The 235849-nt window shown below is 39.8% G+C and overlaps 7 protein-coding genes across 8 annotated transcripts in view; 2 read left to right on the forward strand and 5 right to left on the reverse strand.

Moving 5' to 3' along the window:
- The window catches only part of rwdd (RWD domain containing 4), an 11338-nt gene extending 10540 nt beyond the window's left edge, over nucleotides 1-798 (reverse strand). The window contains exon 1 of the mRNA XM_053514056.1: nucleotides 554-798. Within this exon, the coding sequence (XP_053370031.1) occupies nucleotides 554-577 (24 nt within the window). The 5' untranslated portion in view covers nucleotides 578-798. The remainder of the gene's footprint in view (nucleotides 1-553) is intronic.
- Nucleotides 799-5748: 4950 nt separating this feature from the next.
- adam19a (ADAM metallopeptidase domain 19a) lies at nucleotides 5749-93664 on the forward strand. Its single transcript, XM_053513767.1, has 23 exons — nucleotides 5749-6118; nucleotides 19775-19857; nucleotides 37630-37706; nucleotides 56365-56440; nucleotides 63785-63864; nucleotides 67663-67846; nucleotides 71496-71561; nucleotides 73849-73920; nucleotides 75008-75174; nucleotides 76000-76084; nucleotides 78104-78246; nucleotides 78392-78569; nucleotides 80006-80095; nucleotides 80402-80597; nucleotides 82733-82841; nucleotides 83055-83259; nucleotides 85335-85412; nucleotides 86633-86741; nucleotides 87193-87337; nucleotides 90055-90145; nucleotides 90265-90507; nucleotides 91061-91248; nucleotides 93144-93664. Exons 1-23 carry the CDS (start codon nucleotides 5992-5994, stop codon nucleotides 93196-93198), a joined length of 2847 nt encoding a protein of 948 aa, XP_053369742.1. The 5' UTR covers nucleotides 5749-5991; the 3' UTR covers nucleotides 93199-93664.
- A 12082-nt stretch (nucleotides 93665-105746) lies between these two features.
- lrch4 (leucine-rich repeats and calponin homology (CH) domain containing 4) lies at nucleotides 105747-146549 on the reverse strand. 2 transcript variants are annotated; one of them, XM_053513952.1, is made up of 18 exons: nucleotides 146131-146548; nucleotides 121580-121724; nucleotides 119797-119926; nucleotides 118397-118502; nucleotides 117900-118146; nucleotides 117371-117467; nucleotides 117156-117258; nucleotides 116951-117060; nucleotides 116732-116787; nucleotides 115680-115808; nucleotides 114720-114797; nucleotides 114402-114456; nucleotides 114243-114294; nucleotides 114020-114109; nucleotides 113797-113894; nucleotides 112663-112800; nucleotides 112458-112535; nucleotides 105747-108154 (listed from the first exon to the last, which is right to left on the reverse strand). In XM_053513952.1, exons 1-18 carry the CDS (start codon nucleotides 146300-146302, stop codon nucleotides 108008-108010), a joined length of 2031 nt encoding a protein of 676 aa, XP_053369927.1. In that variant the 5' UTR covers nucleotides 146303-146548; the 3' UTR covers nucleotides 105747-108007. The 2 variants fall into 2 exon arrangements, with proteins under 2 accessions (XP_053369927.1, XP_053369925.1); XM_053513950.1 differs by lacking the exon at nucleotides 105747-108154 and adding an exon at nucleotides 111000-112211 and having other exon boundaries at nucleotides 146131-146549.
- A 15112-nt stretch (nucleotides 146550-161661) lies between these two features.
- On the forward strand, nucleotides 161662-167391 carry paqr9 (progestin and adipoQ receptor family member 9). Its single transcript, XM_053513983.1, has one exon. The coding sequence runs from the start codon at nucleotides 162745-162747 to the stop codon at nucleotides 163873-163875; it is 1131 nt and encodes a 376-aa protein (XP_053369958.1). The 5' UTR covers nucleotides 161662-162744; the 3' UTR covers nucleotides 163876-167391.
- Nucleotides 167392-170983: 3592 nt separating this feature from the next.
- pcolceb (procollagen C-endopeptidase enhancer b) lies at nucleotides 170984-180923 on the reverse strand. Its single transcript, XM_053513966.1, has 9 exons — nucleotides 180766-180923; nucleotides 179289-179397; nucleotides 177843-178101; nucleotides 177009-177133; nucleotides 176437-176573; nucleotides 172949-173574; nucleotides 172788-172862; nucleotides 172046-172216; nucleotides 170984-171457 (listed from the first exon to the last, which is right to left on the reverse strand). Exons 1-9 carry the CDS (start codon nucleotides 180852-180854, stop codon nucleotides 171327-171329), a joined length of 1722 nt encoding a protein of 573 aa, XP_053369941.1. The 5' UTR covers nucleotides 180855-180923; the 3' UTR covers nucleotides 170984-171326.
- A 971-nt stretch (nucleotides 180924-181894) lies between these two features.
- On the reverse strand, nucleotides 181895-212715 carry per1b (period circadian clock 1b). Its single transcript, XM_053513651.1, has 19 exons — nucleotides 212493-212715; nucleotides 200290-201160; nucleotides 199874-200127; nucleotides 199554-199675; nucleotides 198438-198639; nucleotides 195823-196017; nucleotides 195505-195690; nucleotides 193459-193612; nucleotides 192256-192499; nucleotides 190821-190929; nucleotides 190566-190704; nucleotides 189884-190002; nucleotides 189615-189761; nucleotides 188614-188967; nucleotides 186631-187472; nucleotides 186198-186396; nucleotides 184724-184916; nucleotides 184387-184537; nucleotides 181895-183443 (listed from the first exon to the last, which is right to left on the reverse strand). Exons 2-19 carry the CDS (start codon nucleotides 200655-200657, stop codon nucleotides 183120-183122), a joined length of 4302 nt encoding a protein of 1433 aa, XP_053369626.1. The 5' UTR covers nucleotides 200658-201160; nucleotides 212493-212715; the 3' UTR covers nucleotides 181895-183119.
- Nucleotides 212716-213794: 1079 nt separating this feature from the next.
- Nucleotides 213795-228644, reverse strand: dthd1 (death domain containing 1). The gene is made up of 10 exons (XM_053513883.1): nucleotides 228290-228644; nucleotides 227583-228192; nucleotides 224607-224928; nucleotides 224315-224494; nucleotides 216152-216399; nucleotides 215788-215946; nucleotides 215418-215707; nucleotides 214768-215006; nucleotides 214471-214528; nucleotides 213795-214401 (listed from the first exon to the last, which is right to left on the reverse strand). Exons 1-10 carry the CDS (start codon nucleotides 228642-228644, stop codon nucleotides 214112-214114), a joined length of 2751 nt encoding a protein of 916 aa, XP_053369858.1. The 3' UTR covers nucleotides 213795-214111.
- Between the last annotated feature and the right edge of the window lie 7205 nt (nucleotides 228645-235849).

Raw genomic sequence — 235849 nt, forward strand, 5'->3', positions numbered from 1 at the left:
ACAGACAGAGACACACACGCAGCCAGACCGACAGGGACACGCAGCCAGACCGACAGGGACACGCAGCCAGACCGACAGGGACACGCAGGCAGACCGACAGAGACACGCAGGCAGACCGACAGAGACACACCGACAGACTGACAGACACCCTGACAGACAGACACACCCACAGACAGACACAGAAACACCGACAGGCAGAGACACAGAAACACAGACACACAGACAGAAACACACAGACACACAGAGACACAGACAGAGACACACAGACAGACAGACACAGACAGAGACACACAGACAGACAGACACAGACAGACAAACAGACAGACACACAGAGACACACACACAAACAGACAGACACAGACAGACACACAGACAGACAGACACACAGAGACACACACAGACAGACAGACACAGATTGACACAAAGACAGAGACTAAAAGACACACACATAGAATCAGATAGATAGATACACACACACACACACACACACTCCACGTTAGGCTCGTGTGCATGCAGTTAGCCGGTTAGCCACAACGCTAACACGCCCGCTTACCTCCTGCTCTTCGTTGGCAGTCATGTTTTATTTATCAGCTCGCCGCTCCACTCACTTCAGCCTGAATATCACCGCTAATCCCTATTGATCTAATTTATATCTGTAACAAGGATTATATAACCAGACTGAACCACTCATACTGTTCGACACTTTCAGGCTCTAAACTCCGGCCTCAGCACCACAGAGTTAGAGCTCGAAATGAATCGGCGTGAAGTCTCATCACTGCCCCCTATCGGAACAATGACAATCAGGCGTCATTCACAGAAAACAACAGATATATCTTCAGAGTGGGGCTTCAATCAACAGGATCCTGGGTCATTGAATTGTTGCCCGATGTGCCGGATGGCATGTGGACAGACCAAACTGATTGGCCAAAGAAAGTATTTTTTTTTTTTTGTTTCTTTCTGTCTTTCTTTCCTTTTTTTTATGAACTCTCCACCCATATAATACATTGTACAAAGTTTTTATTAGACATCATTTCATATTTATTTGCATGCAAAATCATCTTAATAATTCTGGGTTGTGATTTTCACCATTGTAACAAATGTCTAAATAAATAAAACATGTTTTTGAGAACTTTCGAAATCTTTATTTTAATCAACAATAAACAGGAGAAGGCTGTTCAGTAAATTCTCTGATGAATTTAGACACACGCATTTGTGCACTGCTGTGTGCCCTCTTGCACTCTTTACCAACGACATAAGGCAGTACTAAGGAAAAGTTATCATAGTCCTGGAAGAAGTCAGAGCTGCACATTAACAGCATAGTACACACACCTGCCACCAGGTGAAGGGCAGCGCGTGACCATATCGTGTTATATGACACACACATATCCACACTCTCTTCTTTATTATTATTATTATTATTATTATTATTATTTTATTTTACCCTTGCTCTTCTATTTTTTCAATAGACTGCAGAGCTAAATGTGTATACACTTTTATTTTATACCCGATGTTTACCCACAGCTCTGCCTGTGTGCAGATCCTGGCAATAAAATTGTCCATTTTTGTCATACAAGTTAAGCACCTTCAAATCTTGATTGATCATACAGGCCTACACTGCTAGATATGTCAGGACAATCCAAGATGCTGGACTGAGTGAAGTACAACTCAGGCATACTGGATAGTTAAGGAGCAGACCATAGACTTGTTCTTCTTTTGGCTTGTCCTTGACTATACTGTGGTTTGGCTGTGTCTCAGGTATCCTTTGTGAAAATTGCCAGAGGACATTAGATTGCTTCTGGCATTGGCATTACTAGTTGACTCGCTTCCTCTTCGTTGATGTGGGTTAGAGAACATCAGATTGCTCTGAATGCCTGTAGTTTAAAAAGGGACCACTCGCTTTATTTATCTCCCCTGGTCATGGGTTTGGAACCCAAATGGAGCATGTCACATTGCTGTGCACGCCTGTAGCTCCTGGAGGTGCCACTTCTTGCTTTCACTTCTGTGGAAGCGGAGTATAAACCAAATCAGGGAACTGCTGCCCGTGTTTTCATTAAGCCTTCGTGACTTTGTGTAGTAGGGTATCTTCTGTTCTTTACTCAGTTTCCTCCACTCAACCCCGTGCTGTACACTGATCTCGCGGCCAGACCATGAAGGCATCCATGGGTTTCTTGGATGGCTGCTGTTAATGTTTTCATCTTAAAGTGTTCTTTCCAAGTGACGTGCGCATGTCACTGCTCGAGCACAAAATCCCGCCAGAGAAGTTTCAGCTCAACAAAAAAACGAATAGAATACAAACTCGCACAAACTTTAAAACCATGTGTAATTAAGGCAAAAAACTGATGATGAAATGATGAATGGATGAATTAATCGATGGATGGATGGATGTCACTTGAATTCCTCTGGGTACTCTGGTTTCCTCCCACAGTCCGAAGACATCCAGATTAGGCTAATTGGCGTTTCCCAAATTACCTGTAGTGTGTGAATGAGTGTGTGAGTGGGTGTATGTGCGTGTGCCCTTGTGATGGATTGACCTTGGGTGTATGTACCCAGTCTCATGTCCTAAGTCTCCTGGGATAGGCTCCAGGCCGCCGAGAACCTGTATACAGGATAAAGTTGTATAGAAGATGAGTGACTGAGGATTGCTTATCTGTCTCTGTATTATTTTATGTAATTCATTTTTTAGTGAAAAATAGATTTAAAGCATCATGGCAACCCATCCAGGCGGTATTCCTGCCTCAAACTTAGTGATCATGAGATATGCTTGGATCCTCTACAGCTAGCAACAAGAGTTATGAAGGACTTGAAGACCGAGGCACGTGCAATACTCCCGAATGCTCACTAGATGTCACCCAAAACCTGTTAAAAATCTTGTCACATGTCTTGACTTTTTTTTTTTCATTTTGAAAAAAAAAATGCAATCGAATTATTTTCTCGTTGTGTTTATTAAAACAGTACTTAATACAATATGTTTGTTTATGTGTTTTGCACTAATTTCTATTCATTTAAAAGTCTTCTACAAGTAAAAATGTCTACAATGGTGGCTATAAAAATGCAGCATAGTCCAAATCTCCAGAGAAATTATGACATTTCAGACAGGAGGCCCAACATGAGGTGTAGAACGGAGCAGAATGAATTATCCGACAGATACATTCGACTGTACATCGAGTACTGCAGAGAAAATCGGCTTTAAAGTAAGAGAGCTTTTATTGTCATATATAAAAATACATTACAATGTAATTCTTCACATATCCAAACTTGGTAGGAAGCTGGGGTCAGAGCTCAGATTTAGCCAGAATACAGCAATCCTGAAGTGGCTGAGGCTGCAATGACAATGACAGCATGAAGGCGCTTGAGATTTGAGCTCATGACCTTCTCATCGACAGCACAGACCATCAGCTACTGAGGAACCACTGAAAGATGTCTCATTTCCAGTGATGAAACACTTGTTTTTGTTAATAAAAATATATATAATAATAAAATAACAGACTTAATGCTCAGCTTAAAGCATCTTATAATTTTGAATATTTTCCATTTTTTAAAAAGTCATTTATCTTTACTGTGATAGATTGGCCCCCTGTGCAGGTGTGTCCCACCTCATGCCACAAGTCTCCAGAGATGGGTTCCAGGCCCCGTGACCCTGTATAAAAAATAAAGATAGATAAGACTTTATCTGGAATATGTTGTTCCTGGAGCTTCTGTAGTTTACCTTGTCCCTGCTAAGTCCGCTAAACAATCCTACAGCCTGGTCCACTATAATTTTACTGTAGCAAAGAGTGAAATAGTGAAATTCTCAATACGCATATCTAGAATAATTAGCCTATTACACTGAATGATTTAAACCCTAAATATCAGTTAAACATGTTTGACTGAAATGGTTGTGAAACTGTGAATTTTATAATTCATGCATAACCTTTAACATTAAGACATACAGTATGTGGAATAAAAACCCAATTAAATATCCTTTTTACAGTTCACTATTAGAGTTAAACTAACTCAATGTAACTAACTCTGAGATCAGAGGTTTCCTGCTGCATCAGTCTGACATCCCTAATGCAACACAAAAGCGCAGCTCTGATTTGATAATCCAGTTTCCAGCCTATTTACCTCAACTTCACCCTGGCCTAAACCGGCCTGGCTAACGGCCTAATGGCAACCAAGCTCAACATCGGCTGCTTAGTTTACCTATGGGTATGATAAATGAGGCTTTAGCACACAGCGCTTTTGATCTGAAATCAACTGGGGCAGTTCTCTTGATATTTAAAGGATTTAATTAAGCTGAATTGATCAGCAAGTTTAAACATTTCAATGTGTTTGGCCTGATTATAAATTGTTTTCATACTGCAAACTTAAAAATAAACACCTCATATGATTATGCGAGCAGATCACACATTCACGTCTCTACATTTAATGCAGCCAGATGAGATATTTCCACCACGGACAAGACAGAAGAGAGTTTGCTAATGGCCCTTTAAATTAAAATGATTGGTTCTTACACATCATGCTTCCGTATGTTGGTCATATTTTATCTACACAGCCTCACATAAGAAATGGAAATGTTAGAGTACAGACTATAGAAGATGTCTTTTTGCACTGATTTTCGCATCCATTATGTCTTCCTATTGTTCAGCACAATAATTTAGACCAAAGAATTACTATTCTGTGTGGTTACTGTGAATTCCGTTCTGTACTTATTATTCAGCTGAAATTGTGGTTTCGCACATTGCTCTCTGTTGTGTGCTGTTTTCGCTCTGTACATAGACTCTTGATTGTTCTATATATTGCCATGTGATGTTAGAGACACTGGGTGTTTTCCTCTTCGCAGACATGAGAAATACTGATGCAGGGAAGCATATGCATACAGGTGAAACTTTGCATAATAAATTTAACCCATCGACTTTCTCATCCCTTAGCACAGATTTACTGTATGTTATGAGACTAATTCAACTATTTATAGACGAGGAACGATATTTCAACATAAAATTATGATTATTATTATTATATTCTTTTTGTTGCCAAACATTACATAACGTAGATTGCATTTATTATTAGCTTAACATTTCTTTTTTTTTGACATGTCGCAGCTTGTCAAAACTTCACACTAAATAAATGTTTATCATGCCGAAGTATAATTAAAATGAAGATGTTTTATCTTTTACGCGGCAGGATGGTGTTGTGATTAACACTGTAGCCTCGCACCTCCATGGTTGAGGGTTCGATTACTATCTTGGGTGTGAGGTTTGCATGTTCTCCCTGTGCAGGCTGGGTTTCCTCTGGGTCTCTCACAGTACAAATGCAAACAGGTTAGGTTAATTGGTGTTGCCAAATTGCTCGTAGTCAGTGTGGGGGTGCACTGTGATTGATTGCCTTGTGCTCTCCTGGGATAGGCTCCTCTAGACAGGATAAAGTGGTGTAGAAGATGAATAAATAAATAAATAACTTATCTTATTTATGGGTTAATCAAACCTATGCAATTCAAGCATCACCTCAAAAGTTACTGAGTATAGGAAGTCTTTATATAAAAAGCATGTGTGATACTCTCCACTGTACTTCACAATGAGTGTGAAAATCACAGACTTCAGAGTGTCCTATAACCCTATTTTGAGAACAAAGCCTGCATGCAGAGCAGAATGCACTGTTCTGACTGAACTCACATTGCAAAAAACACACACACAGAAAGAATGAAAAAGTTATAAACTGTGTGTGTCAGAGAGAGAGAGAGAGAGAGGCAGGCGTGCGGATGTGTGTGTGTGTGTGTGTGTGTGTGAGGCGGGTGACGCGCTCTGCTCTGCGGGGTTACACGCCAGTCTCCAGTCACGCGTGTGCGTTAAACGACTCCTCGCCATGGCGTTCTCTCCTCTCGGCGTTCTACATTAGATCCGTTTCTCGTTTTCTCTCACACCGAGGGAGAAAGACAGAGAGAGAGAGAGTGAAGAAGGAGAGAGAGAGAGAAGAGGGAGAGGAGCGGTCCTCCGCACGGATAACGGAGCAGGCATGTACACTAAACACAGGCAGAAAGAGCGGCATGTCCTCTCGGCACCAAGCGCGTCCGCCGCCGTGTCTCTCCTCATCCTGAGCGCCGTGTTAGCGACAGTGGACGCGGACCTCCGGGAAGAACGAGGTAAGAGAGAGAGAGAGAGAGAGAGAGAAAGCGCGCGCGAGAGAAAGAAAGAGAGCGCGAGAGGGGAAAATAACCAACAAACCCAAACCGTCGAGTTTGTTGTTTCGCTACTTGGAAAGTTCACGTCTACCAGTTGCGCTCCGGATTGTGAAGTTTGTTTGTTTGTTTATTTATTTATTCAAAACTGGAAAGAATCTGCAGCTGTTCTCTCTTATCTGTCTTCGGCGAAAAGAGGAGTTTATTAGTAAATCTCGTGTTCACGCTGATACGGCGTGCTCCCTCTCCATCACATGGCCATAAAAGGATGAACATAACGAGTCTGAGCTTCTTTATTCTGGCCTCGTACCCACTTCTAGCTGTGTGTGTGTGTGTGTGTTTTTTCTTTATAATTGTGCACTGATATAAATAGACCGAAATGATCTCCACAGAAAGACATTTGAGATAAGTGACTATTAAGGACATTATTAAGAATTAACTGAGTCACTGGTCATTTTCTTTAGATTCGTTTAAAACAGAAATCCTGCTTTTCTGCTGGTTTGGATTGTAGAGGGAAATAAAGACAGAGCACCGGGGAGCTGGTGGCCCTTTAATGCCTTGTCTTGTCTTCCGGAAGGATTGACATTAAGCTGGAAGACAGACAAAGCTGGACAGAAGTCTTGTTTTGGAGAGGGTTAGTGTGTTGGGTCTGATGTGCAAACTAGTACAGCTTGCTTAGTGTAGATTAGAAATCCAGTTCTTGGAATAATGTGACATTGTTTCTTTTCGCTGCTATATATTATAAGATTGCAAACAATTTCTGCCATCCAGGTTCCCCGCTGAGTTTGGTTCCTCTTAACGTTTCTTCCTATTGCCATCCCAGGGAGTTTTTCCCTTGCCACCGTCATCCTCTGCTTGCTCATCCGGGACAATCTGATCATTTTGATTCATACATATTTTCCTCACACATTTTATAAACATTTCCATAATTTTTTTTTTGATATTGTAAAGCTGTTTTGCGACAATAACCATTGTTAAATTTTAAGTTGAATTGAATCGAATTATCCCAGTATCAAAGGAATGCTGGGTGTGAGGTGGGATTATTTCATTGCAGGGCACCATGGCCACTAAGTAGCTCATGCAGACATGGACGACCAGGGTCAAACCAGATATCCTGGAGCTGGGAGGCGAAAACACTGCTGCTGTTCATGCCACCATGTCACCAAGGGATGTGAATTACCCGATATGATATTATGGCAATGCCTAGGTTAAAATATAGATTCTAGAAGTATCACGATTTTATAAATATCCACAATCAATATTACATTTCCCCCCTGATTTTGTTACAATAAAAAAAAAAAGGTAGCCTATTTCTTATAAAATTAGTTTTCTCACATTGAAAACAAAGGCAGCATTTAAACAATACAGCCTAATTCAAATAAAAGAGTTTAACATTTAACTTAAAATCAAATTAAGAAAAAAAAAGCTATGTTAATTGTATAATGTATAATTATTATTTCTAAACAAACTTAGCAAATAATTTTGATTATTCTTACCGCACTCTTATCACACTGAATGAAAATGTGTAAATCGTTCAGCGTGCACTACCTGAAAGATTATAAAGAAATGGTGACTTTTACCAACTCCAATGCCTTCAAAGTCTTCAAACTTGGCAGTGGGTCGAGTGGGTCGAGTGGCTGCGAGCATGCAGCTTCTACCACGGGCGCGCAGGGCTTCTCACATATGGTATTTCTGATGAATTTGTGGCTGCTGTGTTTAGAGACTTGTAAACGTTTGTGTAACAAGTGGGTTTGAGACCAACTCACTCACAGAGTTTGAAGAAAAAGGAAGATTTAAATCTTTTAACAAGAGGGATTTTTGACAATGTAACGCCAAAATGTGTTTCGATTGCGCCACTCGCAAGCTTCTGCGCTCGGTAAAGAATCATTTATACCTGAGGCTGATTAGCTGATCACTAAAAACCAGTCAATTCTGATCACTTGCCCATTGACCATTTAATCTGTATTATACATGTAAGAATAGGTGAAAAAATTATTTTGGAGAAGTGTGAATCGCCACACAAAAGAATGGCTATTCATAACTGAATCGATTTCTTTCCCATCCCTAATGTGCCTAAAGTTTACACATTCAGGTGAAGCCATTTTACTTGACAGTACAATCCACAGTGACCTACTTTCATTGGAATAAATGAAACACATGATTAATACTTTTGAGAGTTTCTAATCAGTGTGTTGTTTTACAGTTGAAGTTATATGGTATAGTCAGCTTTCCTACTTTAGTCAGTACGCAGAACCAATTTCGCTGCCAAGCCAAAAAAGTCACAGTTTCAGATTCAATCAAAGTTAAAGGCGATTGAATAAAAACTTAGATGTGTGCCTTTTTTCACCGGGAGGTATATTATTGTTTTCTCAATTTTCAATACACATACCAATATCAGAGCTCAACCCTACTGCTGATCTGATATTGACGTCTTCTTTTAGTAACTGAGTCTGTTTTCTACAAGTAAGTTTTCCAAATCTCAGACATGATGGCAACATACTTTAAGACTGTATCTTGTGTGAATCATCTCTGTTATCAATCAACATCACACTTGTTTATAACATATAAGGCAATGAATCACTGAAATCTCCTTCTTCATTGGGGTGTGGAAATATGCTAAATAAAATCAGAGCGTAGCCTGTAGTACAGCTTCACTGACAAGTGTGTACAACAAGAGGATTTTTGTTTGGGTGCCAGACACTTGTACACGTGATGGTGGTTTTCAGAATTAGTGATTTAATTATGTACGAGACCATCTCAATCATGTTGATAAAGTTATTAGCATGTTATTAACATCATAGTAATAGACAGATCTACTTTTTTCTCTATTCCTGCTGTAAAACTTTATTAGCTCTTGTCATAATATCCACATTCCCAGGGGTAGCTATCTAAATAGTAGTATTTAAATGGGTACAGGATAAAAAATGCCTGACCCTGATTGGTTTGTCCTGCTTATACAGCAGTAAGTTCCGACCAAGCGAACTGATTGGCGTTCCTGGAGTGGTGATAACAGACGGTAACATCACAGGGACGTTTACCTACATGTATCACTTAGCGTCCAAGGTGTTCCACATTTGTTAATTACACTAATACTCGGTTGCAACATGGGTGAACGTAAGATGGTACGGTACGCAGTATTGAGGAAGAAGAAAACACTATATATGTCATTTTAAACAACACATTGTTCATCTAATAATTGCCCCTGAGTTGTTAGGAATTGCCTGTGTGTTGCTTTATTTACTCCTAAGCCAAGCTAGAAAGCTAACTAATGTCTAACACTGGGACTGAATCCCAAAACCCCGGTAACCCCTAATCAAAGGCACTACTTGGTGTGTTAAACAAGGAGAGAATGCAAGTACTTACGAGTACTTACAAGAAACTTATGAGACAGGATTGTCCAAACATACACCTCCATGTTTTATTCTCCTTAACTTTTTGCTCCATAGCATCAGTAAGAATTTTAATCTACTTTCTTCCTAGTTAATGACACTAACTGTCAGTCCCCAGCTCCACCAGTCACGATTAGTTAGTTCCCCCAGTCATGGAAGGATATGTTATAGGGATCAAGATAACTAGTTAAATAACAATGACAATAAGTGGTAAAACTGAAGCATCACACAAGAGGGAGTGTTGTGATGTGGTCAAAGGCACAAGCCTACATGTCTATGACCGTATCACAGCCATGCTGCTAACCAGCACAACAGCACTCTCTCTCGTGTGATACTGCTTTATTCTTACCATTCACTTGGTGGTCATTTAAATGTAGTGAACTTTACAAGCTCCATCTGTGGCGGCAACTCTCAGTTTCAAGGACCTGCTCTCTGATCCCCACCGGTCTTGCCCATTTCATGATACAAGTTTGCGTTCTGTTCGACATACACAAACTGCAGCTCCATGAGATTTGACCTGGGACTTTGGGATTAAAATTCAAGTTATATACCCGCCTTTTAATGCATTTGTAACAAGCCTTTCTGATGTTATCGTGAGTTTGTGGAACACACCTACAAAAGGTTATATCTGTTATGCATTCCGTTAGCATAACCCTTGTGTGCTTCGTAGAATATTGCTTTCCACTGATCACAGTGATTACTGCACCAGGCATCTCAGGAAAGATCTCTTTCATCTCAGCATGTTGAGATGTGCCATAGATCACAAGAACGATGTTTATCAAAAAGTTGATAATCCTCTGACGCACCTTAGAGAATGAATCGCCACTTTATCTGGAGAACTTGTTCATAGGATTGCTATGCAGTCAGATTTTTAGCAGTATGTTTCTCTGACTCATTCAGCGAGGCCTGAAGAACTCAGCACTCTCCGCATGCATACTTTGCTGTTCTAGAACAAGAGGAATTTTTGAAATAGGACAAGTGCCCTTATACAGACACAAGTATGTGACATACTTAAAGTAAGAGCTAGAAAGTCATTACCAACATGTTTGGAAATGTATTTCCTCTCTATTTTCTATTGGCTCCAAAACACGTTTATAATAATAGCTCAGGTTCATGCCTTTTTCTGTTTGATACATTTGCATAGCATTACAGAGCTAAACAAAATAAATGGTCAAGCTTTTCAGCAGTCTTCCTGTAGAGCTCTCTGGTGCGCCGGTAAGCTATGGTGACACTACTCATTGATATGCCTAATGTTTATGCGATGAGAAGCAAGATAGATGACTTGTGGGTGGGTGGGTGGGGGGTTCATCAGTACCTCTTAAAAGGCCCTAATTTAGCTGCTGGCCTATGGCTCTTTTCCCTCAACATAATGACTACATACAGCCCTCTCACACAATAGATATAAAATGTGCCATGTGAGAGCAGTCACTGTATGAGTAGTTTTGTAACAGTATTATTTTGGTGGAGTCTTTTTTTGGTTTACAGGTCTCAAAGTTTCATCTTTTATGGATATGTTGTAAGGTTTAAATATAGATTTGATTCTTTTGCAGTGGGTTTAAATCCCTTTTCATTATAGGACCTGCATGTAGTGTATTTATCATACAGAGTATACACATACTCGCCGTAATATTTCTACCAAGGAAGAAGTACATGGATCATTTCTTAGTACAGACTATGGTATTGTGTGTGTGTGTGTGTGTGTGTGTGTGTGTGTGTGTGTGTGTGTGTGTTTTAATAGCTCTGCTGACAGTTGAAAGGGAAAATTGAATTAGGCACACTAGATTATGGGTGTACCAGCATCTTTCCAATAATGCTGAAGGAAATGACAGAATGAAATAGTGAAAAAGAAAAGGAGACCAGAGACACAAAAGATAAAGTGTTATGCTGCACATAAACAAAAAGTAAAATAGGGCTTGGATTTTTTTTTCTTTCTGCAGGAACAAAAAGACAATCTGTCAATGTGGACACAGAAACAGTAAAAAACTGCTTAATTCAGTCAATCCTCATTAAACAATTTATTCTTTTGAACTCTTACAGCAAACCTCATCTTGTCACCCTCTTATTACATTAAGCCTAGCCTCTCTCACACCAAACTCAGTTCAGGGCTTCACTTCAAACCAAACCTCAGGCTTGCCGCCCACTCTCTCACACATCCTCATTCACAGTATCGTCTCTTACCAAACCATATTAAGGCTACCCACTCTCACAAATCCTTACTCATGCTGTACTCTTTTACCATTTCTCCCCACACCTTATTCAGTCCACCATCTCTCCACAAACCTCATTCAGTCCACCATCTCTCCACAAACCCCATTCAGTCCACCATCTCTCCACAAACCTCATTCAGTCCACCATCTCTCTGCAAACCTCATTCAGTCCACCATCTCTACCAAAACCTCATTCAGTCCACCATCTCTCCACAAACCTCATTCAGTCCACCATCTCTCCACAAACCTCATTCAGTCCACCATCTCTTCAGTCCACCATCTCCCCACAAACCTCATTCAGTCCACCATCTCTCTGCAAACCTCATTCAGTCCACCATCTCTACCAAAACCTCATTCAGTCCACCATCTCTCCACAAACCTCATTCAGTCCACCATCTCTCCACAAACCTCATTCAGTCCACCATCTCTTCAGTCCACCATCTCCCCACAAACCTCATTCAGTCCACCATCTCTCTGCAAACCTCATTCAGTCCACCATCTCTACCAAAACCTCATTCAGTCCACCATCTCTCCCCACACCTTATTCAGTTCACTATCTCTCCGCAAACCTCATTCAGTCCACCATCTCTCTGCAAACCTCATTCAGATCATGCTCTTCTCTGTCCTCTTTCAGGTTATCATTATTCACCACTGATCATTTAGGCCATCTTTTTATACCTTCCTTCTATATATAAGGCAACCACTCATACCAATCGTTATCATGACAGCAATCCATCTATTTTTTTTATTTTATTTATCCTTTCATTTAACCAGGAAAAGCCCATTGAGATTAAAAATTTCGTTTTTATCCATCTATCCATCCATGTGTCTATTATCTATAAAAAGCTTCGCTGTGTAGGACCACAGGGGTCTGGAGTCTATCCCAGGGATCTTAGGGACCGAGGCAGGTTGCATCCTGGATGAGCTGCCAACGTATCATAGGCACAAGCATATGCCCATTTATATACGTCACTGGACTGGGAGGTAACCAAAATATCCACATGAAATGCACCAAGCATGTGAAGAACATGCAAACTCAAAGCATGCATACCGGAAGTGAGATTCAAACCTATATGCTCTTCAACCCAAACCCAACCTGTGTACTGTCAATGCTAACCCCTTACTCTTTGTGTCACAGCAACTAATATAGTACCAAACCTCATTCAGGACGCCCTGAAACACCCACCAATCTAATAGTGACTCACAAAAATAATAAACCACAAATGTAATACAAAACTACAGCTTAATTTGCATCTTTTAACGTAAAAATCCCATAAACCTAACACATACTATTGCTATTACATTTGCAGGGCTGTTATGATAGAAGAATATTGTTTATGTTTGTGGAATTATTGCAGTACATTCAAATTAAGCACTGAGATTATTAAATTTGTTTCCTGTGACAAGAGAGAAAAATTATATATAATTATTATCATTCCTATATTGGCATCATAAATGCATACAAGCAGACGTCAGTCGCTGAGCGACACACCTGGCACACAATAATAAACGATTGTCATTCGGCCAAAAAGAACAAGACTGTCGATAGAGAGATTAACAACCAAAGATGCAGGATGATTAACAGATGAAAGTTGATTGTCTGCAGATTGTTTACTTATTGACGACCATAAACAACCAACACAGCTCTCAATTTTTGCCATGTCACCATATGTCACATACACATAAGAAAAAACTCAGAACAGTCACAGCTACAATCATATAAATAATGAATTTATATAATTAGAAGAATGCACGTCAATTGCAATTCAGATATGCACATAGCCTACCTATTGTAATTGAGGATGAGATTGCAATCAATGATTTATTCATTAATTAAATAAACAATTGTTCAAAGATTCAATATAAAAAGTAATTTGATGATGCCAGATCAATTACAGTGCTGATAATTAGTGTCACTTTGGGATTGTTAACTGTATGAAGCATGATGTTAGTGAGATGTGTTGTTTGCCAGGAGGCGAAATCGTCTTTGTGCCTTCAGCAGCAGTCTCAGCGGGAGAAGACGTCCCATCTGATGTATCTGATTGTGCACCTTCTTCCACAACAACAAAACCATCCTTCATGATTGCCTTGATATCTCACTCGCTCTCACTCACTCACTGTCTATACTGCTTAATCCTGCATACAGGGTTAAGGTACTATGGTGATTTAGCCTAATCTGCATGTCTTCGGCCTGTGGGAGGACCCTCTAAGCACAGGGAGAACATGCAAACTCCATGCACACAGAAGTGGTAATCGAACCCGGACCCTGGAGGTGCAAGTGCTAACCACTAAGCCACTGTGCCACCCTACCTTGGCAGAAGAAAATTTCTTGGAAGCAAATTCGAAGCCTTCAATTTTGAGGAGGTATTGCTGAAATTCGTTTATTTACGAATGAATAAAACCGGTACTGCACAGATTTTGGTCACTGATTTTGCTGAGCTTTTTTTTCCTTATTCTGCTGACTGCTGCTAATATTGTATGACTCCCATCACTCACTCACTTTTAGCTGACAGTCGATAGCGATCATCTGTGGAATAGAACATGGGTGACAGGTAAAGATAAGAGGCAGACAAACGTCCATCAAGCTATGTTAGTCGGCTGTCAGGTAGCAACAACCACAACCGGGCAAATTGTCATTGGTCATCTTGATTGGATGCTTCAAAACAGCTGATGACAGATTTGACAAGTAACATCAGTCAGTCATACTGTAGCGATGAAAGACATCTGTCGGCAGTTAATCTGCGATCCCTCACTTTTTACTTGGCGTCCGATAATCTGGAATCATTTCATCGCAGTTTTACACACCGTCTCAACTGCATTTCTCTTGTACCTCGTTTAGACTTGTGCTTTGGACCAAATCTCATTCAGGGCAACTTCTCAGTTCAAACCACATCTACCAAATCCATCCCCTTACACCACTTCTGAACCAAACCATATGTAGGCAGTTCACTCATGATACCTTATTCAGGCCATTCTCTCAGGCCATAGAGCTCACAGATTGATACAGAACTTAATGCAACATTAAAGCAGTGTCACATCCATACTGTATGTTATATGATATATCTCCATAGTAGGCATCACATGTTTCTAGTTTATACTGTATTGCATATAATTGATTGTTTGATAAAGCATGATACAGTACTGTTTGGACTATGCAACAGAAGTGAAAAGCAGTTGTTTTTTAGACGGCTTCGCTTTTGTTGTTCAGGCACCTTACAGAGGATGTTAAAAAGGAAGTGCTTAAAAAGCTGCTGTTGATTAACTGCTAAAAACAACAGCACGAATTGCCTCCTTTCTTTTTTCCCCTCTCTGCCTGTCTGTCATTCTTTCACTCTCTTTTTGTCTTTTTTTTCTTTTTCTGTCCTATTTTTTTTTTTTTTATCTCTAAGTAACGTTGAGACGCAGAGAATGGACTCTTAGAATGGCCCTTTTCCAATCTTAATACTTTGTTATAAGGCCTGTGCTTTTGGTCAATAGGTATTCATAATAGTGTGTTTAATAAGCTTTCAATAGAGTTATGAATTTTTGTGGTTTTTTAATTCTTTAATTTGGTCTGCCTGTACATTCTAAAATGGCTAGATTTGTGTTTACTGGCACACTTTTTAAAAACAAAATCTGACACTAGTTTCACCTAGAACTTAGGTGAAAAAAGGATGTTTTTTTAAAATAAGACATAAGAATGATTTACTTGTAATTTAGCATGAGCTTGCCTTTGCCCTCATTTTTGTTTAACAGATGTTCAAGTTCAAGTTCAAGTTCAAGTTCAAGTAGGCTTTATTGTCATTACAACCATATACAGTTAGTACACAGTGAAACGAAACAACGTTCCTCCAGGACCAAGGTGCTACATGCAACATAAATCTACAACATAAATTAACAGAGATGTTGAGAATAAGTAAATAATAAGTAATAATAAGTAAATAATTTGCACAATCTTTTCACAAAAGGAAAAAAAAAAATCACCAATTTGCAATTACATTTATGAAATTTGCCAGACCAGAATGAATTGCAGCGGTTTTTAGTCTCCATCAATAACAACTCCTCATGCTTATACAAATAGGTCGCGATGTTAGCATACATTAAAGCGTAATGAGTACAGCTACAGCAAGCCAGTGCAGGGAACCCAGCAGTAGGGTAATGTACACTCTGAAGTTCAGAAGAAGATGAAGTGGTCTGATGACACTCAGAGGAACACCTCCCAGAATCTTCAATCTTCAGATGACAATGGTGTAAAGTAGTACTTGAGTGGCTTCGGTAAAGATAAATCTAAAGGAAAATCCTACATGACTATGGTAAGCAGTATAAAAATTAAATAATAATAGTTTGTCAAGCGTGTACCTCAACAGCTTCCCAAGAAAACTTCAGGGAGAGTCAAAATCTTGATATGATGAGGCATCTGAACGGATTTACAATAGCTGGTATGGATGATGAGCTGCCATCTATGACTAGACGCTAAGCAGAAGTGCTGAGATAAGTATAGACTAACATGTCCAAAACAGGAAAGTGGGAAATGAGTTGATTGTCTTTCGCCTAACAGGATATGATCTGACTGAGAGAGCAGGTATAGAGGAAGAATAAAATAGGACCCAGCACTGACCCTTGTTGTCACCCTAGCACTACTCCTACATAGCAAACCTCTGCCATGCTTTTCCACTAATTCCAAGAATCATGAGGATGGGAAGGAGAGGCTTATGATTGACTGTGTCAAAGGCTTATGAAAAGTCAACATGGATGAGAATCAATGATCGTTTGGCTTATACATCACACCTCTCAGTAACAGTCACAAGGACACTTTAAAGCCAGACTGGTCAGGAGCTTGGAGGTCATTCAGGGTAGGAAAGAGCAAAAACCGTCTCGTGTATACGGCTTGTCCAGGAATTGTAGGAAGGAAGGTGAGAAGTGAGGCATGTCGGAAGTTGTTATATCTAAAAGTGTCAAGTGTGGGCTTTTTCAGGTTGGGTCTAACTTGCTGTCTTGAAGGGTGTTAGATAAGTGACCAGATGTTATGAGTTGTTTACGATAGAAGTGCTGAAGTCTTGCCAGATGGTCTGGAGCACTGTGGAAGCGATGGGGTTAAGCAGGCAGGTGGTATGATTTCTGGTCAAGAGATGCCTTAGGATTGCTTCCATAAAATGTGATTAAAAAAACATCTTAAGCAGACTGAAAAAGTAAAAGTGCTGTGTAGGGATAGGAGGTGAAGATTGATAGATCTTTTTATCAGTGAAGATAGTAAAACGTTGGTGGGGGGCAGGGTTGTGGATTGGGGTTTTTGAGGATGTTGAAAAGTACAGAAGAAAGGGTATGGAGCTTCATGGATCAGATGCAGATGCTTACAGCTGTTTTTGTAAAAGGACTTCTGAGATCCAGTCAAATTATAGGAGACCTCAGACAGAACAGAGCGATTTTGCTATTTTAGACATAATGTATATACATTTATTGGATCTTTTCATAATATAAAATCATCTTTGGCCTAAATAACTGGGCCTGATAAGCATCAAAAGACGTTTACATGAAAAAAAAGTCATTGCTGCAAATGCAAAAATGACTGATAATGCTAGCACTATTCTCACAGCATTAATTTTGCAGGCTGTTATTTAAATGCATTTGTCATTTTAATGCGTTATGGTATTTTCTGAGACCTGGGTTATGCTTTTAAATGGATTTTCGGAGAATGGAGTTGGATTTCTATGAAGTTTATGCTTTACTTGTGTGTGTGTGTTTGTGTGTGTGTGTGTGTGTGTGTGTGTGTGTGTGTGCGTGCGCATGTTAAAATAAATGGGTTGTGTTTTTATGGCACATCTCACAGCTGGAGTACTTAAACACCAAAACAGATGCTTTGTAAAATCTTTCAGTGTGAAAAGTACTTTTACTAGCCACAAATGTATAATATCTGTCTTTAGCAGCCACAAATGTAAGCTTTTTGTTAGGTAAAATAAATTTTGGCATATTACATGGTATTAGTTCTCCTTTAGTGGGCGAACGGTCTATTTCTGTTGAAGTAAGGTGATATAAATAATAAACATCCACAAAACCGGGTTATAAGATTTGAGACAAGATTTATAATGCTGCACCACCAGTTTATCCATGTGTCTGTGCTAAGAGGAAAGAGTATATACACACACACACACACACACACAAACTCTTTTGGGCTAAAATAGGTTTAAAAATCCCATTAAGTCAATGGATTGTAAAAGTCACAAACTCTTTTGTGCCTTTTCATCCACGTCGTGGCAGCTCATTAACATGTGACAGTGAAAATAGAAACAAAACTTAAAAAAAATAAAAAATCTTCCCAAAACAGCATAATGGCGTCATTACCTGGGAGACTGCACTTGTGTGATCACAGAAATAGAGCTCAGAGTCGATTCCAGAGCAGAGGACAATGCGGAATCTGCGACGTCTGAAAACGCGGCTTGTCATTGTTTATATTGACGCAACCGCTGAACACGATCTCTTCCCACCTGCTGCTGCCACAGAGCAGACAGGATGCAGACGACCAGAACTTTATGTGTCAGTCTGGATGATTTGGTGTCTATGTATTCATTTCCAGCAGATAAGGGTTGCATGTAAATGTGGTACAAAGTGTAAATAGTGGGCACTGAAAGCAGGTATTTGTCTTCCTCACATAAGAGGGATTACAAGATTTCACCTGCATAATGTGTAATGGAAAAATTCTGACCAGAAGAGTGAAACCCCTCCAGAGACAGTCAGTGGAATCTAGTGCACAATCCAATGCTCGGGGGTTTCTGGATGTGTCAGCTAGGGAAAGGTCAGTCTTTTACTCTTACTATGTTAAGTAGGAGCTGCCCCCCCCCCCCCCCCATCCTGCTTTGGCCTTCTCTGAAGTTTCTCTCTCTTGATCTGTATTTTGGCAGCACAGTGTCACATGTAGGCTCAAGGCAAGTGCTTCATTTATATCCATTAAGTTTAGAAAATGATTTCTTAGCAGAGCACATATACTGTGATGATGAACTCTGAAGATTATACAATAGAAAAATAAATCTCAGACTTGTGAAAACGCATATTGTGAAACTTGCTACGAACAGATAAAACTGAATTGAATTTGCGCACGCAGTTTCGATGCTATCTGAATGAGGGGCTACAGTAATTCTGGAGGCTTAAGAAAACAGACGCAAAGGAGGATGTTTAGGATCGGAAGAAAAGATGGGAATAATGAAACGAAATGAAATGTACTTTGAGAGTTATTGACGCCCGCTCCTCCGATCAATTCCATCGCTATCTTTCGAGTCGGTGAGGTATTTCATCAGATTGGGCCGTAAATGCTTATTTCTAGGAAGGTAATGATCTTATATTTCTATATTTATGCCAGTGACAGCCCCGAGTGAATAGATGCTACGGACAAATAGGCCTGAGCTCAGACAGGGAGCGGATTGTTTATGTGTTTTTCTTGCCGGTATGAGTCGCACATTAAATATGACTGTCATAGACCGACAGACAAAAGAGCTAGAAAGGAAGAGATCCTTTAGACCATGGTAACCTGAGCACAAACCTTGTCTTCTGCTGACATCTTTCATGAGCTGTTAATATTCAGAAAGGCTTGTAAAGAATTCTGAATATTAGGCTTTTGGGGATCCCTAGGTCACACTGTCGTGTTTACTGCACAAGTCAACAAAAATGGAAAGACAATGACGACGAGGCAATGAAAAGACTATGAATTATAATTTCCATACGTCCCTTAATTCTCTGTGATTAATGGAAAGCGATTTTTTTGACCCGTTGTCTCCCATTACGTTTCATTTCGGAGCTGATGAGAGTCTAAGTTAATTAAGCATTTAATGAGCAGTATGGATGAATCTCTGTCTGACAGTGAGTGTAATAGCCCACTGTTCATCTCCATGCCACAAAGATGTTTTATAATTATAGAAGCAGAAAATTGGAACAGTAGTTTTGAAATTGTTTTTCAAAATTCAGTTAAATGGGTCGTTATCGGGGAGACGAGCATGCATAAAAGTCTACATGCACATTCTATTGGATTAAAGAAAGCAATCTCGGTTCTGTTTCAGAATGGAAAGACAGAGGACAGAAGGCGACGGCTGACTGGATCCCCCACACCGTGGTACACAAAGGCACGGGAGCGAATTCACAGGTAAGGCTGAAAAGCTCGATCTGTTAGGTTCTGTTTGATTCATTGTGAAAAATGGTGCAAAAAAGTGGCGCAAGAGAAAAGCCTCAGCCCTATCCTTCAAGTCCAGGAGAGTAAAATTGGCGTTGATATTAGGATGGGAGATATAGAATTATCCCCCTTTCTCACCTGTCAGTCTGAGCAACACCAGCCAATCGTTCTCATCTGTGAGCGCATGCTTGCATGAAAAGGCCAATTCACCAGTTTCCTCTGAGTGTGCTTCTCTGGCATATGATGCTTCATTAAAAAGATGCAGTGGCTGGCTACATGTATCTCAGACCACGCACATTCTAGGCTTCACCCTTTTCAGTAGTTGTTGTGGAATTGGGGAGAGATAGCTAATGAGTTGGACTTGCCAACTTGGGTAAAATTAGAGTTCAATGTGATGCAAAGTACAACAGTCCAGCAGTAGCCCTAACACCAGATGAGATGTAATATAGTTGTAACAAAGTTGTAAAGCCGTCCACTGTTGGGACTGTGTTGTTTTAAAAAAAGTTAGAATGATGCTGAAGCACAATGTTGCAAATACAACCTTGAAACAACAATGTTGTAACCTTTATTTGAAGCATTTATGCCGTGCAAACAACATCCCTTTAGTTTGTAACAGGGTTGAGGATTCTGATCAAAGGTTGGGATGAAAACAGCAGCTTCCCACGCACGGCGTGTGTATCTTATGTCATACATCACTTAGTTCTGTAATGTTACATCTTTTTTTAATATTCTTTAGTGATGTGCATCCTATAGTGTTTGTGATGCTCGTTGTTGTGTGCATGCATTTACTGGCATTAATGGTAAATTCCCTAGTGGTCCAGTGGTAAGGATGTAGTGCTGTGACTGGAGTTCAAATCCCACTCAGGCCATCGATTTGTTATTAATGTTGTTTTGAAGACATTATTGCATCATTGTGTTAGGGGACATTCATTATCATGTCATGTAGTCAACATTGTTCTGATGTCATTTCATCAAAGGAAATCTAACAATCTAAATCCAATGTTGTCAACATAAGGTTTAGACAGCTGGACAGTCCTACTGGGAATCCTGGATATGTATTCAATTCTTGCCTAATTGAAGTCAACTTTCTGCTTTTGGTGCAGCCCTTTTTTTACGCGCTTTTCCAAGACTGAGCACTTCTATCTTAGCCTGTCCTCTATTTGCTCACTGTTATTTGTAAGAAAAAGAGATGTGATTATGGTGTTCTTTGAGCAATGTGTTTACTGCACACAGGGAAATCAACAGGTTTCTGTTTCAAGATAAAAAATAGCAATTTACAGACATATAAAAGTACACGCAAATGTCAACACACACACAAACACGTACGCACACACAGATCTGTGGATGTGCAGACAACAAATTTTATCATTTCTGGCGTGTCGCCATAGCCCCGCTCCCTCATTGACATATTCACTTGTATTGATTTGCTGACCTTTGGGTACTTCAAAGCTAATCGTGCTGATTCGGAGCTTTAGACAACATGGAAATGTCAAGCTAACCAAGACACTGAATGAAAAAAAAAAAAAAAGATGATGAGTATAAAATGCACATACGCCATATTTGTAAATACACATCTTCACAGATTATGATAAACATGACATTTCCTCTCAGGAGGGGGCCAGTGCAGGATTGTGCATTGTGTGTGGTTAAGTGCATGTGTGTTGTGTGTGTGAGACAGGGTTGGGGGATTGTTGGGTGTAGATATTGCTCAATGTGGGTGTGGTATGTGTCATTTGCAATCGTGGTTTGTGGTAACAGCTTAAAGAAATAGCTGAGCGGAGTGATGGAACGTTTGCCAGACCACGCCTTTATTCGCAGATTCATTCGCAGATTCATTTACAGATTCATTTACAGATGGCCCATGTCAGTGTAGTCTCAGGTTCAGGGAGCACATGGTGGCTGTTGTGTGAAACGGGAGGACTAGAAAAACAATCAGAACAAGTTTAAAGAACGAGTTGCAAGAATAAATAAATGTATAAGTAAATAAATTTTTTTTTTTTATCCAGCACATGTTCAATTAGAAATGCTTTACTTTTCGGATCATATACTGAGCCAACTTCAATTAAAGTCTTAGGTAGGGATGGGACTCACCAAGAACCACCCGATATGATATTAGCACGAATTCTATGTACTGGTTCATTTTGATTTGCGATTCTATAACCAAAATTTTTTTAATGAATATTAATATTTTTTTGTTGCATTTTTCCCTAATTTTCTTCCTAATTTGACCATGTCCAATTCCACCCCGCCACATTAAGACTGCTACTACCATTCAGCCGGGAGGGCTGAAGATTATCATGTGATTATCATGTGATTATCATATGACGCCAGCCGACCGCATCTTTTCAAACTGCTCGCTCACACACCGTTGAAGGCAGCGTAACACACTCGGAGGACAACGCTATCCTCTCCTTCTGCTTGCGTGAGCTCACAGGCGTCCATGATTGGCTGTAGAGCCGTGATTAATGTGGGAGCATGAAGTACCTCTCATCCCCTTCTCTCTGAGAGAGCTCGGCCAATCAGCTCTGTCTAGATCTCCGGCTGCAAGAGGTAACAGCATCACCCGGGACTCAAACTCGCGATCTCCGGATGATAGGACGAGCACTTTACCACTTGGAGGCTGTTTTTTTTACCTCTTTTTTTTCCAGGTTTTGTTGCAAGTCTAAATACTAAAACGTCTACCACACAGGATGTTTTACTGTGCCGTGGCTATAGTTTAAAGTACGCCACCTATATCATTGAAGATGAACGGCAACATTATTTTCTACGGACTTAAAATGCAAACATATACAGTATATATATATATATATATAATAAAATGCATGTAAAAATGCATGAACTGCTACATAAAAGAATTTTCCTTCCTTCAATTTTCTAAAATTGATTACCTGATTAACTGATTAGAAACCAGGCAAGTTTGTGTTGGGTGTGGTTTTCTTTTGTGGTCTTGGGTGTTGTCCCCATATGGGTTTCTCGCAGGTTCTCCTGTTTCTATCTCCTGTCCAAAGTCATACCAGTATGGCTATGCAAAACTTGCCCTAGGCGTAGGTGAGTGTGTGTGTGTGTGTGTGTGTGTGTGTGTGTGTGTGTGTGTGCATGGTACCCTGAGGGTTGATGACCTATCTGGGGTGTATTTTCCTGCCTTTGTCCTACCAGTAGTCCTGAGAGAAGCTCTGGATTAACCATTACTTTGTCCAGGATAGCAGACATCCTGAAGATGACTTCAGTGAAAGTGAGCTCACACAATGACTGATGCATTACCTGCAATGTCTCTATCCATGTCTTTATATGGATAAAAACCACAGTGTATGCATTTAAAGTGTCTCCATTAAACAAACTCCATTCAGGGATGCGCCGCTAACTACAGTACGGTCTACATGGCAAGTCTGGCTAATGATATTAAAGCAGCTTACGTCAGTCTTAGGCTTCGAAACAAAATCGAAGCAAAAACATTGACTTGTAACCTAGAAAGAGAGAAACCTCAGGCATGTCAATGTCATCGTCAAGTACGCATTTGCATAACTAATGGGTGTTTGCTGCTGATGAGAAATGGCAAGTGGTTAAGAACAAACAGATAATGTAGTGTCATCTAACACCCACATAAAGTGAAAGAAGAGAATTCATTTGCATTTATTTTGAAGATTGTTAAAAATAGGTCAACGATTTTTGGGGTTCTTCTCTGGTTAATGTCAAAAAAAGAAGACTTTTTAGCCCCTATTATTGGTGAAGCTCTGAACATTGTGCTTTAAGCAACCAACAACAATATATCTTATTGATTAGAAAATACGCACGCGCCTTCCATTTTATTATAAGGGTGAGTCAAAAATTATCCGCACTCGGGTTATATTAAAATTTCTGTCTCGGCAGTGCTTCCTGTTCAGGCGACGCGGTCTCCCCGGTTACTGCTGTGCAGGTGTGAGTGTGTTACAGATTGTTTGTAAATGCAACGCGAGCAAAAATTGGTGCCCCACTAGTGATTTGCATGAAAAAAGAGCAGCATGCAGTGAATCGTTTTTTGTGGTCTACCTGAAGGTGTACCTGGTAATGTTATTTATAGAAGACTTAGTTTGCTGTATGAAGAACACTTTCTGTCATGAAGAGGTGTGGATGAATGGACAAAGAAGGTGAAAGTTTCTTAAAGAGGATCATTACCGGTGACGAGGCACGAATTCATCACTACGAGCCTGAGAGTAAACGGCAGATTAAGGATGGATTGGACACATCCTCAATTGTAGCTTGTGAAAAAGTTCAGAAGTCCAACCATCTGCTGGAAAATTGATGCTTCCAGTTTTCTGGGACATTATCAAAAAAATAGTTAGTGATCGTTACAGTGAGACGATGATTGAAGAGCTGAAGCCTTACCTTCGGTTTAAACCTGGAGGACTGCTATTCAAGGATCTTGCATAACAAAGCACGTCCGCACACTTCAGCCGACACTGTCATCACTGCAAAAAGGCCACAGTGCAAACCGGGCAGTATGAACCAGTGGCCAGGGGTGGGTAGCGTAGCCAAAAAAAGCTATACTTCAAATTAATATTACTCAAGTAGAAGTACAAAATAGTCATCCAAAATATTACTCAAAAAAGTGTTCTGTGAAAAGACTGCTTAAGTACTGAGTAACTGTTTTAATTACAATGTCAGATTTTTTTTTATTATTGTAATTGAGTGAGTGAGTGATATAATCACACAAACATAAAAAAAAAGCATTCTATACTCACCGCAAGATTGTTCCGCAAAATTAGAGGAAGATCCCCACTATGCCGCCTGACCTGATTGGTCAAATGGAGTCATGTGATTATTGTTGCTGCGTCTGATTGGTGAAACAGTCGTGCGGTAGATCTACTGGCTACTTGTTTACCACAAATGGTTAGAAAAGTAACCAGTCGGGTGTAGCCGAATGTAGCGGAGTAAGAGTAGCGTTTCTTCTTCACAAATCTACTTAAGTAAAAGTAAAAAGTATCCTGCAGTAAAACTACTCATAGAGGTACATTTTTTCCAAAAAGGTACTCAAATAAATGTAACGGAGTAAATGTAACTCGTTACTACCCACCTCTACCAGTGGCACAGTGAGCTGGTTTCAGAATGTTAAAAACTGCTGATCTAATGTGATTTTTACACACACACGAAAAAAAAAAAGATTCTACACAAAATGGTGTAAAAAAAACAAAAAATAAAATACTTTGTTAATAAGTCTTTAACTGTCCAGTTTGGGAGAGTCTATGCCCATGAGGATCAGATCTGACAGAAGTGGAGCCCAGTGTGGTCTTCTGTTGAAGCACATCTTTACAGTTTTTATTATTATTATTATTTTAGTTTTTTTTTTTGTGTGTGTGTGTTCTCTGTTCTGGTCACCATGGTTGTAAAGAGTGTTTGTTTGAGTTTTAACAGACTTCTTGTCAGCTCAGATCAGTCTAGTCATTCAGGCCTGCAGGCCCTCCACACAGGATACAACTGAATTCACATCACGATTAATTTGACCCATGAGATCACTTTTTGTTAATAAAAGCCACTTCTATATTTTATTTTGGTTAACATTTCCTGTTAAGTGAAATGATGTCATATTCTTTCTCTATTTTTCTCTTTTTAAAATCCTTTCTCATGCTGCCTTTTCTTCTTGTTCTCATTCTTTCCCTCTTTTTTAAATTTGGCTCCACACACACACACACACACACACATGCACACACACACACGCACATGTATAATGAGAGATTCTGGACTGTTGGCTGGACTTGTTGCTGTTCTGCCTATGAGGTAATGAGTCACAGAGCAGTTTGGAGTAGAACTGAATGCATGTCATGCGAATGTAATTTTATAGACACACACACACACACACACACACACACACACACACACACACTCTTCCCTTCATGGGAATACAGAGGAGCAGGCTGTCTGCCAGACCACTCAAAAACATACAAGATGGTTTAGAGGAACAGAACGAAGAGGCCTCCCGCTTGCTCGCTTTTTGCCGTGTGCCCTGGGGTTAGAAACGCCAGGTCTGAGATTTTTACTCTTCAAAATCACTGAAGGTTACACTACCTTTTGTGCTCTCCAGCTCGGTTTAATTCAGGGGTCGACTTTACCATAAGGTCAGTTTTACTTTGAGCACTGATTTTAGCAGACGCTGGTTTCCAGAGTTCTATGTTACCATCCAGGTGCCTTTACCTGACAATATTGTATTGCTGGAATTGTTTGATGGAAAAGGTCAAAAGTCTATTAAAAATTTCTTTCTACAGGGGTAGCTGGTATAAATAGGCTTAGCAGGGATAAGACAAAAGATATCAGTACGGTATAAGCTTCCATTTTTGGCCTACACATCAGATGATTAGTTGGCGATAACTTACTGTATCCTTGAATCGAGCTCAAACCATCAGTGGTTTTGCATTTATTTAAAGAGAGCTCACTTTTAAGCCAACTATAATTGCGATTTAGTGAAAATATGCTCCAAACCACTCGAATAGAAAATAAATATCATGCCTAGTACTGTATTATGTAGCATAATTTTTAATCCTTCTCCCAGATTTTCCCCCTAATTGAGTTGTGTCCATTGCACAGCCGTCATGTTAGGCCACTCCCACTCCAGCGACAGCTAACAATAAGGGAGTGTGTAGGCTAACATGTGCTTCCGCTGACTAAATCTTTTCAAGCTGTTAGATAGTTGAGATTTGATCCCTTCTGCTTGCGTGAGCGTACAGATGCTCATGAATGGCTAGTGTCGCTATGAATGATGTGGGAGTGCCATCCAGCGTGCCATCCCTGCCCCTGGGACAGCGCTGCCAATCTGCTGTCTAGTCTCTCGCCTACAGCATCACTCGGGAACATCGAACTTGCAATCACCAGATGATAGTGTTTAAATTTGGTGCTTTAATATTTGAATAGCTTGTTTAAGTAGTTTTACTCCTATTGTGTTTTCCTGAAGGCAAATTTCAGGATCTTTATAAAATTATGTACTGTTAACAAACGTTCTGAAACCTTCTTTTTGTTCCTTTTAGTTTTTCTTTTTTTAGTTTGTGGGATCAAGCATAAAAAAAAGAAAGGAATGAGGTCATGAGGAATATATTCTGATTGCTATGAAGAAACAAGCCTGGGGCTGATTTCTTTCCGGCCCAGACTGTAGATTCAGGTCAAGTTGAAACACCCACTTGCGTACATTTTTACATTTTGTGCACATTAGGGCTGATGTTTTTTAGTATTCACCGGCATATCTGTAACAGCACCTGCACTTTCTAAGAAGGTGGATGTGAGATAAAGTCATGAGTGTAAGGAAGGCAAACAAGGGAGACTATTTACTCTGCCATCCTTTTTATCCCAGGAATGCCTTCAGGGGTGAAACTACGCATAAATAATCATTCCAGTAGGCACGGGTAGGACAGCAGGACATCTTTAGGACCGTACAAACTAAATATCTATCAGCGAACCCATTAAAGCTCTAAAACTGTTAACACCTTTGACATTTCTAGGAGTAATTTCAAGAAGCATACTAAAAGCCTCACACTAAAGTCATCTTTAGGACATTTTCATTGAATAATTAGTAATATCTTATTATGATGAAGATGAAATTAAGACTTCTTAAAGAGTAGAAGAGACATTTTCCAGATGTCCTAAGGATTAGTCTGCATGTCCACTGGGTAAGCACACTTTGTCGAATCAAAGTTTAAAAAAGCATGAAGGTCAGGAGGCATAACCATACATTTATTGCTTTTTTGCATTAACATTTCTGGTTATAAGTTGTGATTTGTTATAATATAATATAAAGTAATTATAATATTCAGTTATGATTTGGAATCACAAAAACAGGCACATTTGAGTGTGTTCGTACAGTAATAACTTACCCTCATACTCTATATAATCTGTGTGAGGCGGTGAGTTAATGCAAAGTGATCAGCACTGATAGTTTATATGGGCTTAGAATTATATTTATATATATATATACACTCACCTAAAGGATTATTAGGAACACCTGTTCAATTTCTCATTAATGCAATTATCTAATCAACCAATCACATGGCAGTTGCTTTAATGCATTTAAAGGTGTGATCCTGGTCAAGACAATCTCCTGAACTCCAAACTGAATGTCAGAATGGGAAAGAAAGGTGATTTTGAGCGCGGCATGGTTGTTGGTGCCAGACGGGCCGGTCTGAGTATTTCACAATCTGCTCAGTTACTGGGATTTTAACACACAACCATTTCTAGGGTTTACAAGGAATGGTGTGAAAAGGGAAAACATCCAGTATGCGGCAGTCCTGTGGGCGAAAATGCCTTGTTGATGCTAGAGGTCAGAGGAGATGGGCCGACTGATTCAAGCTGATAGAAGAGCAACTTTGACTGAAATAACCACTGGTTACAACCGCGGTATGCAGCAAAGCATTTGTAAAGCCACAACACGCACAACCTTGAGGCAGATGGGCTACAACAGCAGAAGACTCCACCGGGTACCACTCATCTCCACTACAAATAGGAAAAAGAGGCTACAATTTGCACGAGCTCACCAAAATTGGACAGTTGAAGACTGGAAAAATGTTGCCTGGTCTGATGAGTCTCGATTTCTGTTGAGACATTCAAATGGTAGAGTCAGAATTTGGCGTAAACAGAATGAGAACATGGATCCATCATGCCTTGTTACCACTGTGCAGGCTGGTGGTGATGGTGTAATGGTGTGAGGGATTCTTGGCACACTTTAGGCCCCTTAGTGCCAATTGGTCATTGTTTAAATGCCTCGGGCTACCTGAGCATTGTTTCTGACCATGTCCATCCCTTTATGACCACCATGTACCCATCCTCTGATGGCTACTTCCAGCAGGATAATGCACCATGTCACAAAGCTCGAATCATTTCAAATTGGTTTCTTGAACATGACAATGAGTTCACTGTACTGTTCACTGTAAATGGCCCCCACAGTCACCAGATCTCAACCCAATAGAGCAGCTTTGGGATGTGGTGGAACGGGAGCTTCGTGCCCTGGATGTGCATCCCACAAATCTCCATCAACTGCAAGATGCTATCCTATCAATATGGGCCAACATGTCTAAAGAATGCTTTCAGCACCTTTTTGAATCAATGCCACGTAGAATTGAGGCAGTTCTGTAGGCGAAAAGGGGTTAAACACCGTATTAGTATGGTGTTCCTAATAATCCTTTAGGTGAGTGTATATACATATATAAATATATATATTCTGTATATAGTTGTTTTTTTAAATAGTTTATTTGGTCCTTAATTTTTCTTTACCAGCATTAGGATAAGTCAGTGCATTTTGCATCAGTATGCATGTTTTACTCTTCATATTGTTTCTTAGACCCAGATATGCATCGATATTCCTGTGGGGACATGATTTCCCCGAACAGATCTGATAAGCTGATGTAGTCATTTTTTTGCAGAATAATTTGTCAAATTGAGGTGAAATTTGGTTGTATACAATTAGATGTAAATGTGGCTTATGTGCTGTGATTAAATAAGGGGTAAAAGGAGAAGGTAGTCTCATTTCCTCACATTGATCTCGCACCAACATCCCTGTTCACCCAAATATCATCATACATCAAAAGAATATCATTAGTGTACTGAACTAGAATATCATATATCAAAGCATGGCGTGATTGCATTCATATGGAATTATTGGGTGCCTGTGGACATGGAATGATAAAGATCAGCAAATTGTAATAGTTCTTGTTTTCTTCATCTAATCAATAGAATAAACATTTGCCTTCAGTAATTGAAAGCTTGCATGTTTGAAATCTCCTAGCTCCTCGGCCGGCATCAGAGCGCTCCCTGACACGAAACAGCACCACTTTGCTTCTCTTTCTTTCTAATTGTCTGAAATACTGGCCAGGGGGAGAAAGCGTGAAGGAGAAGGAGATGAAGTAAAGGAAAGAAAGAAAAAGAAACAAATAGAAGGTGATCTGTTGAGAAAGGCAAGGGAAAGCTATCAGTGCACCTTTTCACCCTGCTGGTTTTATAACACATCTAAGGGAGAACTGATCATATATAAGCATTACAGCAGACTCTACCCAAGGTGCTTTCAAGCCAAAGTGAGAGAGTAGGAGAAAAACCGAGCAGAAGGTTACAGGGGAGGAGGCCCGAGAAACAAAAATAAGCACTTTTGACACCAGCAATCCTGTAAAGAATTGCCTTTTTCTTTGCAAGTCCTCCACTCCTCTTTTCTTCTCCCCTCTGTTTTCTATATATGGCTGTCTTTGTTTTTGCTCTTCCTCATTCCTCTGCCTCGTTTTCAATTTTCCCCATCTTGATGTGTTTTCTTTTCTGATCCAACCTCTGGGTTTGTTACACTTTGTGAGCTGTCCAGGACATTTTATTCAGAGTAGGTGATACTTGGCTTAAGTTTAAAGTTGCCCCCTTGTAAAGTCCGATGGTCAGAGCAGTCTCTGTTTATCCTCTTCTGGACGAGCAACGAAGAACAAAGGCCCAGTTATTTTCTCACTAGTCTAAAGTGTTGATTTGTTCGAGATATGTATGTATTTTTGTGCCAGACAAATTTAAATAAATGTTGTCAAGAATTTAGGGTCGGAGCAGAACAAACATCATTAAAAGCTGGCAATATGCTAACAGACTGGGCATTGTGAATGCGTTCATGTGTTAGAGATGTAAAATCTGGCCAAAACATTTCTTACCAGACCATTCATTAGCGGTCATTTGTCAACAATCCTGCAAACCCCCCCCTCCCCCAACCGCCCCAACCCCAACCGGTAAATCTAAAATTATTCCAAGTCCAAAATACCTACCAAATGTTTTTCACATCAACAAGACTTGGGAGGGTTTAAGTTCTCAAAAAGAAAGAAAGAAAAAAAAAGTCCTGGGAAGGAAGGGCTCCTGGGGAAAAATAAATGCGTCCTCTATTTAGCATAAGAAACGTGTAGATGCTAACAATTGCTAACAAAATGGGCTACATGATAATTGAGCCATAACTAGTAGAAATAGTTTTGTAAATCATATTAACAGTATCAACTTTAACATACCTCATACGTTTTACCACAGGCTATATAGTGTGTAGCGTAGTGTTGCGTGTTCAGATTTAATTCATTGTTATGATTTAATATGATTTAAAATTCGTGTGTATGTGTGATCAAAAAAACATATTTGATATATTAATTTCTCTCTCTTTCTTTTTCACTCTCTACTATTTTCTTAAAAAACTGCACAAATCCTTGTCTAAAACTCCTGATTTTAAACAATGAGTTTTCACTCTAAATATTGACTGTTTATTTTATTATTGCTCTTTATAGAAGTTTCTTTTATGCAGAAATGTTTTTAAAAGCATCTTTTGCTCATGCCATATGTTTGTATGTGCCCAAGACTTTTGCACAGTACCATAAGTAAAACAGCTGTTAGGTTTTACTGAGCTTGCTGGAGAATATGAGTTCTTCTGGTAACTTTGTTACACTCTATACTTTTTATTTTTATGCAAATTCCAGGAGTGTACATTAGGTTTTTTGTTTGCATATATATATATATATATATATATATATATATATATATATATATATATATATATATATATGCATATATTCTCCTGTAATGTTCTTTATTTTATATTTTTTAAGTTATATATGGAAATACTAAATGATTTTGTACATAAATATGCAGACATGATAAACATATATAACAAAATTGGTGCAGCATATAATAAAAGACTTTTGTATATTATGAAAGACTTTTGCACGGTACTGCGTATGAGAGAGAGAGAGAGAAAGAAATTTGGTATTTTTTGGAAAGGTATTTACCCCCAAAATTTGGACTGCATAAATGTTCATGTGCTTCAGTTAATGTGCACATCAAACATGGGTTTAAAACAACTACAAAAAGACTGTGGCATTGTTGTTGGTGCCAGAAGGACTGGTTTAAGTAACTCCTGGGATTTTCACGCACAACAGCCCCTGGAACATACACAAAATGATGCAGGGAAAAAAACATAAAAACAAGAGCATCAGTTCTAAGAGTAAAAAGATCTTTTTGATGGGGCAGGTCAGTGGACAATAGCTAGACTGGTTTGCACTGACAGGAAATTCATAGAAACTTCCTTCCAATAAGTATCTGTTCTTTAGAACTGTGATGAGCAGAAAAGCACAAAACACACAACACATTGAACCCTAGCGCCTACAGAAGTAGAAGACCGCATGGGGTTCTATTCCTGTCAACCAAAAAGAGGAAACTGAGGCTGTGTGGTGGTGAACAGGCTTGCTGAAACGGTAAAGTGGAAGATTAGAGAAACATCATCTGGTCCTTATGATGTCTTTAACCATCCAGTTTGGTGGGTCTGTGCCCAGTGTAGCCTCAGGTAGACATAAATCACACTACCCACACATTGCACCAGAGCAAACGAGATGCCAAACAATGGGCCATTTTTTACTGTATGCTTTTTGAATCCCTTACAGCACTGGCCTAAATACACTCGTGTGCCCTGATGTACAGCTCAAAATCCTTCTTTACAGCTTAATAAATTCAGTTCTCGAATGTTTTTGAAAAAGAATATTTTAGGTGATGGCAATAATTGAACAGTTTCGTTGTTGTTTAATGAAAGTGTGGGTGTTGTTGTGTAAAGCGTATTTTCGAACATTTTACCCACTGGTCCTGGGGAGTGTCCAAGCCATTAAAATCACTGATAGGCCACGGGCAAGTGCACAAGCACTGTTTGCAAAGGCCCTTAAATGGCGGCAGTCTAATCTTATACAGTATAAAGTGATGAGCGAAGTGTCGCATTGAGGCCAGTGAATTCATTGAGCTCAGACGTAGAGGCCGATGGAGCTGGCTGAAGGACATAACGTCTCTTCAGCCAGGTTGATTTACTCACTTTGGATGGTTATGATTTCTAAGGAGATTTAAAATGTAACGAAATGGGGGTTTTATTTATTCATTTATTTTTGAATGAACTAAAATGCATTAGTGCTTTTCATGTCTTTATTTATCAAAAAGAACAATACGTATGCATGTTATTATAGTAACACTTTAATTAAGATCTTAAGATGAGGCTGTTATCAAATGATTGCAAATCCCGACAACGTAGCAGAGCCTCTGTGGAACTCTGTGGAACTCCGCGGAACCGGATAGTTTAAATAGTGAATTGTTAGGATATTGTTACATACTTTTTATGTTGTAGATGAAGAGGTTGTTGATTGTGTTTGCTGTTTCTATTAGACAGAAAGCAAGGGTATTTCAAAGCCCTGTAAGTATTGACTCAGAGATAACTGACAAGCAGTGATAAGACGTGAAATTGCGGTGATTTTAGAGTTTCCTTTCCTGTTTTCCGGGCTACAGGAATTCTGCATAAGTGTGCTTTAAAGAACAATGAAAAAAGGAACGAATGGAGTCGAGAGATCTGGAAAGGATTTGATAGTTTTTGATTTTGCCCCACTGTGTCTGTCGTCAGTACCGTCAGTGCCGAGAAGGCGTGTGTTTGTCGGTATATGTTTGCTCTGACATCCTGTAGTTTTGTGTGAGAGTACTTGTATGTCTTAGACATTTAAACATTTACTTTGTTTAAGTTACAAGACATGCCCTGTGTTTGCATTGTCCTGCCAGTAGTTTCTTTGAAAAGGACATGAGTAAGAACCAAGGACAAAGCTTAATGTATGTTACAACGGGGTGCACAGTTATGCTTGATAAGAGCTTCTATAATTATGCACACTGCAACGTTTACAATTATTTATTTACACTATTCTAAAACTTCTACTAACCCAAGCTGTTATCTAAAGCAGTCTTAAAGAAAGCACAGAGCTAAGGCTAAATTAGCATGTTAGGTCTAATAGGACTCCTATAGTATATCTCCTCTGGCAACACAGATTTCAGCTTACTTTGGAGACGGGTGATAACTAGGGCTTCATTTGTCAGTGTCGTTTGAAAACACAGGCTTTTTTGCTGCATCTGTCCACTTTAAGATTCTCATCAGAGAAAGTATGAATGATGGTCGTTCCGGTAAAGATGAAAGTCATAGGGTGTCTGTGGTAAATATGATCTGCGAGCATCAGAGACAGAAAAAAGGCAGACAGGTCAAATTAACCTCCTTTGTCTCAGGATATATCGTGTCCCATCAGACCTCCAGTTGGCCTTTTTAAAAGCTCATTCAAACAAAATGTCGAGTTCTCCTTGGAATCTGTCCACAAATCATTTGTCTATTTGTCTTAAGTCACTGTAGGATAAGAAAAGTGTGCATAAGCGAATGAGATGAAAGTGTAAGCAAATTGGGGGGAAATTATAATTGTGTGCTTTACTGAAATTTCTAAATTCTTGGCTGGTATAACTGCTCCAAATCAAACTTCTTCAGGCAGCCAAACCACGTACACGCGACTAATAAGCGAAATCACCTACAACCTAAAGAACATTTTAAGCGTGGCATGATGGTGCAGCAGGTACAATTGCCAATTCACATCTCCAAAGTCTTCAGTTTGATCCTGAGCTTGAGTTGCCGTGGGTTTTCTCCAGGATCTCTAGTTTTCTTCAACCTTCCAAAACACCCTATTGTTACAAGGAATTGCCCCTAGCTGTAAACTTGTGTGTGCTTGTGCCTTGACTTTTACCTCTGTTCAGTCTAGCATTCAACCCACTTAGACATAAGCATCTTTCATCATTTCAAGTCTTGACAACTGCATGAATGTTTTGAAGGCTGCATCAGTTAGCGATTTATTCTTGCCACATTCAGGTTTTGTATGAGTTTATTCCGTCAAACTTCCACAGCATGTACAATCCAAATAGTTTATAACCTGCACTGTGTATAAGATATGCATAAAGTTTTCCCATTGTTTGTTCGACTGTACATACAGTGACTATGCAATGCGTTTCTCACTCCCTCCTGCTTGCTGTGAGATCTCCAGCTGGGTAGGGGTGGGATAATGCTGTCATAGGCACCCAGCAGGGTGCAGTTTTTCAGCCTGGCACAGTTGCTGTGCTGCCCAGTGGGAGCTCTTAGGCAGTGGGCACCTTGTGCTGTGTACCAGACTCCCGGAGACTGGGCTCCGCATTCATTTGTCATTCAGACATAATCATGTCAGGAGAGAACTGACTGAGTCCACTCACATAAATATTTATCCCAAAGCAGTAGAGAATATTGGGCCATATCAGTCAGTGTGCGTCATGCACCAGCACCGCTTGTTGTGAGAGCTTGAGAAAATGAGTTTTCTCCAGTTCTTGTTTTTAATGGATTACAATGGGTGTGTGTTTGAAACAGAGCAAATGTTATTGTATGATAACTCATCCATCTTTGTTGTAAATATTAGGAAACTTGTGCTTAGGACACTTGTTCGAGTGAAACACACACTGTATAATGACCATTAATAAGAAAAATAAAAAATAAAAATATCCCTTTCAGTCATGAGTGGTGTATATAAAATAAATTATGATATTAAAAGATGTGGTCCTTATATTAATCTTCTGTAGTCACTTACAATATTTTTTGTAATCTTCATAAAAATCAGAAGAAATTGATATATTAAACTTGTAACAGGTGGGTGACGAGCTGAATCATCACTGTGTCCCTCCTTGGAGTTTGATACCTCCGGGTACTCCAGTTTCCTCCAACAGTCTAAAGCCATGTAGTTCTCTTAAATAGTGAATATTTTCCAGTAAATCATTAAGAAAATGATCTGCATTCTTAGCTGTTCTGTAATTCTTAATTTCCCAGCAGAGGCCATCAGGTTTTTGCTAAAATACTATTTCTACTCATTGCAATTTTATGGCATCAGCCTTCATAAAAGTCTGTAGGAAAAAAAAGTCTTGTAAAAAAAAAAAAAGGACAGATCCACAGTAACCACCAGATACCCAGATACTGATAAGGTAATGGGTATCATCGCCTTGTCTTTCATATACACCAGTCAGCCAAACCATTGACAAGTGAAAGGAATAAGGCTGATCATCTCATTACATTAGATCATTACAGTGTCATCTGAGTTATATTAAGCAGCAAGGGGACAGTCAGTTCTTGAACTTGTTGTACTGGGAACATTGGAAAAAATGCACAAATGTAAATTGACAACTTTCAGGTTTTGAAGGAAGACACATCTTCAGAGGTATGGATAGCTCCAAATGGTTTTGGCAGCCCAAGGTGCACCTACACAATAGCAGTTAGGTGGGTTTATTGTTATGGCTGTTTGGTGACATTTCCTTTTGGTTTTCATGGCTAAGCGGTTTAAATATTCGGAACATTCATTACGGTTGTCTATAAGTTTGCGAAATATTTCAGAGTAAAATATTAATCAATAAAAATGTTCTTATAAGAATTTATTTTTGAGAAAAAGACAATTTTCAATATGTGTAATATTTATTCTACAAAAATAAATCTTTGCTCTTAACTCTGGATTTAATGGCGAAACCTAACTACTGCATGAAAAAAAATATTTTGCCTTGTCCTCTCTTCCTCTCTGCATACTTTCCAAGTATCTCTTTATCCTTGATACCCTCTTGTAATCGCCATCTCACTCATCAGCCTCCAGCTCTTTTTCTCTCTCTTTCCACCTTCAGTGAGGCTCTCAGATTTTTAAGTGTTTGCTCGCTCAAGGAAAGGGCTTCTCTCTCTCCATCTCAACCTTTTTCTTCAGTCGGCGAGTCGCAAATTGCTCTCGAGACTTCTTCATCTTCTCTCCTCTTATCCCAAACAGCCACACTCTCCATTCAATAATATTCTCACTTCGATCTTAATGTACAGACCTGCATTTTTGCTGCACATTAATTTGGTATCTCTGTATTAATTTTTTGCCAGTGATTATGAATATGATTATTATCATCTATTAAAAATAAAATGTTATGAAGTAGCCTGAAATGATACAGTATGAATATATTCAACATATGGCGTAATAGAGACGCACACATACCGTGAATACTGACATACCAGACATCCTTAAAACGTGTACAGACTCATCCTTGTTTTCGCCGCAGCCCAATCATACCTGGATCTATACTGAGAATGTGCATCGAACATTCTGGCCATTTTGGTCGCTGTTCATCCAGGAGCATTTTTTTTTTTTCTCTTGTTGTATCTTACTTTAGACTAGAAGGCTTGAGGGGGAATAAGGGAGGGGGAAGCTTGTCTATTGATGGAGGGTTCTTGGAAAACGGATACATGTTTGATGAAAACGCTCAGCCTCCTACTCAAAGGCACTCTTTTTTGTCAGCTAGCACAGCTAACCACATGCAGTGCATATAGAGCAAACAGGAGCAAAAAGCTAGTGGCTAAGGCTCATGTGTTGGCTACAACCCCATGCCTTTCTTTTTATATCGCCTGAGCTTAAGTGTTGTGCTGGCACTGAAATAAACACGTTTGGCCTGGGAAAGGACAGTTTTTGTTTTGCTGCATGACTCGGTTAACACATCATTCTCCCTGAGGATTTTAAGCGCTTGTGAAAAACACTGCTGCCAATGTGAGGAGCGGCTAGCGGGTTCTCAATGAACACGCATCCTCATGCTAAATAAATGGTGGAAATATTGATGTTTAATATCTTTTATGCAATGAAAAAAATGGAAATAAATTTTGCACAGTGGTTAAGGTTGCTAAGGACTACGGTTTAGAAAGGTCCCAGGTCCAAAGCCCCCAACCACCAAATTGGGCCCTTGAGTAAGGCCCTTAACTCTCAACTGTTTATAATATGATAACGTCTATGAAAGTCGCTCTGAATAAGGGCGTCTGCCAAATGCTGTAAATGTAATAAAAAATGTTTTCTGAGCATTGTTTATTTTTAAAATGTAGTCTGTTGTCTGTATGAATGTTGACACAAAACCGAAGTATTTACATGATCCCGTGTCTGTGTGCAGGATCAGTTTCCAGACAAGGGAGAGATTCTTGTCTCAGCAGCGAACCTGGAGCTGATTCTAGAAGTGGAACGTAATCAGTAAGTTTTTCATTCCGCTTGACTACATGCAATGGGGCCAGCGTTAGCACTTCGAAACAGCACGAGATAAAGACGTTCTTTCAAAAAGAAAGTCTTCAAAACAGATGGGTCACTGATGAGGGAGCGGCTTTTTATTGCCGTTATGACAGGAACTTGGTTACCATTTCCAAAGTATTAAATGTTACTACAAATGGTACTTGCAGGGACCCGCCGTGTTTAAATTGTTTGTTTTTAGGAAAACACCTAAGGAGGAAGCTGAGGTAGTTTGTTCAATTTAATTTAGTTCTAAACAGAAGGGTCTGGACAGTTCAGTAAATTCATTGGATATAAGACAGCCTGTTAAATGACCGTGGAGTTCAGTAAGAATGAGACAGCAGGGAATATTCTACACGGGATCTTGTTTCTGCTCTTGGTTCTCATTAGCAGCAAAGTTAATGTTTGCGTTAGCCCTTGTCGTCCCTCGCAGTCCCTCGCAATCCCGCACTGTCTTGTCTGCTGTGGAACATCCAAAACCTTTTTTGGACTTAAAAAGACAAAGTACATTCCCAAAGCAGGTCAACGCGAAAGAGGAAGCTGTTTAAAAGAGGAGGGAGAGGACAGAGGATGGAGGAATGGTTAGGAATTTAGATCACATCCTTGCTGTGACTGGGGATAGGGGAAAACGTTAGGACTATTTGATGAATTAACTGGAGACATCGTTTTTTTTTTTTGCCACTACCAGTCTATTTTTTTCCCTATATAGTCAAAGCCAATTCCCAGTGGGTCTCGTCCCTAATGCAAATCAGGATGAGCAAGTCTGCCGTATGTATGATTGTAGAACGTTTTGAGCCAAACAGCAGTATTACATGCTTCACATGCATAATGTGAAAATATGAGTCAAAAATTATCCGCACTCCGGCTGTAGAATTTATTTGAATAAAGTAAGCTATTTTTCCAACATAACATAATCTTGTTACATTTCAATAGACTTCAACAAGCTTTCCTATTGGCTTATTCAAAATGTTTTACGCTGAGCTCTGAGCCTCGAATGCAACGTCCTGGTAGGGCTGCTTTCAGGGGGCATCTCACTGTAACAGACACTGTTGACTTAAACCTTTTCTTGAGGATGTTTCCATTCTACACTTCATTGCCTGTATTCCATTGGCATTTACTCTCAGGCTCGTAGTGATGAATCCATGTCTTGTCACCAGTAATAATTCTCTTTACAAAACTTTCTCCTTCCTTAGAGTTTCGGTCTGAATTTTGTTTGCAGACTTCCAAACGCTTTCGCCAACACAAAGTCTTGTGATAAATAATGGCACCAGGTACACCCTCGTACCACAAAAAATGAATCACTGCACACTGCTGTTCTATGCAAATCACAAGTGGGCTTGCTTACACTGCACTTACAGATGAATTGATGTAACACATTCACACCTGCACAGCAGTGGAGACCGAAACGCTCTACCGCTGATCAGACAGTGCGGCCAAGAGAAGTTTTAATATAACCAGAGTGGGAATAATTACTTGCCGTTTGACTCTTGAGCCTTAACCAATTAACTGTCTGGGCCAACTGCTTATTTCGAAATGAGTTGTGTAGAATAAAAGTAGCACAACATAATATAGTCATTTAGTCATTCTCCTAACACCAATGCTACTAATGTCACAGCATGTACTGGAAAGCTCCAAACATCATTTTCACCTCATCTTCCTACTTCATTTCCAGCAAATCTTCAGCGCTGCACTATTACTAATATGGAAATGAAGGTATAAGAGCTCGACTTAAACTTTATAATATTTCCTTTACATTATCCACCTCATTTCTTTTATAAAAGTGTGTTAGTGATGCATTTAAAATGAGATCTCTTACAGAAATAAAACTGTAGGAGTTTGCAAAAATTGTGGGCTTTTGGTTAATTTGTTGTTTTTTTTTAGCCAATGAAACCTGATAATGAATGTCAATAAATGCTGCATTAAATTCCCAATTTGACCTAATGAATGAGGAGAGAGGTATCTATTTGAGAGGTTGCATCCTCTATACACCGATCAGCCATATCATTAAAACCACCTAAGTTTTGGGTACCCTTGTGACCCCTCGGGTTTGGCCTTTGCAACGCCTCTGGGTGTGTACTGTGGTGTCTGGCACAAGGACGTAAGCTACGGTTGCTCTGGGTTCTGTGGATTGCGGGGTATGGCCCCTGTGGGTCAGGCTTGTTTGCATGGTAAATCCAATGGTTGCTCGATCAGATTGGGATCTGGGGAATTTGGAGGCTGGGTTGATGGCCCAAGGCTTTTTGCCTTGTCCCGTGTGAGACAGGGTGTTCTGGTGCCTTTCTATTGTACTATCCTGAAATTAAGCAAGTCTGTTCTAATAAATAAATGAATAAATTAATAAGTAAAATCTATATTACATGCTACAAAAGCTACATTATTATTATTATTACTATGATGTTTGTTTTTGTTGTTGTACTGTAAAGTCTGTATGGAGTATGGTGTTGCATTAAAGGCAAAAAAAAATAATACACAGTCCTTCTCTGTATGTATCAAAACTCATTTAAACAGTTATTTAAAGTGCACTTCAGTGTGGTCACTCTAACAGTATTGCAAATGCATGAGTGGTCGTGGAAACATTTTAAAGCCTCCTTCCCAAACATTTTCTTATTTGGTTATGAAGTTTTAAACCGAGCAAAACAAAACCCTTTTAAACTATTTTATTTTAAATTAGGGCAATATATAAGATCATGTAAATTAATTCAATACTGTATCTTGGACACTTATTGGGCATTTATGAGAGAGAGAGAGCAAGACAGCGAAGCTATGAAAATAACTGATTAGATGATTGTTTAAAGTCAGTTTATGGAGCATAATCAAACGTTATCTGTGCTGTAGGTAATGTGATCAACCCCAGGTAATGAGTTGGATTGTGTAAGCTTATTTCATTCCCTTATCTTTAAATGGAATCTATTTTCTCAGAAATTAAATTAGTTTAAATCAGTCTCTGAACAATCGGCATTTATAGTTTCATTGTGATTTAAATGCAGTTTGGATCTTTAATTGGATGATCAACCAAAACCAGTGGAAGAAGGTGTTTGTGTCTCGTGTTGTTTTTCACACATGGAGTTTCTGCTATGCTTCAGAGAAAGAATAAAACGAGGAAGAGCATTTGGATAAAAAAGGAAAAAGAAAAAAGGGAGACATATCGAGGACAGTGCTTTTATGACATAGTATGAAAACATATACATATATAACCACATTGGAAGGAGGGTTTATAACTAAGATTATGGAGTGAAAATGATAAGGTGCAAGAGAAAGGAGGCTTGAGAAATGGAAGAGGAAAGAAAGGGGTTTAGCTACCTTCCCCTCCCATATCTTATCTCAATGAGAGCTTAAAACCCACTGACCTCCATCACTGATATTATTCCCACAAGGCAGTACTTTAAAATCATTACGAGTTACTGTATGGAGTAGGTTAGAGGGAGTAATTTTCTGAAAACTGTCCATGTTAAACCTCCACTTTGGCTGGATTGTGTTTGGACATTAACATGGTGGTTGCTGTTTTCACACACTGTGGGAAATGGGACATAGATTATTGGTCTGTGGATGTTAAGTGTGTCACGTCTGCACCACTCACCTCTACACAAAATATATTCATCTGTTACTTCACATTGTGGTCAATTTGACAGCTCTGTTTTGAAAGCAAAAGGGGTTTCACACTATGTAGACTTACCCTAAACATTATGAAAGTTCTTTTCAGGGGAATTCATGTGATTATGCAGACAACAGTGTGCTTTTTATTCAAAAGTGCACGAGGAAAGTTTGATAAGAAGCTGAAAACTGGATTGATCCTGAGAAACAGGACGTTTTCATATCAGGGCTTTGAAATCATTCCCGAAAGCACTTGTCCCCAAAGTCTGGTTTATTTTGATGTGTGAGAACACAATAATTCGTAGTTCCTTTCCGGTAACTCGGTGTGCTGCGTTCTGTCTGCTGCAGGAGCCCTGACACTCATAAGCACTCATACTGTTCATATTCAGAGAAAGTTCATTTCGGGATGTTAAAGGAAACTTTTTTTTGTGACTAAATGATAAATCCAGCGTCATGGCAGAATCGAGTAAGCTGTATACACAAAACAAGTGTAAAGACTGAAAATCTAGGTTGTGTAAAAATCTGCACTACAGACATTCATCCTTTTTTGCCAGACGATTCCTGAACCATGTGTAGATCAAAGCAAACAGAGAGCATAACTGATTCCCAGAGGTTACTGTTAGCGTTTTGTTTATAAACCAAGCAACAAGTTAAAAATGGCACCGCTCACAGGCTCCTTACTCTGTGTAACATTATCTAAGACAGGAGAATAAATCCAACAGGGGATGAGCAGGGCTGTCTGTACCATTAAATATTTGGGAAATCTCTGAAAGGCTTATGACAAAGTGCTGCAAAGTTTTTTTTAGGTAGAAATTTGATCTATCCATCTTTTATAGCTAAAATAAAACTCGAGGCTTTATGTATACAGCATACGTATGTTGTTTTCACTTGTTAAAAGTATGCTTTACTTGGTTTGTTAGAGGTGTTTAAATAGTGTGTGCCAGTTATTTGTGCCAATCTTTAATGGTAGAATCCTAAACTGCTTGCTCTTCTCTATGTATGTTACATTATATATATATATATATATATATATATATATAAATAAAGGCGACATGACAGACATGTGCAAAAAGCTTTTCCATTACTCTAAGCCCAATAATGCAGCATTCACAAATCAACATATGGCTTCCATGGTTTCGATTATCCCTTTGGTGAAACACAGAAACAGGTAGATAGACACAGTAGAGTTATTTCCAGTTAGCGTCACAGATGAATGATTACCAGAGAAACACCTTTAATTATTCTTCAATTATTCTCTCACACCGGAATGGGTTTTGCACTAGACATCTATTTAATTGTATTGTTTCATATTTTCTTCCTTCCCATTAATTTCTTTGCAAAAGAAAAAAAAAAAACTATAAAAAGCTACACTTGCGGAAATTGAAAAACTTTTGCACCCTTTTGCTAACTAGCTGTAATTCCAGTTGAGTTGAGACTGATAGTGAGAATCATTAGCGTTTATGTTTGTTCGCTATCAAATATAATTAATAATAATAAGATGGAATCAGAGCTAGAAGCTTCTGAACAATGAACCAAAGGGTCAAACTCCACCGGATGGCTTGCGAGTCCGTCAGATTAGTTTTGTTCAGATAAAAGCCCAAGCCCACTCGCTGCAATCGCAGTTTATTTGCCCTCTAAACTCTTCTTGCACTTGTACTTCAAGCTGTTTCTTTGATTCCTCAAGCGGTTCACACTTTTTTGTAAGCACTTCTCACTCCTTGTTTGATTCTATCTGGCTTTCTTTCAGTGAGCCGTTCTTGTAGCAAAATAAAGTTATCATACGAAGGTTATCTTTTCAGCAGTGAAAATCTAGAGGTGTGAAAAGCATGCATTAGCAGCTATGTTATCTTCACAATCAATGGTATGGCTTGTTGCGTTGAATAGGAATATACGCCGATCAGCCCTAGCATTAAAACCTTAAATCATTAAGCTCGATATTGTGTAAGTTCTGCTTGTGCCAGCTGGGCAGCTCTGGCCCCTCGAGTCATGAATCCTTTGGGTGTACTATGGTCCCTGGCACCGGGACGTTGGTGGCGGATCCTTTGGGTTCTTTGGGTTGTTGAGTGGGGCCTCCATGGATCAGACTTTTTTGTCCAGCCCATGGATGCTTGATTGAAATCTGGGGAATTTGGAGTGTAGATCAACAGCCTTGAACTTTTAATTCCCATACATGGCAGGGTGTGATGCACTAGTTGCTCTGGTACCTTTCTATAAGAGCCAACACTGACTTTTTTCAGCACTTTGTGCTAGAGGCTGACATTTCTTTTTTTTCAGATTCCAGTGAGTCACAGGATTCCCACATGATGGAAGATAGTTTTACTAATCATCAGATGATTGGGATGGACAGAAAATAAGTCAGCAGGGCTCGACGGGACAGGAATCATCATAACAATCAGTCAGTTTTGACCCATGGTGCAGCTGGTAAAACATATTGAAAAAAGACAACAGAAAAAGTGGACCACGATGAGCTGGGAAATATTAATCCAGGACTGGGATGGGACAGGATTTTTTTTTTTTTGACCAGGGACTGGGCAGGAGCATTTCTGTGGAAGTGGGACAGGACGGGATTGAAAATCCATTCCCATGTCACCCCCTGATTTGTGCTATATTAGCTTTTCTATAGGATCAGACCAGAGGGTGTGTGTTCCTGATCTTGTCACTAATTTGCTTGTTTGTAATCGATAATAAGTGTTAATGTTATGTGGCGTTAACATTATTGAAAATGCAGACTCTCAGAATTGGAATGGAGAACATTTCTGTTTATTCTTGTATGATAAATAATGCAAAACAATGTGCATTTTGTCTTTATAAAACAAACTTTTAATTTTGTTAACAAAATGTACTATAGAAGTATGAATAGAGCTGCAGATCCGACTACACTGCCCAGTTTATTTGACTTCTTTCTCAGTGTGGATCACATAGACACAGATTCAGTTTGAACGTAATGTATAATGCATGTTGGGAATTACAATCCAAAGTAATTATGCTTGGGTCTATGGGTCAGTTTACTAATGCAGCTGATTTTGCAGTCTGTCCACAAAACAATATGATCTTGTGATCACCCTGTGCTCTTTATATATTACCTTTAAGGGTTGTGCGTTGTCATGATAAAGACGCCATACTTTAAGCGAGTTAAATTTAGATTCTTGAGATTTGCGGAGGAGACACATCTGTCTGTGGGAACTGTACACACAATGAACCACCAACATCACATCCACATTACATTACATTGCACAGGGACTTACTGCCACATCCCTGTACAGTTCTGACTTCTCTCCAAGAAGTTTTGGCCATTAAAAGAGTTCCTGAGAGGCCAGTATTTCAAATGTGAAGCACACAGTCTGAAAACACTGGGATGAGTGCATCACTGTAGCAGGAGATTATAAAGAGAAATAAAGGGGCTGTTTACGCTCTTACCTGTGTTCTGTTTTTCTACACAATCAAAAGTCCCTTTTTGACATGAACATCCTTATACTGTATTAATATCAGCCTGTTTGTCATACACAACTATATGAGGAGACTGCCTTGGTTTTATACCAGTTCACCAGGGAAAGTGGTGGAGCATACAGGCTTGGGGTGTTTCCAAATTTTATATTTATAGAATCAGAATTTTTATGTGCATAAAGTGTGGGTGTGTTAATCTCACATCGAATGATTTATTACTTACTGTAGAAAAAAAAAAGGGTTTTCAAAACAGGTTTTAGGTGACCTGAGCCATTAAATCTGTTTTCTTGTCGTTAAACTAGGATTTGGCCCAATACAAGTTCCCATAAATTTGATCAAATGTTGTAACCAGTAATGTATTGAGGGACTAGTGATAGGATCAGCAGATATTTATTATTTGGAGATGTATTTTCCAGTTGGGATTTACAACTCCATTTTCCTTAGATTCTCTTGACCTTTAAGTTAATGAGAGGATGGGCTGAGTGTCCCCCAGGCCCTGCTTCATCATTGGGGGTTCAGGTTATAGGTTCATTTTAGGCAGGACCCTACTTCAACATCACAGCACAGAAAAGAAAACCGAGCCGCATATCCTACATGCTTTATTTTTAAGATTCATGTGTGTGGTACGAGTATACCAAATGGAAATTTGATACTATACATTATATACAAACAACAAAATCGCCTGAATATTTGTCTCAGGTTTGTATTTTCAACTTTATAAAAAAAATCAACATAATTAATTAATAATTATTAATATAAATATAAGTGCAGCAGCTAGTGAAGACAAAAAGCTGTGGACCATAATTGAAGCATAGCTAAGTATACCTTAAGCTCCCTGGCCAGTGAGGTCAGATGGGTTGCCAGTTCTCAGCAAAATATCCACCCTATGAAACTGTCTCAAAAGCTGCAGAAAACACATTTGACCTGAAATTATTAGTTCAAGTTCAAGTTTTAAGCTAGACCAATTCCATGTTTAAACTCCTGTGACCCTACTGGCTTGACTCGGGGTGTTGTGTCTCGAGCTGGTTATGCTGTGAAAGCTCAGACCTGGTTTTGAGTCCTGTGTTATTCTTCCTACACAGCGGCCAGATATGACCTTCCCAGTTACTGTGCTGATTCGTAGACCCAGATTGAATTAACTGTAAAAGGCTGTTTGAATGCATCAGAGAGACTGTGCGCTTACGTAACTTTGTGGGTGTCTTATTAGCACAACTACTTTGCTAGAGTATTAGACAAGAGGCCACCTCCAGTTCTGAAAAATGAGGCCAAAGCTGAAGTGCCAAAATTTACGGCTCTTCTAATGACCACTGGCTCCAAAAGAGAATCAATCCCAGTAGTCTTACATTACAACAAAAACTCATCATCTATACTGCTTTATCCTGTGTACGGGGTCACACGGGACTTGGAGCCTATCCCAAGAGAGCTAGGGTACAAGGCGAGGTACACCCTGGATGGGTGCCAAACCATCGGAGATACACACACTCATTCACACAGTATGGACCATTTTGGGAACGCTAATTAGTTTGGATAATTATTTCTGCATTTTTTTGGATTATGGGTGGAAACCCACCAAGCACGGGGAGAACGTGACCACAGACCTGAGGAAGGAAACAAACTTCGACCCTAGAGGTGCAAGGCAACAGTACTAACCACGAAGCCTTATTATATATTTCTATATCTCATAAGTTAAAATTATCATGTCAAAAAATGATGCACAATTGGGGGTTTTGAGTGACAGCTGCATTGCAGCTGTCAAATCGCTAGCTGTGTGCTTTGTATCACTCATCATAGTTGAAATGTAGTTTAAATGACCCCAAGAAATGTAGGAGTTGACACGGGACAACATGTCCCAAAGCAGTGTTAGCAAATAAACTACATTAGCAACCGTAGCATTTCAGCTTTGCTAAAGCTAAGCTAGTTAGCATGTGGTAACTGAGGTAAGTAGGTGCATTCCAATCTACAGTCGGGCTCACTCCACCCATTTGCCCCATTGTGGATTAACAGCTCCTGCCAAAATGGCGACTACCAAAACTTCCACTTCTTTGGGAAACCCATGTGTGACGTCACAGAGTGTTTTTTTTCCCAGTCCGGTTTAAACCCCTGAAGATAAAGAGAATGGTACTGGAGAGCTGGAGAGTAAGCTTGACTCAGTTTAAATGCTTATTACAACTCTCAGAACATAAAAAGATTTTTTGATGAATAACCTGCTTTATTATTCAGTCTGCTGCTTGTATTGTTTCTAGATGTATTAAATTGAGAGCTCTGTATTGAAGGGTTCGATACACTGTCTTTACACTTATTCTTCGCTTTGCAGAGCTGAAGGGTGTGATAGTTCTAAAGGTGTCAATGAGTTCATCCATCTCTGCTAATGAGTGCATCAGTCTCCGCTAATTCTCCAGCAGAGGAAGTAGCAGTCGTGCAAACAAATGAACCTCTAAATGCTTCTTAGTTTAAGTGTTTTGCAATACTATTGACTCAGGACAATTTTCTAGGACAAGCTTAATGCTGAGACACGTGCCAAAAGGGTTGGGAAATGCTTGTGGGTTTTTTCTTCCCTTCGTAGAGTGCAACATACAACGTGTTTTTGTTTATGTAAGGCCTGAACATCTGCACGTCTGGCTCAACACGACTGACTCATTATGGGGCAATGTGCTTCTTCTCTATAAGGCCGATTCTGTTCCTCTCTCAGCTGGTGTTTGTGTAATATGACTCCTCTCCATCTGTGCCTCCATATTAAAGAGTTGAACAATTGACTGTAATAACACATTGTCAGAGCATATTGGGTACTTTTAGACAGTTCTTCATCTGTATACACTCAAGCAGTGGTTTATTGTTCACCAAGTACAGTATACAGAGCCAAATCCTAGTCCCTTAAGTACTTTTAGTCTGGCTAAAGCAGAACTATACAGTCTAGTGGGTTGGTCCTGGGGTATGCTTAACAATGAATAATGTTTTGGCCTGCCAGTACAAACTGTAACTCTAGTGAATAAAATCAGTGCCAGAATGCGAACACAGCTTTTCCCATCAGATTTTGTTTTTTACGACTCTTCCAGCATCGTATCGCTGGACGTGACTCAAAATGCACGGTAAACGCTCGCCTGGTTGTTTTCCTTCTTTTGCAGAACTACACATCTGATTGTTTTAGCACGAAGCCAGCAGACATACAGTGAACGAACTCACTGTATTGTAAGCGCAGAGACATTCCGGGCCCCTCCCCCATCCACTCAAAATATCCTGCCACGTCTCGGCGTCTCAGCCTGGCAGTGTGGACCAGTAAGGAGAAAATGAAGAATGGAGAAAAGGAAAAGAAAAAGGGGGCACGGTTGGCTTTCTTGCTTTGCTTTGCACGCTTTGCCTTTTTTCTCCTCTTTCATTCTTTGTTTCTTTTTATAGCTCTATCTTCCTCTTGACTCACCCCTTCCACACACACACACACACACACACACACAAACACCCATCGCCTTTGTTTTAAGTCTAACAACTCACACTGAGTGAGGTGATTGCCCACAGATGGTACTGTTTAAGGAGGCAAGGAATGTTATACCCTTTGAGGGTCACTAGGTCATGTCCCGTCACATGACAACCCCCCCCCCCCCCCGCGCCCCCACCCTATATTCCTGTCCCTCTCCAAACTCTCATTCTCTCAGGAACACCTGGCGAGATTCCCCTTCAAACATCTTACGGATGATGTTGATGGATCTAAATCCTGAAAATGAGAATCTTGTTTTGATTAAAAAAAAAAAAAAAAAAAAGATATGTGTGGATGTCATTTTCTCTCTCTCTTTTTTTTCTGTCCCTCTCTCATGGTGGATTGTGCTTACTCAGCTGCTCTTGTCCTTTTTTATGCTAAGCTGATTTATCATGTAATTGCGTGGAATGCTAACATGTTATCAAAATGTGACTCGGTGATCTTTCCTGTGCAGCGCAGAACATATTCACACATCTTCTATCGTCAATCACTCCGGCTCCTAACAGAGCTTGTCAAAACTGCGCATGTGCTCAGTAATCCAGACGGGAATAAAAAGATCAGTCGCTCAAACTTGACTGACAGACCGAACCAGCAAAGCATTCCTTCTGAAGCTTTGTGACTCACAAGAACGTTTCCTAAGTGTGTGTTAAAGATTGGACTTTTGCAGGTTTTTGTTTTCTAAGGGTTTTTTAAGGGTGAGTAAGAAGAAAAGGGAGTAGCCAGGACACTTTGTGCGTATGAGTGTGTGTGTGTGTCATACCATCGATACAGGCACAAAGAAATAAGCTGTTACGTATCCACACCCACATCTGTTAAACGTCTGTTTTTTGTTTGTTTCTTTTTTTTTGAGTCAGTGGGAAGACACTTTGTGTAGGTCCTCATGTTGCCATCTTCTTTTGTTCACTTCTTCAGTTAGAGATAAACACATCCACACCTTGTGCGCGGTGAATGAAGAGTCGAACATCCGGGTTGCGGTTCCCCAGGAGTGGTGCATGTGTGGTCGAAAATTATTTTGCATGTGTTTTTTGTTGGGTTTTTCACACCCACACGTGCTTCCTGCATGCATCTGTTTCCCTCTGTACATTTAAGACTTACCATCAGACTTCGTGTTTCATTGATACATATTCAACTATTAATAGAAAAGCATGAGACGGGAAGGTGATCTTTTTTTTTCGCTTTAAGTAAAATAGGAAGTGGATGGAGTAGTGCTTTAATATCACACAATCACAGAGTAAAGAGGTCCTCTCGGGACATTCATCAATTTGGCGGAGATAAAGCATTACAGGGCAGAGTGGTGGCGGCGGTGGTGAGTCATTTCAAATGGCTGATTGTTGAAGTGCACCTGTTTTTAATGCTGGCAGACGCACAAGCACGCGCACACATTCACATACTCTCTTACACACACACACACAAATGTCCTTGAATCCTTTGTGCAGACGTACATAAACAAAGAAATGAATCTACAAAAGCCCAATGAACAGCATTTTCGGACTTCTTAAGTGCTTCATAACAGCCACACCCTGAAATATTCAGGATAGTAATCAGGAAGTTCTTATCAAGACAGTATTCTCACAACCTCTCTCTCTCTCTCTCTCTCTCTCTCTCTCTGTCTAAGCCAAGCATCCTGCCTTCAAAAATCAACTAGACTTACACACTGTCTTTTTTAAACCATAACATCTCTCTTTCTCTCTCTCATTCCCTCTACCCTTCTCTAATGGTCTTATCATCATCATCATCATCATCATCACCATTAGCAGGAGAAATGTACTAATTACAGCACAGACAGACATGCACACAGACACATGCATAAACCAGTGTCCGTTTAAGCACCATCGCGTGGCTTGAGTTTACACGTTCAAAGAATTACATCAGCGGAGCCGCACTAATTCACAAGCAGGCACTGCCGCCTGCCCAGCATTCGCTTCTTGAAATATTGAGCTCCGGGCCTAGAGTAGAATACGTTTACATCCATTAAAAAGTAAGTGCAACGATAGATACTTACCATTCCAGCTGAATCAAGGAGCAACGCTTGATCCACCAGTGGTGCGTGTAATAGTTAGCCCAAAAGTGAGATGATCAGAAGTGATCAGAATGTAAATCGAGTAGGTAGGCACCATAAATGCTAAATAATATACTTTACATGTATATATGTTTTTTGTTCAGCGGCTTTAAAAAAAAAGAGCAATTACGCACAAGCCTAGCTTGAATATAATACATAGCTATGTCATCTTCTACAGTCATTTATTTTTATTTTTTTTACTTATTTATAAGTTGCACTAGAAAGCACAAAGCCTGCACCAATTAGTGTGTTTGCTCCAGGACTCTTTATTCCATATGTACCATATGCTAATTCAGATGTGTATTTCACTGTAAGTGTTTTATTATTAAAAAGCAGTTGGCTCGCGAAGAGATTTCTGTGAAAGCCTGCCGTCAGAGTTCGGCGTAGGCGGGAAGGCTGCGGTACTGTATGTGTACACATTATCACAACTCTAGTACGGCTTATTAACAAATCAAGTAAAAGCACCTTCGCAAATTAGCAATATCCAGCTGTTTAGGTCGTCTGATTATTGTGACAGTTGTTACCAGGGCTGGAAAATATGACGGTATAATATCAATCCCATGATCTATTGTCACTATTCATGAGCAATTAGCATTGAATGTTTTTAAGCTTTTTTAACATTTTTTATTAAATTGTTTATCTTTTGTCTTATTATCTATAAGGGGCGTTCAGATAAAACCAGAACTTTTAATTGTGAAGAATAACAGAACACAGTTATGGGAGTAATACCTCTTTTATATTTCTCTATATAAGCCCCTGCTACACTACTAATGCACATATCTTAAGTTTTCCCAGTACGCTGGAACTTCACGTCTAAAACGCCGGCCTCCCAGGAACTGCTTTAATGGCCAATACATGTGGAAATGGCTTGGAGTGAGGTCAGGACTGTAAAGTTGATGTGGCAATAACTCCCAGCTGAGATCCTGTAATGTGCAAGTGGTGTTGTGTAATGTTTGCAAGAACGATATGGATGTACAGCATTCTTTAAGACCTTTGCACCATTCAAATGTTTTAACTGTCAAGAAAAGTCTCATCATCGTATTGTGCTTGAAGTGTTCTTTAAATATCATTCATTAGAAATTTCATCACAAGTCCTGGGTTGACTAGAATGCCCCTCTTTAAATTAAATGAATAAAATGGATTTTAATATACGTGTACTACTATTTGCTGGGAGTTGTTTTTAAATAAACCTAAGTAATATCATAATAAAACAATAGCCATATTTATTCATTCATTTATGTCCCATTTGCACAATTATGATTGTCCCTGCTCAGTATTTTTAGATGCATTCAAGGAAAATCGTCGATTGTTTTTGTTAAAATAAATCTAACTGCAGTAACCTTGAGCAGGACAAAGTAGTTATCGATGATGAATAAATAAGCAGGAAACACGTCTCATGGTGGTGTGTGAGCACCATCTTAATGTCCTCACGCCTTCTAATAAGAAGGTAAAAACATGTTTGTTGGGTCCTGAATCCCAGTGCACACCTCTGGTTCATACAGCCAAACCCAGCGAAATGATGGAAGCACTTTTCTGCACCATTCTGAGAACATTCTGACCGTTTCTCTTTGAAGGTTAGGCCTGGGATCGGTGGAAGGGAAGCCGGACTTAAATCGGTGTGATCGCCACAGGACAGCATATGTGGGCAGAAGGCGAAGCACGATACTGTGCTCTTCACAATCCCAGGCTTTGATGCTCTCAGTAGTGAAGGGCTTATTATTGCTATTTTCTTTTCTCCCCTCTGGTTGTGTTTGGTGAGCATGTAGCTGTTTACCCACATGCCTTTGGGAGCTCACACACTCTCTCTGCACTAAGCCAGGGCTAATTGAGGGAGAGTTGCTGAGCTTTTGTGTAGCTGAGAGCATGAGAAATTCAGCTTTAAAATCAGGCAGAGCTGACCACTAAACCAGGGTGTGTAGTGTTTAATTAATTACTCACGCATAGAACGGTGGCTAATATATGGTAGGTTTTTTTTGCATATACTGTAGCAGGTCTCATGATGCTGTTTGTGTTTTGAGTTTTTATATCATTTTAGAAGGTTAGCAGTAGACATTTAAATATTGGAGTAACATATAGGGTGGTTGTGTTGGATATAATACTGAATGCGACATTACATCATTACTACTGTTGTCATTAAGCATGAAAACGTTGGCAATTATTGCAGGTTGTACTTTGCGCCCCAATCCCTCCTCCCCACCGGAGATAGTGCACTATTAGTATTAGGCAAATACAACATCAGGTAAACAACATGTAACATTATTTCCTCTTCAAAAATGTCCCTGAAACTACTGATTCACTCCATAGACGATAATTGGGTTCCTACAGTCGACAAACAACGATTAGGCAATAAACTACCTATCTCTCTTTCCGGTGCATGCTCAATCTTGCACCCACGCTCTCTTATCAAAGAGCCGAGTCTCCTCCCCTGTATAGCTTTTAAATGAAGACGATTAGTCTAACTGTTCTGGAGCTATCAAGGTTTGATTGGAACCTGACAAAAAAACGGGTTTTTCACCTTCATTCGGCACTCTGGTGTCGGTTACATTCTCTGGTTACATACTCAGCTCGTGAATCAGACATGCAGCAACATTTGTTGCTCACATACACACTAACACACATCCACACACACAGAGGAGAAGTGAAAGGCCAGATCTCGGAGACCATTTGGCCCTTAAATAACCCGCCCGAACTGTTCGGTCTGCGTAAACCGATCAATCCATGTGATCCTACTGTACTTCACAATTTCTTAAGCAAAATCATTTCCGTTTGCAATCACAAAAGTAGTCTTTATTAGGACATCAGATCGACGACCAAGCATTATTCACCATCGCTTGAATGATAGTGATCATGGAGTTTGAGCGATTGCTTTGTTCATGTGCCGGGATTTCTTTTATTCTCCGCTACACTTCCTGCCAGCTTCAGACATCTATTCACACCGTCGTGTGATTTCACTCTGTGTCGTTTCAGTGATATTCTTGTATAGCTTCAACTACTTGGAAAGATCGAAAGTGGAAATGCAATTTCATACAACGGAATAAAAATACCCACGGTGGATATAAGACCACTGTGTTCCTGCGAAGGACCTGTGTTCGGTTACAACCATGTATTCAGGAAATGGATATGATCTTTCTCCCAGCGCTCTCACTCAAACACACAGAGAAATACATATATAAATGAGTGGGTTGGTCCAGCTGCCTAACGCTAGTTGTCATTCACTTATTGTAGAATGTCTTGTAATGTATAATTTATTTTCCATTAGTTTTAGCGCTAGTGAATAATGACTAGGGCAGAGGGGGTTGAGGGCATGCCTCCGCTCCAGCCTCTACCAGCTGCACTTATGATGCCTATTTATTTGTCACTTTGGCTGTAAACGGGAACCAGACAGATGCTGCTCAACTGTAGCCAGAAAGCTATCTATTACACTCTTTGCCATGCCAAACACAACCTAGAGACTGCAATTACAACAGCTTGATGCTTGACAGACACACGTGTGTGTGTGTGTGTGTGTGTGTGTGTGTGTGTGTGTGTGTGTGTGTGTGTGTGTGTGTTTAAGAGAGAGAGAGTTCATGACTGCTCTACAGCAGCTAGCAGGGACTTTTAAGAAAAAAAAAGATCTCAGTCCAAGTTTTGAATTCTGGCATTCACATCAGATTGCTCTTACTAACTGTCCTCATGTGGATCTTTTTGGCTCAACAGCGCCACCAGTGTTCCTAAGGAAGACATAAGCATGACATGAAAAAGCAACTGGTTTCTCTCTAATCTGGACTGTAGATTGATGATGTCAGGTGAAACACCCTCTCAGCTTGGTCTACATTTGAGCTGAGATTATTTATTTTCTTTCATTTTTTTCAATTTATTAATATTATTATTATTCATGATTTACATAAACCATAATGTTCCTCTAATAATGGGAATAAAAGCTCAATTGCAAAAAAAAAACCTGCATCATGTGCCTCATCAGGTTTGATCAGAATGAGAGGGGTCGTGTAAACCTTTGATAATCCTTTCAGTGGATTAATATTATCCATGTAAACAGTTGATCTGATCTTTTCTGCCTTGTAATAAAAAATAAAAAAACAGATGTTAACATGTGTAGAAGGAGTTTTCAGGCGGGAAATTTCGCTGAAAACAACACTTTCCCGGTCTTACTTCAAGACCTTCATTCACTGCGTCTCAGGCTGAGGAAGAGGCACTGATAGTCTCAGATTTCACACATAGTAAAGCAGTGGAAGATGAGACTGAATTCTTGTAGAAATTCTCTGACGCAGAAGTCGGGATTGATCAGAAAAGATGTGAGAAAAATATGTTTGTAAAAAATGTGACAACAATATTTGTGCTTGTCAAAAAGATAATATTCAGATTAAACGCACATCTCATCGAATCAACGTCGCATGTGAACATTTAGTTTGGAATCTCGAATCGGAATGATTTCAGTTGGATTAAAGAAATATTTTCCATTTGAACACATTTGATTAGTCAGTACACTAAGTCTCCTGGGATAGGCTCCAGGCCCCCCGCGACCCTGAATACAGGATAAAGCGGTATAGAAGAGGAGTGAGTGTGTGTAAATGAGTGTGTGAGTGTGTGTATGTGCCATGCGATTGATTGGCATCCCAAAAGACTTTGGGCAAGAGGTGGCATACACCCTGGACAGGGTGCCAGTCTATTGCAGGGCACACACACATACCCTCACTCACATGCTCATTTACACACTACTGGCAACTTAGGAACGCCAATCAGTCTAATCTGCAGGTCTTTGGACTGTGGGAGGAAACCCAGCAAGCACAGGGTGCAAACTCCATAAACACAGAGACGGGAATGGAGCCTGGCCGGCAATCGAACCCAGACCCTGGGGATGCAAGGCGACAGTGTTAACCACTACACCACCCTGCCACCTTATTATTACAATAATAATTATTATTATTATACATTTGAAGAGATCCCATGATGAAATGCACTACGAAACCCTAACAGTTGCAATGTAAAGCTACTAAACGTTTTTCCTTTAGATTAGATTTCCTTTCACGTTTAATATCCCGAGCAGGCATGCATGAGAGAAAGGAGGAAGGCGGGTTAATGTGGGGATTAGGCTGCAGATCAGACACTCGCATTTTTTATGCCTTACTCTTGTCATGCCTTATTCCTGACAAGTTCTCAGCTCTCTCTGCCTCCACATCCTGCAGCCTGAATACCATGTGCTTGTCCTTTAGCTTTTTTTCCCCGTTCCTTCCATTCTTGCGTTCTGCAAAAAACGCCAGAAGAAAAGGATAACACTTGTAAAGAGAGGTTTTATTGAGTAAACGGAGGAGCAAGCTAATGCCTGTATACTGTTGTTCCTGAAATAAGGCTTGCCTCCAAAACTCTGACTTGAACGTAATATCTAAGAGAGGTCTAGTAGTCTTGTGCTGTTCTTGCAGGATTAATAAATCACATCGGGGTAATTAAGTAAATCTTTACGGTAATGTCGTTATGCGGCTGCTCATTTCGCATCGAGGAACGAACGCAACCTTGTCCCATACATATTTAAACGTTGGCCTCTTTGTGTCTCTACTACTTTGCCAGCTCACATCTCAAAACCTTGACACACCATTGGATAGAAGCCTTGGTGGCTGGAATTCAATCTCTGATCTGCTGTTTAGCTCAGAGAGCCAGATTTTTTTTTAATTTATTATTTTTTTTTTATCTAATTTAAGCGTATCTCCAAAAATGTGCAAGAGTAACCTTTTTTTCTATAGTGTCTGTATTGCCCTTGGTGTCTAATGAATTTGGCTGAGGAAAGCTGAGAGAGCAAAGCCAGCAAAACATATTATCACTCTAGCTAAGGGCTTCGATGAAAATCACATGGGTTGCTCAGAGACCTCTTTAGATTAGTTTGCAACTTACTTGGCCATCTGCTGGAGAGAAAATATGTTCAACAAGATAGTGAGTGATACAGCTGTTACACCAGAGGAAACAAAGACAGTTAAATATTGGAAATGCTTTCTATGCCACTGTTTTGCATCTGATTTAAACATTTGTCTTTATTGCCTTTGTGTGTGTGTGTGTGTGTGTGTGCGTTTTAGGGAACTTCTGGCTAAAGACTTCACCGCGACTCACTATGAAGACAGCCGGCCAGTTACCTATACAAACAGTCACACTGTAAGTGAGATTTACGCCCTTATCCTCTTCTCTCCTCTTCTCTTTTCTTTCTGTTTTCTTGCTCTACATTCTCTCTCCCAAGGGAATTCATTTCACATGCTAGGCCACATGATGGTATGATGGTTAAGCCCGAAGACAGCATCCCGTGCTCTCACACACGCACGCATTCGCATATCTGCCGCGAATGCTGAATGCACAAAGGGCAACCTACTTTGCTGAAAACACCTTTTCTACTTCCAAAAACCACAGAGTTCAAAGTAGCAGCGACTTTTTGTCACTTTCTATTCCTCAGTCATTTTCGCTGCAGACTGTGCAGTTTTATCCGGGCCAGTTTATTGCACACTTGTGCAGAAAGGTGTGAGGCGCTATCTTCCTGTTGAATGCCGGCGAGGTGCGAACTGCCAGATTCAATTAAGATGAGAAAATAATGCAAAGTGCCTCGCACATCATGCGCACATCCTGTCTCGCTTCCAGTGCAAAGGTCTCAGCACAGCACAAACAGTCTGATCATTTAGATTCCTCGCTACGGTTATTCAACTGATCCAACGGTACCATATTGCAGTAGAAAAACGTGCAATATACTGTATATTGCTCTATTTGTAATGTACCACTCGGACAATGTAGTATACTGTAATATAAAATAAGCATATTGCAATTTTTCTTAAGCAAAATATTCAGCCCTATGTTTCACCCTTTGCTGTGAATAGTTTGATGCTGCACAAGGATTTAAAAAAAATGGAAAGAACTTATTAACACATCAACCCAAAGCGTCAACCACATAATGGGTGAAATTTAGACACCCATATATATATTGTTTTTTTGGTTTTATCTTAAAGAACCCTGAATCATACAAAGGCACCTGTAATAAATTACGTTTTCTATTTGGTTCTGTGGTCAAGTTTGTGCTTAAAAACCAAAAAAAATTATAATTAATACCAGAATTAGCTGCCTCGAATCACAAGCTGATTAAGATTACTGACTATAAATCCATCATTCATTTAGCAAGAAAACAAGAAATGTAGGAAAACATTAGCTAAGGTAAACTACCGCCTACATTATTCATAGTCTAGCAAATATTTAATTACACAGACTAGACTTGTGGTGTTTAAAAGTGTGCTAAATAGAATATAAAGACTTTCCGTTCAAAAGACAAACATAATACATAATAGAAAAGCTTTCCAGCAGAATCTCTAACGTTCTAAGATCTTCTCAAAGACTGTAGGTGTAATTAAGTTGCGACTTTGTCAGTCAACCTAAACACAACAATGGACCAATGTTGTTTTTAAAAGTCAGGATTCCTTTGATAAAATGACTTTGGGTTGCGGAGTTGCCAATTGAACCTCAATAAACAGAATATCACTCTTTATTTATAGCATTCATGTTGCTCAACGTCCATTCACACAACGGCCCATTTTAAAGAAAGCCAAGCAGCACACCTGTATATCCATGATGTCCTCGTACTGTCAGTGCCAGGGTTTCTTTTTTCTCCCTTTGTTTTTCATCTGTTTCCTGAATTAAAGCTTTGATAAATTGCAGTTGTCTAGCGTTTTTTTGAATGAAGGAGTTATTATATGCCTCTCATTGTTTGACAAAGTAATAAATAATGTGCATTTACCGGCCTCAACAGCAGGTTCCCTGATGGATTAGTGACTGGCGTCCAGCGCACTTACAGCCTCGGCCTGTGTCTGAGTCCTGGTCAAGGAACCGACTAAGTGGCTGGGAATATAATAAAAAACAAAACAAAACATAAAAACAGCACTATAAGAATGTATTTCATGGATGTATTTCAGTTAAGAAGTGTAAATAAATGCTATCATGGGGTTGAGGCCATTTGTAATATTATTCCAGTGTGTATTGCAACAGTATATAATCAAAACCGTTCAGCTTGATACAAACAGCATCCTAAAGTTTTTCACAACCAAAAAATTCCTACCGTGTCAAATCCAGACTTAAATACATAAATGAAATTATTTTGTTAAACTAAACTACCAGAGTCATCCTAACTGATTGAACATTAGTTAACAGTCTGTAAACACCCCCATTGCACGGTCACGCCCCCCTATTCAGCAGAAGTGTTCCTTTCAATATGAAATATTAATGAAAAAGTCACACATCAAAGAAAATCGATGGAATGTGAATCTTTCACTTAGCAGATTATACTGTTATGCCACAGTCACTCACGATCAGAACCGAGATGCGAATGTCAGGTGCGGTTATTAAAGACTGTTTGAAGCTCCCCTAATTCGCTGGCATAAATCAAGACAGGAAGTGAATGCTGCACCTTTGGCAGTCATTATTTCATATCGAGTGTCTTCCTGAGTACAGCTCTGTCTCTTTATTAGGAAACATCTGCTTCAGCTGTTACAGGAAGCTGGGGAGGAATCGCAGCTGCTAATTTCAGTCTCTCTTTCAGTGCTAGCCACTGCCCGTCCTTTCTAAAAGGTCTTGGTCTCATTTTAAAAAAGAGAAAGAAATATCACCCACATGAAACATGTGGTACTTCCAATTTAGTGCCACTAATTGGGATATGTCGCCGAATCATTTTGAGCGTGTCAGCGGGGTGACTTTAAAAAGACAGACAAAGAGTTTATGAGGCAGACGCAACAGCTGCGACAGTCCGTGATTTATCCAAACTGTAAGTCAAACAGAAAATAATCATGCCGCATGGTTATGTGCTGTGGCTGCATCTAAGCCTACAAAGCCCAAAGCAATTCCATGTGTTCAAATCTCACTCGATTTTCAATTAGCTAATATGATACTAAACTACCCAAGTAATTTGCTTTCTAATTCAGCAGCTTTTGCACAAAAGAACGTAATGAAGAAACCCGGAATTGTGCCTTAACTACATTAACATTTTAAGCATTTTTTCTTTTAGATACACAGTCTATGCTATAGATGAAGAAAAGATTTATCCAGCACCTAGGCAAGGAAATTGGAAGTTTGATATCATCTTTTTCCGCTACCGTTCTGTGCTTCACCACACACACTGTTACTGACTCTTCAGAGTCTGTGACCTTGTGCTTATAGCTGTCAGACACTTAACCACTGCAGCTTTACATAAAAGCCTCTTTTGTCAACACTGTTTGTTTTTCTGCTACAATGTCACATATTTTTTTTCCCCATATAAATTTTTCTTTAGACATAAAAATATAGCTATTACGCAGCAGCATGGTAGTGCAGTTACCTCGAACCTTCAGGGTTCTGCCTCAGGTCTGAGTGTGTGGAGTTTGCTTGTTCTCACCCTTTTTCCTTCGTGTACTCTGGTTTCCTCCCAGTGCTTTAAGGAGGTAAAGTGTGTAAACTGCTGTGGACTGGCACCCTGTTCCCTTTGAAAAGCTCCACTCGATGCTGCATGAAAACGCTATGGGAACATCTTTTTGTGTTGCTGGTTGTGAAGCATGTGTGTATCAAACACGCAAAACTTTGGCTCGTTCAGGTGACGTCATATGATAAAGTGCACCTACAGGTTATAAATAGGAGTGAACCGGAAACATTCCTCAGATCTTTTTGTCTTCAGGACTGCTTTGTGTTTGCATGTGTGTGTACAAGCAAAATTAAGAAAAGTTCAACTCACTGAGTTTCAAGCGAGATGTGTGCCTCCGTGTGATAAACTTCTTTCAGAGGGCAATCTCCAGACTTTCTGTTTCGAGTGTTTGGGGGGAAAATCACGCTCTCCTCGGGCTTCAGGGAGAGTGTGAGTGAGAGTTTCGGGCAACACCGGTCTCCAACGAAATGTAAGTTCTTCTGTCATTTCCTGCCATGTTTTAGGAATGCCGAACATCTAACACCCCCCGTCTAACCGAGCTGCCAAAACTTGTGCCCCTTTCAGAGAAACTGGCAGCGTGGAAGCTACTGCCAGGTATATCTCCTTGGGTGGTACTAAGCACTGTAGAGAGAGGCTACAGGATTCAGTTCGCACATCGCCCTCCGTGTTTCACAGGGCGCATATGCTGACTCTGGAATTAAAGACGTTGCTAGGAAAAGGGGCCATAGAAGACGTTTCCCTACCAGACAAAGTGTCAGGCTACTACAGTCGGTATAAAAACGGGGAGCTGCATCCAATTTTAGATTCAGCGGGGCTGAACCGCTATCTGAAAAATTACAGGTTCAAAATTTTGACTGTCAAAGTGATTGTTTCCTAAATCCAACCAAAGGATTGGTTTGTGACAATCGATCTGAGCAATTCATACTTTCATATAGAAATATTGCCACAACACAGGAAGTTCCTGAGGGTCGCTTTCGGGGGCGAAGCTTACCAGTATCGACTCCTTCCATTTGGTCTAGCTCTCTCACCCTGCACATACACAAAATGCATGGATACAGTTCTTCACGACTCCAGGGCATTCGTGTTTTGAATTACATAGATGACTGGCTGATTCTGGCTCAGTCTCAGGAGCTAGCACTTCGACACTGGTTTCTGACTTTGGGCCCCACTCTTGCTTCGTCTTGTCGCCGCAAGATGCTAACGACAGACGCTTCTCTCACGGGCTAGGGTGAGGTTTTAGATGGCCTTCCAGCCCAAGGGAGCTGGAGAGGTCATTTTCTCGCGTGGCACATTAATTGCCTCGAAATGATGGCTCTATTTCTGGCCCTGAAGCACTTCCTTCAGCAGTTGAGAGGCTACCATGTCCTAGTGCGGGTGGACAACACTACGGTAGTTTCGTATATAAATCGCCAGGGCGGACTCCGGGTGAGTAAAATCTGGGAAAGATTTTATGTAGCAGAGGTGGACCTTTTTACATTTTACTACTCTTCCCTGGGTCTGGACGCCATGGCCCATACGTGGCCCAGATTACGCCTTTATGCGTCTCCCTCGATAGCTCTGTTCTTGGGAGTCCTGGCGAGGATCCGTCAACAGGGTTTGCGCCTCTTATTGATAGCAGCCCATTGGCCGAGTGTGGTTCTTGGATCTAATATCTCTCCTCGACGGCTCACAGTGGTTGATTCCAGTGAGGAGGGATCTTCCGTCTCAGGCGCAGGGGACAGTATTTTATCCCCGGCCCAAGCTTTGGAACCTTCACGTCTGGCCCCTGAAGGAGACCAGTTAAGAAATGCTGGTCTTCCAGCCAGTGTAATTGAAACTATACTAAGTGCTAAGGCTCCCTCAAATAGAAGAACTTATGCCCTCAAATGGAGTGTATTAAAAAAATGGTGCATGGCAAAACATGTTCACTGCAGAATTGTTTCAGTGCTGGGGTTGCAAGAAAAGTTGTCCTCTGGCTTATTCCCTAGTACTCTCAGAACGTACGTAGACGCTATTTCGGCTTGTCATGTTCTGATCGACAGGGTTTCTGTGGGAAAGCACCCTTTAGTTGCCCGTTTTTTTTTCGTGGAGCTAAACGGTTGAGGCTGCCCACTAGAGCGACGGTCCCTTCCTGGGACTTAGCTGTTGTGCTCGAAGGTCTGTTTGACACCCCTGTCAAACCACTAGAATCAGTGCCCGCCAGGCTTCTGACTCCCAAGATGTTTTTTTTCTTATGGCCATTACTTTAAAGAGAATTGGAGATCTGCAGGCTTTGTCAGTCTCCCCATCCTGCCTAGACTTTGCCCCTGGGCTAGTCAAACTATTCTGCATCCTCACCTGAACTTCCTTCAAAAAGTTCCATTCTCAACCATGCACCCAGTTGTTCTCGAAGCATTCCCTCCTCCGCCTTTTACAGCTCCGAAACAGGAAAGACTTCACTTACTGTGTCCAGTACGTGCTCTTCAGATTTACTTCCACTAGCCAGTGGTGTAAGTCAGAGCAGCTTTTCATATGCTACGGAGGCCGCAACCGGGGGGCGGCCGCCACTAGACAAATGCTGTCACATTGGGTGAGAGATGCTATTGCCCTAGCCTACGAGGCGCGTGGTCACACTTTGCCTCTAGGAATGAGGGCTCATTTGACCAGGGGGATTGCCTCATCTATTGCGCTGGCAAGAGGTATCCCCTTGCAGCAAGTGTTTGGTGCGGCAGGCTGGTTCTCTTTACCCACATTTGTTAGATTCTATAGTTTGGATGTTCATGCTACTCTGGGTTCACAGGTCCTCGAGTCAGCCTCCCAGAGGTAGGTCTGAGATCTCCTTGGCTATTGTGCACACACGCAACACAGTGGGTCCAGACACTTGCAGTCCAGCAGCGTTGGTATTCTCGTTCCCATAGCGTTTTCATGCAGCATTGAGTGTAGCTTTTGTAAGGGAACGCTTCGGTTACTTTGCTGTAACCCTGTTCCCTGAAAAAGCGGGAACGAGATGCTGTGCTCCAATGCTGTACTGCTTGTGTGACTGGACGTCCTTTCAGACAAAATTGATCTGAGGATGTTTCCGGTTCACTTCTATTTATAACCTGCAGGTGCACTTAATCATTATAAGCCGAGATTTGGCGTGTTTGATACACATATGCTTTACAACCGGCAACACAAAAAGATGTTTCTATCTCTAAACTCGAATATCATAAGTGCGGCAGAGGTAAAGCTATCATATAAGGTATTATATAAGGTAAACGTACTATATGGCTACTGTGTCAAAATGTCAAATCAATCAAATATCCGCTTAAATGAAAGTCAAGAAGTAGCTTCAGTTTTATCATAGGCTAATCAATTATTTGTACATTTGTGAACACAAACGTTTATTTATCTTATTATATATTTATTAAATATTCCTTTCAGACAAAATTATATTCGGTTTCAGTAATACTTGAGTAGAGTTCAAATCTTTCACAGTAAAGTGAAGTCAGGAAGGACTGCTATTCCAAGTGTGTTCCAACCCTCAGCTTGAATCCTTTAAGAATCATTTTCGATTAAAAGTGCACCTGCAGTCAGTGCCGGACATGCGGCATTAACCTGCCGCGCGCGCTCAAGCCGCTGCAGAATAGCCAATGAGATTGTCAGCAGCGGCGATTGTCAGCCCTTGTCTCCAGTGACAATTGATTTGTGTGTCCGCTGTGCATGAGTGTCCCGCCTTGCTTCCTCTCTGTTCAAATAAATGAGCTAATTTCACGGTCTAATCGTTTGACTGAGCCCTTTAAATAGTCCGAGACTGACGCTTACGCACAATCTGGACGTGGTTCAGAAAATTAAGGTGCTACCATTATTTCCCAAATGTTGGAAGGAGACTCAAGAGGATGATTATTAAAATGGATTTTACCTAAAAGGGTCAAAGGACGATGCTTTGACTTTGGAGTCAGTATAAGCATGCCCGTGGAAAAACAAAGGTTGAAAATCCTGTTTGATTTGTGAATCGTACAAGAGGGCTGCCTTTAAGCAGGAGAACGCCAAACTGTCCCATATGCTGTTCCTGTTCGCAATTCACAGTGCTGTCTTTTTTTTCCCTGACTCTATGTACCTTTCTCTCTCCCTCTCTTTAGGATTACCATTGCTTTTATCATGGAAGTGTTAAGGACCATTCTTCTTCCTGGGTTGCTCTAAGTACATGTTCTGGAGTGAGGTATGAGCTTTATGCTTTATGTAACTAAAACATCTAAGGTCAAAACAAAGCCACGACGAGTTCTGTTTATTTAGTGGTAACTAACGCTAGCTAATGGAATAGAAAATGCTCTCACTTGATGCGTTGCTGTATTGTTTGAGAAATATGTGCTTTAAAGTCAGTCATGTGAATCAAAAATAAATGTAGAAACCTCCATTTAGACTCAGATAAGAACGTTTTAATGCACTCTGCCTGATATGGTTACATGCTGAGATGTTTAGGCCTGATTTAAACTCATGAGAGCTCACCGCCCTCATTTGATCCCAACTTCATACAGTATACGAATTCTGCAAGTAGTCTGGATCAGGTTTGCACGTTCTCCTCATGCTTGGTGGGTTTCCTCTGGATTCTCTGGTTGTCACAGTCCAAAGCCATGCAGATTATCCTAACTGGCGTTTTAAATGTGTGTGAGGATCTGTGAATGGATCGGCATGTAAAGCTGCTTTCAACAATGACCATTGTTAAAAGCGCTATACACGTAAAATTACATTCAATTTACTGTATAAGATAAGCGGTATAGAAAATGAATGAAATGATGTGTAAGATCCTCATTGGCCATACCACTTTATCCTGTATTCAGGGTCGCGGGGGGCCTGAAGCCTATCCCAGGAGACTTAGGGCACGAGGCGTGGTACACCCTGGACAGGGTGCCAGTGCATCGCAGGGCACACACACATACACACATTCACACACTATGGGCAATTTGGGACCACCAATTAGCCTAATCTGCATGCCTTTGGACTGTGGTACTTAAAGGAAACTCACCAAGCACAGAGAGACGGGAATCGAGTCTGGTCGGGAATTGAACCTGGACCCTGGAGGTGCAAGGCGACAGTGCTAACCACTGTTGGCTTTTATTCTTTTGACAGATTTCTTCCTGTCTGAAAACACCGGGAGAGTTCAATAGTTATCAGGCGCCCATACACATAGTGAGGAGAAATTACAAGTTATACAATATTCCAGTGCAGGTCTCAGGAGGTTAATGTAAAATTACATTTTGAATAAATAAATTTATTCTTCAGCTATGTTCTGGAGCTTAAGTGAAAATGTCATTTTTATATAAATCACCTTGAATCAAGTCATAAACTGTGTATGAGCCAGTGTTTGAGGAAGCATCTAGAGAGATGAACCTCTGTAGCAGACCTGGTTTAATACTGTATACTGTATGCATGTATCATCAGGTTGAAAGTGCTGAAATGTCTACAGTAGGAACACACCGTTTCAGTTCACAGTGATGAAAGACACCAAGCTAGTCATTAATCATCAGACATTTGCTGTGATCCCAACAATTTTCAGACTATTAGGACATGCTTGATAGTCATATCAGAATGACAGTGTTATTAAGTGCCAACCCCAGGAGTCTGTCTCTCCAGATATTGCTAAGTGTTTGTTCGAATTATAAATAGATAAAGTAATAACAGATTATGTCAAAGCCTTTGGTGGAAAAAAACGTGTAAGCTCTACAGAATTTCCTCATAAAAATGTTTAAGGATTCTCGCTGCGGTGGTGTGTGTGTTTTTTTCCTTCTTTTTCTGTCACACCATTGACAGTGCTGCAGTATAGAATGATCAGCATGTGTTAAATTGAATCCCTGTGACAGTGACAAGGAGCTTGAAAAAATTCCTAGCATATATTGCGAGCATGTTTTTTATATTATTTTTCTAAAACAGGAGTATGTTTAAAGACATAATAAGGTCACGCCAGGGCGATTCACAGTGAAGCAGAACTTCCCCAAGGCCTCAGCGATCAGGATGTACATCACGCACATATTCAGAATAATTCTGCACTTTTTTTGTGGCTTTGGCAGCTGCTTAAGGAGAGCAGCTGCCGTTCTAGTAATAAGTTTAAGCCTTGAAGCGTAAACAGAAATTGTCTACAATAAATAGCAAACAATAGATTCGCAGAATGCTAAAAAGAACAGAATGTTTTTTTTCTTTAGATATATAAAAGTCCATGTTTAATTATTTTAGCATGTAATACACCCACCCTCATAGCACTTAACTGTTTTTTTTCCCAACTTTTTTATTTTATACAATGACATTTCTTTACGTCTTTATTTATAATTGACTGACTGGTCTTATAAGGGTGAGTCAAAAATCATCCGAACTCTGGCTGTAGAATTTATTATAATTAACTTTTAGAAAAGACAAATACATCATTTGTGACATAATGTCCATGCTTTTTAATACACTTTGTCCATCTGTCAACAAGCTTTTTGAATTTGTATTCCCTCATTGAAAAATGTTTTATACTGAGCTGCGATCCACGAATGCACTGCTGTCTTCACTTCTTCATCAGAAGTGAATCTTCGTCCTCGTCGGGCTGCGGTCAGAGGACCGAACATGTAAAAGCCTGATTGAGAAAGATCAGGACTATAGATAGAACGCTTTAACGCTTCAAAACGATTTCGACAGTGTGAACGAAAGTGTGCACATGTGCAATGTACTGCAAGATCACAATGTCCTTAGGCTGAAGATTAGGCTTTAGCTTTTCAATAAGCCTCTCATTATAAAGATCGGTAATTGTTGAACTTTGTTCCTGATAATGTTCCAATACTGGCCCTTGAGAATCCCAGAAAACTGGAAGCATAAATTTTCCAGCTGATGGTTGACTTTTGAACTTTTTCTCAGTGGACGATCAAGGACGTTTCCGTTTCATACTCTGCTGTTTGCTCTCAGGCTCATAGGGATAAATCCATGTCTCGTCACCGGTAATGATACTCTTTAAGAAACTTTTACCTTCCTTAGAGTATCGGCCCAAATTTTGGTTGCTTATATCCAAACACTTTGTCATCCTTAAACCACATAAAAAAACGAATTACTGAACACTTTTATGCGAATCATAAGTGGGGCATCCGTTATTGCTCACATCACAGTTACAAATGAACTGATGTAACGTGTTCACACCTGCACAGCGGTGACTGGGGAGGTCGTAGCCTTGAACGGAAAGCGCTGATCAGACAGTGCGGCCAACAGAAGTTTTAATATAACCAGAGTTTAAATCGTTTTTGACTCTCCCTATTATTATTTGCCTTCATGTATGGATTTGTGTTGGCTTTCTGTGTGCATTTTAATGATAGCTATGTAATACATTTGGTATACATACAGTATTTAAATGATAAATACTGTATGTATACCAAATGCGTGATTCGGAGCTGTTTAGTCAGTGGATACACAATTATTTTTTTTCTGCAAATGTACACACACTCCAGGGCTCTCGTTGGATTCCAACGGCTTCCCGACAGGATTTTAATGAACAGCAGAATTCTTTTGTAAATGCTCCAACGAGCGATTTAAATTTGTCCGTACCCAAGCTTGACAAATGAGACCCATTGTTGCTATAGTTCATGGGTGTTTTAAAGTGGCTTTTTCCATGATTAGAAAAGACCAGCGACCATTACAGTACAGCCTGCGTCACTCATGGCCAAGCACTTGCCCTCATGTCAGACAAAAGACTCACTTTTTACAATGTCCCTTATCACAACGTGTGTGTGTGTGTGTGTGTGTGTGTGTGTGTGTGTGTGTGTGTACAATTACGGCAGTCCTAACAGGGCTACTAGTTACTGGACTTTTAATTACAGTTATTTAGTATGAAGGCAAAAAAGTCTTAGAGCCTCCCTGAGCCCTCTGCTGATGTTTAATTTAAAACAAACCAAAAAAAGGCTATGCAAATGATATTCAGTGATGTCTGTTGTAAAAGAGTGCTGTCTGTCTTTGACATGGATTTTTTTTGATGCTCTGTTCCTAATTCCTTTCTCAGGGGCCTTATTGCACTGAACTCCAATGACACCTACTACTTGGAGCCAGTAGAAGGGCAGGAGGTTCTTCACCACATCTTCTATCACACAGACGACTTGCCAATTAAAGGTGGTACATGTGGACATGGGCATGAAACTGGACATAAAGGCCTTCTCAGCGGTTTTCTTAAACCTTTGCATCAAAGGGTCAGTTAGTAAACACAGTGTTTTTATAAAACGTGTAGTATTATGTTATTACATAGCAAAAAATATGTCTAAGCGTGTAACAATATTTTAAATAAATGCCATATTTTAAACCTCCTGGATGTCAGTGGTTAAGATGTTGGACAACTAATAGCCCAGGTTCAAATCCCAGCATCACCAAATTGCCACTGTTGAGCCCTTGAGCAAGGCCCTTAACTGCTCAGATAGAAGGATGAGATAAAAATTAAAATTGCTGTGGATGAGGGCATCTGCCAAATGCTGTAAATGTAGTATACACTTTTGTTTTTTATAAGCATCTGATGCATTCAAACTTAATCACTGTCTTTAAACAAGAGGACATTCAAAAGAAGAATTATACCTAATGGTCCTCACGCAAGATCTGTAAATGTGTGTGTGTGTATATACTGTATATATATATATATATATAGCTGGGAGTAAATGTATGTCCTCATATGAGGTCATTCAGGTCTGAAGGTTAGTCTTTAGGATTATCTAGAGTGTATTTCAGATTTTTGGTCACTGTGTTACTACGGTAAGTCTAAGCTTTAAAATCTCTTTTTATATTGGCAGATGAATTTGTTCTTTATAGAAATAACTCGCTGAAAATAACACAGCCTACTGCCAACAGAGCACGGAATTCAATTGAATTCATTAACAATATCAACAAATAAGCTTAATAATTTTTGACATAAGACATGAAATATTTGAAAAGTTAAATATGATTTTTTTTTTCTGGAATTTTTTTTTCAAAGCGATTACAGTATATAAAAAATAGAAAAAATTGTTTTATAGGAAACTAATTTACTGTCTGGTAGTGATGTCATTACTACCCTGATGTCGATTATTTTCCCAAAGCAGCATGTCTCGAAGTATTTCATTCTTCTTATAGAACAGCAATTTGACTTTGACCATATTTATTATCGAAATTGGCAAATCACAATTTTGTTTATCCATGAAATACGTCCCTGCTTACTTCAGTGTTTTGGCACTGGAGACTCCTTCCAAAAATACTAAATCAGTGTCTCCTAATTGAAAACTTCACTATTTTAACAACTGTACATGCCTATTTTTAATCCTTTTGATCCATTTCTTGAGCATATATCATGCAAGTCCCAGGGTTACTATAGAAACAATAACATACCAGAATTAGCACTTTCTTTCCCCAAGCAGCACTACTGTCAGAGCTACTGTTAAAGAAATGAATCTACACCCTCCTAGAATTAGAATTAAGGAGTCAACAGCTCTTTTATACAAATACACATGTAACAAGATAAGTGCTTACCTAACTTCAATTTATAATCATGTTTTTTCCATGTTTTTAGGGGCTTTGAGTATGCTCTACAGGCTGGACACGCTCATATGCGCTCACACATACTGTTTAGGCAGAGTCTTGCAAGCAAATATGGGAAAAACAGCAATTTCATGACAAAACCCCAAAGCATTCAATTGCGCAGAAAGCTTATCTCAACATAATGCATCTGCGAGACTCTTTAGACTCATAACAATGAGTCATTTTATCATTATCAAAGTAAGAGCTTGATCTCTTCTGCCTGCTGTGGGACTTCAATTGTACGTAATATAGGCAAAGATATCCCCCCCTCACACACACACACACACACACACACACACACAGCCAAATACTCTGTGCTGCCATGGTTATGTCATTCCTTGAATAGAAGCTGCCCATGTACCACAAAATTTTCTGTTTTGGTAAAAAGACGAACCACCTGCCTAACAACTCCTAGTTCATTTTCTACTAACTTAGGCAGGGAGGGAAAACTTATGCACTCTCATGCGTTCGAGCAGTTAAACCCAATTGAACCATTAAAACCGACGAAGAGCCTGAGGGGTTATTGATAGGTGTAAGACTTAATCTCCTCACATCTGTTATGTGTTTGTCCTTTTTGGGCAGCTTAGACACTAATCCCATCTCCTGTTAGGGAAGCTAAAGCTCTTGATGTGTGTGTATCTGCGAAGCAACACAGGGTTGTACATAAGCAAATAAGCTGAATGGACCCGTTGTCTTTGTCTTCATTAGCAGCTCATCAAAATGGCTTAGTTTTACCATATTCAATCCAATTTTTAATATCATATAAAGTCATTTATGCCCTGTTGAGAAAAGCAAATATGACATTATGATGAAGACGTTTTAAGTTAATGAACAGTGCTTTGATCTGATGGCTTAGTGGAACCACAGGAAAGCAATATCTCATTTGGAAAGCCTGATTATTTATTTTTTTTAAACAAAACGCTGATATTCTGCGATGTTGATGAGAAAATAAAAACGATATCTGGCCGTGAATGCTGAACGCCTTAGAGCCGCGGCATACGCGGTGAAGCCATTGATGTAAATCATTCCTGACTGGATCCTGCTCGTAAATAAAATCAGTTTTGATTTTAATGCCTATTCGAGAAGCTTAATCAAAATGTACTCCCATATTTGGAGCTCGAATTAGTGACTCACACATGCAAATCAGGCTAATTGCATCTTTCAGCGCGCTCTTATGAAAGACAGATTTTTAGAGAACCAGCTCCATTTCGCGCTCCCTTAAATAAGTAGCTGCGACTGACTTAATGAGGCTTCGAGATGAGTGGACACTTTTTTTTGGATATCTCAGTGAAAACACACTTGTCTCCACAATGCTGTGGGAGGGCAGGACAGGAGCGATGATTAACGGAGAAAAGCGCACATTGGCAATAAAAATGAGCTTGTGTATTGGAATGCTGCAGAGAATATGCAGCGCGCCATATGTAGGCTTTAATATTGATCATCTTTCTGTGACAATTGTCCTTCTGTTGTCCAAGGTTGTCCTGCATTCACGTCAATTAGTTCTCAAAATTCAGGGACACTCATGAATACAATTATACATCTTCTGTATGAATAGTATTTATTATTTATATATGCACATTGATTGCTCAGTGGTAGGTTTCTCGCCAAGTGAAAGCCCCGGGTTCAATTCAGAGCCACCGGATGCATTGCCGGTCGCATACCCGGATAAAATGGGAGGGTTGCGTCAGGACGGGCAATCCTGTGCCAAGTGTTTCGCTGAAAACCCATTTAAATCTTGTCAGATTATCGTTAGTGTGATATTTAACATTTACAGTACAGTGTAGTAGTCTTGAGCCACCCATTATTTCTTCAAATTAAATTATGTAGATCACCACAAAAACAAGAATTTATTATTATTATTATTATTATTATTATTATAAGTCTTTTCTAATACTGTAGTTTATTTCCAACGACAATTTCATGGCGAATAGAACATAAATGTAAGATCCCTTAATTTAATAGAGAAAAAGTTAGGGAACTAACTGATGAAAGTTTGATCTTACGGTCAGCGTATGCAGTAGAATAATATGGTGGTCATGGTCGCTGCGGTGGTGGTGCGAATATGAATTTCTGAAATTGATACATTTTCTCTTGCTGTAGGCGATGCATGCTTTCTCTTCGAATGCGGTAATTATATGTGGCCGTAGGCCGGTCACTGCATTAAACCCAAGGAGTTTCAGCCACTTTAAAAAAAGTTTTATGAACATAGTAATGTATCTTAAAATGCCATGGTGTATAAAGTCAAATGTTTGCAAGTACGAGAGGTAACTATTTTAACCTTGAATACTTTCACTTCCGCAGGTGAAACGAAATGCCTGGGGCACTACCAAGTACATGGAGCTTTATATAGTCGCTGACAACACGCTGGTAAGCCCCTGATCTCTCTGCACCCACAGCTACTGTAATTAAAGCTTATGCTGTAAAAATGCTATGCAGATTTCACACCCAGTGTTCGGCAACACATAACTCTAAAGCTTAGGATGCGAGGAAAACAAAGCAAACAGGTATTATAACTAAATGTGCTATTAGTAAGGGCCTTGGCTTTGACCTGCGGCTGGGTGGGTATTGTTACAAGATGTTCAACGCTAGTATCAAAACTTGACTTTTATTACAGTACACGTTACTGTACATACTGTACATTTGCACATTTGAAATCGTTCCAAATTATGAAAAATATAGATTTTTTTTCCCCTTCAACTTTAATTTAGTTGGAATTTCTTCACTTAAAGCAGTTTTGCAACATAAAAATAAACCCGTTTACCCATCTGTTAAACGTTGTGGAAGTTCACACTTCACAAGAGCTAATTCAAACGTTCAAATGAACAAGTTCACATTCACAGCTCAACTGGAACTGAGATTACACAAAAATCAATTAGTTAATAATGACCTAGTTTTTTTTTTTACAAGGTACCCTGAGTAGCGCGCTGTTTCACGTCACTAGGGGCTTCTGATCCTTGTGTGATTCTCTTCATCACTGACTTGTCTGAGTAAAGAGAGAGAGAAAGAGACAGAAGGAGATGATCTTTCTTCAGCTCAAAGAATATGAAACGCTCAGTTTACCGTTTGAGTGCGCTCAATGAACGGTGGACTGTTCGCGCATTCAAGCCAACATATTCCGCTAATACCAATTAATAAAAATGTATAAAAGCCAGAAGAGACCTGGAGACCTTCATATTACCAGATGGTAGCTGAAGCTTCTGGAGCTCTTATCAAAAACAGTTCTGTGTTGATTAGCTCCTTCTGGATGTAAGTTAAAGCAAACGTTTGTAAAATTTAGTTCGAATTTCTAAAGTTAGGTGAAGATTTCAGGTTAAGTCACCAAACATTCTCTCCCAAACTCCCAGTCATAGCACAATATTCATTAATAGCAGAGCAGGGGGAATCCAGACGAGATTTTATTTAAGCTTTATTTTTGTTATCCAAACTTAAACTATTAGAGGAAGAAGGCTGTGGTTTGTTCCTCTTGTCATCTAATATGAAGCACCTTTCCGCTATTAAATTCCACACACAATCGGGTGTGTCATTACTGTCGGCGTGTTGAAGGAATGATGGTGTTTTTCAATATTCTATGATATCAAAGAAATTCAGTTTGTGCAATAAAAGTATTGAAGGCTAGGGTACCCAGCCCGTAACTTGGACTGCTTTTATATAGCAGTTGCTTTGTTCTCAATTTGGGAATTTTGACTTGCAGAATAACAGGACAATAAGAGTAAAAACTACTTTTATTTTTACTATATAATCCCCTGATACACCAGTGCTTGAATACCACCAAGGGACACTCGAGCCATATTCGCACTTGTGGGACTTGTGGGACTAATAAAGGTTTATCTTATCTTATCTTATCTTATCTTATCTTATCTTATCTTATCTTCACTTGTAAGCCGCTAGCCCCCAAGGAACTCCTTTAATTTCCTGTAATGTGCTAGTAGTGTTTGTGAATGGTTGTGTGTACACTTCTCACAGACAGATGCGTCTCTTCCACAAGTTGGCGACATGTTATCCGTTGATTTTTAAGTATCAGGCGTTACCACTCGCTGAATGTTTACTGAAAAGACTGGAGTGGGCTACAAGCCACCTCGGCTGGGTTCGAGATAAGAGTCTGATCAGCGTACTGTACTTGAAGTCATCTGTAAATGTCAATCAGTTTTGCGCCTTCATTCTTGAGAAATTTCATCACAAGTTCCAGTTTCACCTGAAGGCCAACTCGTATATCCTCAAACCTAGACAGACTGACAGTTTTGGAATAAAACAAGCAACACTTATCCAATTTCCATTTCATAAACACCTCCGGAGTGTTTGGAGACTGTTCCCTGCATCATCACCATTCCATCAACTTTTTAAATAAATCACTCGTCACAGAAATTGTCAGTGTTATCACGTTTAAAGGATGGCCTCAGTGCTCTAGAGGGTGGTATAAATGAATCTAATCACCTAATCTAATTTTCCTTTATGTTGGTCCTTATACACTAGGGTTTGACCTTGCAGAAATTACAGCGGTTATTTTTATACAATGCCCACTGGAGAAACACGAACTCATTATCATTTCACTTTATCCTGGATTTTAATTTCAACTTTGTTGTATTTATGCACATCCTTTCAATAAGTTTTTTTTATTATTATTAAGTGTAAAATTATGTCTTTTTTTATTAAATAGTACAGAAAGCAAAACAAGGATCTTGAAAAAACTAAACGAAGAATAATGGAAATCGCCAATTATGTTGATAAGGTATGTCGTAACGTCCAGTTGTGTTCTTTATTATTGTGTAATTCAAGGATTTTTTTTATTTACTCTCTACTGTATTTAACATATTAAATTAGAGTTTCATTAATTTATTAAAGTCTTTGACTGCAGGTGGGCAGTATGATAAAAATGTCATATTATAAAAAACAATCAGGATGTCCAGAAATATGAGACAACATTTAAATTCTGTCCTTTTCATTTAGGACTGGAAAGAAACGGAACAAAGTATAAAATACCTCCTTAGGATTTTTCCCTTCGAGTGACGAATGCAGTACTGTGCAAAAGTCTTGAGCCAGCCCATTTCATCATATAAAATTTAATTAAATGATGTAAATTAATCTAAGAAAATGTGAACAAATGTGCGACAAAAACTGCGACAGGATGCAAAGGGGCTAAAGATACATTTTTTAAAAGTTATGTTAAAACCTCAGCAGCAGCCTCATTTTCCCTTTCATCTGTTCCAACCACTCAGCATTCAGCACCACCAGTACACTAATTACTGGCCTGATCCTCTGTCATCATCTGCACCAATTCCTCACTGGATTATACCTTAAGTTGGTGTTTTTTATGCTTAAATGATTCATAGGTCACTGTGTGGCTTAACAAACAAAAAGTCATCTAAAACTGGTCAGCTACAGGGAACTGTCTGTTGCAAAAATGAAAGCCAAATAGAAGCCTAGAGAACTTTTTCTCAAGACTACATTAAAAATACAAGAAAGTCTGGCTCAGCGTAAACAAGACTTTTGGCGTAAAACTTTTGCACAGCACTATATGTTTAGATGGCACTGATACCAATGTATGTGATCCAGCATGAATCACTACACTAACAAAATTATACATTACATCATTAAAGTTATAAATGAATGCAATATGAAAGTTTGGTAACAATATTCCAGCAAAACAGCAGCTCATCCTGCAATTAAATGTATTATTTATGATTACAAATAAATACGAAAAAATAACATTTACATTTTACAGTGATACAGCATGTGGTTTCGATATGAGTTTGTGTAAAAACATACAGATGTCTCAAAAAACATCTCTAATTATTAAGTGTGTTGTGATTGTTCAGTTTTACAGAGCTCTAAATATCCGAGTGCCTCTGATTGGTCTGGAGGTGTGGACCGATCGAGATCAGTGCATTATCAATGAAGAGCCCAACGCCACTCTGTGGTCCTTCCTACAGTGGAGACAGAAGCTCAAGTCCCGCAAGAAACATGACAACGCACAACTTCTCACGTTAGTACATCTTTACTAGGAGCAGACCCGCTTCAAATTAAGTCTTTTCTTGTAGGATAAATCCGCTTCCGCTTCATATACTGTATATATATATATATAATAATTATTATTATTAAAAAAAAATTTTAACTTAAGTACTATTTTCCAGACATAGTCATTATGTTATAATAATAACAATAATGAGAAATAAAAGTACATACAAAAAAATGATGGAGACAATAAACACTGGGCCTAAAGTCCCCGAGTACAATGCACCTGTACAATGCTGAGTTATGGCAGAAACCCAGCTCGGCCAGGTCGGGATTTATGAGATCAGTATTAGAATGAAGGATGAATCTTTGGAACATGATCAGTTTGATGTGGAGTTGAGGGAGCAGGACAGACTAACGGACTAATATTCTGCCGCATCGCTCTGTTTAAACAAATATAATTTCCCTCGGGTGCAACATTCAGAGAATCGAAAGTTTATAAAACCGTTAGCCAATGTGAATTTCTAAAAGACACAGACTTTAATGATTTAATAAATATTTTTGCACAGTTGAAAATCAGATATTGATTTTAAAGACTAAGTGATTCATTCATATTGGATTTTTATTAAATGTTCTGAAAATTGCCGTTGATGCTAATGTCCCGTGATACACAGTTTTAGTCTCTTTTTTTTTTTTCATTTTTTCTTTGTCTTTATTAATGATCGATAGCTCCCTTCCTTCTGCTCACTGGCAACAAAAGGCTCATATTAGGTCACCACTGTTTCCATCACTCACTCATAACCATAATATCATGTGCTTAATGCATATTGATGTCTTTCTATTCTTTCCTTGGCAGGGGGGTGATATTCAAGGGCACCACTATTGGCATGGCTCCCCTTGAAGGCATGTGCAGCCATGAAAATTCCGGTGGCATTAATGTGGTAAGACAGGAAATGGATTGTTTTTGGACTGTACCACTGTCCCAATCATGTGTGAACGTGAGGGGCTCTGATGCATAAGGGGGTCTGGTTGAGAGATCAATATCACTCACACAACTGATTAGACTCTAATAGGCTCTATTAGCTTGCTTAGTGACAGACGGGAGCTGTGAGAAATACTAGTGTGGTGTGACGGGGTTCAACGTTTTCACAAAAAGTGCACACATTTTTTTTTTTTTACAATTATTAGCCTTTTTATGCTTAATTTATGTATTTCATATAGTTGCTTCTGAGGCTTTGTTTAATGCTTCCTATGAAGTCAGACAATTACAGTAAGGCTTTTTAATGGACTGCCTGTACAGTCCCTCTGAACACAACCATTAATCTTTGTTTTTCTTCCAAGCTGAAATGGTGCTGTGTTCTACATGGAATCAATGCTACATGCTCATCATTAAATTATCAGATTGTATCCTGCGGATGGGGGGGGGGGCGTTTGGGGGGCATTTCAGTTACACTGTCTTGGTACCAAGCATGTATATGTCACAACAATTTTGAACACTTTATTTTCCCTGATATAATCGAGTTCCTTTTATGTGTTTGTTCAGATGAAAGCGCCATTTACCGACTAAGAAAGCAATCAAACCGCCAAATTTTTGCAAATGCACATCGAAATAATGATTTCACATTTTTTATCTGTAAGAACAAACACGCTGTTATTGTTGCACATTCTCAGAGGGTATGCTGAACAGAAATGGATATATTATAAGCATTAGGCATGATGGAGCCATCGCACACTCTGTTTCCTCTCAAATCAAATAAGAGAGACTGCATTTGTACTTCAGGTTCTGTATTATGGGGAACAAGACAAAGAAAATATATATAGTCAATGCTGAAATTGTGAGCACGAGGTCTGCTAGGAAAAGGAAACTGGGGAAAAAAGTGTTGCAGATTTGAAGTCAGATTTTCCAACCCTTGAAACATTAAAGCTTTGGTCAATGGGTTGAATAATTTTTTTTTTAAACCTGCTATAGTGTGTGTCATTGGGGGAGGCTCCAGACATCATACTGTGCACTTGGGGTTTAAGATAGGTCAAGTAGAATCAAAGTTATCACTACTTTTATAATGTGTAAAAGGGAATGCTGTGGTAAAAATATAGAAATCACAAAGTGCGCATATAATAATTATTATTCTTTGGACATAGAAACAACCAAAAACAACATTAAAAACGCGCTATCATTTTTATCTGTGGTATTTATTTATTTAAATATATAAAAATAAAATTCAATCCATCATATGCCTAGGTTGTGCTGAAATAAGGATTTAAAACTCTATATTGCACAATCCTGACTCCTATAAATTGTTTAATAAAAATAGTAATGCAAAAATTGCTGGATTTTAAGGATTACTGTGTATAAATATTATATGATTTTGGATTATTAATATGTTTACAGAGGAAAAAGAATTAACAACATTTTCTAATTTTTTTTTTATTCTTGCCTTTGTCTTGTTTTGATGCCGTTATACATTAAAACAAATAGACATATAAACCATTGCAGAATGCTTCATCATAATTTACAAGTTCTGACGATTTAGAACTTGTGGCATGACAACAGAATTGATGAAGAATGAAATGATTACAGGATTGACCAGGGGATGTATTCAGCCCCCTCCCTATAACATCCTCAGAATCCTAAACAGCCCTCAGCCCTTGGAACTCTAATGGACTGTAATAGCACAGGGATATGTTGTAATCTCTACAAACCTAATCAGCATTGACAGCATATTCCAAGTGGCTGTTCATCCCTGAGCGCCGTCCCCGTCCCCTGTGACTGCTAATAGCTTATGATTGATGTAGAAATATCTAAAGCCTCCAGTGCCTGTTTTGTTCTGACTGATTAGAAAATTGTTTCACACATGAAATAAGTTACACTGAAACCTCTCTCTCTTCTGAAACAAAAAGACGTGACATTTAATCTTTCAAACGTAGAAGCCGCCTAACCGCAAGTGCTATAATTCCCGCAGGATCATTCGGAATTGCCGATCGGGGCAGCTGCCACCATGGCTCATGAGATCGGCCATAACTTTGGCATGAGCCACGACCATGAAGGTTGCTGTGTGGAAGCCACAGCCGAGCAGGGAGGCTGCGTGATGGCAGCAGCTACGGGGTAAGTGCCATCAGGCTAATCCATGCTGGCCAGCCTTCACTCTTTCCATATGGTGCAGCAAAAAATGGCCTAGGGGATGTTTGTTCTGTCTACGTTCCGTTATCCAACCTCCTGCATATACGCTGATAATTTACATACTCAACAGGCACCCGTTCCCTAAAGTCTTCAGCCGCTGTAGCACGAAGGACCTGGATAACTACTTCCAGAAAGGAGGCGGGATGTGCTTGTACAACATGCCTAACATGAAGGACCTGGTGGGGGGGAAGAGGTGCGGGAACGGCTTCGTGGAGGAAGGCGAGGAGTGTGACTGCGGAGAACCTGAGGTTAGACCACACACACACACACACACACACACACACACACACACATCTGTCATACTCCATCCTGGTAGGTATCCTTTGTCTAAGTAAGTGAAACATCTTTAAATAATTTTCATTATGAGATGATAAAGCTAATATTGAAATATACTTTAAGATTAAAAAAAGAGCATCAATCAGTTTTGTAAATAAAACAGCTTAACAGTTGCATGAAATAAAATGAGAAACGCTGTAGATCAATTTAATCAATCAATTGTGAAATACAAGACACATCTAAATTAAAAAAATCGCCATTTTGTCAGTTATTCGTCATAAAGAAAAATATGAGATATACTATATTCAGACTCTTCTGATTGGAACGCGTGTTTATTCGAATCCGATTTTCATTTTCATTTCTGGGTTTTGTCTCTAAACAACGAGAACAGATGGTAAATCTATAAGCACTTACTCAAAATGTAAATCAAAAAACAACAACAAAAAAAAAGAAAACCCCACAATGAGTGACCGAAACGTGGCGGAGAGAAAGGAGAATTTCATCTTCCTGCAGAGCTGCAATTGGCAGGTTGTCAGGGCTTGTATTATGGATGGATGGGTTACCATCTGGTGTAGGTAAACTTGGGTAGCCATCCCCGATTATATATCATCACCTGGACTTTTACTACGGCTACGGCTGCTGTAGTATACCTCAGGACTCGCGCTGTGCATTATGCTAAGAAACCCTTCATTATTTATTTATTACATTTACCAGTGCGATCCTGAAAGCAACCTGCAGGCTGAGTTCGCAGGAAATGAATGCGCACGCCGTTACAGCTACCCTAAGGCAACCTTTCAACATTCCACACTTATCTAGCCGTTGTACACTCCAGCGTAGAGACGGATTTGCCAGCGACGGTCCTGCTATGCATTGTTGTGGGTGTGTTAATTATTCTCATTCAAGCTTCGTCTCTCACCACCTGCTTCTTTTGTAGCGCTGGAAAAGCGTGCACTATGTTACGATTAAGTGTGTGCACTGTGTGTGTGTGTGTGTGTGTGTGTGTGTGTGTGTGTGTGTGTCGAGCTAGATTTGTGTGTTGACTGTCACCGTATAATTAAGGGGTGTAAAAGCTCTCAATCTGCGAGTACCCTTTTACTTCAGCATCACTACACTGATGTGGATAATCTCTGATTACCGGAGGCTTTTTTTTTTTTTTCTTTTTCCTTTTACTTAATCACAGCAATCAAACCAGCTCTGTTCACCACCCACGGCTGATGTGCCGGTGATATGAATGCGTGTGTGTGTGTGTGGTCTTGAGGTCTCTGTGAATAACTCGGCTTGTGCTAAGTGACTGAATGAGTGGGTACAGGGTCACACAGTGATGTGTTTCAGTAGCAAAAGCACAGAGGTGGCTAACGTGTGTGTACTGTATGTGCGCGCGTGTGTGTGTTTTCTGATCCTCCTACAGGAATGCACGAATGACTGCTGCCATGCCAGTAACTGCACTCTGAAACAGGACGCTCAGTGTGCCCACGGCGTTTGCTGCGAAGGCTGCAAGGTCTCTGATTGTCATCACACTATTTCTGTTCCTTTCTTCCCATTTGCCCTCTCACTTCCTTTGTTCTAGATCATCTTTTTCTATGAATCACTCTTAGTTCTCTCTCTCTCTCTCTCTCTCTCTCTCTCTCTCTCTCTCTCTCTCACACACACACTTCTGATACATGTTGTTACATCTTCTGTTGTCTTCGTTCGTCTTCCCCATCTTTTTCTTGATCTGTCAGCTCTCTCGTCATGCACGTCATCCCAGTCTGTAAATAAATGTAGCTTAAAGACCAAAGTGTGCCGTTTTCCTCTGCGTCCTCAGCTGAAGCAGGCAGGTACGATGTGCCGTAGCGCAGCAGGCTCATGCGACCTCCCAGAGTACTGCACGGGCGGATCACCCTACTGTCCCTCCAACGTTTACCTCCTGGACGGATCCTCGTGCCAGTACGGCCACGCTTACTGCTATAACGGCATGTGCCTCACTCACGAGCAGCAGTGCCTGCAGCTATGGGGCTACGGTGAGAACACACACTTCATACAATGTCAGCAGGATGGAATTTCAGTCCTGTCAGACCTCTAGGCTCACATCGAGCCACAGATTGGAATAGATACACACACTCCACTCTCCTGCTCGCACCAGGTGCATGGGCACTAAATGGATATTTTAATATTGACATATGATTATTGACAATAGAAAATTTCATCCATTACATTCATTACACACTGCCTCGGCTTCGAATTTGTATTAATTATTATTCATTTAATCACGAGGGATGCTAAATTAATAGCCCTGCCATGATATTATCATCAATGATATTGTCATTATAAACTGCCTGGACAAAAGTCACATGTGAAGATTCCTCAGGCTCCCAGAACCATTTCATTCATGTCATCCCCTGTTTATTCAGTGTTATTGCCACATAGCGTAGCTGAGCCCCTGATCATACAGTACCACTGTACCTCCACAGGCTTCTACTGTACACTGACCACTATGCATGACGGGTACATCACTATGCATGACGGGTACATCACTATGCATGACGGGTACATCACTATGCATGACGGGTACATCACTATGCATGACGGGTACATCACTATGCATGACGGGTACATCACTATGCATGACGGGTACATCACTATGCATGATGGGTACATCACTATGCATGACGGGTACATCACTATGCATGACGGGTACATCACTATGCATGACGGGTACATCACTATGCATGATGGGTACATCACTATGCATGACGGGTACATCACTATGCATGATGGGTACATCACTATGCATGATGGGTACATCAAGTGTACTTCATGCACTTGGTACTGTGTTGTTCCCATCGCTCTTGATTTTTCTAAGAATGGACTCATTAGATCACATGACCTTTTGGCTTCAAAGTCCATTCTTAGAAAAATTAAGACTTTTTCCCCATAACTTCACTAACAAGTGGTTTACTTACAGTATGGCCACACATGTACAGTATGGTCACATAGTCTTTTTCCTTAAGTTTTTTTTTTTGTTTGTTAATGATGCAACTTCACTACGCAACACATTTAAGTGTTAATAAATGCATCGGACAGTTCTTAACCCAATCGCAGTCACTTCAGCTGTCTCCTTAGTTGTTTTCTTTGCTTGATGCAGGTCCTTCTGAAACTACGACTGCTTTTCCCAGCCAGGCAGTGAACAATGCAGCGCAGATGATCAAAGCTTTAGTTTTATTTATTTCAATGCTTGTTACAAATAAATTTGTAGGAACTCTAAACAAGTGTATAATTAGTTTATATTTGCCAGTGTGTGTGGGTGGTGGCATAATCTTTCTATATATGTAATACTTGTAATTGTTCATTAATTACATGTGATTGGTGTTTTTTTGCCTTGTCTGGCTTGGTTTAAGTAAGGAGAAATACAGTATGACAATTTTAAAGATGCAGTGTGGGGTTTTTTTTGTAAACACCCTATTAATTTGACAACATCAAAAAAAACAATTCTAATTTATAGCTTAACTACAGTTGTGTTGACATAATGTGGAGCAAAGCCAGAATTATGAGTTGAAGCATTTTGGAGGCAATCATAAAATTACACGCAGTTCAATAACCTGTAGTTTAGAATTTGCAGTTTGTAATTTGATTTTGTCATTCCATCAGTGCCTTCTGTTTTTATTGGTGTGCAAAGGAAAAGGAGGAAAAACACAATCCTTCCTTGAAAAATCCTCCAGAGAAGCACCAATTTGTTCTAATTTGCTCCCTTAATTGAGCAGTTGTGGAACTTTTTTTTTGTTTGTTTCTCAGCCTCGCTGATCAAACACTGGTTGAATTTGAGCTCCGCTCCAGCTGTCTGTGGGCTTCAGTCCAGTCAAACCTCCAGGCTGACATCAAGCCACAGATCAAAACAGACACACAATCTGTGCTCTCCTCACACACACCCCTGTGCACTTTGTGTGCACGGCACATACCAGTTATTGCCATATTGACACGTGCATTATTAATGATGATCGAATAATTTGCTTTCATAGTGAAATTACCAAGACTTATTGAACGAGTCCTTTTAGTCTGGCCTGATTTCCTGTCTATGTTGAATATTTTCAAAATTGGTAGGTATTAAAATGAAGGTTTAACGACCTAATAATGAGAAAACCCAATGTGATTTGTTCAGGTGCACGGCCCGCGCACGATGCATGTTTCCAGGATGTCAACGCGGCAGGAAATGCTTTCGGGAACTGCGGCAAGGACGCACATGGCAATTATGTCAAGTGTGCGAAAAGGTGAGGAAAATGATTCATACACCATTTTGGGTCAGTGATGGGAAACTCCGTAAAACCATTCTCCATCATTTATTAAGTCCTCGTCTGGCAGACAGAATGACCCTGCTGCAGGTTGCTTGTTCACATAATGGATTAAATTGGGAGCAGTTGGAATTGCGTTGTGCGAAAAACGACACGTTGTACTCATGACGTTCACAATCTTGTCTCCCGCAGTGATGCCAAATGTGGGAAGATCCAGTGTCACAGTGCCGCCAAAAAGCCGAAGGGCACCAACGCCGTGTCCATCGACACCACCATCCGCACAGATGGCATCGAGGTGAAATGCCGCGGCACATATGTGTACAGCACTCAGGACGGACAGGGGGACCTTCCCGATCCTGGCCTCGTCATGACTGGCACCAAGTGTGGAGAGGGAAAGGCAAGCAGACGACCAATGATTTCGCTCATATCAGTGAAAATAGCATCCTCGTGAGCACACGAGTCTTCATGCTCACGTTATCTTAAAAAAAGAAATATTGAAATGCAATCTACAGCGCAATACTCAAACTACGGTTTATTATTGGAAGTTTTCGAAATGCTTGAGGTTGAAATGCGCTTAGTTGTAATCAAAGCGAGAATTATAGAGCACAGCTTCTTCAGATCCTCTCCTGTTTATGCACTTGGCATAAGCAAATAATTGAATGCCTAGCCATCATCTGACCCGTTCGACTCCACAGCTCTGCTAACTGTGCATACTAAAGATTTTATGTCACTTGTAATTGAGCAGCTCACATAACTCTTGATATCTGGAGCTGGCAGAAGTGATTTTGGAGTCATTAGAAAGGTTACAGTCTATTTTATGTAATGACAAAAATGGATATTAGGTTGATGTGAATTATGAGAAAAGGTGATTATTATTATAGATAACAGAAACATTATTGTGTTGTAAACGCTGTCACCTCATCAAACTGATGACCCTGTCAAAGTTCATGAATTGCAGCAATCAGTTCATTTATTACCAATATCTTCTCTGCATTTTTCACTCACACCACACACACATACACACACACACACACACACACATCCCTGAAGTGTTTAACCTACTTTTAACTCACTTTATATCGCAACACCTTTGCAAATTGGAAATGGGAAAATGAGTTTCTTATTATGTTAAAGATATTTACAGTATTTACAGCCAAAATACACCATTGGTGCAGATTAATTTTTTTGTTATACATATAATACAGAAAATGGGTGCGCCAATGGAGCTACTTCTAAAGTTTATGCAACATTAATGTGACAAGTCTTGCATCACAAAAAACATTCAAGTTGCTAACTCCAGCTGTTTTGCAGAAATGGTTTTATATTTGCCCCAGAAATTATTAATATTTCTTCATGAGTATTGATGCTAAAATTGGTGTACGCTTCCAGAAGCATATGAAAAAGACGTGAAAATTGTTGTTGTTTTTTTTATGTTGCATTTTGTTCAAAATTACGAATTTTTTTAATCAAAAAACCTGTAGTGTCCGTAACCATGTCAAATTTATGTTGCAATATCTATACAGTTTAGCATTTTAAAATAATAAAAATTTTCAGGTTTATGTCTTTTCATGTGAAATCTAAATTGGCCAAGTTTCATCTAAATGACAATTAAGATCATAAATGATTTAAATGCAAAAAAGTTAGGGACGCTACGTAAAAGGGCATGAAATAGTATTTAGCAAATGTTTCTTTATATCTGATACAAATGTAAATATGTATGTTTATTTTCAAAAAAATAAATCATGGATCGGTAAATAAGAAGCGTTAAGAATCTAAGCAATGGTCTTAAATGATCCTATCTAAAAATTCACTTTTTTTTTCTTTGGCCGTTACTATTTATAAAATCAGAATAGAAGCCATCACACTTTCAGGTTTCTTTCCGAAGCATCTCTGTCTCATCTTAAGTGCAAGTAAGAAGAAAAGAGATGCTGATGAGGCAGTGGATGTTCATAGCTGCAGACATTTGACAATATTCAATGGTTATAATGTATTTGTCATAAATAAAAAATTAATCCAGTAGCTGTGGTATATGAGGGATGAAAGACTTCTGGACATGGTGTGTTATGGTGTCGGATTAGTAATAATAACTCTGCTGGGCTTCAAACTGCATCACAGCATTCTGTCCTTCATTATTATTATTTTACTTTTTCACCAGAGTAACGTGTAATGTTTATTTGCATTACTACAATAAATGAATCCCTTTAACCTGCTTTGATTTCCCTTTACAACAGATATGAGATAATGTTCCATTTGACTAGACATTGTGTATAATTTGTGGACATCAGGGAGCTGCTATCAATATGCAGGGAGTCTCCCGGAAGTTTGGGGAGAGGAGGGATGTCTGAAAGGCTGTTTTATTTACAAAGCATTTGTAATGGTTATTTTACCCAATTCCTTGTTCTTTATCTATGCCTAAACTGGATGTGACAAATGTTTTCATGTTAAAGCTGTAACAGTTTGTCACTCCTTCAGGTGTGCAAGGATCGCCGGTGCCAAAATGCTTCCTTCACCGAGCTGGAGTCCTGCATCGGCCGTTGCAATGGTCATGGGGTAAGAAACTAAAGATCTGTGTGACTTGTCACCTCTTTCCTTACTATAAACATTGGTATTCATCCTGTCTAAACACTTCTCAACCCTATGTGAGGCTGAATTTCACGCCTCTAAATCCTTTAATACCACCCCACGGTCACTCCCATTTCTGCCCCTACTGGCACTCTAAAAAGGAACATTTTCTAAAATTAAGCTGGTCTGGTTTATTTGTGTTTTGTCCAAATGGTGGTAAACAGCCTCCGAGCAGCATAAACACACGGTTCCATCTCCATCACACGGTTAATCCTTTTCCAGGGTGTTAAAATCCACTTATACTTATTTACTTATTTTAGTGGTGGAAATGTTTAATAATCCCATTAAAAATATTCAGTTTAGCTTTTCCTTTTTTCCTTTTTTTTTCACTACATACATTTAATTAATATATCTTGTTCAGGTGTTGATTCATAATATATCATTCATTATAATAGATTATTCAGTAGTTTCATAATATATCGCTTTTACTCAACATTTCAATTTCTCTTACGATGCAGATTTAACTTCAGCCATACTGTACATACAGACATACTGTACATACAGACGGACATTTTTCAGAGACTGGTTTCAGGTTCACCAATGTATGAATTGTAAAGATATCACTGAAAGAGCAAAAAAGTCAGGACAAAAACTTTCTTTTATTTTTATTGATGGTACAAAATCAAATCAATCTGTAAGTTGTCTAATAACACTGTGAAATAATACCTTTTCTTTAAAATGAGTTTAAATAAACTCATAAATATAAAATAATATAAATATAATAAAATAAAAAGGGCTAAGTAACATCTTACAGCATACATTCTTGTAAAAGGTCCAAACATAAATTATAATATCCATAAACGCATGGAAGATTACGGAAAAGATATTGTGGAAGTGTCTTACTGTACTGGTCACTTAGTAAACTGGAAACTCTTCAAAAGAAAAGCAAGTTCTTCTTTTGATTCTGGTTTTCTCTTCTGGTTTCTTCTTTGTTTTTTTCCTCGGTTACCTTGTCCTTCTCACAGTTGCCTCTGGTTTGCACATTAAAGGATCCAAGTCAATATCTGGGTTTCTGTAAATCTGCTCCGCGAGAGTGGCTGCTGTTAAACATGCTACACAAAGAAAAGCGAATTAAATCGAGCCATAAATGAAAGCAAGATCTTTTTTCATTTGTCCTTCTTGAGTTTAAGGTGCTGTTTTGTATGCAGGTGTGTAACAGCAACAGTAACTGCCACTGTAACCGAGGCTGGGCTCCACCCTTCTGTGATAAACCTGGCCTGGGAGGCAGCGTGGACAGTGGACCAGTGCAGTATGACAGTGAGCACATCTTCACACACACACACACACACACACACACACACAACCCTTCCAGCTACACTTTCATCCAGTAGCCTCTTTCTGCTCCACCTCTCAAAAACATTTAGTGATTTTATCTGATCTTTTGTCTCTATTCTATCTGGTCTCCAATCTTCTCCTGTCGTTCTCTTTCACACACACTCACCTTTTATCAAAATGGCAACATCATTATCGATTTCCATCCTTGCAGGGTTTTTTTTCTCTTTATGACCGTCTTAGTTTGATTGTCACCCAGGCTCAGTTTATTTGTAATAATAAAAAAAGAAACGAATCTCAGTAATCTATCATTGAGAATTTTGTCGAGCTATATAAAGCTTTCTTGCACTCTGTTACTTCTTTATACTGACTGTTCACTAAGAGTGGGATTTTCATGTCTGACTGAAAATTTTGTGTATTTGCTGCGCGTACTCAGGCCAGGTGGGGCTAGTTGTCGGACTGCTCTTCGCTTTTCTGGTGCTGCTCCCTGCTGTTCTCATCGCCTTTTACTGCATCAAAATCAAGACCTCCTATTACCACAAATGGCTTTCACAGAGGGCGAAGAGCAAGGCTAACAACAGGTATACCATCAGCTGTGCAATAAAAATGCTTGTATAGAAAGGACATCATGGGATTGGGGAGGGTAATGAAATGATGCTGGACATTTCGATTCTGTTCTTTAGATGTTGCGTAAGACGCTTTGTATAAAAATGGATACGTCACATTAAACATGTGCAAAATGATGGTCTGTCGCTGGCCTGTATCCTGTCTGTATTGTTGTATGTGTCTCTATATTTGTATAGAAAATCAGAAGCCTTGTACAAACAACTCGGCCCTGACCACGCTGTGTGAAAGAATGAATGAATGAATGGATGGACAAACTCTGTAAATGCAGTCCACCATGACTCACATTCACATTAATAATGGGGCTATTTATTTCTCCAGTGAGCTTAATATCAGACTCCTCACTTAGATGAAAAACTTTACTGTTCAAGCTACTTTTTTCCCCCTGTGAGACCCATATTAAATAGATATCTCAAATATCAGTGAGTAGTGAAATAGTGCAGCTCATTGTTATGTGTATTATATTCAGATTCAGATTATTATTTATATACAGTAGTCCAGTTGCATATCTACTTTGTATGTTGTAGTCACTATGTTTTATATCACTCTGTTTCACTCACTCATCGTCTATACCGCTTTATCCTGTGTACAGGGTCGCCAGGGGTCTGGAGCCTATCCCAGGTGACTCTGGGCACGAGGCGGGGTACACCCTGGGTGGCGTGCCAATCCGTTGTGTTTTATGTCTTCAGTTATAAAACACTATATAAACACTTTTATCGCAATTCTCCTAACAGCCTTGTATTTCATCTTCTCACTACTTTTGCAAATGTTATAATAAGATCCAGGGTCATGGTGTCAGATACACCCTCGGTCATTAGTTAAAGGCGATGCTTTGAATTCATACATAATGACTAAACCTGCTGCGGCGATGTTTAATGAAATCATCTCCTCTCTATCCACTCAAAGAAAAAACTGTGACTCACCCAAGTGGATTTTTTTAAATGATATACAATTGAATCTCACCCGTTGACCTCACATGGGTAAAAAAAAACAGCTGTATTAAAGCTAAACAGCTGCTTTTGTGAAAAACAAACAAAAAAACATGTAATTTATCTGTATTATTATTTATCTTTTTCTGTATTTGCTATGGGCGGCACAGTGGTCTAGTGGTTTGCCTTAAACCTCCAGGGTCTTGCACCTCCAGGGTCCGGATTCTATTCCTGGCCAGGCTCTGTGTGCATGGAGTTTGCATGTCCTCCCTGTGCTTGGTGGGTTTTTCCAGGTACTCCAGTTTCCTCCCACAGTCCAAAAACCTGTAGATTAGGCTAATTGGTGTTCCCAAATTGCCCGTAATGTGTGTGTGTGTGTGTGTGTGCCCTGCGATGGATTGGCACCCCATCCAGGGTGTACCCCGCCTCATGCCCTAAGTCTCCTGGGAAAGGCCACGAGTAAGTAAGTGTATTTGCTATTTCTGATTTTGGCCAGATGTATTGCTCTGTTAAAAGCATGTTTTTTACAAAAATCACTCTCTTTTAGTCTTTTAGTTTAAAAGAACAAGGATAAACAAGGAGTGTTATGTCAGCTCATATATGCTGAACATTATCATAATCAAGCATTACACATACACAGCCAAAAAAAGCTAGTTCATTAGACAGAATAAGCAGATTGTACCTGAGGAAACTATTCATGCAACACATTATCAAAGTGATGCTGGGTGTATAGCTCCTTAATGAGATTTTAACGTTTAAGCTTCTTTACAGTACTCTGTCACCTCACGTTTAAACATATGCAGATTAAAAAAAAGGGAGATAAACAACACAGCTGCTTGTATTATACAGTAGAACAGCCAAAGACTTTGTAATATCCAAGGCACTTTATATAGCACTCTGTATAAAGCCGTGATGAACTGGGAATCATTGGGCTTCATCTTTTAACTATTAGGGTGGTGAAAGCTTAGTAAAAACACACTCCCGTGCAAACGCTTGCTCCGGGTCGGCCCATGGCTAGTGACGCAGATGGGGATTGAACGCTCGGATGAAACAACAGGGAAAAACTGAGTAGTAAAACAAATAGCCACCAATGGGATTATAGATCAAATCATTTGCTCAGTTCTCTCTAGTTAGGACCTAGGGAAGTATTTATTTTGAAGTAAAAGGACTTATATACACAAAGACAGGTTGTAAGACAGAATTTAAAAGTTTCATGTTTATTAACTCAGTAAAACATCATCATGGCACTGTGACTTCACTAGGGCAGAGGAGGTCATGTTAGGGCAATTTTGCAACAGTATTAGTGTAAAATAACACAAGAGATGATGAATTTGCATGTCATACCCCCTGCTGCACCGCTGGATCATCATCAGTATAAACATATCTGTTTATCACAACTTCATCTCACTGGCTTTGTACTAATTTCCATAATGACAATAAAGTGTAATCTACTTTCAAACTAATAATTGGGAAACTGGCAGTTAAAAAAATAAATAAATAAATAAAAAAATACCGCAGCATTTTACCATCACTGATTTATTTCCTGAAAATGGTCTAGACTTGTTCACAACATGCTTTGTTTTGTAAAATTCTCTGTGTTCAGTGCTTGTCCTTGGACTTCCTCCGACTTTTGTCGGAAAAAAAGCCTCTTCGACAATTTTCAGCAGTCACAGAGAGCTCGAAAATAGACCGATGTCCTTCGGAAGTACTGATTCTCTGAGTTGTCATCTGTTTTATTTTACCAGACATGAAAATTCTATGGGGAAGAATGGACACTTAAACCGAGCTTTCCATCTAAAGGTAGTGGGACCGTCCAACAAAAGTGCCAATCTTAAGGTACAGAGAATCACACGAGTGTAAAATTAGAGCACAGATGATAATTAGAGAAAAGTGATGCAGATGTTGTAAATAACCGATGCATTGTTTGTACTTTTTCTCCCTATCTCTCTCTGCAGCTACCTCATACAAGTAAAGAAGTGCTCCCTCTGCGACCAGGTCCCGCCTCCAATGGCACCCAGCCAGTCAACATCGTCCGTCCCCTCCGGCCCGCCCCCTCCCCCCATCTCCGTGATGTCAAAGTGCCTCGGCCTCCTCCTCCCGTCACCAAACCTCTGGAGGAAGCCAAGTGTAGTCCTATCGTTGCCAAACTTAGCCCCCCTAAGAAACCCCTGCCCCTCAACCCAACACGCAGCCCATTGGTAAAAACACATCCTTTTATTTTATCTTTTATGTGTACAGATAACTGATAAGCGCTTTGGCAAAAACACTCTGAGATTTCTTTTTCGCTTACGTCTTAAGATAGTTCTAAGCTTTACTTTAGCATGTTCGGATTATCTGCGAATCAACAAGGACTTTGTGAATTGAACCCCAGATGCATGAAAAAACCGCGCAGGGCAAATGTTTGTGTTAAAAACTCATCACATTAGGAGAGCTCGCTACACTGGAGCAGCCGTGATTTATGTGAAGTTATGGCTGGCGAGTTGGTTTATAATAGAATGACTGGATCTGATTTGCATCTCCCATCATTATGGACGCTGCAGAAAGCAGATGTAGGTCTTTGTGGCTGCATTAGTATGCATTTGTTGTTGTGCCTTTACGTCCCAGTTGCTAAGCAGGATGTCATAGATCAACACGGTGCTGAGGTCGAGCGATATAATTTACTGCAATCATCGCTGCCTGTCGTTTATCTCAGATGCTGCGAGTCATCTTTCTGTCCCTCCATCTGTCTGTCTCTTTCTTCGATTTTTCCAGATGGCATCAGAGGTCCGGCCGAAGCCTTCCGCCACCCCCCCTCAGAGGCCTCTCCCTGTGAGCCCCGGCCGCGGGGCCCAGGCCAAATCTTCTAGTGGAGCCGGGGGGTTGTTGGTGATGATGCCCCCTGTGGTGGGCTCCAAGCCTGTGGGCAAGGTCACCGCCATTCCTCCTCTCAGAGCCCTCAGGTGAGAAAACCTCAGCATACCACAGTTGATGGATATTTTCGAGTGTAGCAGAAAGCTATTTATGGCAGGCAAGTACTGCTGTCAAGCGCACATGCCGATATAATGCCTTTAAGTCCCAGCACTCGAGACCAGGGGTGTGGAACAAAGGCAACAGCTACCTTTCAATCCGTCGTCATTAGTAAATCATTTATGGCTATAAATAAATTTGAAGTGGTTATGTTTTGTTTCACAGAGGCACTTCGCATAACATTCCTCTCTGTCCAATTATAAGAAATCGTTCTGTTTTTCTTTGTAACCTGTCTAGTCACCTTTTATGCCACCAGCCACATAATTTACATAAACGTTATAGAACGACTAAGAATTTGTTAAAAAAAAGTTATATATATATACTATAAAATAATATATACTGTATATATATATATATATATATATATATATATGTTGATTTGCTGTGCTTCAGTATTTTGTTTATGGGTTCACTTATCCACTTGAATAATTTGCTGTGTCTGCAATCAAACTGTGAATTCCTGCTCAAAACATATCTTCAGATTAATGGTGGCAATTGTTGCTGCAACCTTTGAGACGAGAGAAGTCGGGAGCAAGTTTAGTTCCTGGACTGTAGTTACAGAAACCTTTTAGTGCCCGCTTGCTGCTACTGAATGTCACTATGTGAGACAAGCCAGATGTTTCTCCACAAGCTTGTATTTTAGTGGCAAAAGTAACATTACACGAATGCATGATGTGTTTTTTCTGGCAAGTGGCATGTGTTCATGTTGCAATCCTCACACTGTGTGCGTCACTTATGTTTATATCCTGCTATATGTTGAAAATGCAAAACAGAGCAAATTTTACTTCCCGTTAGTTACCGAAACTCTCCTGTTCCCTAAAAACATACCGAACCTCTGCTGCAATGCATCAGTTTGATTAATCTCCCGTATTTATTTTCGACTCTTTTCCTGCACCAGAAACCCTGAATAGGCTCAGATAACTCGCAAGCCAACGCTTTATTATAATCCTCACGTCAGCCTGTTATCTTTGAACACAAAAGCAGCCGGCATTAACAAAAAAAGGAACATGGACGCCTCCATTCAAACCTTCAGCTGATCTTTATCCTTCCACGTGTCCCATCGATACAATCCTCAGAGCCCAGTCACCACCGCATATAAAGCTCAAGCGCATAGATAAGACTGCTTTACGTCTCCCGGTGGAGAGCTGAAGCTCCGTGTAGAAGCTGCCCTCTCACACAGAAGAAGCGGTTTTCCCCTTTCCCGCACCCGAACCGAGTGAAGAAAATTGAAAAGCAAATCTCATATCAGTGCAAAAAAATGCAGAGATTCCATCAACACCATGCAATGAAATAGGAATTATTCTGAGAAGCAGCCACGGCAATTCATGATGAGAGGAACCATGACCTGGAAAAATCAACCACACGCTGTGAGAACAGGATTATATTTTGATAAGCTAGTTGAGACATCCATTTTGTATTTGGGTGATTTCGAACATACGGCGATACACACAGTGCGTGATTATTATTTCGCCTCAGCTGACACGGGAATAAACAGGACGAGAGTGAAAAGAATGGCCGGGTCGAGTCCTGACAGAGCCAAGGTCATCATCTGAAAGGTGCACAATAATTACATCCTTCACCTCGGAGGTGCATCATAAAATGTCAACAGCAAATCTAGGAATGAGACCGAAGAGCGTGCACACACGTTTAAATCTTTTATAAAGCACATACCCAGGAGTGTGGCATTTCATAAAACAGCTACAGGTATCAATTTATTCCAGTTACATTATACAACAAAAAAAAATCAGGAGGATCTTGAGTTTTACACTTTAATAAAGTCACTCTTACAACATTTATGTTTTATTTCATTCATTGTCTTTCTGTACAGACCTGTTCCAGGACCCAAACCAAACGCAGTCTCGCAGTCCCCTTTCCGAAAATGACCTTCATAGGATCAACTTTAAAGACAGCAGCAAGCCTATTTGCACTATATAAAGGCCTTCATTGGGAGATTTGTTATTTCGTGAGAAAGCAGGGGACGAATGTACGGTGCTAAGGCCGGGACATTTTAGGCCTCGCTTATTTAAGCCCGAGTACAATCCAGCCCAGTGTCCGAGGGGACCGGATCTTGCATGGATGAAAAATGCAGATTTAGACAAGATGCTTCATGTGGAGCATTACATTGCCAAAACCTTTTTTTTTTTTTTTTTAACTTTACAATTTTCTTGTACGAAATGTTGTTACGCCATTGTCAAGTTTACATTTTCGTTTAATTACGATTATTAATTGTGTGTTAATTTGCCAAAGAGTTTATGTTTGAAAGTCTGATGTGTCTATGCTGTATGTATTTTTGCATTGGTTATATAAAATGCACCATTACAAGTTTTTATTAAAAACGACATTGTTGTAGTTGTTCATGAAGGTTTATTCCGGTGTACACCTGACGAACTCTGCAACATGCTAAACATACATGCTGGAGACTATGATCCTTCTCAATTAACAGCGGGAATGTATTGTAATAAGGGGTGAAGCAGAACAATGATGGTGATTTGAAGTTTTTTTCTGAACACATCAGACGTAGACAGACAGGCTGTGCCAAATACAACCCCAGCCTCAACTTTGCCGAGAAAACAAACAGATAAGAATAACCAAGCACGTGAGGAGCACCGGGAGGAGCTGTGCATCAAACAAACTCACTCCGTAATGGATTCCGGCGAATATAGAATGAAATTTCTACAAGGCGTCATCTTATCTCTCCGGAGAGTGATGTATTTGGAGAGCACGAAGCTTTCGGAGTGGTCCGGTGGGACAGCTTGCTATGGGCGAGCATAGGGGAGATTTATTGACACCGACATTTTCTAAGCCATTACCAAGACATCCAAACAGCCCCCAAGGCAGGACACTGTTTTAGCGATGTGATCTAAGTAAAATATGGTCTGTTTGCTGAGATGCATGGGATTTAAGAATAGCTGGCAGAAAATGTCTCGTCATAAAAAGTGAATGGATGTGTGTAGACAGCCGTAAGCATAGTAAAAGTAGGCAGGTACGGTCCAGTACTGCGTATAATAAAAAGATACAAGGGTGATCCGCAGTACCGGACAGAGGGGAGGGCAGCTGCCTTCCAAAACCAGTCATGGAAGCACTTTCAGCAAGAAAACACATTGTCTTAGTATTTGCTTCTAAGTTCTTCTGGATTGCATCTGATCTTTCCGTGATCTTTCTAGGGCTCATAGTTACGGTGAGCAGAAGCTTCCGCCAATGCGCTGCGGCTGACCGATATCCAGAACTGTAGGGTTTGCTCAAGCAGGCATTACTGCAAAATGTCCAGAGTAAAATGTGTAACAGAAGAAGTTTTGGTGGTTCATGATATGTGTTTGATGATGATTTATTGTTCTGGGTTGTTAAGTTTTTCGGTATTTGTTTTCAAGGATGCACAAAGCCAAGAAGAAGTGAACAATACCGTATGATGTGATGAAGGTGGTGGTTAACAGTACCAGCAAGAATGTAAAACTACTTTTACCCTCATTAAAGGCAAAATTTCTACTTAAGACAGTTATGAATTTCTTAATATTAAATTCAATTATGCAGATTCAGTTTAGAAAATAATAAATAATTAAAAGAAAATACAATTTTAAAATTTGTTGTTTATGTCAAAACCTCAGCCGCACCCTCATTTCCCCTCTCGTATGTTTCAAGCCCTCAGCATCAGCAGTACACTAATCACCGTCTGTATCATCTGTCATCCTCAGCACCTGTTTCTCACTGGATCATTCCTTCATTTTTAATGCTGGTTTTTATGCTTAAATGATCCATGTGTGACTGCGTGGCTTAACAAACAAACCTGGACTAAAAATGAGAATGCGAAATGTCTTTCAGGCAGTCTGGAGAACTACTGTATTACTCATAGCTACATTAAAACAGAAACAAGAAAGTGTTTTTTAGGAAGCAAAATATAAAGAAATGAAGGTCAGCTCAGGGCTTTTGCACATTACTGTAAGTCAGGGCTGCGTAGGATTTTGCCCTACTAACTGCAAAAATTCTGCTGTTTAATGATGGGTTTTAATAAACGATTACGTTTATTCAAGGGTCATTTAGGAAAGGTCAAGAAACATTAATGACATAAAGTTGCAAATAAATTGACTAGCATTTCTTTAAGCCATATTGGCAGCTTGATTTTCTGGATAAAACGGCAGTTTAAATGTCACTGCTGCACGTAGCAAGTCACATTTGGTAACTGGACAGTCCTGGAAAAGTAGACATGTCTCACTCTACACAGGGAAAAATGAAAGGACAAACATAATAAGATTCCATGCACTAAACAAACTACAGTATTTACTCCTGTTTTAAATTAATTGCATTTCATTTAACAACACAAGCTAGTCAGTTCTATAGTTTTGTGTTGATTCTCACTCACTCATCTTCTATACCGCTTTATCCTGTATTTAGGGTCACAGGGGGCCTGAAGCCTATCCCAGGCGACTTAAGGCACAAGGCGGGGTACACCGTGGACGGGGTGCCAATCCATCACAGGACACACACACCAACAAACCAATAAACAGCCAATAAGCCTCATCTGCAGGTCTTTGGACTGTGGAGAAAAACTGAAGTGCCTGGAGGAAACCCACCAAGCACAGGGAGAACATGAAAACTCCATGCACGCAGAACCCGAGGAAGGAATCAAAACTGGACCCTGAAGGTGCAAGGCGATAGTGCTAACCACGATGCTGCTGTGCCACCAAGATACTTATTTTATACAGTACTAGTACTTCTGCATCATTTCTTGTGCCACTGCCACAGTTCTTCACCTGATTAAGGGCTAAGTCAGAAGGGCACTGTGGGTTGCTTGCACTGCGCCTTGGAATGAGTTCATTCATTGTTCTACAGTGGATTCTTTTGTCTGGTCACTGTGATTAAATTGTGTGTAATCTATTTAGATTTTGGGAATTGAATTAGGTGGAAATGTTCATACAGAGAGTCACAGAAAGTATTAACAAAAGTGGGATTTAGAAGGTTCTATGCATATACATACCTCTATGTGCTCTGTAAATAATAAAAATAACTAGAGAGGCACATTTCCTGAAGAAAATGTGAGTGGTGCTTGCCGTAGCATCATAGACATAGCTATGATGTCATAGCTGATGTTGGTCTCAATGTTAAGTCTATGGGGCACCCCATTACCGAATAAGCTGCACGATTTCACACCTCATGCATGGCTCTACGACAACCAGTGCGGGACTAGTTGCGCGCCAAACTTTTGTACAGAAGCAAAGGAAAAACAAAATAAGCCTGTGAGATAGCAGTAGTAGTGCTTTCCAAGCACCATTAATGCTTCGCTTCGCAAGCACCACTGATAATAAACTATCCAACTAATCAGAACCAAGAGACATACTGTACGCCACTTGTCAGTCATGTTGCTTGTCATTTCAGAAAGCATCAATTTTGTATTTGCATGCTTTTGTGCTACACATAAAAAAGGAATTGAATACATTTTTCATTTCAAACCATTCCCACCAAAGTCATCCAGTCTCAGGCTGCTTTTAAAAGACCAAAATCAGCATGCAATAGAATATCCTCCAGTCAATGCTACGTTAAAGAGACAGATATAAAAAAAAAAAAGTGAGAAAGAAATAAAAAAAGAATGCATCACCTAGAGATGTAGGTAAATGAGGTGAGATGCTGGACTTTTCAATGTCATTGAGCACACCGGTCATGCGGCCAGAGTGGACCCTATGTTATGAAGCAGAACCGGACCAGATGACGTTCAGAACAGAAGGTTTGCACCTCCTGGTGCTCTGTGCCTTTAGTCATCCCTCCCAGCTGCCCGACTTTAAGCAGAACACCCAGCAGGAAGCTGAACTCTCCACGAAAACACAGACAACAGCTCCTGCTTTATGCACACTTTAAAATGTGCACCGTTATAGAACTGCTCTTTTATAGCCATATTAGATCTTTTTGGCAGCTTCATTTCTAATGAATGCAACTGGTCTCAGATCAGTGGCAAGACACCCACTACACAGATGGAAAGAGAGAGAAAGATACGGTGAAAAATAGTGCTGTAAAAAATATCCCATAAAAATTTCTCCTGCTTATTGAAATTGATAAAAATATTAAATATGCAAGGTCAAAGGAAATGCAGACGTGATCTGTGTTGTCTTTTTTATCATTATAATCATTATTTTGCTTAGAAAAAGTGGAATATTTCTTCTTTGTATTAATGCATTAAACATAAATGAAAGAAAGAGAAAAAGGTTATTACTAGAACTAAAGTTATTATATATTTTTTTTAAAACCAATATCAGGGTGGTGTAGTGGTTAGCACTGTCGCCTTGCACCTCCAGGGTCAGGGTTTGATTCCCACCTCATGTCTGCGTGCATGGAGATTGCATGTTCTCCCTGTGTGTCCCTTGGACATGTAGATTAGCCTAATTGGTGTTCCCAAATTTTCTCCTAATGTGTGTGAGTGAGTATTTTTGCTTATTTTTATGTTGGAATAAATGTGCCTTTTACTTTATATGTTTGTTTTTTTAACATATGGTAACTTCATTGGCCATGATTTGCAACATAGTTAGGGAAAACAGACACAAAAGTAAAAATTTTATTAAAATGGCTGCATGAAGTTAAAATCCTTACATTTTCCAGCTAGTATTTTCTAGACAGCTCCCATGAACTGAGGAGAACTACAGTACACTATAATTACAGAACTACAATTTTATAATAGAAACACAAATGTACAGTACTGACTACACCTTTAAGTCCAAATGCCTTATATACTGTACAGTAACATCCAAAGCAGTGGACTATTTCAAGGCTGCGGAATATTAAGTCACTATAATTAAGTCAGTTCCTCAAGCAAGCATGCCATCAATCTGCCAGTGTGATGAAGCAAAAAAATATAATTTTATCATCACTGTCTACTGGCTAAACAAAGCATGAAATTATTTTTAATGTAATCTATGTTTAACTTTTCCAGCTGTCTCTGGCACAAGACATTTTACAAGTACGCACTTTTCCTCTAGCTGGTGAAGACTTGGGTTCATGCTTAAACAGCAAATCTTTTGTCAGCAAAAAAATAAAATAATAATAATAATAAAGAAAAATCTCTGGAGCTCAATGATGAGTTTTACAAATGCATTCATTTTTATTTTTGTCTCAGAAATACAACCTGCGAAATGTTTGGGCCATTTCCATTGCTCCATGCTGACCGGGCATTTCTAGCCCAGCTCTGTGCATCGTATTGTTCCGCATGATGTTTAATTAAATTCAGTTCTCCATTCTCTCTGGTTGCCCTGAGTCAATCTCTCCAGAGTCTCTGGGAGATGGGGTGTGATTAATTACAGAAAGAGAGAGTGGAGGTGTTAAACCAGGTGCCTCAGGAGTTCAGGAGGGAGCTAAACACCATGAGCAATCAGTGTGGTGGAAAATCAAACCTGAATAACATATCACTCTGTCTGCCTATCAGGTATACCATGAGGTAGTGAGGCTACGTTAGATTAGGAATTTAGCATTCCAAATTTATCACAAAGCCTCATTAATGCATGTTTCATTGACGTGACCACAATATAAATATGATCCACATCATGTGAACTAATTATGTAGGAACGTGCCCATATTCAAATTAGTATAGTGCTAATTTACACAATTAAGTACTCTGAGACACAAGGGGAATGCTAGCATTGTCATGCATGATTTAAGCTCATGCAAGATATTCTTTAGACAGCGGTGCGACTTTGTTACAGTCGTTATAGAGGTAAGCATTACATTTGGGCACTGTGAATATTCCCCAACATTGAAAAGGTCATACAGCCTGACTCTCACACCTAAAATAAACACTTGCTTAACATGACCCAAAGCAAAGCAGTGAACCAAGCATGTATACTAATGCAAAGTAGGAGATCTTCAAATATCACAATCGTTGCATTGCTCACACTACACAAGGAAATGCACTTACAGCATTTACAGTAGCAGATGCCCTTATTCACTTACATTTTTATCTATAATACAGCTGAGCAGCAGAGGGTTAAGGACGCAACAGTGGCACCATTGTGGTGGCGGCGTTTGAACCTGGGACCTTCTGATCACGATTCCAATGCCTTTACAACCAAGTAAAACATGTCTGACACAGATAAGACTTGCACACTACCTAAACATTCAATAGGTGAGTTCCCAGAAGTGCAGATGAATTCTCAGATGACCATAAGTGCACAATAGTGCAAAAAACTCAGCAAAACCAATGCTAATGATGAAAAAAAGGGGTACCCGGATTTGGAAAGATGTGGTCAAGTTAGTTAGCTATGCAAACTTTTGTTTTGCTTCTGAATCAATACTTATACTACTGTACATATTCCACTAACACTAGTTTTGCGGCATTTTGGGCAACAAGGTGCACCTAATGGTAATTTTTTACAAAAGGGAATTAAGCAAAGAAGCAATGTTACAACACTGAGAATAATGGTCAAATGTTCTCTGGTCAAAGTACAATAATGGTTCAGTTGCATGGTTGTTTTAGGTTTTTTTTTGGGGGGGAAGAGTCTAAAAGCTACTAGATAAACAAACTTTTCTCTGTCATGTGATCTGCTTTTCAGCATGTGTCAAGTTTTGCTATGTAATGCAGCCCTTCCATGTCATATGGTTTGTTCAAAACAGGGAAGTTCAGTTTCCAAAAATTTTTCAATTAAAGGTTTTTTAAAACAATCAAAATCATTAGCCAGATTGAACAATAGACTGAAAATGACATTTATCAAGTAAAAATCCATGCTTTTCAAGCTTGGGACTTCCATAAGTTTTAAACAGTGAGCACTTTCCAAAAAACCCCAAAGAAGCATGCAATGAACCGTTTTTGCACTTTGACTATAAAACATCTGTTTACTTTTTTTGAAATTCATATATATGTTTGTCAGCGTTTGAAGATCCAATCATCATTAAAAGGTATGTCATGCAAGAAAAACAATAAATCAAATAAAATGCTCCAAGTTTGCATTGTAAGATTATAAGAAAGCAGAAAAAGCATTCTATTATTTCTTTGGAACAATACACACTCTAAGTGCGCTCCAGACAGGTGCTAACAAATAGCAATACAGCTCTCATTGTAATCCAAAGAATATACAGCCACAGAAAAGGGGGGGGGGGACGACCATTCATGCATTTAGAAGACACCCAAAGACAAAACAGTGACACACTAGTTCATTCTAACAACCATAGCAATTATGGCCATTGTCATGGCAATGTGGCTCTGTTTGTGCTGAATTGGCTTTTCTGTGGGATTGGACTGGAAATGGTGGTGTTTTGCCCCCACAGGCATAAAAGAGCCTAGCTAGTTTAAATGTATTACCAGTTTAATGGTACATAATTGCTAATCAATATTATAAAATTCACAATTCACCCGCTGTTGGTGTTGTTTATGGGCGATTAGGCTGATCAGTGAATATCCCACTCCATCCCTCTGAGAACCTCTGTAGTGTAACCAGGGACTGTCGAGGTTAAAGGTGATTACCATTGTATTTATTTCCATTGAACTGTGGTAAGACCTCCAGTCAACATTCACACGTGTTTTCACACAATATGGGCAATTTGGGAATGCCAATTAGCCTAATCTGCATGTCGTTGGACTGTGAAAGGACACCGGAGTCTCAGAGGAACCCGACCAAGCACTAGGTGAACATGCAAACTCCATGCACACAGACCCCGACATTCTAAATTTTTATTTTATAATTACATATTTTAATAAGGTGGGAAAGTAATTGTAGACAAATTATAGACAGGACTTCTGTAGAATATTTTTGAATGATATGAAAATAAGAAGTACACCATATGTCTGCTTAATTACGGTAATGTCAGGGGTCTTCAGTTCTATCCAGCAAGGGCCAGTGTGGCTGCAGGGTTTCATTCCAACCAAGCTGGAGCTACATTTCACTTGCTTAATCAGTTCATCTTAGTCTCCAACCAAATATCAAGAGTGCCTCCAATTTGGCTGTAATGAAAGCCTGCAGCCACACTGACCCTCTCTGCATAAGATTGAACACCCACGAATTATATCATACCATTTTATAAGAAATCTAAGAGCCCAGGACTTCTCTAGAATTATATGTTGAAAATATATGAGTTGCAAGGGCATAGGACTTTAACAATGAAATAAACTTTGTAAACCTTTTGAAAAAAAAAAAAAGGAGAAATCAAATTTCCAACAATACCCTTGGTTATCTATAGAAGCCAGCTTGTAGAAACCATTCTTGTGATGACAGGTGCATGTCTGTTTTTTTGATCCTTCAAGTTTGTTGAATGTTATTAATATTTCTGTCATGACAACAGATTGCACAAAGCCGAGATTGTGCTTCAAGCCATGATACAAACTAATCTTCATAAGTTGATGTTGCCTGACACTTGCAGTTTATATGTTCTTTCACTTCAACCTGCAATACTGGATGAGAAATGGTACTGTATGTTACTGCAGCTACCTGGAGAAGAGATGTGGTGCTGGATCTGAGCTGGTAATGTATTGAGCTGGATTTCATTTTTTGCTCATGAGATTGCACATTAATGACGGGTGGTGTCAGCTTGTAAGTATTTTTTATAAATCAGATCCACCTTGCCTCTGTAGACTGCCACTTGAGGCTGAATTAGAGACAGCAGATGGCACTTAGAGCCTCTCAGCTTCATCAGTGAGCACAGTAGGGGAAAAAAAAGAACAACTAATCACAAAAGAGATTCTTCAACCAAGCGACACTGCACACAGCTTTGTGTACTTCTACTGAGTGATTAATATTACAGCTTTACACATGATGTTACCCAGTCTGATAAGCACCGCTTCCATACACACATATCAGTGTTTACAATTGCTGGAAGTTAAGGGTTTAAAACGATGCCTCAATCAGTCTCTGTGCTCCACATATTCATATCTGTTTCTGTATTCAGATTTAAATTTGTAATGGGAATGGTCTAAACCAGAAGGATTTTCTTTACATTGAAATATGAAGCTTATCTTTATGACCCCTGAAACATTGGAGGACACTGAGAACAAAATCCCAGTCATAGAAATGTCTGTGCAAGGCTGGGAATTGTGTTACTCAAAGTTTTAATTGGTTTTCCTCCTGATATTAACTTACTATTCTGGTTATATTTCCCATTTTAAGGGAACCTCATCTGGTTCAGGTCTTATTTAACTGATAATTATCTGATTATTTTGTAGATGTACTGTAAATGGTGACTATTCTACTTATGTACTATAGTGATGTATGGTGTTCCACAAGGTATTGTTTTAGGTTCACTCCTATTTATTTTTTATTATTATAATATGTCCTTAGCTGCATAAAAAAAAAATACTGAAACTATAGCCAAAATTTGTGTCTCTAGACGTACTGCGGGTCTTTTAATTGATTTTCCAAAATGAACTAAATGACTCAAAACAAAAAGATTCATTCATTTTGATGAACGAGATTTAAAGAACCGAGTCACTAAAATGATTCAAACTTCCCATCACTACAACATGACAAGGGTTCAAACCGTCTTGAAAATCATGGAAAATAGAAAAACATTCTCTTCTTCTTCTTCTTCTTCTTTTGTAGTTTTTAATGCTTATTGACTAAATAGGTCACTTTAAAAGTAGAAAACAAAAAAACATCCTCATACTTTATAGACATGGTCAGGGTGATTTGCTGAAGTCCTAAGTCACTTTAAACATGGCATGGTTGTAGTTGTCAACATTAGTCTGGTTTGAATATTTTTAAAATGCCTGATCTACTTGGATTTTCACACTCAAATTTTGCTCAAGGGTTTACAGAGAATGGTCTGAAAAAGAGAAAATATCCAGTTAGCGGCAGTTCTTTGGGCAACAATGCCTTGTTGATGCCAGAGTTCAAAGAAGAATTGCCCGACTGGTTCAAGCTGATAGAAAGGCAACAGTAACTCAAATAACACTTCGTTATAACCGAGATGTCTCAAAAAGCATCTCTGAATGCACAACCTTGAAGCAGCATCGGGTGCCACTCCTGTCAGCTAAGAACAGGAAACTGAGGTTACAGTTCACATGGGCTCACCAAAATTGCACAAAAAAAGATTGCCTGGTCTGATGAGTCTCAGTTTCTGCTGCGACATTCAGAAGGTAGAGTTGGATTTTGGCCTGAGAGCATGGATCCATCCTGATTCATTGCTCAGTGCTTCAGGGCTGGTGGTGTAGTGGTGTGGGGAATATTCTCTTGACACTCTTTGGACTCTTAATAACAATTAAGCATTGTTTGAATGCAACAGCCTACCTGGGTATTTCTGCTATTCCTTAATAAAGCTAAACTAATATTAAACTGGTTTCTTTAACATATCAATGAATTTACTGGCCTCCAGAATAACACTGGTAACCAGAATAGGGCACATTTGGGATGTGGTGGACCCATTGGAAGATTGACATCATGGATGTGCAGCCGACAAATCTGCAGCGATTGCATGATGGACCAAAATCTCAGAAGAATGTTTCCAGCACCTTGTTGAGTCTACTGTATGCCATAAAGGAAGGTTTAAAAGTAAAAGGAGGTCCAATCCAGTAGAAACAAGATGTACTTAACAAATTTGTATTATTTTATATTAGCACATCAACATGATTTGTGAATTAGTAAATTATAGACATAATTCATAATAAAAACCCAAATTGTTAGGTTTAAATCTGTTATTAATCTTGAAAATATTTATAGCAAGAAACCTTACAAAAAAGGCTATAATGTTGACTTAAATGAGTTACACATTTTTTAAATTACATACATGCTTTCTAAGATTTGAGGCTGAGAATAAAAATATACATATATTAAGTAATAAAGTTGGTATTCTTTAACAGAGGCCTGCATGGCTCTGCACTCGTGGAGTCGCCCTGCAACACCTACAGCACACATGTACTTACTGCATTCAAGACCTCATTTTGTTTTTTCACTGTTCCTGACCTATTGAATATTCAACGAGATGTGGTTTAGCGGTCAGTCTCATAAGGTGCCAGGAGGTTAAATGATCCTGCCTCTACAGATTGTGTAAATAAGTCATCTATTTTAAAATGGTACCATTACTGAGCGCCTTTTGGTCAGTGAAACGGTCTGTTTCCTCGGGATAATAACACTGCAGATTGGAAACTGGATAAAATGTGTGTCGCAAATAGACCACAATAATATTGTTTTTTTTAACAGACCTAAAATATAACCTGCATGTCCATATTTCTTTACTGTCCTAAAAGTTTTTCATCAGACACATCTCTTATACAGTAGAAGTCACATGAATAATAGTCAGTCACAATGCTTTTAGACACCTAGTGTGTTGCTTTACACATTTTTTAATCATATATTTATTTTCGTTTTCACTTGAGTTTTACATGATTTCATAATTCCTTTTTAAATTATTTGTTTCCTTAGCTTCATGTGCTCTACATCACCTGCTTGTTTTTAGATGCACTTATTTCTACTTTCCCACATGAATAACTCTTGCTGAAATGCAAGGTAGATATTTGCCTTCATATCTTTTAAGCACTTCCTATGATTGCAACACAAATGCCCACATTGTCTTACCCATGTATTCATGATTTCTGCCCTGGAGAGACCAGGCCATGCTGAATCAATATGTGATGAGTAGGGCATCTGTGGGATTGAGCATCTTACACATGCCCAAGGTCAATAACAGATGGTGAAACAGAGTAATGATCTCAGTATTCTTATCACAAAACTGGGGAACCTGGTTGCGTTTCTTCTAAATTGCTTCTGTACTGCTCACGGAGGGAACACCTCCTTCTGGACATGTCCAACTTCACAGATCAACTCACAGGGACATGTTTGTTATTAACTGGGGATAATTATAAGAAGGTTTGTCTGAGGGCCACAGAGGGGAGTTTTCTGCTATGCTGTATAGACATGCACACATGCCGGTAGAATGCAATTTACATTTATATTTCTGTTTTTATCTGGTTATAAACTCAGCCACTGGTGTACGCTAAACTCTGATCTATATTTGTGAACAAATGAGGTGTTAAATCATTCCAATTGTAATTAGAAAGTTCCTCTCAAATATGCTTTGCCCTTAGTTCATATTGGTTTGTTACCCAGAACAAATGGCTCATTAAAATTATTGTAATGGTTATACGTATCCTTCGGCTCTGTAATACAGCTCAGGGAATTTCAAATGAAGCAGTTGCTGTACAATTGAAACTTGAAGCAAAAGTCGTTTCCCCCCTGCCAGATTATTGTGATCTCTGATTATTTGATGTCTGATTATACTGATTGGCCAAAAAACATTGCTGTTTCAGAAGGGTCAGATTATTGGCCTGCATCAAGCAAAGAATTACAATTAAGGACATCTAAAAATATTCGGATTGTGTTAATAGAAGTCCAATGCATTATTAAAACTTGAAAGGAAGGAGCTAAATACTTAGTGGAAGAAAAATAATAATAAAATCAATGACAACTCTGATCACTGAAACGCTTGGTAAAGTTGCATTGCACACAAAAAAAAAAAAAAAAAAACACAAAACACAGACAATAGAAATAATGTCTACATTTAATAGTGATAGTAAGAGCAATTTCCAAATATACAACATGAAGAGAACTCACAGGATTGGGAGTAAACAGCTGTATGTTCATGAGAAAAGCACTTGTTTGATCAGAAAAAGGCTTTAATTTGCTAGAAAACATACAGATTAAAGTTTGTGGAAAAAAGGTCAAGTGGTCTGATGAGTTCAGACTGACTCTGTTCCAGAGTGATGCGAGCGTCAGCGTAAGAAGGGACGCACATGAAGTGATGAACCCATAGTGGCCACCATACAAATGTGTAGCCTCAGGAGATAGTTGGTCAGGCAATAAAATGAAGTCAGCTGATGACCTGAATGCGCTGTATGACTGGGTTATCACATCAATGCAGTGGTTTTCTTGCCTGATGATAGGTATATTTCAGGACACAAATTGTGAAAGAGTGGTTCTGGGAGCATGAGGAGTCATTTTCATATATGAACTGCACATTGTCTGCTGTAATCAAAGCCAAAAGTGGCCAACCCTTTTTTTTTTTTCTTTCTGCCAGGCAGTGTATCCATCTTTATTTGCTAGTCAATTATTCCTCTTGAAACAAGGAAACGATGCAAAGACAAGTTATTTCTAGACTACGTGCTGTTTCGGAAATGTTTTTTCTTCCTTTTTTCCCACCCACTTTGTTTATACACTTCTGTACTGTATGCAGAGAAGTTGTATGAGAGTTTACCCTGACTCTAATTCTGTGCTCGTGACTCACCTTCTGTGGCTGCGGATGGTCCCAGATGGATAACTGTAAAGATTTGCACTTGCCAAAAAACTATTTCTATAGAGACTCCCTCTTGACATTTACTGAAACACTGTAATCCTAAAAACTGGCCTGTGATAATCTCAATAATCTTATTTCTCAGTGTTTCATGCTGAACATTGCACCACATTTAGCGCTGTTGGATTTTACTAGTCTACACCTCTATACAAACCAGCCTTACACAGTTTTTCTCATTGCGTCTAGTTCCATTTAAGGTTTTCTTCATGTTTTGGGGTGGTGGTGGAGGAGTTTTTTTTTTCCCTAAAAGGAAAGTATGTGGTATAATGTTTTAAGATAATTATGTGCAAACCACTGAATTTCTCCTTTGCACCATTTACGTTTAAAAAAAAAAAAAAAGTTTGGATAAAGCTCATAGGCTACGATGATGCCACTGCAAATCTTTCGAAAATGAAACATCATCTCAATTTGATGGTGAAGCAAATTGAGATCATTTTCCCATTTCCAAAGATTTTTTTCAGGATTAGTTTTTTCCAGAGCCTCCTCGGGCTTGATCATTTGAGATCTCTATCTACAGGCCAAATTCTGTAAAGCTGTTTTGCAAGAATGTGACGTAGCACTACACACATCAGGCTGAATTAAATTGAATTGATTGGGGCTGACTGCACATGAATCCTGTGCTTGAATAAGGGAGGGACGCAAATTATACTGATGTTGATGCTTGATGTAACTAAGATCAAACACAGGCTTGCTCGGTCTGAAACACTGAGACTGATCCAGCTACATACACCTAGTGATGTCTGCTGGTGTGGTTCCTGCAGCACAGATATAAATGGCCCTAATTAAAGCTAACAATTAGCAAATTGATACATTTCATTCAAATCTAATATATTGGAGTGCAAAAAAATACATTATCCATTTCCTTATGTAATAAACTGTGCAGTTCTCCATTCTGTCTCAGATGCGTTATCTCTGTGTAATGTTTTTTTTTTTTTTTTTTGGTGCTTGTGAGCTTGGTTTAGCTTATCATAGCACTCTAATGATTATAGGCTTATCTGCAGACTGCCATGCCTACTCTATGCAAGAGTAATTACCTGTGGAAAATCAATTAACTTTGCATTGTTATGGAGACCAGATTACAGCCATAATTAATTTTCCAAGTATAAACAACCGCCAACAAAACAACTCCACCAGCACCACCCCAGCAATGAAGCTCATTTCTCTGTCAAATAAATACTTTGCATACCATACATCATCTTGAAGTATGGCAATTACTGTATTTGGAAGAGGCAGACTCGCATTACTTGCTTCACATCTCTGTTTAATTTTCCTTCATCTTGTGTAATATTTGTAATTGCCTGCTGAATACTCACAGTGGACCAGAATGAAAATCTGAAGTAAACCTCCAAGCAGCTGTACAAGGACTCAATCATGTGCGCACCCCGTTCTTTAATAGAATAAAACACTTGAGATGTTCAGAGGTTATGGCTTGTATTAAAGTTGAATTTAAGGTTATGAGCTGTTGGTGCTTTGCGGAGAAATTTGAAGGGAGGCGCGCCGGGGTCCGGATGGAGGCAGCTCTAGCAGAGTCTGGACCGTGTGAGCGATGCGGCTCAGTCCTTCATCCTCCAGAATCAGCTGAGCTGGACACAGTGAGTCCTAGTGGGGTTTGAAGGAAAGGTCAAACATGTTAGAAACAGACATGACGAAACCCATGATGAAGCAAAGAGGCCAAACATCCGCACATGCACACTGAGATTAGCGCAGACGACGGCACAACTGACAATGATTTGTATTTTCTGTTCCTCAGCTCCAGTCCTGCGAGACATGCACTGCAGTTTCTTATTTATTTATTCATTCATTTCCTCTCCTTCTCCCCTACACCTCACACACACGCACCAGACTGAGTTCAGGCATTACTTTATGGATATAGTCGGTGAGCTCAACAGGACACGATAGTGCAGGACTGGAACTGAAAGACACTTTAAATCAGCTCACAGGTTTTGTGCAGAAGGGCCAAGAAAAGCAGCAGTAAGAGCATGCACACTACCAAACACCTCACACTTCTACAAGTAGATTCCTCCAACTCTCAGCTTTAACTCGCCAGCCATGCAGCAAGAAATAAAAAAAAAGTGTTTTTTTTTTTTCCAATCAGAGAATCTTCAGAAGCTGAACATGTTTTAACAAGATCTAAACTCATTCATGCACAATCCCTTTTTTCCTTCACCTCGCAGTAAGGATGGATTTAACACTTACCTTAGCAATAACGCACACAATGGCTAGAGACTTATAAGCTATCAACAGACACCTTAGGGAAGATGATTGGCTTGAGAAAGAAAACACACAAACACAAGGCAAAACAAAGTAACAGTAAAGGAAGAAGTGCAGAAAATCAGATCCTTTTCCCCTTTCTTTTTTAATAATTACAGCAACAACGAAAAAAAAAAAAATCTGAATCTATATAAACTTACAATTGACCTCCTAAAATACATGAAGGATATAAATATTACAAAATACATCTTGCTTCTTAACAATTTCTTTAAAAGTTCAAAATTCATCTCCAGTAAGTTAGGTGCATTTACAACTCGTTCACCCCAAGAGACATTTTGGTTGAAACATTATTGCAGATCTGCTCCAACAAAAAAAAACAAACAAAAAAAAAACGAAGAGGGCAGCGTGTCTGTGTAGCTCTTTAACATCCCTGCTCTGAATAAGCAGCATGGCTTTCGGTTACAGCGAGCCCTTCAGGCAATTTAATTTGTGAGGATTGAAAATGTGATAATAAAAATTTCGTTGTGAGAGCTGTGAGATGTTTCACATCCGTGCATACGTTAGGTTTAAGAAAACTGTTTTTTTCTACGTTTTAAGACATTAAAAAAACATTAGTGGGAAGGATTCAACAAATTGGATAAGTGAAATTTAACCCATTTCCCGAACATTTTCTTTCCCTGCACATACATTTTCTATGCTATCAACCCACCCTTGTGCTTCTCCTCTCCTTCTCCTCCTTCACTCTTCTCTCCCATGTGCCCTTTTCACTCTCTCAAGATGAGCGTCTGCTCGTTAGTCAACTGTCTGCAAAGCTGCTAAATCACATTAAGTATGCAGGGAACACAAAAGCAACAGCAGCAGACAGTACTGAGGAAACATGGGTACTCATGGGCCTTAAAAAACAACATTACTGAGGCATTTAAAAAGAAGCTTAAGAATATTTTAATGGGATGTTATTCCACTGAGAAGAATTTACAGCTTTCATTAACACTTGCTGTTTTTGTTTGTATATATATATTTATATATATTAGATTTGTAAATTACAGGTGTTGACGCACACAATATTCTTGCATTCTGACTCAATGCTTAATATTTGTACACAGTAATGAATCACACTAAAATTAATAATAAATTACACACTAAAATGTCCCAATTGTCTCGATGCTTTGAGAGAGCTGACGAGGATTTGTTCTGCGAGGCCGTGTTTCACCCAATACTGCTGCTTTGTACAGGAATGCATGAATAAATAAACAATAACTTAATTTTACATAGCAAGCTGACCAAAACAATACACATACATACATACATACATAAAACAGAACTCTGAATCATTTCTTTTTGTACCATAAGACATTTAGCTTTGAGTGCAGTTGTGCAACACCACTGCCCCCTGGTGGTCACAGTCAACAAACGAACAGTGAACATTTCATTCCAGTCTCTCAACTACAATATTTAAAAAGAAATATCCCGACTGAATCTTTCTGAACGAGTGGCAACTTTACTGTCTTTAATACTCATCTGATATGCCATTCCAAATTTTAAACAGAACTAACACACACACACATCAGAGAGACTGGAATGACCGTAGTGTGTAACAAAAGCTTCAGTCAGACATTGCAGGCACTTACATTTGCAAGCACTGAGACAAAGCGGATAAAAAAAATTTTTAAGCCCTTCGAATGAGATTCGGATTTTACAATTTGTGCCGGTAAAACACTCGCTTCGCCAGGGGCACGTACAAAACACGACACCATCCTCGAAGCTCGATCCCGTGTGTAAGCTAAGGCAAAGCGGTGGCGAAGCCCTTTGGGAAGTGGACGTTAAGAACAGATAAATATCAGTTTAAAACAGCGCAATTCTGATTAAATTAATCCTTCTGGAATAGACAGCATAGTTTTAAGGGTTTTCAATAAGCTTCCCAGGCAAAAGTAAACAAAAAAACTAAACAAAAAAAGAACCGTATTCGCATCCATCAATAGCAGCACATAGACGAAGGTAACTCATCATTAAATTATGATCAGATCGTTGGCCAGATTCTGAAGTTTAGTGCTTTAGGTTCAAGCAGAAAACAACACTGACTCACAGGAGCAAATCAACAGGCATGGAAGCACATCTGGACACTGACATGCCCGTAAAAAAATCAGCCCAATCCCTCAGATGAACAAGCCAACACTACTAACAAAAAAGCCTTAGCAGGCAGAGAGAAAAATAAGAATTTAACACAAACCCCCCCCCAGCCCCCAAAAAACAAACCTAGCATGTGTCACGTTGTTCAGCAGAATTACAGCAATAAATCGCTCATGTTAAACGTTTCTGACGCTAAAGGGTTAAACCACCTGCTCAACCAGATCTCATTCCATAATAAAATAAATTACACTAGCACATTTTACACTGCTATATTTCTATTCGATGACCTTAAACGCGAAATCCTCTGCCTTTTGCTTCCTATTATTAAGTTCTACAGCTGTAGCATATATGTACAGTTTGCTTGTGCCATGTGGCTCCTAAGAGAAAATATATTGAACATTTGGAGTTTGGTCCTGTTTCCAGGGTGGAAGAATGGTGTTACCGTTTTAGCCTGTCAATCAGAGGGACAGTGGACAATTCCGGGCACCTGTGAGCTCCTGGATGCGGAAAAGGGCAGACAGCACTTTCATCCAGTGTGTTGCGCGTATAGCATCAACTCAGAAAAGTTACTGTGACTAACTTCATGTGTTTTAAATAAAGCCAGCACTCACACTCACCAATGGCTCGCTGATGATGTTTGATAGGATAGAGTTGGCAAGTGGGTGAGAATTATCGAACGAGAGAAAAAATAATAAGTTTTGTCTGGGCAGCTTATATAAAAACGCTTTCGATTTGTAATTCATTGAAAGAAAGAAAAAAAAACAGACTGCAATACCACAAATCTTTCTGTCCATAAACTTGTAACAGTATTAAGTATTTTATGTACAAATCTGCTTTAGACAGATACAGCATACAACAACAGCTGTCTTGCTTGCTGCTTATAGAGTGTGTGTGTGCTGTTTAGATGTGTATGCGTGTCTGGAGGGCGGCGCAGCGAGCTCTACGTCACGGTGCATGTCCGTCACGTGGCGTGCCATGAGCAGGGTACGACTCGGGCGCCACGGTGCGGAAGTACACTTATGCAAAGCCTTATTAATACGTGGATTTACAGACACACACTGATTAGATCAGACATGTAAGCACACACGTATGCGCCTTATGCGGTAAGGTAGTGGTAGAGCAGGTAGAGCAGGGTCATGACGAGGCAGTAGAAGAGCAAGAAGCCGGTCGGGATGGGAGAGAGAGGGGGAGAGTGCGCTTTTATCTCCTCCGTCAACTCCTCTCCTCCTCCTCCTCCTATCGACAAAAGAGCCTCGACACAGCGCTGCACTGCTCGCAGCTTACTGCAGAGGATATCAGACGCTAGACACACCTCCGTCTGAGAGAGAGAAAGATAGAGGGAGCGAGAGCAAAAATGAGGCAGCAGAATACAATAACAAAGTTGAAAAAAAAATTTAAGCAGGGTTAAAAGAAACATAAATGAAAGCCAGGAAAACAAAGAAAACGTAAAAAGCATAAAGCAGACAAAATTCAGTGATACACTTACAATTAAAGACATCTTAAGAAACGCATGCTTAAGGCAGCACCTAAAAGAAGGAAGCTTTTTGATGGAGGAGTAATTTACCTCGGGGACGCCCAGCTTGCGACAGGCAGCGAGAAAGTTTTCCACGTTGAGGCGACACTTGGCAGCGCTCAGTTTCGGCTGAAGGGATTAAATGGGACAGAGTTTGCAAAACAAAGTCATACGTGTTTCTGCATCATGAACGCTCAATTAGGCTGAGAGAGAGAGAGAGAGAGAGAGAGAAAGAAAAAGATTACTGAGGACTCACCACAGCAGGGGAGGGGATGTGAATGATTGACACCGACCGTTGGCGTACGTGATTGGCTAGCTGGCAGAGGATGGTGCCATTGGATAAGGCTTCACCGAGATCTTCTGGAAGGGTGATCTTCAGAGAAGACTCCAGAGACTGACAGATTGAAAGCAGGCGAGAAGAGCGAGAAAGAGGGATGTTAGACGATGCTGTCAGTGTTAAAACGACAGGGTGAGGAAATGCGTCGACCTTGAGAAGTCGATGGACGCATAATAAAGTAAGTGACTGACTGTGTGGAACGAATTCTTGGAAACCAGAAAAGTTGGAAGGACACACACATTCACTACCGCATAGTACATTAATTATACTGTTCTTAAAGCTGTGTATGCATGGACATGAGGACGTTCCTGCGGTGTCCTGCCTCCTCGGCAGTCCTGGATGTTCTTAGTATTAATAACTCATGTTTAAATGTATATAAACACACCAATACAATTTGTAACCTTATTGGTTAATCTCTATAAATGCTCTATATTAAGTTTGTAAATGAAATCTTTAAAGGTATTGGATCATCCTCAGATTTTGGACGTCTTTGATCCAGAAATTTAGTTTTATCATGAACTGAGTTCATCTGTAAAATTACTTTTCTTACAGACATTTTATTAAAAGTCTGAAAAATATGCTCCCAAAAGGAGTTAACAATCCATCGCCTATACTGCACATCCTGTGTAGGGTTCATGGAGGGTCCCCTGGTTTGTATCGATATACAAAGGAATTAAGGAAGAAGACGGGTTACACCCTGGATAAAGTAACGAGCCGTCATAGAGAACAAACATGCACATGCAGGCAACACTCCAGGTGATCAGGAATTAGGAGGAAACCAAAGTACTTGGAGAAAACCCAGACAGGGGGTGAGGCAACAGCAATAACCACTAAGCTGAAGGAGGTTTACAATTCACTTGTACAATTCAGAAAACCGAAATGTTCAATGTCATAGTTCACTGCCGTCTCATATCTAGACAAATATACAGAAGTGTCCACAAGTCCCGCTGATACTGAGTGAAAAAGCAGGGAGCTGTGTGGGAAGAGAGAGACGTAGTACAAATGTAAATTTATTGCAATGAAAAATGCTTAAAGCACATAAATGGTCCTTACCTTGCGTAACTGGGAGATCTCTGCTCTCTCCTCTCGTGGGGATTTGAGCGTGGATCGTGACTCACTGCGACCCGACTCGGCCAGAGACTGCATTGATCCTAAAGCACACGGTGATGTATAAGGGCTACAAGTCTTTGCAAGGTTTTTCCACAAAATGCTAAATAAACTCTTCTTCATAATATTTTCTGTACATGATTTTTGCTCGTGTGCGCGCTGTGTGTACCTGAAGTCTTGACATTGCAACGTGAAGAAGCGCGGAAGAGGAAGCTGTTAGGTTTAGGAGTGCTGCCAGTGGGAGAACATGGCTTTGTATCTATATTTATAAAAAAAGATAAAAAAAAAAAAAAAATGCAGCTTACACATCTTTCTATCTCAAATAAAACCCATCAATACGCAAAAAAAGTGAAGCGTAACCATGCTAAAAATGTATGGCGGTGGTGCTGCACCTGTGCGACTGGTTGAATATTGGAGGGAGACCGGATAAATCTGATCCACAGTCTGAAAAAAGGGAACAGAGCACACGTTTACACAGCACTAAGCGAAATCAAATGTTAATGTACAGTGAGGAGGTTCAAGCAAACAGAGGGAAAACAAATGAGACTCACAACAGATCTTTGGCGGAGGCCGTTAACAGCAGCGCTGCTCTCTGTAGAGTCACCACTAGAGGGAGACAGAGAAGGTGAGAATAATAAGATGGCTTCACGATCATTATCTATGAGCACGCAGGATGCACCACAAACTTTCACCTAGAAACCAGTTTCCATTCAGCATTTAAACTTAGATTTATAAACCTTAGATAAAGTCCTAAAAGTTCCTGGCTTGGGTCAATGTCTCACATGCTGCAACACACATTAGCTGTCAAAAGTGACACAACGCAGTAAGCAGAGTGACCACAAACACAACACAGGCCCCAGCCATCTTACCACGAGACACTTCCTGTTCCTGCCTGTTTGCCTGTTGCTGCTGACTGACTTCCTGTTTTCATTGCTGTCTTCTGCATACTGGAAAAAAAACATTAAAATACAGGCATCATTTATTAGAAATAAGTGAAACGTTTCAACAAATATGACCCTACAACCACCTTATTGAAACTACTAGTTTTATCACAATTTTGTTTTATTCCCATAATCCAAAAGACATCAGTCAGTAGTGTTCTGTACAAGTCAAGATATCACACGGAGCACACAGGGTCTTTAAGTCAAACGGGAACTTGTGATGAATTTTATTGTGAATGAAGGCAGAAAACTGATTATTGACATTTACAGCAGAGTTAAAAAAATAATAATAAAAGCTGTATAACTGATGATGATATAAATGAGGATCCCGGCCGAGGTGACTCGAAGATTTCATGAACATTTAGCGAGTAGATCGCCTGATCCTTGAAAGTGGACAGATAACTAGTCACCGACTTGCGGAAGAGACGCATGTGTCCGTGAGAACTGCCCACGCAATCATTCACAAACCCCGCTTACACATCACAGGGACTCGGCTGAGAATTATTAGCACATCCTCTGTACAGTTCTGACTGCGCTGAAAGTGATTTCCACAAGCATTAAAGGAGTTCCTGGGAGGCCAACATTTTAAAAATTAAACAGTCAGTCCAATTATGGGTGTAGCATAATGAGAAAACTTTCTACTTTGATGCTACACTGGGATAAGTGCATTAGTGAAGCGGGGGATTTATATAGAGAAATAAAAGGTGATTTTACTCTCATAACTGTGGTCTGTGCAATCAAAAGTCCCAGTTTGGCTTAAACACTTGTAATATATTATTTGATAAATCCATTTATCCAACCATCATTAATCCTTCAATGTTCCCTGTCTTGTTTGTCCTGCTTCCTGCCGCCTCTCAGTCTCGACACCCTGGTGTCAATCGCACTCACCGATCTCGCTGCTGCTGCTGCGCACGCTCTCTCTCCTGCCAGAGCTGCAGTGTGCCAGGCCTCTTCTTCTCCTCTAGCGTGGGACTGGGCGGAGAGCTCGCATCAGCCGATTCACTGCCAACACTCCTCCTGCAAAGAAGAGAATTACGTCCTCAACTGAAATGCTAGAACATTCTGCCTTGGTGGAATTGAGGAAAATCTTAAGCTCAGCAGATTGTTTTAAAACACAAACATATTCAACACCATAACCTGCTTTACTCCAAACAGACTCTACAATCCTGTTTACTAAGAATAGTTATTACTCTGGAGGTTGGTTGGCTAATTGTGTACACACTGATTTGCTGAGAGATATTCTGCAGCCTGTACAAAAATGACCAGAGAATATCAGACGCTCTAAGATGTGTGGATGCAACAGGATGGTGTTTGAATGTCACTTTGTTAGATCAAAAAGGGTTTCCACAATAACTGAAGTGAAGTTTATAACATTATAAAAAAACTAAAAAGTAAAATGACATACGGTATTTTAGCACCTTTTTAAAATTGCTAAGTATAAGCTAGACAATCTCACATATTGAAGGTGCCAGTCTAGACAAGCACATGAACGACACTGATCATGTCCCTTCACATAAACATGTGAGAGTGAAATCTGCTCAAGCAGAATTAAGTTGGATGAGTATTCAGTCGGGCAGCTGTGAATTCGGAGAGGAAACTAACATAAAAAAAATAAAAAAAATCCACTGTTGACTTTTCCCAGCTCATTAAACACATTGGGAGACTGACCTTGTCAATTACACTAGTATAGATTGGAGAGAATGTGGGACATTGAAAAAAAAAGTCCAGTTAATCCAAAATGGTTTTGGTATGTACGGATATCTACTTCATACAGTAATACAGAATAAGTTTTTTTTTTTTTTTTAAACAACAACCCAACCCTCAAAAAAAAAAGCAGCTGATGTTTTCGATTTCTCGAACAATAGGAACAAGATATGTACAGTATTGTGAACCGAAAAGGATGAGCTCATGCGTCCACTGGTGTGTGTAAACAGTTTTACCTGCTTCCAAATGAATCAGGGCTCTGTGAGGGCGTGGACCTGCTTTCAGTTTTTTCCTGAAAGACATAAAGCACAAGAACAAATAAGACAAAGAGTACGATATTCACTCTAATGTACAGTATAAAGCACTTAGAGCAGCTGAATCAATTAATACTTTTGGCAAAATAATGCTTGAGTGAAATGCTTAAGTGCACATGAATAATTAATTGGTTCTCTTGCCTGTACAAGTGAAGGTTGTGGAGAACTAGGAGGGTCTGGTTTGCAGCGTTCCTCATCTTCTTCTGCTAAACTGCTGTCGATGAAATCCACCTGCTCCACGTCTCCATTCACTATGGGGAGGTTGGGGATAAAGAAAAAAAAATTAGTTTACATGTGTGCGATCAGAGAGGGCTTCTCTCTTCTCAACTTACGAAAGATGTCGTACCTTTGGGTGTATCGGGCGACATGTTCCTCTCATCTTCCTCTCTGTGCTGCTCACGGGACATTTCCATCAAGCGCAAAGATCTCTCCGAAAAATCGTCGGCTGACTGGAAAGAGACAGGAAGGAGATGTTCCGCATGCACGCGGCGCGGGATGAAAAACAGATTTACATGCGGCTGGAATTTCTTTAATTGGTTTCATGCTTTTCCTTCTTCTTACCTCATTTCCTGACCATCTCTTGCTGCCACTGTCCACGCTGTTGAAGCCAGAGTCCAGCCCACCATACTGACCAGGGAACAGCTCCTGATCTGAAAGACTGTATACAAAAACATATATATATATGAGAGAGAGAGAGAGAGAGAGAGAGAGAGAGAGAGAGAGAGATGTTCAGACCTCTTCCCCATTCTCTATTTGCTAATAAGTGAAATGTGGGAATGTCAAACACTTCCAAAATGCCACGTGCACCATCTACCACATCAGTGTGTGTGTGTGTGTGTGTGTGTGTGTGTGTGTGTGTGTGTGTGTGTGTGTGTGTGTGTGCACTGCACAACTACACAACAGTTGCTGAGACATGCAAGTAATTATCGCTGATTTATACACTCGCTACTCATTAGACTTAACTTTCCCCCCATCAATCATAAGACATGCATCTGTTATTAACTTGTTCTTTCATTGTCATTATTTAAGCTCTTTCATTCACATCTGTTTTGTTTTTCCCCTCCCACTCATCCCTCCATCCTGGTCTCACCAACTGCTGAAGCCACTGGGACGCAGAGCCCTCTCCAGCTGGTCCTGGGTCCTTTTGCATGCCTCCATGTTTAGATACTTGAATATATGAAACTTCCCTTTGGAGCAGATCTGCGCTGGGGGCATCTGCAGAGGGTTGTTATCGAGTGAGATGAGCTGCAGGTGCCGCAAGTGCCGATAGCATACGGGGACGTGGGAAATCCTGTTGCAGGAGACATCTAGACGGACTAGTGGCAACTCGGCCAACTCTGTTGTAGAAGGGAACGAATTAATAGGTCACAGACGGTAATCGTAGCATTTGACTTTAATTGGTATTTCTTAGTATCAATTCTTAGAATTTACTAATTAATAACGACATCTATGTAACTAACCCTACTCATTACATTACTGATGCCCTGGTGTAACCACAGACATTTTTACTGAGCGGTTATGTAACTGCATCTTTGTGTAGAGATGAGACAATGGTCTCTAGCTTGTGTGAGTGTGTGATGAACTAACCCTCTGGCAGGGTCATGAGCTGATTTCTTCTCAAGTTCAGATCCCGTAAACCCTCCAGCTGACCCAGTTCCACCGGCAAACACTGCAGTTCATTACAGCTCACATCCTGCGAACAGAAGATCGGAGATACGTACTGCCTGTGTCTCCTTAGAGCCATTCACAACACACATAGAGAATGTACAGTAGTTGCTCACTGCACCTTTTTAAAACAAAATAAGCTGCTTAAATAATCAATAGAATTTCTATTCCAATTCTCTACACACATTTCCCACATTCACAATTTTTTTTTTTTTCTAGAGCATGCTGAATTGTGATTTTTGAATGTTCTTGCAAGTATCACAAGACTTAAATCACTTAAAAAATTGCTCATGCATTACAGATAAAAAAATACATAATGTACAGTATTTATGCTAATGTATTCAACTGACACAAACGTATACCCTTTAGCTATAAAGTACCTGCGACACTTCACAACATGCTATGATGAATTGTCAAGACCTGCTTTGAGTTCTCGTCCGTTAACATGACCTGGATACCCCTGTTTCAGATACTTGTGACCACAGGAGCTATGAATTAGCCACATACTTCCGTGACAAATGTCACCAAATGCAGTGTAGCATCTCTTAAAGAATACCACTTATTTGTTTAGAGTGCAGAGTTGGATTTATACATTTTTATAAGATTTTCTTCAGATTTTTATGAGCGTTCCAGTTTATATAGCTCAGATCTGTCCATGTCAATACTAAACAAGGACTTAAGCATTTTTCAGACTCTCAGATACATTATAAAGCCACTACAAAGTCCACAAACCATCTGCAATCCACCTTTGAATAACTTATAAATTGCTGTAATATCTTTAATCTGTGACTACATAAAAAAGAATTTGAGCATGGAGCATGAGTATGGTGCCTATGATTTCTACCATTTCACAACAAACTTTACTGAACTTTGACAAACTTCCTGATGAAAGCTGTTAGACATTCAAGATACTAAGGTACTAGCTTGGAACCTAAGGGGAAAAAAATTCCATCAAAAATTCACTACCATCAGCTTCACTGATCTTGCAGAACAAACGCATATTACAATGAACACATTCTCCCAAATTTCCTAGTCTCACATACGGCTGCTTTTCTGAATGTAACTGATTAAAACCAAAATTCCAGATTAAATGATGACTAATGACAGGATGTGAAACTTGAAACACTAAGTGACTGAAAAAAAGTCAGAAATTTTCAGCCAGAAATTATGAAACAAACCTAATTATAAGGACTTGTACTAGTCCCTTCTCCTGAAGCCATTTTTTTAGCAGGTACAAAAGCTGAGACAGAGAACCCAGAAAGTACGGTGATGTCAGGAGAGTGTGATGAGAAAGCTCACACAGTGGTGCGAGGTGTACATACCAGTTGCCGGAGATGTGCAAGTTTGTGTATGGAAGCAGGCAGGACTGGGAGCTTGTTGTTGCTGATGTTGAGGACCCGCAACAGAGGGAGCTCACATACTGACGCGGGCAAACTGGTCAGCTGGTTGCGACTGAAACACACGTATACAACACGATTCATTTACTCAATACTGAACTCACAAGAAATTATTTAATCAACACAGTTTTATTGCTTTAACAATTGGGGGGCCATCATAAAAAATAAATAAATTAATAAAAAAAAAAAACACAGTAAACTCCACATAATTAATCCACCACCTACTGTAGTATACAACAAGACAATTTAAACCTTTTAATGACAAGCGTCTAATTCATTTAATAAAATCAATACAAAAAGAACTGTTCAAATTCTCATAATCTAATCTTTGTTGAAAGCTTTGACTCTGGCAAGCATTTGCCATGGCATCATTTAGAGAACTTTATGCAACATCACATTTATTTCTGTCCAGATCTGGCCGAGATCTTGTACTGATGATGGGAAAATCAAACCACTTTGTAAAGTAGCTCAGTGGTAGCTCAGTGGTTAAGGCATTGGACTACGGTTCGAAAGATCCCAGGTTCAAACCCCACAACCACCAAGTTGCCACTGTTAACCCCTCAACTGCTCAGATGTATAATGAGATGAAAAAATGTAAGTCGTTCTGGATAAGAGTGTCTGCAAAATGCCTAAATGTAAATGTAAAGTCTTCTCCAGCACATTCCAAAGACAATTAGGAGTTAAGGTCAGGACTCGTGTGGTGGTCAGTTCATGTGTGAAAATGACTCCTTGTGCTCCCAGAACCACAATCTTACAACCCAAGTCCTGGAATATTCCTGGAAAAAAAAAAACCTAGATTGATGTAATTAGATTGATGTGATACCTTGGTCATTCTGTACATTCAGGTCATCAACTTCATTTTATTGCCACAGAACGTTGCTGAGTCTAGACCTAAACTCCAGATCTCCAGAGGTTTGTACATGTGCAAACAGAAGATGTGCTTCACTTCGTACCCTGATTCTCTCACTGCTCTGGAACAGCGTCAATCTAAACTCATCAGATCACACAGTGTATGATCACACTGTTCCACTGCCCCAAAGTCCCATCTTAATGCTCCATAGCAAATTGCAAACAAATGTTGTTCTTATGTCTTCACAGCTGTTTAGGCAGAATTCAGCGTGAAGATGCTCTTTATTGTCTGTTAAATAAAATGATGATTCTATCTGGTAATTTTTGCAACTTTGCAATGTTGCAACTTTATCAAGCATTAAAATAATCTCTAATCACAGTAAATGTATTGGATAGTTCTTAGTCCAACTCTAGGAATTTTCAGAAATCTCTTTGTTTGATGCAGGCCAATAATTTGATCCTTCTGAAAAACAGCATCGACTTTTCCGTAACTAAAGGATATCGGTTCTGACAGGACTGTTTAAGAAATGCAAGCTATTCACTGCAGCAGTCAGAGAATCTATGTCACCTTAATCATAATAATCACTGCGGTAATTTTCAATCAAAGCTCATTAGGAAAGCTCGTTGCTAATTTAAATACAAAACTGCAGCTCAATTTTTAACCTGTCAGATTTAAAAATCACATTTTTCGATGCCACCTTGAAAGCATTTTTTTCTCTGTTGTGCCACTCAGTAGCCCCAACAAAGTTGCACATTTTATTACTGCACGATAACTAAACTCCTGTGGGTGGCTGTGCTTTAACAGCCAATGTTTTGATATGAAAGACCTTGTATACTAGGTTCGGCAGTGTGTGCGTACCTGAGGTTGAGGTAGGTGAGAGCCTGTAGCTGGCAGAGGGTGGAGGGTATCGAGCGCACACAGTTGTGATAGATGCTGAGTGTCTCTAGAGAGATGAACTGGCACAACTCCTCTGGCACGTCACACAGCCGATTCTTAGACAGGTCTGAGAAATATAAACACAATAATTATTATTATTATTATAATTATTGGTAGTAGTAGTAGTAGTAGTAATAATAAGAAGAAGAAGAAGAAGAAACAAATAATTAAATGGCATTAAAAGAAAACAAATACTGTATTTTTTAAACCACAATGTGTACTGATGCAGGTTCTCTACACAACCCTAATGTTGTGTAACTTACCATTTCTAACCAGTGTTTTTGTTTATTGACACCTGATAACTATTTAACATAATGGCTTCAAACAGGAAGATGTTTGAGGAAAGAGTAATGTGAAAAATCTTTTGGGGTCTCAGGAGGTTACAATACAATAACTTAATTTACAGAAACACTAACAAGAACCAAATCTGATTAGATTTAAGCAACAGCACAAACAGTCTGACTTTTGCATTATTAGAACTGGAGTCACTGGAGTTTACAAACAAAACAAATTGCTGACTTTCCATCAGCTATTTCAGTCATTTAATCTTAAGAGCTTTTCAAAGAACGTTGGATATATCGGGCGAAACAGATGTCAAGACATAATCGCCTGTATTCGACTGGGGCAAGCAGTTCCACCAGAAAACCTTCTTTTTTTTCTTTTTTCTTTTTTAATGGTCGTGGTTAGATCTTTAGTTTGATTTGGTCTGAAAGCTTAGGAAAAAACATCTGTGATGTGTAAGGTAAGACTTACTGTTACTGTTACAATGTTGTTGTCTGCCATATTGAACGGTCATTTCCAAACCGAATTAATCATACTGCTGGACAAATGTTTGCAAAATAATCTTCTTACCAAACCAATGCAAAGATAAGAACTGGACTGGACCAGTCTAACGTGACCACTGATGCCACCCTGCCTTGTGTCTCTTTACCTAAACTTGGCACTTTTTCGATTAGAAAACCAAGGAGCACCACCAAAATCAGCTAGGTAAGATATTAATTTAATATTCAACATATTAATCAGTGATTATGTCTATGTACACCAAGGTGGAGAGCAATAGGAACCTTTGAGAACAACCGGACCGGCTGCTGGTGCCCTCGCTTTCTGTTAATGATGCGAGTTTGATTGCTTGCCGCTACTGCGTAAACTGTCTAGGAGCTGACAAACTGCGCTGCATTAGGAGTTAGACACACAGGAGCTCGTAAGATTTCTCCCAGACTACAGCAGAGCTTATTAGCACACAGGACATTCCTCTGGGGTACAGTAATGTTGATTATACAGACTGAGCTACTGATTTTGCTTTCTGTTCTCGCTCTCTTCTGAGTGCACAAGTGTCCAATTTCACATCTAGTTACCGAAAAAGAAACCACAAATGTCCATGTAGACACATCAGCTGTACACTTGAAGCACTCGTGACAATCATGAGAGGTCATACTGTTTAATGGTCCGTTTACGAAAAGTGATTTAGGACAACAGAGATCAGTTCAGAGTAAATGAAGACGGCAGAAGAGGAAGATGATAAGCAGCAGGGCAACTAGATCCAGTGTTCACGAAAGAAATCGCAGAACCCCGACACTTCATATAATAGTGAGTTATTAAGTGAATGTGTACGCAGCCTGGCTAGTAAGCATATTAGAATACATCCGCTACTATCAGATAATACATTTTTAATCAATCAATTGAATTTTTAACAGCAGTTAATCGATTAACAATCAATTATCAATGTCCATCCACAGGATATAAAGTCACAGGAAAGAGCAGTGTATTGAATGGTCTATTAAAACAAAATCTGATGCGCAGATCCAGTGAAGGTGTAGAACTAGAATTTGCATTATGGACAATGACAGATTGTTCCCATCAAGCAAAAACGAAAAGCTTTGTATAAAAAGTTTACGGAAACTGCGAGGAACATTTGGATCATCCCTGGGATGTTTTGCGCATTATTAACGGTGCTCATATTCCACCTATATAAATTGTGCGCTTACTTCTAAAGCAGCTGGCCAGCTGTTGGGAGGGAAATATTTCTTAAACACCAGGGTGAGTTTTATTTAGCAACAATGAAATCATGCTAGACTGCTGGCTTTTCTCCTGCTTTATTTTATCAGCTCTGAAAACAGGGCCGAAAAAGGTCTCTACTTTCTCTTTGATTTCTCCGGGATTTGAGCGCAGTCTTATAATAATATATAAAGGATTTCCGAAAAACAAGCGCAATCTCGGTTTAGTCGTGGCTCATCGTCCTGTCTCGCTGCCTCCCATCGACAGGATTGCAGCTACCCGCGGGAAACATTCTGATGATTTGTCACATGATGAGATACAAGACCGAATGGTGTTCAGAAGAAATTAAGATAGAATTCAGACTGAGCGTCAACTTCACTCTGTCAGGAGTTTTACAAAAAGTTGTGTCAGACAAAAAAGCCACTACTGTCTAGTAGTACTACTGAAAAAAAAAAAAAAAAAATAATAATAATAATAATAATAAGAAGAAGAAGCGCCTAGCGTCCCTCAACAGACTACAATCCTTTAATCAAACAAAAGAGATATCTGACCTCTCCTTATTCAGACATTACATTTCCTTTAAGAGACTGTCCTTCACACGGCTTCTTGCGTCTCCAGTCCCGGTTGCCCAAAGCCTCAATCACACACACACACACACATATACACATATACACATATACACATATACACATATACACACACTTTTTTCCCCCCTCTGTGGCTCTGGACACAAACTCATGGTGTATTTATAGAGAAGAGAGGATGTTAATTACAGAGCCTGAGCAAAACCAGAGCACAGTGCTCTATATATGTAAAAATGTGTGTGTCATTCTGAGGGAGTGAGACAGAGAGATCCAAAGAAGCAAAACAGCTCATTGGCAACCATCACTGTCTTGGCAATATGTCTTAATTCTACCATGACAAACACTTTGTTTCAAAGGGGGATAGAGACAGTAGAACAATCGGCAAAAAGTGTCTACAATTGTGTGTGTGTGTGTGTGTGTGTGCATATCCTTGCTCTCTTTAGACTCTCACTCCATGTCTTTTGTTCAGACTTCATTTGGCAAGGAAGTGTTTCCCTCTCACCGCGCACACACACACTCCCTATCCCATAAGAGCATGTGAATTCCCAAGCGTAGCACTCGTTTCCCATCAGCCACTGCTGTTTGTACCCATAACATCCAAAAAAGAGAGAGAGAGAGAAAGAGAGAGAGAAAGAGAGAGAGAGGCGTACTTTTAAATACGTAATAAATCTCTGATCTCAGTGATGGATTGTGTACACCAGTACATGATGTCAGCAAACGTATCAGTGGAACTGCTTTGCTCTTATTAATTAATAAGTTATTCACCCGATTCGGAATGTAGGGTAAAAAGAAAATAATAATTAATAATTTATATTATACACAGCAGTTTACTTTTTTTTTTTACCAAAAAAAAAAAAAAAACTCATACAGTGGTGACCAAAAGTATTAAGACAATAATGTCATGCATTCCAGTTCTCCCTGTGCATAAAACGTTTTATTTCTCTGTAATCCTTCAACAATCTGGCTGAAAAGTTGTGCCAATTAACACAGACAGATTTTCCAACGTCCAACTTCTGGAGTAATGACCCTGGAGTAATGTTTCCTCTCCTGACCTAAACCCAATAGAAAACTGTTGGACGATGTGGAGAAGGCAGCGGCGGACAAGAACCTGTCTTCTGTGTACATGATCTTTAGGAAGAAATCAAGCATGGCTGGGTACTGCAGAGTACTGCTACGTCTTTTTGACTCTATACCCACCAGCCAGATGGAGCAGATTATGAAGAATAGAGGACTTTGTACTAAATATTGATTGGTGTTTTGCAATTTCATCGCATAAAATAACAAATTATTGTCTACTGAACTATTGTCTCGTCATTATAGACATGGTCTATACCGCTTTATCCTGTATACATGGCCACAGTGGCCTGGAGCCTTACCCTGAAGCATGAGGTGGAGTTACAGCCTCACAGGGCGCACACACGCACACAATTTTGGGAGCGCCAATTAGCCTAATCAGAATGTCTCTGGACTGTAGGAGGGAATAATTCCACGCACACAGACCCGCGGTGGGAATCAAACCCAGATCCTGGAGGTGCGAGGCGACTGTGTCAACCACTAAAACCAAAGAAACTGTTCACTGTTCAATCACAGTGCCAGGTAGAACAGTATCCAGTGCGGGTGAAACAAATTATCTGCCAAGTTTGTTTGGAATTGTTATAGAATCTAAAAAAAAAATATATATATATATATATATATATATATATATATATATATATATATATATATATATATATATTTTTTTTTTTTTTTTAAAGATTCTATATACATGTATGTGTGTATATATATATATATATATATATATATATATATATATATATATACACATACACATACACACACACACACATATATACATATACACAAATATACATATACACACATATATACATACACACACACACACTGTATACACGTTATAAAAAATACAAACCGAATTTTTATCAACTGATCCTTGGTGACTCCCATCCTTGGTTGAAATATTTTTTTTTTTTTTGAAAAGGTCTTTAAAATACCGAATTTCACTTTTTCCCACCACTGTATATACTTATATGTTTATATCTGCAGTTTTAAGATGAAAACAGAAGTCGCACTGCAGGCAGTCTGTCTAAGAAAAGCATCAGTAGCTGTAGTGGAGCTTCGGGTTATATCTCCTACAACCTCCTCCTCCTCTTCTTCTTCTTCCTGTACAAATTAGAGTGCACTGCTCCATTTGTTTGGCAAACAGAGTGCATGATCTGCCTCTTTATACTCCATCATATTTCTTTGTATCATTTAGGATGAACCAGTGGCTTGGATTACCGACGTCGAGAGCTCGCAGTAAGAGATTAACTCTGAACACACTGTGACCGGGAGCAGCTCGTTAGGGAGACAAATTTAGATTTACAACAAGACGTCTTTCTCTCTCTTAGGTACAAAACTGTCATGTTCTGATGTTAAATGACTGTTTAAATATTGAAAAGTTGTTACTCCAGTAACCAATCAGACTGACCTGGCAACCTTGCTGTCCTAACATCGCTAACATACCTAAATTACATCCTTGGAGACACCCTCATCTGTGTAAATAAACAACAAAAACATCAAGAAAAAATTTACAAAGTAGCTGAAGATGGATCCGACATCATTATTTAATTTTATCTTTCTCAGAATAATAATAAAAAAAAGTCAAGTGTGGACACATTTGACAGTTACGTACAAATCGTCCTGAATAACAGAAGTAGGCGTTTTTTTTTTTTCATGACTCACTGTTTCCGTTTTGATAACGACCCAACCCAAAACTATTGAACTACTGACTATTGAATATGAAGAGCGTAACAGGGGAAATATCAGAAATCAGAAAATAAGTAACTGTGTAAACTGAAAGAGAAACCCAGGCACAACGAACTTGTTGGAACTCTGTGCTATGTGAAGGACACATTCTCCTATTTCTCGTGTACGTCCCTTTAGTCTTGAACGGCATGAAGTGCTCTCACATGACATCACCACACTGAGACGCTTCCCCTGAAATCTGACTTAAGAATGATAATTCGGGTACGACTAGCCAGCGCCGCTTCTATTTTAACACCAGGGTTTCACTTTGAGTGTGTGTATGTGTGTGTGTGCGCGCACATGTGTGTGGATTTGGGTGTGTGTGTTCACAGGGACATTACACACAGCAGATGCAAGGTGGTCTTAAGTTACACTGGAAAGAATTAACTAAAAAGAAAAAAAAACTTCATAAGCACGACATGGACAGAAAGTGTGTGTGTCTGAAATGTGTGTGTGCGTGCGTGTCCGTGTGAAAGAGAGACAGACAATGAAAGTGGGCAGAAGACCACCTGTCACTCTCACACACACACACACACACACACAAACAAACACACACACACACACACACACACACAAAACTCTGTAAGATTAGCCTCAGCTGATTAGCCAATAGGATAAACAACTCCCTCATGTCCATAAATAGGCACAGACACACACCTGGGAGTGCCTGTGCTTGGATACTAATCACATATGACCCAATCATTAGACACACACACAGCTCTAATTTCACCTTCCTGTCTCAGTTAGTCAGTCAGTGTTTTCAATTTTAAATTAAAGTCAAACTTTACTGCACTGCATTTACTCTCCCACCTGCATCCAGAGAGAAACAATCACACAACCGGACACTTCACGAACATGTGCGTGTGTGCGTGTGTGTGCGTGTGTGCGTGTGTGTGTGCGTGTGTGTGTGTGAGAGAGAGAACCAGATTCACTGACATGATGCATCACACACCGGGACAGTGGGTTAAAGAGCAAGGGGAGGGACGGGGAGACGACCGAAGCGAATGAGTAACAGGACCACGACAATGCATGAAAAAAGGGCTCTGAAATGAGAGAGAAAAGAAGAAAAGGAAGACGACAAAGGAGTGAAAGAACAAAAACGCAGTGGCAGCATGACTCGACGGGAAACTGCGAGACCAGAGCTGCATGCGGAAAGATGCTGAACAGTTCTGAGGAGCGGCCAAGACCTAAGAGAAAGCACTTAGTCGTCTATAGCAGTACTGCTCGGGTCATCATGTCAGTCCTCGGGACAGTACGGGCACGTGTCAGCTTGTGTTTGTGTTTAATGACACTTGCCTAATTCAGGAGGTAAATAACAAAGCGGATCGAGTTTGTATCAGTGATCCTCTCTGGAAATGAAACTGCTACAAGTTTGGCCACAGGGTGATGCGATGCGGTTTACGATCCATTAACATCCTTTTTTCCGGCAACAACACTTCCATAAGGGTTTATTTTATTATTCGTTTTATTTAAAAAATACACCATGGCAAATTACCAATTTGCCAACGATTTTTTTTGTCTAGTAAAGATAAAAAAAACACTTTCTTTACATGTATAGTTCCAGTGAATGTTCTGGAACCTCTACAAAACAAGTGTTATCATTTATGTTACAGCAGCTATACACCGATCAGACAAGGTGTGCTGTGGTATCTGGCCACCAAGATGTCATTAGCAGTATGATTCATGCATTAACATTTCCAGCAATTTGTCCTACATCAGATCTGCTATCAGATCAGAATACATTGGAATGCCGTCACTCCCCAGCTACATCGACCTGCCGTGGCTGTCCCTGGTTTTGCTTCCTTGTAGCACTTTCGGTTGGTCCTGACCGCTGCAGACTGGAAACATCCCCAAAAGCTGCTGTTTTGGAGTTGCTCTGATCTAGTCGTCCAGTGATCACAATGTGGCCATTGGCACAGTCGCTCAAATCCTTATGCTCGTGAATTTTTTTCCCCTCCTTCCAACACATCAACTTTAGGGACACAAAGTTTACTTGCTGCCTAATAAATCCCACCCAATTCCATGTACCTATGTAATGAGATAATAAATGTTATTCACTTCACCTATCAGTGCTCAGTGTTGTACGTGTATAAAACAAAACATAATGCCCATGAAAACCTTCGTCAATGAGTGCATGTGTTCATAAGCGGACCTTTGATGCAAAATTTTTTTTTTTATTTATACATGCACATAAGACCCACCTTTAAAAAATGTGCTTACAAAATTTTGTGAAATTACGGTGAAAATATTGATGGTGAAAATCTAATTGGCTTGTTTAAACCATTTTCCATTTCTGTATTGACCAGAGTTTAAACAAGCCAATTAGATTTTCCCCACTTGTGAGAACATTTAAGAAGATCGCTCTCTCCCCGAGTTGTTGCTCAGCTCTGCAGTTCTCTGGTGGGCGTGGCTCCGCAGTAGCTCATTTACATAGACACTGAAACAGTGAATTCGAAGCAGGAGTGAAATGAGGTATGAAAAAAGTGCATTACCTGACGGGTATTTCAGCTGTTGCAATAGCACACTCACTCCGAGATCTATGTTAAATGGCTAACAAAAAAAAATAGGAATCTGTATATGTGAAGCTCTTAGAATGGTGAAAATGCATTACTGTAAATATCAAGCTACCTACTATCTTGTTTAAGGCATGCATTTGGGTGTATATACTCTATTAGGAGTATGCGTTTGAAAGTTTCAAAAGAAACTCTGTACAGGATAAAAGGCCGCTTTCCGTCTCACAATACGGTTCTCACAAAGCAAAGTGCTTATATGACGGTAATGCAGCCGTTAGCAAACTTCTACTGTATGCACGCAGATAATAGGCTTTACAGTCGAACTCGCTTGAGAGGAGTCTAGTCACATCTGTGGGTTTCTGTCATTCTATCTCACCAAAATAAATTTCCCAAGAGTCCTCTTCATGTCTGGGAGTGTCCAGTGCCATGTGTCTGCAGCTCTGCTGTTAACGGCACCAGCCTGGCCTGGAGAAATGTGCGTGTTTCATGCCGTTGCGTGCCAGCTGAGAAATCCTGCAGCCGGCACCATAAGGCAGCGTCCCGCACAACCCCCAGCCACTCAATAAACAGAGGCCCTACAATTGAATGTGTGTGTGTATGTGTGTGTATGTGTGTGTGTGTGTGTGTACAGTACGCCAGCACTCAGACTACAGTGTATCCTTTGTCTTTAATCTCAAAGAGATCATGTAAATGTTTTAGAGGCCATCTTTCAGGGTCTCAATGTGTCTCTTTTTTCCTGGTGCGTTCCCTTTTAACCGCCACTTAATATTAAACACATCATATGTTTGTATGTAATGACAACAAATGGAACCTGTCACTTCCTTATACCACCTATGCCAAGTCTTTTCCGGATGGCATGCAAACACTGAACTAAAGAGCAGAGAATAATAATGTGTACACCCCCCCCCGACACACACACACATACATACACTCACAGGTTACCTTAAACCAATAGCTTTCATTCATTCAATAACATACAAGTCTGGCTAAACTGGTGTGATTGGTCTTAACTGGCCAGCCACATTATGGTTTAGGATGAACAAAGAACAGCCCCAGGACTAGCTGCGCTTTAGCATGAGCCAAGCCTGGCAAGAGAGCATGAATGTTCTCCTGAATGCTTCAGAGCAAACAAGAGCAAAAACACAAACAGGTTCATCCAGAACAGTTCATCTCCTCTCGAGACTCAGCGTTGTACAATGTGATTTACACCACAGTGCCGTCTGCCAGTTGTACCAGCTTTAAATTAAATCAAATCACAGGTTTATTTATCACACTTAAATATAGGCGTCTTTTAAAAACACTCGTTCACAGGGATTCACATCAATATAAAATTATCTCTGTTATCTCAGAGATTGATGTGTTTGAAGCAGCAAAAATGGGCAACAACTTGGTTAGAAAAAGTGACCCGACATCAGGGTCATGAGCACTCAAGGTCATGAAGCATGTGGAAAGCGAAAGCTAGCCTGATCCCACCATTCACTGCTAAGAAAACTCATGCTGGCTATGAGAGATAGAAATGTGTCCAGACGCACCAGGCATCACAGCTTGCTGTGTATTAGCCCACGCTAACCCATAACCCGCTGCTTTAAACTTCTACAATGGGCTCTGAGAGCAATGGAAGAAGGTAGCCTGGTCTGATGAATAATATTTTCTTGTACGTCATGTGGACGGCTGGGTGCACATACATCGCTTTCCAGGATGGACTATGGAAAGAAGGCAAGCCAGCGAAGACAGTCTGACAATCTGGGCAATTTTCTGCTGGGAAACTTAAGAACTTTTGAGAAATAATACCTACTTAAACACCGTTGCAGACCAAGTACATCGCCTCATGATGATATTCCTTGATGCCGGCTGCCTCTTTCTTTCAGCAGGACAATGCAACGTGCCACACAGCATGTTCAGGGTGTAGACTTGGCCTTTAAATTCCTCACAGCTTGATCTAATTAAGCATCAATGGGATGTGCTGCACTAACAAGTCTGATCCATAGGCGGCCATACAGAACTTACGGATTCACGGCACACAAGTCTTGTGGAGTGTGTTCTGATGGCACGAGTGGGACTTACACAATATTCTGCTGGTGATCTAAATGCTATGGCAGATATTATTGTGTATTTTCTGAATCTGCAATTTCATGTGCTTTAAAAAAAAAAAAAAAAAAAAACCTAACTCGAAGACCATTCTTACAAATGTACTTCATAAATTACGCTTCTATTACCCCGTCTCCCTGTATGACGCAATCATTCAGGTCATTTCTAGAAAGATTAAGCAGATCAAATCGCACGCAAGTGTGCAGTGTGCGTGTGGTTGGAGGATGCATCCTGTTACCATAACAACCGAATCAGCAGCGTCAAAACAAGAGCGTCACTATGGAACATACATCTTCTTCACTAGCACATACAGCCTGCCTGATTTTGTGGTTTATGCCAATAAAAAACAAATAAAACAAATAAATAAATAATGAAAACCTGTGACCTTTGTGAAAAGCAGATAAAAGGTTGAAAAGTTGCTATTCTGAGTAGAATAAATTTGCTTGCGATAAATGAGAAACAGATGGGCTTTAAGAACAAGCTTCTTGAGCATGAAAGCCACATCACGGCTCAACATTCCAGTCATAAAAACAGGTCCAGTGCTCGTCATGTTTTAATTACGCGCTGATATAAAACTTGGAAAAGACCCGGAGTGTGTTTAATACCAAAACAATGCAGCGATCTGAAAAACAGACCAACTTTCACTGCTGTAATCCTTTAGCACTGCCACAGATAATCTATGCCAAAGGTCTGGTGTGGCCCTATATCCATCCACACACTCATCACTTACACACACACACACACACACGCACACACACACACACACACACACACCACCCCCTATCCAGCACACCCTGTAGCCTCTCTAATGTCTAATGGGAGGTGCTGAGTGCACCATCTGGGTACAGCAGAGGCAAGGCAGGGGGAGAAGCAAGGGCTTTTAGTTACATAAGAGAGCAGGCCAGCATTTATTATTCACAGCCATCAGGAAACAGGAAGATTCACACTCGAAGGATGCTGATGTTGCTGTTGTTCTGAAAGACGGTCTTAGCTAAATTGTATTCAAAGGACATTACAATAATCACAAATACAAAACATCAGAGAAAAGTTTTAGAGGTCCCATATCCTACAGTCCTCATTATTAACCAGGCTGTTTAAGGGAACTCAGTCTTTAAGTGCAAGTACAGTGATCACTGTATATGTAGTACTTAACTTCGACAAATAGATAGATAGATATTTTTACATAAAACACAAACATTAATATTTTTGTAGCCTCGCACCTCCAGAGTCGATTCCCGGCTCGGGTCTGTTTGTGTGTGTGTGTGTGTGTGGTTTGCATATTCTTCCTGTGCTTTGTGAGTTTCCCCAGAGTACTAAGGTTTCTTCCCACAGTCCAAAGACATGCAGATTATGCTAATTAATGTTTAGAAATTCCATTTAGTGTGTGTGTGTGTGTGTGTGTGTGTGTGTGAGAGAGAGTGTGCTTAATTCCTCAGGGACAGGCTCACAGGATAAGCCTTATAGCAAAAGAGTGAATTTTAAATTCTACCCTTACAGCCTAAACTATAGCAAATAGATTTATTCATTTAATTATTCGTCTTCTATCCTGCTTTCCTGCTGCAAGGGGCCGGTAACCCACTATGGGCAATTTGGAAACACCGCTACCAACCTGCAACTAACAAAGCACAGGGAGAAAATGCAAATCTTCAAGCACACATGCTGGAGGGGAGACTCAAACCCCCCAAACCTGGAGGTACAAGGCGACATTACTAGCTGCTGCACCACGGTGGAATTGCCCTACTTTTGAGCAGTAACGTTATCTGCTCTACATTGTGCCTTGTCTAAATCACAGTCCAGTATGAAATGTTCAGGACATATTTTATTTTGGACTGAAGTACTCAGGGACTCAATGACTTCCTGATGATGCAGAACATAACAAATAGATGAGCCGCACCAATCGATTAGCCTGTGACTGGAATCGAGCGGTTTTCAGCTTTATCGGTCATGACTGGTGATTGTCTTGCATATATCTGATTCTGTGACGACTGAGCACAGGTCCCTGCACCTAAGTGAAATGACAGAAACAGGTTCACTCCATTATTCGGAGATCCATCTCTAGCCAGGAGCTCTCAGGAGACACGGGTGCACTCTTACATCGATCGTAGCGGCACTGGCCAATCATATGCAACTGCACTATATTCATGCCCTTGACGGTAAACGAGAAGCAGTTTAAGGCGATCGAGTATTGGAGGAGATACAGCTTCATGATATTTGTCCAATAAAAAGCTAGGTAAAGGTTCTGTAAACTGTGTTTTATTATATTTCACATACAATTTATATTGTTAATAAAGTTACAAAAAATATTTTTGAATATTGTCAATTATAGTTCTTAGCGGGAAAATTTTTTTCGGATCGAACTAAATCTGTACTCTCAGGTCAGACTTAAAAAAAATCTGTAATTATTAAATATTGATAATTAGAAAATCCTTATCAGCTAAAAAAATAGCCATTAGTGCATCTCTTACAAATACCCAAACTGTCAATTAAGTATTTAAATACCTCCCAAACCATTAACCGCATGTAAATGGCATTAAAAGGCCATCAATGGCTAACAACTCTAGAACAGTTTCATTTAGCACAAACCTCGCACCCTTAACAGAAATATCTTTAATAATCAACTTTTGGACGCACCAACACTGAATTCCCAATTCGGAATGAAAGGTTGAAATTTCTCAAACAGCATGACTTAGCAGTTCTGGATACAGGCGACCCAAAGAACACAGCGGCTATACAAGTGATTAGATATCATAAGATTGTAACAACTGATGAAAAAAAATATAAAAATAGGTGGGTATTTTCAGAACTTTACAGTATAACCTCAGAGGTAAAGCTATAATGTTGGATTTTTGGAGACAGAGAAGACAGCATGCGTAGAGGTAATAAATAAAGTAATACATTTTGCCCCTTTTTAAACTTAAAATGTTGGTGCTGGCAACCTGCTGTGGTATCAGTGAAATAAATCACTTTTAAATGGCTTATTCACTATGTGTTGGCCTTGCATCACATCATGCCTACATACTGTACATCATGTATGTGGGGAAAGAAAAAAATAAAACAAATAAACCAAATATACCAGGATCCAACAACCATAGCGCTTACGATTGATCTCATGCCTCACCTAGACATATTCAAGGCTATCTCTGATGCACAAAAAACATTATGACTAATTATCAAAAAATCAATTAGGTTCTGCCCTTAGTTTCCAGTAATGTACAGAAGATTGCTATTATCTCTCACCCAGTCATAATACTGAAGTGCCCCCACTCAGTCTCTGCGGATGTGATGGATATTACTAGGCTCTGTGAGAGCAATGCAAGACAATGATGTCAGAAAAATATTTAAAAAAAAATATTTTTATTTCATTCTAAATTATCTAACCACAAAGCCAAATCCATGCATAACTGGGTGGTCTGTGTTACATAAAACTGACTAAAACAGCCAGCCTTAACTGATTATAAACTGCCAGGCCAAAAAAAAAAAAAAAAAAAAGTTCCACAGGCCAAGATTTCACTGATCGATTTCACTAATGATTACTTATGGCTCTAAGAACCACTCCTGGAATATGCCTGTGCCAACAGAGCAAAAAGAAAAACCCTCCACTGACGTGATAACCTGGTCATTCAGTACATTCGGGTCATCAGCTGACTTCATTTTATTGCTACGTAACGTTGCTACGTCTAGACCTGACCAACTGAAGCAACCATGGATCATCACAATGCCTCCAGAGGCTTCTCTTCTTACCCTGACACACCCATCGCTCTGGATAAGGGTCAATCCAAACTTGTCAGACCACATGGCCTTTTTCCATTGCTCCAATCTTTATACTTTTTTTTTATTATTAACAAGTGTTTTTCTTACGGACACATAGCCACTTAGTCCCAATCCTGTGATATGGTTTTTACTGTTTTGATTTATTTATCAAGTAAAACTTTATCAAGTATTTTATGTGATCTCTATTCATCATTTCAACCATAATTCTTCTACAGAGTTGACGGCTCAGCACTGTCCTAATAGGTTCTGATAATGTGTTAATGTGTCAAATCTCCTGTGTTGTTTTTTTTGCTGGATGTACTGTATTCCCAATAATTCGGCCCTTCTGAAATGCTGACGGTTGTTTGCCCAGGTAGAGTAAACACATATATTCCATATTACATATAAAACCACTTTATCCGTGAATCGAGTGATATCATCCAGTAGTATGTAGGTAGTGGTATGATAAGTTTGAGAAATTAACTCATGACGGGGATCGAAGGGAAAGCACCATGCTTGGTTTACCTACATCACCATTACCATGGAAATAACCTACAGAAAATAAATAGCTGAGCCTGCTCAACCAGTTCAGTATCAATGTTTGGAGGAACTGAAACCTATTAAAGGTTCTTCACCATTTTTAAAGGAAGTACCACCTGGCCTTTGGGATTTTTTAAATTGTTATTATTTAAATCCATTTGTTAACTATTTTAGCTGAGGTACTGTACAAATGTGATGAGTTCATCTGTTTCCGTCCATATCTTGGCAGGCTGGGACCTAAACATACGATTCCTCAAATGCCCTCCAGGAGTTAACAAGCCGCCTGGAAGCCGTGGACAAGCTGATCGCTCATCTGAGCTCTTCATTTACCAGGGACCAGAAAAACTCCATTCCCGTTGAATTGTTTTCATTTGATACGAGTATAAAAGTGCTGTAATGCGGTACCTACAGTGCAATTTAGTCACTCTGCAGCACTATAATACAATCTGGCTGATGCTACTGCATGTTTGTTTTTTTATTAATAGGTTGTTTGATTAGTCGCACAGTCTTTTCAGAATAGGGAACACACATGCATGTGGAAACACTGACACAACCGAGCAATATGTGAAGTTGCATGTACAGACGCCTCCTGCTTTAACATCTCTAGAGAAAATAAAGATTTTATTCTGAATGATAAAAATACAGAATATCACCGCAATGTTTACCAACGACATACTGATTACAAACGGTTTAAGAGGAGTGATTATCTGTTTTACAGAGTGGCCTGCTTCCTGAGTTATTCATAAACTCTGTCAGTATTTATACGTTTCGAGTATTAGTGTAGCATTTAACTGACTAGTGCACGAAAAAAAAAAATTAAAACCTGACACACCCTGAAAGATAACTTTATTAGTATTTATCTAAACATACAGCAAAGTCTATATTTTAAAAGAGAAACTTATTCTGCATACCGTTTGTTACAGTCTGAGAAACGATAGAGAAAAATAGTTAAAATGGAGTTTGTAACAAGAACACACACAAAAAAAATGCAGAAGCTAAAGCGGGAGAGCCCACATCCGGTAGCAGTGTAAAAGGAAATGCAACTGTGAGGGGAAGCAGCAGAAACACACTGCACAACTCTGCATGTCAAACACATATACCTCTAAACTAGCCCGCAGCCGGTGCAGTCACAGACAGCTGAGCCTTTACACACACATGTATGTGTATACACGTACACACATGTTAAAGGAACACACACGGTGAGACGCTGCAGGAAATCATGTACCAACCCCACACTTACCATGACTGGGAGCAGGGTAGGCTGCAAACTACATCATGGAGATTTTTTTTTCCCCTTTTTAGTTTAGCTTTCAAACACACCTACTCAATTTCAATAAGTAAGTGTTTATCTGATCAGGCTCATACTGTATGATCAAATAAAACAGCTTGAGGCATGGGATCGTGAGAAAGACAACGAACAGGTCAAACAGGATGTCTCTGACCTCAACGCAATGTAGTGAATACTTTCCTACCAGGAAAAAACTATAGCAAAGTTATACACAGACTGGCCACTTTATCAGGATCTCTGAAACACAAATACGCAAAACGGCCAATCATGTGACAGCAACCAGATGCATTAAACTGTGCTCGCACAAGGGGCACGGACACACCGCAGCTGGACAGATGAAGAATGTAAGGATTTTTTCAGTCTATCCAGTTCCAGTAATTTCAGTAGTTTCAAATTCCAGTTCTTGGCTGATAGGAATGTAATCCAATGTGGCATTCTGTAGATGTAGCCTCTCCGACTCAATCACTTCAGTGCACTTTGAATGCTATTCTGCTCAACACGGTTGTAAAAAGTTGGTATTTGCATTAGCCTAGGCTAGACTTCATAAAAGCTGAAATCATTCCAGTCTTTAATCTCTCTCATCAACAAACGACAGGAGATTTTTTTCTCTCTTCATTTTTTCTTAAGAGATTTTTGTGCGTCATCAACAACGTTGAATGAACAACCTCTTCCCATCCTTGTGTTAGATACGAACACAAATTAAATGAATTGTATGCCTGATTAGATAATTGAGCAAATGTACATGTTTATAGGTATTCCTTTTTAAGTGGACAGCAGCCATGTTTACATGGACAACAGCCTATTTCTTCAATCTGATTCAAGTCGTTCTCCCCGCTGTGAAGCAAGAAATCTGCCGGAAATATAACGTTTTTTTTTTTCACTAGCTCTGAGGTTGGGTAACACTTCCTCCTGTGTTTTCTGATAAGGCCCGCCTTCTGCATTATGATTAGTTGTTAAGACTGGTGAGTTTACCCATCAGGAATTAAAGTAAAAATTCCTTCACAAAAAAATCACCTAAAGAAAGAACATTTTTCCTTACAGGAAAAAAAAATTATTACGTGATGCCTTTTCAGCTATGATTTTGAGTATTATACAATTTATACAATTTCCTATTGGGATTAATAAAGTACTAAATCTATTTATCCTATTAGTGCAATATTAGGACGCCTGTAAACACACCTCAGAAGTATACAGTTGATAATCTTTCGCTCTGCTCTGCATGTGTAAGTGACATAGTCGAATGTGAAATGTTCAAAATTCTAGTATTATATAAGGAGAAATGAATTGTAAAATTTTAAGAAGAATAAGAGATGGAGAGGTAATTTATCTTGAAATGAGATGACAATCTCAGTCCCAGTTATGGAATAAACCATCGTGCACACATTTGTTTCAACCGCGCAATCTGATTGGACTAGAGGCATTCCACAAGTGATGATCTAGTTAAACTTTCGAGTGCTGTTGTACTCTACGTATTACCATATACATCTCAGGTGTTTTGTCAATTGGTAATGACTTACTCTCGGGCACCAGTAGGGGTGGGCGATATACCGGTAGACACGGTTAACCGGTAGAAATTTTTCAACCGATAGAGATTTTGGTCTATCGTCTTAATCGCGGTTGAGATCACATGACTATCCAGATAGTCGCGCTGCGCTGTCCACTGGGCCATGCAGATATTTGGTTTAATCGGGTGCCACGGTTTCGTCCCACTTTTGATGTGTTTGGCTTCACATACACCTCGACAATGGAAGAAGACGGTGCAGCAGCATTGAGTTTGCAAGCATGTGACAAAACAAACAACAAGGAGGTCGTAAAGAAAAAAGGTGCATCGTCTGTGTTGTGGAATTAGTTTGGGTATAAGAAAAGTGATACGAATGAGACAAACGTGATTTGCAAGGTATGCAAGTGCACTGTTTTAACAAGTGGTGGAAACACGTCAAACCTTTTCTATGATCTGAAATCCAAGCATCCAAACGAATATGGTCAAAGTAAAAAAATGTGGCAAACCTCAGCAATTCACAGTTTAAATAAAATTACATTATGTAAAACAGTTTCTTTGTGTTTGAATTTTTATTTATGCATTTTCAGATACAAATTGCTATATTGTGATATATATCGTTATCGAGGTAGAAAGTTGCTTCTACCGTCATAGAATACCGATTTTGGTTATATCGCCCACCCCTAGTCACCAGCATGTGTGAAAGTAGGCCAGTACAGTCCGCAGTGCTGGAAAGAGGGAAGAGCAACTACCTGCCAAAAACCCACTTTCAATCACGTAAGCACTTTAAGCGAGAAACAACATATGATAGTAAACGCCTCCAAGTTGTTACGAATTGTCCCCTGAACCGTCAATGTTGTTTTGTTCACAAGCTAAACACAGCTACCTACTGTAGCTTCTATCACAAGGCTGAACCCAAAATCCCTCTCTAAACTCTGATCAAGGGCACTACTTAGTGTGTGGAATAAGGAATTCTAACTTGCACCCTATATAGCGCAATAGCTTGCCATTTAACACTACCTTGCAATTAATATCAGTGATATTTTAAAGTGGTGGGAATATGATGTAAATCTCGTTTCTTGTTTCTTTTTTCATTTCTCAGGACTGTCCACCACCTCCATAGTTTAGCTTTCATAGTACCAGTAGGAATTAACTTAGGAAACTACTTTCACCAGCTGTTGTGCTAATTATTAGCATGGTTGTTGTAGACACAAGGGCGCAAGTGTATCAATGCTGGGTCTTAATTTAAATATAATTTCTCCCATTGTGTTGATGTCCAATCTAACTAATGACGTCAGTATTTAACATTTATAGGCTTCAATTGTGGCACACGTTAACCACTTCCTCGCTCCACCTCCTCTAATGTACAAGCAATTTGATGTTTTGAAGATTTTTTGGGTTTTGTTCACTGAAGTCTTAGTGTTTGTGTCATGCATGAAAGTTGAGAGGCTGCAAATATGAAAAAAAAGGCTTCTTTCACAACAGAACGTTCTGATGCGACCACATTACGAACACTACCACAACAGAGATGCTCTAATCTGAAAAGTATAGTCAGTACAGTCAGAGCTTCCCTTCTTTCTATAAACTAATTCGAATTAAAAAACATTTTTTTTTTAACTCTGAAGCAATTTTTTACTCATTTGTCTCACAAGAGAATTTGTCACCAGGAACCATTCAATTCCCCAGCAGCTCTGATAGACATGTGAAATGCAAACCCATCCATCCTTTCACTTTTCCCTCTTCCTTTTTTTCGTTTCACTTGTGCAATGGGAGCAAAGCATCAACTCCACAGAAATACACTGAACTCTTTAAGTGAAATATCTTATATCAACAGATCTGTACAGTCGATAACAAGCTCCAGTGTCCATGGTTCAAACCCGAGCTCGGTGTTACTGTCTGTCTGGATTTTCGCTGTGTCAAACAGGGTTTCCTTCAACCTCTAACAAACATCCTGGGAATTTTTTAATCTGACCTATATTGCTCAAAAGTGTAAATGAGTCACGTGAGCGAAGTAGAGCAGTGTGATTTAATCAATTATGTGATTTAATCAACCTCATTTTAATTACTTTTTACACTATTTAGGTAAACTTAAAAACGTTAAATTCTCAAACATTAATTAATTCCTTACAAATATACCACAGCCTTGGCAGAAAATGCAAACTGTATGTCCATCTTTCCCCTTTTTTTGTGAAAGTATCGCTTTTTCTTCTACTGCCCCCCACACTGGACTGAATAATAATAATTTATTATTCACAGCTCAAGAGAGGACCGGACCGACGATCCATCCTGGATAACCTCTAGATAGCCTCCAAATCCACCATGACTATCGACCGTGTTATACTGTACATTTGGACATTAACTTTCTTACTTTTTTCAGATCTTTGCTGCAAGTGGTGTGGTCTGGATGTAAAGCTGCTAATAAACCATAATAAGGGGTCAGGGTAGCTTAGTGGTTAAGGCATTGGACTAACGTTCGGAAAGTCCCAGGATCAAATCCCATGACCACCATGTTGTTCCTGTTGGGCCCTTAAGCAAAGGGCCCTTAACTCTCAACTGCTCAGATATATAAGATACAAATGTAAGTCATTCTGGATAACGGCGTCTGCTAAATTTAAATGTAATAATAATAATTTCAAGCCTGTATTTGTCAACGTGTACAGTTTGCTCAGCATGGTTTCCCACATTCTATTTCTTAAATGTATAAAAACACTTAAGTGCAGCTCACTGGTTATGGAGCTTAATAGCTGGTCCTTGAGCGAGACCCTTTAAGACTTCAGGGTGAGACATAATTAGATAAATGCTGCTGAAAAATCATTACAGCACAAAGGAACTAGAATAATGGCTGTGGAAAGTGAGAAGGCTTTATTAAAAGGGCAACACAAACGATACATGAGAGGGTCTTGTGGGTTAGAAAAAGAGAGAGAGACAGACGGACTGTGACTATAGCTGAGGAGGGGGTAGAGAAAGACATACGGGTAGCTCATTTCATTATAACCCTTTTCCACCCTTTGTAACCCTTCTCCCCCTGCGCTCCACTCCGTCATCTGCAGCTGAGCTTAGTTGTGGTGTTGCGAGTCTGTGTGTTTATGGCTCACATACACATTCTGTCTTCTTATCATATTCTTCTTGTGACTGAGACACTGCTAGGCGGTATACTCGTGCACCAGACATGGCCAATGTACTGGATCCAGACAAATGACAAATGATTTTAGTAACTTTGTTTTGGTCAGATTCTCTATCTCAGGATCATATTTATTGCTGCGCGAAGCAAAAATCAACAGTAGCTTTATTATTAATGCCCTACAGCAGCCGGGTTTCGCTCCAAGACCGCAGGGGTCTGTAGAGAGACTGAATCTTATGAACCCAAGCTTTGTTCTCCAGAAAAGCACAAGCACACACACATACATACATACATGTGAACCTCTGACCTTCCTAGGGAGTGTGCCTTCAAGAGGAGAGGAGAGGGGAGTGGTGTGTGTCTGTGCGCGCATGTGTGTATACATGTTCAGTCAAAGAACAAAAACAGGGCCCCATCCTCCTTGCACCCATATGCTGTGAGACACGTGGGCCTGCAGGCTTCAGTCGGTCTGCACAAGGCTTTTACTTGTCACAGGGTCCATTAAGCTAATCTCAGCACCTAGCCTTTAACCGCTCACTTTCACTAGCTTTACAGCGTTCGATCAAGCCTCTGAGGAAAGGCTGAATACACAAAGCCGGGTGTATTGGACAAGGTTCCGCCCCCCCCCAGTGTTTCCAGACCAGTCTTTAGGAATGCTATGGGTAATCTATATGGTTGCTCTGTCCCAGCTCCCACCACAGCTGAATCAGTGGTAATTATTGCTCGGGTCAGGTGTCTAGAGAACTGCGAGAGCATTAATAAAAAAAATTAAAAAAATAAATAAAAATAAAAAAAACATGTGGACCTCAAGGACTAGATTGGAAAACAGGTCTACTGGACAACAAAGACTGCTCCCGTCTAATAAGCAGCTTCATAACACAGAGCAGAACCCAGTGATTACGTCCAAAATGAAGGATCACACAGGTTTATATAAGGAGGCGTTAACTGATGATTATCTCAGAGATGAAGACATGAAGCCAAGTGCATCCAAGCAATGAGATTGAGCAGAATAAGGGCGTTTACTTAACATCAGGCACAAATGATTTGTACCACGCTGAGGAACGACTGCTCCCTACCCCTCCCCCACTGGCCAACGTTCACATTCTCCGTTCTCGGGTACACTTGCGTATTTACACACTCCACTACAGCAGGTGTCAGTATGCACCTAATAGCGAACTTAAAAGAAGTGGAAAACAATAAAGTAAATATTCGCAATATTTGTAATATTATTGATATCTTAGAAACAACATCAAGAGCGACACTTTCGTGTGCCTTTCTACTTTATCGGCTATGGCTGTGTAACTCAGAGGTTAAGATTGCCACGTGATACCGGCACAGGAGACAGGTAGCAATGAAGAAGGCATGTTTAAACAGCTATCTACACCCATGCTCAGGTACGATTGGCTTACATATCTGACCCAAGTGTGCTGAGTATACCTCTTCAAGTGGATTTGGGCACGGTTTGCTAAGTATGAATGCTTTCTCACACACTAGCAGAAATTCAGCAGTGCGAATTGAAGCAAGGTGAGTTTCAGTGTATGGGTGTCAACACCGCAATCACATCGATCAGCATGTTTTCAGAAGGTCAAAGAAAACCAGGGAACCCAGAGGAAACCCACAAAAGGGAGTGAATGCAAAACTTGAACTCAAGGCAACGACCTTCTTTTGCTACTAATTTGCATTTATTTGTTTCCCATTAAGCTCATTTTATCTGCATGCATTTGATTTCTGTGCTTTCCACAAGCCAATACAGACACGTTTACGTTTTTTATCTCCATGATTTTGACCAATCAAAGCACTTTTGCTAATGGCCTAGGTTTCCGTACGCATGACTTACCAAACATCCCTCAGGCATCCAGGTCTCTAAGCCTCGGCAAAGAGATTAAATAAAGTACCTCACATCAATGAAATACAAGTTTAAATAAGTTTTCTAGTCTGCACTGGCTTCCTGATTCAGACTCTGGATGGTGTTGCTATAGCAACCTGGAAACCTTAACACAAGTGTGAGATATGACAAAATTTACAGTTCAATCTTTAACACGGCTAGACCTGAGCCTAACAGTCTGAGCATGCTCCCTCCACTCATTAGTCCGCCTAGTCACAGTCTGGAGTCTGGAATCTCTCTCATCTAAGCAAAAAAAACAAAAACAGGATCAGTCGTTTAATAATGTTGTTTAGTCATGCTGTGTCCTGAAAAAGGTGTGTCTATGCATTTTAGGCTTTTACATAACATGCGTTATTTAAAGTAAAAGAGAGGGCCTGGCAGTAGGAGGAAGGACATGTGTGAAGGACTCGCAGGAATAAACGGACACAGACGCTCATTCATATTGTAACCTCATAAGTGAAGCGAGTTTCATTCAAGGTGTGATGCTTCAACTTTTTTACTCCCCAGCCTATACAAGTTAATGAACTGAAGTATAAAAAATTTCTGCTCTTGCATAAGCACTTCCTCTTTCGGCGCAGGCCTACGCACGTGAAGCAGATGGCTGTGTGCTCTGAGAATCATGCTCGATGTCAGTTACAAGCCATCAAGCCCCTTTTAACAAACTCCTGTATTTCAAAACAACTGCAGCTCTTGTTGTTAAGTGTTAAGAGTACACATGCATGTAAAGAAATCAAACAGGCGTTGTTGTATTAACATTATGACATTGGGGCCCTATTCTGATTTTTATTGCGTCTTTAGCGTTTACATACACGACACATGTTCGACCGACATGTTTACATCATGCCACTGCCAAATCGTGCAACGGCGGCACCATTAGCTTTTACCCAGTCGCATGACTGTGGTTGTACAAAGAAAGAAGTTATCTTGTTTGCACCATCATCATGGCGAACATTAACCTGCTTGTATTTCCTCTTTATTTTTACATAGTCACTTAAGCGAGGTTCCGTCTGCATCCTAGCTCTGGCACGACGTGAGAAAGGGGATGTCCTCGTAGGCAGCCATGTTTCTATAGTTACCATACAACTTCATCTCCACTAGGCTCTGAACATCCATCCACGGACACCAAAGAGTTCTGGCCCCTCATTAAACTTTAGAAGTAAAAGGAAAATCAGATATGAGTGTTTTAGAGGTGTGTCACATGTCCTGATATGAAACGCTTCCGATTTCATTTTAGATCTAAAAAAAAAAACTAATCAAAGAACACCCAACCTGAGCTGTTTACATGTGACAGGATGCGACAGGAGAACAATTTGGGTGGAACTGTTGGCAATGTACAAGAGTTGTTCAAGTCAATCCAGGACTTTTGATTGTGCAGAATAACAGAACACAGTTATGAAAGTAAAAACTCTCTCTATTTCTCAATATAATCCCCTGGTACACTAATGCACATACCCCTGCATTTTACTAGTGCTTGGATACCATCACGGTAGAAAGCTTTCTCCATGATCGAACTGCCGGCCGTAAACATGTGGTGTGAGGTCAGGACTGTACCAAGGGATGCAACAACAACTCTCAGTCACGTTCCTGTAATGTGCAAGTGGTGCTTATGAATGATTGTGTATACAGTTCCCACAGACAAATGGATCTCTTCTGCAGGTTGGCGACAAGGTATATGTCGATTTTCAAGGATCAGGTGTTCCACCGCACGACTGCAGTGGCGACGTATGGCCTCCTTTAAAACATCTACACCATTCAAATGTTTCGACTGAGTCTCATCGCCGTTTAAGTCCTTTGTAAACTTCTATCAGTTTTACATCATCATGGACAGGTCCTGGTTTGTCTTAAACGCCCCCTCGTAAACGAGATCTTAATGTGTCTGCACAGTGTCAACGTGCACTGAAAAACCCACACTGTTCCTACATATCCAAATGTTTGCAATCAAAGCAATCAAAGCAAATGTTTGGAGTTACCCTGAGATCCCCTCCAGAACAACAGATCCACCCAAGACTTTCAAGGGGGATTTCAAGATGATGACTTTATCTAGGAGTAAAAGCCCCCTTGAGAGTTCATCACAACCCTCATTTACATAAGGGAAGTTTTACAGAAATGAAGAAAAAGGGAAAAAATGTAATGAAAAATAACGGTCAGTAAGCAGCGGTTAGAGCAGTTAAAGTCTCCTTCAGCTGCACGAGAAATCACTAAGCTTCTTACAGTCTAGTGGAGATCTCCTTAGCAAAGCGAGACAGCTTGGCTTAGCTAACTTCCACTGCGCGTGAAGGCTGCACGCGTCACAGAGAGAGAGAGAGAGAGAGAGCAGGTGAAACAAAGGAAGTTAGCTAATTATTATACGCGCTATAACATCCGCTTTGTCTCTTGATTTTTCCCCCCTTTCTCTCGGAAGTGACTCACCTGCGTGTGTGATATCGGACAGGTCGTAATTCCTGGCTGTGCGGGGAAACTCCTTGAGTTTGCGGCAGGAGAGTACGAGCGCTCCGCTGGCCGCTGCCTCTTCCAGCGCTTTCTCCACGCTCCTGCTGGCCGCTAGTGTCGCCGGCAGCTGCGCCCCATCCCCAGCAGCCATGAACACAACACTTCAACCCCCCTTTCCTTTCCTCTTGGCCTTTTCACTTCGCTTACGCGTTTTCCTAAACTCGCATTGCCTCAGCTGCTCGAACTCCCAGCGTGCGACGAGCCCTCGCCAAGCCGAGCTCTTCCGGAAGCGGGGTTAGAGATCCAGCGCTGCTCGGAGACGCGGAAAGTTAGCTGAAGAGGCGCCGCGCGCGGAGTTAACTGTCAATCTGGCGACTCAGCCAGTGCAGGGAGGAGCGGCGCGTGCAGGGAAAGGGCGTGGCCAAAGAAAGAGGAAGCGTGTGCCTGGGAGACGTCTCAAACGGCGACGTATTTTGTGTCAAAGTGCGCTAGATAGGACGTAGAAGACCTAACGCTGTAGACCACTTATATAGTGGGTGTGGAGACACTTGGTACTCAACCCTCATGAGTCGCTCTGTCTGTGATGTGGTCCGGCTCAGTACGGAGTACAGAGAAAACGACATAAAAAAAGATAAATTTGTTAAAAATTAACATTACAAAAATTTACCATTAACATGGACTGAATTTATAAGAAATATTTACACGAGATATATTTACACTAGGAATGAATATAAACTGCATTTTTAATATAGACAAACATTACCAAGATAACTATTATCTATATTTACCTTAGACACTTAAAAGTCACCAACAAGGAAACTACTTTTAAAATAGTTATAAGCCAGCTCCACCCACAGTAGCGTAGTAGTTAGCACTGTGGCCTCGCGCCTCCGGGGTCAGGGTTCGACTCTCGCCTTGGTCTATTGTGCATGGAGTTTGCACGTTCTTCCTTTGCTTGCTGGTTTCCTCCTACAGTCCAAAGACAGGCAGATTAGGTTACTTTGTAAACTAGTGTGTACTCTGCCTTGTGCCCTAAGTCTCCTGGAATAGGCTTCAGGCCCCTGTGACCCTGTATATACAGGTTACAGCGATATAGATGATAAATGAGCGAATAAACAAATGCCCTAGTTTAAATTTCGGTCTGTTTATAAACCTGAGAAAAGATCCATATTTTTTTATGGTGTAATAGATGTAATCATTAATTATATTTTATTTAAAAATTTACATTATCTATATTTAAAACTTAATTTTTTCATTGCTTTATTTTGGTCAGGATCAGGGAGGATCCAGAAACTAGCTTGGCAACACTGGGCGTGATGCGGGAAAACACCCTGATGGAATGACACACACTTAACTAGGTGCAATTTAGTACAAACACTTCACCCACCAGCATGTTTTTGGTAGAAAATTGGAGAACCTAAAGGGAAACACCCCCAAACACCCTCATACACACACAGACATGAGGAGAACATCCACACACTCAGCAACACAAGTTTAGGATTGCACCAAAACAACAACAACAACAACATAACTACAGGCTTTGGACCCTTAGCCAGGGTCAGCTCTAAGGTGTCAATGGTCCAACACTATTCAGGGTGCTCATAAAGTTATAATTTACAACTACAGTATGCTAGATGGATATATGCATGTTGTGCCATTATGTAGATTATTAATAGATTTTTAGATACTATTTTGATACTGGTATGTTTTGTGTTACCATGGTTTAAAAAATGCCAGTTGAAGGTTAACAGAGGTTTAGAAATACAGTAAGTATAGGCAACATCTGCCAGATGTTAAGCATATCAAAGTGAGTATCAAAGGTTGGTATGCAAAGAGATTTGCAGTGTTTCTGACCTTAAAAGAATGTTCTCTGGACAGCGAACGGAATTCAGTTTTAAACTTCAGGAATGGTAGGGAACATTGTGTGACTGTTAACTTGCAATTTGTTCCTATTTTAGGTTTTATGTGATACATATTTAAAATCAGGGAAAGACTTTATAGTTGACCTATATTTTCCAGGGTGGATTGGAAGTTTTTCAAGGTAAGGAGTCAAAATCCTGTTGGAGTTCATGACCAAGATACCATGGAACACACCATGGTTTACACACAGTTCCATCTGTAGATTTAGTGAAACTTGGTGAGTTTTGGGTAAAGCCCATTCATACAACCCATCACGTTGCTGTCATAAAAGTAGCATCTAATAGTTGAAAGGAAGATATTATCAACTGTGTAATTTTGAAATTCTCTTTTTCTCTCTGTACTGTTTTTCTGAGTTTGGGAAATTTTATTAAACTCCTGTCTGTGCTTGAAGGTTCTTTTAACTGTTTAAATTGTATTTCACTTGTGTTTAAAACATATAATCACCAAAGGGACTTAACATTGGGGAAACAGAAAAGTAAAAGACAATCAGTGGTTCAGAGTTCCTTTTTTTGCATTTGCATTTGCTCCAACTATAGTTTCTATTTCTGTTTGTTTGATAGTAAAATATTCCATTGTTATCTCAACTCATCTCATCTCATCGTCTATACCGTTTTACCAGTATTCAGGGTTGCAGTTCTATTGTTATTTATTTATTTATTTATTTATTTATTTATTTTTCAATGAAATATATAGTTTCTCTACATAGAGTCAATTGGGCTTTTCTCCAGATATTCCTGTCTCTGTTTCTAAACCCATGGGTCACAAAATTGTCACAGCAACGAAATACATATCCCAAACGTATTATATGTATTTGTGAATTAATTTAGTATCTCTTGAATTGAACGGGTTTAATCCAATCAATAACTAATTCCAAAAACAATTTATCATTTTAATAACGTCAACTTGAATCCACAGTAATTGTCATGGAAATAGCAAAGACATACTGAACTACATTTCCCACACACCCCAGCGGTTCACATGTTCCTGATCATTTTCACCTGTATCTCATTAATTCACGATTAGCACCATTATTTAAAATCTGGGTCCCAGTTTGTCTTTGTTTGTGTTGGTATTTGTTTCCGCCATTTGTACTTAGTATTTATAGTTCCTGCTGCTTATGTTTCTCGTTTTCATGTTTTTTTGGCAATTTGTTTAATAAGAAAGCTCTACTTGCTTCCATTTTCCATTCATTAAGCTGACATTAAAAACCATTTACTCTGTTTTCTTTCAACAGTCCAAAAACATGCTGTGCAGGCTGATTGGCGTTGCCAAATAGTCTATTCTGTATGATTGGTTGGGTGTGTTTTTTTGTACCCTGCGATAAGTTGGCACCCTATCCATAATGTCCCCTGCCTTGTACTCTGAGTTCTCTGGGACAGACCATTGCAACATTACATGGGATGATATATATATATATATATATATATATATATATATATATATATATATATATATATATAAATTAATTAATTAAAAATGGAAGGAAGACATTGTCTGATAGTGTCTAAATTAGAAATAAAAAGCTTCCAACAACTGTGCAAAATATAACTAAACTAATTTAAATAAAATGATATGTGAAAAGTTAGATGATGTTTATAACTTAAATTGAAATATTTCTATTGATCAATAAACCCTACATAAAAAATGTTTGAGTCGTCATGCTTTAAATTACAACTAGGTACAGTAGGTATAAGTAGATGAGCGTGTGGAGCTCTGCAATAAACTGTGCATATCTGGCATACGTTGCGGATCCACCACAACCATGAACAGGATAAAGTGGTAAAGGTGTGTAAATGAATGAATCAATGATGGAGTAACGTCTCTTCAAGGATGACAATAGATATGGAGGTGACCATAAAGTGAAGACTTGTTAAACCTTTTTCTAGGCAGGCTTATTAAACAACAATAGGGATTCTTGTAGAACTTGTACTTGGAGCACTTTATTTAAAGGAGTTCTTTTGAGAAGAGTGATGTCAAATTAATCTCATTTGATCTCATCATGTTGGTAGGATTATGCTTTTTTTTATTTTTATTTTTGTGATGTCACCACTACTGCAGCTCTTATAATTAAATAATTAGAACATTTGTGGTTCTCAAGTGAGGATAGTTTAAAAAGTTGAAATCATCAACGGAAGCCTAACTCCATAGGGAAAATGCAAAGAGGAACCGAAGTTCTGAGGGAGCGCAGAGGAAGAGAAGGAGGTCTAAAAGAGCGTGAGAAACGCTTATGTCATTGTAACCTTTGGAGAAAAGCTAAAAGCAGAAAAGACTGAAGTAATCAAGTGTCACCAAATCCCTAGCAGCTGACTTTTTTTTTTTTGGTACATTGTTCACCATTTTATTAATGCTGGTAAGTTATCAAGACTACAGTATGTTTCATCAAATCAATGAGGACCTGCTTATTTACAGTATATACTGTATATCTATGTGCATTACAAATTTTACTGCATCCAATAGACTTAAGTAAATCTTAAATCTTAGTTAAACAAAATCTGCACTTTCATCCATTTTTTTTTTATTTAAATTTTTTTCTTAACAAAGTTTCTCTATTTTCACAGGATTAAAAGTAATTGGCCAAACTAACTCACTCATTGTCTATACCGCTTTATCTTGTATATGGCGTCGCGGGGGGCCTGGAGCCTATCCCAGGAGACTTGGGGCACGAGACAGGGTACACCCTGGATGGGGTGCCAATTCCTTCACAGGGCATATATACACACACACACACACACACACACACACACACATACACACTCCAGGAAATTTAGGAATGCCTATTAGCCCAATCTGCAGGTCATTGGACTGTGGGAGGAAACCCATCAAGCACGGGGGGAAACATGCAAACTCCATGCACACAGAGCCATTTGTCTGGCCAGACTAATATAAGAGTTATAAAAAAATATAAGGGTTATTTTTAATACTAATTAGTATACCTGTATAAAGTCTGGAGCCAATAAAATTTACCAAAGGGTCATCAGTACAAAGACATAAAAAATTTAAAAAATGATTTGGCCTTTCTTTTCTTGAGCGTTACCAATGAATTGCATCTTAAGGTCAATACCATGTATTAACATTTATGAAGGAGTTTCATAATCATAGATGTACAGTAGACAATCATATGTCTTTGTCCACTGGAGCATTATTGACTTGGCTAATTGTCTATGCCGGGGGTTGTTCACCACTGAAATGGTTTTGTGATCAGCTACCTTAGTTCCCTTTTGTGGCTTTTCAAGGGATTTTGGTGTTGCTGAGATCACCAGTGCATTCCTTTTTAATAAGTATGTACCACACTCATGATTTGGACACTCCTTATCTTTGGGCTCTGTCTCTGCAAGGTGTGTTTTGTTTTCTCAGCCCAGTGATGACCTCCTTCACTTGCAGCAGGACCTCTTTGGAGCACATATTGAGAGTTCCCATGAACAGCTACTAAAAAAAAATGTAAATTCAGCACTTAATGAAAATAATGGCTATGCCACAGCTGGCCATGAAAAAGCTTTTTCTCTGCCTTTCTTTCTGTAGTTTTTCTATATAAGATGCTACATTCCACCCAGCGAAGAGGAAGAGGAGAGCATGCAGAAAGGGCAGACTAATTATTTTAGTGCAGTTAAAAGTTCAGCAATGCACACTGTTTCAAACCCAAGACATATTAGATCTATTTGTTTACATCCCATGTATAATATAATGCCTGGACACATTCCTGTTAGTTACTGTGCAATTACAGAGAAGGAAAACCAGTTTCATCGTTATTAGAATTAGTAAATATCGCCATCTAGCGGACACTTTTTGCCACTTCGGTTCTTAAAATCCAAGCAAGAAGCTCCCTCACCCACTGTCTCATAGTCTATACTATACTATTATAGTCTGTACTTTAATAAGTCACTTTTTGGTCACTTTTTATGCATATTTGCACAACCATTGTCACATTAAAATTGTATATATATATATATATATATATATATATATATATATATATATATATATACTTTTTTCTTCTATATTTCTATATTTTGTAATATTTTTATTATGTCCTTATTTGTACAGTTTATTTTACTATTAAATTTATTTTCTTTTGTATTTCTTTTTATTCATATTTATTTCCTACATATAAGTTTTTATTATTTTTTTTAAGGTCACCGGCGGTCGTATAAGCATTTCACTGCATATCATACTGTGTATGACTGTGTATGTGACAAATAAAATTTGGATTTGAATTTTATACCACCAATTAGCCTAATCTGCATGTCTTTAGACTGTGGGAGGAAACTAAAGTACCTGGAGAAAACCCACCAAGCACTGGGAGAACATGCAGACTCTCATATTAAAAAGCACCCGGGTGGCACGGTGTTGTACGGGTTAACTCGTACTGGCTCGATTCCCATCTCTGTGTGCATGTTTTCGCTGTGCTTGGTGGGTTTCCTCCCACAGTCCAAAGACATGCAGATTAGGCTAATTGGCATTCCCAAACTGCCCATAGTATGTGAGTGTGTATATGTGTGCATGCCCTGAGATGGATAGGCACCCTGTCCAGGGTGTACCCTGGCTTGTGCCCTAAGTCTCCTGGGATAGGCTCCAGGTCTCCGCAACCCTGAATACAGGATAAAGCGGTATAGAAGATGAGTGAGTGAGAGTGAAAATACCAGATTTTAATTGTTTTTTTATTAGTGCTTTAAAAATAAACTGATTTTGAAGCTAAGAAAAAATGTATTTAAGTGTTCATATAATATGATAACCTATATGTAAGGCAACATTTAAGGTAACAGGGTTGAGTGGTTTAAGCCACAGAATCAGCAGATAGAACAAATGTGTATAACTACTGTAGCATCCATGCTAATGGCATGGGTAGATTAAGGGTGTTGTAATACTTTTTATTTTAATAATGTATTAATGAATTTATTGATTTTAATAATGTTATCAAGAAACAGATTTCCTTATTGAGGACTGGTAAGTTAGTTATGAATATTCCACTGACTGTACGTACTGTATCTCACAGGGGTGAAAGGGCTCGGATGATAGGACTGATTGAATGTTACAGCATGTGACACTGTTATGTAAATATTTCATAATCTATAATAGATGACTTATGAGAGAGGATGTTTACAGAAAGAGATTTTAAATGCATTCACAAAATAATGCAAGCAATTTTCCCCAAAGAACTATTATCTGTTGTCTAAAGCAAGTTACAGGGCTGTAGCAGGCACAGTGCTGGTTTCTAAGCGCTTTAGATTGTACTTATCATGTACATAGGCTGTTGTAAAGGACACTATTTTAACATATTGTTTTATGTATCATTACGTACAATTTGTACGTAAATGAATATAAATGGTATCAACACGAACATAATCACCACACTCATGGAATCACCTTTCATAGCCCTTAAAGCTCAGAGACTTTTAGCCTGTATTTTTTTTGCCTGATTTTTTTAAACGTAGGGCTATTTTGGGGATCGTGCAGTATAGAGTGACACATCCTTTTTTTCAGCAATATAATGAACTGACTTTTAACCAACTTCCCCAAACGCGACTGAGTAAAAAAATTTGAAACAAAAAGGCAAAGAAATACTGTACCACAAAAATACACAATCACAGTTTCTATGATTGTTTTCGGTTGTTTCTATGACAAAAAAAAAAAAAAAAAAAACATTATTTATTTTGTAAGTTTTACATTTTTGCAACTTCATTCACATATTTTGGTAGTGGTAAAATTGACCCTTAATAAAATGTAAATATATTATGACCTTTTATATAATGATAACTTTTGTTCTACCTGAAATATCCGAAAAACCACAGTTTAAAGTATGAAGCTTCCACGTTAACACACACCAGAAAAGCTTCTATATAAGCACATATATATTTTTAATCATCATTACCATATGTCAAGTTGCCGACACGTATCTCTGCTGCTTGGGTTTTAAGGGTTTTAATCTATATAAATATAATTCATGCAATATACAGATTTGCTGCACGGCAAATCAAATTATATATTAGTTTCTGGGTAGAACTTTAACCCTACTTCACCCAACTTCACCCTACTTATCAGCTGGTAACTGCTGATAAAATGGAAACCACACTACTAACGCAGTCAGTAGAGTCACTTGGAAAACCTCAAACATTTGTTGATCAATTTAGTCACATATGAAGCTAGCTGGAATATCGTTTACCAGCTAGCGAAGGTGGTGTACCAGTTTAAACAAGTTCATTCTTTGTTAGACGGTCAGACCTCAGCAAGGCTACCAGGTCACCTGACTGTAGAAAAAAATCTTTGTTTTTCAATCGATTGGCATAGAACTATTTTAGATGCAACCAATAAAAGCATTTTTAAAATCGTATTAGTGTGACACATTAGACAAAGCCCTTCTTTTCCCTTAAATTGAATATTTATGTCCCATTTCTTGTAAGCTCTGAATCCATGGAAAATTGATATGAGAAATATACTGTAATGCTAAACTTTATTTATATAGCAATTTAAAACAACTGCCCAAATTGCTTTACAAGGTTAAAATAAAACATAAAAATTAGGAACAAAACCTATAATAAAACTAGCAGATAATAATAATAATAAATAAATAAATAAATAAATAAATAAATAAATAAATAAAATATAGTTGCAAGCAATGATGAGTGGGCCCAAGCACCCTGCGCAATCTCGTGTCAGACTCTCAGCCGTCCTAATGGCAGCAGATTCCAACCTGTCTGCCAATTTTCATGAGTTTTTAAACATGTTAAGACCCCCAAAAGCCCAAAATAGGGGGGAAAATGCTTAGGAAAACAACAGAGCCCTTCACACACTATGACGACATAGGGCTGATGTCATAGTGCTTGTAATAAATAAATAAATTTAGGAATAAACTTATATAAGCACATTCCGCTGGGAATGATATGCAAGAGGAAACAGATGTGTCTTGACTCTACATTAAAAGCATTAAATCAATAAAACGAACTTAAATCTACCCATGGTTCAAACACACCCACAGATCGTGCACATGGCATTAAAGGCAGCACGGCTGCTAATTCCAGGCTAAAGCAGATTTGTCAGGACACTGTGTGTGATATGGCTTAAAACAGAAATATGCATCATAGTGGTTTAAATGCTGTTGATGAAACGTTAAAACACTGAAATATTGTGATGTGTGTAGAAAGACAAATAAAAATTCTCAAGCTGGCAAACAACCAAAGTAGACTTTTATTTCTTTTCTAATTTGGGTCATTTGTTGTTAATATTCCAACTTCCTGATATTAACGTCCACTTATGAAGCCATTGAGCTGTCTATTTCTGTACTTTCTGCCACCAGAGCTCTTAAAGATCAGGTTAACATTATTCATAGGCCTTCTTGTTCTCAGGTTATTGAGGCTTGGATCGACTCCAGTCAATTCAAGTGACCAGCCAAGCAGGCTAATAACTGTAAGAGCCTATGAATATATAATAATACCTTTGATAATAATAGGCTCTCGTTTCCAGCTTTATACATCATATAAAAAAATCATGGATCCCTTGGCTGTGGTTCACATAGCACACTTTGAAAACCACCACGAGCGAAGCTTCACCTACATATTTCCAGACCTTTTTCTTGGATTTTTATTTTATGCCCCACCCCTCCCCCCATCGTTTTACTCCCAACATGCAGCTGTTACAATCTTTCACCTACTTTACATATTGTTCCACAACATGCTCGAACATCTGAACTGTTGAGTGGTGGCATGGTTAAAGAATGGCCTGCTTTGGGCATTTTAACTTTGGTTGAATTATTTTAAGTATTGTGATTTATTTGAAACGTTTATCTGAAAAGCATTTATAAGGGAAACTTATACCATCCAGCTTTATCTAGCCCAGACACAATGGTGATGAATTTATTGGATCAGACCCAGACAGATTTATTGATCTTTTTTAAATGGGATTGCTTCTGTCTCTTCCTGTAGGGTGGACTGATGAAAAGGGTGTGCTGCTACTGCAATTTGCCTTTGGGGTTTAAACTGTTACAGTGATTTCACTGGAAAAAGGAATGGCAGATATAGATGAATGTAAGTGTGCCATGGCCATTATGCAAAGATTGCTTGGATCACTCTCAGTGTGCAGCGACTGGCTTCAACCACCAAAAATACAGTAGAAGAAAAATATCATGTCCAACAGTCCTCTGTCATGCTTAAAAGAAACATTCTTTACTGAGCCAGCTGAAGACATAATGAGGCAAAATAGGAGCAGAGAAAAGATATTCAGAAAGAGGATGAGGAAAAAAGAGGTAAAACCATAAGACGTGAAAGACATTTAAAAAACAAAGCAATTACTGCGTATTGTAATATAATTCTCGCATATCTGTTTTTATTCTTCATTACTGCAGAAATCAAAGAGGTCTGCTATTACATTGGACTGGAATCAGGTCAAGACTCAAACAGAGAATAATATGCATTAAGGCCTTGAGCCAGAGGCAACATTCCAGACATTATGAAGATAAGGGTAAGGGGCTTATGGCTTATGAAATGATTCAAAATATTTCATAAACAAACAGAGCTACAGAAAGTGGCACAGAGTTGCAGCTCCAACATTGATGGCCTGCTCCTGAGCTCGCGTGACTGTCTCATGTTAACTGTCTCATGTGCTCTTAATGTTTCCATAGATTTCCTTTAGGGCCTCCAGTTTCAGGTCCATAAACATGCAGGCAGATGGATTGGCTACTCTGAACTGTCCCTAACTGTGAATAAGTGTGTGAAATTTTGTGTGTGTGTGTGTGTGTGTGTGTGTGTGTGTGTATTGTGATGGACTAGTGTTCTGTCTAGTTGTGTATAGTGCTCAGTGTTCCCGGATTCGCTCCAGATCCACCACAACTGAGTCAGACATAAAAACAGGTCTCAACCAAAAAGGACAACTCAATTTGAAAATGTGTTTTGAATCAAGTTAGCTTAAATCTTGTGCTGCTTTTGTTTTTGCTCTTTAGGTTCGATTTATTCTGTACATTGTCTTGTTTCCAGTACTCTCTTCACTCTAGTTCCATACATGAGGTGGTGGTGTTCTATTCAAATGAATGAAATTTGCATCAGCTTGCTGTGTGCCTCAACTCAGTTTCAGTTGCCATCACTGCTGCCATCACCACCACCACCAGTCACACACCGACAGGCCTACAGTACTTGTGGAGTCCTCTTCTTTAGCACTCCGTGTAGAAATAGAAAAATCGCGAAATCATTGAGTATCAGGTTTGTCTAAAAATTACAAAGTAAACTATTTGTTCTGATACTTGCATATGATGGTGGTTGTGTTTTCCTTTAAGGTGTATGTTTTATAAGAGACTATGGCTGTGGATACACAAGGTCCCATTTCTCCTTTAGAAACAGAACCAAAACATTCTGTATATTATGTACAGTACATAAACACTTTAGTATATCTATAATAAATTATATGGGTATTTTTTTAAATATTCTTTTCTCTGTCTTGATGTCCTGGTGTCAGTCTTTCATTTGTAAAGGATTGAATCTGGCATTGCCTTTTCTCCTTAGCTCCTCTTTCTGTATACATTTGTATCATGTCTCTATACAATTCTCTCTATAACAAACTGATTACAGGTTAATTCTTCATGCTGTAGTGTTACGTGTTATTATTACACCTGCTAAATTTAATAGATCACTTCCTGTAATGTGAAGTGGTTGCAGCACTGACAGAACCAGAAAACAATCATTCAATAAAAACTGCTTGATTGAAATAAAATGTATAACCACACTGATAACAAAGTTGTGTTCGCATTTGAGGTCATAAATACTTGTCATTCTTTTATAAAACTCTCATTACTTTAATCTTGCACCACTCACTGTTTTAAATTAAAATTTTATTTATCACATACACAGTCATAAACAGTACAATAAGCAGTGAAATTCTTATACAACCACCCGTGACCTTAAAAAAATTAATTATTAATAAGAAATAAATTATGGGAAAAAATAATCAATAAAATATTTTAACAAACTTGAAAACAAAAGAACGAAATATTAAATATAAAAAACTTAGCTATACAAGTATAGAAAATATAGAAAATTTTAGTTGTAGCAGGGAGTGTGCAAATATGCATGAATGTGTAGATGCAGTGTCCATAAATGGACATGGGTGTGTGCAGATGTGCAATGTCCATAATTCATGATGTATATAGAGCATCTTCTTACCTAATTTACATCCAGTCTATATATTTTAAAGATAATATATCTAATTAGTTATAACCATAATATATAATATAAAAATAAAATATCTAATTAGTTTTTACTTATAATAATAATCTGTGTCACTATGACATGATACAAAACAGAATTCAGTGGTAACTGCATCACTATGGGTACAATACATTGATTTTGGAGGTACAACATCAACATTTTAAGGAAGTACGTATTCACTAAGAATTTCACACTCTCATGATCCTCTTGCTGAGGCAGTTGTCTTTCTCTTTCTCTCTAAAGCAAACTCAATCAATTCTTCTATTTATTTTTTGCGACTTTCAGCTGCCAGTTTTTTTCTGTCAAAGAGAAGTGAGACTGTCTGAAGTAGAAGATGCCTCGAAAGGCTGATTCACTTCACTTTATCTCCTGCGGTGGAAGCTGTCTGTTCTTTTTCTTCTCACCACTTTTTCAGCTTACAGCAGTCGGCCAAGGTCATCCAGAAGTGTGTAATAAAGAGCAACGCCTTTTACGTAGGTTAACACAACCACAAAAACCAGCCTCTCGCGCGCACTTCCATTTACTGTATATGCACGCTAATACACTTCTGCAACACATAGCCCTCAAGTTCTAACATGCTTACATAACCTGCAAACATTTCTCAGTATAAAAAAAATATAAAAACGGTGTGTGCGTGCATGTGTAGTAAAGAGAAAGGTGACAAAAGAAGTATTTGAATCAAAGTACACAAAAGAGTCTAATACATCCTCCAGGGCACCAAACCAGGCCAGGGGAAATTGGTGTGTGAAATGAGTGTGTGTGTGTGCTTGTGTTTTTAAGAAAGAGGCCTTGACACAATATTTGAATAGAGGGAAGGAAGCAGTTAAACCCCACCAACAATATGAATTGTTCGTTAATGAATCATTTTTCTGTGATCTTAGCGAATGTGCACAGATTCCCAAAACATCACTAAACAATGCAATACCGCAAACAGTCCAGCACTGAGGCCATTCACAGAATTTGTGTGTGTGTGTGTGTTTGTGCGTGTCTTTGTGTAATTGGTTTCAGACCAGTGAACAGTGTACATGACTCATGGCTCTGCACTCTACCCCAGCTTCTGGTAGCACACTTTATCTACAACTTTTACTAAGAGTTATGTTACGTATTGATTATTTACCAAGGCCTTTATCTAACAAAGCAATGTCCACTGTCTAATCATCAAATTCTCAAAGCTCCAGCGTATTTCTGTGAGCTCAGCAAATTAGACTGCAAGTCCAGCAAACAGGTGATGAGTTAGACAGGTAGCGCTCTTTCAGCACCCAGTATTAACCCTTTCCACTGTTCTCTGAAGATTTGTGTAGGAGACAACCTGATACTATTATATGAAAAAACGTTTTTATTTCCTTCCTTTATAATGTTCTTCTTTCTCAAAATGCTGAACCCTCGAATATAGATTAAACTAGCCCAAGTCAAGTCCAGGTTTATCAGCTGATGAAAAAACATGACATTTGAACATACACTGGATTTTTTTTTTGCATTTATAATTAGCTGATAGATTTTATGTCAGGAGAGCTTGGTTTGCACTTAAAAACATGAGGGGATTTTTATCAGGGTTATATACGCAGTACTGCGCCAGATATATTGCTTCCTCCTTCTTCTAAAGTGACCTCACGCAGTTTGTACATTTATTTTTGCCCCTGTATGGTGCCAGCCTTTTTTCGAAAGAGAACTGGGACTGTCTGAGGTTGTTAGGTTTCGAAAAACATAATTTCAATGTCTACTATAAATGCATAAAATCAATGCATATAAATATTTGCATATATACAGTTAAATAAGTTTGATTTTTTTTAAATAAACATGTAATTCAAAAATTAAACTGTCATGCATTCTAATTTCATTACCCATAAAGTAAAATATTTTAAGCCTTTTTTTTTTATTTTATTTTGACGACTATGGCTTACGGCTCATAAACCCAAAAATCCAGAATCTCAAAATATTCAAATATTTCTTAAAATCAATTAAAAAAGGATTTACAATACAGAAATGCCCAACTTTTGACAAGTATGTTCATTTATGCAATCAGTACTTGATAAGCACCACAAATTGGTCATCAGTGCAGCATGGCATGGAAGTGATCAGCCTGCAGCACAAAGTCGTTTAAGACCAGGTTGTTTAAAAGCATCCTTCAGTGTGTTTGTATTGTAAGGTCAGGTGTTTCTCATCTTCCTCTGGACAATAGTCCATATATCCTGTATGGCTGGCCAGTTGGGCACAGTAATACCATGGTCAGCAAGCCAGTTAGTGGTAGTTTTGGCACAGTGGGCAGATGCTATGTCCTGCTAGAAAAGAAAATCTGCATCTCCATAAAGCTTGTCAAATAGATGCATCAAATGCTTTATAATATCCTGTTAAATAACTGCCTTAGGACATAATCAAACACAGTGGAGTAGTTTGAATAGAAATGCAACAGTCATAGCTTTTTTCCTGAAGATGTTTGTGTGCAGTGGCTCTTGATGTACTGACTCCAGCCTCACTCATCTTCTTGTGAAGCTCTCCCAAATTCTTGACTTGTTCTTCTTAAGACTTCGTCATCACTGTTGATTGTGTACCTTTTCCTACCACAAATTTTTTATCTCATTTTTTTACATTTTAATTCTGTAATTGAATTCTTTTAACCTGCCTTGCGTCAATGAACATTGTGCTACACAACAAGTGCTATACAAATGCAAAAATGTATAACTTTATATTAATTCAATTAATAATCGTTAAATTTAAAACAGAAAATGCATACTGTGCATACTGTACACACACACACACACACACACACACACACACACAAGAGTTTAAGCTCCTGTTTGAAGTCCAGCATAAACCTAATTTTCAAAACGGAAAAAAGGAAATGCAATGAATGCATGATTGCACTGGCCATTGATTGTAATGAGTGAGAATGCTGCAGTGTGACACAGTAATGCTCAGAGCAGCTGGCTAATGGAGCAGCAGGAGCAGCCCTGGGCTTTGCTAATGGAAGGGCTGTTTGACAACCCAGCCACAGGGCCACCTGTCAAGTGGCCAGCACTACAGCCCCGCCCCCTCCCTCCGCATGGGCGGGGCTTTACATCAAGACCCGCCCTTATTTCCTTAGCGCGGATTCTTATTGGCTTATCTAAGCGCTTACGCAACGGGAGTGCGCCAATCAGTGTGTTCTATTCCTGCTACTTATTATTACTAAGACTAAATGAGAAACAAGAGAGGTGAAAACACTGAATGCATACCAAAAAAAAAGAAAAGTCAAGTTGAATGAATGAATGTCTGATACAGGTTTGAACACGAATGAAACGTTTTCATTAAAGTATAGCTTCAGGGGAAGATTTTGACTGGAGAGGTGCGCGCGCGTGTGTGTGTGTGTGTGTGTGTGAGAGAGAGAGAGATGATAATGAGATGAGCTCCGCCCAGTCCAGCAGTAAGGTGTCTGTCTGTGAGATTAAGAGGTCTGTGGGGGAGGAAGAGGAGCAGCAGCGCTACACTGCGCAGGCGCACAGCAGCCAACCGGCATTCTGCTCACGCGCGGGGCGACCCGGCTTCTTTCCGCCCTCGCACATTCACTCAAGGACAGTGTGTGCGCGCGCGCGCGCGTGTGTGTGAGTGTGAGTGTGTGTGAGTGAGCGCGCGCTTATACGGCTTTTCAGCTCCTGAGACTGTAGCGCTTCTTAAATAGAAGACAGACAGCCGGGGATTCCGTGACACCGACGCCGCCGAACTGATGCGGGATGGAAACATCATCATCTTCCTCCTGATGGATCTGTTCAGGGTGTCTATGCGGAGTCTAAGAGCTGCAGTTTGACAGCAGAATCAGCGTGCCATCGCATCCGATCCGACAGCGCGCTCACGGGACTGCTACCCTACTGAGGAAAGAGAAACGATGAATTATGCACAGCAGATCATGAATAAAACACGGTCTGGTTGTGCGTCTGGCCTCAGCACGTTCAGCACGAGGCCATGAGGATCATCATCATCACCATGCAAAATATTCTCAGCATCGGCTTTCTCGCTGCTCGTTTCCACACACTGACATGTGAGTAAAAAGCTCCCGAGCAAGGCAGAGTCAGCGCAACACTCACTGATAAGGTCTTGTCTGCTCTGAAGAGATAAAACATTAACCTCGTTGTTCATGGATTATGACGACTTGCTGCTGTAGTTCTAAAAAAAAGAACAAAAAAGGAAAGCACTTAAAGAGGCAGATTTCCTCAGATGTTGTGAGGATTATGGACACTCAGGGATTTTCAGCAGGTATCCTGCACACTGCAATGGATTTCTAACTGTGCTGCATGACTGAGTGACATTTTTACAATGAATTATTTACATGGCCAAGTGTTTCATTGAGTTTTTACAAATTCTGAATTGATTCCGTGCTTCTCCTGCTTAGTTTTTATTGATGGATATTTGGATTCAGTTCTGTAGAACAGATTTACATGATGAACAAGAACCAGACGAGCAATGGATTGCTTTATTGAGCCAGTCAACTAGTTAGTCCCAAATCCGACATTCAGCCATGTGGTCGCTACCTCTTCTTCGTCACACCGACGTCCCTCCAAGAGTGACAGAGAACTTCATTTTGTCAGGTTACCGCTTCCCTGACTACAGCCTCATACAGTGCCTGGTCTCTGCATTCCGGCCTACTAACGAGACCGGAAACTTCTGGACTCATTTCCTCCCGATATTCATCTTTGCCTTTAACTTTATAGAAATATTCGAGTGGGAAGGAGCCCCAACCCCTGGGGAGCCCTTCTTTTACCCAGCCTGGAACTATTTCTTCGGGGTTTTCTATCTGCTGCTGGCCAGCAGTATGGCTCATCTCCTCAACTCCATGTCATTGATTGTCAGAGAGATCTGCTTCTTTGTGGATTATGGGACCATCAGTGCTTATACAGTTGGTTCATCTTTGGCTTACTATTACTACATTCACCCACAGGCTGGGATACCAAAGGTCGGGCTTGGGAAACAGAATATTTCAGAGACACAGTCGGAAAAGGAAGTCGAGCCTTCCTCAGCTCCATCTCATAACTCTTCTTTCTCCTTCCTGCCTTTTCACTTATTTTTTGATAACCTGTACATCCCTTGCTCCTTCCTGGTGGCCATTATCTGTGTGTTAACCTGTTGCAACACCAGGCAGCAGTGGAGGAAGTATCGCTATGCTGTACGCACTCTTGTTTTCCTTCTGCCCTTCTTCGTATCATCCACACCGATTTTCTACCGGCTCTTCAGTCCATCACCATATCCGGCTTCTTCTTTTTACCCATCAGCTACAATGGCCACCTTTTTCTATCGCCACTGCTTCTGGCTGGTGGTGTCTGCAGCCTTTAACATTAGCAAGATCCCAGAACGTTTTTCTCCTGGAAAGTTTGACATCTGGGGGCACAGTCACCAGTGGTTCCACTGCTGCACCTTCCTCTCCATCCTTGATGAGCTCCATATGATCAAGGTAGAGATCCGAGCCCTGCTGCTTCACCCATCCATGGTCATAGCACCCTCCACAGATCCTCAGCTCCCTGGCCCGACTATTTACTCCACCTTTGGGCTGATGTTGGTGCTACAGGGGTGTATCGCTTCTATTATTGTATGGTTTGGGTGGTGTGCATACCAGATTTATAGTCCTGTGCAGAAAGGCCTGAAGGAACACTGAACAGAGTCAAGCCAGAGACTTGAATATATTTGGGGCAACAGAATTGTTGGTGATTTTGTTGTTTGACTGTAGCTATTATTTAATCTCACAGGACCAGATTAATAACTTAAATCAACTAATATCAATTTGGGTCGCTATAGTTGAGACTACTAGGGATAATTTAAAATTGATTTAGGGATGGCCTGGTTATTTTTGTCTCTTTAAGGTTACCATGTTGGTACTGACAGAGCATTCAGGAATCAGCAGATAATTTAATCCTTTGGGGATCCATTAGCACAAACAAGCACGTAAGGCTTTCCGAGTCTCCTAGGGGTACTAGCTGACGCTGTTTGCTGGTATCTCTTACACAAACACGCACACATACCCACTTCCTCCCCTTTTTAAACAGGAAGTAAAGGAGCCGACTAGCTTCAACCACAGTCTTTTAGCATAGAGGAAATGAGACGGCTTTACTGTTGGTGAAGAATGTACAGCACTTGACCAGTGCACATTTTTAACCCCATGTTTTAAAAGCAACTTCACCATAACTGCCCTCTCTGCTCTGAAACTGAAAGCCGAATAATGCTAAAAGGTAATGTTTGAAAAACAACAACAAAAAAACGAATGTTTTAATAAATTGTTATCCAAACTTATATACTACTGGTCGAGAATCAAGACCAAATGTCTGCTTATATAATACTGTAACCTATGCATGACTCTTAATTGAACATTTTGGTGCATCTAGGAGAAGAAGGGATGTGATATCGGTTTATAAGTTCAATGTCACATTAAGAAGCAGAAGCCATAACATTGTTTCTTAGACATATCAACATGATTTTTAGCAGGGTTTCCCACTGGTCAGCTGAATTTGCACATAATCAACCAGAAGCTTTCGGGAAAGTGGTGCATTTAAGGGCATTTCAGTCATTATAAGTGGTTTTTTTTTTTTTTTTACTTAATTATAAATCAATTTTTACTGGAACCCTGCTCCTTTGTATACAACAATCCCCATGGTTTTACCTGTGCCCTTCTTTTCATCACTTACCTCTACGCAGCTGGCTCTGAATATTACTTGAACCAAAAAAAGTGTAAGTGTAAAATAGTGCAAAAAAAGATCTCTTAGCAAGTGGAAATATCTTGAATCTCGTCCATTTTATCTTAAGATTCTTATTATAAGTTTACAGTAAATTAAATCTAAGAGGATGGAGCCCATTTCTAGACATATTTTTACTATTTTCAAGCATAACTTGTACTATTGGCAAAAAAATTATTTCTAGAAATGAATGCTTAAAATGAGCAGACTGGTCTGCTAATAAAACAACGTTTATTTTTTGTATGTCCAGAAATACAATTGCATTCGGTTTATTGTAATGATAAGTCAAGAAATTATAGATAAATGTGACTATGGATTCAAGATATGTCTTGTCTTGTTTTTTGCAGTGAAGATATACTACTGTGACAACCAAGTGCTTAGATGTTAGTGCTGGACTTGTTTCGGCCTGCGTACAGTAATAGTTCCAGGGCAAGGGCACACATCTAAGATCAGATTCCTTTCTTACATGTTTCTCTGTGTCAGTATGTGTATTTAGGGGGAAAAAGACTCCCAAACTGAAATGCTTCCTTTCTGCATATAATCTCTCCCTAACTGGTACACAGTTACTGCGTGTTACTCAGCATTCTGTTCTAAACCTGTCATTATCATTATTATAATGTAATCTAATGCAATGTTATGTCTGGCTAGAACATTAGTGATAGCTTTATGATAGACTGTAGAGTGAAACCTACAGTAACAGTAACAGTTACCTTGAGTAGATTTGCACAGCTGAAAAGACTCATTTAAAAAAGTTAGAGAAATGTCTGTAACTTTTAATTATGAATGTGCCTGCTATGTTTGTTTCATTAATTTATGACTGACATAGCCAGTGGTGAGTGAGTGTTGTGCAATGGACTATTTGGTCTCTAATGTCTTTGCTTATTCAAAAAAAAAAAAAAAAAGGAGTATAGTACATGTATTCGATATTAGTGCACTCAAAAAGGGATTCTGGCTTTGTGTAGCTTTTTAATATTGATATAATGTCTATTTTGCTAAAACAAATTTTAGTTTATATTGTAAGAAATACTATTTAATTAGCTCAACCTGAACATACCATTATTTTTTTGTGTTTAACTTTCATATTTTACTTGAGTAGAAATTCTGCCTTTAATTTAAATATGTACTTTTTTTCAGTGTAATTTAAACTCACCAGATCGGATTTTCTGTCTGTATTGTGTAAGGAAAAGATCAGAACAGGGTGTGCTATTAGAGGAAAATAATCAACACCGGGGTGGTGTTATGCAGAGTTGTGTTATCCACCCCAAAGCTGAATAATATTTTCTAATAAAGCATATTCCAAAGTGTTTTATACCTCTTATACCACAGCGGTTGACCATTGATAATAATAAATAAAAAATAAATGAATGACATTTTATAACTTTATAGTTACAACATCTGCAAGTCGAGTTAGTTCTCATCACGTGTTATAGTATGTTAAAGTTACTGCCATACAAATATGTGTGAAAGAGTTTTTACAGAAATGATCATGTCTGAGAAATAAACAAATTATGCCTTTTATAGTTAGCACTACTGTCAGAGATAATTAATTGCTGTGGTATAAGCGACATTTCATAATGGTTTGTCCTATTTTAGTAAACGTTTCATATCCTCCGAGTTCAGGTTATACCATACTTCATAAACCAAACATTATTTATAGTACATTTATAACCTGAGTATGTCTGTACTATGAGGAATAATATGATAAACACAAATCTGTTATGTTCGAAAAATGATGTTGTAGCATAAGCTTTGTACATTTGCTCCATTCTGCTGACTCTTCAAGCATATCCTTCTGCTTAGAAAGACTGCTGTCCGTTCCCACAATGATACTGCTAGTTAACAAATGTAACACATTGTGTAAAACATGATTTAGTATCCAGTGAGTGTGTGCGCAATCACCTTCAACCAATGTTGAAGTAAAATTTGACCTCAATCTGCAACGGTTGAAACATGACAGTAAGACCTCATTTTTACTGTACGCGTGTGAAAATAATGCATCTGAGACAAAATAGCATTAGTGTTATATGTCTGTAGAAATTTCATGCTAATGTAATCATTACAGGCATACATAATACTCTGTAGGAAACTTAGTGTGCGTTAGACAATTGTAGTATATTTATAATAGTCATTTATAAAGGTGTCTGTTGTAAAGTGATTCGACCTGACAGATGCAGTTACAGAACACTAGACTTGATTAGTTCTAGTTCTCAGGGTTAAACATCATGCAGGCTTGTGATCTGGACATTCCCGGACAAGCTATGCTACGCATATGACTGGTTTTGATTCAGTCTTATTTATGATTGAAATATGTAGATCTTTCTAGTTCTATCCTAATAACTGAGATATAATTATTCTATTGATACTATTATAACTACTATTATACTATAGAATGAGAGTTAATATAATTGTATCAATACATTGTAATTCCTTTTCAATGTAATAAAAGACAATAATTAGAAATTAATAAACTTGCTGGATTGGTCTGGTCTGGTTTGTTTGATGTTTAATGAGTGCTTGTGTCAGATTCAGTGCGGGGGGAAACGTGTTTGCTTTGTGAAAGGAGATTCCCTGAACCTGCCTCAGGTCAGTGGTATTTTGAATAATTTAAATTTCAGTGTACTCCATTGAGCAGGTGCATGTTTGCATTCATTTGAATGAGCTTTTGTGAGCTTGTGTGTGTTAGATAAATAAGCAGACAACATACATACACTTAGGTTGAAGTCATTAAAACTGATACATTTTAGTAAACTATAGTTTTCATATCAAGAAACGATTGTTGAACCAAACAAAGTTGGTTAGAATATCTACTTCATGCATGACCCAAGTAATTATATGAGCAACTGTTTACAGATTACATATTACAGGTTATTTCACTTATAATTCAGTATGTCACAATCCAAGTGGGTTAAACGTTTACATATACACACTTGACAAGGCCTTTAAACAGCTGGAAAAATGTCAAAGCGTTTTCTGAGAGGCCAATCGACATAATTTGAGTCAACTGAGGTGTTTCGTTAGTCTTCAAACTCAGTGTCTCTTTGTTTGATATCATGGCTTTATACCGCTTATGGAGACACTTACCCTGGCACAAAACGTATAAATCAATTCCAGAACAACAGCAGAGAGCCTTGTAAAGACACTGGAGAAGACAGATACAAAAGTATCTATATGAACAGTTAAACAAGACAGATATTGCTATACCCAGAAAGGCTGATCAGCAAGGAAAAAAACACTGCTTCAAAATTGGAAAAAAAAAACACACTAAGGTTTGCAGCTGTACTGTACATAATGTCAAATATCTTGTTAAATATCTGGTAAAATGCCTTCTGGACTGATGATAAAAAATCAACCTGTTTGCCCATAATAATGATTGCTGTCTGGAGGAGAAAAGGGGATCCTAACTGTGAAGCATGGGGGTGGCAGCATCATGTTGTGGGGATTGCCTCCAGGAGGGCAATAGATGGAATCATGAGGCAGGAGGATTATGTGGATATATTGAAGCATTATATCAAGACATCAGACAGGAGGTTAAAGCTGGCAATGGCCAAATAAACAATGACCCAAGTGTACTTTCAAACCTGAGGCAAAATAACTTATGGACAACAAAATCAGGGTATTTAGGGTAATTAGACCTTAATTCTAGGGGAAAAAAAATTAAACTCAGTTATAGCAATTGTATATAGCAGGAATAAGCTTTTTTTATTATTATTATTTTTTAAAGAAGCTTGTTAAAGGCTGCAGAAACATCTGACCCAAGTCAAAAAACAAAAAAAAAACAAAAAAAACTAAAAAAGCTAATATTACCAAATGCTAACTAAGTTTATGTAAACTCGGACCCACTTGGAATGTGATGATAGCAATAAAAGCTAAAATAAAGCTTTCTCTCTATTATTATTCTGACATTTCATGTTCTTAAAATAAAGTATTGATCCTAAGTGACATAAGATAGCAACAATTTTCTAAGATTAAATGTTGGGAATTGTGAAAAACTTTACCAATTTAAATCAAGTTTAAATGTTTTTCACTAAGGTATATGTAAACTTCAGATTTCAACTGTACATAAGTATATACATGTAGGATACATGAAAGACAAAAGTATTGGGACCAAAGTGAAATTTAATGTTTTAATTATAGTCTCATTTTTTTTTTAAATAAAGCCAATTACAATAATTGGATCTGACTGAAGACGTCTTCAGTATCCTGGTGTCAATCGCTCAATCCATGCCTGTTTAATTTTCTTCTGAAGATCTTGTACAGAAATTTGCTACAGAAGTTCACTGGAGAACTTCCTACTTTAACTAAGGATCACCCCGGCCTCACCTGTTTTGTGCACAGGGAAAACTATAATACACTGCCTATGTTGTCTCATAACCTTTGGCCACCACTGTGTGTGTGTGTGTGTGTGTGTGTATGGGTGCATGTTTCCATGGGGCCTGAAGGGTATATTCTAGCCTTGCACTCAGTCTTCCCAAAATAAGCTTAAGATCCTCCATGACCCTGACGAGGATAAAGTGGCTACTGATAATGAATGAACAAATATACATTTCGTTGTGTGTGTGAGAGAGTGTGTAGTTCTGCTTGGCTGAGTTACAAGAACAACTGTGAGGGTAAGCATTATGTCCTAGCAACCTCCTCCCACACATCCATGCTCTCTCTCTCTCTCTCTCTCACACACACACTCTTGCTCTCTCTCTCTCCCACAGTAATACGACACCACTGGATGTTATGGTAGAGTAAAATGATACTGTAATGTCAAAAATAGATAGGGCTGTGGGAAAGCAGAGTGAATGAACGAGGGTACATGATGAGGAGACATATTGATTTTCCATTACCTCCTTTTGACCTCATTTTAACAGTGACCTGGAGCTCCAGTTGCAGCTAGAGGGAGACATTTAGCTTACAGTTAATGATGTCCATGCAATGTGTTGAGGAGTAAAAGAAAATGATGTACAGTACTGTGCAAAAGTATCCAATCTTCATTTCTTCATATTTTGCTTCCAAAGAGACAGACTTCCTGTTAGTCTTGACGGTAGTTCTCCAAGGGCCAGGGGTAGCTCAGTGGTTAAGGCATTGGACTACGGTTCGGAAGATCCCAGGTTCAAACCCCACAACCACCAAGTTGCCACTGTTGGGCCCTTGAGCAAGGCCCTTAACCCTCAACTGCTCAGATGTATAATGAGATAAAAATGTAAGTCGCTCTGGATAAGAGCGTCTGCCAAATGCCTAAATGTAAATGTAGTTCTCCAGGTCCAGATGATAACAGATGATCAGGCCAGTGAGTAGTATACTGGTGGTGATAAATGCTGAGAGGTTGGAACAGCCAGTTGAAAAATTGTATCTTTGGATATTTTGCAGCCAGTGCACAGACTGCAATCTGAACCCTAGGGTGAGCACCCTGGCCCCACCGCAGCAAAATGTTTCAATATGCAGTAGCAAGCAAAAACTGCTGGTGTCTCCTATGTCTCACTAGCTTGTAAGAAGTTTATCTAATTTGAACAAACCATGTTAAGGTAGGTTTTGTGCTAATATTAATTATCTTTATGCAAGTTAGTCTGTTTTCTTTGCTAATGCCAGATTAAGCTTGTATTTATCTCAATAGTTAACCGAGGCACCAGGTCAAATTCTATCCATCCATCCATCATACATACATACATACATACATAGGCTTCATAGTGCTTACCCCAGACTCCTTGTATAAAGCCTGTCACAGGGAAATCCGGGCAGAAGTCAGGGTCCCCCCTGGATGGTGTGCCAACCCAATGCATGCCACAAAGAGACACTCACACACGTAATCACACACTACAGGCAGTTTGGAAACACAGTTTAGTGGGAGGAAACCAGTATGCAGTTTCTCATACAAAGGACAGGGAAAATTCTTTTTGAATGACAATTTTTTATGGATATCCTCAGTTTTAACAGATTTTAACAGATTTTCCATACTTCATTTAAGTATAATATCTCAATAATCTTTCACCATGTTGATGTTTTTTTTTAAATCCTGAACAAGCTATGTGACATAAAAATTACAATCCAGAATGTAGTTAAAATCCTTTAATTAAAAATACAAAATACATTGTGATCAACATGTTTTGCGAGGTGACAAATCTGCTCCACATATTCGTTTCATGTGTACACATCTTGGTGAAAGTTTAAAAAGGTTGTAGTTTCTGTATTTCATGTTGAGGTAAATAATATATTATTAAAAGGTAGATACACACCTCACAGTTCATTTGTAGTGGTGGCAACAAGATGCATTGACAATCTGTTTAAGCACAGTAAATAAGTGATATTTTTGTTAGGTTTCATATTAAGCCCAAATTTCCTGCCTCCGATGTTAGTGCTGGTTTGCCACACTGTGATTGGTGGAGCTGGAGTGATCTTAGCATGATTTCTTAGCTAGCATGGCCAGTGCTTTATCATGCACCTGCTTATGGAGCAGGACAAAGCTGGAAGGGTTCAGAGTGCCTTGTCTGTCTTCATTCACCTGGCCCATCAAAACGTAGTTTACTCCTGAGATGGTGAGAAATGAGGGAATTAAACCTTTGTAATGTGACCATGTTTATATTTGAACAAATAAAATTAGTTTTCTTTGCTGATGACAAAATATGAGGGGAGTTCAAGTTAAACTGGGACTTTTAGTTGTGCAGAATAACAAGGTGAACTTTATTTCTCCATATAACCCTGTGCTACAATAAGGCACTTATCCAAGTGTTTCATTAGTGCTTGGACAGTGGTTTAAATGATTAAGGCTCTGATCAGAATGTTGGGGGTTTAAGCACCAGCACTGCCAAGCTGTGCCACTGTTAAGCCCTTGAGTGAACCCATAAGCCCTATCTGCTCCAGGGTATTTGTAATTTGCCTGACTCCAGCTTCCTAACTGGGATAAGCAAAAAACCATCTCACTGTGCTGTAAGGTCCTCACAAACAATTGACAATTAATTATATCTAAATACCATCAGATTAGATTTTTTTTCCTCAGTATCCCGAAACCATGATTGAACTGTCTACTTCACATCTGGTCCAAGTCCTGTTTTCACTTGAACGTCCGTTATAGAGTAAACATTTATATGCATGCTGTAAACCATAACCATACTGTACCTTTACGAAGTTCAGGGCATTTCGGGCAGGGAACAGTAAGAGTGACTGACATAATTGGACCTCTCTTGGTGATGTTAAGTTTGCCTGTCTTATACACCTTCATGATGTACACATCCACCTGAACACTGCCACGAGAGCTTGGGCTAACTGATGTCACCTTCCCTGTCAGCACTGAGAAAAAAGGGATCAAGGTGAGGTAGATGGGGACATAAGAATATTATTATATTATTTTATGACAATTTATAACAGACATTCTAGCCAGCTGTCTTACATGATACTAGGAGGAATATAGAATTTACAGTACATGTAGACCATAGCAGATATTTAGACGTTCTTTAAAATGCTCATGGCTGACATAAAACTTTAATTACAAAAAAAAAAAAACTCAAGGAAGACCTTCTGCAATGTTTAAAAGAGCACTCTGAAAAATAGTTTAAAATTACTGTGAAATTTCTGTAAAGTTGAGTAAAAGGCAAGGGCTATGCAGCGTAGCAGTCTAGTTTCCTTTGGGCCGAATCCACAGAATGCCTGTCAGCTTTGTAGAAAATTGCTGATAAATATTAATTTATGCAGCCAACTTTAAAATTAAACTTCATCAAAAATCTCTAGAGGCAATAAATTATTTTGTATTAAGAGTAAAAAAAAAAAAAACTAAAAGTGTGGGGGAATTGTGTGTGTGTTTGTGTGTGTGTGTGGGGGTGTGTGTGTTGGGGGGTTTGTGGGGTTGGGGGTAGGAGTTTACCAAAGTCGTTGGGACAGAAGCTGGTCAGAAGAGTGCCTGTCCTCTTACATGGCTGTGCACAATGTGGATTCTCTACTGTTGGATGGAGAACAAAGGTAGATAAGACTGTCCCACACAAACACATCAAGAGAGAATAAAGTACTAATCGTAGATCTACTCACATTTTTTGTTTGCTGTAGGGGTGATCTTGGTGCTTGTGTTGGTGGCAGGTTTGGTCTTTGATTTTGGTTTTGGGGTAGTTTTCACAACAAGCTTGGGTTTGGGTTTGGCTTTAGATGCAGGTGTGGGCTTAGTGCCTGGTTTGGCTGTGGCCTTAACACCAGGTTTAATATTTGGTTTAACCTTAGGCTTTGGAGTTGGTTTAGCTGTGGCCTTCACTTTTGGTTTTGCTGCAGGTTTTGGTGTAACTCTACTGGGAGGTTTTTGTGGAGGCTTAGGCTTGGGCTTAATTGTAGGTCTTGCTGGTTTAGGTCTTACTGGTTTGGGAGGTGGTCTGGTAGTCTTAGGCTTCTGCGGCCCAAGCAAAGGTTTCCGTGTTGTTTTAGGTTTAGCAATTGTTTTAGGTTTAGGTGTAGTTTTACGCATGGGTTTAGTTGTCGTTCCAGGGTTAGGCACTGAGTTAACAAGGTCAGAGTCAATTTTAGGTCCAGGAACGGTGTCCAGGGTTGGTGTTGCAATTCGGGAGCCACGTGGGATGCTCTTATAGTGTGCCATGAATCCTGCCCCTGTCAAACTGAGGTCAGACACAAACTGCACCAATAGCTCATTTCCTCTGCTCACGATTGGCCTGTGATGGAGAGAAATGATTATAGGATGTGTTTTTTAAAAAAACTAATCCTTATCTGCCACATTTGTTGCATATGGGTCACAGTTCCTTAAAAAAACTCACAACTGACTAAATACGGTGGAGGCCTGAGGAGAGTTGTTGAATTTTATAAATAAATATTAACTCTATGCCAGAATTAAATTTAAATTAAATACAGCTTTAAACACAGGGTAGCGTGCTAGTGCAGCAGGTAATGTTGCTTCCTTGTAGTTCCATGATCCATGGTTCCAGCTCGGGTTACTGTAATATTCTATGCATTTACACACAGGTTTCCTGAGGGTTCTTGGGTTTTCTCCTCAAAACATGCCACTAGTTGTCTCATCCACACTGTGTTCTTGCCTTGTCCCATGTTTCCCATGTTTGCCCCTGAATAACAGGGTTGTAGGGTTTAAAGTCAAGGTATACACTCACCAGCCACTTCATTAGGTACACCTGTTAAATTTTTTGTTAACACAAACATTGAATAGGTCAATCACATGGCATCAACTAAGTGCACCAAGGCTCGTATACTTGAGCAAGATAATCTGTTGATGTTTAAACCGAGCATCAGAATGGGGAGGACTCGGGAAGTGACTTTGAATGTGGCATGGTTGCTGGTACCAGACTGGCTGGTCTGAATATTTCTGAAACTGTTGATCTACTGGGATATTCATGCACAACCATCTCTAGGTTTTACAGAATGTTTTGAAAGAAACACAATGTCCAGTGAGCAGCAGGACATCTCAGCAAAAATGTTTAGTTGATGCCAGAGGTCAAAGGAGAATGGCCAGACTTTTATGGCGTAATAAAGGTTCAAACTGTAACGGTCATGATAAAATTTTAAGCTTGGCAACAGTAACTCTAATAACTTCTTGTTACGATTGAGGTATGCCAAAGAGCATATTTGAATTTACTGCCTTGAAGCAGATAAGCTACAGCAGCAGAAGACCAGACTGGGTGCCACTCATGTCACCTAAGATCAGGAAACTGAGGCTTAAAATTGCATGGGTTTACCAAAACTGCAAGACTGAAAACACAACAGAAGATAAGAAAACTGTTGCCTTGTCTGAGAAGTCTTAATTTCTGCAGAGACATTCAGATGGTATGGTCAGAATTTGACATAGAACACATGAAAGCATAAATCCATCCTGATTTTTATTTACGGTTCAGGATTTACGGCTCAAAGTTGGTCCTTGAACATGATAATGATAATTATGATATGATATTGTTCACTGTATTCAAATGGACTCCACAGTCACAAGATCTCAATCCAGTAGAGCACATTTGGGATGTGGTGGAAAGGGAGATTTACAAATCTGCAGCACCTCATGTCAATATGAACTAAAATCTCCAGAACCTGTTGACCTGTGTTGGAATTTTTCGTCTGTGGAGATATGCTGCAGATCAGATATAGTGGGCAGAAATTAGGTCTAAAAATGTTAGAACAACTATATGCACTGTACATCTTTTTATATATACACTATACCATATGTACTATATGATGCATGTATAATTCTATATTAAATATTCAGTGATGGCATTACCTGAAAGTCACTTGCCTAACGATGTCTACAGTATGTTTCCCTTTTGTTATCAAAGCAGCTCTTAACCGCTCAAATCAAGGAATCTGACACCAAGCCATCAGTAGCAGATGCTTTAGGTCCTGTGATTAGTGAGGTTAGGTCTCCAAAGACCAGGCTTTTTTTTCTAGCACATCCCACAGACGCTCGATTGGATTGAGATATCGAGAGTTTTGAAGCGCAGTCAACAATCTTGATTTCATTCTCAAACCATTCGTGAAGTATTTTTGCAGTGTGGCAGGGTGCAAAATCTGGCTGGAAGAGGCTACTGCCCTCAGGGAACACCAGTTGCATGAAGGGGTCGGCAACTGTGTTATTTGTTAAAGTAAAATCCACATGAATGGCGTGACCCAACATTTCCCAGATGAACATTGCCCAAAGCATTTCACTGCCTGCATTCGCATGTCTTCTTCCCCAAGTAAGACATCCATAGACACCCAGCTGTCCACATGATGTAAAATAAAATGTAGATGACAGACCAGACCACCTTCTTTCACTGCTCCATTGTGTTCACATGCCCATTACACACCCTCACCAGTCTATCCCTACCAGAGGCTACACAGTCCTGTACGCAGCAAGGTGTCTTTTTCAGCAATCAGTACTGAAGGCATTAATGAGGCTTGGGCACCAATGACCCTGTCACCACTTCACCAGTTGTTCTTTCTTTGATCATGTGTGGTAGGTACTAACAACCACTTATGTGTGAACACCTAACATGATCTGCAGTTTTGGAGCCATAACAATTGACCCAGAGTTGGGTCAAGTTGCTCAGATCCTTGTACTAACCCATTTTTTTTCTGCTTCGAACACATAAACTTTCAGAACTAACTGTTCACATTTTCTGCTTAAAACAATATAACCCACCCCTTGGTGAGAGTGAGAGGTGTCACTGTAATGATATAATCAATATTATTCACTTCACCTGTCAGTGATTTTATGGTTGTTCAGCCTATATTATGTTTTTGTACATATTCATACTCTTTGTTAGTGTGAATAAAAATAATCCCAGTGTCAGGTCTTAACATAAACAGTGTCATCTTTTTGTAAAGTACCATTAGGTAGACTTATACATATACTTGGGTACAGTTTCAGTTTAAAGTTCTTGTTTAAACATTTGGAGGAAAAGTCTGGGAAGTATATATATATATATATACTACACTATTAACCTAGAGCAAAGAAAAACTGATGTGGCATCAGTGGACAACCCTGAAAAAAAAAAAAAACAAGAGTGAGGGGGATTTTAAAATATTTTTCTGTGACTTACTCTGGTGCTATATCTCCGCAGTATTTGCCTATGCGTCGTGAATTGTCTGATTCTCCACCATTAAATAGTGCCACATAGTCATAGCGGCAATATGTATCTGTCTCCATGTCCAGCTTCTCAAACTTCATCTCAATCACCTAGGGAATCACACACACACAAACACACACACTGATTAGAGGATTGATATTTCTGTTATTTGGAGCTCTATGTTAACAGTTTTGATTGAAACGAAAAGTGCAGCTAAAATCAGAATGAGTCTTTCATGCAGCTTTTTAATGCATCGCTCTCTCTCTCTCTCTCTCTCTCTCTCTCTCTCTCTCACTTACACACACACACACTTCTTAAACACATCCTTTCAATGGAGTCTTAGTTTCTGGCATCACACATACCCATACATGACTGTGTGTATACTCACATACATCCACCCTGTGTATACACACTTCCTCACACAACCCAGTAAGCTAATTACAGCTCCCTAGTGTCAAATGTAATCATTTCACACTGCCAGAATGAAGAACGATGGAACGGAGCAGTGGGAGAAAAAAGTGTGAAGTGAGGATCGACAGGCTCACCATGTTGGTTGCTACAGAGATGTGCCAGGAACAGCTGATGCCTGCTGGGTAATTAGACTCTGGCCAGTTTGGAGTCTTCAATGAACCCTGAGGCTTTGTCAACTTGCCACCACAAAACTGATTATCTGTGGGAAACAGTGTGGTTTTAGACACCAGTTCTCAAAAATTACTCTAAATTACCTGTAATAGATTGTCTTATATACAACGGTCAAAAATTTAGGATCACCTTTTAACTCCATGGTTCCTGTTTTTTTTTTTTTTCTACATTTTAAAGCAAATGTTGAAAGCGTCCAAATTATGCAATAATCTTCTTTGAACAGTTAATGTATCTGCTACTCATGATCTGTAAAGCCTTCATAACGGCTCTAATCTGAGGTGATGTTAATTGGTGATTTTTGAAGCTGGTAACTCCAAATTAATTTCTTTGGTCTTGCTTTTCCGGGGTGGTCTTCTTAAAGGCCAGTTTCATAAGCGTGCTTAATGGATTTTGCAAATGCATTTGACAATACTGTTCTTGCAAGAATATTATTAGTATATATATATATATATATATCTTAACATTTCCTTAAGACAAGTTAGTTGATATTGTGACTATTCAAAGAACCGTTAAAGAATTTAAGAGTTATTATATCGTAAGTTAAAGTTGAGTTTTCTAGTTGTATAAAATCTTTTTTTTACTTTGGCCAAAAACAAACATTTATGATTAATCAAACATTTCATTTTCATGTTTACATGTTTCTGAATTAAACCAATTGAGAAATATAAAGATTTAGGGTTATAATTTTTAACGACAACATTGACGACATTGTTGAGCAGCAAGTAAAAGATTCAAACCATCCACATGTGGCTTTCCACCGCTGAAGAAGGCCAGAAATCCACGCCCTCCGTTGCCCGAATCAGACACCATCTCCAGCATCATGAGGTTGGATGTGGAGATGAGAGCGCCAGGCCGGAACGTTCCACAGAAGCGGCCCAGCTTCTGTACCGTGTACGAGTGACCATTGTACACATCCACGTAGTCGTAGCGACAGGTAGGGTCAGCCTCCAGGTCGAAGATACGGAACTGGAGCATGACCACCTGACCATCTGGAACCTGTAGGTACGACTCAATGTTAACGTTGTTCTGTAATGTAATGTGCTAATACATCAGTGGCTTTAATGGCATTACAAAATAGCATCATGTTCAGAATAAGTTTCTGAAGATGATCCTCCATGTGTAGGATTTGAAGGACACAGGGACATTCAGTTCTCACAATTTGTAAACTGGTAAACTGATCAATAAACTTATGTCAAAGTTGAGACATAAAATCATTAAAATAAGTTTGTATTTAATTAAGTGTATTATACACTGCCTGGCATAATTTTTTTTTTTAAAAATCACCATTTCAGAGGAGTTTGATTATTAGCCTGCATCAAGCAATAAAAAAAACAAAAGGAGACTATGAAATGACTGGAGTTAAGAACTGTTCAATGTATTAAAACGTGGAAAGAGAATGCTGACCCGTCAACTTTGCAGAAGAACCATGGTTCTTAATCATGGTTGAAAAAAATAAAAGGTTTAAAAATAGAGATTTTATTGATTGAGATCACTTTCATGCTTCAAGTTGCATCTAAAATAAAAAAAAAAGCCTGACAGCAGAAATCACAGCTAGAAATAGCGGAAATAAGAGCATTCAAAGGATTGGGACTAAACAGCTGTGTGTCCATGAGGAAAGAATTGTTAGTGAGACTTATAAAAAAAAAAAAGCCTTCAATTTTCTATGGAGCATAAAGTTTGGACTTTGGAGCAATATAAGCTTTGACTGAATTAAAGTGTGTGCAATTTTAATTTTTTTGTCCAGGCTGTATATAAACCTGTGATTTAAATCCTGTGTTGGGGCTGCAGATTCATCAAAAACACATCCAATCAGATTAGAGAACAGTAACTTAGAACTGCTTTCCAAAGCAAGAAATAAGTCTTAAAAAAGATCTATCGCTCAATCTAATGTGCTAAGTGTTTGTTACTTGTGCCTCTGGAGCAGCTATAAATGTTATATTTATAGAGCACTGTTTCCCCGTTTGCAAGTAGAAGCTATTTATGATGCCAAGATCCCTTATCTACCTCCTTTTTTAAAGAACAAATGGCTTCCACTACAATTCTAATGAAAACTTTTACAAATTATAAAAGGGAAAGGGAAAAGTATAAGTATACATTCATCTTTAAGGAATATTTTGGAGACTCTGTCTTCGTTCATGCTGCGCTGTTCAGTTTTTATACTTGTGATGTGGACATTTACTTACGCTGATGTACCAGGTGCATTTGGAGTTGGGTTTGTAGTGAGTGGGGAAGTCTTCACTAGCCACAAAGCCTGAAGTTGTTGTTAAATGACCTCCACATCGGAAAACTGGCCTGAAGAGATATACAGTAGGACAGGGGGGAGGGTTGGGGGTCATATTTTGTAGAAAAACAAATTTCTGCATGGCCATAGCATTGGCACCAGAAGCAGCAATGTGGACAGGCTGGCTAGCAAACGCAAACATATTCACATGCACACACACCGCAAACCTTCAAGAGCCAAACAGCTACACTCTGTTCCAGATCCTTAGGGAGGGCCACTGAGGACACACACACACACACACACACACACACACACCCTAAAAACTCTAAAAGATGGCTGTTATATCGAGTTAGTCATTACACTGAGAGAATCTTTCCCCACTCTCTCTCTTTTTTAGACACACACACGACCCTGAAAAACATTTGTTTAATTTAAAAATGTAATATAAATGCCAATGTTCTTTGAAAGCATTTTTATTCTTTCTCTCATCATTTATATTTAGACACAAACTATATATATATATATATATATATATATATATATATATATATATAGCGTTTCCAACACACATCAAACACGGTGCAATTTAGTGTTAATCAAAGGCGTCATAAAACAGGTCTCTGGCTTTGATGGGCTTTCATCTGTGTCAGAATGAAAATGTAACAGTTATTACCGGAGATCAATCAACTATGATGTCATTGTTACGTCAGGCACAAACTCTGCTTCATCCAAAACCATGATTAAACTAGTTTGTGGCTACAGAAACAGCCTGAGAGCTGAAACCATCAGCTCCTTCTTTAGTGCACGTGGTGCTGGAGCAGAGTTTCAGCAAACAGACTCCATTTCCCATTTAAGCTCTGACCAAACACATATAGGTAAACACACTAAATAGACTGTGTTTATGAAGATAAAACACATTTACTCAAAGGATTATTGTTTTGGATTAGGATTTAATCATTCTAAAGTTGATAATCACCAAACTGCCTAACTACAGTATATAAGTCACAGCTACTGCACATACTGTACAGACTAGTTTTATTATCATGTTAACTCATTAATTGTTTACAATATAATATTTATTATATTATTAATTGTATATTAGTTAAACTAATTGAATACAAACTTTGAAAAATCCTGTTCTATAATTTCTCCCTCAGAAATCCTATTGTAATGCATTAATTAAACATTAATTTAAATTACTTTAGACACAGCTGGTTTGATTCAAAATGACACTTTCCTTCTCTCTCTCTCACACACACACACACACAAACACACTACAATAAAAAGCTCAAAATTTGTTTCTTCTGATATCAATGATACACCAATGATACAGAACTTAAAAAATAAAATGGTGCTTAGTCCTGCAGGAACCTGCCAACCCTACACACACATTACAGCAGAGTGAATGCATGCATTCACTCTCACACACACACACTCACCTTGTGAAGTTGGTTTGACTTTGTCCTTGTATCCATCGCACCCCCAAAATCAGGAGGCCAACACACCACACACACACACCACCCCTCATCCTGCCTTTTAGAGAGGAGAGGACGAGGACAGGGCAAGAGGGACGTGGGACAGGAGGAGACTGTAGGGGCGTGGAGAGGGAGCAGGGTGGCTATGTAAAAGGGGGGGATTGAAAAGAGGACAAGTGGGAATGAGAGGGAGAAAGAGAGAGAGACGATGAGAAGGTTGTGAATGGCTCCCAGATGCTGTTAGTTTTGGAATGAAGGAAAGATAAACGCCCTCACACCCAAACACACACCTAATCAAGGATCAGTGTATGTATATGTGTGTGTGTGTGATTCCAGGAGGTGATGATGTGTTTGGATTTCAGCTGTGATGTTTATTAAATGGTTAAGGATTCCGTATTTAAACAGTGATACTGGTGTTTGCATGCGGCAGTTAAAGTCCACAGATTCAAGGACCGAACACTATTGGAAGTCTGCCCTCCCTCTTTCACTCGCTCTCTGTCTTTCAGAATGACAAAAACAGACCCACCTATATAAAATTAATAATATATACATTTTTAACAAAAACATTTCATTACTGTATTTTAAATCCCCGTCTGTCTGTTCACTGGATTCAACATTAGCAGCGATAGAGCGGTTTACATTTAGGATCCCGTCTCAGTCATACACGCTTCTGATGTGAAGTACTGTATAAGCTGGGTGTGTGTGTGTGTTTTTTAACCCACAGGTATGAGCAAGCATCTTGTTATCCTGTCTGTCTTTCCCACAATCATCTTTGAGTGCCTCTCTCCATCATGCATACATCATGCATACATTATACAAAATTAAAATGGGAATGCAAGACAACTCTATGTGTGTGTGTGTGTGTGTGTGTGTGTGTGTTGCTTATGCCACAATGTTTGTGCTTGGAAAACACCACAGTGTGGCCACGTCAAGACCTTTTTAAAGCCCGGGCGACATTCTTGCCTTAACCTAGAAAAGCCTGAGGTTAAGGACAACAATTAAAAAACATTTAACTTCTACTCTGAAGGCATTTTACTGTAAGCAATGAACCGGTGTAGAGAAAAATGTCATCATGCTACAAAAGGGTGAAAGTTCAGATTTTATTTCATCCCCCCCCCCCAATACAAAGAAATTCACAAAAATACTTAGAAACCACTCAAGACCAGTAAAGCGGAGTACATGATTAAACTGAATGACACAGAAAAGAGAAGGATGTTAGGATTGTCTGGCCCTTACTACTCACTTTTTTGCACAGTTACTGGTTTTTACACTAAGCCTATCATTTTCTGCTCTGATTGCCAAGCACAGAACTAAAGCGAGACACTAAAGAGAAAATGGGACCACACATGCATCACTGTGCTTCCTTGATGCCCTGTAACTGTCCTCCTACCCATCATGCACCTCTGTAACCGAGGATGCCGCTAGCTAAGACACTGTATATAAAAGTGAGAGAGGGGGGAAAAAAAGCGTCATTGGCCTTAAACAGCAACGGAAATATTAACAGGCAATCCGTATGGATTGAACAAACATCTGAGATATTACAAGTACAAATCTCTGAACAGAAACTACACCAGTGATGTATAAAAATACTAATGAACCTTCAAAAAAAATAAATCAACCTGTGAGATTTGGTCTAAACGCACATGTAAACTGCAGATCAAACACCTGCGAAAGGCAGTGATACCGACCCGAAGCCTGCATATTGTATGTACGCTCTTGTTTTTAGGTGTTACTACAGGTAAAGCTCCTCACAACTAGGTTTTAGTAACACTAATGGGGCTGGGTAGAGCTTCATAACATCACACAGTCTGAGTTCAACTGAAATGATCGAACTAGGAAGTCAAAGCATCTGCAATGCTGTTAATGTATGTAAAAGTGACCGGGGCAGTGTGCAGAGCAGTGGTGTCACAGTCTCGCGATAAAAGTGGCATTCTCTTCCACATTCATCATCTGTCAGCCTTTGCAGTTTTACTCACTACTGAGCTGCATTTAGCTATACAAATAAATAATTGTTTTTTTAAACATGTATAAAAACAAATCTGAGTGCCATTTTAATTTAAGAGCCTAAAAAGTAATCCCACTCGCCAGCCACAGTGTCATTGGTAAACCTCACAATTTACTGTACTATTTAATATTTACAGTATCTTATCTGAAAAAAAAAACAAAAAAAACAAAACGAGAAAGACTTGTGCCCAAAATTCAATACACTTGGCATTTAGTGCTGCAGTCTTTTTTTTGTGTCAATATCCCACTGCTGACATCATCCACTATAATTACAAAGTTATCTTTCCCACCAGTCGTGGGACAACAGTATCAAATCAGTGTCTCATGCCAGTCGCATGGTCTTCTTTCCTGTCCTCCTCCTCCTCCATCTGTGAGGCAACTTCCTGTCCTTCAGCTGTCATTTCCTGATCTCTGACAAATCTCTTCATCCTTGTCGGCGCTTTCTCTTTTTTCTCATCTTGGTCGATCCGACGTTGTGCCTCTCCCTGATCCATAGCTGTGTCCGGCTGCATGCGTTTCTCGCCGGTGGCGCCATCTTCTGTCACATCGAGCACGCTGCACAGCTCCATCTCATGGATCTCCACGTCAAAGGGGGCGGCAGGAGGCGCTGAAGGAGGAGATTTACAGCCCACACATCCCTGCAATTATGAGACAAAAGACAGAGAAAATTTGCCTCTAGTGTGTAATTCTGTGATTCATGATGGACATTAAGGAAATGAGCTTATTAATACTTAAGACAATATAATAATACAAAAGAAACAATAATTAAAAAAATAGATCACAGGTAATTACACTTAATAAGAATTTAGCATTAATATGACAGATTATGATGATAGATATTATTTGTAATAATTGCAATACCTACACCTTAATACGGGTTGCACATTAAATACTACACAACCAATACTGAAGTAATACCATGGTCAGGAAAAGATCTTGAAAAAACAAGCCAACATCGTATGTGGATCATTTTTAGTCGTTTTTCAGTATTTTGCGACTCATACCACAGGGCTGTTAAATTCTTAAATTGGATTGGGGTTGTAGACATTTAAACATGCTATTAGTTCATTAGTAAAACTTAATTATAGGGATTTGAGTGGCTTAATAATAATAAAAAAATATATATGATTAGAATATATTATAGTACATAATCATGTCCGTTATCTTCATTACAACGTGACTAGCGTTTAATTAGCTTGCACATTCTTCTGCAAAATGCCTTACTTCTGTTTTACCATGCAGAAAGTGAAAGAGTGAAGTTGCCATTTGTCAGTGATTAGATGTGCTCTTACACCGAGTTACTTAATGGAGACAACTAGACATAATTCACTTCTGAATAATTATAACAATAACTTCTGCCAACTGCCTCACTTTTACAGCCTAAATCAGTGGCTTACATTGAATGTAATGAAGGTTTTATCCAAACTTCTATCTAAAAGCTTTTCATAATAAAATTTGCAGTTCATAGGACTTAATATGATGTATAAAATATATAAATATTCTAAGTGCTAATTAAAGTCTCTCAGACTTGTGATAATTATTGGGTAAAAGCCTGTAAAAGACTTCTTAATGAAAACTCACAGATATATTGATGACACGAGGCAGGCGTCCTGTGCGGATCCAGGGGTGAACCTGACTCAGCTCCCGCTTCTGCTCCTCAGTAAACCGAGGCTGATGCTTCTGCATGGCTCTTAATGCAATGCTGTCCTCACTCAGTACAGTCTCCCTGTCCCTGTCACACACACACACACACACAGAATTAATGAAATATAATGAAACGTCTAGTGTTTGCATAAAGTATAAAACGATTGGAAGATGTAAACGCTTCATATGCAGTAAGTACAGCCCTTGTATTCTTTGTGTCTCTCTCCATTAACTATGATGTTTATGTGTCTACTGTATATATTCTATTTCTAACCTGATGGGCAGTTGATAGGTCATCATGACCTTCTCATCTGTGTTGGCCATAAGCAGCCAGATGGGATCCTGTAAGACACACTTGATGAACTGGGCTTCTCCGTTGCCCCCTGCCCCCTGCTTACGGGAGAGGTCATTCTCCGACGAGTCTATACTGCCAAAGTACTTGCTCGTGTGGCTGCTCTGGCTGCTTCCTGTAGGAGGAAACAAGACACCTTGTCATGCCTACATGTAGCAACATTATTACAATTAGAATAAGCAATTTTAATAAAAGAAGGAATTATTATTATTATTATTATTCTGCTTAATTTAGCCTTTATTGGCAAAAATGTCCCCATGAACATATCATTACAGTACATAATACGTGGCCAAGGCTTGCCACAGTTACAATAATAACAGTTTTTATTGAGCAAGCCTTGACCATGGCATGCTAAGGAGTTAAGAAAAACTTAACCTTCCATATCGTTCGCCAACTCAATATAAAAATTTGTTCTTTAATTGTATTTAAATATATCCAGTTGGTTAATAGGCTTGCTCATCAGGGACAATCTTATCATTTTCATTCATACACATTCACATTTCATACAACTTAAATAATTATTTTGATTGTGTAAAGCTGCTTTGCGACAATGTCAATTGTTAAAAGCGCTATACAATTTAATTTTTCAATTCAATTTTATTTGTTTTAATAAAAAACCTTTTACCAATTGTCATTGTTGCAAAGCAGCGCTGTAAAGACATTTATTTATACAAATAAAATTTAATTGAAACAACTTTGAGGTTTTCCATTTTCTTTATTATTCCATTCTTTTTGTGCAATGCACTACTGTAGCTCCACTTGGAGCAAAACAACCGCAAAGCATGATAATCTCAGCACTATGCTTAACAGCTGGCACAGTCTTCTTGGGGTTGCCTCGCTTTTTTTTAAAGATACCCCTGGTCAAAACCTTTTTGCCAGAAGAAACCTTGAGAGAAACCAGACTCAATGCAGAACCCATCACCATTTGGGTGAAATGGATATACCTGTAGTAGGAATTGTTTTGTGATAACCTCCTTTGAACAGTTAATATTGAGATGTATCTGCTACGTATGATATGTAAAGCCTTCATAAACAGCTCTAAGCCTAGGACGGTTTCATAAGAGCTGTTTCATCATGGTGCTTGATGGGTTTTGCAAATGCACTTGACAATACTTTCAGTACCACTAACTTAATATTCTACAAAACAATATGTATAATTTTAATTATGTGTTTATATCAGAAAAACCCAAAAAAATACATCCTTATGCTTCCTTAAAAAAAAGCATGTTGCATAGATATTCTGTCCCAGAGACTAATTCAAAGACTGAAAGCCTAATATTGGCATGTTCACGATGAGTAAAAAAAAAAAAAAAAGTAAAGTAAAAAAAAACTCAACTATAAGAATTAGAGTCATGAGTAGCCCTAGTTATCATGAAGACCCACTAGGAATACTTACTTGTTCCACTCCCTGAGCTGCTGCATCCATTGGAGCCAGAGCCTGAGGAACCTAAGCCAGATCCTGAGGACCCGGTGCCTGAGGACCCAGAACCCGAGGCGGCTGAGCCTGTGCCCGATCGGGAGTCCTCCTGCAGTAGTAGGTCAAGTAGATCACTCGAGGAGGACATGGCATCCTGATTTGACTCATTGGTTTCTCCCTGGGAAGGGGAATAATGAACAAAGAACAGTAAAGAACACAGCCATATTGCATTTCATGGACAGAGGTCACTGAAAATAATCTGAGTGTGTCTTTCTTTTTTTAAGAAAAGTAATATAATTTTAAACAAATGAAAACTGGCATCATTAAAATGGTTAGCTCTGAGCAGTGCCACTTGCAGAAACCTCCTGCACAAATAAATTCTTATTTTTAAAAGCCATGCAACGTCTCTCACATTTTCATTCTCTTTGGAGTCCTCTACTGCTGCACCTCTCTGATTGGCTGCTGCCGGACCTCCAACCCCACCACCTTGTCCACCAGCAGGAGGTGTGGCCTGTTGCCCAGATGCCAATGCTGTCACTGCCTCGAGCCGACTGGTGGGTGACTCCTCCAGTTGAAGCAAATTCAGAGGGGAGGAGCATCGGGATTGGAAAAGGGGTGACTCTGTCCCTTCCCTTTCCACCCCTCCTTCTCTCTGGCTGCAGGACTGAGGTGTGCTACAGCGGGATGGGTTTCTTGGGGCCGGTGTTACTGTCTGAGGGGGTGCTGGAGGGGCAGTGCTAACTGTGGGGTACTGAAAAGACACATTGGGGTTGTAGAAGGGCTGAGGAATAGCTGCAGCACCGGGCTGGGCCATGGTTGTGCCAATTTGTGGAAACATGTAGTTGGGAAGTACCAATGCCATCATTGGAGGCACCATGGGAGGAGCCACCTGAGGATTGTGAAAGGGAAAGCGAAGGCCAGTATGCATAGATGGGTCAGTGATGGGTTGAGAGAGGGGTGGGTAGAGTGGATAAAGTGGCAGCATGCCTGGTGGATAGGGCACAGAGTGCAGACTATTCTGGGAGCCCACTGAAGGAGGCCAAGACGATGAGGTTGTAGGGGGAACAAGAGGAAACGAAGGGTTAGGTACACCCTCTTGAGCAGGAGCACCTATGGTGAAGCTTCCTGTCGGGCCTGACTGGCCTAAGGAGCTCCCCTGCTCTGAGGTCTCCTGATGTTTCAACCTTTTACCACCTCTACCACGCCGACGACCACTGTTACTCATAGCAGGGTAATCACGTGAACAGCGCGCACCTGAGAGTAAAAAAAAAGAAAAGGATTTTTGTTAGGAAGAAAAACAAAAACAAACTGATACCACATCCAGTTCACTCTGTCTATAAGGAAGCAACACTAAACCAGGTGCTAAAGGCTGACGAGAATTTATCCAATGGACCGGTCCAGTTCTGTAGAATTGTACCTGTATGGCCAATCACAGGAATTAAGGAAATAAGAAATACTGAATGCTTTTTGCTGGAACCAGATTGAAGAGGGTGGTGTTGAAACATATAAGGAATTAAAGAATTACTTGAGAGTCTGGTACAAAATAAAGACTAATGTTTTTTTTTTATTAGATTTTTTCCCATTAAAAAAAAAAAAAATCGGGGCTCCCACATGAAGGCTACTACTACCACTCAGTCGGGAGGGCCTAAGACTATCACGTGTTTCCTCTGAACCACGTGACGCCAGCTGCCCGCATCTTTACAAACTGCTCACTCACGCACTGTTGGGGGCGGCAAGGACAGCGCTATCCGCTCCTTTCGCTTGCGCAAGTACCTCTCATCCCTCCCCTCTGAGAAAGCTCGGCCAATCAGCTCTCTCTAGACCTCCGGCTGCGAGAGCTACAGCATCACCTGGGAATCGAACTCGCCAGCACTTTACCACTGCACCACTCGGAGGCCCAATAAAGACTAATGTTGAGTGCATCATGTACAGATTCGTTAGTTCGGTCAAAATTGCGAGGGTGATGCGGGTAATAATTAAAGCCAATTTACTGTATAATTTACTTTGCTCTGTTGAGAACTGGACCATGCAACAGTATTTAATGTAAAAAATCAGCACAAAGCTTAAGGATTCACGATGAAACAGAATACTACCTCTTGACCATCCCAGCGACTAGAGGCATGCTGAACAGAAACTTAGAAAGTAACGATGGTAAACCAATAACCAGAAACATTTAATTAAAAAAAAAAAAGAAAAGCAGACTGCATTAGAAAGTGTGCTGAGACAATGACGTATATCTGTATACCCGATATTTGGAAGCACTTCTACACAAAACTACACAAAACATGACACTGAAACACATCCATCTTGTTTGCTGGAAGTGATATGTGTGTGAACCCTACTGCTCTGTTTGTGTATGCCTTTGTGTATACTGTATTTCGACTTATAACCCCACCTCTAGTTATTGGTGTGGTAGTATGCTGTCGAAGTACGGAGGCTGGGTCAAAAACTTTCAGCTGACTCAGGTCTCTAAACCGACACATGAAGTTCTGCTCCTCCTGCTGTGTATGTGCAGAAAGCACCTCTTTGGTCAACCCAAGCCTTCCTCCCCCAGCTCCTGCTCCTCCTCCTCTCCTGACTCCATCTCTCTCAGCTGTAACACTAGGGGTGGGTGGAGCAGGAAAGGTTGGCAAAGAAGGGGTAGCAGCAAGAGCAGGAGGAGGAGGTGGAGGAGGTAAAGGAGGAGGAGGAGTACGAAGAACAGGAGGGGCAGGTATAGGGGTGGTAGGGGCTTCTTCCATTACAATGTCTGAAAGAAAAAAAAAAGTTTATTATTAATAAACCCACAAAAGGTATTTTCATTTCACCGTGTGAACCTGCAACTGTGCAGTTCCTATACGAGCAGCACTGTTGTTTACTCATTTGTGCATGGTATGTAAATCTGTTAGGACTAAATGGAGAAGGCATGTCAGAGCATTGTCACATTAGAAACATTTAGTGATTTCTTGCAGAGCAACTTGATGAGCAGGATGATGAGCTCTGGTTCTCTTTAAAACTTCCTGGCGTTGACGTGTTTGTTTGTCGTCATTATCCATGTCTCAAATTGAAAACCCTCATTGCATATTCCAAAATATTTTCAATTTTTTAATATGCAACTCAACCCAGATTGTAGATTAAGAGACTTTTAATATTCAAACAATAATATAACACCTGTAACAGGAAAACTGGCAGGTGTTAATACACAATAATGGTCTACAGTAATATTGTTCTACACCGCCCATACAAGTTACATCAGACATGTAGCATGCATGGGCAGAATAAAATCACGTGACACACTGTCTGCTACTGAATAAATAAACTGACCTTTGAACTTAAATGACATCCTTTGATATTACTGTAGACTAATATTGCTTTGACTAGCCAGAAAGACAAAGAATGCACAATAAACCAGCTCACCTGACTCAGGGGGTTTCTTGTCTCCCACATGGACAATGGTACTGCTGAAACTGCACTGGGACGTTACTGACGCTACACTCTCTGCCTTACTGTGTAAAGCCAGGGTTGGCAGTTGTGCACTCTCACTAACCAGAGCAACTGTTGGACCTACAGCACACATGATACTCCACATTATAGAAGCAAATGCACAATGATCATTAAAAAAAAGTGTCTTTTGCTCTTTCAAGTCACAGTGTGAGCAGGGGAACTGGATGATAAATGGAAGATACCTTTCGGGTTGCTGGGGGTGTCTTGCTGCTTATCGTCGTCAGAAGTGGAGGATGCGGTGCAGGAGGAGGAGCCACACTTCCGTTTGACTGTGTTTGGGACGTTGCAGCTTTCCAGGTACCTGCAGCAGGAACGTACTTCTGTTATTATGCATATGAAACACCATTCGAACACTTGCTTATTAGTGCTGATGATATGGTTGGTTTGCTACTGTATGTGTTTGGTCTGAATTAGTTTCACATCGCATTTCTAATTGTGTGTGTGAAGGATCAAATCTGGAAATGTCATCATGTTTCTTTTGATTTCTTTTACTTGATAATCAGGATTAAATAATCAGAATTTCCGATTTCTATAGTTGATTTATATTCTTGTCTTCTAGGACTCACTTTGCATTCGAATTTTAATTTAACAAATCATAAAACCAAATAAAAAATGACAATCTGTGGGCTCTGACAGGAAGATGCCTGTACTAAAAAAAAGGGGATTTTACATCAAACAAGGGTTTGATTCACTGCCCATGTGAAAGTGCTCTAAGAACTTGCAATAGTATGAGAGGAAAAACAAATGAAGACAGGTGTTGTTCGTCAGGCATGTATTTGCTGGAGATCAGGCATACTGCATTAGTCTCTCCGCATATCAGGTGCTTTACACACTGTTTACACATGTCTCCATGCACTCACTTACCGTATGATGCTATCCAAGCAGTTGATTTGCTGGTAAGAATATGCACTGGGCGGATCCTTCCTCACCAGCTGAGACAGGACTGGATCCTTTGAGGGTGGGACCATATCTTGGACGGTATCCACTACAGCTCGCAAAGAACCTGCTCAAAGAAGAGAAAACGACTCTTGAAGAAAGAAAGAGAAACCTTGCAAGCAGATATCTCCTTGAAAATAGATCGTAGTGTAGAGTTTTGTATTCATGTATTAATTTGTGTACCCGTGGCTGCGTGTTTCCTAGGAGCGGGGCGGTTACGGGACTCGATAAACACTTGTTGGCCGTTCGTCTTTACCATGTGGACGTCCTTACAGATCTGCTGGAAGGTCATCTGCTCAGAGAGAAAACAAAGCAAAGTTTCATAACTAGCTCTCGAAGAATGAAACTGTGTGTCTTTAATATCTACCTCATACTGATGATAAAGGGTTAAGGTTGTGTATCCTGGTCTTTTCTATTTACCACAAATGATTAAACAGAAAAATGAAATGAACTGAATGATGAGAAAGGTCCACACTAGCAGGCAGTGCTGCAGAAAAAAAGCTACAGCTTCCCCCCACTGATGGCTAATTAAGATGTTGTGCACTTTGGCCCGAGCCAAGCAATTAATTTTTCCAACATCCTGACAAACCAGGAAGCCATGGTTTCCTCACATACTGATCCATCTGCATGACTGCGTGCTGACCAAAAAAGGGTGATGGATAATGCACACTGTGCACAAAAATCAGAGTACACTAGGGAAGTGTATACGCAGCTAAGCATGACTTTTTGTGGAGCACTGTACGAGGGACAGAAACACTGAAATGTAACCAGAAATATTAATAAATTATCATTTAAATGAAAATCAACAGAGATTAATATTGGAAGAAGAGCTGAGGCAGGGGACAAGAAACATGACATGCCAAGACCGATCCGTAGTTGGCTCTTGAACTTCCTAGAGGGACATTCTGTCAGTTTAGAGTGTCTTAGAAATCAAAGGTTAACTCATTTATGGAATTATTGCAATAAATCCTATTTTATTTCATCCAGATCACAAGATGTAAAGACTGTTTGATTTTTCTTTTTCAAGTTTATCACAAGCAGTGTCGGTCAATTGTTAGTTTATTAGAAGGTCAGCATCACCTAGTGGGAGAGAGAAAAACTTCCCGCCACACTAGCTTTTCAGCACTAGCTTTTTCTAATTGTAAATATTTCTGGGTATATTTCAATGTTTCTGTCCTTCACACACAGGACAATTTTGATTGCAATAGTTTTAAGACATGAAATTTACACATCATATGTATTAACTTTCGTGAAATCCAGGTCATTTACACTGAAGGCCAAACTGGACCCCAAGTCAGCACCTCTTAATTTGATTTTTTGTTCTTATACTCCTTGTAACATGCTCCTAAAATCAAATCTGAGTCGAGAAATCATAGAAGAGGAAGACTTCATTTACTTTGATGAACTGAATTTTTTACGCTTATAGATCTCAAAAACCTCAGCTCCAGGTTGAGTTGAGTTACAGACAAGCAGGTCCAAAATTAGTGGATTTTAGTACAAAATCTCAAATAGAACATTGTGTGTATCTGTGTTTACACCCACTTTGGGATCTAACCTTGAACGCAGATAGTAATTGAACTATTAATAAGACTAAAAGCTGTGTTACTATGGTACTGACTGGTTTGTGAAGCTGAGCTGGGTCCTCCAGAGCGGTGCCGTTGCTCTCTGATGATGAAGCGGCACTCGGTTGCAGCTCGTGGGAGCCGTTACTTGCCAGACTGCCGTAGCCCTGTGAGCTGCTGCTGTGGACTGGCTGAACCAGAAGACGGTGGATCTGCTCGCTGATTTGTGCAATATCCGGAGTCAATGTGCTCTCCTCCAGAACCCTCGGCAGGGTGAACACATCCTCATTCAGTGGAGAACTGAAAGAACAAAGGGGCAATAAGGACCTCAGAACATAGAAGATGAGACATGTTGCATCTTCAATTTGCAGACAGCACAACAGATCATCAGTGTATCACATTCCTGAAGATTTAAGCAACCTGATTGTTCTTTGAATCACATAAACCACTTTCCAGTTCTGTGATTCACCTACAAATGCTCTGTGTGTACCCAAAAGACATATAAAACAAGGCTAAACTCAACCCTCAAACATACAGGCTGTAGACATGAAGCTGATGATTGAGATTTCTTTTCACATATAAATCATAAGACACGAAATTTAAAGTTTACCATGTAAATGCTTGCTTTGTAGTGAAGTGCTGGGATGCGTATGTGCGTGGGCGAAGGAAACGAAGAGACTGTTTACATAACCATGTGAAAGATGCAAGTCAAAAGGGAGAGTCGTCTGTGTGTTTGTGTGTGTATGTGTAATAGAAAGAAAGACTGTAGAACAGTCACTGGGTGAGTCAGTGTATATTGTGAGAATTGATTATGGTGTAAAAGCTGTCCGGGGATAACATGATGAACGACGAAGGGGGTCAGTGAAAATTCTGTGGAGAACACTGTGCCTCAACGTTGTGTCTGTGTTTGTCTGAGATGCTGCACATGGTCGTGCATGTGTTTACTGAACGGCTGACGTGGGTGGATTGCGATGAACATTACGGATGGCTGTGGGCGTGTGTGCAAGTAGGATGCATATGGACACCTCTGTGACAGTGTACAAACCGTGTGTAGTTGTGTGTGTTTGTGATATTTTTACTGTTTTTTTTTTTTCCTGGTGTTGTTTTTACTGAGAGTTAAAAAAAAAAAGGTATATATAATCTGATTATAGACTTTCAAATGTATCTTCCCATCATTTTTCTAATTCAATTACAGCTTTTTTATGAGCAATTAGTAGTTTGGGATCATAGATATTTGAAAATCATGTGGAAATCCTTACGTTCGGACTTTGTGGCGACCCACGATGAATGCCACCTTCCTGCTCCAAGGGTTAACAAAGGAGGACCAGGAAGTGTCGATAGTAAGATACTCTCCGTTCCGGGCACACATCCGCAGCGGAGAGTGTTCAAACGGCTGGCCTGCAAACTGCAGAACTATAGAGAGATAAGATAAAATACGGTCAGTTTTAGATTATGCATTCTTTCCTTAGAATCAACAACATACAACAGTCATTTGTTCAGTGCAAACTATTACAATTAAATAAATACAGACTTAAATAACTGACAACATATAAGAAATTATAACCAGTAAATCAAAATGAACAAACTGTGTATGGAAAAATAAGGCACTGTAACGTTACTTAACTGATTATTAGGACGTGCGATGACATCTTTAAAAGCTAATAAAGAGTTTTCTGTTTTTCTATTTATAAAACCATGATCTTGGGGGCAAAAAAGTGCTTTCTCTTTTTCATACACTCATTTTAAATTGTAAAAATTTAAGTCTCATTATATAACCAGTCTACTTATAATTACCCTGACTATAAGGAAGGTAAAAGCCATTAAAATTGAAGAGAAAGTAGGAAATAAAAGAGAAAAGGACAAAACCATTGTATTACACAACCATTAAAACCATCAAGAGAATATTTATATCACAACTGGCTAGTTTCTTTCTTTTATTTAGCAGTAAAACCATTAAACCATTAAAAAGAGAATGTTTAAAAAAAGAGACGAATGACAGTAATTTGCCATTAAAATAGTCACATGGTCAACCATGTACAAAATAAGAATGGAAAAGTCTTCTTTAAGTAAGAACTTTTTTTTTTTATTTATTGTTGGAACTATAGGAACAGCAAGCACAACGATGAGGTAAAACAGTGGTGTTGAGTGTATTGGCATTGCTTCTTGTTAGTGCAAAGGCTTCCTGAGCCTTTAAATGGTCTTTCAGGCTGGTTCAGTAGACTGGATGTTCACAGAGTACTGTATCCAAGCACATTAATGGAAAGTTGAATGGAAGAAAAAATGTGGTGAAAAAAGTTGCACAAGCAACATGAATAACTGCAACCTTGAGAGGATTGCGAAACGAAGCACATTCAAGAATTTAGGGGAGATGCACAAGGAGCGGACTGCAGCTGGAGTCAGTGCTTCAAGAGCCACCACGCACAGACGTAACCAGGACATGGGCTACAACTGTGGCGCTCCTTGTGTCAAACCACTCTTGAACCAGAAACAACGTCAGAGGTGTCTCACCTGGGCTAAGGACAAAAAGGATGGGACTGTTGCTCAGTTGGCCAAAGGCCTTTTTTTGCATTTCATTTTGCAATCAAGGTCCCAGAGTCTGGAGGAAGAGAGGATAGGCACAGAGTTGCTTGAGGTACAGTGTAAAGTTTGTCAGTGGTGGGTTGGGGAGCCTTGTCATCTGCTAATGTTGTTCTACTGTGCTTTATCAGGTCCAAGATCAGCACAGCTGTCTACCAGGACGTTTTAGAGCACTTCATGCTTCCCTCTGCTAACCAGGTTTATGGAGATGCTCATATAATTTTACAGCAGGATGTGGCACCCACATTGTCAAAAGTACTAATCCCTGGTTTATCCTGACCTAAACCTCATAGAGAATCTATTGGGTACTGTGAAGAGGAAGATGCGAGACACTCTAGACCCAACAATGCAGAAGAGCTGAAGGCTGCTATGAGAGCAAGCTGGTCTTCCATAACACCTCAGCAGTGCCACAGACTGATGGCCTCCATGCCATGCCGCATTGCTGCAGTAATTCATGCAAAGGGATCCCTGACCAAGTACTGTACATGCTGTAGATGTTCATACTTTTTAGTAGTCCAACATTCCTGTGGTGAAAAACTTTTTTTTATTTATTAGTCCTAAGTAATATTATAATTTTCTGAGATACTGAATTTTGGATTTTCATTAGCTGTAGTTTTACTTTGTAAATTAAATTACTAAAATCAATAAATTTTTCGATGATATTTTAATTCATTGAGACACACATATACACAAGAAAAGGGGAGAAAGAGAGAAAGAAAATAACTCACTCTTCTTATGGATAGCCACCATCATGGGTCTGTCTTCTGGGTGGAGACAGAGCAGGACTGGGGTTCCCACCAGGTCCTGTGGCAGATAACCCAGCAGCGGCACAGCTCTCTCATCAACCTCCTGGAAGAGACAGCTGGGTGTGTGACTGGTGGTGAAGATCCGCTTATCTGGAGGAATACGAGGAGCTGATAGAGAAATAAAAAAAAAGAATAAAGAACAAAAATTATTGTAATATATGCATTTATAAAAAATGGTTAAAATCGTATAAAGGTAAGCACAAGATCACATTTATTCTAGTGATAGATGGCGTGTCTTACCCTCGTATCCAGAGTGGACTCTCTCGGCGATGAGCAGGCAGCAGGGCTGGGGGTCTGCAGTGTCGGAGTCCCGCAGTGTGAGCAGGTATGGGGTCAACCTGAACGGGTAATAGCGCATGTCTCCACTGGAGGAGCCATCTGCACTGATCCTGCAGAACATGGACTTCTCCTGGGTACACTCCACTGGAGGAGATGCTATACACATGCGGGAACAATGTTACTTATTTGTTAACAAGCACACACATAAGGTATCGAACTAACATAACTAAAAAAACGATCAGCTAAAAAAACTTGCCTATTATTACAAATGATAAATCTGACCAACTTTAATAGTTAAAGGGGTTCTGGATTACAAATACTATAATTACAATATAATTACTATAAAAACGTGAACTAATTTCTATTACTGTAATGGTCGAGTGCAGCTGTGGGAAGGGCAGGGGTAGACAGAAGATCTACATCTATGATGAGTTTAACTAAGGGTGCTTTCACACTAGACATGATTGTTCTGTACTGTGCCAGAGTAAACTTGCATACTTACAGTCTTCAACAAAGTGGGCAGTATGCACCAATAGCGCCACTAATCATGTCGTGCTTTAAACAGCGGAACACTTTCAAGTTTTTCGTACGATTCGTTTTCATAGTTGGTTCGAACCATGCTCAAACAAACCTTACCTCTTTGAGCACAGGATGCTAACCCAAGCCCAGTCACATGACAGTGTGTTCTCATTAGTCAAATATACCAGACCAAATGTTAGAGGCAAGTGTACCCTGTTCCATGCCAGAGTCCATAGTGTGAAAGCACTATAAAAAAATATATAGGGCAGAGGTGAGCATCCAGAGAGAGCCAAGACCAGGTTTGAAAGTGTGTTCAAATCTCCATGTGTTTGCGTGTTTGGTGCTCAGTAATGGATGAAAACCAAAAACAATAAAAACAATAACGACACTGTTGACTAATCATCCTATCTCCAGTTCCTCAAGTAAAAAATTTATTACAGTGGGGCAAAAAAGTATTCAGTCAGCCACCAATTGTGCAAGTTATCCCACTTAAAAAGATGAGAGAGGCCTGTACTCTTCATTATAGGTATACCTCAACTATGAGAGACAAAATTTGAAAAAAAAAAAAAAATAAATAAATCCAGAAAATCACAGTGTAGTGAATTAATTTAATTTGAGTTAATTAAGTATTTGTTCACCTACAAACAAGCAAGATTTCTGGCTCTCACAGACCTGTAACAACTTCTTTAAGAGGCTCCTCTGTCCTCCACACGTTACCTGTATTAATGGCATCTGTTATCAGTATAAAAGACACCTGTCCACAACCTCAAACAGTCACTCCAAACCCCACTATGGCCAAGACCAAAGAGCTGTCAAAGGACACCAGAAACAAAATTGTAGACCTGCACCAGGCTGGGAAGACTGAATCTGTAGGTAATCAGCTCGGTGTGAAGAAATCAACTGTGGGAGCAATTATTAGAAAATAAAAGACATACAAGACCACTGATAATCTCCCTTGATCTGGGGATCCACGCAAGATGGGATGGGCCCATGGGGTCAAAAAGATCACAAGAACTGTAAGCAAAAATCCCAGAACCACATGGGGGGACCTAGTGAATGACCTGCAGAGAGCTGGGACCAAAATAACAAAGGCTACTGTACCATCAGTAACACACCAGGGATTCACTGCATGTCATGCAGTGCCAGACATGACCCCCTGCTTAAGCCAGTACATGTCCAGGCCCGTCTGAAGCTTGCTAGAGAGCATTTGGATGATCCAGAAGAGGATTGGAAGAATGTCATATGGTCAGATGAAACCAAAATAGAACTTTTTGGTAAAAACTCAACTTTTCGTGTTTGTAGGAGAAAGAATGCTGAGTTGCATCCAAAGAACACAATACGTACTGTGAAGCATGGGGGTGGAAACATCATGCTTTGGGGCTGTTTTTCTGCAAAGGGACCAGGACGACTGATCCATGTATCGCGAGATTTTGGGTGAAAACCTCCTTCCATCAGCAAGGGCATTGAAAATGAAATGGGTCTGGGTCATTCAGCATGACAATGATCCCAAACGCACCGCTTGGCCAACGAAGGAGTGGCTTCGTAAGAAGCATTTCAAGGTCCTGGAGTGGCCTAGCTGGTCTCCACATCTCAACCCCATAAAAAATCTTTGGAGGGAGTTGAAAGTCTGAGTTGCCCAGCGACAGACCCAAAACATCACTGCTCTAGAGAAGATCTGCATGGAGGAATGGGCCAAAATACCAGCAACAGTGTGTGGAAACCTTGTGAAGACTTACAGAAAGAGTTTGTCATCTGTCATTGCCAAAGTATTGAGATAGATTTTTGTTATTGAACAAATACTTATTTTCCACCATAATTTGCAAATAAATTCTGTAAAAATCCTACAATGTTTGATTTTATGGATTTTTTTTTCTTATTTTGTCTCTCATAGTTGAGGTATACCTATGATAAAAATTACAGGCCTCTCTCATCTTTTTAAGGGGCAGAACTTGCAGAATTGGTGGCTGACTAAATACTTTTTTTGCCCCACTGTATTAAAGGTCTTCTCAATATCTCTAGTCACACAGAAAGACAAACAGAGAGACACAACCACGCACCAGAACCGATGCAGGAGGCCCATGATGGTAACCTGCTGGGGGCAGTGCTGCTGTAGAAAGTGCTGACGTCCTGAGGGGCGAGAAGCTCTGAAAACAGTGCCCCCTGCAGCTTCTCTGGTTTACTTCGCAACAAAGATGAACCCTGCGGAGAGATATACACCACCTTCCCAGACAGGAAGGACACGGCCATGGAGAATGTGTCCTAAAAAAAAGAGAGAGAGGGAATGAATATGTTTGAAAGAGCCAGTTCGCATCATTACTACTGAATTAACTGATACAATATCACACTGCCCCACCAAATCGTTACGTCAGAAAATTGCAACGAAATTACGAAAACTACATTTGCCATTTCAGTAAAAGTACACACTCACATTCTCCCTGAGAGCCTTTTTTTCTCCCTAATTTGGTCACGTGCCAAATTTTATTCTAAGTTAAATGTTAACCTCTTGAATTTAAAAGTAATTTTGTATTGTTTAAATTCTGCCCTTGGTTTTTAAATGAGGAAAGTGGTATAAGAAATAGACTATATTTAAAAATATATGTTCAATTCAGATGTGAAGATAAATATAATTGAAGAAAACTTTTGAGTTTTTATTTTTTAACTTTTTTTATAGGTTCAAGGCATTAAAATTGTAACAAAATTAAAAATATGTAATATCATATCTAGATATTTTTAAAATCATGATCCTTTCAGAGTTGCAATATGAATCGAACCGGCACCTAGGTTTTGGTATATTATTATATTTGGTATATTATACTGGTGATTCCCATCCCTAGCCAACACATGCTTCCTCTGAGACACATGATACAAGCCACTGGATCTTTTTAAACTGCTGCATCACAGCATGGTGTAACACTCTTGGAGGTAAGCTCATTCTGCCCTCTTCTGCATACGAGCACCACTGACTAGTGTCACTTAAAGTAATAAAGTAGACAGAGAGAAAGTGAGAGGGAAAGAGGGAGAGAGAGAGAGAGAGAGAGAGAATCCCTTCCACCTGTGCAGCAATAGCAATTTCTCTTCTTTGTCTCCTGAACACAGATGGTTGTGGCATTGTCCAGATGGTGGTTGCACAATACTTTAACAAAGTTAAGTAACAAAAAAATCTGGGCACGTACTGTGTTTTTCAACGTATATTCCGAGGTAATGTTATCAAGCTCCTCTATGGTAAATGTGGAAAGATCCAAACTGCAGCCATGACACCCTTCGACATTCCACTGGTGATAATACTCCTGATTGGCTGGAAAACAAAAACGCAAAGTCAAAGTTTGTATACTTCAAAGGGGCCATGTTTAAAGGTTCTGCTGTAATTTCAGTAAACCAACATCACTCATGTCATCATTAAAACTTTATATGTTTAATTTTAAATTTTGTATTTTTTTTAAGGACAAAGAGAAAAATGGAGCACACTCCCTCATACACACTCACTGGTCCTTACCTTGGACTTGCTTGACGCAGCTCAGGGCGTATTTGAGGGCGTTGAGAGTGCTCGAGCGTCCTTTGCTCTTCCTCTCAGCGGGCAGGCGAATCTTGAGATCCTTCAGTGCCCTCATCAGCTCCTTCTGGGTCTGCACGCGAGCCGACTGCTCACTGCTACAGCCACTGGTGGATGAAGGATCTTGCTCGGAGCTTGCACTCAACAAACTGTAGGCCAGGGAGCTGCTGGGGGGAGACGGACTCTGGGAGTTTGAGCTGGGACAATGAATAAATAGAAAAAAAGAAAGAAAAATAACCGATAAATAAAGAGACAGTGAACCTTACCCTTAGTCTATCACTTCTTGTATCCATCTACGATTGATGATATTACAGGTTTTCTATTACAAATAAACCACTTTTTCATTTCACATCGCTTACCTCTTGTTGCTCTCTGTGGTCTCTAACATCATGCCAGAATCTTTGCCATTATGACTTGAGGAGCTCTGGTAACTTCGCGTGGACTGTCGTCCCCTGGAGACGTTCTCTCTCTCCATTCCTCCCTCACTCTCCCTTTCCCCAGAGTCATTGCCGCTCGAAAGCGTGTCCATGTCGTCCGAGTTCTGCCCCCGGTTATCATTGGATATTCCTGCAGGCCCTGACTCACCACCCGGAGTCGATCCTGTCCTGCCATTGGCTGGATTTGATGGTGGTGGGCTGCCAGTTATGCTCATGCTGGTCTGCTGCACCTCCTCAGCCTCTCCCGCTCCCACCCTAGGAGCATTGCTATCCGAGTTGTCATCACTCATAGTACGGTGAGAATACTTGGTGATAAAGCTCACCTTTTATTAAAAAGTCAATGGAATTTAACTAGGTTGGGCTGCAGGAACCATACAGGTAAATCATTTTGGGTTGAACTGTCCACATGGGCTAATGTTCAAAATATGGAATGTTCTAGGGGTTTTTGTAAAACACACTCCCTGTTAGGAGTCTTAAAAGCAAGTGGGTGTAGATAGAAATTGTAAGCTTCAACCCCTTGGGCAAATAATAATGAACTGTGAGATAAACCTTTTTGAGAGCAAGAGGTAAATAAACTGTCAGTTGCAGAAATGTTGAAGGGCAAAAAACAAGCAGGCAAAAAGGCGGCTTATGAAAGAGTCTTGGATGCAATCTTGCAGCCAGATGGATGCAAACGGAGTGTGAAAGTGAGAAAGCAGCACAAAAACGGCATCTGAAAGACTCGTCTCTCTCTTTTCAGGATCTGTCTGTTCCTCTTCTCCTTTCCTGCTTATTCTGGCCCTTTTTCTAGAAACTAGGGGGAAAAATAAGACATGAATCAATTAAAATAAGATTATCTAGTCTGGTTCTTTTATAAAGACTTTAGGTGGTTAAATTAAACCACATGGGCACAGAGTGACAAACAAACACATCACATTTCATTTTAATGTGCTGCTGTACCACACTTCTAACCACAACACTTCTTATGCACTCTGTCTGCCACCACCCAGCAGCAGATCTGGGATCATATGGTGCTTTGCTTGGAGAAGAAAGCTGCGCATGTAAAAGGTCAGAGAGGGCCTCTGTTTATAGCATCCACTGCAGTCAGCAGTTTAGACAGTGCCTCAGTTTATCTCCATGCATTATATAATCTTTTCATTTTTTATTTCAGCTTTTCAACATTTTCTTTTTTGAGGGAAATGACATGTTAGACCAAAGTTCTTAAATTCACACAGGTTTTTATATCTGTTTATTTTTTAAGGACTTCTTATTTTTTTATTCAGGCATGATTACTCAACAAAAAAATATATCACATGTCCTCTTCCTTGTTTGTATTAAATTGTCACCTAGGCTAGTTAATAGGCATATTGCAATTTAAAAGTACGCATAGTAAGTACAAACTTTGATATTTTCTAAATACATAATCTATGACATAATCTATGTATCTAAACCCAGAATGGTTAAACTATTCCTGCATTCTAACCGTTCTTGGCAGTACTAAGTAGCATATCTTTATACTTCTCTTTAAGAAGTATCTAATTGGTTAAGGTTTATATGCACTATAATAAGCTTTGCACATCTTTGTGTCCTTCTTTTTTCTTGGATCACTTAGTCATGTTTCATGAAATTCAATGCTGTTTGACCCTGCTTATTTTGAGTTGATGTTTTTACAGATGTCAATCCTGCATTGATCTTTTGCAGGCACATGATTAACATGATGTCAGTCACAACAGTGGATGGCAAAATCACTGTTAAAATACACAAGGCTATTATGTATTTTTGTGGATTATTAAGCTTAAAAATAACAAAAGTATTAACTGATTATCTCAATAATTAACTGATTATCTACCAGATTACCTGATGCCTAGTTACACAGATAAGAATAAAGTAGCAATTGATTGTGTTTGTTCTGCTGATTATTTTTATACGCAGTACAGTATGTTGCGGTGGACTTTGTAACTTATTCAAAAGAGAAACAAGCTAATGAAACTGGAAAAAAAATATGGATATTAATTTACAGAAGTTTGATTTGTTATCCTATTCCATTATTACCTCAGGTGGTGTATAAATACAGTACGAGATTCCTCCTGGAGCTCGCATTAGCGTTAGCTCAGTCAGTGCTTCTGGTTCAAATGATAAGCTGTTATGGAATATGTTGTGCTTTACACTACAGAAAATGATGTACAGGCAACTAATACAGACATTTTAAGCTATCTTGTGAATCTCTAACAAACTGTTGTGTGGTTGAATCCCAACATGATCCCCCCCCCCCCCCCCAACATGAAAAGTCAGTACATTATGTAAGGTGCACAAACCCTTGTTTTACATACCAAGTAGTAGATGGGGGGATTATTTGGTAATGTATTGCAATTTTTTTGTTTGACAATTTCTGTATCACCACAATGAACCCAAAACTGCTTTTATGATTTTTTGTAATGAAAATTATTTATTTTTATTCATATTTGTTTGTTACATGAAACAAATGTAAAATGTTGAAATGTTGCAGTTCCTGTAAAATCCTACAGGTGGTGCCCTTTAACATGGCGTAAGAGCAAGTTATTTGCTAAATTTATTTGAAATTGTACAAAATCTAAAAAAAAAAAAAATTTGGTTTCGTTTATAACTTGCAGAATCAAGCACATCACTGAGAAATGAGGTGTGTTATGCAAGAGAGGGTTTTAATTCTTGTGCGGTCCAGTTGTAGGGTAAAAATACTCCTCAAAATAACTAATAGAGAGAGACTGAGACAATACAACTTATCTGTAATTTTTATGACACTGACCGACCAACAGACCGTTTTATAACCACACACACTCGCGCGCGCGCCATCCGCGTGCGGTCGCCTCGTCGTGATGCTGTTCTCATGGAAACGTGCGTTTGGCATCACGACCCGGTCGTCATTAAAGACAAAGACAGTAATGACAACCAACAGTTAATAATACAGTACAAAATAAAGTCACGTGTTACGGCGAAAAACGCGCATCACTGTATTAACTCGTAGATGTACATTTTTTAGTTTATAGGTTTTTAGGCGGTCTAGTATGCGGATCCATGGACTACACACAAGTTTGTCACACTATACACTAACAGTCAGACGCAGCTGGCACATCTACTTCCATTCCTTGTCTAAACTATTCTTATCACCATGACCTATACAGCGCACTTATCTAGAGAACAGATAGCACTGTGCTGCTAAACAGTAACTAAACAGCTGAAAGTTACTCCACGCTCGACTTCATCCCACTGAAGCGACTTACATGCAGACAGGATCTCTACTCCATAAGGATAACACGCTGCCGCTGTATGTCGCGTCCACATTAGTGCGTAAACGCTTGTTGTACCAAGACACAAGTCCGCGTGAGTACTGTCACCGGATTTCCGCCCCCTCTCCCAAAACCGACCTATTGCGTAAATGCGTCGGAGCAGCGTGCGCGCTGATTGGCTGGCAGCTCGCGGTGACCGGGCCGTGTTCTGTAAACACACAGCGCACGTGTCCGAGGCAGCGGTTCAGTCGAGCCTGGCTCGACGCTGATTGGTGGGATTGACTAGCCAATTACACGAGCGTTCCTACTTCCAGTATGAGCGCACAGATGGGAGTGTTAAGAGTGATCGGGTTAATATCAGATTTAAGATTAGATTTTTAACCCACGACAAATAAACACATCTTCTGCATTACTCCTGCTCGATCCGCGTGACTAAACTCTCTCTCTCTAACACTCATACACACAGACGCAGAGTCATCGGATTACAGACATTTTTGTTGTATTGGTGACTCCCTTACAACACTAGTGTATCTGTGCTTCATGTAGTCCCGTGTACTGTGCTGGTGTATTATGTGTTGCACTATGATCTTTAAGAAAGATTTCGCAATGCAACTTAGATATGACAACAAAACCTACTGAGTGACAATGCAGAGATGCACAATGTGCCACTAAAAAAACTTTTAGATCGGAATATATACAGTCAGCCAAACAAATCTAGACACACTTTAGGAAAATTAAAATCATATGATGTACTGTATATCATATTATTATAATGTCAATGATTTAGTATTAACATATTTATATACATTTTTCTGTTCCTGGAGTGTGTATGCATTATATGGCTGACTACATATCTGAGAAAAATGATCAGATCACATGTTCATATGGATAATATTTTCCTATTATACAAATTACAAAGGGTTTACACCACCCCTCTCATTCCAATCAGGCTGGACCAAGTCAGACTGATCTGATTAAGAAATTAAGGTTTTTATTTAGGTTGAGCTATTATTTTTATATTTATAATACCGTATATCATTGGAATATTGGGGATCATGTAAATGTACAGGGCGGCACGGTGGTGTAGTGGTTAGCACTGTCGCCTTGCACCTCCAGGGTCCAAGTTTGATTCCCATAGAGTGCATGGAGTTTGCATGCTCTCCCCATGCTTAGTGGGTTTCCTCTGGGTACTAAAGGTCCTTTATGGTATTGTTCACATTTTTGGTACTCCGCTTAGGAGTCCCCACAGCAAGTCACACAGTAGGCATGTTTGATTTGGCACAGGTTTCTCATGCATTTCATGCAACCCTTCCATTTACCCGGGTTTGGGATTGGCACTAAGGCTGCACTAGCCCCAGTGCTGGTTCTTCTGGAATGCTGGAATTCGAACCTGGCGAATTGTGGTGAGAGTGCCAAATGCTAGCTGCCATCGCAACAACAGACACTTAAAAGCCTCTCTCTATAAAGTATTGAAATGTTGCCATTCCTGGGAGAGAAATGCTATTGCTATTATTACTTGAGGAAGAACATTTTATGCTGTTGTTTATTCTCTACTCTATGGATTAATCAAGACTGTATCTCAAACTGCATAAAGCACACTAAAAATGCTTCCTGAATAGTAATAAACCCATTAGGTAATCATATACCCACAGTGACAGAGTGCACTGGTAGAATGCCTTTTGGGATGTGGCCCAAATATTCTTGATTCTGAGGACATTATTATCTGCTCCCATTTCCTCAGGATAAGAGGAGTGTTATGAGAATGAAGTACCTGATAGCGCACAATGACATGACTGTCACAGTTACTGAGTACCAACTAAGTACCTTTCTAGGTTCAGCTCAGAGACCAATATAGATGTGAACTAGCCCATGAAATCTCACTATTTAGCAATTTTCCTCAATGTACTAATTTTTGCTCATTATAACCAAGCTTGAAACACAATACACAGTGTACTGTATATACTGTGCAAACACATTGGGGTCCAAATATACCATACTTACAACTTTAATTCTCATTTCCAGCTCTTGGCTTGGCTTTCTAATCAAACTCTGATTGCAGAAGCAGCTACTTGCAACAATGGGTCATGTGTTTTCCTGCATTTTTTTATTTCACATTCCAAAGAATCCTTTGTGTTGATTTTTTTTAGTCTTTATATGTATGTGTGCCTGAACTCAGTTCACCTTCGGAAACAATTTCAAGCGTACGACCTCATCACCGAAATAAATCACAGACTGCACTGAAATGTACTGTGGTGGTGAAGAAGAAAAAGTGCCCTAGTAGCAAAAGGTCCATGTTCCATTAGCGATCCAAAGCACGGTGATTAAAAAGCTATTCCAAGAAAACAAACATGACACAGTAAAAGTGAATTTTGAAGTGATAAGTACCAAACATTTGAAGGAGGGCTTTATTTAAACTCTTGCCTGCTTCAGTTTTGCGGTTGGTGGGAGTTGGTGGTGTGTATCCTAAATGCTATGGGCTGTTGTAGAGGTCGTTCAAGCCCTTTGACCTGCTCCCTCTCTAACTGTTTTAAATAGAAATGAGTCAATATGTAATCAAATATGCCATTTGAGCCTCTTTGTTGTTAGTTAAGTGAATGAAAAGAAAATGGCGAAGTCAGTGCCCAAATGTTTTGAGGTGACAAATAACTAGAAGAACAGACTAGAGAAAAATCCATCAAAAGTAATGTTTGTGGAAGATGTTAAGTCAATATGTTTTTGCAGGTATGAAGAAAATCACTAAATTGTTTGCATCAAATTTGTGGCAAGAACTGTCTGATTACAGAATGGTCCAATTTTACGTCACAAATCTTACTTCCATGTGTGTGAGTAATTTCATAAATTCAAGATAGAGAATCTTCGTTTCAATAGGAGGTGCGTTGTAGCAGATGACGAGGTGAAAATAGCTTTTCTTAAGTGTAAGGTTTTATAGTATGATGAGAACCCCCTCACTGTGCTTCCTGAATCCTTAAGTGGTAACACGTCCTATAGCCTGTATCCAGACAAATATACACCCAAAACGCTTGTGCCTGCTGCAACCCTTTCGTTCAACTGAAAAATGCAAAAGCATTTCCTTTTATCTGTCGGTGTCCTGGACTTACATGTTAATGACTGGTTCTTTTGATGTACTGGATGTACGTGACACAGGGCACCTAGCTAAAAGCTTCAGTATCCTCTTTTTGCTGATAATAAACAGAGATCTTCAGACATCAGGTGTGCGTATGCGTTTGTCCGTTACTATTGGTTAGAACATCAGCCGGTAAGGTTTATCCAGGTGTGGCGGACACAACAAGCAATAAAACTTCTTCTTTTACATCATTTTAAATCTTAATTAGCACACTCTTCCTCTTAAACGCAATATTGAGTTTTGTGGTTGGCCATTATTAAGTAATTCTATTGGACTTCAGACTTGTGGCTTTTTTTTTTCTTCGTACACTCACAATATGCAATGCCAATTGAGTGAGTGCCAGCATGGATTAGTTACAGTGTAAGCACTTTAACCAAGATGACTATGATATTAAATCTATGAACATGTTGATATTGCTGCGCTATTTGCACATTATCTGCTGAAATCATGAAATCATCCAGTATCTTACTCTAAAACAAATATCCAGAATAATCCAAAGACATGCTGTCTAGGTTAATGCATTTTCAAATTGCCCATATTGTGTGACTGGGTGTATGAGTTTGTGTGTGCATGTGTCATATGATCAGCCATCCAGGGTGTACCGTACCTTGTGCAATAAGTTCCCTGAAACAGGTTCCATGACCCCCACGACCCTACACAGGGCAAACCACCCCAACCACTGGCATGTTTTTAGGGGTATATTTTGTACAATCTTTGAACATCTTGAAGCACTGTACAATCCATCATCTGAAATTGGAAAGAGTACGAGACAACTGCAAACCTACCAAGACATGGTCATCCACCTAAACTGACAGGCCGTGCAAGGAGAGCATTAATCAAAAAAAGCAGTCAAGAGACCCATGGTAACTCTGGAGGAGCTGCAGAGATCCACAGCTCAGGAGGGAGCTTTTAGCTCAGGACAACTATTAGTTGTGTTCTCGCCAAATCTGGCCTTTTTGGGAGAGTGGCAAGAAGAAAGAAAGCCCCATGCGCAGTTTGTGATAAGCCATGTGTTGGATACAGCAAGCATGTGGAAGAAGGAGCTCTGGTCAGATGAGACCAAAATTGGACTTTTTGATCCAAATGCATGGCAGAAAACTGACACTGTGCATGGTGGTGGCAGCATCATGTTGTTTGGATGCTTTTCCACAGCAGGGACACGAAAGCTGGTCAAAGTTGATGGGCAGATAGATGGAGCCAAATACAGAGCTATCTTAGAAGAAAACCTGTTAGAACCTGCAAAAGACTTCAGACTGGGCTGAAGGTTGACCTTTCAGCAGGACAACGACCCTAAACATACAGCCAGAGCTACAATGGAATGGTTTAAATCAAAGAATATTCTAGTGTTACAATGGCCAAGTCAAAGCCCAGACCTAAATCACATCAAAAATCTGGGGCAAGACTCGAAAATTACTGTTCACAGATGCTCTACATCCAATCTAATGGAGCTTGAGCTATTTTGCAAAAAAGAATGGGCAAAAAATGGAGTTGGCTCCAAGGCACATCGGCCGGCATCACAGAGAGGTACATTCTTCTTCAAAACGTTTGCACCATTCAAATGTTTTACTAAAGCTAAGGGTCTCATCATTACACTGCGCTTGAAATATATTATGTTACATATCATCATGTTTATTGGTCAAAAAAATTACACAGATTACAAGCACTAGATTCAAGTAAAAATAAGTTAACTCCAGCAAAAACAGTCTTCATTAAGTCAGCATCTGCTCGGCATTTTAGTCCTCCTGATCACTTGCAGCTTGTCATTGGCATGATGATTGCAAGTGTTCTTGAAAAGTGCGGTCTGTTGATTACTATGTATAAAATTAAAAGCAAGTATTTACAAGGCAGCTATTTTTTTATACTAATTTTAATCATGCTTTGCCATTTTCCCTGCCTTCCCTAATGTTTAAAAATATTCCTAAATACTAAATAATCAAAGATTTCTGGCATTCTAAGACTGCTTTTGGAACATTCTAATGTCATTAAATAGCTGTTATAGACACTACATAATAATCACTAATTAATTTGAATCTTATAATAATATATTGTAGTTGGTCATTTTACTTTTCACTATCTGTCACTCTGTGACATTTACCTGTATAGACATGTTTTTTACTTGAGTGCAATAAATGTTTTGGTTAAATAAAAAAAAAAAAATCACTGAAATTGGTTTTATGTCTTGATTCACGCAAAATTATTTTATTAAGTCCTGGTTTGACTTGAATGCCCATTGTAATATGGGTTACATTTCATTGCGAACATTATATTGATCAATTATTGCAATTTTTCAAGAAAAGGTTGGTAGTGGTGAATGTAAATTACTTCATAAATTTGCTTATATAATATAATATAATATAATATAATATAATATAATATAATATAATATAATATAATATAATATAAGCTTTATTTTGAAGTATAATTAAAACTGTGTGAATTGCGGCGCTACATTAAGACACACCCACACCTCTGTAACGTCAGCGTTCACTGAGGTAACCCTGGAGAACATAATATTTATAGGTGGTTTCCCATGATAGAGATTAAGTCTAATGCTAGACTTGAATGGCTTTCAAAACCAGATTTACAGAAATCAGCTTTACCAGTCATAGTTTGAAATAGATCTAGACTTATCCTAGTCCTGAATTAACTAAACTGACTTCCTTAGAGAAGATTAGAGCTACTCCAAGACTAAACTGTGGGTTAAATGGGTAAATCTCCCATGAGGTAGGTTTAACTCCAGGTCAATGTTGTTTGCCAAATAAGACGCACAAATTACACTATATTAATGAAGATTAACGAGTTTGACTGGTTAGACAAGTTGTTGCTGGCAAAAGTGACCAATTGCAACATCTTATGTGCAACATGGGTAACTGTTTCTTATGTAATTTGTAATTTTGTGCCACATGTTCCAATGATGAAAAGATATTGAAATGTGCTTTAGTGATCATTTTCAAATGCATAAAGTAAATGCTGTGAAAATTATTTCACTTTTGGAAATTATTTCGCTTTCATCTGCCAATCAGACAGCCTGAACCAGTTTGTCTCTAGGAGCTCCTTACTTTATTATTAAATTTATTTTTTCCGTAATTTGGGACCTTTCATACACTTTGGGATTTAGGTGGTGTCAGTGAACCAACAGTATGTAAAGTCTTGTGTTTTGTGAATTTAAAGAACATTACATAAACTTTCCTGATGCTAGAACCCAAGCTAACTAAAATATACAATTCCTTAAATATGGGAACTTCCCTGGAGTCACTGGCTGCCTAAATGAAACCCACATTCCCCTAAAAAATCCCCCATTTCCAGATGTTGAGGAATAAAGGAACTGCAAAAATGAAGCACTCCCGCTCATATGCGCACTAGGGGTCTGGGAGAATGCATATTTGGTGTTTGGAGGAGTTTTCAGTTCCTTTGGAAAACACTTCAGTTTGAACCAAGAAGAGCTGCAGGGTTCCATGCTTGCTCGGTCGGATTGAGATCTGAGGAATTTGGAGGCCTGGTCAACTGGTCAACAACCGTAATCTCTTGGTCTGCTAAGCGCCACGTGTGGCAGGGTGTGATGCACTGGATGTTCTGATACCTTTCTCTTATGGCTAGTCTTTTCTGTGGAATTGGGCCAGGCCCTTTGCTGGCATAAGCCTTGGGTGCCCAAGATCATGTCACCAATTTACTGGGATATATTTTATGGTTAATGTTACTCAATTCACCTGGCAGTGGTTTTAATGTTATGGCTGATAAATGTTTGTGCTGTTTATCTATAATGATGGTGGGTCTTCAAACTGTTTGCTTCAAAATTGTTTGCTTAGACTTACTAAAACTTTTTGGTCAAATTGTCTTTTTATGCTGTCATTTTTTCCCTTTAATTTAGATCTCTAAATTCATGCAATTTGAGGCTTTTCTAAATCTATTTCATGTTTTATAGACAATCTCTGTTTTGCTTATTCAGACTAAAACGTTCTTTCAGAACTCCATATTCCAGGTCTTAGTAATCAGCAACTGATGTGTCTTTCAGAAAGCCACTTTTCGGCCAGAATTTACTTTTCTGGTTTAAGCCATACTCCAGGCTTGTCTAGCAAACCGCCTGCTTTACATTGTTAATGTAAGCCAACTCGTACTGTAGTATTATAGAGGTTGAGATTAATTTGAAGTCAAATCCATGCAATGTTTGAGGTTTTTCTGATAACTTTAGCTGCTCCCTTTTTTATGCCTGCCTTTGTTGTAATATTTAATTAACATTTATATTTTTTTTACCTGTTAAGCTGCTTTGTGACAATGACCAACATTAGCTGGTTAGCAACTCGCTGTTGTTGCTGTACTGCAAATTCAATCGAAAATGTTGCATGAATGTTTAAAGTTCTCTGTAGCAGAACAGAATTAATATCCACTCAGTGCTGTAACTCTAAAAGTGCAGTTAAAGTAATTCACTTTTTATAAGCCTTATATGTTCTGACAAAGTAAATAAAAGACACAATTTGTAGTGGCATCCAAGTTTTTTTTTTCCCACTGCACCTGTTGTGTAAAAGTGCTGAGGTGGGAATTTATGTCATTACTGTACAAGCAGCAAATTTCCACTTACCACAATTAAGTCACTGCAAATGCAAAATAAATAAGGGATAAGTGTAGAATACTTGTGTTTGGGTCTCTTTTCTTTGTGTCCGACCTCACATTTGCCTGCATTCTGTCTGTATAATGGATCTGAGGGACTTTTTAAGTCCTTACACTAAACCTAAGGAACTTACAATGCTGAGTCCCTTCTACAATCAACAATGAATATACCAGCCTAAATCTTTCTATCCCATAGCTGTACTGTAAGTATCATTACACTCTCACTAACTCATTTTCTAGACTGCTTATCTTGTTCAGGGATGCTAGGGGCCTGGAGTCTATCCCAAGTGAATCAGGTCACTAGGCAAGGTACACCTCAGACAATGTTCCAATCCATCGCAGGGTATTAGCTTTCATATGAAGGAAACCATATAAACAACATGTTTTATATATATATATATATATATATATATATATATATATATATATACACACACACACACACACACAGACACACAGACCCAGGCCATGGATTTGATCCCTCATTCCTGGAGGTGCTTGGCCAAAGTTCTAACCACTTTGCCACCATTGTGACTTTTTATATTAATTACTTGCAATACTTTCATCAACTGATTTCTTCTATGTACAACAGTTGGTTGTTCAAAACTACCAATTGATATCCATTAGAATTTATCCAGGACAAACACTGAAATGTCAAAATCTTACATACTGCTGCTTTAAACACACCTGCCAAAATCCCAGACCAAATGTCCCTGATCGGAGAATAAAGTCCTGCTTTAAAGAGTCCTCTCAGGCATTTATCCCAGTGTGGCTTTTGTGTTGCATTTAGATTTGATGAGTGTGACTGACACTAAGCTGGCACAAGGGGTTAGTGCTGGTGTGCTGCAGGTGGGGCTGGGCAGGGACCCAGAAGAGGATCTGTTATGTTTCATGTTTAGATTGTGATTTGCTTTAGGAAGCATTCTCAACCAAGTGTCATATGTAAAGTCTGACATGACTACAAAATGTCAACATAACATTACCAAAACAGTAATAATGACTAGTCATAGTCTCATGTACACAGACGCAGAAGTCTCAATCCAATACATACTGTACATCTTCAGGAAAATGACTAACACACAGTGTTAAACTTTTCACCAGATTAAAGCTTTGCATGACTACGAGGCACTAGATATCCAAATAACTGGCCTTACCTCCGCAAGCCTCGCAGTGTTGTCTTCGGACGAAAAGACCTTCTCATAGCATTTTCTCTTATCGTCAGTCTCCTTTTTGCATCACCTCTTAAAAACTCAGATCTGCTCGGTTTCCAGTCTGTACTTGGTCCGCGTTGGTTTTCACGTTGCTTCGGGATCGAAGCCGTGCGCGTATTGTGTGGCACACTTTTCCGTTTCCCTGTGCCACACCAGGCACGCAGTAGTACACGTTCCTGAGCGTCCCACTGCAAGCTGATGGCATATTCGATTCCCATTGGCTGTCTGAGCTCCCAAATCCAGCCTATTCACGCCCAGCTCGGCGCTGATTGGATGGTGGGGGAGGCGCTTGCCGCACGGGGCCCAGCTGTCACGTTGCAGCGTGCCTGCTCCAAAGGCAGACGTAACCGGCGCGAGGTTTGAGCCTGTCCAGTGGCCGGTGTAGACCTAATATACGCGCATTGCATAAGAACCGCGCTTATATACCGAGCCACAAAAACCCGGAACGCGTTTCGTAATATCCCTATAGATTGTGTATCATTAAGGCTTTCTTTATAAAACAGAACAAGCCTGATCTTTAGGTTTAATGTTGCACGTATATGAAGCTATTAAACAATACATAGCTACCAACGTCAGATAATGTTAATGCTATTTAAATGTGTACAGATATTAAATAATTTATCCAGCTGCGCATAACTAATTAAATCTCTACTATAATTTGGATGTTGGATATGGAAGTTAGGTCGTCACATTGTGGCACAAGTTCTTTATTGCTGCTCCTGGTTAACCGCTTAAAACTTTAATATCGAAATATTACGGTAAGTTGTCAACAGTCCGTGCATCCACAGATCCTCGTGCCTCGGTGTGTACGTAGATGGTGACGTCGCAGATCAGCCAAAAGAGCACCTAGTCACGCGGACTGCGGGGTGCTGAGATGCGCATGCGCACTGGTGAACTTGGTGAACTATCTGTCTAAACGGTCCATGCAGATAATTTATATATGAGCAAACACAGCAACTATACGTACGTTTAATTTAGATCTTTTAATCTTACATAACATAGATCCATCACAGTGAGGAAGAAACGTTATTAACTTGACACTAAATTGCGCTTGAAAATACAGCAACATCGATACATTATCGTTACAACACTGCCATCTACTGGTGTTGTTGTGCAACTTCTTTTTTTAATACATCAGGGCAATAGACTTACAGTAGGTGTGTGGAAATGTTTTGGAATTTGAAAATAAAAGCTAATAACCTTAAAATTAAACGGAACGAAAATTTTATTAAATAATTATACTGTACATTTCAATTGATACAACTAAGATGCTAAGACGACTGTAATGCCTCAACAATACTGTACATATACACGATTATGCCAGTAAGGCTTGTTGAATAAATCTGAATTGAATTAAAAACTCCATATTTATATATTTTTCTTACAAACATGTTGTACCTACTTCTATTATGTTCAATTATTCTCCATCTTAGAATTAGCAGAATAAACATTCAGGTCTGCAACTCATTTCTAAATATAGACTATCAAATACCGGTCCTTTAATGTCACAGAATGGGGATCCATGGACTGTTATAGGTCTTTGTGTCTCTGCACATTGCCTCTCACTCCTGTCCACAGCGGGACCTTTTTTTCAGCAGCTCTGCAGCCAGCTCTGGCCTGCCGATGCGAGTCAGACAGTGGGCAAGCAAAGGACATTTTGGTGTGAGGGAAGGCAGGGCTTGTCTCCATGTGGTCAGGATATGAAAAATCTGCAGCGCAAGGCTGTTTGGAGCTCGGAGTCGGGCCAGCTGGACAGATGAACGGCGCAAGCGAAGACACATTACCAGCAGGGATGCGTCTTCTTCGGACAGCTTGCTACATAGCCAGGCTAGTAGCTCATCACAGAGTGGCTCTGACAGAAGAAAAGGGCAAGGGTGAATAAAAATTCATAGGGAGTGTGGATTTAAATATTTTTACTTACCTGCCTGATCATGTCTCAAGAATTTTGCACCGATTGGTTGAGACAGAGTTTTCACTGTCTGAAAAACAAGACAATACAAATACTTGTTATAACATGTTCTTAGGCATTTCTTTAAAAATAAAATTGTGTTGGTATCTTACAATTAAATCAAGGAAAGCGATACGAGCAGCACACTAGATTTCATCAAATAAATCACAAGAATTTTGGGATATGGATTAATTCAAGTAAAAAAAATAACTGAATGTATTCAAAGCATTGCGATTCTATTTGAACCTAAGGGTATTTGTATTATTTCACCTTCGGAAGAGTAAGTGACAGCTTACAGGCCGGTTGTCCCAAGCCATAGCCTTTAGATATAACTGCTGTGTCTTCTCTCCATACAAGCTGATCTTTAGGGATTCGGTAAAGTAGCGCCATGCCTTTGTACTGGGCTGAGCTGGAGTTTCCAAAGGGGTCCAGTTCCTTCAGCTGCAGACAGAGCCAATTCCTTCTCTGATTGTGAAATGTTAGTGTGTGAGGCTCTGAGCACTGGTCACCTGCACAAACATGTACATACGCACACAAATCCAAACAAGAACCTAAAATGCACTGGATGTGTATTTTATACTATTGCAACCATGTTAGCTTGAGGGACTTGAAAAGCTTTTTATGACTGTATTACTGTATATAAAGTTAACAGGACATAACTTGTTTCATTTACATTTCACAACATGATGTTTCATTCCTGGACAAATTTGAAAATCATATCATGTACTCATATACTGTACTTTATGTTAGTCCACAAGGGCCCACTGTAAATGATTTATCTTTCACAGCATGCTAACTCATGTTTTTTTCCCCTAAATACAGCATTAGACATATTTTGTGACAGGGTGAAATTCACTAGTCTAATGAGGGCTATTTTGGCAAAGCTGATTTGATTTGATCAAACGTAACTCTTAAGGTACCTGTGCATATTATGTTACCGCTGAATTTCAGCAGAAGTTGCTCTCCTTCTTTTATCCAAATCTCAGCAGACTGCTCTGGAGACCCACAGTAAGCCTGGGCATGCAGTTCAGTCAGTCCCCAGCTGAGATCTCTACTGGGCAGGACAGTCAGAACCACATTGCTGGGGTCCGTCTGTTTCTTGTGCATGGCTATCGATACTGGACAAGTCCTCAATGACTCCTGCAGCTCCTCAGCAAAAAACACCAAGCAAGAAGGTCTTACAGAACAGAGCAGACGAACAACTATCAGCCTGGAGAAAAGAAGATTTGATCAACACAAATGTAAAAACCTTTTCGTAATTATATTTTTTCCATTGTATTGTATAGGTACCGCTCGTAGTTCTCCAAGACCTCAAAAGAAACAAGGTCGTTCTGTAAATTCCTCACAGTGACTTTATCTAGAACACTCCAGCGCTTGTCTCTCCAGCCCAGGACAACCAGCTGCTCTTTAGTCTGACTTTTGGATGCTTGCGCTGAAGCACTTAAAAACCTTATTTAGGAAGAAAGAACTGTAGGGTTTATGAAATATTACACTAATCACCATACTGTAGAATGGTTTATATTTATGAAACTATTTTCATACTAAAAAAAGACATATGTTTGAGTTGTTCATAATTTTCTCTTTCCAAAAGTAAAATATTGCTTGACAGCCAAACAAACAAACAAACAAAAAAATAAGCGCTGGGTGCCTCTACCTGATCCGGTGAGGTGAGCTGTTGTCAGGTATAAGAGCTGTGCTGTCAGAGTAACTGCAGGTCTTCTCCTCTCCTGTCTTCATATTTTTAGGTTTAGCAGGACAGGGCAATGTTAGGGTCAATGGTTGTAGAGGGCTTACAGTTAAAGGGTGATTCAGATACAGTAGAGGGCTAGTGGTGAGGATTGGGCGGCAGGAATCATTTCTGCACTTCAGTGAAGACAGGAGCAAAGCATCTACAGGGTGTACCTAAGAAGTAAAAAGGGATAAAAAGTGTTCATGTCAGGTTTTAAAGTAATGTATCTAAATGGCTAAAAAACATGCGTAGAGTCATACAGTATATAGAGCTATACTAAATGTTGATGCCTTTTTCATGCAAAATTTTTCCCTTTACAAGATTGTGAAGTAGTAATTGAAAAGTATCTAATAGTCTCTGTGGAGATAATGTATCAAGGCAAATGGAGTCCATCAATGATTACAGTTGTAAAATTACTGCTGAAAAGATAGTCCATGCAGATCTCTATTAGAGCAGTGATGTTTTGGGGCTGTTGCTGGGCAACACAGACTTTTAACTCCCTCGAAAGATTTTCAATGGGGTTGGGATGTGGAGACTGGCTAGGCCACATTTTATCTTCAAGCCCTTGCTGATGGAAGGAGGTTTTTACTCAAAATCTCACGATACATGGCCTCACTCATGTCAGGATGAACTAACCTAGGCGACCAGATGACTTAGCTTTAGCGATTAGCCCAATGTAGCGTGGATGGTGAACCCAAACGCGGAAGAGAGCGAGTAGGTAGGATAACCACGCTTGTTAGTCTAAGGACTCTCACAAAAGGGGAGCAAGGGAAAAACACAAATTTAACCCGCGTCCTATAAACACACACTCAAGATCAGAAAGCAAAACCCAAATAAAGTGAGTACTCACGAACCGATGATGGACAACCAGAACCGACATGGGCTGAACTCAATGACTGAGCGCTGAATCGTGGTTTGTTTACTCCTCTTATACTTCCTGATTTGCGACTGCTCTACTTCCGGGTCCTAGTGCCGGTCGCCGATTGAGTGTGCATGACAGTACCCCCCTGTCCAGGACCGGCTCCTGACGGTCCTGGGGTGGAGGATACCCGACGACGGTAGTCCCGGATTAATTCGGGGTCGAGAATGAACCGGGACGGAATCCAGGATCGTTCCTCGGGGCCGTAGCCTTCCCAATCGACCAGGTACTGGGTGCCCCTGCCCCGAGGGCGTGAGTCGAGGATCCGGCTCACAGTGTAAGCGGGACCACCGTCGATAATCCGGGGAGGAGGAGCAGGGGGGGTGGGTGGATTCATTGGAGAGGTGGTGAAGTGCTTTAGTTGGGAGGTGTGAAAAACTGGGTGGATCCGGAGCGCCGCAGGCAGCTGGAGCCGGTAGGTGACAGGGTTTATCCGGTGGGTGATGCGGTATGGGCCGATGAACCTGGGAGATAGTTTGCGGGATTCTGTGTGCAGGTGCAGATTCCTTGTGGAGAGCCATACCTTGTCACCTACGTGGTACAATCGTCCCGGAGGGTGTCGGCGGCGATGCTGGGCGACGTAGGTGGTATTGGCACGTTGGATGGCGAGGTTGGCTTGGGTCCATAACCGCCGACACCTACGGACCAACTGTTGGGCCGATGGTACATCAACCTCCGGTTCTTGATGGTCGAACATCGGAGGTTGGAAACCATAACATACCTCAAATGGACTTAGGTTGGTGGCTGAGGAGACGTGGAGGTTGTGGGATAGCTCGGCCCATTTGAGGTAGCGGGCCCAGGAGCGCTGGCGATCCGAAACAAAACACCTCAGGTAGCGCTCCAGTTGTTGGTTGGCCCGTTTCGTCTGACCGTTAGTCTGGGGGTGGTAACCAGAGGACAAACTGCAGGTGGAATTGATCAGACGGCAGAAGGCCTTCCAGAACCGGGCGGTGAACTGAGGCCCCCTGTCCGAGACGATGTCCTTGGGGAACCCATGCAGGCGGACTACGTGTTCCAAAATCAGCTCAGCAGTGTTTTTGGCTGATGGGAGTCCGGTGAGGGCCACCAGGTGTACAGCTTTGGAGAACCGGTCGATGATGGTTAGGATGGTGTCTTTTCCTTCGGAAACCGGCAGGCCCGTGATGAAGTCTAAGGCGATGTGCGTCCAGGGCCGTCGGGGAACGGGCAAAGGCTGGAGCTCTCCGGAAGTAGGCTGGTTGGAGTCCTTGGCCCTGGCGCACACCGGGCATGCCTGAACGAACTCTTCAACGTCCCTTCTCATGGTGGGCCACCAGAATGCCCGTCTCACAAACTGTAGTGTGCGCCGAGTCCCTGGGTGTCCTGCGACGGGCGAGGAGTGGCCCCACTGGAGAACTTCGGGGACCAGACGCTGAGGAACAAAGAGTCGTCCAGGCGGCGCACCTGCCGGCCCAGTCTCCGCAGCCTGAGCCTGGCGAACCCTTGTCTCTATGTCCCAGTGGATGGGTGCAATGATCCGTGAGGTGGGGATGACAGGCACGGGGTCCGCCCGGGGCATCTCCTCTTCTTGTTGACGAGAGAGGGCGTCGGCCTTGGTGTTCTTGGAGCCCGGGCGGTATGACAGATGGAAATTGAAGTGTTCAAAAAACAATGCCCACCGTGCCTGTCGTGGGTTGAGTTGTTTTAGATTCCGGATGGTGATGAGGTTCTGATGATCCGTCCAGACCATGAACGGCTCACTGGCGCCCTGGAGCCAGTGACGCCATTCCTCCAAGGCCCACTTTATGGCCAACAGCTCGCGGTCCCCTACTCCGTATCGCTGCTGAGTGGGGTCGAATTTCTTGGAGAAGAAGCCACAGGGGCGTAGCTTCTGGTCTGGACCTCGCTGAGAGAGAACAGCGCCAGCGCCCACATCTGACGCGTCCACCTCTACAACGAACGGTTGGTTGGCATCTGGGTGAAGAAGAATGGGTGCCGTGGTGAAGCGATGACAGAGTTCTTGGAAGGCGGAGATGGCTTCAGGAGTGAGATGGAAGGGATGGGAGGAGGGCCTGGTGAGACTGGTTAGTGGTGCTGCAACTGTACTGTAGCCCCGGATAAAGCGACGATAGAAGTTCGCAAACCCCAGAAACCGTTGGAGCTGTTTGAGCGTCCTGGGTAGGGGCCAATGACGGACAGCTTCCAGTTTCTGCGGATCCATGGCCACACCCTGGGACGAGATGACAAAACCCAGGAACGTGGTGGAGTGCTGGTGAAAAGCACACTTTTCCAACTTACAGTACAGCTGGTGAGCGAGCAATCTCTTAAGAACTGCCCGTACATGTTGGATATGTTCTTCGGTGGTGCGAGAGTAGATGAGGATGTCGTCTAAATATACAAACACCCATCGGCCTAACATGTCTCTCAGGACATCGTTTATGAATTGTTGGAAGGCCGAGGGTGCATTGCATAGTCCAAAGGGGATGACCAGGCTCTCATAATGTCCTGTGGGAGTGATGAAGGCCGTTTTCCACTCATCACCCTCTCTGATGCGCACCAAGTTGTAGGCGCTCCGGAGGTCCAACTTTGTGAACACGGTGGCACCAGAGAGGGCGTCCAGGGCTGAGTTGGTGAGCGGCAACGGATGTCGGTTTTTGATGGTGATTTTATTCAACCCCCGATAGTCGACACATGGGCGAAGTTCTCCTCCTTTCTTCTTCACGAAGAAGAAGCCGGCGGCCGCTGGTGACGAAGAGGGCCGGATGGTTCCATGGCGAAGGGCACTGGCGACGTACTCCTCCATCGCCTGTGTCTCAGCCGCCGACAGTGAGTACAGGTGGCCACGGGGGGGAACAGAACCTGGCTGCAGCTCTATCGCCAGGTCGTAAGGGCGATGTGGTGGAAGGTGAGTAGCCTTTCGTTTACAAAAGACTGCAGCCAGGTCACGGTAGGTGGAAGGAATAGCGTTGGTGTCGACATCGGGGGCCTCGGACTCCGTGGAACACGTCCCAGCTGGGTCCCGTAGGCACAGCTCAGTGCAGGTCGGCCCCCACTGAAGGATTTTATTTTTTGTCCATGAGATGAGAGGGTCATGTTGTAGCAGCCAGGGGTATCCGAGAATGATGGGAGGTGAGGAAATGGAGGTGAGGTGGAATTGGATGGGTTCATGGTGTTGGTTGATGATGAGGGTGATGGTCTGAGTCTGGTGGGTGATGGGGCTGGATGACAGAGGCCGACCGTCGACGGAGGTGATTTGCACTGGCTGGGATAACGCCTCAATTTTTACCCCCAGTTCTTTGGCATAAGTGGAGTCAATGAAGTTGCCGGCGGCACCGGAGTCGATGAACGCTGCACTTCTGACTCGTTTGTGGCCAAATTGGAGGATTACCTGAATAGTAAGACGAGAGGTGGTTGTGTTGATGGTGCTGGAGATTTGGAGGGAGCCCGGTGAGTTTCTCCTCCGGCTCACCGGGGCTGCGCGTTTCCCGGACGGAGAGGGCAGATCGCCCGGTGGTGTGCCGCGGACCCACAATAAGCACACAACCCCTCTCGATACCGGCGTGCGCGTTCTGCTGTAGTCAGGGAGGCGCGTCCTAATTGCATGGGTTCCCCGGCTCCGGTGTCAACCACGGCAGGAGGTGGAGATCCGACAGGTCCAGTGGTGGCAGCAGTGAAAATGGTCGGTGATGGAGGTGTAGGATGGTGAGAGGTGAAAGCAGGCGGCAGGGTCCTCGGGGCTGGCTTCGGACGAGAGAGAAGGCGCTGGTCGATGCGGAGGGCTAGCTGGATTAGTCCCTCCAGCGTGGCTGGAAGCTCTCGTCCGGCAAGCTCGTCCTTTATGCGCGACGCCAGCCCCTCGTAGTAGGATGTCCGGAGCGCGGCGTCTCCCCAAGATGTCTGCACGGCGAGAGTTCTGAATTCCGCGGTGTAGCGGCTCACGGACAATCCACCCTGCCGCAGGTGATAGAGCTTGGTGTCGGTCTCCACCTCGCCCGCAGGGTGTTCGAAGGTGAGTCGAAGCTGTCGTGTAAATTCATTATAAGAATGGGCGGTGTCTGAGTCTGATTTAATCACTGCCGTGGCCCACTCTGCTGCCTGCCCAGTTAGCAACGAAACGAGAAGAGCAATGCGTAGCCGATCGGTGGAGTATTTGGTGGAATTAAACTCAAACACCAGATCGAGCGCTGTTAAGAACACACTACATTTCCCGTCCGTGCCATTCCATTTTTCTGGTAAAGCAAGAAAGACGTCAGTAGAAGGGGGGGGGGGGCGGGGTGATGCGGAGCCGCGACCGCCGCGACGGGAGGCCGGCTCGCCGCGCTGTCAACAGCCGCCCGGAGATCCACGTTCTCCCGCCTGAGCTCCGCGACCTCGCGGCGCAAGGCCGCGACATCTTGGACGCTCTGGCGCAGAGTAGCGATATCCCCGGTTAGCTTATTGATTAGCTCGGCATGCTGGTCAACCACGTCGCAGAGATGCGCGTAATCCGCTGGGTTCACCGCTTTAGGCTCAGTCATTCTGTCAGGATGAACTAACCTAGGCGACCAGATGACTTAGCTTTAGCGATTAGCCCAATGTAGCGTGGATGGTGAACCCAAACGCGGAAGAGAGCGAGTAGGTAGGATAACCACGCTTGTTAGTCTAAGGACTCTCACAAAAGGGGAGCAAGGGAAAAACACAAATTTAACCCGCGTCCTATAAACACACACTCAAGATCAGAAAGCAAAACCCAAATAAAGTGAGTACTCACGAACCGATGATGGACAACCAGAACCGACATGGGCTGAACTCAATGACTGAGCGCTGAATCGTGGTTTGTTTACTCCTCTTATACTTCCTGATTTGCGACTGCTCTACTTCCGGGTCCTAGTGCCGGTCGCCGATTGAGTGTGCATGACAACTCATTCTTTCCTTAACACGTACTGTATCAGTCGTCCTGGTCCCTTTGCAGAAAAACAGCCCCAAAGCATGATGTTTCCACCCCCATGCTTCACAGTAGGTATGGTGTTCTTTGGATGCAACTCAGCATTTTTTCTCCTACAAACACGACAAGTTTTTACAAAAAAGTTCTATTTTGGTTCCATTTGACCATATGACATTCTCCCAATCCTCTTCTGGATCATCCAAATGCTCTATAGCAAACTTCAGATGGGCCTGTACATGTACTGGCTTAAGCAGGGGGTCATGTCTGGCACTGCAGGATTTGAGTCCTTCATGCTGCAGTGTGTTACTGATGGTAGCCTTTTGAGGGAGATTATCAGTGGTCTTGTATGTCTTTTATTTTCTAATAATTGCTCCCACAGTTGATTACTTCACACTAAGCTGAATACCTACAGATTCAGTCTTCCCAGCCTGGTGCAGGTCTACAATTTAGTTTTTGGTGTCATTTGACAGCTCTTTGGCCTTGGCCATAGTGGAGTTTGGAGTGTGACTGTTTGAGGTTGTGGACAGGTGTCTTTTATACTGATAACGAGCTCAAACAGAAGCCATTATTACAGGTAATGAGTGGAGGACAGAGGAGCCTAATAAAGAAGTAGTTACAGGTGAGAGCCAGAAACATTGCTTGTTTGTAGGTGATCAAATACTTATTTTACAGAGGAATTTACCAATTAATTCATTAAAAAACCTACAATGTGATTTTCTAGATTTTTTTCTCCCTATTTTGTCTCTCATAGTTGAGGTATACCTATGATGAAAATTACAGGCCTCCCTCATCTTTTTAAAGTGGGGAACTTGCAGAATTGATGGCTGACTAAATACTTTTTTGCTCCACTGTATAATATGCACCTCTTTGTGTGTCTCTTACAAGAACTGTACCATTTGTTATTAATCCTGTTTTATATGTACGGCATATAAACCAATAAAACAAAAAATAAAAAAAAAATAAAATATTGTGGACAATATTGTGAAGGTTCCCTGTGTGCCACCAAAACAAACAACTGCTTAAGGCATGACAGCAAGCTGTGATGCACTTTATTATTCTGATAGCTTTCTATCAAAGCCAGCATCAGGGGTGCTGTTAGAGATTCTGGGCCTGTTGAAAGTCTAATATACCAGGCCCCCCCAGCCCGACAAAGCCAAACCATTTCGATTGCCATACCTGTCATTCAGGGTGTTACTTACCCCCCTTTATTTCACCCCTGGCCAGCATTAAACATTTTTTTTAGCAATTTCTGCTACATTGGATTTTCTGTGGGATCAAACCAGATGGGTTGGCCTTTCGTCTTCACAGGCATAAATGAGGCTTGGGTACCCATAATACATATAATTTCTATTCATTGTTTTTCAGTTCAACTTCCAGTGGTTTTAGAGTTGTACCTGATCGTTGTATAGGTCTGAAACAGAAACTATAGCCAATTAGTCATTTTATATATTTTATTTTAATTCAGCTAATTATAATGCAAAATAATTAGCATTTTCATTTCTGTCTGAAGCAGGGAAGGTTTTAAAATTGTTATTTAGTGACATCAGAGACAATGAACAGTTAATGAACAATTGTCACTCTACATAGAGAGCAATGTGAACCCCGTGTGAATAAGCAGGCAGATGTGTATTCCTTATCTGGTCTTTATGTTAAATGGTTATCCTTAGACAGTCTGTAATAAGCTAAAAACTGTATAAACTAAAAACTGAACTGAACATATTTTGATTTATGTTTTAAATAATACAAAAAATAGCTGTGTTAAACTAGTATTGTCTAGTTTTGCTTAAGCTGCCTTGGCTGAGTTGCTGAGTTACCTAGTCAATATTTTTTACAAAGTTTTGCTGACTAAATTACCAATAATTACCAAAATTTCATTTCTTTGTATTAATAATTTAGGCAGAGAGTTCTGCCATAAAGAAAGACAGGCAGACATATATTTTTAGCTTTAACTATTTTCTTGTCAGTGATGGGTACATACGCTAGTTATTTATAAATCTAAAAAAAATATTCTTTGAAAATCAGTAAAGCATTGTCTGGAGGTCATAAAATACCTTTGATTCTTAAGGAATAATAATCTGTGCTATAGACTGGTGTCTGTACAACCAGGATAAAATGCTAAAAGATGAGAGAATTAGTAGATGAATAAATGAATGATCCTGTATTGACTATCTACAATAGGTTTTTAATATGTATAATATGTGTGAATATAAGACTCAACGAATGTCTATGTCTATAAATTATAGATTGATAAAAGAAATGCTTTGGCAAAAGATTAGAAAAAGAGTACTGTTGCTTGTGCAATCACTGGTGTGCTGAAAGATCCAGGTGGATAGTTCAGGCATATCCTGGAGTCCACGCTCAGTTTGAGACACAGGCCTCTCTTTGGGATTGTGAATGTCTCCCTCTGCAAACGTGATAAGACTGCAAATACACCAAGAGTGTAGACCCTCACCACTGCAAATGTACCCTTAGAGAAAACACAGACATAATGTTAAAAAGACAAAACACATCTACTGATGTAGAACAATGCTGATGGCATGATAGTAATTAAGTAAACAATGTAAGTTGCTATCACAGACCCTGCAGCCTCCGTAGATGCCCTCAGTGGCTGCTGGAGTGACATAACCGATCCTCTGCTCTTGGTCCACCACCTTTACCACAGCCTCCCGGTAATTCAGGTGGTAACAAGCCCGAAAAGGTATGGCTACAGTAAGTGGGAAGGGACACTTTATGTTGCTGAAGTTTTCAAGTCTGAGCACGCTACTGACTAGCTCCTCTGTCCCAGTCACCATGAGAGAACTGAGGCTGTCCACTGCCTTACATCTAATAACTTTTGTGACTTCTAGTGGGGCAGTTATATAGCACATAACGTTGGAGGAAGATCTTGCTGAATCTGTCAAACTGTAAAAAAAAAAAAAAAAAAAAAAAAAAAAAATGTTTATATTAATTTTAGAGAGATTTATGCCAAGAAATTAATTTAAAGTGCTGCATGTGTTATCTGTCAAGAAAAATTATAAAATCATAAATGGATAATAAAAACAAAAACATTATGCTAAGCAAACTGAACATTATGTGTACAGTATAGTCATATGGAATGGATTAATGTTCTGTTTGAACAACCCCCCCCCCCCCCCAAAAAAAACTTTTTAACTGCATGTCAGCCCTGACACAAACAAACCAGCTGACATCATGTCAGTGATTCTCTTGTTAACACAGGTGAGAGTGCTGACAAGGACAAGGCTGGAGATCACTCTGTCATACTGATTGCTTTAGAGTAACAGACTGGAAGCTTTAAAAGGAGGATGGTGTCTGAAATCATTGTCATTCCCCTGTTAACCATGATTATTTGCGATACATGCAGTCATCATGGCTTTGCACAAAAGCGGATTCACAGGCAAGTATATTGCTGCTAGTAAGATTACACCTAAATCAAGCATTTATTGGATCATTACGTACAGTAGTCCAAAGAGAGAGGTTCAATTGTTGTGAACAAGGCTTCAGGGCACCCAAGAAATTCCAGCCAGGTGCCAGGACAGTCTCCTAAAGTTGAATCAGATGTGGGATTGGGTCACCAGTAGTGCAGAGCTTGCTCAGGAATGGCAGCAGGTGAGCAAAAGGTGAGCGCTACCATCAGTCATGTGTTATGCCTACAGTAAAGCACCCTGAGACTATTCATGTATGGAGTTGCTTCTTAGCCAAGGGATTGGGCTTACTCACAATTTTGCCTAAGAACCCAGCCTTGAATAAAGAATGTACAACCTTCAAGGCAAACCTTGTAAAAAACATAGTCTGAGAGCAACTTCTCCCAACCATCCAAAAACAGTTTGTTAACGAATAATATCTTTTCCAGCATGATGCATCATATTGCCATAAGGCAAAATAACAAATTCAAATTCAAATTCAACTAAGTGACTCTGGGGACAAAACATTTAAATTTTGGTCCATGGGCAGGAAACTCCCCAGACCTTAATCCCTTTGAGAACTTGTGGCCAATCCTGAAGAGGCGGGTGGACTAACAAATTTTGACAAATTCCAGACATTGATTATGCAAGAATTGACAGCCCAGAAGCTGATTGACAGCAGGCCAGGGCCAATTGTAAAGGTCATAAAAAAGAAGCACTATAAATATTGACTCTTTGCATGATCTTAATGTAATTGTCAATAAAAGCATTTAACACTTATGAAATGCTTGTAATTATACTTCAGCATAGCATAGTAACATCTGACCAAAAGAACTAAAAATACCAAAGCAGAAGACTTTGTAAAAATTAATATTTGCGTCATATTCAAAACTTTTCTATCTCAAAAAAGAGAAAGCTTTTCTATTCTCAAAATCTATCTATCCATCCATCCATGTGTGAGTGTGTGTGTGCTGTGCAAAAGTCTTGAGCTGCCACTTATTTCTTCATAATTTGCTTCTAAAAAGCCCGACTTTCTTGTAATTTTACTGTAGTCTTGAGGAGTAGATCTCCAGGCTCCATAAAGTACTTTTTTTCCTTCCTGTAGTACTTTTGTTTTTGGCTCTCATTTTCAGTCCAGTCCCTGCACTTGAGCAGTTTCAGGGGAATGGTTTTGTAAGTTAAGATATGCAGTGACCTATAAATCATTAAATCATAAAAAACATTAAATGTAAGGCATGGACCAGTGAGAAACAGGTGCAGATGATTATAGAAGATCAGTGATTAATACACTGGTGATGCTGAATCCTGAGTGGATGGAACAAACAAGAGGGGAAACAAGGTTTTTTTTAGAGACATTGCAGGTTGCAGGAACACACACATTGGTCAATTTGAGAATGCCAGTAACCCTCAACCATGGAGGTGTGAGACCGCAGTGTTAACCACTATGGCACCTGGCCGCCTTAAATATATGATTTGTGTACTTTATCTAACCACTGTATTTTCATCCCCAGTCTTGGAGGACCACCTGCCCTGCTTACAGTATTTTAGTGCTTTCTCAGCTCCCAGCACACTTGATTTAATGTATCACCTAATAAACAGCATTTCCTTAATTACAGTGGGTGTGGTAGAGCAGGAATAACACTAAAATATTCAGAGCATGGAGCCCTCCAGGAATAAAAGAACCACTGATCTAGCGAACACTTATTTCTGTTTATAATGTATTAAACATTTATTTAGAAACAACTTTGAAACAAAAAATAGATCATTGAATATTTTTTTTCTTACTATACAATCAACATTTTCATTGCTGGGGAAAAGAAAAGTTGAGTTGCATGTCACATCCCATATACTTGTGTGTCTTGCAGAAGTATCTCAAATAAGTGTTTAAATAGGAGCAATAGATTTTGAAAAAATAGTTTGCATGTAACTACTGTTGATGTGCCAGTAAGTCTGCTTATTATGAGCTTGAATTTGAGCTTACTTTGTTTTGGATCCTACAATTGTAGACTAGTACAGTCAATGTGTCACAATAAAAAAAAACCATAAAAAATAAATTAATAAAACTGTATACAATCCCTCAAGCTGATGTCTATAGCCTAGGGTTAGGGTTAGGTACACTAATGCAATAGAAAACACCAAAAGAAAATACCTTACCCTATTGTAATACACTCATGTGTGCAGCTCATACGTTCTTCCATTACCACGGTGCCAGTCTTCTCCATCTTCTTGTCTTCTTCATCCTCCTGCACTGGCTCTTTCTTCACCTCTCCAACATCCTGTCCAAGAGGACCAAGGCCATCGTTTTCTTGGCTCTTCATCATTTCATACAGAACTCTGTCCTTTTCTTGTCTTACAAGGCCAATTGGGCTTTCAGTAAACAGTTTATGTGGGCAAGTCTTTCTCTCAAACCCAGCAAGGGTCTCGCCTTGTATATTTGAGCTGCTTTGAAGGACACGATTCTCAATGTCTGAAAGGGGTGAGACATTTGATGTATGTTCTGGTTCGATATTTTGAGAGCCACATTCCTCTTTAGAAAATAGCTGTGGAAGGACTAGCCTGTCCTTTGAATGAATCACAAGATCATCCCTTGTTGTCGCAGCCTCAGTACTTTGCGGTTTCCCTCCAGAGATGATGGTGATTGCTTTGTCGAATTTACTTGTTATCGAAAACAGCGTCTTCTCAATGCTGTGCACGTCTTCCAAAACACTTTGAATGAGATCGTTGATATAGACATTTTGGTGAAAATTGCTTTCTCTGGGGACTCCTGCAGAAAAATCGATCAGGAAAATCTTTTAAGTTGCTATGCCACTGAGTACACATAAACACAATTAAAGTGCATGCAAAAATCTGAAACGACTTACCCAGTTGCTTCGCACGGGTCTCTCTCTTTGGGAGCATGTGCACATAATTTGCGTGCCTGTCTCGCTCCATAAGTGTGCGTACTGTTGTGCTTAGTGCTTCTCTCAGGGAGCCTATGCTGTGTGTGTGTAGCACACACGACTCCTTAAAAAGATGGAGAACCTTCCTAAGGGCCCATGCTGAATCTTCAAATACAAGAGGATTCACAGAAGCTTTGGTGAACTCCATTCCATGTGCCTCTGTGCTGCTGGTTCTCTCTGAATATAATACTTCTTGCAGTTTCTGAATTGTAGCTTGCAGCATGTTCAGAATTTTGTCCTCAGGACATGATCCAAAATGAAGATTCGCCCCTAGCATTGTGGATCAGGCAACTGGTTCCTGTCAAAGTCTACTTTCAGAAATACCTCTGACTGCCTGTGATTCTGTTTTTACCCTTCGCTATTTTGTCTTTGTTTCGTCTCTTAGATCTAGCGGTATTTACAGTTTTGCTGTAGTGAAAATGGGTGGCCATGGCAATAAAAGGGTGTGACTGAAGACAAAGAAGGCCCTTAGCAACAGAGGACCCTAAAAAAGAGTAATGTGTGTGTCTAAGAATGGCCTCTGCTCTGACAGGCTGCACATTAGAGTATTCTTTTTAGTCTCCATCAGACAGTCCTACTTTTCTCTCTTCCTGCCTGTCATTCTTTCTTTATCCGAATCCAATTTTTCATAAAAATACAAAAGACACCATTATAAACAGGTAGAAATTATATTCAAAATTACATGTAACACACAGAAGAAAAGATACCTCTTCATGTTAATGCCTTTCTTAGGCCATGGGCAAGAGAACAGCATTTTTTTTTCTCTCTCTCTCTCTCTCTCTCTCTCTCTCTCTCTCTCTGATGCTCTCAGACGCTCTGTCCAAATATAAAAACAAAATCACCCACAGATTCTGCAGCCTGAGAGCCAATTACTTTGGGAATGAGCTACCACAGAAATCTGTTAAAGCTGAACTGCAGATAATGGGGCAAATGTGTAGCCTCACAATTCATAAGCTGAGAGCTGTTCAGTGAATATTTCATAAGCACAGAAAAAATCAGCATGCTAGCATTCCAACATGTTGTGTAAAGACCTGTGTGCTTACAGAAAATGTGTTGGCTTATTATATCACTTTACAAAATCTGCCAACAGAGAAATGACTACCATGATTGTGACTGGGTGCTTTAAGGCCTATTTCCATGCCACTCCATTCCACACACACACACACACACACACACACACACTGTATTGTAGCATTAAAGCTGTAGTTTTAACAGTTCTCTCACAGTACTCTCACACCATACCATAAGTATTATGAATTTGAGCTATAAAACCCCCTCTTGCATCATCAATATAACACTGCTAGAGCTTTTAAATTAATCAATGCATGAATGTTATATAGCCGTTTTTCAAAACAGACCTGTCAGTTACAAACGGAATCCTGTGCAGAATTCAAGAAAAGCTTCCTCTAGCTTCATAGAACCATCACTTTTGTCCTAGTTAAATAGTCAGCCTTATTTGTCTTCATTTCTGTATTATTTTTTTCTTTCTTTCTTTAAGTCATTATAACAGTTTCATAACAGTTTCATTTCATCTGTGATCCATTAAATTCATTTAAACTTAATCCATGAGTGCAGTGGTTTGGAGCATATCAGTTTAGGATTAATGAATGCTCAAAAGCTCAGGAGCCATGGAATAGGTAGGATATGAAAGTTTTTTTTCTGAACTAAATGGATGTTAATTATTCTTTTTGTGTGTATAAGTATCCTCCCATGAACAATTTATGAATAAATTTCTTTACACCCGGCTTGATATGTCTTGATAAATGTTGCCCAATCTACATTATGTAGATGTAAATAAATATGGCAAGCCATGTTGACAAAACATTATTAGCATTGCTACAGTGGATGTTAATGGACTAACTCTACAAACTAATCGGGATGAAGCTACTGTAGAAGCTGCTATTATTTAAGATTACAAGTCCAAAATGCAAATTAAAGCCATAATATTTTAAGTGTATTTAAATTCTTCAAAATTTTATTAAGTTTAGAGTAATAAAGATGCTGCTGTAACGCAGTTACCTAATCTTGTTATTTTCTCTCTCTCTCTCTCTCTCTCTCTCTTTCTCTTTAAAATGATTTATCAACACAGAAACTCTGTTCTCTGGCCAAAAAAAGTAAAATGCACTTTTACAGTTCATGGACAGCTGTCAGCTTTGATTACAGAGCACATTCGCCATTGCATTGTTTTTACAACCTCGAGCAACATTCACAGCACAACATTTATTTCTGTCCAGAGTTGAATTAATGTTTTTTGGCCAAGATTTAGTAATGTTGGAAGAGTTGAAACACCACCGTAAAGTCTTATCTGGTACATCCTGAAGGCTTTCAGGGGATAAAGGTCAGGACTGTGATGGTCAATTAATGTGTGAAATGATTCCTTATACTCCCTGAACGACTCTTTCACAAGTTGTGCCAGATAAATCTCAGCTTTGTTTTCCTGCAATTTGCCCATGCCATTGGGATGAAAAAATATTGATGTGCTAACCTGGTCAGTACATTCAGGTCATCAGCTGACTTCATTTTATTGCCACTGGTGTAACTGAAGTCATCAGACCACATGACTTTTAATAATACATTGGACAGTTCTTAACCCAATTCCAACTATTTTTTTTTCCTGGTCAGTTTATTCTAAGAACACTGAGTACAAGGCAGGGGAGTGCAAGACACCAATCATCACTGGACAACCTCATTTACACCTAGGGGCAATTTAGTGTAGCTAATCCACCTACTTTTTGATAAGTGGGGAAGACCAGAGAAACCAGAGGAAATACACATGGATAGAAAGAAATCATGCTAAGAAATCTCTTACTTACTGAAATAAAAAAGCAATTATTTTAAATTAATTTGGGCTCAAACAGTGATCTTCTTGATTACACTTTTAAAATAAAATAAAAAAGTATAAAAAAAAATATATATATATAATTTTGTACACAGAAAGGCGATCAGGGCAACATTAAAAAGCTCTTCTCATTAATTTCAAATAAAAAAGATTTTTTTTTTCACCTGATATAGTTTATCAGGTGTAAAACCTGTGCTGAGTTCAGATAGTCCGCTGTGGCATCCCCTCAATGGTAGCGACCGAAAGACCAACAACAATCAATAAACTAGGTTTGGAATATGTTTGCCCTATTTTGTTTCACTGGAGAAACAAAATCTAAATATATATAGTTGTAAGCAACAATGAGCGGGCCCAAGCACCCTGCGCCATCGTCACCCGTGCGCACTACACAACCTGTTTGTCTTGGAGCATGAGCCTGGGTGCACTGGACAACATACACACTTCACACACTATGATGTAATAGGGCTGATGTCAGCTTGGGCACTAAATATTTGCGCGCGTGTGGGTGAGAGAGAAGTGTGAGTGTGTATGTGTGTGATATGAGGGTGTTTGTGCGTGTGTGTGAGAGAGAGATGTGTGTGTGTGTGAGTGTTAACATTTGTGATATGTACATGTGAATAATATAACGTAGATGCTGGAAAAAAAGCTTCACACTATGATGTTACTTAATGTGATGTTACTGAACGTGTCACTGAATATAATGTCACTCAATATAATGCCACACAGAAAGTTATTACCTACTTTTAAGCATAAGTTCAAGGCATCGTCATGGCTGACCTGCTCCAGATATCAAAAATCCCTCCACAATTTTGCATCCTCAATGTCTTTAGATCACAAAACAAGCGGTTTTGTGGCGATTGTATAAATCCCCTCGAAGGAGTATATCAAAATCCATCAGATATGTTTTAGCAAATTACTGAAAATAGCTGAATTCCTTTTAAATTGACCCCAGGACATGCAGAGCGAAAGTTGTTCAGGTCAATAAGCTCTAAATGTGTACTGAGTTTTGTGAGCAAACGTTCAAGTGTGTATGAGCTACAGTATGCAGTATCGTGTGAGGCCCCTGGGCCATAAGACTTTTAGGCATCCTAATGGCAGCAGATTCTAACATGTCTACTAATTTTCATGGGTTTTGTGCATGTTAAGATGATGGGGAAAAATGCCTCAAAGTGGTGGGGAAAAAAATCCTTAGGAAAACAATATGGGCCTGCACACGGTTCTATGGGCTTGGGCCCTAAGAAAACAAGAGAGTACTGCGCACCCTGTAGTGCTTGGGTCCTAATTAACAATTGACTCAAGACTCGACAGCTACACACTTAGTCAGTTAATACAAATCAAAAGGGGGAAAAATAAACATGTTTCTTTGTACAATCTAAGTCAGCAGCAAACTGCAATAAATCACATAATGGCACTACAAGAAAGGTAGACAAATCTTTAACAAGGGGCATTGGTGGCTCAGTGGTAGGGCCAGGTTTCTCGCTGGCCATGCTGAAGGTTCGGGTTCGATTCCAAGCTGATGCCCAAACCATAGCCAGTGGATGCAGTGCTGGTCCCAAACCTGTGTAAAACGGGGGAGGGGTTGTGTAACAAAGGGCATCTTATGTAAAACCCGTGCCAATTTGTGTGGATCAGGTGGTCCACTGTGGTGACCCCTTGGCGGGGGCAGCTGAAAGACTGGCAATTAATAAATTAACATTTGACATCTAATAAGACTTGACAGCTACAGGCTTAGTCACTTAATGCTTATTAAAATGGGGCAGATTATATATTTTTTAAATTGCAACCCAAGTCAGCGACAAACAGAAATGAATCACATAATGTTGTTAATGACGCCCTAGTGTGGTCACTCTGCGACACTACAACACAGCTAGACAAAATTTTAACAATACGAAGAAAAAAAAAGGATTAAAATTCGATTACAAAAAGTTTCTTTAACCTTTTTTTTTAAATCGAATTTTAACACTATTTTAAGTGTGTGGGTTGGTGATTTTGTGATAATGTATGGATTTTTTTTTTGTGTGAAAAACTATGGATTTTTAGTTTGGGAAAACGGATGGATTTGTAAACTTTTTACGGTATTGTTTTAAATTAACAACAACAACAAAACACATTTGTACAGAGTTGTTAAGGTTATTTGTGGTTTGCCTGGCGTGACTTGGCTGCTGCAGTTTGTCTACCCCGAGGGGTTAAATCTTTAAAACACACACACACACACACAAACACACTGTTTGGAGGCCTGTGAACCGAGCACGAAATAATTCCCCAGGCTTAACCCTGATGGACTGCAGTGCGAAATGTTTTGTGCTTTCCTCTTGCCCTGCCATGTGAATATGAACGCGGTGAAGTGCTCAGGTAAACTGGCGTTTCTGGGCGGTTTATAGCGCGGAGAGAGAGAGAGAGAGAGAAGGCGGAACAGATGAAAGCTGCTGCTGTACTACTGAACTCCACTACAGCGCGTCACTCCGGTGTTACACGCCGACATGGTTCTTGGGGTTAAACTGAAGGAAAGCGCAGAAACACGGTTGTAAAAACTCAGTCGGGCTCGTGAAGTGGATTCACTCCGAGACGACCTGCATTTGAGGTGAGTAATGTAGTGAAATAGTGATGTTTTGTTAACACACCGCAGGGAAGAGTTTTATTAGCTCAGTTTGGTTTCACTATCAGGCTTGATGTGGAAGCGCACGCGCTGCACCTTTAAGCGCGGACGCTCCCTGAGCAAACATTAGCTGAACTTCAGCTCACCTGTTGGAGTGTTTTCATTAAGATCTCCTATCGTGTCAGGAGGAAAAAGAAAACACGCTGTAGCACTGATATGCATAATGAGCCGCTATAATACTGACTCTCTCTCGTGTATTAAATGTAAGTTATTGCTGAATAGGTGGACTTTGCTCCAGGGCCACTGTGGCTGTAAAAGCTTTAGATGCCAGGCATGCATGAGTCAGAACACCTCCTTCATCTATTCTTCTGCTTTCCTGCTTTTCTTCCAGTATCCTCTTATTTTCACAGCTTAAATTGGGTTTTAATATTTAGCCAAAAAAAAAAAAAGGTCTACAGTTCTTAACCCTTGGGTGGTGCTCCCATTTTTAGTTTTTTTTTTTTTTTTACTTTTTCTGTAGCCCTCAAAACTCAGAGCAATTAGTTGTTATAGGCCTCAGGATTGTGCAGTATAGATTGACATTTTTTTGTTCAGTACAAAATAGGCTATATGATGCACTGAATTTAAGTTTATTTTAACCAACTAAACACGCATGACTGAACAAAAAGAAAAAAGGGGTCTCCTAGGCAAAAAAGTAGCTTTTGGTTGTTTCTGTGACCTAATAATAATAATATTTGAGACATTTTTGTGATGTCATTTCTTTATTTCGGTAGTGGTAAAATTTACCCTTTATAAAAAGTAACAAAGTAACTGTGACTTTTGTTATACATGACGTATTGCATAGATGCATAATTGATTATTTCTGAAGCCTCCTCTTTAACACACCTGCAAGGCTTCTGTGTTTATTATATATATATCACATATATTATATATTGACACATATATGTGTCTATAATATATATCATTCCACATAATCATAATTGGTTTAAAAGGATTTAATATGTATCTTTTACCGGGAAGTGTAGATGTAGTGTACCCTTAAAAAACTTGAGTTAAAGTAAACTAGTTATGTTTCTGAGAGTGCATGTTTCTATATCAGTGTACAGCTACTGAAGTGACATTTGCTTTGTTTCTTTCAAGGTATTTATGGTTTTTGAGTCATTATCAACTCATCCAAGAACTACGGTGATGACCAAAATTATTAAAACAACGTGTGCCATCTATTATAGTTTTCCCTGTTAACAAATCATGTGATGTCTCTAATTAGTTCTAGCCAGTCTGGTTAAAGAGTTTAATTAACGAATTACCTGGAAAAATAGTGAAAAACTTGACAACAGTGTTCGGTTTTTAAGCCATGGCCAGGGTTATCTCACGACGTAAATTAAATAGAATTTTTTTATTCTTAGAATAAAGGACTTTATACTAAATATTAATATACTAATATTAATAGAATATTGAGTATAGCAGTTTTGCTGCATAAAGTAACAAAGTATTCATAATATCCTGATTGTCATAAATGAAAAATAAAATCAAGGTCATTAAAACCTCGAATTTCATTTCTTTCTGTACTTTTGGCCACAGTGGACCAGATTAGCGGTAAATTATTAAAATGTATTTTCTCATGCACACAGTAATCAGATGCCTGGTGTGCTATAGTTAAGACTTTTAATGTTACAAGACCATTATGAATCTGAAACCAGTTCTCGTCTATGCAAGATGAAGGATGCTGTCCTAAAACATAAAAGTTGAAAGATGCGTTGCTAATAGATGCAAGCTGAGTGATGCAGTCCTGTGCACTGTTCAATCTAATAAGAGTTATTTTTTTGTGCTGCATCATACTTCAAAAGAGCATACAGCACTGATGCAGAGTGTTTTGCCAGGACGTTCCATGGTTTAAACTGCATGTGCGTAACTTTAGGGCAGGTTTGAGCATGTCTGGGATGTGAACAGAAAGAAAAATATTCAGATGCCATTTGAAGTAAAAGGGTATCAGTGTTCTGTGGTAGAACACAGTGTTTTTGCCTATTATTCTGAGTGTGGGCTTAAA

The sequence above is a fragment of the Clarias gariepinus genome, chromosome 1 (assembly GCF_024256425.1).
Source record: "Clarias gariepinus isolate MV-2021 ecotype Netherlands chromosome 1, CGAR_prim_01v2, whole genome shotgun sequence".
In the NCBI taxonomy this organism is placed as follows: Eukaryota; Metazoa; Chordata; class Actinopteri; order Siluriformes; family Clariidae; genus Clarias; species Clarias gariepinus.

Excerpts from the sequence above, each read along its gene's own strand:
- adam19a (XM_053513767.1), top strand. The coding sequence starts at position 5,992 with ATGTACACTAAACACAGGCAGAAAGAGCGGCATGTCCTCTCGGCACCA. Across the intron at positions 19,858-37,629 it reads GCACGGGAGCGAATTCACAG|GATCAGTTTCCAGACAAGGG; the intron begins GTAAGGCTGAAA and ends GTCTGTGTGCAG. Across the intron at positions 80,096-80,401 it reads TTTGCTGCGAAGGCTGCAAG|CTGAAGCAGGCAGGTACGAT; the intron begins GTCTCTGATTGT and ends CTGCGTCCTCAG.
- lrch4 (XM_053513950.1), bottom strand. The coding sequence starts at position 146,302 with ATGGCTGCTGGGGATGGGGCGCAGCTGCCGGCGACACTAGCGGCCAGC. Across the intron at positions 118,503-119,796 it reads TTGCACATCTCCGGCAACTG|GATGTGAGCTGTAATGAACT; the intron begins GTATGTACACCT and ends TTCTGTTCGCAG. Across the intron at positions 114,457-114,719 it reads GGAACAGGAAGTGTCTCGTG|TGGTGACTCTACAGAGAGCA; the intron begins GTAAGATGGCTG and ends GTCTCCCTCTAG.
- paqr9 (XM_053513983.1), top strand. The coding sequence starts at position 162,745 with ATGTGGTCGCTACCTCTTCTTCGTCACACCGACGTCCCTCCAAGAGTG.
- pcolceb (XM_053513966.1), bottom strand. The coding sequence starts at position 180,854 with ATGAGGGGTGGTGTGTGTGTGTGGTGTGTTGGCCTCCTGATTTTGGGG. Across the intron at positions 179,398-180,765 it reads AGTCAAACCAACTTCACAAG|GCCAGTTTTCCGATGTGGAG; the intron begins GTGAGTGTGTGT and ends ATATCTCTTCAG. Across the intron at positions 172,217-172,787 it reads CTTCTGTCCCAACGACTTTG|TGCTGACAGGGAAGGTGACA; the intron begins GTAAACTCCTAC and ends CTTTTTTCTCAG.
- per1b (XM_053513651.1), bottom strand. The coding sequence starts at position 200,657 with ATGAGTGATGACAACTCGGATAGCAATGCTCCTAGGGTGGGAGCGGGA. Across the intron at positions 199,676-199,873 it reads CTGCGTCAAGCAAGTCCAAG|CCAATCAGGAGTATTATCAC; the intron begins GTAAGGACCAGT and ends TTTGTTTTCCAG. Across the intron at positions 193,613-195,504 it reads GGTGGCTATCCATAAGAAGA|TTCTGCAGTTTGCAGGCCAG; the intron begins GTGAGTTATTTT and ends ATCTCTCTATAG.
- dthd1 (XM_053513883.1), bottom strand. The coding sequence starts at position 228,644 with ATGCTAGGGGCGAATCTTCATTTTGGATCATGTCCTGAGGACAAAATT. Across the intron at positions 228,193-228,289 it reads GACCCGTGCGAAGCAACTGG|GAGTCCCCAGAGAAAGCAAT; the intron begins GTAAGTCGTTTC and ends ATTTTTCTGCAG. Across the intron at positions 215,007-215,417 it reads CGGTAACATAATATGCACAG|GTGACCAGTGCTCAGAGCCT; the intron begins GTACCTTAAGAG and ends ATGTTTGTGCAG.